Source organism: Theropithecus gelada, chromosome 9 (genome assembly GCF_003255815.1).
Source record: "Theropithecus gelada isolate Dixy chromosome 9, Tgel_1.0, whole genome shotgun sequence".
In the NCBI taxonomy this organism is placed as follows: Eukaryota; Metazoa; Chordata; class Mammalia; order Primates; family Cercopithecidae; genus Theropithecus; species Theropithecus gelada.
In genome coordinates, this window is record NC_037677.1 from 17,787,194 (window position 1) to 18,024,434 (window position 237,241).

A 237,241-nucleotide genomic window follows, 5' to 3' on the forward strand; every position below is an offset into this window, starting at 1 on the left:
TCGCGCTGTTGCCCAGGCTGGAGTGCAGTGGTACAATCTCAGCTCACTGCAAGCTCCGCCTCCCGGGTTCACGCCATTCTCCTGCCTCAGTCTCCTGAGTAGCTGGGATTACAGGCGCCCGCCACCACGCCCAGCTAATTTTTGTGTATTTAGTAGAGACAGGGTTTCACTGTGTTCACCAGGCTGGTCTTGAACTTCTGACCTCAGGTGATCCATCTGCCTCAGCCTCCCAAAGTGCTGGGATTACAGGCGTGAGCCACCATGCCCGGCTGAAAATATTTTCTTAAGCTGATATTTTTAATGTGTTTTAAGCAGAGATGGCAGATTCGAAGTACATGACCATTATAAGTATTGATAATTGAAAGAAATTCCTTTTGTTTTGCCATTTTCTTAAAAGACATTAAAATAAGCAATGTTGAATTTGGAGAAATTGTTTTGAATATTTGTGGGGGAGTAGTAATCTTATAACCTGTATTGGGAAACAACTAGAACCAGGTTGTTAACTACTTGGTTAACTGGATACTTCAAATTCTAGGATGAAGAAATTAACCAGCAGAGTCAACTGGTAGAGAAACTGAAGACGCAAATGTTGGATCAGGAAGAGGTGAGTTGAGTACCTTTTATATTGCTTCCAGAAAAGCTTTATAGTTTTGGTTTCTGAATCCCATTGACTTTGTCTTTAGTAGTTGTATAATTTTGGGTATGACTCTCTTTGTGGGAATAAGAATGTCACATGGATAAAATGAGTTTTTACTCGTTCATCGTATCTACCCACATAAAATCTGTTGTTCATTTCTGCCATCGTTTTTTTCATCCTGGTTCTTGACTTTTCTCTTCTTGTCACCTACTTTGGATTCTCATTTTACCTTCTCACCTAGCAGAGCAAGAGGATAATTGAAAAGCAGTCCTTTAAAATTTTTTTGTGGGAGTGGTGTGTAGGGTGAAGACAAAGACTGCTTCAGTAAGAAGGAGATACTCTCCGTCGGTGAACTTAATCCTGGTCAGATCATCTTTCAACTATAGCATTTTGTATTTCAACTATAAGTGCATTATTCCTCAAAGGGGCACTATTGACATTTTGCATTGGATAATTTATGTTTTTCTGTCCTTTGCATTATAGGACATTAAGCATTCCTGGTCCCTACTCCTAAATGCCATTAGTATTCTACCCTATTATTAACACTCCCACAGATTTCCAGGTATCCCTACAGGAGAACCACTAATGTGGATGATTGTGGTGTTCTCCTAATCAGTCTCTTGGTGTCCTTGCAGTTAAGATTTTGTGCTGATACCAGGTTTTGTTTTTGTTTTTGTTTTTGTTTTTGATACGAAGTCTCACTCTTGTCCCCCAGGCTGGAGTGCAGTGGCGTGATCTCGGCTCGCTGCAACCTCCGCCTCCCGGGTTCAAGTGATTCTCCTGCCTCAGCCTCCCGAGTAGCTGGGATTACAGGTGCCCGCCAGCACGCCTGGCTAATATTTTTGTATTTTTAGTAGAGACGGGGTTTCACCATGTTGGCCAGGCTGGTCTCAAACTCCTGACCTCGTGATCTGCCCGCCTGGGCCTCCCAACATGCTGGGATTATAGGCGGGAGCCACCCCGCCTGGCCCAAATCTAAATTTTTAAGCAACTCTTGTAGAATGCTGTTTTCCTTTATTACATTAATTTGCGTGTGACTGCAGTCGATCTCTCATAGCCAGCTTCTCCATGAATACCCTTTCCTGTATTACTAAGCACTTTATCTGTCCTGTCCCTCTCTTACGGTTCTTACCTTCTATCTTGTATTGCACTTATTCATGTACCTATCCTCTCTTCTACTGTGTTCCTTAAACATACAGTCTTTGATTTTCTTTCTGCCTTGCAGCATCCAGCACAGTGCTTGCACATAGTTGACATTTAGTAAACCTGTTTAATGAATGAATGTTGCCACACTGAATACCATCCATATTTCACTCCGTTTGTTCTTGGCAAATGGTGAAGCTTCATGGGTGTTTTTTAAAACCTGCATACTTTTGGGGAAAATAAATTATTTTCTGTCCTGTAGCTTTTGGCATCTACCAGAAGGGATCAAGATAATATGCAAGCTGAGCTGAATCGCCTTCAAGCGGAAAATGATGCCTCTAAAGAAGAAGTGAAAGAAGTTTTACAGGCCCTAGAAGAACTTGCTGTCAATTATGATCAGAAGTCTCAGGAAGTTGAAGACAAAACTAAGGAATATGAATTGCTTAGTGATGAACTGAATCAGAAATCGGTAGGATATAGCTTTATTTTCTTTTTTAATGCTTTAGTACAAGTATTCTTAACCTAAAAACTACTTAAGTAACTTATTTCTATGTAAGTCAAATATCGATAGCATCAATTTTCAAGGACTCGGGTTTCAACTTCTATTCTTTCTGTATATGAAGCCTTAGAGGTGGAGGAAGACAGTTATCTTAGTTCCTAAGGTCTGTTAATATCTAATTTAAATGTTATTTTAAAGGATGTTTGCTACTCCTAATGTTTAATTTTTTTAATTCAGTATATAGCATGTGGAACCTAATGTTATTACTAATGTTAAAGGAAAAATAATTTAAAGCTCCTAGTTGCCAAGTAAAGCTACTAGATGATTGTTCAAACAATAAATTAAATATGCAATACAAATTAAAATGCTATTTAATCAACTATGTGAATTATTTGGAATAGATGTGAGGATATGTAACTTAATACGATTTATGTTTTATTTACTGTTATATTTCCACTACCTGGAGCAGTGCCTTCTTAGCACAGTGTAGTTGTGGTTCCCCAATAGATGGAGATTTTTACTTGCTAAAAATTGATACAGGAGAGACATTGCCAACCTCCAACAGTGATGGCAGAAATAATATCTGTGATTGTTTCAACATCATGAAGGAGCTATTTTGTGATTCTGTTGTGGTTAATGCTAGCTTCTTGTTTAGAAATCAGCATCTAGAGTTGCACTCAGGACCCGTGTCCACCCTTTATTTCCCCACTCACATTAACTTGTCTAGAAGAAAGCAGTCAACAGTACAAAATAACACTTTTAAAAGGTTTCCTGCACCCCTATGAGTTCCTTTTCTCTTTTTAATCTACAGAGTTACATTTAGCTTGAAGTTAACATTGAGTACTGTAGAGATCCAAGACACCATTATAACTAACTCTTACTGAGTTGCATTATTAACAAAGCTAATTGTTGTATGAAAGAATAACAGGAGTTTCTTACAACTCTGAAAGGTGGTCCTTGGCCACTGATTTTGGTCTTAAGACAGCTATATATATGTTTCACTTGTGGAGCTGAAATCTATCAGCATTACCTTGATAATAGGAGTTAGAAATGCCTAGTGTTTAGCATCTATTTATGTGCTTAGACAGTGTTACTGTTTAGTTGTTAGAGAAAACGGTAATTTAAACAATTATGGTAGAAGCATGCTATATTATACGACTTGCAAGATAATTGGTATCATATTGTAGATTAACCTGGGTGGATACACACTCTACTGATACTCAGAAACTTAAGGAAATGATCAACTACCATAAGAATTAAGCAGTTGGAATGATGGCATCTTTCCTAAAAGATATTGATGAAAAGTCAATAAATGGCATTAAAAATACAGTACAGTACAGGCATTAAAAATAAGCCCCACGCTTTTCAGATTTTGGAATGTTTGCATTATACTTACCAGTTGAGCATTTCTAATTGGTAAGTCCAAATGCTTCAGTGAGCATTTTCTTTGAGCATCATGTAAGCACTCAAAAAGTCCCAGATTTTGGAGCACTTCGGATTGGGGATGCTTACCTTGTATCTAATCTGCGATATGAGTTATTTTAAAGTGGGCCAAACTGGGTTGGACTTTTCAAAATTTGGTGATTTTGTAGCTGGTAAGCAAGCTATGATTTGAGATTTATAATTATAGTCATTAAACAGATAATATTACTTTATCATGATCTCCTGGATAATTGCTTGTATCATAGTATTGTCACATGGATTCTTTCCAGTGAATAAGTATATAGAAAGTAGATGAAGAAAGCATACTAACCATCTAGAAAACAGTGTCATTGTAACGTTAATTTGCTGACTCACTTTCTAAAGATAAGACATAATATAGTAATAGATGATAATCAAATCTAGTTAAATTTGAGGCTTCCTATTTTTTTAGACAGAAAATATTATTCAATCTCAGGAATTTAGTGAAATAACAACACAAACTGCCTGCTCTTAATGGAAAACAATGTGGCTACTTTTACCATAGCCTATTAGGTCTAAAATATTTTTTAAGTTTGAGCTGGGAGCCCAAAACTTGGTAGATGGTTCAAGAAAATGAAAGCAGAAAAGGCATGGTTTTGTAAAACCATGTGTAAAACTTGAAACATCTGTGAGTATTTGATTTGAGTTTTCATGTAGATTTAACTATACTTTTTGTTTTGGGTTCTCTTAGGCAACTTTAGCGAGTATAGATGCTGAGCTCCAGAAACTTAAGGAAATGACCAACCACCAGAAAAAACGAGCAGCTGAGATGATGGCATCTTTACTAAAAGACCTTGCAGAAATAGGAATTGCTGTGGGAAATAATGATGTAAAGGTAAATATAATAACTAAATATTAAGGACAATTTTCTGTATACACTTGTACTTTTGTTTACTACTAATACGAAGTTCTTTTCGTATTCATGATCTCATCCTCACAATCAGTCATGTGTAGTAGGTGCTATTAACTGCATGTTAAATAGATCAGGAGGGAGCAAGAGAATAAGGGCGCCCAAATAGATAAATTCAGTAGGTGGCATTTATTGGACCTCATGTTTGATTCTTTACTATAACATTTTCCCCAACCTGGGCAATGTGGCAAAACCCTGTCTCTACAAAAAATACAAAAATGAGCCTGGCATGGTGGTGTGTCCCTATAGTCCCAGCTACTGGAGTGGGAGGATTGCTTGAGCCTGGGAGGTCAAGGCTGCAGTGAGCTGCAATCGCACGACTGCACTCCAGCGTGTGCAACAGAACAAGATGCTGTCTCCAGAAAAAAAAAAAAGATTTAGCACTTAGAAATTACGTTAGTAAATTTCCATAAGTGAAATGATTGGAACAACAATTAAGATAAGTTCAGGGACCAGACATAGTGGCTCAAGCCTGTAATCCCAGCACTTTGGGAGGCCAAGGCAGGAGGATAACTTGAGCCCAGGAGTTCGAGACCAGCCTGGGCAACATGGCGAGACCCTGTCCCTACAAAAAACTTAAAAATTAGCCGAGCATGTGGGCATGGTGATACGTACCTGTAGTCCAAGGTATTTAAGAGACTGAGGCAGAAGGTTAAGGATGCTGTGAACCATGTTTGTGCCATGGCACTCCAGCCTGAGCAAGAGTGAGACCCTATCTCAAAAAAAAAAAAAAAAAAAAAAAATTAGCTCAGGGAATACATTTATAATGAATGGGCTTGTGGTTGCTTTAAATATTTAAAGAAAAGTAAAAGATGAGCACCACTTTCTTAATTCTTTTTTATTTTAGTGTGAAAAATTGCAAACATATAATAGTAGAGAGAATAATGTAATGAGCTCCAGAGTTTTCAGTTTTCAAAATATTGCCATATTTTCTTTATATCTCTTTGTCCTAATCTTTTTAAGAATACTAATACTGGTTGTTAGCATCAGGCATGTGACTTGGTAAAAACTAAGACCAAAGAATCAAACTAAGACTCTTAACTGAAAAACCATGCATATAACATGAAAAATTTGTACGTTGCAGTAGCTGTTTAGACTTTACCTTTTTGATTAAAGCCTAATTACAATAACAAAGAGAACATACACTTGGGTTTATATTGAGAGCCTTCTAAAAAGCCCAGTCTGTTAACCAGAGTTGGAACTGAAATAAAAGTTTTGACAATATGGAGTACACATTTCCGTCTGTTGTATTGTTTGATGTTGCTGTTTGCTGTTAACTGATTCTTCAGTTTAAAAATGAAGAAAAAGTATTTTAAAAAATAGAAAAAGAATAAACTAAAATCAAAATAAAAGTTGCTGTTTGTTGATGGAGGCAAGGATTCTCATGACTCTTCATATGTTATTCAGTGTACTCACTTTCGGGCCACTTGACTTGCTTTCTTTTCACCATCAGTCTAAACATTTCTGCCCTGTCCTGTTTATGGTGAAGTAATGTGAGATGTAGAGTAATGATGTGAGATGGAGAGAAATCTCTACGATGGAAAAGTACATTTATTTTATATCGCAGAACACCAGAGAGATGATGTTCAAAATTTGCTTTGTAGGTTTGCAACTTTTCAGAAAAATCTTACATTTTATGTTCAAATAATTATGATTTAAGTCAAAAAGTGTCAAGAGAGAGTGGAAATGGCTTATGTTTAGTGGCAGATGGATGAAATCCAGGTTCCCTGACCACTAGAATTTTTTTTTTTTTTTTTTTTTTTTTTTTTTGAGACGGAATTTTGCTTTGTCGCCCAAGCTGGAGTGCAGTGGTACTTGGCTCACTGCATCCTCCACCTCCCAGGTTCAAGCAGTTTTCCTGCCTCAGCCTCTCGAGTCGCTAGGATTACAGGCGCGTGCCACCACGCCTCACTAATTCTTTGTATTTTTAGTAGAGACGGGGTTTCACCATGTTAGCCAGGATGGTCTTGATCTCCTGATCTCATGATCCACCCGCCTCGGCCTGCCAAAGTGCTGGGATTACAGACGTGAGCCACCATGCACGGCCATAGATTTTTTTTTTATTTCCCACTATACCATAGCATTTTGGAAATAGCTATTCTGATTTTTAAAAAAAAAAAAAAAAAAAAGGATCCTCAGTATTTTTGTCATTAACAAGTAATTCTTTTCCTCTCGTCATATATAAGTCTGTTAGAGTGCTACTTTTTTTTTTTTTTGAGATGGAGTCTCTACTCAGGCTGGAGTACAGTGGCGCGATTTCGGCTCACCACAACCTCCGCCTCCTGGGTTCAAGTGATTCTTCTGCCTCAGCCTCCTAAATAGCTGGGACTACAGGCGTGCACCACCACACCTGGCTAATTTTTGTATTTTTAGTAGAGATGGGATTTCACCATATTGGCCAGCCTGGTTTCGAACTCCTGACTGCAGGTGATCTGCCCGCCTCAGCCTCCCAAAGTGCTGAAACTACAGGCATGAGCCATTGTGTCTGGCCCTATTGCTGAGTTTTGTTTTGTTTTGTTTTTGTTTGTTTTGAGATGGAGTCTTGCTCTGTCGCCTAGATTGGAGTGCAGTGGCACCGCAACCTCCTCTTCCTGGGTTCAAGCGATTATCCTGCCTCAGCCTCCCGAGTAGCTGGGACTACAGGCTCCCACTCCCACGCCTGGCTAAGTTTTTGTATTTTTAGTAGCAACGGGGTTTCACCATATTGACCAGGCTGGTCTTGAACTCCTGACCTCAGGTGATCCGCCCGCCTCAGCCTCCCAAAGTACTGGGATTACAGGTGTGAGCCACCTTACCTGGCCTCCTATTGTTGAGTTTTAAGAGTTCTTCATATGTTTTGGATATAAGTCTTTTATCAGATAGTGCTTTGCATTATTTCGCAGTTTGTGGCTTTTTTTACTCTATTAATTGTCATCTTTTGCAGACTAAAAATGTTTAATTTTGATGAGGTACAACTTACCAAGTTTTTCATTAATAGATTGTGGTTTTGGTATTGTATTTAAAAACTTATCGCCAAACCCAATATCACCTAGATTTTCTCTTATGTTAAAGTTTTCTTTTAGTTTTGCATTTACGTTTAGGTCTGTGATCCATTTGTAGTTAATTTTTCTGAAAGGGTAAGGTCTGTACCCAGGATTCATTGTTTTACATCTGGATGTCCAGTTGAAGAGACTATCCTCTCCATCAAATTGCCTTTGCACCTTTGTCAGAGATCAGTTGACTGTATTTTGTGGTTTTATTCCTGGGCTCTTCATTCTGTTCTGTTAACCTATTTATCTGTTCTTTTGCCAGCACTCTACTGTTGTGATTATTATAGCTTTACAGTAAGTTGCATAGTGTCAAGTCCTGTGACTTTGTTCTTCCTTAGTATTGTGTTAGCTATTCAGGGTCTTTGACTGTACATGTAAACTTTATCAATCATACCATCTGCAAAGACAGTTTTATTTCTTTCTGAAAGTTAAGGAATATACAGTGACCACAGTTCCTTTTGGTTGAGCTTAAAGGTCATCCTTTCCCCACCACCTAAATATCCTCTTGTTAAATTTTAAGCTGAACATGTACATGATTAACAGTGAATTTCCTGAAGAGGTCCTGTGAAGAGGAAATTAAAAAATTGAAAGAGGCAGAATTTATTAGTTTGGTTATATTTTTGTATTTTCCTTAGGTTTACATTTATTTATTTTTCTTGTTGGCATGTATTAACATTATTTTCAGTTTAAAAAAAAAGTAAGGAAAGCAAAAAGTAAGCTGTGTTTATTTACCTTTCATTGAAAACAGTAATAAAAGAAAAAAATAAGATCCAGACTTTGTATGAATATTGAGTAATACTAAAATATATTTTATAAAAAGATTTTACAGCCTAATTGGGAAAACACACATTGAACATTTTTTTGGCTTTAATTTTTTATTTTACTTTTCCCTCACAGCAGCCCGAGGGAACTGGCATGATAGATGAAGAGTTCACTGTTGCAAGACTCTACATTAGCAAAATGAAGTCAGAAGTAAAAACCATGGTGAAACGTTGCAAGCAATTAGAAAGCACACAAACTGAGAGCAACAAAAAAATGGAAGAAAATGAAAAGGAGTTAGCAGCATGTCAGCTTCGTATCTCTCAAGTACGTTACAGAACAAAATTTATTTTTTGAAACAGCCACATAGAAATTGTATTTATTGTACAAGTTTTCAGAAAAATGTGTGTCTCTAGGTGAAATTTAGTTGTTTTTTTCCTAGTCTAGCTGCAGTAAATTTGAATGATTTAACTGAGGTATATTTGCCTAGTATAAATGTGGGTTATGTATAGAAATTTACCAGAAAGATGTGACTGGTAGTAACTTGTTAAAGACTCCAGAATTCCAGGGTGGGCAAAACTGCAGGGAACCAGTTTCCTGGCTTGGCAACTGAATGAATGGGGCCATTCACCACAATCGGAATTTCACAAACAGGGAAGATGATAACGTTAGATGGCGGTATCTTTAAAATTAGTATTTCATATTTGAGTCTTCAGTGTCTTAGTTTGCAAGTTATGATGACCATTTAATTAATTGATTAAATTCTTTAACATTTCAAAATTGGCTCCTGAACATTTTAGGTTTAAATATTCCCAAGTTTATCATATATAGATAATAAAATGTTTACTGTCAAATATTCTTTAAAGTGTATGCATGAGATATGTTTTCCACTTCATACCAGTATATTTTTTCCAAAAGCATGAAGCCAAAATTAAGTCATTGACTGAATACCTTCAAAATGTGGAACAAAAGAAAAGACAGCTGGAGGAATCTGTCGATTCCCTCAGTGAAGAACTAGTCCAGCTTCGAGCACAAGGTATAGCTCCCAACTGTTTATGAGTTACATCTATGTTCTTATTTTAGTATAATTGTAGTAAACTTAATATTCACACTGACAGAATAGTAGGGATATTACTGACTTGGAATGCTAAACAAATCATACATATTAATGTTGCTTTGAAACATATTTTTTTTTGCTGTTTTGAGACGGAGTCTTTGCTGTGTCACCCAGGCTGGAGTGCAGTGGCGCTATCTTGACTCACTGTAGCCTCCACCTCCTGGGTTCAAGCGATTCTCCTGCCACAGCCTCCCTAGTAGCTGGGACCACAGGCACATGCCACCATGCCCAGCTAATTTTTTGTATTTTTAGTAGAGACGGGGCTTCACCGTGTTAGCCAGCATGGTCTCGATCTCCTGACCTCGTGATCCACCCGCCTCGGCCTCCCAAAGTGCTGGGATTACAGGCATGAGCCACTGTGCCTGGCGAAATTTTTTTTTTTTTTTTTTTAAGATTTTGTTTGAATATGGAAATAGCCAATCTGGGGATTTCCCACAGTTATGAAGGGGAGGGGGGCGTGTGTGTGTGTCTGTGTCTGTGTCTTAACATAGGGGACTTAGGAGTTACCTCATTTCTTTACCATTCCCTTAACTGTTCTGGATTAGGCAAAAAAAAAAAGAATAAACAAAGGAATACATAATACCAACACAATGGATATGACTTGTATACTAGTCTACATGTCATTGAACTGGGAGAGCAGGTGACATTTGGGTAATTTGAAGTCGCATATTGCTAAGGAAAATGCTTATTGTAAAATCCATTTGCTCCTTGGTTTATATGAGGAACCTTAAAGGCTTATTTCACTCTTCTATTTTCTCTCTATTCAAACAGAGAAAGTCCATGAAATGGAAAAGGAGCACTTAAATAAGGTTCAGACTGCAAATGAAGTTAAGGCAAGTTTGATGTCACGTATCTAATGACTTTAATTCATCAGTATTAATTTTGATTAGTCTGACTTTAACATCCTTTTGCCCCTCAAAATTTTAGCAAGCTGTTGAACAGCAGATCCAAAGCCACAGAGAAACTCATCAAAAACAGATCAGTAGTTTGAGAGATGAAGTAGAAGCAAAAGAAAAACTTATTACTGATCTTCAAGAGTAAGTATTATACTTCTCTAGTTAGACAGGAGGAAAGAAGCAGTTACTGATGGACACAGTATATTCTTATTAGAAACCTGCAGTTTTCATCAAAATTACATTTTTATCTTGGAAAATAAAGAATTTTCTCATTTATGAGTAAAACTTCTAAATTCCAGGTGAAATTTTTGAAATTTTTTTTTTTTAGATCTTTTGTTCTAAATTATTCAGTAAAAAGGAAGAAAAAATATCCCCAACCTAAGTCCATTATTGCAAATAGATACCACAGTCTCCTCCAAATCCTTTATTTAATTTCCCTTTTTTTTTTTTTTTGAGACGGAGTCTCGCTGTGTCGCCCAGGCTGGAGTGCAGTGGCTGGATCTCAGCTTACTGCAAGCTCCGCCTCCCGGGTTTACGCCATTCTCCTGCCTCAGCCTCCCGAGTAGCTGGGACTACAGGTGCCCGCCACCTCGCCCGGCTAGTTTTTTGTATTTTTTAGTAGAGACGGGGTTTCACCATGTTAGCCAGGATGGTCTCGATCTCCTGACCTCGTGATCCGCCCGTCTCGGCCTCCCAAAATGCTGGGATTAGAGGCTTGAGCCACCGCGCCTGGCCTAATTTCCTTTTTTAAAAAAATTCTTGGCTGCGTGCAGTGGCTGATGGCCTGTGACCCCAGTGGTTTGGGAGGCCGGGACAGGAGGATCACTAGAGGCCAGGAGTTCATCAAGACCAGCCTGGGCAACATGTTAGTGAGACTCCGCCTCTACACAAAACAATGTTTTAAATTAGCTGAGCATGGTGGTACATGCCTGTAGTCCCAGTGACCCAGGAGGCTGTGGCACAAGAATTACTTGAGGAGTGTTGGAGTTTTGAGGCTGAAGCAAGCTATGATTGTACTCCAGCCTGGGTGACAGAGTGAGACCCTGACTCAAAATTCTTAACTGGGAAAAACTTTTCTGGAAATTCTATGGATTTTCAAAGGTTTTTTGTTTTGTTTTGTTTTGTTTAAGTTGTCATCTTAGTTTATCTAGAAGACAGTTTCCCTGCCTCCATAACCATGTGCACATACATAGAGTTTGTGGAAGTCAGAGTCTGCAACAATTTGAGTAGGGACCAGAAGAGAGTAACACAACAAAATGATGATTAGGTTTGGGGCATAGGTCTTACTATGAGTACCTGATGGAAGTAGGCATAAGGATTCAGGAAGATGAAAGACAGAGGAGAACAAAATCATGATTTCAAACCAAAATACAAAAAATTTTGTATGCCTGCAAGTAGCCAGGTCCCTTCCCTGTTTTCCTCCATGGGGGATAGGATAACAGAAAAGTCCTTGATGAGATTATAGAATTTAAAAGTTTGGAAATTTTAATGATGACATTGAGAAAACTATGATATTGATACTGTGTTAATTTTTTTTTTCTTCTGTCAGCCAAAACCAGAAAATGATGTTAGAGCAGGAACGTCTAAGAGTAGAACATGAGAAGTTGAAAGCCACAGATCAGGAAAAGAGCAGAAAACTACACGAACTTACGTGAGTAATTGTTTTTAATTAAAGTTTAAAAATAAAAGCTAAATTAGAGAATTATAGGCATTACCCTTGGATATAGCCAGTGGATACATATTTTACTTTGTATGGGCTAAAGGATTTTTTCTTAAATCTACTGAGTTGGTTTGATTTATATCTAAATACTTGTAATATATACTTGTATTTTAGTGAAAGCAAGGTCTTATATTTCATTGTGGTTAAGATTTAGATTTCTGTTTATCAATTTGCTTGCTGTTTCTTTATCTCCATATTACTTCAGGATCCAGCATAAAAATGAACCTAAAACAATATATTAAGTAATTTAGCAGATTTTAAGATCTATCACAAAAACTGACTTTTTGTTAAATTTTCTTTTGCATAAAAGAGCATTGTGGTTTTTAGCCTTGCCATTTTGAACAGAGGTTTTCATAGTTTATCTTTTCTTATTTTCTCAAAACTCAGTTTTCTAGAATCTTAGGTGGAAAATTCATGATTATAATTTTTCACATACCTTGAGTTTGTGAGACAATTTGCAAATGAACTGTGATATTATTAGGATAGTTGGAACATCAGGACCAGTTCAGAGTGGATTTTATGAAGATTCTGCTAACTTGCAGCTGTGATTTTGTTTAGAATACTTGATAGTTTATAATCTATAATCAATCAGTATCATTTTGGATAAATAGCAGTATAATATATGTGGCATATTTTAAGATATAAATTAGAACCATTCCTTGTTCTTTGAATTCTGCCACATTTTATTTCATCTCTTCCATTGCTATATATGGAATGTATAACAATAAACTTGTTTTAGAAGGCATGTGAAAATTTTTTGAAATCGCCCAGGTGCAGTGGCTCACACCCATAATCTCAGCACATTGGGAGGCCAAGGCAGGAGAATCAGTTGAGCCCAGTGTTTGAGAATCAGTCTGGGCAATATAGTGAGACCCTGTCTCTACAAAAAATTTTTAGACAGGCCTGGTTGTACATGTCTATGGTCCCAGCTACTTGGGAGACAGGTGAGGAGGATCACTTGAGCCCAGGAGGTTGAGGTTGCAGTGAGCAGTGTTTGGGACAGAAACCCTGTGTCCAAAAAAAAAAAAAAGACAGCATGGATAAATTGTTTAAAATAGGCATCTTGTATTTATTTAAGAATTTATCCTTTCAGATACAAAAGATTTTATTCAACTCTCATGCTAAGTACAGTTTTACAGAATAAAATTTGAAAATATATGTTTGTTCTTCTACTGTTAGGGTTATGCAAGATAGACGAGAACAAGCAAGACAAGACTTGAAGGGTTTGGAAGAGACAGTGGTAAGAAAAACATGAAAATAAATAGGATTTGGGAATATTTTGTGTGTTTTTTTCTACCATGATTATTCTAAATTTAAAGTCTGAACTCCAAAAATATCACTGTTCTTAATCCAAGGCAAAAGAACTTCAGACTTTACACAACCTACGCAAACTCTTTGTTCAGGACCTGGCTACCAGAGTTAAAAAGGTAAAGTAACTATGCTGAGGTGGGTGTTTGCATAAATGGTGCTTGCTTCTAGGTAATTCTTTGTATTGAAAGTGAAATAACTTTACAGTCATATCAATTTTTGTATAGTTAAGCTTAGATTTTTTTTATTTTTTAAATTTTCATAATCTTATTGACCTCTTTTCTCAGAGTGCCGAGATTGATTCTGATGACACCGGAGGCAGCGCTGCTCAGAAGCAAAAAATCTCCTTTCTTGAAAATAATCTTGAACAGCTCACTAAAGTGCACAAACAGGTACTAAAGAGTATATTTTCTGGTAGCTGCAAGATAGTAAAAATAAAAAATCGAGGATTGGCAAGTGAGTATTTCAATCTTTCAGAGTCCTCAGGAATGTTTATATGCTGAGCCATTTTATCAGAAATTATATAAAGAAACCACAAGTAACTTTTAGAGGAGTTAGTATTTTTAACAACCTTATTACCAAAAGAGGCAGTAAAAACATGTATTCTCATTTTCTCTTTAGGATTTTAAGACTGGATTTTCATAATTTATTCATGGTAATTTTGAAATCTCTACTACACAAGACTGCAGTTAAAATACTGCAAAGTCTTTTGGGGAGAGTGGTCTTTTTATATCTAATACCCCAGTGTGTCAAATATAATGAAGCAGTTTTCATTTCACCAGATTAGTTGTCTTACTGAAGAAACATAGCACTATCTTGTATTGTCTTTGCTTAGTAGAGGGAGAGAACAATTCTTCCCCTAAAAATTTAAAAGAAACTATACCTTTGTCAATAAATAGATGTGTGTATGATTTGTAGAGATGGATGTATTCCCTGTGTGTTTCTGCCTAAATTAGATAAATGGGAAACAATATAAAATGCAGTTTTACTTCTTTTCTAAAGAGCAATTATGAAATGCTCGTACTTTTTCAAATCATCCTGTTAAATCTGGAATCCTTGTTTTGTTTGTGTACGTTTAGTTGGTACGTGATAATGCAGATCTCCGCTGCGAACTTCCTAAGTTGGAAAAGCGACTTCGAGCTACAGCTGAGAGAGTGAAAGCTTTGGAATCAGCCCTGAAAGAAGCTAAAGAAAATGCATCTCGTGATCGCAAACGTTATCAGCAAGAAGTAGATCGCATAAAGGAAGCAGTCAGGTCAAAGAATATGGCCAGAAGAGGGCATTCTGCACAGATTGGTTAGTAGAACACATTAAAACCTTTAAACCTTGCTCAATTTGAATGCTTGCGTTTAGCTGAAAACATAATCCGAATTTTATGTGTTGTCATGGTGCATCTGTCTTTATTTTCTAACTTAGCAAAGAGTGGCACTGTTGGGAGAGAGGAATAACCACATTAGCAGAACAAGAAGATAAATGAGAACTAGAGAAGCAAGCAAGAATGGTCATGGAATGGAGAAGCTATATAGAGCAGTATTATTAAAGCCAAGAGAATTGCAAGAAAATAAGCCATCAGCAATGATTTAATGTTTAAGAATGATCATTAGTGGCCAAGCACGGTGGCTCACGCCTGTAATCCCAACACTTTGGGAGGCCAAGGCAGGTGGGTCACCTGAGGTCAGAAGTTCGAGACCAGCCTGACTAACATCATGAAACCCTGTCTCTACTAAATACAAAAAAATTAGCCAGGCATGGTGGTGAACACCTGTAACCCAGCAACTTGGGAGGCTGAGGCAGGAGAATCGCTGGAACCCAGGAAGTGGAGGTTGCCAAGATGGCACCATTGCACTCTGGCCTGGGTGACGAGCGAGACTCCGTCTCAAAAAAAAAAAAAAAAATGGTGCAGGAAGTGTTTTTTTGTTGTTTTTTATTTTTAGTTTGTTTTTTGAGACAGTTTCACTCTTGTTGCTCAGGCTGGAGTGCAATGGCGTGATCCTGGCTCACTGCAACCTCTGCCTCCCGGGTTTAAGTGATTCTCCTGCCTCAGCCTCCCTAGTAGCTGGAATTGCAGGTGCAAGCCACCATGCCCAGCTAATTTTGTATTTTTAGTAGAGACAGGGTTTTTCCTTGTTGGCCAGGCTGGTCTCGAACTCCTGACCTCACATGATCCACCTGCCTCGGCCTCCCAGAATGTTGGGATTACAGGCGTGAGCCACTGTGCCCAGCCTTTTTTTTTATTTTTTTTTTTTAATGACATGGTCTTGCGTGTCACCCATGCTGTTCTGCAGTAGTGCAATTACGGCTCACTGCAGCCCCAACCTCCCAGGCTCATGCGATCCTCCTACCTCAGCCTTCCAAGGAGCCGGGACTACAGGTGCATGCCACCACACCCAGCTAATTTTATTTTCTGTAGAGACAGGATTTTGCCTTATTGCCTAGTCTGATCTTCAACTCCTAGACCCAAGTGATCCACCCACCTCAGCCTCTCAACATGCTGGGATTATGCAGGCATGAGCCATTATGCCTGGCCAGAAAGATTTTTTTTAAAGGCTAAGAATTATATAGGTCCTAGAGAAAAGGATGCTACGGAAAAGAAAATGTGATGGAGAAACAAAAAGGCAAAGAAAAACAAAACATTTGGGAATTTGTTGTGAATAGAAGAAACCTTAACAGTCATTGCAGTCACATCTTAAGCTTTATTCTAAAGTCCGTCTTTATTTTTCATATTAGCTAAACCTATTCGTCCTGGGCAACATCCAGCAGCTTCTCCAACTCACCCAAGTGCAATTCGTGGAGGAGGTGCATTTGTTCAGAACAGCCAGCCAGTGGCAGTGCGAGGTGGAGGAGGCAAACAAGTGTAAACATTTATACCTACCCACAGGTTTGTTATTTATATCTGGCTTTTTCATATCTGTCTGTGGAAAATTGGTTGTCAAATAGGTTTTTTGATTTTTAAAAAAATTCTCACATTGGTGTTATGATTTTTTTTTAACTTAAGCAATTATAAAAGTAATTTAGCTTGATCTTTTTGTATAGTTTAGATCATACTGTATATTTAAATTTGTGGTCTTAATTGTTTTGAAATCTAGCATTGGACCATTTGTAATAGCTCTTGATATTCAGTCTAATGGATGTACCATGATTTATAAACATTCCTTTTTGCTGGACATGTAATTATATAATTTTTTCCATAATTGAAATTTTCAAAAACTAAAATTTTCATATATGAAATTTGAAACTTTTTTTTTTTTGAGATGGAGTCTTACTCTTGTCACCCAGCCTTGAGTGCAATGGCGTGATCTCAGCTCACTGCAACCTCTGGCTCCTGGGTTCAAGCGATCCACCTGCCTCAGCCTCTGGAATAGCTGGGATTACAGGCTCCCGCCACCATGCCCAGCTAATTTTTGTATTTTTAGTAGAGATGAGGTTTTACCATGTTGGCCAGGCTGGTCTCAAACTCCTGACTTCAGGTGATCCGCCTGCCTTGGCCTCTCAAAGCACTGGGATTACAGGCGTGAGCCACCGCGCCCGGCCTGAAACATGTTGTATTCCCTAACCTGTTAGAGATTATTTCCAGGAGGTTCCCAGAAATGCAGTTACAAGGAAATGTGAACATTTTTAAGGCTCTTGCTACATACTAACACATTGGTTTCTAAAAAGACTGCACCAAATTGCATGTGAGCACAGCTTACTAACAAATTTCTGAGTTTTATTTATAATTGTATAAGTAATATCTGTTCTTTATAGGGCATAAAACAATCACAAATTAGAAAAAACATCTAGAGATACTATACAATGTACTATATTTCTCTTTTTGGAACTTTCTGTATTAGTTTTTCAATTTAAAAGCTTAAACTGTTGATAACTATTCTAATACACTCCACCTATTTTACTACATATGCTGCTTCGTAGCCTGCATTCCCCCCACCCGCTCCAAGACAGAGTCTCGTTCTTGTTGCCCAGGCTGAAGTGCAATGGCGAGATCTTGGCTCACCGCAACCTCCGCCTTCCGGATTCAAGCGATTCTCCTGCCTCAGCCTCCCAAGTAGCTGGGATTACAGGCATGCGCCACCACGCCCGGCTAATTTTGTATTTCATAGCCTGCTTTTTAAACTTAGCAATATATTTGAAACACGTTCTTCTACAACATGACTGAATTAGTTAGTGGTTGTCTAATAATTCATCATATAGCAGGAACTCTGTAACTCTTCAGAAAGTCCCTGATGTGTATGTATGCTTTGGAAATAAAATATACTAGATAATTACGAAATGATTAGCTGTTTCTGACAAATACTAAAGCAACTTTATTTTAATGTTGCTTGTTTATACTTGGACATTTGGCATAATACTGGCTCTAAATTTGAGTAGAGAATTAAGAAATATTCTGAAGGATTCACATTTCTAACAATTTTAAACATTTTGTTCACACAATGTAGAATTTAAAACAGTAGTAGAGTGAAAAGAACATGGACTGTGGAGTTCCATCCAAGTTGGAATCCTGACTCCTTTTATGAACTTGAGCAGATAAACTTTTTAATAGTTTCTTTCTCATTCTGACTTGTTTTACAGTACTTCAGCATAAAAATAAATTATGGATTTATTGCCTGACTATTTAATGAATCTCTAAAACAACATTTTTCTACATAGCCACAATATTATCACACCCCATAAGATTATATTTTTAATATTATTTAATGCCATTCCATATTCAGATTTTTCCAATTTTTTTTACTATCCTGTACAACTGGTTTGTCTAAACCAGAGTACAATTCAGGACTGCTGTTTGCATTTGGTTTTATCCCTTAAATCTCTTCTGATCTTGAATGAGCACCCTGTTTAGTGATAGTGACTTAATGAAGAGTAGACCCAGTTGTCTTGAGGGTATAATACCTTCTGGATGTTGTGTCTGATTGTTTTTATGTGTAGTCACCTTGTTCTCTCTCCCCTCTATTTCTATGCAAAAGCATTGATTAGACTCAGCATAAACATTTTTGACAAGATTATGTCATAGATAATAAGTACTTAATATCAGTAGACATACAATAGCTGGTTTTCCTGATAATTAGAGATAGCTCCTGTGTTCTTCCCCTTTGGACTGATAACTCTGTTTTATTAGTAAGATGGAAGTCATTCTTAAGAATTACATGAGTTGGCGGGGTGCAGTGGCTCACACCTGTAATCCCAGCACTTTGGGAGGCTGAGGTGGGTGGGTCACCTGAGGTCAGGAGTTCAAGACCAGCCTGACCATCATGGAGGAACCCTGCCCCTGCTAAAAAGACAAAATTAGCTGGGCATGGTGGCGCATACCTGTAATTGCAGCTATTCGGGAGGCTGAGACAGGAGAATCACTTGAACCTGGGAGGTGGAGGTTCCAGTGATCTGAGATCGTGGCATTGCACTCCAGCCTAGGCAACAAGAGCGAAATTCTGTCTCAGGAAAAAAAAAAAAAAGAATTACATGAGTTAAGATGTTACCCATCACACAGTATTCAGTAGATGCAAGCCTTTTCCTACCTTTCTGGAAGTGGAAGCTGGGCAAGGAGATTTCAAAGCATAGATATAAAGTTTATCCTTTTTGGATATTGTCCTCACATTAAAATTCATATGTCAACTTTAAACCTACCTCATTGTAGAGAGGATAGACCATACTTTTGTTAACTGTATACTGTTATATGTTAACATTATAGGTATATGTTAACTGTATACCATACTTTTGTATAGCTGATCCCTGCATAGTGACACCAGGTTAGCACATAAGGGAGATAGCTAACTCAGCCAAACTAGGTTTTTAAGATTTGAAAGTTATGGTGTAAAAATACAATTATTTACAGGTTTGTTTTGATGCTGGTCCAAGGATAGTGGTTCTTAGTTTTCAAACTCTTGTAGCCTATCTTAAACCATGATTGGGGAGTATGTGATTCACTTAAGTGATAAATTATTTAAATGTTAAATAATTTGCAGATGTTTGTTTGTTTGTTTGTTTATTTTGAGACAGAGTCTCGCTCTGTCGCCCAGGCTGGAGTGCAGTGGCAGGATCTCAGCTCACTGCGACCTCTGCTTCCTGCTTTGAAGCAGTTCTCCCTGCCTCAGCCTCCCGAGTAGCTGGGATTACAGGCGCCCACTACCACGCCCGGCTAAGTTTTTTGTATTTTTACTAGAGATGGGGTTTTGCCACGTTGGCCAGGCTGGTCTTGAACTCCTGACCTCAGGTGATCTGCTCCCCCCTCGACTTCCCAAAGTGCTGGGACTGCAGGCATGAGCCACCGTGCCTGGCGAGAAATTTTTTTAATGTTAAAAACATTTCAAGTCACTGTGTTTATTTTTGGAAAGGATGACATTTATAATACTGATATTTTTAGTTCCCAGTTTTACATGGCTGGTCTTCTGCCTTGCATAGTACTTTGAATAGGTTGAGTTTTTCTAAATGCATAGGTAAGTAGGCAGTTTAATACAAAGATGTTTAATACTACTAGAATTATTTTGCTGTTACTTTTCCTACTGTATACACCTCTTGTTTATCCCTATTCCTCTACACCTCTCCCCCTCTTTTTTTTTTTTTTTTAAAGCTTCTGTATATATAACTAGTAGTTGCTGGTTAGTGTTGCTTGGTTTAAGGATGTCACTGACCACTGTCTGCTGGTTAAAAGATTAGCCATCTTTTTCTTTTTTAAACAAATATAATTCATAAATCAGCTTACCCATAGCTTTATTGGGGAGAATAAAAACAAAGGGAGGGCTGACCTCCCTTTAAACATTACTGCTTCTAAACAGTTCTACTTAGGCAGTAAATAAAAGGAAACCAACTCATTTAATATTGCCGTCTTTGTAATTTTGGGGAAAGTAGCCACAGCTGTTGGCTAAAATGTTTATAAACTATTGGCATATTTTATTTTCTTGTTTTATTCTTCATGATTATCTCAAACACAAATTTTGTAAAACTAAACATATTTACTCTCTATGCTTTCTCCCATTTTTAGGTATTAAAAAGTAATCGAAGTATGAAGAGGACATGGTATCAAGCAGTCATTCAATGACTATAACCTCTACTCCCTTGGGATTGTAGAATTATAACTTTTTAAAAAATGTATAAATTATACCTGGCCTGTACAGCTGTTTCCTACCTACTCTTCTTGTAAACTCTGCTGCTTCCCAACACAACTAGAGTGCAATTTTGGCATCTTAGGAGGGAAAAAGGACAGTTTACAACTGTGGCCCTATTTATTACACAGTTTGTCTATCATGTCTTAAATTTAGTCTTTTCTGTGCCAAGCTAACTGTACCTTATAGGACTGTACTTTTTGTATTTGTTTCTTGTCTATTTTTTAATCTCAGTTATTTTAAATTACCTAGTTGCTACTGCTTCTTTTCTTTTCCTATTAAAGTTTTAGTCTTCCTTTTTTTTTTTTTTTTTAAAGAGAAAATGGAACATTTAGGTTAAATGTCTTTAAATTTTACCACTTACAACACTACATGCCCATAAAATATATCCAGTCAGTACTGTATTTTAAAATCCCTTGAAATGATATTATTAGGGTTAAAATTACTTGTATTGTTTCTGAAGTTTGCTCCTGAAAACTACTGTTTGAGCACTGAAACCTTACAAATGCCTAACTAGGCATTTGAGATTGAGCAAGGCTACTTGTTATCTCATGAAATGCCTGTTGCCGAGTTATTTTGAATAGAAATATTTTAAAGTATCAAAAACAGATCTTAGTTTAAGAGAGTTTGGAAAAGGAATTATATTTCTCTTTTTCCTGATTCTGTATTCCACAAGTCTTGATGGAATGAAAATACCCTGCTTTATTCTGGTGAGCCTGCTAGCTAATATAAGTATTGGACAGGTAATAATTTGTCATCTTTAATATTAGTAAAATGAATTAAGATATTATAGGATTAAACATAATTTTATACTGTTAGTACTTTATTGGCTGACCTAAATTTATAGCCTGTGGAAATTGAGAAAAATGAAGAAACAGGACACATATGTGATGAATTAAAAATATATATAGGTCAATTTTGGTCTGAAATCCCTGAGGTGTTTTTAACCTGCTACACTAATTTGTACACTAATTTATTTCTTGTTTAGTCTAAAAATAGTAATTTGTTTGCAAGTCACTAATAATCATTAAATAAATTATTTTGTTGGCCATAGCCCATAATTTTGTAATTAGTACTAAGTGTATACGTATTTTTGCCACTTTTTCCTCAGATGATTAAAGTAAGTCAACAGCTTATTTTAGGAAACTATAAAATAATAGGGAAAGAGATTTCACTATTTGCTTCATCAATGGTAGAGGGCGGTGACTGCAACTGTGTTAGCAGAAATTCACAGAGAATGGGGATTTAAGGTTAGTCAGTAGAGAAACTTGGAAAGTTCTGTGTTAGGATCTGGCTGGCAGAATTAACTTTTTGCAAAAGTTTTATACACAGATATTTGTATTAAATTTGGAGCCATAGTCAGAAGACTCAGATCATAATTGGCTTATTTTTCTATTTCCTTAACTATTGTAATTTCCACTTTTATAATAATTTTGATTTAAAATATAAATTTATTTATTTATTTTTTTAATAGTCAAAAATCTTTGCTGTTGTAGTCTGCAACCTCTAAAATGATTGTGTTGCTTTTAGGATTGATCAGAAGAAACACTCCAAAAATCGAAATGAAATGTTGGTGCAGCCAGATATAAGTAATACAGTTAACAAGCAAAAAGAGTGCTGCCACCTCTTTATGATCGTTTTCTAAGTGAAGAAACATTTGGCTGCGTTCACATAGACCTGTATGTTTTGTTTTCAGTTGAAAACTTGCCTCCTTTGGCAATATTCATAAATGAAGCAGAATTTTTTTTTCTCTTTTTTCCGAATATGTTAGTTTCGTTCTTGTAAGATGTATCATGGGTATTGGTGCTGTGTAGTGAACAATGAATTTTAATTAGCATGTGGTTCAGAATATACAATGTTAGGTTTTTAAAAATATCTTGATGGTTCTTTTCTATTTATAATTTCAGACTTTCATAAAGTGTACCAAGAATTTCATAAATTTGTTTTCAGTGAACTGCTTTTTGTTATGGTAGGTCATTAAACACAGCACTTACTCTTAAAAATGAAAATTTCTGATTGTCTAGGATATTGACACATTTCAATTTGCAGTATCTTTTTGACTGGATATATTAACGTTCCTCTGAATGGCATTGACAGATGGTTCAGAAGAGAAACTCAATGAAATAAAGAGAATAATATTTATTCATGGCGATTAATTAAATTATTTGCCTAACTTAAGCAAACTAACTGCTGTGCTTAACTCTCAGTTTGTGCTTAACTCCATTTAACATGAGGTGACAGAAGAGTCTGAGTCTACCTGTGGATTATGTTGGTTTATTTTCAGTGCTTGAAGATACATTCACAAATACTTGGTTTGGGAAGACACCGTTTAATTTTAAGTTAACTTGCATGCTGTAAATGCGTTTTATGTTTAAATAAAGAGGAAGATTTTTTGAAATGTAATGACTTTCTTAAAACTTAAGTGTTACATTGATTTTACATGACTGAGTTCAGGCATGTCTTGACAGAATAGTGACTGATACATCATTATATTTATGTATATTTTGTTTCCTAATGTCTTGCAGTCTTTTAGACAGCAGGTATTAAATGTGTAGAGCTAGAAATGAATGACCAGTCTCACCTATAAAACTTTTTTTTTTGAGATGGAGTCTTGCTCTGTCCCCCAGGCTGGAGTGCAGTGGTGTAATCTCAGCTCACTGCAACCCTCACCGCCTGGATTCAAGTGTGGATTCAGGGACTCCTGGATTCAAGGACTCCTGCCTCAGTCTCCAAGTAGCTGGGATTACAGGCATGCACCACCATGCCCAGCTAATTTTTTTATTTGTAGTAGAGATGGGGTTTCACCATGTTGGCCAGGCTGGTCTCGAGCTCCTGACCTCATATGATCCTCCCGCCTCCGCCTCGAAAAGTGCTGGGAGTACAGGCTTGAGCCACTGCGCCCGGCCAGTCTCACCTGTATTTTACTTTGTATAGTCCCCATTGTTCATCTGAGTCTGGTGGTTTTATTAACCAGGATAATAACACCTGTTAATGTTTGTTTTTTAGATACTTCCTCGATCTTTCAGGTCTAGCTGGAGAATAACTTTAAAAAGATTGTTCCTAAATTCAAGTGGCAATTTTTATTTCTTGTTTTGGGGTACATTGGGCTTTATATGTTTTTACACTATTGTGGAAAATTTTAAGCAGATATGAAATCAGACAGTAATAAACTCCAAGTACCAGTTACTCAGTGTCAACAATTATCAACTATAGCTAATCTTGTTTCATCCATAATCTACTCATCTTCCCCCAACAACCCCCCCACATTATTTTGAAGCAATCCTAGAAAACATACACTTTTTTTTTTTTTTTTTTGATATGTAGTCTCGCTCTGTTGCCCAGGCTGGAGTGCAGTAGTGTGATCTCAGCTCACTGCAGGCTCTGCCTCCCTGGTTCAAGCCATTTTCCTGCCTCAGCCTCCCAAGTAGATGGGACTACAGGCGCCTGCACCATGCCCGGCTAATTTTTTTTATTATTTTATTTTATTTATTTATTTGTTTATTTATTTTAGTAGAGATGGGGTTTCACGGTGTTAGCCAGGATGATCTCGATCTCCTGACCTCGTGATCTGCCCGCCTCAGCCCCCCAAAGTGCTGGGATTACAGGCATGAGCCAGCGCGCCCGGCATTTGCTGCTTTAATAAGTATTTCAGTATGTATTTTTAAAAGATAAGGACTCCTTAAAACATACCCAACAAATACCATTATCACATCAAAAAATTTATAATTTCCTGATATTCAGATATTTAGTTTTTGTAAACAGTTTGAGTGAAGATCCAATGGAAGTTCATATATTAATGAAGAGTCCCACTCTTTTTTCATTGCAATGTATGAAGAAAATAACTTTTTTGCCTTGTAGTTTCCTAGATACTGCAGTTGCATCCCTTTCATATCATTTAACAAATTTCTGTGTCCTTTATATTTCCTATAAATTTGTTTTGGATCCACAGACATAATCAGATTCAGATAGTTGTTTTGCTGGATGGGGACAGTATTTATAGGTGGTGGTATTCTTCCATCAGGTGACACATAATGTGTACTTGTCTGTTCTTGAACTGTTAAGTCACTATTGATCAGTGCCTAGATCCATCAATTAAATAGGGAATACAGAATTACAGTATTTTTTTTTTCATTTGTTTGCTGCAGTAGAGAAACTTGGTCTCTTGGTTATCTAGTGGGAATGGGGGTGTGTGTGTATAGTTTGTATAGGAAAGATAAGGTAAATGCTTCTTTCCCTTTATTTTTAAGCTTCAAAATGAGCTGCATCACTACGATCTTCCAGTAGTGACTAGTTTTGTATTTTTTCCTTTTTATTTTATTTTTTAGCTGTGCTCTATGAGCCTTCATATTAATTTTTTTTCCTTTCCTGGAGAAATCTGAAAAGAGTTTTTTTCCCAAATTAAAAAAAAAATCACAGCACATCTAAGGAATGGGATGCAAAAGGGAATATAGGAGTGATAGAAACTAGTGAGAAAATTTATACACTCATACAGGCAAACTAGGATAGGGGGTGGATAATTAATACAGTATCATAACTGATGGCTGGAGAATTAGATTTTTAAAATTATTTTTGAATTGAGATGGGGTCTTTTTTTTCTTTTTTTTTTTGAGACGGGGTCTTGTCACCCAGGCTGGAGTACAGTGGTGCAGTGGTGCGATCTCAGTGCACTGCAACCTCTGTCTTCCCAGCCCAAGTGATTTTCTTACCTTAGCTTCCTGAGTAGTTGGGATCACAAGCATGCACCACTACTCCTGGCTGTTTTTTTGTTTTATTTTGTTTTTTGGTAGAGATGGGGTTTTGCCATGTTTCCCAAGCTAGTCTTGAACTCCTGAGCTCAGGTGATCCACTCACCTGATTATAGGTGTGAGCCACTGCACCTGGCCTCCAATGCTTTTTTTTTTTTTTTTCTTTTAAACATATAGACTGAGTTTCCCGCTTGTTGCCCTGGCTGGAGTACAGTGGCGCAATCTTGGCTCACCGCAACCTCTGCCTCCTGGGTTCAAGTACCTCTGCCTCCTGGGTTCAAGCAATTCTCCCCTCAGCCTCCCGAGTAGCTGGTATTATAGGCATGCACCACCATGCCCAGCTGATTTTGTATTATTTAGTAGAGACGGGGTTTCTCCATGTTGGTCAGGCTGGTCTTGAACTCCCGACCTCAGGTGATCCGCCTGCCTCGGCCTCATAAAGTGCTGGGATTACAGGTGTGAGCCACCGTGCCTGGCCCAATGCTTTTAAAATTTTTCTTGAGGGTCTGGCTCCGTTGCCCAGGCTGGAGGGCAGTAGTGTGATCTTGTCTCACAGCTACCTCTGTCCCCCAGGCTCAAGCTGTTCTGCCTCAGGTTCCCAAGTAGCTGGGACTACAGGCATGTGCCATCATGCCTGGCTAATTTTTGTAGAGACAGAGTTTCACCATGTTGCCCAGCCTGGTCTCAAACTCCTGAGCTCAAGTGATCCACCCACTTAAGTCTCTCAAAGTGCTGGCATTACAGGTGTGAGCCCCCATGCCTGGTTAGCTTTTTTAAAAGATGGGGTCTTTCCCTGTCACCCAGGATGGAGTGCAGTGGTGCAGTCATCCCCATACTGATGGATCATACAAAACTCTCAGTGGCTGCTTGAGGCCCTGTGGTCAAGAAAGGCAAACTCACATTTTTGTTAGAACAAATTGCAGACCCTCCTGGGACAGGAGACTCAATGTACTCAACTTACCACCAAGTTGATAGTTGGTTTCTTCAAGGACAAATTGAACTCAATATTGCTGGTAGGACGTTAGTCAGAAGCAGTAATTCGATCAGGCTTTGTAAGTGGGAGCCCTTGCTACTGGACGTGCATAGCTTTCATCTCCCACTGGCCACACCATTCCTGTACTCACTATACCAGCACTGCAGCGATGGATGACAGACTGGCTGATGTCAACCATTGGTTAAATTCCTCTTCCCTAGTAGATACTGTCTGGTAGGCATTAACGTGTCACACAAGATCCTCACATCCTTTGCTCATACCTACCCCTGTCTATGTCTATGGAAAGGGCAGGCACAGCAGCTTGAGACTTCTGTTTGGCCTTTGTCACTATACAGGATAACCTGTATCCAACAGGCCAAAGATGTAATGTAGGGATCATGCCAGTTACTAAGTGTGTCAATTCTAGTTACACATCAGAGACACGGAAATGACCAGCAGAGGGATCCACAGAGCACGTGCCGCTTTAATGTGAGCACTATATGTTACCTAAGTAGAACTTAGTTGGCACTCCATACCTCCATGTGTGCCCCCCATGATGATGTTTTAGGTTTCTAGGTACAATGTCAGCTTAGACCCTGTATCCAACAGCCTTCAAAATATTTGGGCGTTCCCTTTTATCTAGTGTCCAGTAACCTGAACAAATGGCCATCATTCTTTTGAGGGCAGGACTGGGGAATTGTACTGGGTTGCTGCAAGGTCCTTCTTCCTGGGGACCGAACCTCATTACTGCAGAGGTAATCAGGTTAAAATGCAGTCATCATTTTCCAATATAACTGAAAGGGAATGCATAGAGGGGAGATGATGGGCAGATATGGCATCTACAGGCTAAGGAAAGAGGTCTTGAACAGCTTCTTCCCTCACAGACCTCAGAAGGAATCCATCTTGCCAACACCTTAATTTTGGACTTGTAGCCTCCAGAACCATAAGACAATACATTTCTGTTTTTTAAGCCACCCAGTCTGTGATATTTAACAACAGCCCTAGCAAACTAACACAATAGCCTGCTCTGATAATTCAGCAGGACCCTCTAAGCATTTCTCCATAGCATGGTCAGCATAAGCTTTGTACAGTTGAGCTTTGTCAGTACGAGAGAAAGGGGCTACTTTTCTCAGGTCTGGCATGCTTCCCCTGGCTGCTTATTACCATCCTGTTGTTAGGCATGGCTCAGCCCCAGCTGTGACCCGAGTATGCAGTCACTTAGCCAGCTTGTAGCTCTGGCCTTGGCCCTGTGACTACCTCGCTAGCTGGCAGGTGGCTCCCTCTGAGCCTGTCCTTCAGCCTCAGCTCACACATAGCCTGGAGAGGCACTCGGTGCTTGCAGCTGCAGTTTTCTGTCCCCTTGTACTCTGGAGGAGTGTGCCAGCCTCAGCCCATGTGTACCCCAATGGTGTGTTTCCTTCTTGCCCAACCTGGCCATGATTCCCTGCTTGCCAGTGGCAGCCTGAATGCACCTCAAAGGAAAGTTTCCTGGTAACTGACTCAGCTGTCACCCAGGGCAGTCCAGCAAATGTCCCTGCCATACAGTGGGCTGCAGCCACACCTCCACAAGATCTGAATCCCAAACTTGGGGAGGGACATCCCTATCCAAGTTTGTTCCTTCCTTGGGTACTTTTCCTTAACCCTAGGGTATCCTGTAAAGTTTTCTGTATCCATTTGTAAGGCAATTCCCTTGGACCTTGGCTGATACAAAGGGTGATATGTAAGTTTATACTCAGAATGATTGATTGATTGATTGATTGATTTGATTTGATTTTGAGATGGGGTTCTGCTCTTGTTGCCCAGGCTGGAGTACAGCAGCATGATCTCAGCTCACTGCAACTTCCACCTCCCAGGTTCAAGTGATTTCCTGCCTCAGCCTCCCAAGTAGCTGGGACTGCAGGCAGCCACCACCATGCCCAGCTAATTTTTTTGTTTTTTTGTTTTTTTTTTTAATTTTTAGACGGAGTCTTGCTCTATTGCCATGCTGGAGTGCAGTGGCACAATCTTGACTCACTGCAGCCTCCGCCTCCCGGATTCAAGCAATTCTCCTGCCTCAGCCTCCTGAGTAGCTGGGACTACAGATGCGTGCCTCCACACCCGGCTAATTTTTTGTATTTTTAGTAGAGATGGGGTTTCACCATGTTGGCCAGGATGGTCTTGATCTCCTGACCTCGTGATCTGCCCGCCTCAGCCTCCCAAAGTGCTGGGATTACAGGCGTGAGCCACCGCGCCCAGCCCAGCTACTCTTTATATTTTTAGTAGCAACAGGATTTCGCCAAGTTGGCCAGGCTAGTCTCGAACTCCTGACCACAGGTATCCACCCGCCTCGGCCTCCCAAAGTCCTGGGATTACAGGTGTGAGCCACCGTGCCCAGCCTATATTCAGAATGTTTAATGCTTAGCCCTTTCCCCTACTTGGCTGTCTGAATGCTGGTAGCCAGGCTTACGCTTCCAGCCAGGAGATGAGAAGATTCTGTGCAAAATTTGGCAGCTGGTATCGGGGGTCTCTAGGGAAGCAGCAATTTCAGGAATGCCACAGTCAACAAATCCTACTCCTCTGAGCCAGTTGCTTCCAGTCAGCTTATTGTCCTCCTCTTCAATATGCGCAGACAGGCAAGGATCACCAGCCATTTGAGGGATGCCTCTAGGGTGAAAGGTAGAATCAAAACCCAGAACCCAAAATGGAGCAAAGTGGGACTGTGAAGGGAGAAGAAAACATTTTTAAGGAACTGCCACTAATATCCTCAGGTTTTCAAATTGTAAGGTTTTTCTCCATCTAAGAAAAAAAGAATATTCAGAAAACAAGTCCTGAAAATAGAAATTAAAAACTCAGTAAAAGGGTTAGAAGATGAAGTTGAGGAAATCTCCCACAAAGTAGTACAAAAAGAACAGCTAGAAAGTAGGAAAGAAAAGACCAGAACAAAAGGCCTCAGGTCTGAAAATAAGCATGCCATACAGAGAACAGAAGAAACAGCAGAGGAAATCATTATAGAAACTGAAAGCCGTGGCTTTCCAATGCCCAGCACAATATATCAAAACAGACCCACACTAGGGCAAGCCATTGTGAATTTCACTACAAAGAATACCTGAACTAGAAAAAGTTTTAAAAGTTTCATACAAATGACTGAGAATCTGAATGCCTCAAATAACATCAGATATTAGAAGAAAGTAGGGGGGAGGGGAGGGATGGCATTGGGAGTTATACCTGATGTAACTGACGAGTTGATGGGTGCTGACAAGTTGATGGGTGCAGCACACCAACATGGCACAAGTATGTAACAAACCTGCACGTTATGCACATGTACCCTAGAACTTAAAGTATAATTAAAAAATAAATAAATAAATAAATAATAATAAAATAAAATTTCTTGAAATAGCAAAAAAAAAAGAAAGTAGCTCGATATCTTTAAAATTCCAAGGGAACGTTATCTCCACCCTCAATTAGTGTAAGGGTAGGTGGAATAAAAAGGTTTCCAGGCACACTAGTTCCCAAAAATGTTACTTCTTATTTTTTAAGACAGGTTGCAGTGGTGCAGTGGTGTGATCTCAGCTCACTGCAACTTCCGCCTCCCAGGTGCAAGAGATTCTCATGCCTTAGCCTCCCAAGTAGCTAGGACTACAGGCATGCACCACTATGCCTGGCTAATTTTTTTTATTTTTGGTAGAGATGGGGGTTTCACCATGTTGGCCAAGCTGGTCTCAAACTCCTGTCCTCAAGTGATCCACCCGCCTCGGCCTCCCAAAGTGCTGGGATTACAGGCATGAGCCACCGTGCTGGCCAGCAAACATGTCACTTCTTACGTACCTTTTATCGGGAAGCTGTTCCTCAACCATAATAAGGGACTAAACTAAGGAAGATGCAGGGCATACAAAGAACGGGACCCCCAAGGTGACGGCATACACAGAAACCAGTCCAGACAGGAGCCAGTCAGAGATGCTTCCAAGACAAAATGGAGGGTAATTGATATATTTGAACATTTTGAGAGGAGATTTATAAAACTGGAGAGTTTAGGGTGGAATAAATGACTGGTACAAAGAACACTAAGAAAAAATTACTATTCATAAAAGAATCATATAAGCAAGAAAGGGAAAGTAATAGTCTAATTACATGACTCAGCTGTGATTGGCATGTCATCGTCATAAAAATGTAAACAAGGATTATTAACGAAATTCATGATACGCCCTTATTGGGAAGAGGAGGAGTTGAGGGGTGTGTATGTGTGTTGATGGTAGTGAAAGAGTTAGTCCTTATCTCCCATAGTGATGGGACAACTGATAATGGTTAAACATGAATAATTTGGAAGTACTGGAGATCTGGAGATGAGAATAGAGAAAGTGGTTGCTTCCGGCGAGTGCAAAGAATGTGAAGTGGGAAAGGAACTGCTGGTTTTTTAAGGATGTTTTCTAGAGCTTGTTTGACTTTTTGGGCCTCAGATTGTATTTTGCCATCAAGCTTCCATTTGAATATGGTAAGCAGCTATGGGAAGTACAGTCAGCCCACCATATCCATGAGTTCCACATCTGTGGATTCAACCAACCACAGATGAAAATATTCTAGGAGGGAAAGGCTGGGTGCAGTGGCTCACACCTGTAATCCCAGCACTTTGGGAGGCTAAGGCGGGAGAATTACTTGAGCCTGGGAGGTCAAGGCTGCAGTGAGCTATGATCGTGCCACTGCACTCCAGCCTGGGTGACAGAACAAGACCCTGTCTCAAAAAAAAAAAAAAAAAGTCTTGAAAGAGAAAAAAGAAAAAATATTCTGGGGGAGGGAAACAATAAAAATAATACAATTTTTAAAATAATATAATAAATAATTATTTACCTAGCATTACATTGCAGTAGTTGTTATAAGTAATCTAGAGATGATCTAAAGTACACAGGTGGATGTGTGTAGGTTATATGCAAATGTTATGCTGTTTTATATCAGGGACTTGAGCATGTGTGGATTTGGGTATCTGTAGGGGAGTCCTGGAACCAATCCCCCTCAGATAGAGAGACAACTGTACTTCTTTTTCTTTTTTTTTCTGAGACGGGATCTCACCCAGGCAGGAGTGCAGTGGTGCCATCACATCTCACTACGGCCTCAACCTCCCCAGGCTCAAGCGAACCTCCCACCTCAGCCTCCCAAGTAGCTGGAACTACAGGTGTGTGCCACCATTCCTGGCTAATTTTTGTATTTTTTGTAGAGACAGGGTCTCGCTATGTTGTCCATGTTGGTCTTGGACTGCTGGGCTCAAGCAATCCTCCTGCCTTGGCCTCCTGAAGTGCTGGCATGAAGTCACCACCCCTGGCCAACTGTACTACTTACTTCACCAAATAAATGCTTCCAATTTTTGAAGATTTGGAAGAGAAGCTTTTTTTAAAAAATGTAAAATACGGCCGGGCGCGGTGGCTCAAGCCTGTAATCCCAGCACTTTGGGAGGCCGAGACGGGCAGATCACGAGGTCAGGAGATCGAGACCATCCTGGCTAACACGGTGAAACCCCATCTCTACTAAAAAATACAAAAAAAAACTAGCCGGGCGAGGTGGCGGGTGCCTGTAGTCCCAGCTACTCGGGAGGCTGAGGCAGGAGAATGGCCTAAACCCGGGAGGCGGAGCTTGCAGTGAGCTGAGATCCGGCCACTGCACCCCAGCCTGGGTGACAGAGCGAGACTCTGTCTCAAAAAAAAAAAAAAAAAAGTAAACTACACTTAACATAAAATTTACCACTGTGACCACTTTTTTTTTTTTTCCAGACAGAGTCTGACTCTGTTGCCCAAGCTGGAGTGCAGCAGCGCAATCTCTGAGCTCACTGCAACCTCTGCCTCCTGGGTTCAAGCGATTCTCCCGCCTCAGCCTCCTGAGTAGCTGGGATTACGGGCGCAGGCCACCATACCTGGCTAATTTTTTATTTTAGTAGAGATGGAGTTTCACCATGTTGGCCAGGGTGGTTTCAAACTCCTGAGCTCAGGCAATCTGCCCACCTTGGCCTCCTAAAGTGCTGGGACTACAGGTGTGAGCCACTGCGCCCGGCCTTGCCCACTTTTAAGGGTATAGTTCAGTAGTGTTGAAAAAGAAGCAATTTTTAAAAAGGAAATGTACACAGAAATCAGTTCAGGACTGGAAGAGCTACTATCTTGTGCTGTATTTGTTTCATGATCTGCACTGAAATATTTGTTTAATGTTCATATTAACTTGCCAGAATAATATAAACATAAAAACTTTCAATTGTTTCCACTGGACGTAAAATTAGAACCTATTACAACTATTTAAAATAGTCAAGAAATTAACTCATTTTCCCCCCACTTCACAGTTAAGAGCCATTTGAAATGAAAAATAAAGGAATGTTACTAAATCTAAGCAATCCCAAATAAATGCCCATTGTTTCCTGAGAGATAGACAAGACATCACCAGTATGAGTGACAGAAGAACACCCACAATAACATCTTGGATATATTATTTGCTCTCTGAATAAAAAGTTAGGCGCATAGCTTTGCTATACAATAACTGGAATTGTGCATGGTCCCCCTCCACATTGCTCTGAAAATGAACTTCTGTTTTATGCAGATGTAGGCGAATTAGAATGAACAAAGGCCCACATTTTAAGGCTGAGAACATTCAGCTGAAAATGAAAAATGGATTTTTCTTCTATTAGACAGGAGAGCAAATGTAAATGTTTTGCAGCCGGCAGGCTAAGGCAGACCTGAGGTCCCAGAGTTGTCTCCTTTGAAAGTGGCTGGCTATTGGCAAGTACTAAGACTTCCTGAATGCTCCCATCAAGGGTCCTCACATGGCCCATCAGGAGGGATAAACAGGAAGAAGCCAAAACCACTTTCCTGTCTCCTCTGGCCCAGTATCTGCACAAAGGACCAACTGCTTCTCACACTCATTATAGTATCTGGTTCATTTCAAGGTCTGGACCACTTGCTAGAGGATTGGACCTACAGAGATCTATCTATGGGGCTCGGAAACTGCCCAAGACCCTTCAACAGAACGTTTACAGGAGAGAATTCTGGAGACCATTCTTCAGAGGGCTGGTGCCTAATTATTAAGGAACGTTGAGGTCCAGATCCCTGAGCCTGGGCACAGAGGCAACCTTCAAATTCCCTTCCGTCTCCCTTCCCTGACTCCTTCCCAACAGCCCACAAGGCTAAGTTCACTCTAATACCTGACGACAGGTCCATGGAGAATTCACAACCAGCAAACCTCTGCTGTGCTGTCTTCAGCTGTAGTCATTGTTCACAGTCCAGAATGATCGATCGCCCCTCTGCTCTGTCTGATTCAACCTTTCTGCTCCACAATTAGCCTTCCTCACTGCCTACCTCATCATAGACTCTCATTCACCCCTGAAACGCTGATGTTCTCACCATTCTTTCGGCAACACGTGCTTTCTGACGTACACCCACGTGATTTTAACTCTCATCTATATGCTGATAAATATAAATCTAAAATCTGCTTCTCCAACCCCAATTTCCCCCATAAATATCTAACTCATATATCCAACTGCATGCAGGCCATATCCAGGTGAAGCCTCCACAGGCATCTACAACTCAGCATATCCAAAAGTGAACCAACAAAGACACATGTGTGGGTAAATAAAATCCGCGATCTCTTACCTAAAACCTTGGGACAAATGTTTTATGAAATTGTAAATTTTCAGAATTTAGAAAAGGTAATACACAGTATACAACACCACCAGTTATTTATGTATATCAAACACAAGGTTTTCTTCAGTAAAAGTTTTTTCTTCCAGCTCTTTATATGAAGTGAAATATACAAAGACTACAAACGGCCTAATGTCAATTGAGGTCATGCTATCAAGTGAGTTTGTATCAAATTTAAAAAAAAAAAAAAAACAAAAAAAAAACTTTTCAGAACTTTTTAGATACTGGAATTGTGAAAAAGTGACTATTAAACTTTACTTGTCACACGTATGACATTAAAGGGCTAGTATCCTTAATACACACAGGGCTCTTAGAAATAAAAAATAAAAAGATGAAAACCCCACAGGAAAAGGGACCAAGGACATGAATAGACCATTTAAAGAAAATATGTTTTAAGTGTTCAACCTTATTGTAAAAAAAAAAAAAGGCACCTCGAAATAGTAAGGTATTTTCTGCTTATCAGATGAGCAGGGATAAAAACTAAGTTGGCTAAAGTGTAGAGAAATAGGCACTCGCCAGGCGCGGTGGCTCAAGCCTGTAATCCCAGCACTCTGGGAGGCTGAGACGGGCGGATCACAAGGTCAGGAGATCGAGACCATCCTGGCTAACACGGTGAAACCCCATCTCTACTAAAAATACAAAAAATTAGCCGGGTGCAGTGGCGGGCGCCTGTAGTCCCAGCTACACAGGAGGCTGAGGCAGGAGAATGGTGTGAACCCGGGAGGCGGAGCTTGCAGTGAGCCAAGATTGCGCCACTGCACTCCAGCCTGGACGACAGAGCGAGACCCCGTCTCAAAAAAAAAAAAAAAAGAGAAATAGGCACTCACACTATTAGTAAATGTTTGTAAAAAGCTTAAAACAGTTGTCTAGTAAGCACATAGTAAGCTTTATATAAGTGCTTAAGTAACTTGGTAGAAGTTTATAGTGGTACGAACTTTTGGGAGGACAACTTATCAGTATCAATATCTATTAAATTTTTTTTTGAGATGGAGTTTTGCTCTTGTTGCTCAGGCTGTAGTGCAATGGCATGATCTTGGCTCACTGCAACCTCCACCTCCTGGGTTCAAGTGATTCTCCTGCCTTGGCCTCCCAAATAGCTGGGATTACAGGCATGCACCACCACGACCGGCTGATTTTTGTATTTTTAGTAGAGACGGGGTTTCTCCATGTTTGAAGGTTGCCTCTGTGCCCAGGCTCAGGTGACCTGCCCACCTTGGCCTCCCAAAATGCTGGGATTACAGGCGTGAGCCACCACACCTGGCCAATATTTATTAAAATTTTTAATGTGTATATCCCATCATCCAACACTTCCAATTCTAAGAATTTATTCTACCAAAACTACACAGATGTGCAGAGCTCAATTGTGTGGAAAGATGTTCACTGAATCACTCTGATAATGAAATCTGAAAACAACACTGCCAGCGCTTCTGCTGTGTTTTTTCTCAGGCCAGTGGAAAGATGGCCGCATCACATTCAGATGCATCGGTAACCAGAGGATGGAGAGAGAGTGTCTCTCTTTCTGTGGCTCTGTCTTAGGAGTGGAAAAACTTCTTCCAGAAGCTTCCCATCAGATTCCCTCTCCTGTCTCAGTAGACAGAACTGGACCACAAGAAAGTTCCCAGACCAATACCTGACAAGGGGATGGGATTATTCTAGGCTAGTAGTCCTCAAACATTTTTATCTCAGGACCCATTTGGACTCAAAAATTAGGGCCAGGTGTGGTGGCTCATGCCTGTAATTCCAAAACTTTGGGAGGCCAAGACAGGAGGATTGCTTGATGCCAGGAGGTCAAGGCTGGGCTGTAGTAAGCTATGATTACCTACTACGCTCCAGCCTGGGTGATAGCAAGACCCAAAAAAAAAAAATTATTGAGGATTCCCTAAAATCTTTGCTTTTCTGAGTTATATCTATCACTAAAATTTTGAAATATAATTATTTATTAATTTAGAAATAAGAAATCTAGGCCAGGTGCAGTGGCTCACACCTGTAATTCTAGCACTTTGGGAGGCCAACACAGACAAATCATGAGGTCAGGAGTTTCAGACAAGCCTGCCCAATGTGGTGAAACCCCGTCTCTACTAAAAATACAAAAAATTAGCTGGGCGTGATGGTAGGCACCTGTAATCCCAGCTACTTGGGAGGTCGAGGCAAGAGAATTGCTTGAACCCTGGAGGCAGAGGTTGCAGTGAGATCGTGCCACTGCACTTAAGCCCAGGTGACAGTGTGAGACTCCATCTCAAAAAAAAAAAAGAAAAGAAAGAAAGAAAGAAATCTGTTACATATTCACATAAGTAACATTTTCATGAAAAATAGTAATATACTCCAAAATTAAAACATTTAAGAAGAGTAGCTTTGCTTTACCTTTTACAGATCACTTTAATATTGGGCTTAATGTAAGACAGCTGGATTCTCATATCTGCTTTGGCATTTAATCTGCTCCAATCTGTCAGAGGAAGTAGATATACATTTTAAAAACCCAGCCTCATTAGGATATGTAGTTGGAAAACAGAAACTCACAGACCCCTAAAATGAATCTCAGAGACCCCAGGAATGTTCAGCCAAGGTTTTTTTTTTTTTTTTTTTCCCCCTTGAGACAGAGTCTCACTGTCATTCAGGCTGGAGTGCAGTGGCACAATCACGGCTCACTGCAGCCTTGACCTCCTGGGCTCAAGCAGTCCTCCCGCCTCAGCCTCCCAAGTAGCTGGGACTACAGCCATGTGCCACCACGCCCAGCTAATTTTTGTATATTTTGTAGAGAGAGGGTCTCACTATGTTGCCCAGGCTGGTCTCAAGATCCTGGGTTCAACAGATCCTCCCCTCTCAGCCTTTCCAAGTGTTGGGATTACAGGCGTGAGCCACTGTGCTTGGCCCTCAGCCACATTTTAAGAACCACTGCTCTAGGCCAGTGAGACCTCCCCTGAAGAGGTTGGAATCATCCTTTCCTGGAGCACAAAGGCCACAAGGCCATTTGCGGAATGGGTGGATGCTTGAACTTCCCACTCTGCTAGGAGGGAAAGAGGAGTAAATGGATACTGTTAGGAAGAAGGGAAGATAATGACTGATAACCAGCTATGCCCCTTTCCAAACTTTTCTCTCGAACATTCTCAGAGTAAGCTTTTCTGTTTTTAAATTTTCACTGTGACAAAATACACCTAACATACAATTTACCTTCCTAACCCTTTTTTGTTTGTTTGTTTTCGTTTTTGTTTTGAGACAGAGTCTTGCTCTGTCACCTAGGCTGGAGTGCAGTGGTGTGATCTCGGCTCATTGCAACCTCTGCCTCACGGGTTCAAGTGATTCTCTTACCTCAGCCTTCCAAGTAGCTGGGACTACAGGCCCCTGCCACCACGCCCAGCTAATTTTTGTATTTTTAGTACAGACGGGGTTTCGCCATGTTGGCCAGGCTGGTCTCAAACTCCTGACCTCAGGTGATCCACCCACCTTGGCCTCCCAAAGTGCTGGGATTACAGGTGTGAGCCACTGTGCCAAGCCTTCCTAGCCATTTTTAATGCACAGTTCAGTGGCATTAAGTGCGTTTCATTGTTGTGCTACCATCACCACCGTCCATCCAAGAATGTTTCCATTTTGCAAAACTGAAACTCTATACCCACTAAACAATAACTCCACAGCCTCTTCCAGCCCTGGTCTCTATGAGTTTGGCACAAAGTTCTACTTTCTGTCTCTGTGAGTCTGACTATTCCAAGTACCTCATGTGAGTGGAATCATACAGTATTTGTCTTTTTGTGACTGCCGTATTTCACTTTGCACAGTGTCCTCCAATTTCATATATGTTGTAGCACACGTCAGAATTATTCTCTTCTTCTTAAGGCTCAGTAATATTCCATTGTGTGGAGAGACCACATTTTGTTTATGTATTCATCTGTCAACGGACATTGGGTTGTTTACACCTTCGGGCTATTGTGAATAATGCTGATATGAGTGCAAATATCTATTTGAGTCCTTGCTTTCCGTTCTTTTGGGGATACACACAGATGTGGAATTGCAGGGTCATATGGCGGTTCTCTTTCTGCTTTTTTGAGCAACTGCCAAACTGTTTTCCACAGAGACTGCACCATTTCCCATTCCCGCTGGCGGGGGATAAGGGTTCCAATTTCTCCACATCCTTGCTAACACTTATTTTTTTTGTTTTTTTGATAGCAGCCATCCTAATAGGTGTGAGGTGGTCAGAGTAAGCGTAAATCGATAATGTCATTTTCCTGCTAAAATTCTACCATGGCTTTTAGCTGCCTTGTAAAACTGAAGTTCATGATGATTAGGACTGGCAAGGCCCCTATTGTTCTGACTCTGCCCTCCGCTCCACCCTCATCCTTTATTCTCTCCTTTGCTCACTGTCCTCCAGCACAGAAACCTTTCGTTTTTCAAACACGCCAACGGGCTTCCATCTCACAGCCTTTGCACATCCTCTTCCCTCTGCCTGGAAACCTCCATCTACAGCTTCCCACTTTCCCTTACTTAATTCTCAGCTTCAATGCAGGGACTTCCCGAACACTCCCCCACCAATCACTATCACATCACCTTGCTTTCAATGTCTGACAAATATTTTTTGAGCACACATTCTATGACAGGCCCTATGCTAGGTGCTGGGGATACAGCAGTGAACAAAACAGGCTAAAATCCGTACTTCGATGCGGCTTACATTCTAATGATGGTCTTCAGCGCATAATCACGACTGCAATTATCTTGTTCATTTTCCTAATATTTGTTGCACTGGCTGGTCATTTCAGCAGTGTTTATAAAGCAAAAGAGTTGGAAATAGCCCAAAGGCAGAATATTAGAGGTTAGTTTTTAAAATTTATAGTTCATCCTTATACAAAGCCATAGTAATAACACAAAATGAAATATAAAATTATAGTTCATCCTTAATAAAACGCCAGAGTAATAATATAAAGCCTTATAATGTAAAGCCATACTTCTGTTTCATGCGCTGCCACAGAAAGGAAACCAAGATATACTTGTATCGGACATAAGGATATATATTCCTTCTCGGTCCACTTAGCACCACCACCTCCTAGACCCTCAGCCTCTTGTTCCTGCTTAATGTATAGTTCTACCATTTGACCCAGTTGCTCTGGGAGAGCAAGACCACCACCTCTTGCTACCACTGCAAAGCCAGGCCAACCAGATACCCAGAGTTTCTACCTACTCCTCCTACTTGTGGACTTGGATAAAACCACACAGCTGGACATGGGATCTGACATCCTAAACATCTACCCAAGAGTATAGGTAATGCAACTTAGGAGCTTGAATGATTAACACCCCATGGGAAATTTTTGCTTTTCAAAATTATTGAGATCTTAAAAAAGATCCCTTTTCTTTTAAGAGATGGGGGTCTCACTATGTTGCCCAGGCTGGACTAGAACTCATGGGCAGAGAAGGGAAGATGGAGCCGCCATCTTGAATTTGTCTGGTGCCCTAGTTCCTGCTGGCATTCACCTGTGCAAGCTCCCAGCTTGCTTGTCTCTGTCTGCAGCTCAACTTCACAGGCTGCTCTTTGTTACAAAACGATTCGGGGCTGCCTTTCATTAAAAAGAAAAGCCTTACTGAGGTCTCCCATACCCTTACTATCTGCCTAAGTGATTTCTTCTTAACTCCTATGTCACTTTCACCTTGGCCTCCTGAGTAACTAGGTGCATGCTACTAGGCCCAGCTTTAAAAAGCTTTTCTTGATGTGGTTTATATCTCTCCATGTTTATCATATTCAAAATTAAAGCTGAGAAAATTTAAAAGTATTAATTGATTTTTAAATAATAAAAAGTCATTATTTGCTAACACAAGTGACATATTTTATATAAAATAAAATATATTTTCCAAAACAAAATTAAGCAAAAAGAATAGTATTGTTTTATTTATTTATTTATTTATTTATTTATTTATTTATTTATCTTGAGACGGAGTCTCGCTCTGTTGCCCAGGCTGGAGTGCAGTGGCCGGATCTCAGCTCACTGCAAGCTCCGCCTCCCGGGTTTATGCCATTCTCCTGCCTCAGCCTCCCGAGTAGCTGGGACTACAGGCACCCGCCACCTCGCCTGGCTAGTTTTTTGTATTTTTTTTTTTAGTAGAGACGGGGTTTCACCGTGTTAGCCAGGATGGTCTCGATCTCCTGACTTCATGATCCGCCTGTCTCAGCCTCCCAAAGTACTGGGACTTACAGGCTTGAGCCACCGCGCCCGGCCCAAAGAATAGTATTGTTTTATACTTTGGCAAATCTCTTTAATATCTGGTTTAACAGAGATCTCAATTCTCATCTGCTTTGATATTGTCTGTTGCAGTATCTTGTTTTGGTTTACATATCCGAATAATTTAGCCTTATACCAACGTGTGGTTGGAAATGAGAGACATGGCTTTTTCAAATAACTGGATATTCTTCTTTGATATTACACCAAAACTTGACAGTAGTACTTTCTGAAAGGCTAGTTGCAATGTAGAATCTGAGACCAAATCAAGGAACTCTATGTAGTCCCTTAAATTCCCTTGTTCATTTGTGCTCTTGCTGAATCTTTTACCCATGAATAATACTGATCTTACAGATCCCCCTGAAAGGGTCTTAGAACCTCCAAAGGTCCATGGACCATACTTTGACAAATGATGATCGATTGGTTTACTTGTTCATGGTTGGCTTCTTCCAGCTCTACCCTCTAGAAGTAAGCTTTTAGAAGGAGCAGGAATCTTGTTTATTTGGTAACCCCTGTATTTACCACAAGATATAGCTCATTGAGGGTATGCAATAATCATGAGTTCAATGAATGAACCTCTGTGATTCTCCAAGGGGTGTCCTGTGAAGTCATCCTGTTATTTCATGGAGGTGGTTAATGGTTCTATATGATGTTGATACTACATCAACCAATTTCCCCAGGTTTTAAAAATCAATGTCATATAGATAAATTCACTTAACACTAACTGGCTACAAAATCATCAAATTTTGCCCTTCAGAAACAGATTGTGATTTTCAATGACCCATATTTATTTCAATAATCATTCAATACAATATTACAATCCAATGTCAATACATTTTATGAAATCTGCAATATAAAATGCTATATGTTGGAAACAAGTTTATCTAACCAAAGATTTATGAAGTAGTTCTCTTTCTTTAAGGGTACAGTATTGCTGGGTGCAATGACATGGCTGTAGTCCCAGCTACCTGGGAGGCTGAGGCCAGAGGATCACTTGAGCCCAGGAGTTACAGACTGTAGAGAGCTGTGCCAATCAGGTATCTGCACTAAGTTCAGTATCAATATAGTGACCTCCTGGCAGTAGGGGACCACCAGGTTGCCACAGGAGGGGTGAATTGGCTCAGGTCTATAATGGAGCAGATCAAAACCCTTGTGCTAATCAGTAGTGGGATTGTGCCTGTGAATAGCCACTATACTCCAGCTTGGACAACATAGCAAGAAAAAAAAAAAAAGCGCCTACAGTATTATGGAGAAAGAAGAGTCAATGAGATTAGACTAAAGGAATGTTGTGATTTTTAAAAAGATGAAAACAAAAAATGAGAAAAATTTACATAGCATCTTTCAAGAAGATCCATAATATTCATGTATACATGCATGTGTATTCTAACCACTTCCAGAACAATCCAAAATAATCTTTGTAATAAGATTTGACTTCATTATGTGATCTAGACCTTTGCTGCTCAAAGGGCTCTGAGGTGACTCAAAGGTGTCAAGACTGGGCCAAGTCTTGGGGCAGACTCACATTTGGAGAGTATCATCTCCACGAGAGTCAGAAGAAAATGTGCAAAGTAATTGAGAAGGTAAACTACAAGATTTCCGAAGCTGACGCTCCTGAATATAAAGATGAGGACTGAGGATGGGTGACTAACATCTTGCAAACCTTGTATCAAAAGCAGTCATCATTTTAATAACAGATGGCACAAAAAAAGCTTTTGAAAACAAATGATGTCATGCTACCCAAGTTAAGGGCAGATGAATATGTGCAGGTGTCTGCTATTGCTAAGGCATAACAACAAAGCTACACTTCATATTGCTCTCCTGGGGTCATGCTTTAACAGTAAATAGCTAAAAGTCCACTGTCTCATATTGCAATACATTGGGTAGCTTTGGTACCCACTAGTTAGTATGTGTGTGGTTCATTAGCCTATACTGAAGGTCTTTGTCCATTTCAGTTTAGCATTTCCCTCATTGTATTCTAAATTCTAAATAAGTTCAAATCACAAAGATCAAAGAATAACAATCATCATGGCTGGGTGAGGTGGCTCATGCCTGTAATACCAGCACTTTGGGAGGCTGAGGTGGGTGGATCACTTGAGGTCAGAAGTTTGAGACTAGCCCGGCTGACATAGTGAAACCCCATCTCCACTAAAAATACAAAAAAATTAGTCGAGCTTGGTGGTGTGTGCCGGTAATCCCAGCTACTCGGGAGTCTGAGGCAGGAGAATCATTTGAACCAGGGAAGTGGAGGTTGCAGTGAGCTGAGATCACGCCACTGCACTCCAGCCTGGACAACTCAGTGAGACTCTGTCTCCAAAAAGCAACGAAAAAACCCAGTCATCAGCTGCCACATCATGTTGAACAACTGGGTATCTAGGAACACCTAAAATGGTCAATTTAATTAAGTGAATTAATTTTATCAATTAGTTTTTAAGTTGTGTAATGCATTTTTCTAGTTTCCAACCAGATGTTTTGCAGCCCGGTCATTTAGCATTTCCTCTGAGCCATCTCAGGCTCATCTGGGTTTAGACTATTCCTGCGAAGAACGGCTCCATAGCTGCTACAGCTTGCTGTATTCATTTTCCAGTTTTTAAAAGTAGCTTGTTAGTAAACGTTTTTGGTTGTGAGCAACAGAAAGAGATTCTGGGTAACTTAAGCAGAAAAGGATTTATTGATAGGCTAAGAGGGGCTCATGAAAACAGTGGGAGGAGAATGACCAGGCTTGGGAAAGGGCAAGGACCAAGGAAGTCCCAGAGGATGAGACACTGTCAGCAGAGTCACATTACCAACCCCACCCACTCCCCACCCACAGTGCTGCCAGGACACTAACAATGCCCTCCAAAATATCCACCATTCTTGTAGCACTGCCTCTGGGATCAAAGCCTTGTAGCTTCCGTAAGTGAGAGGTGGATATGAGATGTGGGAGCCGAAAATCGCCTTTCTGGCAGAGGGGAAGGGATTATTCCACATAAGAAAACCAGGATGTTAGAAGGAAGTGGGCTGATGCCAGACATGCAAAACCCAATGTACGTCTGCTATAAATAATACATAGGCTTTGTATAAAGCACAAAATAATGCATGCTTATTGTGGAAAATACGTAGTATAGCCTTCCTATATTTTTTTCTAAAATTGGGATATTGTACACATTCTTTTTTTTTTTTTTTTTTGAGACAGGGTTTCATTCTGTCGCCTAGGTTGAAGTGCAGTGATGCTATCTCGGCTCACTGCAACCTCTGCCTCCCAGGGTCAAGCGATTCTCCTACCTCAGCCTCCTGAGTAGCTGGGATTATAGGCGCCTGCCACCACACACAGCTAATTTTTGTATTTCTAGTAGAGATGGGGTTTCACCATGTTGGCCAGGCTGGTCTCGATCTCCTGACCTCAGGTGATTCACCCACCTTGGCCTCCCAACGTGTTGGGATTACAGGCGTGAGCCACTGTGCCTGGCCATATTCCTTTTTGAAATTTAATTTAAAGTTCTGGGATACATGTGCAGGACATACAGGTTTGTTACATAGGTAAATGTGTGCCATGGTGGTTTGCTGCACCCATCACCTAGATATTAAGCCCCACATGCATCATTAGCTATTTATCCTGATGCTCTCCCTCCTCACTCCGCCAACAGGACCCAGTGTCTGTTGTTCCCCCTGTGCCCATGTGTTCTCATTGTTCAGCTTCTACTTATAAGTGAGAACGTGCGGTGTTTGGTTTTCTGTTGCTGTGTTAGTTTGCTGAGGATAATGGCTTCCAGCTTCATCCATGTCCCTGCAAAGGACATAATCTCGTTTCTTTTTATGGCTGTATAGTATTCCATGGTGTATATGTACCACATTTTCTTTATCCAGTCTGTCATTGATCAACCCAAAACACCTTTGAGTTGATCCTATGTCTTTGCTATTGTGAATAGTACTGCAATGAACATATGTGAACATGTAATCTTTATAACAGAATGATTTATATTCCTTTAGGTATATACCCAGTAATGGGATTGTCAGGTCAAATAGTATTTCTGGTTCTAGGTCTTTGAGGAATTGCCACACTGTCTTCCAAAATGCCACACTGAACTTCCAAAATGGGAACTTACATTCCCACCAACAATGTAAAAGCATTCCTATTTCTCCACAGCTTCACCAGCATCTGTTGTTTCTTGACTTTTTAATAATCACCATTCTGACTGATGTGAGATGCTATCTTATTGTGGTTTTGATTTCCATTTCTCTAATGATCAGTGATATTGAGCTTTTTTTCATGTTTGTTGGCCGCATAAATGTCTTCTTTTGAGAAGTGTCTGTTTATGTCCTTTGACCACTTTTTAATGGGGTCGTTTGGTTTGGTTTTTACTTGTACATTTATTTAAGTTCCTTATAGATTCTGAATATCAGACCTTTGTCAGTTAGATAGATTGCAAAATTTTTCTCCCATTCTTTAGGATGTTTGTTCCCTCAGATGGTAGTTTATTTTGCTGTGTAGAAGCCCTTTAGTTTAATTAGATCCCATTTGTCAATTTTTGCTTTTGTTTCAATTGCTTTTGATGTTTTGTCATGAAATCTTTGCCTGTGCCTATGTCCTGAATGGTATTAATAGCCTAGATTTTCTTTCAGGGTTTTATAGTCTTGGATTTTATATTTAAATCTTTAATCCATCTTGAGTTTATTTGTATATAAGGTGTAGGAAAGGGGTCCAGTGTCAATTTTCTGCATATTGCTAGCCAGTTTTCCCAGCACCATTTATTAAACAGGGAATCCTTTCCTCACTGCTTGTTTTTGTCAGGTTTGTTGAAGATCAGGTGGTTGTAGATTCTGTTCCATTGGCCTATGTGTCTTTTTTTGTACCAGTACAACGCTGTTTTGGTTACTGTAGCCTTGTAGTATAGTTTGAAGTCAGGTAGCATGATGCCTTCATCTTTGTTCTTTGTGCTTAGGATTGTCTTGCCTATACAGGCCCTTTTTTGGTTTCATATGAAATTCAAAGTTTTTTTTCCTAATTCTGTGAAGAATATTAATGGTAGTTTGATGGGAATAGCATTGAATCTATAGATTACTTTGGGCAGTATGGCCTTTTTCACCATATTGATTCTTCCTCTCCATGCGCATGGAATGTTTTTCCATTTGTTTGTTTCCTTGAGCAGTGGTTTGTAGTTCTGCTGGAAGAGGTCCTTCACTTTCCTTGTTTTATACATATTTTTTATAACCACCTTTTAAAATGTTATTTTGTTTTGAGCTGGAGTGTAGTGGTGTGATCATGGCTCACTGCACCCTCTACCTCCCCAGCTCAAGCAATCCTCCTGCATCAGAGTAGCTGGGACTACAGGCATGTGCCACCATGCTTGGCTAATTAAAAAAAAATTTTTTTTTGTAGAGATGGGGGTCTCCCTATGTTGCCCAGGCTGGTCTTAAACTCATGGATTCAAGCAATCCTCCCACCTTGGCCTCCCAAAGTGCTGGGAATACAGGCATGAGCCACTGTGCCCAGGCTATAACCAATTTTTTTTCACCTAACAATATATTGTGATCATTTTCCATATCATTAACTATTCATCTGCAACATCATTTTTAGTGGTGGTATGGACTGCAACATGATTTTTAGTGGTGGTATGGAACTTTTTCTCTGTATTCATTTTAAATCACTCAGGTACTTTCTATTTTACTTTTTTTCTTTTTTGAGACAGAGTCTCGCTCTGTCGCCCAGGCTGGAGTGCACTGGCACGATCTCGGCTCACTGCAAGCTCCGCCTCCCGGGTTCACGCCATTCTCCTGCCTCAGCCTCCCGAGTAGCTGGGACTGCAGGTGCCTGACACCACGCCCGGCTAATTTTTTTTGTATTTTTAGTAGAGACGGGGTTTCACCATGTTAGTCAGGATGGTCTCGATCGCCTGACCTTGTGATCCACCCGTCTTGGCCTCCCAAAGTGCTGGGATTACAGGCCTGAGCCACCGTGCCCGGCCTCTGTTTTACTTTTTATCACTGTAAATACTGCTGGGATGAACATATACTTTTTTTTCTTTTGCTTAAGTATATTGAAGTCTTACCATGCATCAGGCACTATGCTAAAGTGTTTTCTGCATTATCTCACTTACTTCTCACAGTAGCCCTGTAAGGTAAATGCTATTATCATGTCCGTGTTATGGATGAGGAGCGTGCTGCATGGAGGTTGGGAATAATTCGCCTGAGATCACACAGTGCTGATGCCCTAATTCATCTGAGGGTCACGCTGCAAGCATACAGCAGAACCAGCTTTAGTGTGAACTCAGACCTGTCTGACTGGGGAGCTCAGGCTCTGGGCATCTTCACTTCCTTCCCAAGTAGGTGCTATTGAGTAATCCATGAATATTTCCTTACAGTAAGTCAGAAGTGGAATTGAGGGAGTAAAAGCATCTAATACATGCTGTCAACCTGCCCTCCGGAAAGTTTGCACCGATGTACACTGCCCCCAGAAATAAAGTGCCTATTTTTTCCTGGGCATGGTGGCTCATGTCTACAATCCCAGCACTTTGGGAGGGTGAAGCTGGAGGATCGCTTGAGCCCAGGAAGTTTGAGATTAGCCTGGGCAATATGGCAAAAACCTGTTTCTACAAAAACTAAAAAATTAGCCGGGCATGGTGGTATGCACCTGTGGTCCCAGCTACTTGGGAGGAGGGGGTGGGGAGATTGCTTGAGCCTGGGAGGTCAAGTCTGTAGTGAGCCGCGATCATGCTACTGCACTCGGCCTGGATGACAAAGCAAGACCCTGTCTCAAACAAAAAAAAAAAAAAAAAAAAAAAAAAAAGTGCCTATACTCTTGGCCCATACCTGCTAGGGATTATCTTCACCAGAGAACCTTTGCCAATCTAACTGGTGAAAAAAGCTATCGTGGTTTTTAGTTTTCGCATATTTTGTATTATAGTATAATGCTGGCTATCTTTTATGATGGTTTACTGTGTGTTAGGAGAATGTAAACCCTGAGAGGTTTGCGATTGCTGTTTTGCTCACTGCAGTGTCCCCGGCACCTGGCAGAGTATCTGGTACACAGTAGCTACTCAATAAAATTTGATAAATAATTGAATAAGTGAATGTGCTGGTCACTGAGGTCAGCACTTTATACAGATAATGTTATTAGTCTCCACAGCACTCCGAGGCCTTAGCTAGTATTCATATCATGTGTGCAGTCCCCTCTGACCCAATGGGCACCCTAAGGGCCTCACCTTGACCCTCAGGTTCAGCTGCTCCAAAGGAGGATTGCCTGTCTCCCTTTATTTCCCTATAATCCCCCAAAATGAATTTATTTTCAATTTTTAATTTTTAAAAGTTTTGTAGAGATGGAGTCTCACTGTGTTGCCCAGGCTGGTCTCAAATTGCTGGGCTCAAGTGATCCTTTCCTCTCAGCCTCCCAAAGTGCTGAGATTACAGTGACGAGCTGCGGCACCTGGCCAAAATGTAGTCTTTGTACAACATATAATCTATATTTCAAGTCAGATCACCCCAATATGTATCTAAATTTGGTGAAAATATGCCCATCCATTTCCCCATGATGTAATGACAGAAACATAACTGTTTTATAAACCTTTTAATTATTCAAAAAAACCTTTAATTTAAAATTTAGCTTTGTGGGCCGGGTGCAGTGGCTCATGCCTGTAATCTCAGCACTTTGGGAGGCAGAGGTGGGTGGATCACGAGGTCAAGAGATTGAGATCATCCTGGCTAACACGGTGAAACTCATCTCTACTAAAAATACAAAAAATTAGCCGGGCGTGGTGGCACGCACCTGTAATCCCAGCTACTCGGGAGGCTGAGGCAGGAGAATCGCATGAATCTGGGAGGCAGAGGTTACGGTGAGCCAAGATCATGCCACTGCACTCCAGCCTGGGCAACAGAGCGAGACTCCGTCTCAAAAAATAAAAATAAAAAATTTAGCTTTGTGCCTCTGTGCTCAAGCTTTCAATGCTTTCACAGTGATTTTCTGCTCCTCACTAAGAAAAGCATACTGATCTTGTCACAGATACATTTAGTGTCCATGGAAGCACCACGGGCCCTGCTAACATGCTTTTCTTTGTTTTAGACAACATGCTAAGAATTTTAGGTCTCATGGCACGAACCACTCCTGGTCGGCGTAAACCTCTCCTGGTCGGCCTGAGCACATCCCACACCCAGATTTTGGTGCTGTCTCACTCCTCTTGGTATAAAGCTAAACAATTCCATTTACCAGAGGCTCAGGCCAGCCTGGTCTTTTTTGTTTTTGTTTTTGTTTTGTTTTGTTTGAGACAGGTTCATGGTCTGTGGCCCAGGCTGGAGTGCAGTGGCACGATCTCGGCTTACTGCATCTACCTTCCAGGCTCACGTGATCCTCTCACCTCCACCTCTCGAGTAGATGAGACTTCAGGTGATGCCACCACATCCGGCTAGTGTTTTGATTTTTTGTAGAGATGAGGTCTCACTATGCTGCTCAGCCTGGTCTTAAATTCTTGGGCTCAAGTGATCTTCCCGCCTCGGCCTCCCAGAGTGCTGGGATTACAGGTGCGAGCCACCTCACATGGCCTACCCTAGTCTTACTGGCAGCTATATCATAGGATAGCCTACATAGGATAGCCTACAGCTATATCATAGAATAGCCTACATATCAAACGCTGGACCATTTTGAATGCTTCTAGAAAAGGAAAAAGAATCAGAAAATTAATTATATGTATAGAGATTGGAAAGAGCTCTATGCATTAAAAACTTTAGCCATAATCCTTTTCTATGTATTTGGCAAATGTCTTCCATTATTTTCATTTGCTTTTTAATTCTATTTATGGTGTTTTGTTTTAACTTGCAGATGTTTTACCTTTTCTGGTAGTAAAATCTATCAGTTGCTCTTTTATGGTTTCTTTGCTATTGTACATAGAAGACTTTTCTACCTTAAATTGACTAATAACCACACACAGTAACCATTTCTCTGTGGAATTCCCTGGAGTTGGAATACAAACCGTGGCTTTCCAATGTAAAATCAAGGTGGCGGCGCACAGAAGGACTCCCTTTTCACGTAAGAGCACCAAATGAGCTTTGGCACTGCTCCAAGGCGATCTCAACCGCCCAGGCCTGGGGTGCCAAGGTGCTGGACTCTGGGTGAGGATATGGGAGTATCAGTTCCATTTCTTCTCCAGGTCCTACAGGCTGGTGCTATACTCTCTGCAAAGCATCCACCACAAATACTGCGGCAGACCTTGGGGTTAAAATGTTGGGTTTTACCTAATCCTATAGGTAATAAGGATGTGTGTTTGTGCTGTATTAACATGTGTATATTCATTCATACAATTTTCCTCATAAGGCTTCAAAGGACTGGACAATAACAAAAACCAAACAGCTTCAAAACAGTCTCCTACAGTAGTAGAAAATTAAATAAGGATGGAAAAGAACATTAAACTAAACCAAATGTCATTATAGGTCAAAAACCAGAATTTTCTATGTATATGAGTGAGAATTAGTGAAGATGAAGGAATTTACTACATGCAAATGACTTTACCGGTAATGAGCAGTACTGAATTCTAAGTATTTATTGAATTCCAATGAATTCCAAGTAAAGCGCCCTGCTTTCAGTCCCTTGTGAGAAAACATGGAGCCTACAACAGGGAGGATGGCATTTTAAAGGCCTTTATTTTGGTTCTACATTGAGCTCAGGAATGGTCTAGATACAGTGATATCTTACAGAAGTAACAGCGAATGGAATATTGTTCCCTGTGCTACATAGTTATTGAAAGCACCTTCAGAACTTATTGCCGCCTCGCTCTGTCATATTAGAAGAAGACATAAAGTTACAACGGCAGCATGAGGGCGTGTGATGACAAGGTGGAATGGTAATTAGTTGCTAATTAGAACTTTCTGAAACATTAGGGTAATCATCATAGGAAAATCCCACTCAATGTTGTATGTAAGTTAAAAATGCCCCAGGGTAGCTATTAATTTCTGAAAATAGCAGCAGGTATAAGCACTTCAGCTGAAGTTAATCAACATTTCTATTACCTATTCGGTTTCTAGAGGTTACAATTTTATATTTTTCATAGTGCAACATCAGTCTGGTATTTATACCCAGATTATGTGATTAATACATTTTAAAACATCTCATTTTATTGTAAAGCTGCTGTCAAGGAGAAAACAGGTTTTAAATAAAATTTGCTTTAGTAAACATTTTTTTTTTTTTTTTTTTTTTTTGAGATGGAGTCTTGCTCTGTCGCCGAGGCTGGAGTGCAGTGGCGCGATCTTGGCTCGCTGCAAGCTCTGCCTTCCGGGTTCACGCCATTCTCCTGCCTCAGCCTCCCGAGTAGCTGGGACCACAGGTGCCCGCCACCAAGCCCGGCTAATTTTTTGTACGTTTAGTAGAGATGGGGTTTCATCATGTTAGCCAGGATAGTCTCAATCTCCTGACTTCGTGATCTGCCTGCCTCAGCCTCCCAAAGTGCTGGAATTACAGGCGTGAGCTACCGCACCTGGCGACATTTTTTTTTTTTTTTTTCATATTGGATGTAGTCCACTTTGTTTTTCCCTTGGAGATATTTTCCTTTCCATCAAGAAAGGTACTTAGGTAATCCACACACATGAAGGCACAAACAGATCTCAGAGACAAGTCACGTGGTCCTTATATGAACCTTTACTTCACGGTGATACATTTCAGATCTTTAAACAATTAAGAGGCCAGGCGTGGTGGCTTACACCTGTAATCCCAGCACTTCGGAAGGCTGAGGCAGGAGGATGGCTTGAGGCCAGGAGTTTGAGACTAGCCTGGGCAAAAAGTAGTGAGACCCTGTCTCTACAAAAAATTTTAAAATTAGCTCAGTGTGGCGGCAGGCACCTATAGTCCCAGCTACTCAAGAGGCTGAGGCAGGAGGATTGCTCAAGCCCAGGAGCTCAAGCCTGCGGTGAGCTATGATTGGGCTACTGTCCTGCAGCCTGGGTGACAGACCAAGACCCTGTCTCTTATTTTAAAAAATGTATATGATCTCTTAGTTTTTGGGTCGGGACTCTGGGAACAGCTTTCCCAGCTGTCTCAGGCTCTTAAGTCTCTCATGAGTCTGCAATGAAGCTGTCAGCCAGGTCTGCGGTCTCATCTGAAGACTACACTGGGGGAGGGTCCACTCCCAAGCTCACATACCTGGTTATTTTCAGTGTCAGCAAATATACTTCCAAGCTCACTTACGTGGGCCTCTCCACAGGACTGACTCACATGGTGGCTGGCTCTCCCCAGAGTGAATGATTCCAGAGAAGGCCAGAAAGAGCCACTGCATCTAAAACAGAACCTGCAGTATTTTGTAACCTCATCTCAAAAGTGACAAACCATCACTTCTGCCATAGTCTTGTCTTTAGAAATCAGTCAAGTCAACCCACATAGAAAAAGGGGATTGCACAGCAATCCCATTACTGGTTGTATACCCAGAGAAATAGAAATCATTCTACCATAAAGACACATGCTTGTGATTGTGAATGTTCACTGCAGCACTATTCACAACAGCAAAGACATAGAATCAACCTCAAGGCCCAACAATGACAGATTGGATAAAGAAAATGTGCTACATATATAACATGGAATACTATGCAGCCATAAAAAAGGAGATCATGTCATTTTCAGGAACATGGATGGAACTGGAGACTATTATCCTTAGTAAACTAACTCAGGGACAGAAAACCAAATACTGCATGTTCTCACTTATAAGTGGGAGCTAAACGGTAAGAGTTATGAAGACAAAGAAGGAAACAACAGACACTGGGGTCTACTTGAAGGGGGAGGGTGGGAGGTGGGAAAGGAGCAGGAAAGATAACTATTGGGTACTGGGCTTAATACCTGGTGATGAAATAATATATACAACAAACCCCTGTGACATGTTTTTACCTATGTAACAAACCTGTGTGTCTACCCCCAAACCTAAAATAAAAGTTAAAATAAGGAGGGGATTATACGAAGGTATTAATACAAGGAGCCAGGGATTCTAAGGGGTCATCTTAGAGGCTGCCTACCACAACTGGTAATTGGTGTGTGATTTTATTTTTAAAATTTTATCTCCTGATTTATCAATCTATCTACCTATCTATCATCTGTCTATTGTCTATCTAGTCTGTCTATCTATCTATCTATCTATCTATCTATCTATCTATCTATCTATATATTAATTACAGGGTCTTGCTCCGTTGCCTAGGCTCTAAAGTGCAGTGGTGTGGTCACAACTCACTGCAGCCTCGACCTCCCAGGCTCAAGTGATCCTCCCACTTCAGCCTCCCACCAAAGTAGCTGGGACTACAGGTCTGTATTACTGTACCTGGCTGGGTTTTCTTGTTGTTGTTGTTTTGTTTTGTTTTGTTTGTAGAGACCCTGTCTCTACTCACTGTGTTGCCTATGATGGCCTCAACCTCCTGGTCTCAAGTGAGACTCTTGCCTCTGCTTCCCAAAGTGCTGCGATTACAGGTGTGAGCTACCACACCCAACCTTTTAAGTTAGTTTTAATTTTTGTCATTTGGAACAAAAGTGGTCCTGACTAATATATCCAGATGTCATGAATCTAGCCACAAATATTCTAGTTTCCCTTAATAAAGCCATCATAACAATGCCTTTTATAAAAGTATCTAAATATGTTGAGTATATTCATATTTTTCAGCCTTATTAGTTTAACACTTAGAAAACTTACACTCTATTGTGTGAACTACTACGGAAAATACTTTCTTGTTCCATTTAAGTTCCCCAAGAGCAAAGAGAAAGCCTTAAGTATTATAATGCTTCACAACATGTCACACAGTATCTAGTCACGTAGTAGATTCTCAACAAAGGAACTTTTTTTTTTTTTTTGTAGACAGGGTCTCACTCTGTAGCCCAGGCTGAAGTGCAGTGGTGCAATTTTGGTTCACTGCAGCCTTGACCTTCCAGGGCTCAGGCAATCTTCCCACCTTAGCCTCCCAAGTAGCTAAGACAACAGGCATATTCTACCGTGCCCGGCTAATTTTTGTGTTTTTTGCTGAGATGGAGATTTGCCATGTTATCCAGGCTGGTCTTGAACTTCTAGGCTTAAACGATCCTCTCCCCTCGGCCTCCCAAAGTGCTGGGACTACTGGTGAAAGCCACTCCGCCTGGCCTATGGATCTCCTAAGTATAATTTAGATGATTTTTCCCTAAATTCAGTATCTTCTTTTTGCCGATGTTTGCAATATTTTCTGCCTATTGACATAGCCTCACACTAACTTCAGGTTATTCTCATATAGTGGGGATTTTCATAATCAGAAGAACTTAATGTCACTGTACCTACCCACCTTCAACAATTCATAAAAATAGTAAACAAGGATATTCATAGGGGAATGCCAATGTTTACACTCCTTCCTCCAAGAACTGCCCTTTTCTCCTAAACCATTGTTTCTGGTCTCTAAGCAACTTCCTCGTGCATTGCACCAGTCTCCATCATACCATGATGACTCAATTTTTAAAACAGTCTTTTGTGTTGAGCTTTGTGAAAGGCTTTTTGCAAATCTAAATAGATGCCATTCATGAGCTTTTGTCCCTACGCATATGTGCCTCCTAAAAGAGCTTTAATAGATGGATGAGGCCAATTTCCTCTCATTGAAACCATACGTTCTCCTCCAGCTCCTTTCTTGACTCTGGCAGTCATATTGGCATGCAATTATCTTTTGGGGGAGTAGTGCTTGCAGCCCTTCCCTGTTGATCTCCTTTGATTGGGTCTTTAATTGGGTCTAAATTGGGTAGATATTGTAGAAGACTGCAGGGTTAAGATTGCCAAAATCTAACTATCCTAAAAGAGACTAATCACCATGGTTAAGTTAGCATGCTGAGGTCAGAAATAGGGAAATATGGACGGATGTGTGGTAAATATGGGCAGAGAAAAGGAAGTAAGGTTAGAAATACAGGAAGCTGGTGGTTGTCAGTCAAGGGTCAGGAACGTTTTAGGGTCATGTCCTTTAAGTATCTGACACTGTTCTACATTTCCCTTTTCTTTAAATTCTCTCCTCCTTCGATGCCCTCAACGCTGTGCTCTCATCCTAGCTTGGTAGACGTTCCTGTTCAAACTCCTTCCCTGGAAGCTCTTCTTCCTATCTCTTTAATGTTTTTTTTTTTTTTTCCAGGTTCCATCCTTGGCTTTATCTTGTCTCCCTCTATAGGTTCTCCATTGTCAATTTCATACATTCCTATGGATTTAGGTAAATATAGATTAACAGAATAAAAATGGGACTTTGAGCTTTAGATAAGTTCATTCATCTGCCTAGTGTAGATTTCCACACTGATATCCCAGACACTCCGATCTTAACATGTCCAAAAATCAAAGGCATCATCTTTATATAAGCTAGGGACTTTTTCATTTTATGTGACAAAAAACCCTATGTCATGGGCTCTAAGGAGAAGCCAAATAGCACAGGGATACAGCTAGGCTCAGAAACAACTGGAACCAAGACCTGGAAATTGCAATGATTTATTTCTTCTTCTTCTTCTTTTTTTTTTTTTTTTGAGACAGAGACGCTCTGTCATCCGGACTGGAGTACAGTGGCATGATCTTGGCTCACTGCAACCTCCACCTCCTGGGTTCAAGGGATTCCCATGCCTTAGCCTCCTGAGTAGCTGGGACTACGAGAGGGTGCCCCCACATCTGGCTAATTTTTGTATTTTTAGTAGAGAAGGGGTTTTGCCACGTTGGCCAGGCTGGTCTCAAACTCCTGACCTCAAGTGACCCGCCCACCTCGAACTCTCAAGGTGCTGGGATTACCAGTGTGCAGCACCATGCCTGGCCCATTTCTCCAAATTATACATCAACTTTCTTCTGTATGTCTGTTTCTTTCTCCCCTTGTTGCAATTGATACTTTCTGCTTCTCGGCCTATATGGTGGCAAACACAAAGATCTCCATGTTTCTGCTTTAGTCACCCAGAGCAAGACTAGTGTGATTCTCTCTGGGTCCTAAAACTCACTGGCCCAGCCACGTTCAAGGTGTCCAGCCATGGACAAGGTGTCCACCCACGGATCAATCAACTTTGGCCTCAGATACAGTATATGCAACTTGAAGTTGCTTCATAGCTCACTGATGCACTGTTCATTTTGCTTTCAACCTTTTTCAACTGTTTCATTTTAGATAGTTTTTATTGCTACATATTCAACTATACTACTCATTTCTTCTGCATTGTCTAAACTCTTGTCAATCCCAATCCCATCCAGTGTATTTTTCTCTTTTGTTTTTCTTTTTTTAGAGACAAGGTCTCACTCTGTGGCCCAGGCTAGAGTGCAGTGGTACTTTCATACCTTACTGCAGCCTCAAACTTCTAAGCTCAAGCAATCCTTCTGCTTCAGCCTTCTGAGTAGCTGGGACTACAGGCGGGTGACACCACACCTGGCTAGTTTCTTGCATTTTTTGTGAAAACAGCATCTCGCTATGTTGCCCAGGTTGGCCTTGAACTGGCCTCAAGTGATTCTCCAGCCTTGGCCTCCCAATTTGCTGGGATTACAGTTGTGATACTTGGTCCCAGTATATTTTTCACTGTAGATATTGCATTTTTCATATCTAGATGTTCAATTTGCTCAATCTTTTCTATAGACTTTAAACATATGGAATATAGTTATCATAACTGTTTTTAATGACTTTGCCTATTAATTCTTTGACTAATTTAACATGCATGTCATTTCTGAGTTGTTCCTATACATTGATTTTTCTCATTATTGATTGTATTTTCTCTTTGTTTGCATGCCTAGAAAGTTTTTATTGGATGCTAGACATTGTGAATTTCACATCCTTAAGTGTTAGTCTTCTATTCCTATAAACATTTTCTTCAGCTTTATTCTGGGAAGCAGTTAAATTGTTTGGAAACAGTTTAATCTTTTTGAAGCTTCTCCTAAGCTTTGCTAGGCAAGATGAAAGCAGCCTTTATTCTAGACTACAGAGGAAATGCTCTTTAGAGTACTCTACCTGATGCTCTGTGAATTACAAGGTTTTTCATTCGAGGATTATTCCCTCTGCTCTGATCTCATGGTTCTTTCTTGAGTCTTGAGTGGTTTCTGCACACTCATGCTTGGATTAGCACTCAGCTGAAAACTGGAGGGCCCCTATCTCTGAAGCTCTCTCTCTGTGCTGCAATCTCCCCTCTGGAACTCTGCCCTGTGAACTCAAGATGCCATGGCCTGCCTGGGCCCCCAGGCTCTGCCCAGGTTTCCCCTCCCTAAGTTGCTCTCTGGAAGCTCTCTCCATGCAATGAGCTTGGGTAATCGCAGGCCTCACCTCATTTGTTTTCCCTCTCTCAAGAATCATTGTTCTCTGCTGCCTGGTGTGCAGTGTCTGAAATCTGTTGTTTTATGTATTTTGTCTGTTTTTTTCTGTTCTTTCAGATGGGAGGCTGAATCCAGTCCCTGTCACTCCACCTTGGCCGGAAGTGGAAGTCCAGTTGTCTTTAGGAACTATTTGCAGTTGTTTAAACTCTGGGCTCTTGCATGTCTCTGCACTTTTATGTCAGTTTGACGTGTTTTTCCCTTCCACCCTGTCTGCCTGGCAAGACTGAGTTCAAGCATTATCTCCTCCCAAACCTGCCCAGCACCCATCCCACGTCAGCATCCCCTCTCCACGCTCCCTGGTATTATACCACAGCGTGGAGCTTGGTTCCCCTCACTGAACTCTAAGGTCTGTGTGCAAAGATCATAGCTTACTTATCATTTTTAAAATTGAAAAATGATGTATATTTTTATGGGATGCAGAGTGATGTTACATACATATAATGTGTGGCAACCAGATAAGGGTAATTAGCATATCCATCATCTCAAACATTTAGCATTTCTTTGGTGGTTTTTGTTTTGTTGGTTTTTTTCAGACAGTCTTGCTCTGTTGCCCAGGCTGGACTACAGTGATGTGATCATGACTCACTGCAGCCTCAATCTCCTGGGCTCAAGCAATCCTCCCACCTTAGCCCCCAGAGTAGCTGGGACTACGGGCATGTGCCACCATACTGGCTAATGTGTGTGTGTGTGTGTGTGTATGTGTAGAGACAGGGTGTCCCTCTATTGCTGGTCTCAAACTCCTGGGCTCAAGCCATCCTCTCTCGCTGGCCTCCCAAAGTGGGATTACAGGTGTGAGCCACCGTGCCTAGCCTATCTTTTTTTTTTTCAGACAGAGTTTTGCTCTTGTTGCCTAGGTTTCAGTGCAGCGGCACGATCTCGGCTCACTGCAACCTCCGCCTCCCAGGTTCAAGTGATTCTCTTGCCTCAGCCTCCTGAATAGCTGGGATTACAGGTGCCTGCCACCACGTCCAGCTAATTTTTTGTATTTTGAGTAGAGACGGGTTAGAGACGGGGTTTCACCATGTTGGCCCATGCTGGTCTCGAACTCCTGACCTCAGGTGATCCACCTGCCTCGGCCTCCCAAAGTGCTGGGATTACAGGTGTGAGCCATCGTGCCTGGTCCTTATCTTATCATTTTTTCATACTGGGAACATTTGATATCCTCCTTTTAGCTTTTGAAGTTTATTCATCTTTGATTTCTGAACCTAGCACAGCAACTGAAACAGTAGCTACCCATCATATCCTTGTTGAAATGAATTGTTTCTTATATTTCAGTGGACTATTCAAAGTGAAACATTGGGTTGGGCACTGCAGCTCACACCTGCAATCCCAATGCTTTGGGAGACCAAGGCAGGAGGATCACTTGAGCCCAGGAGTTTGAGGCTGCAGCGAGCTATGATTGTGCCACTGCACTCCAGCCTGGGCAACAGGGTGAGACCCAGTCTCAAACAAACAAAACAAAATCAAGTGAAACACTGTATATAATTATCCTGAGACAGAGAATAATCTTCACTGTTTATTTCAGAGTATTTTATAAACCGTTACCTGAAAAAATGGGCTGAAACTTAAACACTTCTATATTCTCAAGTTCTGATATTGCATTTCTTTGAATCAAATATGTCATTTAGCAAAATTTTCCGAGGCGATTCTCAACAAAGTGGTTGTGTTAGAAGTATGTATGTTTGTAGCCTTCCCTTTAGAAGGGTTCTGGATTGTTGGGATGTATTTCTATGTAGTTTGATTTGGTTACTTATGAGAAGCATGAAATCTTTTCAAATATTTACAACTCATGCTGTGCAGAATGCAACTGTGAAGTGCCGAGCAAACGACCTCATGTAGTGAAACCCTTCCTTGACTCAATAGCCAGGCATGGTGGCACACGTCTGTAATCCCAGCTACTCACGGGGCCGAGGCACAAGAATTGCTTGAACTCAGGAGGTGGAGGTTGCAGTGATTTGAGATTGTGCCACTGCACTCCAGCCTGAGTGACGGAGTGAGACTCTGTCTCAAAAAACAAACAAACAAACAAAAAATCCCCAAAAATAAAAAAATACAAAGTCACACTGTAATCTCTAGCACGGCATTATACCACATGTAGGTTTAATAACCTGTTCAGGGGAAACAGATGTCAAACTTTGAGGTTGGGCATGGTGGCTCACACCTGTAATCCCAGCAATTTGGGAGGCCAAGGCAGGAGGATTTCTTGAAGCCAGGTGTTCCAGACCAGCCTGGGCAACACAGTGAGACCCCGTCTCTAAAACAAAATACAAAAATCAGCCAGGCATGGAGCACATGCCTGTAGTCCATGACTCAGGAATCTAAGGCGGGAGGATTGCTTAAGCCCAGTAGTTTGAGGCTGCAGTGAGCCATGATCACACCACTGAACTCTAGCCTGGGTGACAAAGCAAGACCTCTGTGGAGTCCTAATTAGGGAAAAGGAATCAAGCTGGCAGGACCAGGGGAAAGCAAAAAGAAGAAGCAGATAAGCTATCAGTCTGCCTTTCTTCATGGTCCAGGACACGTAGCCCTCCTGTGCAAGTAACTCACAATCTCCCCGCACCCAACTATCAGACACCTGCAAGTTAGCTCACCGCAACCTTGGTGTTATCACTACTGCACAAAGCCTTCCTCGGCATACAGCATACACACTATTCTACACAATCCCCAGCAAGCCTTTGTCTCTTGGAAGTCATTGGCTCCTTTGTGCTGGCCTGCCTGTTGCTCTCTTGCTGTGTATTTTCATACTTTCTCTAATAAATTTGCCTTTCTTTACCTACAACTGTCTTGGTAAACAAATTCTTCTTAACACCCACACCACCAGCTCAATAGTTGCTACTCACTGGTGACAAGCCCACTTCAAAAAATAAAATAAAATCAACTTCTACATTAAATGCGCTGGGAGTGAGACCTGTGAGATTCCATCATGGGTCCTTTGTGGACTACACATGCTCTCTTATGCTAAAATGTCTCCCCTCTCGCCACATCACTGGCACACTTTGTGTCCTGCCTCAGCCTCCCCAAGTGCTGGGATTACAGGTGTGAGCCACCACACCCAGCCTAAAAGTTTGACATCTGTTTTCCCTGAGCAGGTTATTAAACCTACGTGTGATATGACGTGGTGCTATAGATTTCAGTGTGACTTCATGGTTTTTTTTTTTTGTACTTAAACCTACTTGAGGCCTCAATGCTTTCTTTGTTTTAACCTGTATAAAAAACTGACATAAATAGGTAAATAGGGCACGTTAATTGTAGAAAAAACACTGTGCATGTGTGTGTGTGCACGCATGAGTAAATGAATATCACTTCCAATTAAACCACTCAGAGTGTCATTGTAGTCTTTCAGTGTGTATCTTTCCTGCCACACACACACACACCCACACATACCCCCCTAGGTAGCAGGTACAAAATAGTATAGAATATGAATTCATGAATTGATTCATGAATATAATATGATTCATGAATTCATATTCTATACCATATTGTACCTGCTACTTTTTGTAATCTGCTTTTCCCTCCTCATATCTTTCTGAGTCAACTAATATCTTTTCTAATTTCCCAAAGTAGTAACATGTAAAATGAAATCTTTCACAAACATTACTTTTTATTACATTCCCTCGCTTTTCATTCTAGAGTATCAGCTTTTTATAGAGAACTATTGAAGACATAATGCCTAAGAAAAATGAATTCCTGTCAAGTGCTGGAATTTGAGGCATAGTGAGATGCATATTTTGAGTGCTTCTAAGTGCTATATTCATATCATTCAAGCATAAGTTTAGCTCTGCCATATTGTGAATAGCAATAACAATATCACTGAATAGGAAAAGTAGGACTAGAAGAGACCATTTAAAAATTCCAAATGTAATGTTTCAATATATCCTAAAAGACAGCTGTTCTTAACCACAGCAATGAGACCTGGGAAGCTTTACTCCCAAAATGAGAAAAACCCCATGATTTAATACCTTGAACATATTCCAACAACCTACTGAAGATCAATTTCATTAATTTCATCTAATTTCATTTTATATTTTGATCTTGTGTTAAGACAGTTGACAACCAATTTCTTTCCCCTTTTTAACTGAAAATATCATACTTTGAAATAGTCCAATCTAGGCTGGCAAAAACATATATATATATAAAACATACTATCTATCTATCTATCTAAATATATTTGAGACAGTGTCTCACTTTGTTGCCTAGGCTGGAGTACAGTGGCATAATCTCGGCTCACTGCAACCTCTGCCTCCTGGGTTCAAACAATCCTCCCATCTCAGCCTCCTGAGTAGCTGGGACTACAGGTGCACGCCACCATGCCTGGCTAATTTTTGTATTTTTTGGTAGATGGGGTTTCACCATGCTGATCAGGCTGGTCTCAAACTCCTGACCTCTAGTGATCCACCCTTCTTGGCCTCTCAACGTGCTGGGATTACACGCATGAGACACCATGCCTGGCTGAGGCTGCCAAATATTAATGTTCAGATCTCTTTAGAACGATATAGTAAGTTCCATGGTGGCAGAAATGATGTCTACCTCTAGCGTCTAGCACAGTACCTTGCAAAAACAATAGGTGCGCGATACATATTTATAGACTTTTACCAAGTGACAATATGTTTGGAAGCAATTAATAACTATAATTGAATAAAGAATTAATATTTGTATTCAAAAACAAAGTATCATCTAAACATTAATTTCATTTTTACCTTTATGTTTTAGAAATGACATTGCTATACAAACATGCACATGCACCCACCCCCAACACACACACCAGGGTTTCTCAGCCTCACTACTAGTAACATTCTCTGTTGTGTGGGACAATTCCAATAGCACCTCTCTTCTCCAAATTGTGATGATGAAAAACATTTCCAGGCCAGGTACAGTGGCTCACGTGGGTAATCCCAGCATTTTGGGAGGCCAAGGCAGGAGGATCACTGGAGCCCAGGAGTTCGAGATCATCCTGGGTGACATGGTGAAACCCTGTCTCTACCAAAAAATACAAAAATTAGCTGGGCGTGATGGTGTGCGCCTGTAATCCCAGCTACTCGGGAGGCTGAGGTGGGGGGGAATCACTTGAGCCCAGGAGATTGAGGCTGCAGTAAGCCATGATTGTGTCACTACACTCTAGCCTGGGTGATAGAGTGAGACCCTGTCTCAAAATAAAAGTTTGCAGACATTGCCAAATATCCTCTGGGTGGGAGTGGGGGAAAGAGGATTGCTCCTAGTTGAGAAATACACACACATACACACACATACACACACACACACACACGATGTCAAAACTCTTAAGAAACAATTATAAGAATTCTTTAAAAAGACATGTCATTCAAATCAATTCAAAGGAGAGACTGGTTTAAGAAGAAGGAATACTGGCAGGGCGTGGAGGCTCACGCCTCTAATCCTAGCACTTTGAGAGGCTGAGATGGGCGGATCACTTGAGCACAGGAGTTTGAGACCAGTCTGGGCAACATGGTCTCTACAAAAAATACAAAAATTATCCAGGTGTGGCGGTGCATGCTGGTAGTCTCAGCTACTTGGGAGGCTGAGGCAAGAGGATTGCTTGAGCCCATGAACATGAGGCTGCAATGAGCTATGATTGGACCACTGCACTCTAGCCTGGGTGACAAAGCAAGACTGTCAAAAAAAAAATAAAAAATAAAAAAAAGGAAAATGCAGAAAATGCAATTTGCAGAAAAATGGTTGGTTATCTTGGTATTAACTGAGTTCTGGAAAAAAAGAAGCACTAATACCATGTAAAAAACACCCCCTTTGAAATGGTCTTCCATTCATTTTATTCAGCCTGTTATTTATCTACTCCAATTTTAAGAAAAACACCATCTGAAATCAAATTGGCACCAATATCCTAGTGATTAAAATAGATTATATTTAAATTCCTTCAAATTAAGATTCCTTAAAAATTAGTGGCATTCTTATTTTCTTAACTATGCAGCATTAATTCTCAATAACCAGTATAGGGACTATTCTGGCTCTCCTGATGACAAGCTTTATGATATTGGGCAAGTGGTTTATCCACTTAGGGCCTCCATTTCTTCATCTGCAAAATGGAGATAATGTGAGTATCTACTCCCAGATGTGCTGTCAGATTAGAAATAATTACCACAAGTAAAGTGCTTAGAACAGCAACTGACACTCAGAAAACACCCAATGAATGCTAACGCTGGTTATTTATTTATTTAGAGACAGGGGTCTCACTGTGTTGTTCAGGCTGGACTTGAACCCCTGGGCTCAAGTGATCCTCAGCCTCCCGAGTGGTAGGACTACAGGGCTGCACCACCACGCCCGGCTGACGGTTGTTATTCACATTTGCCAATTTGCAACCAGTTTTTCACATCAGATAATCCATTCTTCTTCTTCCTTGCCATACATCATTTTTGGCTAATTAATTCCACTGAATTGTACTAAGCAAAGTAAGCAAATTTCAAGAAGAGCTTATATAAAATATAATTGAGACACAGCTGTCTCACTATTTTATTAATGCTAATATTCTTCTCTATAACTATGAATAGAAACATAAAGAATTCTTTTAAAAATGTTTTTAATTTTTAATTTTAATTTTTAGAGACAAGGTCTCACTCTGTCACTCAGGCTGGAGAACATTGGTGCAATTCTAGCTCACTGTAGCCTCAAACTCCTGGGCCCAAGTGACCCTCCTACCTCAGCCTCCTGCGTAGCTAGGACTACAAGCACATGCCATCATGCACAATTAATTAAAAAAAATTTTTTTTGTAGAGATGGGGTCTCACTATGTTGCCCAAGGGGATCTTGAACTCCTAGTCTCAAGTGATCCTCCTGTCTTGGCCTCCCAAAGTGTTGGGATTATAGGTGTGTACCATCATGCCCAGCCCAAGAATTCTTGAGAAAAGAACAACAGTGACTTTAATAAATTCTGAATATTTTTCCTCAAGTTAAAAGTTGATTTTAAATTCATTTTTCAGGTACGATTTTTTTTCTATGTAAATCAAGTCAACAGGAATAATGAGTACTTACATAGACAGCATTTACTCTCTGCCAGGCACTGCTCAAAGCAAATTATTTAATCCTCAAATAACCCTGTAAGACAGGTAATTTTATTATTTCTGTTTTAAAGATGAGGAGCTGTGGCCAGAGAGGTTGCATAACTTGCTCAAGGACATTCAGCTAGTAAGTGGTAAAATTTAGATAAGAGCCATAGTCTGGCTCCAGAGTTTGTGTGCATAAGATTATATGATTGTGAAACAATAGCTAGATCAAAAACACAGACATTGGGCTAAAACCTTTAATAAATTCTCAATATTATTCCTCAAGTTAAAAATCCATTTTAAATTTATTTTTCAGGTACTTTTTTTTTTTCCTATGTAAATCAAGTCAACAACGGAATAACGAGTACTTACACAGATGCCATTTACTCTCTGCTTGGAGAGTAAATGCTGGAGTTTTCTTTTTTTTGAGATGGAGTCTCACTCTGTTGCCCAGGCTGGGGTGCAGTGGCACAATCTTGGCTCACTGCAACCTCCGCCTACCAGGTTCAAGCAATTTCCTTCCTCAGTCTCTTGAGTATCCAGGATTATAGGCACCCGTCACCATACCTGGCTAATTTTTGTATTTTTAGTAGAGACAGGGTTTTACCCTGCTGCCCAGACTGGTCTCAAACTCCTGAGCTGAAGCGATCTGCTCACCTTGGCTTCCCAGAGTGCTGGGATTACAGACGTGAGCCACCACATGTGGCCCAGCTCCAGAATTTCTGCTTGCTTCTTTTAAATTATCTCAATCTCTTTGTTAAATTAATCTGATAGAATTCTGAATCCCTTCTCTGGGTTACCTTGAATTTCTTTGAGTTTCCTCAAAACAGCTATTTTGAATTCTTTGTCTGGAAGGTCATATATCTCTGTTTCTCCAGGATTGGCCCCTGGTGTCTTATTTCATTCACTTGGTGAGGTCCTATTTTCCTGGATTGTCTTAACACTTTTAGACGTTTGTTTGTGTCTGGGCATTGCAGAATTAGGTATTTATTGCAGTCTTCACTGTCTGAGCTTGCTTGTACCCGTGCTTCTTGGGAAGGCTTTCCAGATAACTGAAAGAACTTGGGTGCTGTGATCTAAGCCGTATCTGCTTTAGGGACAATCTAAATTCAGCAACACTATGATTCTTACAGATTGGTAGAGTTACTACCTGATGCTCTTGGATAAGACTGGGGAGATTTCTCTGGACTACCAGGCAGAGACTCTTGTTCTCTCCCTTTACTTTCTCCCAAACAAGTAGAGTGTCTTTCTATTCTGAGCCATCTGAAGCTTGGGATGGAGTAATATAAGCACCTCTGTGGCCATCTGGTATGACTGTGCTGGGTCAGAGCTGAAGACAGCACAGCACGGAGTCTTTCCTAAGGCCTGCTGTAACCACTCCCTGGCTATGGCCTATGTTCACTCACAGCCTGGGGCTCTACAATCAGCATGCGGGAAAGCCAACCAGGCCTGTGTCCTTCCCTTCAGAGTGGCGAGTTCCCCCCGTCCCCAGGCAGGTCCAGATGCCATCCAGGAGCTAAGGACTACAGTCAAAAACCTCAGAAGTCTACCTGGTGTTCTACTGTATTGCAACTGAACTGACACTTAAACCACAAGATGCTGTCCTTCCCACTCCTCCCTCCCCTTTGCAATGGGAGGAGCCTCACCCCATGGCCAATGCCACCACAGGCCCACAAGGAGTACTGCCAGACTACTGCTGATGTTCCCTTATGGTCCAACGGCTCTTCAATCAGCGCATGGTGAATGCTGCCTGGCCTCGGACTCAACCTTCAGACCAGTGAGCTCCTGTCTGGCCCCAGGCAGGTCCGGAAATGCTGTCCAAGAGGCAAGTTCTGGAATCAGGGACTCCAGGAGACTGCTTGTTGCTCTATCCCCCTGCAGCCAACCTGGTACCTAAGGTGCAAGACAAAGTCCTCTTTACTTTCCCCTCTGCTTCTCTAAAGCAGAAGGAGTCTCACCTCATAGCCATCACAGCTAGGAATGTGCTGAGCTTCACCTGAAGCCAGCAAGTCTCAGAGTCCCACCAAAGGCCCCTGACATACTGTTATAGTACATAGCTAGTGAGGCATGAGCAGAGCAGGAGAGGGCACTCCCCTGATAGGAATGTCAGATGACTATCAGGTGTTGGGAGGCAGTTGTCACACTGTCTCTCTAAAACGGTAATCGGTCACAGCCAGCACCAGGGAAAGGCAGTCTCCCAATAGATAGAAACACTTGAAACTGGTGATCAGCAGCTTCCCAATAAGATCTCAGGAGTTCGGTGAGTGTGCTCAACCATGCACATTAAGAGGCAAAATATCAGAGATGAACTGGTATATGACTTTCCAGGGACATTCCACTAGTAAGGGAAGAATGTCTCAGGTGAGCATGTGTACAACTCCACTACACACTGCACATGCTCACTTCCCAAGTGCTTGGAGGCCACTGCACAAAAGGAAGAATAAGGGGAGAAGGGACGTAAGACCCCAGAAGTACGCCAGTGTATAAAACCCCAAGTCAAAAGATCGAACTGTGCACTTGTCTTTCGAGTTGCCTGCCTGGCCCTCTTTCAAGTGTATTCCTTCCTTTTGTTCCGGCTCTAAAGCCTTTTCAAAAACTTTCACTCCTGCTCTAAAACTTGCCCCAGTGTCTCCTTCTGCCTTCTGCCCCTCAGTCAAATTCTTTCTTTTGGCCGGGTGTGGTGGCTCACACCTGTAATCCCAGCACTTTGGGAGGCCAAGGCAGGTGGATCACTTGAGGTCAGGAGTTTGAGATCAGCCTGGCCAACATGGTGAAACCCCGTTTCTATTAAAAATACAAAAATTAGCCAGGCATGGTGATGGGTGCCTCCCAGCTACTTGGGAGGCTGAGGCAGGAGAATTGCTTGAACCCGGGAAGCAGACGTTGCAGGGAGCCAAGATCGTGCCACTGTACTACAGCCTGGGTGACAGAGTAAAACTCTATCTCCAAAAAAAAAAAAAAAAATTCTAATTCTTTCTTCTGAGGAGACAAGAACTGAGGCTGCTGCAGACCCATAAGGATTTGCCCCCAGTAACACAATGTGGTGCCATGACTGGGATACATTCTGCTACCAACATATTTTGGTGCCAATTGATTCTGATAGCTTCCACTGCTCACATACTTTGGTGCTGCATGACTCAGATACTTTCCCTTGTGGTCAGACATCTCTATGCCCTGCCTTCTCTGCCTGGAGGCATCCAACCCCTGTACACAATTTTCTTCTTCCTTTCTCTCTCCTGCTTACTAACCAAACCCCAGAATAATTCCTCTCGGCCATATGTGACTGTTCCCCCGGGGTTGATCGCTCAGCTCACCCTGATTGTGGCTCGCAGGGGTGGGAAGGACCTTGAGGTTCATGCTGAGGCACTAATGGCTTTCCTGGACGGGGGCTCACAAGAGTGGTAGGGCTAAAGCCTAAAACTGTGCAATGTCGGGTTTCCTCTTCTTTTTCAGCTAAAATTGACCAAGAACCCACACTGCCTGTTCTTCTGTTTTTTTCTGTGTGTGTGTGTGTGTTTTGAAATGGCCTTGTGCACCTGCTGGACCATCTGCCTTGGGGGCAAGTCTGCCTCTTTGCTTTTACTTCACATGCCACATGACTTCTTAAACACACATTCCCTATTATTTGTGTGTCCTGGCTTTTACTGTGTTTGCATGGCAGCAAAGACACGAGCTCCCCTGCAGATATCCCCTGAGATTTATACTTGTTTAAACCCTACCAGCTTCCATGACTCTAACCCTGCCCCTGTCTGCTGGCACATGGTCAGGACAGACACTAACTGGAACTCCAGCTCTGCCAGCTCCTTGACTTACCACACGCTTTTTGTTCCTGTTATGCCCCAGGGCCAAGTTTTCCAGTGGGTTTTGAAGTAGTTTGTCTACCTGCATAGGGCCTCACTCTGACGCTTGAAGGATCCCACCTACTGGCTTTTTTGAGTTAGCACTCTTTTGGGAGGAGTGGATATTCTTCTTTTGCCATTTGCAAGTTCTTACCCCAAGTCCCAAGTCCTCCGGAGGTTACTACTTTACATCAAGAGGGCAAATAAAGGGGGCCAGGCTCACACCTGTAATCCCAGCACTTTGGGAGGCTGAGGCAGGCGGATCACGAGGTCAAGAGTTCGAGACCAGCCTGGCCAACATGGTGAAACCCTATCTCTACTAAAAATACAAAAATTAGCCACGTCTAGTGGTGCACACCTGTAATTCCAGCTACTTGGGAGGCTGAAGAAGAAGAATTGCTTGAACCCCGGAGGCGGAGGTTGCAGTGAGCCAAGATTGCACCACTGTATTCCAGTCTGGGCGACAGAGCAAGACTGTCTCAAAACAAAACAAAACAACAAAACAAGAGGGCAAATAAATATTAGGTCTGCTATTTTTGCAAGCATATGAAGGCTTTCCATGAGTATTCCTCTCACTTCCTCCCACTTCCTCCTGTAACTTCCATTTCTCTAATTACTTCTATACCCTTCTCAACATGCTTCAAGGTCATATTTAAAAAGGAGTCAGGAGGGAAGAACATGGGAAATGGGAATCTGAGAAAAGAGATAATCACTTTTTTTGCTAGAATGCTCCAAATGCGAGTCACTATAAGGTCATGGAGACAAGGACACAGGCCAGTGAAAGGCTGCAGGGGCAAGAGCCCCATAGGACAGAGATGAAGATTGGTCCCAGGCTAACAGATTACTATTAGAATAGAGATTAAAGCAAGGTTAGGGTTACATGGCAAGATCGGTTATTCCAGAACCCCAAGGATGAACAGGGGGCCTACGGTTCACTCTAGTATCTCCTCTCTTCTCAAGTAGGTAACTGTGACAAGATGGAACCAAGGCTACTTGGTAGGACCGGTTCATTCTGGAACCCTAAGGACCATGGGGGATGCCTCATTCAGGACAATAGGAAAGTAGAGGAAAAGCCTTCTTTTTCCTTTTTCCCTTTTTTTCTCTCTTCACAAATGGGTAATTGCGTCTCCATGCCACAAGACACACCCCTTAGATGCATCCCCCAAACTGGGAAAAGTTTGATTCCCACCAACCTTGACACAAAAAAATAGTTTTCCTTTGCAATACTGTTGGGCCTAAAAAGGAACTGGGAGGAAATTACAAAAGCCAGCCTTGGAACCAGTGACCCTGTGCATGAGGGTCTAAAATTGAACTGGAAGGAAATTACAAATGTTAGCCTTGGAACTAGTGACCTTGTGCAGAAAGGCCTCAGATTAGCCATCTCAGTCTTTTATAACTGAGAGTAGAACAAGGAGAATAGGTCTAAGGCAAAGGAGAAATGCAGGGATCAGAGGCAGGCTCAACGACTGGTTGCTTTATAAGCTCTTCCAGCTCCCTCCAGGTTGCTACCATCATGGTGGGAAGCCAGGCCACTGGAAGGCAAACTGCCCAATGGGACAAATGGGAAAAAGCTGCACATGGCATGCCCCCTCTGCCACATGCTCAGCCAGTGTAATGGGATGGCCCTGAGAGCCAAAGGGCCTTGGGACAGGATCCCAAACCTTGATGGCCTTGAGCTAAAGGGACTCTTTCCTCTAGCTGGCTTCCAAATCAGACATAGTCATCAACAGAACAAAGCCAAGGGCAACTCTGGAGATGGCAAGTAAAATTAAAAATTTCCCTTTTGGGTTCAAGAGCTGCCTACTCTGTGCTAATCTCCTTCTCTGAGCAACTTTCCTCCAAATCCTGTTGGGTAATAGGGACAAATGATTCCTCCTCCCTCCAAAAGAAAAGATTCACACCCTTCATATTACTTAAAGAACCAATTACCGGCCGGGTGCGGTGGCTCAAGCCTGTAATCTTAGCACTTTGGGAGGCCAAGGCAGGCGGATCACGAGGTCAGGAGATCGAGACCATCCTGGCTAACACGGTGAAACCCCATCTCTACTAAAAAATACAAACAACTAGCCGGGCGAGGTGGCGGGCGCCTGTAGTCCCAGCTACTCGGGAGGCTGAGGCAGGAGAATGGTGTAAACCCGGGAGGCGGAGCTTGCAGTGAGCTGAGATCCGGCCACTGCACTCCAGCCTGGGCGACAGAGCGAGACTCCGTGTCAAAACAAAAAAAAAGAACCAATTACCATTTTCCCACCAGTCCCTGGAAATGTCTAACGTTTCCTACCCCACACCTCACTGGGGCAAAAATATACTTTCCAAGATGGTGCTTGCTTAATATTTACCTGACCTCTGAATTCATCTTTCTTTCTAATAGCTCTATTTCTTCTGGTAAAGCTAACTGAAGCTTTAACCAATAACTTCTACCTGGACAGTCCTACCTCAGGGGTTTAGAAACAGCCCACACTTCTTTGGACACACCCTAGGAAGAAATCTAACTGAGCAATCTCTTGAGAAAGAGTGAGTGCTACAGTATGTAGATAATCTCTTTATTTGCTCCCCCTTCACAGGACTCATAGCAACATGCAGTACAAGTAATAATTTTCTAAAAGATGGAAAATTACTTGTCTAATACAAAAGTTGTAAAGGTAAGTTATAAATTATTCTGGTAAGGAACGTTAAAAAGAAAAGAGATTTTGTCTGAGAAAGGATCTCATGTGGTAAATTCTTGTCCTAAAGTAAAATAACTGGTTGTTTGCCGGGCACAGTGGCTTAAGCCTGTAATCCCAGCACTTTGGGAGGCCGAGACGGGCGGATCACGAGGTCAGGAGATCGAGACCATCCTGCCTAACATGGTGAAACCCCGTCTCTACTAAAAAATACAAAAAACTAGCCAGGCGTGGTGGCGGGCGCCTATAGTCCCAGCTGCTCGGGAGGCTGAGGCAGGAGAATGGTCTAAACCCAGGAGGTGGAGCTTGCAGTGAGCTGAGATCCAGCCACTGCACTCCAGCCTAGGTGACAGAGCGAGACTCTGTCTCAAAAAAAAAAAAATAAATAAAATAAATAAATAAATAAAATAAAAATAACTGGTTGTTCAATGTTGGTGAGGTATGGTGGCTCACACCTGTAATCTCAGCACTTTGAGAGGCTGAGGCTGATGGATTACCTGAGGCCAAGAGTTCGAGACCAGCCTGGCCAACATGGTGAAACCCTGTCTCTACTAAAAATACAAAAAATTGTTTTAAGTTAGATAGGATAAAGCTAATGGTTTGAGCAAGTTGTGGAAGGTTTGTGAAAGATTAATCTTGTAAAAGAAGTTCTGTGTGTGAATACATTAGTTAAAATTAAAGGGGCATTATTCAATTTATTCCTAAATTGAATATTGGAATAAAGACACAACACAGTTTTCTTAGAGTATTATTCTGCTCTTTAACAGAACATTCTAAAGGGTTATAAAAAGTTTATAAAAATTTTTACCTTAGTTTGGCACAGTAGCTCATGCTTGTAATCCCAGCACTTTGGGAGGCCAAAGCAGGTGGATCACCTGAGGTTGGGAGTTTGAGACCAGCCTGTCCAACATGGCGAAATCCCATCTCTATCCAAAATCCAAAAATTAGCTGGGTGTGGTGGCACGTGCCTGTAATCCCAACTACTCAGGAGGCTGAGGCGGGAGAATCGCTTGAACCCAGGAGGCGGAAGTTGCAGTAAGCCAAGATCACACCACTGCACTGCAGCCTGGGCCACAGAGTGAGACTCTGTCTCAAAAACAAAACAAACAAACAACAACAACAAAAATTTTACCTTATGGTTAAACTGATTAAGGTTGAACAGACTGGGAGGCCGAGGTGGGTGGATCACAAGACCAAGAGATCGAGACCAGCCTGGCTAACATAGTGGAATCCCATCTATTAAAAATACAAAAAATTAGTTGGGCATGGTGGCATGTGCCTGTAATCCCAGCTACTCAGGAGGCTGACGCAGGAGAATCACTTGAACCCAGGAGGTGGAGGTTGAGCACAACTTGCTCGTACTTTTAGCTTTATATCTATTCCTACTTGAACCCAGGAGGCAGAGGTTGCAGTGAGCTGAGATCATGCCAGCCTGGGCGAAAGACCGAGACTCAGTCTCAAAAAAAGATCAAAAACAGAAAAAAAAGGCCCAGCACAGTGGCTCACGCCTGTAATCCCAGCACTTTGGGAGGCCGAGGCCAGCGGATCATGAGGTCAGGAGTTCGAGACCAGCCTGACCAATATGGTGACACCCCGTCTCTACTAAAAATACAAAAATTAGCCAGGCATGGTGGCATGTGCCTGTAGTCCAAGCTACTTGGGAGGATGATGCAGAAGAATCACTTGAACCCGGGAGGCAGAGGTTGCAGTGAGTCAAGATAGCCCTACTGCACTCCAGCCTGGGTGACAGAGCAAGACTCCATCTCAAAAAGAAAAAATAAATTGAATAGATTTGTCTATAAGGTTTAGTTAAGAGTTGGGTTTGCCATGAATAGTGCACTAATGCTAAGGTAACATCTGGCTTTCTTTGGACTGTATTTATGTAAATGTGTTATCGGTATGTGTTTTAAAATTATGCAAAACTCCTATAATTCTAATATAACGTATTATACATTAGGCTGGGCATGGTGGCTCACGCCTGTAATCTCAGCACTCTGGGAGGCCGAGGCAGGTGGATCACCTGAGGTCAGGAGCTCGAGACCAGCCTGACCAATATGATGAAACTCCATCTCTACTAAAAATATAAAAATCAGCCGGGTATGGTGGCATTTGCCTGTAATCCCAGCTACTCGGGAGGCTGAGACAGGAGAATCACTGTAACCCGGGAGGCAAAGGTTGCAGTGAGCTGAGATTGCACCATTGCACTCCAGCCTGGGCAACAAGGGCAGAACTCTGTCTCAAAAAAAAAAAAAATAAATAAAATTACTTAGTATACATTATCCATAATAACTCTATAATTGTTATGTTAAATTATTGTGTGCCACAGAGGTAATAAATTTCCTTGTCAATTTTGTCTTTGTCTGTGGCTACCCTAAAACTTTTTGTCATGCACAATTGTTGTCTTGTTTTAAACCTCTTTAAAAGGTGATTTTATAAACAGATCTAGGACTCTAACAGGTGCTCTTAAATGCAGGTTTCTGATAACTTTGGAGATTGTGACATTAGAATAAAGGAAAAAACTCTCAGGACTCTCCTGGAGAGCTAACATGTTCATTAATATCAAGCATAATGAGTTAACTGCATGGACTAAACTAATAGAAGACTGAAATAATCCTCATGACTTTTCGCTTAACACATTGCTAATCCTTTGTCAAAGTCAAGAAAACTTTTCTTTGAGCTATGTACAGTTTTTAACAACCGAGTAAAGTATATACCTGTGTATTAGCTTGCTTTCATTCTGTTATAAAGAACTACCTGAGACTGGGTAATTTATGAAAAAAAAGAAATTTAATTGACTCATAGTTTCACAGGCTCAATAGGAAGCATGACTGGGAGGCCTCAGGAAACTTAAAATCATGGTGGAAGGTGAAGGGGAAGCAAAGACCTCCTTCACGTGGTGGCAGGAGAGAGAGTAAGCGAAGAGGGAAATGCCACATACTTTCGAACAACCAGATCTCATGAGAACTCACTAACATGAAAAGAGCAACGTGAAGTCCACCCTCATGATTCGGTCACCTCCTACCAGACCCCTCCCCCAACACTGGCAATTACAATTCCAGATGAGAAATCTGAGTGGGGACATAGAGCCATAACATATCATTTTACCCCTGGCCCCTCTTAAATCACATGTCCTTCTCACATTTCAAAACCAATCATGTGGCCAACATGGTGAAACCCTGTCTCTATTAAAAATACAAAAATTAGCTGGGCATGGTGGTGGCTACCTGTAATCCTAGCTACTTGGGAGGACGAGACAGGAGAATTGCTTGAACCCAGGAGGCAGGGGTTGCAGTGAGCCAAGATTGCACCACTGCACTTCAGTTGGGTGACAGACCGTGACTCTGTCTAAACAATAAAACCAAAAGCAATCATGCCTTCCCAATAGTCCCCCAAAGTCTTAACTCATTCCAGCATGAACTCAAAAGTCCAAGTCCAAAGTATCATCTGAGACAAGGCAAGTCTCTTCCACCTATGAGCCTGTAAAATAAAAAATAAAAAACAAGTTAGTTACTTTCAAGATACAAAGGAGGTACAGTCATTGGGTAAATGCCCCTCTTCCAAAAGGGAGAAATTGGCCAAAATAAAAGGGCTACAGGCCCTTTGCAAGTCCAAAATCCAGCAGGACAGTCATTAAATCTTAAAGCTCCAATATAATCTCCTTTGACTCCATGTCTCACATCCAGGGCATGCTGATGGAAGGGGTAGGCTCCCAAGGTCTTGGGCAGGTCCACCCCTGAGGCTCTGCAGGGTACAGTCCCACTGGCTGCTTTTAAAGGTTGGCATTGAGTGCCTGCAGCTTTTCCAGGTACATGATGCAAGCTGACAGTGGATCTACCATTCTGGGGTCTGGGGGAGGGTGGCCCTCTTCTCACAGCTCCACAAGGCAGTGGCCCAGTGGGGACTCTGTTTGGGGGCTCCAACCCATTTCTTCTCCAACTGCCCTAGCAGAGGTTCTGCATGAGGGCTCTGCTCCTGCAGTAGAGTTCTGTGTGCACATCCAGGCATTTCCACATATCCTCTGAAATCTAGGAGGATGTTCCCAAATCTCAACTCTTGCCTTCTGTGCACCTGCAGGTCCAACACCACGTAAAAGCTGCCAAGTCTTGGGGCCTGCACTCTCTGAAGCAATGGCCTGAGCTGTACCTTAGCCCCTTTTAGCCACAGCTGGAGCTGGAGCAGCTGGGATGCAGGGTGCCATGTTCTGAGACTGCACAGAGAAGCAGGGCCCTGGGTCTGGCCAACAAAACCATTTTCCCCTCCTAGGCCTCCAGGCCTGTAATGGGAGGGGCTACCACGAACGTTTCTGACATGCCCTTGAGATATTTTCCCCATTGTCTTGGCTATTAATATTTGGCTCCTCTTTACTTATGCAGATTTTTGCAGCCAGCTTGAATTTCTCCCCAGAAAATGTTTTTTTTTTTTTTTTTCTTTTCTTTTCTACCACATGGTCAGGCTGCAAATTTTCCAAACTTTTATCCTCTGCTTCCCTTTTAAACATAAGTTCAAATTTCAAACCATCTCTTTGTGAATGCATATGACTCTATGCTGTTAGGAGCAGCCAGGCTAATCTTGAATCCTTGGCTGTTTAGAAATTTCTTCCGCCAGATACCCTAAATCATCTCTCTCAAGTTCAAAGTTCCACAGATTCCTAGTGCAGGATCACAATGCCACCAGTCTCTTTGCTAAAGCACAACAGTGACTTTTGCTCCAGTTCCCAATAAGTTCCTCATCGCTATCTGAGACCGCCTCAACCTAGATTTCACTGTCCACATCACCATCAGCATTTTGATCACAACCAATCAACAAGTCTCTAGGGAGGTCCAAACTTTCCCTCATCTTCCTGTCTTCTTCTGAGCCCTCTGAACCCCTCCAACTTCTGTCTGTTACCTAGTTCCAAAGTGACTTCCATATTTTCAGGTATCTTTATAGCAATACAGTACTCCTGTTACCAATTTTCTGTATCCGTTTTCACACTGCTATAAAAAACTACCTGAGACTGGGTAATTTATGCAAAAAGGAGGTTTAATTGACTCACAGTTCCACAAGCTTAACAGGAAGCAAAACTGCGAGCCTCCGGAAACTATGGCAGCAGGCAAAGGGGAAGGAAGGACCTTCTTCACATGGTGGCAGGAGAGACAGAGCATGAAGGGAGAAGTGCCACATACTTATAAACAACCACATCTCATGAGAATTCACTATCACAAGAAAAACAAGAGGAAGTCTACCTCCATGATTCAATCACCTCCTACCAGGCTCCTCCCCCACCACATAGAGATTACAATTCAAATGAGATTTGCGTGGGAACACAGAGCCAAACCATATCAACCTATAAACAATATTTGGAACATAGTTGTTTCTCTGCATCTGATTTCTTCAGAATTTGGAAACTATTTGTGAGTATTCTTAATTTATGGGAATATAGTTATTTGCATAAGTGCAATAAGAATCTGTTCTCTTTTGCAACAGGACACAATTGGAGAAACTGGTTATTTTACCAAAGCTTTGACTGGAAAGGCATGCTTTCCATAAAAGCCCCTTGGGAAAACGGTCCTCATACCTTGTCTACACAGTCCCTGTTCAAGGTTCCTGACCTGTGGTAAGTAAAGAATGTCACTTTCTAACAGGCCCAGGAAACCAATTTATCTTGGGACCTCAAGAGAACAAAAATATACCCAGCTCATACAGGTATTTGATGGCACCAACAAATGGCTTGGCTTAAGGCTTTAAAAAGAGTGTTATCTGAGATTCCTTATGGAATAAAGTTCCATCAAAGCTAATTTTAAAAGGAGCCTATATGGCAAATAACTACTCTTGCTGTACCTTATACAAACACTTAGGTTAAGTATAATAAGACTAAAGCATATTTTGCAAACAAGTCAGTCCTATCATGATTTGTTTTTAATAAAATTGAGGACTAGAGAGAGAAAAATTGTTTTGAGAACTATGGTATAGCTATTATTAGATTCTAGTTTCATCAGTTGTTTTTGTATTTTTGTCTGCAATTTAGACTAACCCTGCTTATTCCTGTGAACCAAGCAGTCATCTGGCTGCAGCTCAGAATTAGCGAGGAGGATGAGTAATATAAAAATCTGGATCAATATTCTAATTTTGGGCACATATTAGAATTGGGTGGCAACCACATGCATCCAAGTCTTAGAGTAGGCATGGCTATATCCACCAGCTACTTGAGCATTTTGACAGCTTCAAGAATTTTTGGACCTATCCTCACTCCTTTATTTCATGTTAACATTCTTTTAAATCTAACAACTTGATTTGTCTCCTTGCCTTCAGGCCATCAAGCTACAGATGATCTTCAGTGAGAGATACCCTCCTCTCAATATTCAAGAGTCACCCTTCTGCGGGGGACCCCTAGACTGCCCATCAGTGAGACATGACAGAGGTGAAATTCTGCCTTTGTCTCCCTTGGGACCTGGCTGGATACCACTTTCACCAACCCACAGAGCCACCCTGCCATGACAACTAGCAAGAGGCTAAGACCCACAGAACCACCACCACCCTCTGTCAGCAGAAAGTAGTTACAGAAGACTGCCCTTCATCCATTTCCCCCAAAGAATTGGGGTCTTGGACTCTTGAGGGGGGAAATATTACAGCAGGTAGCTAGTCAGGCATGAGCAGAGCAGGAAAGGGCTCCCCCAACAACAGGAATTTCAGGCGACTATCAGGTGATGGTCAGGCAGTTGTTATACTGTCTCTCTAATTAATAATTGGTTGTAGCTGGTGCCAGAAAAAGGCAGTCTCCAAACAGACAGAAACACCTGAAATGGGTGATCAGCAGCTTCCCTATAAGTCTCAGGAGTTGGGTGAGTGGGCTCAAGCATGCACATTAAGAGGCAAAATGGCGGAGTTTAACTGGTACACAAACTTCCAGGGACATCCCACTGGCAAGGGAAGAATGCCTCAAGTGAGCATGTGTGCAACTCCAATAAACACACTGCACATGTGAACAGCCCACCCTAAGGGAAGACTCAGGGCAGGAGGAACGCAAGATCCCAGAAGTCTGCCAACATATAAAACCCCAAGTCAAAAAAGGTCAAACTGCACACTTACCTTTCAAGTCGTCGGCTTGGCGCTCTTCCAAGTATACTTTCCTTCCTTTTGTTCCTGCTCTAAAGCTTCTTAATAAACTTTCACTCCTGCTCTAAAACTTCCCTCAGTGTCTCCTGCCTTCAGCACCTCAGCTGAATTATTTCTTCTGAGGAGAACTGAGGTTGCTGCAGACCCATGTGGATTCGCCACTGGTAACAATACTACCTGGGTATCACTGCTGTTTATTCTTTCTACTTTTATATGTCTCAAAAGGTTTTTATTTCACCTTCCTTTATGAAAGACATTCTCACTAGATATAGATTTCTAGGTTGGCTGTATGTTACTTTCATTGCTTTAAAGATATTGATTTACTCTTTTCTGATTTGCATTATTTGCAGTAAAAAGTCTATGTACTTAATGTGTCTTTTTTTCCTGCCTGCTTTTAAGATTTTTCTTTTTACCACTAGTTTTAAGCAATTTGGTTAATGTCTTGGTAAATTTAATCATGTTTTACGTTCTTCCAGCTCACTTAAGTATTTGGCTCTTGCGGGTATATAATTTTCATCAAATATAAAAATTTTGGGTCATTATTTATTTATTTTTTTGAGATGGAGTCTCGCTCTGTCACCCAGGCTGGAGTGCAGTGGTGTGATCTCCACTCACTGCAAGCTCCACCTCCCAGGTTCACGCCATTCTCCTGCCTCAGCCTCCCCAGTAGCTGGGACTACAGGCGCCTGCCACCGTGCCTGGCTAATTTTTGTATTTTTTTTTAGTAGAGACGGGGTTTCACCGTGTTAGCCAGGATGGTCTCGATCTCCTGACCTTGTGATCCGCCCGTCTTGGCCTCCCAAAGTGCAGGGATTACAGGCGTGAGCCACTGCACCCAGCCTGGTCATTATCTTTAAACAGTCCTTCTGCTTCTACCTCCCACCTCATATTTCTCTCCTTCTGGGACTCTATTTACAAGTATATTATACCACTTTATATTTCCATATAGCCATTAAACTCTGTTCATTTTAATTTCCAATCTTTCTTCTGTGTTTCATTTTGGATCGTTTTTATTGCTGTGTGTTCAAATTCACTAATTTTTTTTCCTTGTGGTTTCTAGTTTTCTGTTAATATCATCCAGTGTATATTTTTGTGTTTGTCATATTTAGAAGTTCAACATAGGTTATTATCTTCTGTGTATCTCTTTGTCATGGTTCTTTAACTGTTTTAATGTCTTTGTTTATTAACTTTATCATATGTGTCATTTCAAGATTTATTTCTATTGACAGACTTTTCTTCTATGTATTTTACTGTTTGCATTTTCCCCTCCATGAGCTACAACCTAGACACTCTCTAGACAGTAAGCTGGGACAAAGATAGGGCTCACCTCATTTGTTTTCCTTCTCCTAGGAAATACTGTCCTGAGCTTCCTGTTGTCCAATGTCTGGAAACCAGTGTTTCATGTATTTTTATCCAGTTTCCTGGTTAAGGTAGGAAGGTATTTCCAATTCTTATTGTTCCATCGTGGCTGGAAGTAGAAACTACTTAAGTTTTTTGATCCTACTGAATGACCTTCCATATAGTCTGATGTCTAGTAATAAGGTAATGCACTATAATTAAAGTAATGCACTCAGTGGATTAGCCATTGTGTGTCAGTGGCATCTCGTTTTATGTGATGAAAAAGGATTTCATATCTCTTGAAGGTTTTTAAAGGACCATTCTCTTCAATTGTGTTTTTCTCCCAAGTTTTTATTTTAAAAATTATGAAGCTTATCTAAAATTTGAGAAAACTGAACAATGAACATATATAAGCCTTTCATCTAGATTAATCAATTGTTAATATTTTGCCACGGATGCTTTATTTCTCTTCTTATATTTTTCAACCAATTAAAAGTAAGTTCTGGCCGGGTGCAGTGGCTCATACCTATAATCCCAGCACTTTGGGAGGCCAAGGTGGGCGGATCACCTGAGGTTGGGAGTTGGAGACCAGCCTGAACCAACATGGCAAAACCTCGTCTCTAGTAACAATACAAAAAAATAGCTGGGCATGGTGGCACATGCCTGTAATCCCAGCTACTCGGGAGGCTGAGGCAGGAGAATCGCTTGAACTCGGGAGGCAGAGGTTGTGGTGAGCCAAGATCGTGCCATTGCACTCCAGCCTGGGCAATAAGAGCAAAACTCTGTCTCAAAAAAAGAAAAAAAAAAAGTAAGTTCCACACCTAAATATTCATCCTGCATCTCCCAAGAAGAGGGAATTCTCTTATATAACCACAACAGCATTGTTCTACCTAACAAATGTAATTGACATAATAATAGTAATATATGGCCCATATTCAGATTTCTCCAATTATCCTTAAAGCTTTTCTTTTTCTAGATTCACAATCCAATCAAGAATATGATTGGTAATTATGTCTCATTAATCTCTTTTTAACCACAACAATCTCTGCGATGGTCTAAATGTTTATCATCCCTCAAAATTCATAAGCAGAAATCCTAAACCCCAAGGTGAACCCTCATATATCAAATTAGAGACCTTGTAAAATGTGCCCACGGGAGCTCGTTGGCCCTTTCCACCATATGAGGACACAACTGAAGGTGCCATCCATGAATCAGAAAGTGGGTTCTTAACATACACTGAATCTGCTGGCATCTTCTTTAAAACATTGGTAATTTCATTTTCATTTTTAGAGATGGGGTGAAGTAACATGCTCATAGGTCATTGCAGCCTCAAACTCCTGGGCTTAAGCAATCTTTCTACCTCAGCCTCCTGAGTAGCTGTGACTACAAGCATGGGCCACCATTCCCTGCTATCTGCTGGGAACTTGATCTTGGACTTCTCAGACTCCAGAACTGTGATAAATAAATTTCTCTTGTTGGTAAGCCACCTAGTTTATGGTATTTTGTTATAAAAGCCTGAACAGACTATGAAAATCCCCCTGACTTTTTTTTTTTTTTTTCTTCTTTTTTGAGACAGAGTCTTACTTGCTCTGTCACCCATGCTGGAGTGCAGCGGTACCATCTTAGCTCACTGCAACCTCTGCCTCCTGGGTTCAAGCCATTCTCCTGCCTTAGCCTCCCAAGGAGCTGGGATTACAGGCATGCGCCACCACACACGGCTAATTTTTGTATTTTCAGTAGAGACAGGGTTTCACCATGTTGGCCAGGCTGGTCTTGAACTCTTGACCTTAAGTGATCTGCCCCCTCGGCTGGGATTACAGGCATGAGCCACCGTGCCTGACCACCCTCCCCCTGCCTTTTTTGTCTTTTATAATATTGATAGTTTTGAGGATCTCAGGCCAACTATCTGATTTTATTTAGATTTTTATTTTTCTTTAAAAATTAAACAAAATTTTGTTTTGTAGAGACAGGATTTTGCTATGTTGCTCAGGTTGGTCTTGAACTCCTGGGCTCAAACAATCTCCTCGCATTGGCCTCTAAAAGTGTTGGCATTACAGGCATGAGCCATTGTACCTGGCCTAATTTAGATGTTAAAGGATTGTGACAGTGTTAGTAAATGTTATGACAATTTCAGAAAGAGAAACTCCTAAATCATTTTGGACTATTATTCATCCTGTCACTTTGAAGACTATGCTAAATTTTGAATATGAATAAGTCTCATTTTAAGAATACCCTAAAATTGCTTAATGACTCAAGTGTGCTATCATATAATAGAACTTAAAAGTAGAAAACATCTAATACTGCATTTTCTTCCTAGTGAAGGGAGAAACAGTTGAGACATTTTAGCTCTATTTTGTTTTGTCATTTTTGTTTTATGATTGCAGGATTACTTAAAAAGGTGGATAGCTGAGCATGGTGGCTCACGCTATAATCCCAGCATTTTGGGAGGACAAGTAGGGAGGATCACTTGAACCCAGGAGTTTGAGACCAGTCTGTGCAAGGTAGTGAGACTCCGTCTCTACAAACATTTTTTTTTTTTTTTTTTTTTGAGACGGAGTCTTGCTCTGTCGCCCAGGCTGGAGTGAAGTGGCGTGATCTCGGCTCACTGCAAGCTCCACCTCCCGGGTTCACGCCATTCTCCTGCCTCAGCCTCCTGAGTAGCTGGGACTACAGGCGCCCGTCACCGCACCCGGCTAATTTTTTGTATTTTTAGTAGAGACGGGGTTTCACCGTGTTAGCCAGGATGGTCTCGATCTCCTGACCTTGTGATCCGCTCGCCTCGGCCTCCCAAAGTGCAGGGATTACAGGCGTGAGCCACCGCACCTGGCCTCTACAAACATTTTTAAAAAATTAGCCAGTTGTGGTGGCATGAGCCTGTACTCTCAGCTACTTAGGAGGCTGAGGTGGGATGATCACTCAAGCCTGGAAGGTTGAGGCTGCAGTGAGCTGTGATCTTGCCACCGCACTCCAGCCTGGGTGACAGAGTGAAAAGAAAAAAGAAATAAAAAGGGGGCCTAAATTTTTACAGCAGGATTTTTGTGTGGTGTATATAGAAAGTCAATTTTTTAATGTGTTCAGCAGCTGAAATGGTTGTATGCTTCCCCATGTGAAATGGAACAGAAAAACACTTGTTGTTTTAGAACACCAGAATATGCATGAGACAGAAATGCATTTTTCCTGATGAAAACAACTTCATTTCACTTCCGGAATTTCAAAACTACCATCTGGTAGTCAACCCTGTTTTTCCACCAGATGGCAATAACCCATAATGGGTGAGCAGGATGAATGGAATGTACACAAAACAGTGCAGGGTGTGAGCATTAAAAGGGCTGTGAATGTGAAATGTGGTAATTTAGGAAAAATGATGAGTCCCAGGAGAAGAGGATAAATAATGGATTGCTAAATCTGGCACCCTTGGAGCTAACAACATCCATCATAAAAGCGGTCACATCATTTAAGAGCAAACTTTAAAAGCAAAAAGTGTTCCAGTATTTGTTTGTTTTTTTTTTCTGGTTTGTTTTCAGAATCACATATTACAGAACAGCTGATAGAGTGGAAAAATTGTTGATATTTAAGTAGAATCTGTACTAAAAACATATTGTATGTTCCTAACAGCAGTGATAAAGTCAGAGAGATTATTTTAGGAAAAAGGAGGGTACCGGAAGAACTGCTGATGAAATCTGCAGGCCACTTCTCTTCCCCTCCACCATGACTTCAAGAATCCTGCTGACACTTCACACTTCTCTTCCCAAGTCTGTTTAACTGGGTATACCTATTTGGTTTGGATTTTAGGTGGCATAACACAACCCAACCCAATGCTATTCAAACTCATGTAAATAACTGACAGTGGGTTACAGTCCCAAATTATGATACGATTTTCTTTTTTGACAGGTTTTATGTAAAAAGACTTTTGCCCGCTATTAAATATCTATCATTTTCTCTTGCTCTGGGTTCTTTTTCTGAGAACCAGACATACCTCTGATAAAGGCCATGCTGTTCTTTTTGGAGACTAAATTATACCATATTTATCATTATTTTTACCACTTTCCTTTCTTTCTTTTTGAAAAATAACAACATGGGCCTGGCTCATGCCTACAGTCCCAGCACTTTGGGAGGCTGAAGTGGATGGATCACCTGAGCTCTGAAGTTCGAGACCAGCCTGGGTAACGTGGTGAAACCCCGGCTCTACAAAAATTACAAAATTATCCAGGCATGGTGGCACATGCCTGTAGTCCCAGCTACTTGGAGGCCGAGGCAAGAGGATTGCTTGAGCCCAGGGGGCAGGGTTTGCAGTGAGCCAAGATCTTGCCATTTCACTCCAGCCTGAGCAACAGGGCAAGACCCTGGATCTTGTGTCAAAAAAAAAAAAAAAAAAAAAAAGGAAAGGAAAAAATAAAAATAACATGGAGAAATCTCGTGCCTACTAAAAATACATAATTAGCTGCGCGTGGTGGTGCATACCTGTAATTCCAGCTACTCAGGAGGCTGAGGCAGGAGAATCGCTTGAACCTGGAAGGTAGAGGTTGCGGTGAGCTGAGATTGCGCCATTGCACTCCAGCCTGGACAACAAGAGTGAAACTCTGTCTCAAAAAAAAAAAAAAAAAAGAAAAAGAAAAGAAAAGAAAAGTTCCAGCCTGTCAGATAAAGACCAGAATTTTAAATAGACTGGAAAGAATCTAAAACAAAGGTGGTTTTTAGGGCACATGCTTACACAATTTCACAGGAGACAGGACCATTTCCTTTTGTTTTGGTAAGTACATCAATGATCTATCTACTATAGGCGAAGATGTACATAAAACAAACAAACAAAAAAGAGATGAGATCTAGGCAATTCAGGTTTCCTTAGAAAATGTATTTTTTAAGGGTGCTCTAATGAAAAATGTTAAGCTCTTCTCTCTTTCTAACATTTTTATGTTCACTGTAAATTTCCTAAGGAATCAATATAAAACTCCTGAAAATATGGAAAAGTAAAAAGAAGACATCAGTCTAAAGAGAACTAATATTAACATTTTTGGCTGGGTGCAGTGGCTCATGCCTGTAATCCCAGCACTTTGGGAGGTCTAGGTGGGTGGGTCACTTGAGGTCGGGAGATTGAGACCAGCCTGACCAATGTGGAGAAACCCTGTTTCTACTAAAAATACAAAAAAAGTAGCGGGCCATGGTGGCACATGCCTGTAATTCCAGCTACTAGGGAGGCTGAGGCAGGAGAATCACTTGAACTCGGGAGGTGAAGGTTGCAGTGAGCTGAGATTGCACCACTGCACTCTAGCCTCAGCAACAAGAGCGAAACTCTGTCTTAAAAAAAAAAAAATTAACATTTTTAGTGTATTTTCTTTCATAGTTACTTTTTCTAAAAATAATTGTTTTCTTCATCTTTAAAAAAATCTGTTTATTTTCACAGGTGTTTCATAGTGTTCATGACCTCATTTCTCACATTACATGATAACATAAGTCTTTTTCTAGGTGATTAGAAACACTTCCTAAAACAATTTTAATTGCTTCACGTTTCAGTATAGTGAGCCATACTTTAACATATCACACACTTATTTAGTTTTTCTTTTTGCTATTACAAATAGTAGCACTGTGATGTATACTTTAGTGTATACAAAATATTTTCCATATTTAGGCTTGTATAGGATGGATCCCTAAGAGTGAAATTACTAGTTCAAAAAGCATAAACATTTTTAATACTTTGACTTTTATTTGTATCATTGCCAATTTTTTGTTTTTTTAAAACAGAGCTGAGTCCATTTACCCTGCTCCTAGCAATGTGCAAGAAAGCAGCTTTCACACTGATGCCATTACTGTATTGTCATAAAAAACAACCAACCAAACACTTTGGGTCTCTCATTAGTGTTTTAATTTGCATATCTTTGATTACTAGTGAGATGGAACCTTTTCCCACTTTTTGTTAAACAACTGAATTTCCTCTTTTGTGAATTGTCTACTATGTCCTTTGTCTGTTCATCTCTTGGGGTCTTTGTTATCCCTATTTACATAGAGAACTGACAAGCACTGCCCAGAGAAAGGCCTTCTGTATGCAACACCATGGAATTTATCCTCTTTTAAGTTATTCCAGACTAAGCATTCAAACAGCAATGTGAAGGGAAAGCCAGAAAGAGCAAAAAGATCAGCGATATATTTTTCTGTGCTATTCAAATGAAAAAAGGTTCATCTTACCGTAGAAAAATGGCTCTGTTCCTTTACTAACCCAGTACTCATTTTAATACTGTGTTTTGGAAGTTTTGATCACTTTTCAAAGAATTCATTGTATATTATATAACACCGGGAGTACATCTCACCATGACTCACTGCAAAGCTATGATGGTTACACAAAGTGTTGCCATGCCAGGCTCATCTTTTAAAATGATTTAATCAGATGTGATTTTAATTTAATTTAACTTGATGGAGTGTCATACTTTATTCTGTAGCCACTTCCTGAAAGGTTGGCACTTCCATGTACAGCTTTTCTTCTGAATACAATTAGAGCAAGTACAAGGAGGGGATATAAATACAGACTCTTGGTTGGGTGCAGTGGCTTATACCTGTAATCCCAGCACTTTGGGAGGCTGAGGCGGGAGGATCCCTTGAGGTCAGGAGTTCGACGTCAGCCTGGGTAACATAGTGAGACCCTGTATCTATTGAAAAAAGTAACAAATAAATAAATACAGGCTCCTGGCTTTGAAGTGAAGGTAGTTCAGCTGAATTGTTCTCACACTCTGTACTGCAATGTCCTGTCCCAGGCTTCATGACATGCCTGCCATTGGCAATGGCAGGGCTTCAAGCCAGTAAATAAGGCCAGGAGTGGTGGCTCATGCCTGTAATCCCAGCACTTGGGGAGCCTGAGGTGAGAGGACACTTAAGACCAAGAGTGTGAGACCAGCCTCACCAATGCAGTGACAGTGGAAAAAAAAAAAAAAAAGACCTTTAAATTAGTCTAAGGCTGCCTTTGTTCCACTTGGGCAATTATGGAACCTTCCTAAACTTCCTTATCTGAAAAGTGGGGATAGTAACAGTTCTTCTTGCTATCCAAGATACATTTTAAACATTATAAGAGAAAAATATTTTGAGGATGAAAACATGAGTGTTAAGTATTACTATATTACAATGAATGTTATTTTAAAACATAAGAACCAAAAATGACTTCATCAAATATCTTAAGGTAATAAACAGAATCAAGGCCTATTACGACTGAATAGGATCTGAGAATCAGCCAAGCCAATCCTCTCATTTGACAGAGGACAAACTGAGGTCATACGAGGTAATATCCAAGATAAGACTTATCCAAGATGGCGCTGCTAATGACAGAGCTATGATGCTAACTGGGGAGTTCCATTAAGAAATCCCCTCAATAAATCTTTCTACTGCTTCTTTCCCCATCCAGTGGGTAGAATGTTATTACTAAGCACAATCAAGTAAGGAAGTCCATATTATCTCCTTATCATCTTTAATAGAAACTGTTTTTGGCTAATGCCTGTAATCCCAGCACTTTGGGAGGCCAAGGCGGGTGGATCACTTGAGGTCAGGAGTTTGAGATCAGCCTGGCCAACATGGTGAAAACTTTGTCTCTACCAAAACAATACAAAAAATTAGCCAGGCATGGTGGCAGATGCCTGTAATCCCAGCTACTCGGGAGGCTGAGGCAGAAGAATCACTTGAACCTGGGAGGCAGAGTTTGCAGTGAGCCGAGATCATGCCACTACACTCCAGCCTGGGCAACAAGAGCCAAACTCCATCTCAAAAAAACAAAACAACAACAACAAAAAAACTGTTTTCAGAACTCCTTTTTTATTTTATACCTATAGTGAAAATAACTACTATTTTATTTAAAAATAAATAAAGTTTTCTGACAACAGAATGTGAATTTGTGTAAACTAAAAACATCATATGTCTAAAAGTTTAAAAAACAAATATCAAAGAGCAGATTTTAATCAAACTGAAGCCTCTTTTGAGTCATACTAGCAATGCAGTCTCATTCTGTATCAGCCAGTGGGGTACTGCAAACATAGAGGAGAACGAAGGTCAGCGAGATGAAGTGGAACCAGTTTGACCGAGAATATGCAGTCTTGTTTCAACAGACGGATTAATATGAGAAGAAATAAATTTGTTAGCCACTAAGAAGGAGGGCTCCAGAAGCTTTGTGATTTCAGAGAAGCATATCACAAAGGGGAATCTACCCCTCTTTTCAGTTAACCATTGAAGTGAAGGCATGGGAAACTCTACAGAAATAATATGGATTTGCAACAAGGAAATTCAATATCAACACTTTGAAGAATCTTATTCATAAAAGACTGGGAAAGCAGGCAGCAACTTGCTTTATTTGTGTGAAGCCATGGGAAACTATTTTTATTTTTATTTATGTAGAGATGGGTCTCACTATGTTGCCCAGGCTTATCTTGAACTCCTGGCCTCAAGAGAACCCTCATTGCCTTGGCTTCCCAAAATGCTAGGATTACAGGCGTGAGCTATTGTGCCTGGCTGGAAACTGTATTAGTAGACACTTTCAATTGGTTAAGAGCTGAAAGACATAATTAAAAGTAGTGCTAGAGAAGCCACATGCTCGGATGGAGAGCCACCACAATTTGTCTGTCAAACTCGAGGAAGACAGTTTTTGATTTTCCCTTTCCCCCAATTTCTTTAACTATTACACAACTTCTGCTGTCTTTCATATATTTCCCCCAAGATGAAATAGGATTTCATATATATTTAAATTATCTCTTATTCTACACACACACAGACACACACACACACACACAAACGCACATAAAATAGAAAGTTAATCAAACAGAAAAAAATGGTCAGAAAGTTCTACACGGCAAGGACTTTTCTGGTGCTTTTTTTTTTTTTTTTTTTTTGAGACAGGATCTTGCTCTTTAGCCTAGGCTGGAGTGCAGTGGCACAACATTGGCTTACTGCAACCTCTGTCTCCTGGGCTCAAGCAATTCTTGTCCCTCAGTCTCCCCAGTAGCTGGGATTACAGGCAGGTGCCAACACACCTGGCAATTTTTTTTTTTTAGTTGAGATGGGGTTTCACCATGTTGGCTAGGCTGGTCTCGAACTCCTGCCCTTAAATGATCCACCTGCCTTGGCCTCCCAAAGTGCTGGGATTACAGGCATTAGCCACTGTGCCCAGCTATTCTAGTGCTCTTTCTTTTCTTTTTTTTTTTTTTTTTTGAGACAGAGTTTCGCTCTTGTTGCCCAGACTGGAGTGCAATGCCACAATCTCAGTTCACCTCAACATTCGCCTCCCAGGTTCAAGTGATTCTCCTGCCTCAGCCTCTCAAGTAGCTGGGATTACAGGTACGTGATACCATGCCCGGCTAATTCTGTATTTTTAGTAGAGGTGGGGTTTTTCCATATTGGTCAGGCTGGTCTCCCAACCTCAGGTGATCTGCCCACCTCGGCCTCCCAAAGTGTAGGGATTACAGGTGTGAGCCTGGCTCTAGTGCTTTTTCTAAGTAGCCATGTTATTTGCCTGTTTCTCTTTCTTTTGTTAAAATAAATCTTTTGGACTTAGCACTTCGTGGATAGTGAATAGATGTTTCAGAGTCAGAGGACAGTTCACTTTGATTTCACAGATTTTATAGAATATGCAAAGCACAGAGGCTTTACCATACCTATAGATTTAAACTTGGTAGTCCTGACAATTCTAGAATCTGTGATGTTATACCAGGAAATGAAAGCTAAAACTATCTCATTTTAGCCATTAATTTTAATCTTTTCTCTCACTAACCTTCAAACAAAACCAGTAAGGTGGTGAAAAAAACTGTTCAAAGCTTTAAACCTTCCCACTGACCTTACACCCCAAAGATCAAAGTGAAGACTATGCTGTGATTTGCTTAACAGACAAAAAGATGAGATATCAAGGCTCTGCATTAGTCACGAAGTGAAAATTTGTCTCAAAATCAATCAAAATAGACTTGGCAGGAATATTGAATGAAGCCAACATTTTGCTCTTGTGAAAGTGTCACAGATCACATAGTGGCTGCATTTTATATCTCATAGAATGGTGCCTCCAGCAATGTGAGTGAGAGCACTGGTATTTTCCTGACTCATAAGGACAGGAGTGTGCCGCCCACTGAATCACCCTCCTCATTTCCGGGGGTGCCTGGGTGTTCCAAGACACTCATGGAGATTAAATTATGGTTGCCATGACAGCTCCCTAAATGCTGTCATGATAATATCAACAGCTATAGTATGAGTGTTCCCTGAATGTTGACTTATTTTCCCTTCCAAAACCTCAATAATTTTCATAATCAAAGTTCTTCAATAACTATGCTAATCTAAGGAATCAGGAAAAATCCTTTTTGTTTTCTTAATTAGATAGGTTGCCATATTAAGATACAGCTCATCTCTTTCCATAAGATATATTCTTTTGAGTGAATGGTAATTGATATATGATGTTGTTTACTGTATTTTTAGAAGGTAGAATGAATAATATCAAAGTTGGAATAAACATGGAAAGTTCTCACAATTTTTTATAGTTATGGAAGCTTGTATTTGAGGACAAAAATCTGAATTTTTTAAGCATTAGCTGGCATCCTGTGATAGAGGGGGCTGGTTTTATGTGTGCCAGTGATTATGCAAATTACCATATGTGAGAACCTGCCTAGGTAAGAGGATGTTCTGTCCCCCTCTCTCTTCCATTCCAATGATTTGAGACATCAGTGAGTAGAGGCAAGGGAAGAAGTTCCTCGCAAACCTGTATTTTTATTTTTAAAAATCTCACTGTTGGGAGGTTGCAATATCTTTTAGGAGCATTACCTTAAAATGTCCAGTACTGAAGGTCACTAGGAGACGTCATAACGAACACCACAAAACGTTCAATTACCTTGATGCTTATTGAATCTTCACTGAATGTTTTGAAACTGTGCAACTCTTGAGCCTTCCTTGGTGCTTTCTGATACAGTGTTCTCCTCTTTTCATTTCACTGTCTCTTAGGATGTTGGCTATTACTTTTTTTACTGAGATGTTCCTGGACTCCTTCTAATTTTAGTTGCACAAACATCAAAGACCTATTATGTTCCCAAACTGTTCCCGGTTAGGAAAGCAGTTAATCAAGTGTATTAGTCAGGGTCTTGTCAGAGAGAAGTCCACTCAAATGAATTTAATGGAAACAGACTTAAAGATAGGCTATTCACAAAGGCGAGTGTAGGTTAAGGGAACCTTTAAGAGAAGGTGAGTTGGGGAGCATTATAGAGCCTGGAGGGAGCAGGAACCATCTTTATCATTTATTGATATGATATGCCATACGCCAAGTTTTGCTCCTGAAACTATTTTCCATGAAATCCCCTTGTGATCTCTTTCTAAAACGAGAACAAGGGCCTATTGCAAAAAGGAAAGTGTGCCTTGATAGGAATGTGCTGATATATATTATCTCCTTTTATCCTCCCACCCACCTCAATATACCAAGCCTATGGATTTTAATGCTATAATTTGTTTGGATGTTTTTATCTACTGTACCAGATTATATAAATTTACATAAAGTTTTCTCCACCAATGTACTTGCTGTTCGATACTTGCTAGAACCTCCAGTGCAACTGAGTAGGAGTGGCAAAAGCAGGAATTTTTCCCTTGTTCTCAATATTAGGGAAGCACTTTTATTTTTGAATCAAGAAATATTATTTATATCTTAGCTGTGTTTCATATAGGAATACAGTATGTCCGAATGTGACAAATAGTAAATGTTTTTCATGCAGTCTAAATGATCTCAAATAATAAATTATTTATTGCTGATTTTTATTAATTTTAGGGTCATTCCCTTAGTGCCTATATCTAAGTGAAACTAAAATGAGTGGATATTTAATTTACAGGATAACAGCAGAACAAATTATCAATTAAAATATATCTAAATTATTGATTGGCTGATTACACATTTTAAATTTGAAGACCAATTACTACATTTTCTTCTATTATGCAGCCAGGGGTACATAATTTTGGAAAAAATCTCTAGGTGGCAATCTATTAGCCCTTTACTATGCTGAAGTCAAAAGAAAATATAGAGATGAATCTCTAAGCATTTTATTTGGGAATCACAGAATTGCAATTCAGAGCATACACACAGATCGCAGAGGTTTTCCAGAGGACCAATGGACAATCCCAAAGCCAATTTTAGGTTAAAAAAAAACCTTTAAATTAGAATTTGGTTTCGGGAAAGTGGCAAAGATGTTAAAAGGCTTAAAATATTTAATCAAAGTAGAATTACATGCCATTGAGAAATAATAGCCATTTATTTAATCAGAGTGATAAATAAAAGACTTCAAAAGCAAATACAAGAAGTAACATAGGCCAGGCATGGTGGGTCATGCCTGTAATCCCGCACTTTGGGAGGCTGAGGAAGGCAGATGGCTTGAGCTCAGGAATTTGAGACCAGCCTTTGCAACATGGCAAAACCTCATCTCTACAAAAAATACAAAACTCAGCTGAGTGTGGTGGCATGTACCTATAGTTCCCAGCTACTTGGGAGGCTGAGGTGGAGGATTGCTTGAGCCTGGGAAGTCGAGGCTGCTGTGAACCAAGATCATGCTACTGCACTTTAGCCTGGGCAACAGACAAGATCCTGCCTCAAAAATAAATAAAACTGGCCAGGTGTGGTAGCTCATACCTGAAATCCCAGCACTTTGGGAGGCTGAGGTGGGTGAATCACCGAGGTCAGGAGTTTGAGACCAGCCTGGCCAACATGGTGAAACCCTGTCTCTACTAAAAATACAAAAATTAGCTGGGCATGGTGGCACGTGCCTGTAATCTTGGCTACTTGGGAGGCTGAGGCAGGAGAATTGCTTGAACCCAGGAAGCAGAGGCTGCAGTGAGCCAAGATCATGCCACTGCACTCCAGCCTGGGCGACAGAGCGAGACTCTATCTCAAAAAAATAAAATAATAATAATAATAATAATAAACTAACCAACCAAACAAATCCAAAATCAAAACTCCGTTGAGACAGAGAGAAAAGAAAAAAAACAAACTTGGCTCTGTATTGAGATAACTTTTTCCAAGTAGTCAAAAACCTAATAAAAACAGGAAAAGCACAAGAAACTACCTTAAAATATAACTTATCTGTTTTTTTAGGCTGATTATTCAAAAGGTAAAGAGAAACCTCTGGTGGCTGGGTGTGGTGGCTCAGGCCTGAAATCCTAGCACTTTGAGAGGCCAAGGCAGGCAGGTCACTTGAGTTAAGGAGTTTGAGACCAGCCTGGTCAGCATAGTGAAACCCCATCTCTATTAGCTGGGTGTGGTGGCTCGTGCCTGTAATCCCAGCTACTTGGGAGCCTGAAGCACGAGAATTGCTTGAACCCAGGAGGCTGAGGTTGTAGTGAGCCAAAAAGGCACCAGTGCACTCCAGCCTGGGCAACAGAATGCAACACTGTCTCCGAAACAAAACAAAACAAAATGAAACACTCTGTCTCAAAAAAAAAAAAAAAGAAAGAAAAGAAAAAGAAAAAAAAAAGAAAAACCTCTTTTAGCATGACTGTTTCTTTTTATAGGATGCCTGTTTGAATTACCTGGAAGTCAAACTTCATGAAAAGGTACTAACATTTGGCTAAACACTGGAAGAGTATGTGACTAAGGTTATGAATATACATCACATTATAGAAGAGTAATGTAAACAAGAAACCTGTACCTTGAGCAGGAGGATGTACGGCTTGTAAATTTGCCTGGTTACACAGAACAACTTTGATGCACCAAGAAAAGCCAAGAGTACAGAATCAAGTTATACCAGAGGAAGCATTGTTCTCTCAGGCCTTGAAGACAAACACGTATCAGGACACAACAGCACAGTCAGAATTGAGGAAAAAAAAAAAAAAAAGCTACAGAAATTGGCAAAAAGGTCGAGAAAGAAAGCCACTGAGATATTACACAGAGCTAGTCATTATCTTATTTTTCTGTTAAAGAAAAATCTTTAAAAGTTAAATTGTTGTGCTTGGTATACAGGGAACAATGGATACTGCATTGCACTCTCATCTGTACATTTATTTTTAGGTGAAACTCATACTTTTATGATCTTAAAGCAGCTAGCAAGGACAAATATAATCCTGTCTGGCCAGCAAATCAAGCCACTCCATACCCCAAATGTGTGCTAACAATTTTGAAGACATTTTCATTTTTATTTTATCAACAAACTTAAAATTAGCTTATTATCCAAGATTTACTTAAGTCCTGTGAACTAAAAAAATTTTTTTAGTTACTGTATTTTTGATAAAATATTTGATAAAATATTAGATTTGAGCACTTAATTTTTCCTTTTAAGTCAAATAATTAGGGTTCTTTTATATATTTTATTAGAAAATAATCTTAAGTCAAGTAATTAGAGCTCTTTTATATATTTTGGTAGAAAATGATCATATGCATATAGAAATAAAAAACCCATAAAAACATACAAACAAAAACAAAGACCATATAATTTTTTGTTTGGGTTTGTTTTGTTTTTGAGACTGGGTCTTGCTCTGTTGCCCAGGCTGCAGTGCAGTGGTACAAATATAGCTCACTCTAGCCTTGACATTCTGGGCTCAAATGATCCTCTTGCCTTACTCTCCCATGTAGCTGGGACTACAGGCGTGCACCATACCCAGCTTTTTTTTTTTTGGAGAGACGAGGTCTCACTGTGTTGCCTAGACTGGCATATAGTTTTTATTAAAAGTTTATTCTTGAGTAAAGCACAGTAACATAAACTTACTGGTTTATAAGAAGACAATTAGATTCAAACCATATTTCTGACAAGATAAGGGTAAACTTTAAGTGTTTTATTTTATTTTTTTTTTTGAGACAGAATCTCACGCTGTCACCCAGGCTGGAGTGCAGCAGCACCATCTCAGTTCACTGCAACCTCTGCCTCCTGGGCTCAAGCTATCCTCCCACCTCAGGCCCCTAGGTAGCTGGGACTACAGGTAAGTGCCACCAAACTTGGCTAATTTTGTTTTTTTGTTTTTTTGTTTTTTTTGTAGAGACAGGGCCATGTTGCCCCAGGCTACTCTTGAACTTCTGACCTCAAATGATCCACCTGCCTCGGCTTCCAAAAGTGCTAGGATTACAGGCATGAGCCACTGTGCCTGGCCTTTGTTTCTTTAATCTTAAAAAGGCTGGGAAACAAATTTTGGGTAAAGCAGTTTGAGTCATTACCAATATACTGGATTGGACAAAAAATGACTAACTGTGAAAAATGTGACAATTATGTGAGGAGCCCCAAAAGATAAGAGTTATTATTGTTATATTTATTTATTTTTGAGACACGGTCTTGCAACAGAAAAAAATCTGTTGCCAGGGCTGGAGAGCAACAGTGTGATCACTACTCACAGCAGCCTCAACCTTCTGGGCTCAAGTGATCCTCCTACCTCAGCAACTCAGCCTCCCGAGTAGCCAGGACTATAGGCCTGTGCTACCATGCCCAGCTATTTGTTTGTTTTTCGCTTTTTGTTTTTTTTTTTGAGACGGCGTCTAGCTCTGTTGCCCAGGTTGGAGTGCAGTGGCGTGATCTTAGCTCACTGCAACCTCCGTCTCCCGGGTTCAAGCGATTCTCCTGCCTCAGCCTCCCAAGTAGCTGGGATTTTGTTTTGTTTTGTTTTTTTAAGTAGTAGAGATAAAGTCTCACTAAGTTGCCCAGGCTGGTTTCAAACTTCTGAGCTCCAATGATCCTCCCGCCTCAGACTCCCTAAGTGCTGGGATTACAGGTGTGAGTCACCACACCCTGCAAGAGCTATTCTAACAAGGTTTATACAGTATTTTCTTGATTTCTGTTACTCATGCTTGAGACTGAGTGCTGCCTTTCCTTCTAGTATAGGGAAGGTGTCTTTTACATAGAAATGTCATCTTTTGCCTTCAAGAAACAGCATTAAGGCCAGAATAACTACAGAAATACTACTAAAACTAAAGTTTTGGCTTGATGTGGTGGTTCATGCCTGTAATCCCAGCACTTTGAGGTTGAGGCAGGTATCACCTGAGGCCAGAAGTTCAAGGCCAGCCTGGCCAACACAGAGTAACCCTGTGTCTACTAATAATACAAAAATTAGCCAGGTGTGGTGGTGCATTCCTGTAATCCCAACTACTTGGGAGGCTGAGATCCAAGAATTGCTTGAATCTGGGAGGTGGAGGTTGCAGTAAGCCGAGATTGCACCACTGCATTTCAGCTTACACAATGGAGAAAGACTCCATCTCAAAAAAACCCTATAGTTTTAATAGTAACTATTAAGAATTTTTTTTTTTTTTGAGACAAGTCCCACACTGTTGCCTTGGCTGGTGTGCAGTGGCGTGATCTTGGCTTGCTGCAACCTCTGCCTCCTGGGTTCAAGCGATTCTCCTGCCTTAGCCTCCTGAGTAGCTAGTATTACGGGCGCCTACCACCACGCCTGGCTAATTTTTTGTATTTTTAGTAGAGATGGGGTTTCACTGTGCTGGCCAGGCTGTTCTCAAACTCCTGACCTCGTGATCCGCTAGCCTCGGCCTCCCAAAGTGCTGGGATTACAGGCGTGAGCCACCGCACCCAGCCAAGAATAGATTCTTATTAATCAGTATGCCAGAATAGTTGAGGAGTTTTGGAAAAAGAGAGTTTAGCATAGAGAAGGATAAAGGGGAGGAGGTGTAGGAAGGGGATGGAAAGGTTTTGGGGAAGAATCAGTTGCAGGTAGCTTTGTGACAGTACTTTGCAGTGAGGCAAGTTTTGAGTCTTGAAAGTGAGTCTTTGAGCCTCAAGATACCAATTGAGATATCTGTCCTATTTGGACTGTATGATTTCATAGACGTGGCCCTTTAGTTTAGTTTTAAGAAAAATGGACTGTTTTAATGATCCCCATAATGTCTGAACATATCAGCTGGAGTCTCAGAAGGGGAAACTATTTTGGCATGCCTTTGAACTTTGAGAGCCCATTTGTAAATACATTTAGCTGACTTGGTTTAATGCCAAATACACAAAAACTTATATATATATGTATTAGAGATGGGTCTCACTATGCTGCCCAGGCTGGTCTTGAACTCCTAGGCTCAAATGATCTGCCTGCCTCAGTCTCCTAAAGTGCTGGGATTACAGGCATGAGCCATGGCACCTGGCCACAAAAACCAATTTAAAATCTAAGTGTGCAAATGAATCAGAAAATAAAGTATGTACTCCCCAAGAGGGTTAATAAGCCTTCTTTAACAAAAGAGAGAAAAAAAATCCCTTTTAAACAGGAGTCCTCATAACCAGGAAGAAAAACATACTCATCTTAACCAAGTCTATAGCAAGGAGGCAGAAAGTTTCCCTAAACAGAAGATTTCATAACCAGTAGCGGGAAAGGATGCCTCCCAACCGATTCCCAAATAAAAGTGAACTAAACCAAAAGAAAAAATATGAGTTCGAGCCAACAGAGACTCACCATGGGGAAAAGAGGTGGCCTGTAGAAGTTTGGGGGCTCAAGAGGCCTGAATGTGGGTACTTCACACCACATTCCAGGGGTAATTCTCTAAGGTGAGTCTGCTTTGGATTCCACTTCTGACAGCAATTATGTAGAAATCAAAATATAGAGATGAATCTCTAAATTAAACATTTTATTTGGGAATCACAGAATTGGAATTTGGGGTGTATATATATATATAAATATATGTACATACGGGTGGTCTTTGGTATGTTCAAAGAACAAAAAGAAGGTTGGTAGTTTATTAGAAGGAGCAATGTTATGTATTGTTTTAAAAGAAAGTTTACTGCCACTGGAGAAGCTTTGGAGAGCTGACAAACTCTGATTGCTGGAGACAGCAGTAGGTAAAACTAGTCTATGAATCACAGTAGGTCATTTCAGCAGCTACTAGGTAAAACTAATCTTATGGTTACAGCAGGCTGTTTTAGCAGCAGGGCTTGCAGAAAATTTAATTTTTGGAGCTGGTACTATGTGCCCTGAATGGTATTTTCCCCCACTCCTGGACTCTGAGTTAGTTGGGTATAACAAGAATGTTCTAATTTGTATAATCAACTATTACAAATACTAATTCTTTTTTTTTTTTTGAAACAGGGTCTCGCTCTGTCACCCAGGCTGGAGTGCAACGGCGCCATCTTGGCTCACTGCAACCTCCGCCTCTCGAGTTCAAGCAATCCTCTTGCCTCAGCCTCCCCAGTAGCTGGGACTACAGGCGTGCACCACTATGTCCAGCTAATTTTTTGTATTTTTAGTAGAGACGGGGTTTCATCATGTTGGCCAGGGTGGTCTTGAACTCCTGACCTCAGGTGACCCACCTGCCTAAGCCTCCCAAAGTGCTGGGATTATAGGTGTGAGTCATCGTGTCAGACCACAAGTACTAATTCTTTAAGCCTGTATTTGTCTTTAATAATAGTTAAAACTGATCATATGAATTTATATAGTGAAAGCAATGAGATTTCACAAGAAAATATTAATAAATCTCCTAAAACCCCTGAAGATGTGTTATGCAAATCTGACTGCTACTGTACTCATGATAATTCTCTTAAGCCCACAAATAAATATAATCAAATACTGAAACATTATCAGACAAAATCTTTTACAGGGCATCTGTGTAACCCATGGAAACAAGAAGCAGTTGATATTACAAAGTGGGTGAGTGAACAGATACACAGAGAAACATATGCCTTTAGTGTTTTTCCCAAAATATATTTTGTTGACCTTAACTAGCAGACAAATGATCCATGAAATTCTAATTTTATTGTTTAAAATGGAGGATCCAATTTGTTAAAACTTGTTCAAGGAAGGCTTTACTAAACTTGAAGAAAAATAGAGTACTTCCGAAAATTTATATACATTTGATAAAATGTACTAAGCCTCAAAATAAATGTAGTACCTGGATTTGAAATTATTATGGTAAGAAACAGACATTATTCAATCTGAACAAAAACTCTTTTTTCAAAAGTTTGCCTCTGAGTACTAGTTTACTTGATTTTATTTATTTATTTATTTTTTTGAGACAGGGTCTCACTCTGTTACTCAGGCTGGAGTACAGTGTCACGATCTTGGCTAACTGCAACCTCCACCTCCTGGGTTCAAGTGATCCTCCCACTTCAGCCTCTGGTGTAGCTGAGAACACAGGCGCACACCACCACACCCAGCTATTTTTTTTTGTATTTTCAGTAGAAACGGGGTCTTGCCATGTTGCCCAGGTTGGTTTTGAATTCTTGAGCTCAAACAATCTGCCTGCCTCAGTCTCCCAAAGTGTTGGGATTACAGGCATGAGCCACTGCACCCAGCCTCCTTGATATGTTTATTTTAATCAGGTAAACTTTTATAGAACAGATGAAGCCTGAATGTTTTGATAACAGCAGCAGCAACAAAAAAATGCCAGAAAAATTTTAAACATTTTCACTATTTGAATAGATAAAACATTCTGAAATTTTGAATATCAAAAAGTTTAAATATGAATATAGTGAAGTCTATTTCTTATGCTTTCCATCTACTGTGTTCTCATACCTTAACAGTTACTTTGTCCTGTTTAATGCATATACAATTTAATACAATATTCTGTGCCATATTTCTGTGTTTTTCACTTAACAAAAAAATCTTGGCGAGCTTAATGTTAAAACAAAGAGCTTTCTGATTTTTTTTTTTGATTAACAGCTGCACAATGTCCAAACATATGGCTCTATCATAATTTAACTAGTATCCTGTTGATGGATACTTAGCTTGTTCCCAATCTTTTGCTATTCTCAATAATAAGAAACACCTTGTTATTTCTTATGTGTGGAAACATCTGTGGCATAAATCCCTAGAAATGAAATTCAAGGCTCCGAGTATATATGCATTTGTAATTTTAATAGATACTGCCAAATTCCTGTTTCTTTATAGCCCAGCCAAAGAGGTAATGCCAGATATAATTTTATGCTTTTTCATTTAAAAATACACAGTGAAAAGTAGGTTACTTATTAAAGAATTAGGAAGAAAGTAGGACAAGTTTATGCAAAGTACAGACTACATTTTCGCCCAAAAATACATTCAACAGGAATCTATTGTGCATCTACTTTATGCCAAGTGCTTTTAGGCACTTGGGATATACACACAAACAAATCAGACTCAAATCTCTGCCTGCGTGTGGAACTTATATTTCCATTCTACATTTTGGAACTCTCTGCTACTTCATAAGAAGCCAGTTAAATGTCAAAATCCTGAAAATGATCTGTTGAAATCCTGAGCACAGGCGCCAGACATATGCTACAAGTGTTATTTAAAAACTAACTAGAGGCAATGTTGCATATGATCATAGCTCTCCATCAGGTTCTTTTAAAACAACACACTAGCGAGAAAGCTCTTTTTATCCGAGTCCATCTGCTGTTGGTGGTGATCAGCATACTGTGGGCATTGTGGTATCATCCCAGATTAGGTTGTGAAATAGGAAGTGGAGTTACAGGCAGACCCGCAAGTGCCTGCAAACTGTTGAGTTCTATCTCTTGCTAAAACCAAGGGTGCCCAATTCAGGTTTGGAGAGTAGGGAAGGGAAGGTTATCAGCACATTCCTATCAGGGTCGTTTCCTTTTTGCACTGCTCTTGTTTTGGTTTTATAAGGAGAACACAAGCAGAGTCTATGGAAAGTAGTTTCAGAAGCATACAGGAAATACTCTTTATACTGAACAAATGCATGAAAACAGAACGGGTTAGAAACTGAGGGAGACAAAAAAGGCAGTGGGTGCCAAGGGCTGTGAAAAGCAAATGCAACGATGGAGACAGCACAGTTTCAGGCTTATTTTTCAAAAATTCTCATTGTAAGCCTCTTTCCTTTCTAAATGGAGAATATCTTAACACTTTAGCTCGCATTAGACTTAATTTAACAGGAAGGTTGTAAACCACAGCTGTTAAAGTCTTGCCACTGCCCTACTGGATTCTTCGCATCCTGTAAGGAACAATTCGGAGTTCAGCTGGTTGATAAGGAAGCCAGGCATTGTGGCATCTTCAAGTACAGAGTGAAGTACAGAAAAGCCAACTCCGGAGAGTAGCTCTTGAGCGCTTGAATGATATATATGCTTGGCTTTCCCCCCCTCCCCTTTCTGGTCTCTATTACTAAATATTTCATCCTGGCACCACAACAGGCACAATCAACAACTGGTTAAGGAATGAATAGTTACTAAAGTTCCAACGCCTTTCAGTTATTTTTCTCATACTCATTGAATTCTAGAGCTAGAAGCCAGCTCTCATTTGAGAGGTTCAGAAGGGTGAAGTGCCAATAAATGGCAGAAGCCAGGTCTCTTTCCTGATTCCCATTCCAGCTGAGCTCCTCCTGCTACTGGATCACCATCAAAGACCTTCCAAAGCTGTGACTTCCGGGTTCGGTGCTGCCACAGTGCAAACGGGGATGACTTTGGACAATGACCCTGTGGCCCCCGCAGCGCTCGCACCCTCAGGGCCGTGGAAGGCTGAATGCTGACCGACTGGTTCTGCCCTGGAGCGGCCCTCCGCGTCCCAGGGGTCTCCTCAGTCCAGAGTGTGCACCTGTGCCCTGGCGACTCCGGCAATGGACTCAGTGCCCCGAGTCCCTTTCCGTCCCCCGGAGGCGGCGTGCGGCACTTTTTCGGGTGTCCCAGTGGAATATCCGGGCCCGTGAACGACTGACCCACGCCCGGCCGCAGCTCCAGGGGCCGAGGAAGGGAGCGGTAGGGCACACGGCAAGGCTGTCTTTGCCCGGGCTCCATTCCTGCCACCCTGGCGCTCTGTCCGCCCTTCCCTGGTTTTCCCTACGAGCGTTTTCTTAACGCTTCCCACTCTTTGTTTACAAAGTGCGAGCCCCCTTGGCCGCCGACTCCCGCGTCGGCCCGAGTCCCCACACCGTACCCTGGCTGCGCCCCCGTCCGGATCCCTGCCAGCCGCCACACCCCGCGCCACCCCCGACAGTCCCGGACACCCGCGCCCGCCCCGCGCTCCCGCGCCGTCACGTGAGCCTCCCGCCCCGCCCCCGCACGTCACGTGAGCCCCGCCCTGCGCCCCGCCCCCGCCCCCGCGCCGGCGCGCTCCGACGTGCCCTGGAACTTACCCTCCCTCAGAGGCCAGCCGGCGGGGACGGGTCGGCAGCGGCCGTCGCCGTGTAAGCGCTCTCCCGGCTCGCGTCGCCGACCCGCAGCCGCGGGACGGACTAAGGAGGGAGCTGCCCGCCGCGAGGCCGCCGGGCTCCGGGTGAGGTGCAGGGCGTGTGTCTTGGCGGACGGAGGGCAGGTTGGCGAGGCGCTGCACAAAGGCGCGCCGGGGTCGGGCTGTGCCCGCCAAGGGCGGTGTAATCTGGGGGAGGCGTGTGCGGGAGGCGCGGCGGCGGCGGCGCCGAGGTGCGCGCGAGGGGAGGTCGGGCACGCAGCGAGGGGCTCCGGACGCGGGGGTGGGCGCCGGGGGGGGGGAGGGGGCCGGCGCAGCCTATTGGCTGACGTGGGCAAGAGGGTTTAAATGGCCCGAAGTTGTGGCTCCTCTGCCCCCTGGGTTTCCTGACTTCCTGTGTGAGGGCAGCGCCCGCCCGCCCCGCCCCCAGGGAGGAGAGTGTGAGGGTGCGCGCGCGTGTGTGCACAAGGCGGGTGTGTGCGTGTCTATGTGCAAAAGGCGGGTGTGTGCGTGCGCGTGTGTCTGCAAAAGGCGGGTGTGTGTGCGTGTGTGTGGAAAAGGCCGGGCCGGCCCCTCCCGCGCCATGGGCCCACTCCCTAACCGCAGTGGGGCTCGCAGGCCTCCACCCACCGGGGGGGGCCACCTGGGGCGTCCCTCCAGGACTGTTGACCTTAAACTGGACACTTTCTTCTTTGCGGTTTTTCCCGATGCCCTGCCCCTGCTGGATGGACGTGCATTTGCTCCCCTCCAGCTTCCCTGGGCGGAATCTCCTCAAAGTCCTTGAATTGAAAAATCCTCTTTACCAGCGTGCAGCCCGCCTCCCATCTCAGGGGAGCTGGTTGTCTTCTCAGAACGGCTGTCCTTTACGCGTTGCTACCTTAAGTGACTGCAGACCCTTTGAGAAGAAATGGCCACACCGTCCTTGTTAGAGAAAAAGGCACGCCCTTCAGCTTTGGAGGCGTGTGATGTTTTCCTTTTGACTGCAGCTGCAGTTTTGTAAATGTATTTTCAAAGGCTAAAGCGCAACGTTGAAAGTACACCTTTGTCGAAAGTTCTAATGTCGTCCCATGTGGAGTGTTTGTTGTGGGTAGAGGCTTTTAACACTCTAATAACACGATTGGTTGTGGCTGACTTTTGGGTTAATCATGACATAGAGAAGTAGATTTTATCGAGTATTTAGGCGTGCGTTCCTAAAGGGAGGTCGTGGAGGAAGGAAGGCTCACTCGGGTTCTGGTTCAAGTTCTGCCACCCGACTTCTAGAGGTTAGACCTTGGGAGACGCCGTGTGTTTCAGTGGAAGTGTTAAAAAGTACTAGCCCCTAGCCACTCTTTCGTGCTTAAAAGTCGGGAACGATGGCCTAGATATGTATTTATTTGTTCATATCGCTTTTTCTTTACCTAATCTATAGGAGGGTGTTTTACAGAATAGGTTATCTTCTTCCACCTCCTCTGGTCTGAATAGGCAGTCTGGCTCCTGGCGCAGTATTTTTTTTTTTTCTTTGTTTATAAATTGCTTTGGAAACGTTTCAGAGCTGGGTTTTGAGAGCCCAAAGCAGGCAGTGAAAGCGTGACCCCGACCCATGCCACCTGAGGAGCCAGACTGTCTGGGCATATATGTGCGACCCCTGGTTGCATGTGGCTCCTCTGTTCTAAAGGAGTTTCTCTGTTGGGGAAAAAGAACCCCCAAAAGTGTAGTATAACAAATTATGTGTGTGTCTGTATATTTATACCCCAGTATTTGTTGATAGATTTTTGTTCGTACTTCATTAAGCTGGAGAAGATTGATGACTCGTTGATTCTTAAGATAATACCGTCTGTATAGATTAGTTGTTCATATATAATTATCAATACGTTACATCTCTTTCGGTTTTGTATTTAATACCAGTTGTTTCGAGGTGCAAGTGAAAGTAGATAAGTGCTGTAGAAAAACAGCATGTTACTTGTAGTTAATCATTTGGCTTTTCTTTAATTAGAAAGTATCTGCTTAGTGGTTGTTTAGTAGGCTGATAGAAAGTGAATTTTACAAATTTTTAAGTACTCTATGTAAGTGACTTTACTGAAAATAATAAGGGTAATTAAAATTTTTAAATGGAGTAAAAACTAAATAGTGGTCTGTAAAACTGTTAAACAGTAGTACTAATATTTTACTTACCTGAGAAAATGGGCATTACAGTTTTATAATAAATCATGGGAGAGAAAAGTGAAATTAAACTTTTGTCCTGTATTTAACAATTTTGGCTAGAATTGCAAATATGCACTATTTTGTAGTATGAATCAGATGTGAAAGGTGTCGTAGTACGACATAGCATCCCTGTGCTTCAAATCGGGCTTTTCAGATATCTCTTTTGAGGAACCTATTGGGCCACTGTCCTTGTGGTTTTTTTTGTTGTTGTTGTTCAGTTAACTGGCCCCGGCTCATTGGTATATGGCTTTGCTGTGATTCAGCCATTTCCCTGTTACTTTCACTGACTTCATGGACTTAATGAATATTCTGCAGTTTCGTTTTGCAATTGATGAGCTTTTTATTTGAACTGAACTGCCAAATGGTGTAGTCTCTAAGCCTCTTTCGCGTGTTGATAATCTAGAGCTTCTCCAACTCCAATGTGCGTAGGAATCACCTGCACTTGTAATAGCCACGTGGTCATGTGGATGCTGTTCTGCCAGACCACAGACCACTGCTGTCCAATAGGAATGTAATGCCTCTATAAATTACTTGCGCTTAAAGTTTCTAGTATTCACATTATAAAAAGTAAGCACGTGGAAAAAAAGTGAAATAAATGAATATATTTTACTCAGGATATTCACGATGTCATTTTAACATGTAATCAATATGAAAATTATTAATGAGATGTTTTATGCTCTTTACATTGGACCAGGTGTTTTGAAATATCACGTGTGTTTTATTTACACTTAGAGCATTTCTCAATTTGCATTAGACACATTTGACTAGTGGCTACTGTAATGAACAACACTTTTGGAGTCTAAAGTGTAGACCAGTGTTATTCTTAGTGTATTTTCAGATTGGCCCCATCAGCAATCCTTGGGAATGTAAATTTTAGGGCCCCACCTCATTCCAGTTGTTGTTAGAATATCTAGGGCTAGGGCCTGTAATCTGTGGTTTGACTCTCTGGGATATGGCTACAAAATGTGTATGTGGCATTCTGGATGGGACCCTGGAACAGAAAAAGGACGTTAGGAGAATACTAAGGAAATCTGAACAGAGTGTGGAAATGGTTATGTGTCAGTGCTGGTTCATTGAATATGACAAATGTACCAGTACTGACATAAGTTGTTAATAGGGGTAACTGGGTCCAGAGTACGTGAGAACTCTTTGGACTATCTTTGCAGTAATTATGTAAATCTAAAACTCTTTTAAAATAAGAAGTTTATTTTTTAAAAAAGAAGTTCTTCAGATTATTCCATTGCTCACTAAAAATTTGAGAATCCAGTGATCTAGATCATTAATCACTTACACTGCTGCAGCTTGGTTGGGCAGGATGGTGGCCAGTATTGGGTCGGGTAGGATAATAATAATAGTTTTTTTGTGATAAGACCTAAAACTTCTAAAGCACTTGCCATGCGCCATGCACTGTATCAAGTGCCTTACACACATTTACTTAATTCTCCCAATAGGCAGTATGTACTGTTAATAAGCTGCACCTTGCAGATGGAAAAAACTGAAGCCCAGAGAGGTTAAATGACTTGTCCGGAGTCACACAGCAAGAGCCAGAGACAGGATGTTTTATAAATTATCAGTGCATTTGTGACTATTTTTCTACTCTCACAACTTTTGCTTCCTTGAGTAAGCACTGATTAATATAGTTACTCTGTGACGTCTGAAAGTTACAAAGTTCTTTTTCTTTCTTCTCACAAAGATCTGTTGAGGTTTGTATTGTTTGCTTTGTTTTACAGATAAGTTAAAGTGCCTACGGTCCTGAGAGCTGATAAATGACAAAACCTAGATTTAAAATTTAGACCTCTGACTCCAAGTTCTGTGCTCTTTTCCTGCACCACAGCAGAATTCATAATATGTTATGAGGTTAGAGTGACATCTTTTAAAGTTGGCTGAAAATTTTCTATATTTTGCTACATAATATGTATTTTTTAATTTCAGTTTTTAAAGGTATAATATACATGCATAAAATACAATAACATTCAACAATAAAAAAGGGTTAACTATGGCGACAACTTGAATGAATCTCAAAAGCATTAATCTAAGTGAAACGTCAGACACAGAAGGCTACATGCTATATGATTTGTATTTTTCTATTATCACAGCTTTTGCTTCCTTGAGTAACCAGTGATTGATGTGATACCATCTATCATTCTTTATACCTAAGTGATTTTTTTCACGTTTTCTCTTTCCGTTCTTACAAGGTTTTTTTGAGGTTTGTACTGTTTCCTATTTTAGAGATGGATTGTGCCACAATTTGTATTCACAAGTTCGTAGGCCTTTGAGTTTTCAATTTCTGGCCATTATGAATGTTCATGTAAGGCCTTTGTGTGGAGTTATGTTTTCATTTCTCTTGGGTAAGTACCTAGAAGAGGGATTGTTGGATCATATGGTAAGCGTATGTTTAACTTTATTAGAAATTACCAAATTATTTTCCAAAGTGGTTGTACCATTTTGCATTTCCACCAGCAATGAAGAGAATTCCAGTTGCTGGTATCTTTACCATACAAAACACTCTGTGTTTTTGAAAGCCGTCTAGTAGGTGGGTAGTGATATCTGGTTGTTTTAATTTGCATCATTAGGGTTTTAACAGTTTTTTTTAAAAAATAGGGTTTTGAGGTAAAATTGCTGTATAACAAGCTGCACATACATATTTTAAGTGTACAATTTGAAGAGTTTTGATGTATGTATATACCTGTGAAACCACTACCATTTTCAAGATAATGAACATGTCTTTCACCCATCAGAAATTTCCTTGAGCTCCTATGTAATTCGTTCCCCATGTCCCTTGGCAACTATTGCTCTGCTTTCCGTCACTCTCAATTAGTTTGATTCTAGGAAATCAATTTTCTAGAATTTTATGCAGATGGACTCATGTAGTATGGATTCTGGTCTGGATTTTTTTTTCACTCAATAAAATTATTTTGAGATTCATCCAGTTTGCTGTGTGTATCAGTAGTTCATTCCTTTTTATTGCTGAGTGATACTCCATTGTGTGGATATACCACAATTAGTTTATTCAATTGTTGATTGACATGCGAGTTTCTCTTTGTTACAAATGAAGCTCCTGTCTTTGTGTGGACATATGCTTTAATTTTTGTTGGTAAATACCTAAGAGTAAAATCCCTGAATCATGTGGTAGATGCATATTTAACATTTTAAGCATCTGCCAAACTTATTTCAAATGCTGGTTCGGTTTTACATCCTCACCAGCTTTGTGTGTGAGTTCCAGTGGCTCTGCATTCTCAAAAACACTGGTATGACCCGACTTAGCCATTCTATGAGATGTGTGGTGACATTTCTTTCTTTTTGGTTTTAATTTGCATTTTCTTGATGACTAAAGATGTTGGGCCTATTTTCATGAGCCTGTTTACCATCTGTAGCTCTTTGGATAAGTTTATTTGAATCTTTTGCCTGTTTTTTTTTTGTTTTTGTTTTTTTTCCTGTTAGATGGGGTCTTGCTCTGTCACCCCCCCAGGCTGGAGTACAGTGGCATGTTCACAGTTCACTGCAGTCTCGGACTCCCAGGGTCAAACAGGTTTTCCACTTTAGCCTCCCAAGTAGCTGTGACTACAGGTGTGCAGCACCATGCCCAACTAATTTTGTAAACTTTTTTTGTGGAGATGGTTTCATGCTGTGTTGTCCAGGTTGGTTTTGAACTCATGACCTCAAGTGATCCTCTTGTCTCGACCTCCTAAAACACTGGAATTACAGGTGTGAGCTACCTTACCTAACCTATGATTTTTTCTTTTTTATAATGTCTTTGGTTTTGGTTGAATGGAGTTGGGATGTTTTCTCTCTGCTTCAGTTTTTTTTTTTTTTTTTGAGAGATTTATGTAGAATTGTAGTAACTTCTTTACGTTTTTGGTAAAATTCACCAGCGAAGCTGCCTGGGCCAGTTTTCTTTGTGGAAAGCTTTTAAAGATAAATTCTGTTTATTTAATAGATACAGGGAGTATTCAGGTTATCTGTTCATTCTTTAGCAAGCTTTGGTTATTTGTATCTTTCAAGAAATTTGTTAGAAGGTTAGCATGCACCTGTAGTCCCAGCTATTCAGGAGGCTGAGTCTAGGAGGATTGCTTGAGCCCAGGAATTAGAGGCTGCAGTGAGCTATGATTATGCTGCTGCACTCCAGCTTGGGCAACAGAGCAAGACCCTGTCTTTTAAAAAAAAAAAAAAAAAAAAAAGGACATTTGTCTACTTCATCTGGATTGTTGAATTTATTGGCATAAAGTTGTTCATAGTATTTTCTATTTTCCTTTTGATGTCTTCAGGATCTGTAGTTATGTCTCTGGTTACCTTTTTGATAATTTGTTTCTTTTCTCTTTTGTTCCCATTAGTTTGTCTAGAGGATTGTCAGTTTTACTGAACTGTGCATTTTTGTTTGTTTGTTTGTTTGTTTTTTTGAGACAGAGTCTTGCTCTGTTTCCCAGGCTGGAGTGCAGTGGCATGATCTCAGCTCACTGCAGCCTTTGCCTCCTGGACCCAAGTGATCCTCCCACCTCAGCCTCCTGAGTAGCTGGGACCACAGGCACATGCCAACCACACCTGGCTAATTTTTTGTATTTTTGGTAGATGTGGGGTTTCACCACGTTGCCCGGGGTGGCCTTGAACTTCTAAGCTCAGGTGATCCACCTGTCTTGGCCTCCCTCAGTGCTGGGATTATAGGTGTGAGCCATTGCGCCTGGGCGGTTTTACTGCTCTTAAAGAACCAGCCTCTGGTTTCATTGATTTTTCTCTCTACATTTTTCTGTTTCCTTTTAATTGCTTTCTGCTCTAATCTTTTTCATATCTTTTCTTCTACAAACTTTTTTTTCTTTTTCTTTTTTTTTGAGATAGAGCCTTGCTCTGTCACCCAGGCTGGAATGCAGTGGCACAATCTCGGCCCACTGCAACCTCTGCCCCCTGGGTTCAAGTCATTCTCCTGCCTCAGCCTCCCCAGTAGCTGGGATTACAGGTGTGCACCACCATGCTCAGCTAATTTTTGTATTTTTAGTAGAGACAGGGTTTCACCATATTGGTTAGGCTGGTCTTGAACTCCTGACCTCATGATCCGCCCACCTCTGCCTCCCAAAGTGCTGGGATTACAGGTGTGATCCACTGCGCCCGACCTCTGCAAACTTTGGATTTAATTTACTCTTCTTTACCTTCTTAGAGTGGAAGCTTATGTCATTGATGTGAGACTTTTTGTTTTTTTCTGGCATTTAGTGCTGTAAATTTTCTCTGAGCACTGCTTTAGCTGTATCCCACAAATTTTGAAATCACATGTTTTCATTTTCATTCGGTACACATTTCCCGTTTGGTTTCTTTTTTCTTTTTTGAGACATTGTTTCACTCTCACCAAAGCTGGAGTGCAGCAGCACAAATTGCAGCCTCGACTTCCTGGGCTCCTATAGTCCTCTTACCTCAGCCTCCCTTAGTAGCTGGGACTACAGGTGCATATCACCATGCCTTGCTAGTTTTTTTGTTTGTTTGTTTTAGTTTTTGTAGAGATGGGGTCTCACCAGGAGTTCAAAACTCGCCAGACTGGTCTTGAACTCCTGGCCTCAAGTGATCCTCCCACCTCCGACTCCCAAAGAGCTGGTATTACATGCGTTAGCCACTTGTTCAACCTGTCGTCGTCTTAGACTACTGACTCATTTAGAAGTGTGTTGCTTAGATTCCAAAAACAATTTTGGGGTTTTTAAGATACTTTTTAAGAGTTTCTAATTTAATTTTATTGTGATTAGAGAATATACTTTACGTGATTTCAGTTCTTTTCAGTTTATTAAGGCTTGTTCCATGGCCGAGGATGTGGTATACAGGAACTTGGGTTTGTAAGAAACTACTAAACTGGCTGTGCTATTTAGCACTCTCACTAACACTATATAAATCCTTTAGTTTCTAGAATCTTTGCTAGCACTGTGAATTGTCTTTTTAAAAAAAAAAAACAACTTTACTGTAGTTGATGTGTAGTGATACCTAATTTTGGCTTTAGTTTACATTATTGGTTTTTATTCTTGTTAAAATTAATTTGAATAAAACTTACAAATCATGGAGTGTAAGTGCAACTTTTCAGTTTTCTTTTCTTTTTTTTTTTATTTTTTGAGACGGAGTCTCGCTCTGTCGCCCAGGCTGAAGTGCAATGGTGCAGTCTTGGCTCTTGGCAACCTCTGCCTCCTGGGTTCAAGCGATTCTCCTGCCTCAGCCTCCCGAGTAGCTGGGATTACAGGCACTTACCACCATGCCTGGCTAATTTTTGTATTTTTAGTAGAGATGAGGTTTCACCATGTTGGTCAGGCTGGTCTGGAATTGCTGACCTTGTGATCCACCTGCCTCGGCCTCCCAAAGTGCTGGGATTACAGGCGTGAGCCACTGCGCCCAGCTACTTTTCAGCTTTCTAAGAGTTTGAATGTTATTTGCTTTTTATATTTACTTTTTTTTTTTGGAGACAGAGTCTCGCTCTGTCACCCAGGCTGGAGTGCAGTTGCGCGATCTCGGCTCACTGCAACCTCTGCCTCCCAGGTTCGGGAGATTCTCCTGCCTTGAGTAGCTGGGATTACAGGCGCATGCCACCACGGCCAGCTAATTTTTGTATTTTTAGTAGAGATGAGGTTTCACCATGTTGATCAGGCCGGTCTGGAGCTCCTGACCTCGTAATCCGCCCACCTTGGCCTCCCAAAGTGCTGGAATGATTGGCTTGAGCCACCGCACCTGGCCAATATTTACTTTTTTTTTTTCCCCCCAAGATGGAGTCTCGCTGTGTTGCCCAGGCTGGAGGTGCAGTGGTGTGATCTCAGCTCACTACAAGCTCCGCCTCCCGGGTTCACACCATTCTCCTGCCTCAGCCTCCTGAGTAGCTGGGACTACAGGCACCCACCACCACGCCCAGCTAATTTTTTTTGTATTTTTAATAGAGACGGTTTCACCATGCGTGCCAGGATGGTCTCCATCTCCTGACCTCGTGATCCGCCCGCCTCAGCCTCCCCAAGTGCTGGGATTACAGGCGTGAGCCACTGTGCCTGGCCCTATATTTACTTTTAAAGAGGATTTGTAAGAGCTTCATGAGGATTTTAGTTACTTGTGGCTTTTGAGTAGATGGGTATAAGGTGATTTAAATTGTATACTACAATGTCTTTAGTGAAATATATATAACATGAAATTTACTGTTTGAACCATTTTTGAGTGTACAGTTGTGTGGCATCAAATAAGTTAACTTTATTGTCTAACCATCACCACCCTTCATCTCCAGAACTTTTTCATCTTTCTAAACTGAAACTCCATACCCATTAAACAGTAACTTCCTGTTGCTGTCTTTCTCCATCCCTTGGTAACCACCATTCTGCTTTCTGTCTTTATAAATTTGACTACTCTAGGTACCTCATATACATGAAATTATGTAATATTTGCCCTTGTGTGACTGGCGATTTCCCTAAGCATAGTCTTGAGTTCATCCACGTTGTACTGTCAGAATTTCCTTCCTTTTTAAGGCTGAATAATATTTTACTATGTATCACATTTTGTTTATTCATCCATGGATGGATATTTAGTTTGCTTCCACCTTTTGGCTATTGTGATTAATGCTGCTGTGAACATGGATATATAAATATCTGTTTGACTTCCTGCTTTCAATTCTTATGGGTGTATACCCAGAAGTGGAATTGCTGGATAATGTGATAATTGTATTTTCAGTTTTCTTGAGGAACTACCATACCATTTTCCCCAGTGGCTGTACTACTTTACATTTCCACCAGCAAAGCACAAGAGTTTTAGTTTCTCCACATCCTCACAAACATTCGTTATTTATTTAGTTATATTTATTTATTTATTGGAGACAAGGTCTTGTTCTGTTGCTCAGGTTGGAGTGCAGTGGCACAGTCACAGCCCACTGCAGCCTCAACTTCCAGGCTTGAGCGATTCTTTCACTTCAGCCTACTGCGTAGCTGGGACTACAGGCATGTGCCACCATCCCTGGCTATTTTTAAAATTTTTTCATAGACACAGGCCCTCGCTATGTTACTCAGGCTGGTCTTGAACTCCAGGTCTCAAGTGATCCTCCTGCCTTGGCCTCCGAAAGTATTGGGATTACAGGTATGAGCCACTGTACCTGGTCTGTTTTTTAATTTTAAAAAAAATGATAGCCATCCTGTTGGGTGCGAAGTGGTATCTCGTGTGTGTGTGTGTGTGTGTGTCTGTGTGTGTGTGTGTGTGTTTGTTATTTCCTTAATGATTAGTAATATTCAGCGTCTTTGCAGGTTCTTACTGGCCACTTATATACAGATGCTCCTTAACTTATGATGGTGTTATGTTCTGATAAACTGATCATAAGTCAGAAATGTTGTGAGTCAAAAATGCATTTAAATTAGCCTGAGCAACATAGCAAGACCCTCATCTCTAAAAAGATTAAAAATTAGCTAGGCGTGATGGTATGTACCTGTAGTCCTAGCTACCGAGGAGGCTGAGACAGGAAGATTTCTTGAACCCAGGAGTTCGAGGCTGCAGTGAGCTTTGATGGTACCACTGCGCTCCAACCTAAGTGACAGAATGAGACCTCCATCTCTCAAAAGAAAACAAAGGTATTTGATATTCCAATAAACCCACCATAAAGTCAAGAAATTGTAACTGGAACCATTGTTAGTTGGGGACCGTCTGTATTTTCTTTTGAAAAATGTCTGTTCAGGTTCTTTGCCCACCATGACTCTGGATATCCCAATGTTTATTTGAAGTAAACTGGCGTAATTTAAACATTATAGAGTGTTTTCTCCTTTTTTGGGTGAATTACTGTTGTCTGACACTAGAACTTTGCAGTGGCCAGACTTAAATAATTGCTGCAGTTACAGATGTTTTTGCCTTTATTTTGTGGATTATATCTGTTTAAAACATGGGGGATTGGTAAACACATGAAAGTGATTGAATGTAAGTGATATTCAGAAGATCAAGAGAGTAATGTGTGTAGTTTCAGAATACCTGAATGGATTGGGGAGAAGATACCTGAGTAGCCAGTAGTGTTGTGAAGTGAATGTTTTTCTTCTAGAATAAGTTGTTAGGAAATCGAAAGTTCCATTGAACTTTTATAAAGACTAGGGTAATGATTTCTTTTCTTTTTTATTTTTTTTGAGACTGAGTCTTGCACTGTTGACCAGACTGGAGTGCTGGAGTGCAGTGGTGCGATCTCGGCTCACTGCAACCTCTGCCTCCTGTTCAAGCTATTCTCCTGCCTCATTCTCCCAAGTAGCTGGGCACATGCTACCATGCCTGGCTAATTTTAATATTTTTAATAGAGACGAGGTTTCACTGTGTCAGCCAGGCTGGTCTCGAACTCCTGACCTCAGGTGATCCACCAGCCTCAGCCTCCCAGAGTGCTGGGATTATAGGGGTGAGCCACCGCCCCCTGCCTGATTTCTTATTATTATGTAACTTGTGTAACCCCATGGACTAAGACTACGGGTGTGCGTGCCTTCCCCAAGAAAACTGAGATGGTGTTACTACACGATCAGGTAGACGAGATGTCCCAGAGGCAAGATAAAAATTATGTGAACTATAAAAACATTAATTTTTGGCTGAGAGCAGTGGCTTACACCTGTGATCCCAGCACTTTGGGAGACCAAGGTGGGTGGATCACAAGGTCAGGAGCTCGAGACCAGCCTGGCCAACATAGTGAAACCCTGTCTCTACTAAAAATACAAAGAATAGCCTGGCACCGTGGCGGGCACCTGTAATCTCAGGTACTCAGGAGGCTGAGGCAGGAGAATCACTTGAACCCAGGAGGCAGAGGTTGCAGTGATCCGAGATTGTGCCACTGCACTCTAGCCCCGGTGACAGAGCAAAGACTCCATCTCAAAAAAAAAAAAAAAAAAAAAAAAGGTTAATTTATTTCTTCTTCTTTTAAAAAATGGATTATTATAGAAAATTCTTATTAAGAAATTAAAATATAGGACTTTGTGGTGTTGAGGGGTACAGAAGGAAGAAGCCATTGATTGGAGTGCAGTTAGAAGGGAGTGAAGAGAAAGCTTAAAAATGTAGACACAGAGTGATTGTCATAGAAGGATAGTTTCTTGGTTTTTTTTTTTTTTTTTTTTTTTTGTTTTTTGAGATGGAGTTTCGTTCTTGTTGCCCAGGCTAGAGTGCAGTGGCACGATCTTGGCTTGCTGCAACCTCCGTCTTCCAGGTTCAAGTGATCCTGCAGCCTCAGCCTCCCAAGTAGCTAGGATTACAGGCATGTACCACCACACCTGGCTAATATTTGTATTTTTAGTTGAGACAGAGTTTTACCATGTTGTCCAGGCTGATCTCGAACTCCTGACCTCAGGTAATCCACCCGCCTCACCCTCCCAAAGTGCTGTGATTACAGGTGTGAGCCACCATGCCCAGCTAGAAGGATAGTTTTAAAGGCTTATAATGTGGAACTATTTTGGACATGGGGAGCTTTTGATGAAATAATGGAATCTGAAGGGAAAAGGCTGTTAACCTGTTGGCTCAAGAAAATTTTTTTTTATTCCTTAGATTTTTTTTTAAACTCATTATGGGTTTTTTATTGTATAGGCTGTCTTCTTGGTATCTTTCATTGTTACATTAACACTCTCTTAGTGTGTGCAAGTAGATATGAAGGGATGAAAACACAGTTTAATCTTTGGTGTCTTTTGATCAGAAAGGGCTTGGTCGGGGCTGTTTAATATAAAGTGTTGAGTTTGTGAATTTTTTTTGAGACAGGGTCTTGTTATGTCATCCTGGCTGGAGTGCACGAACAGCTCATTTCTGCCTCTATCGAACTCCTGGGCTTGAGTGATCCTCCCACTTCAGTCTCCTAAGTAGCTGGGACTACAAGCCTGCACCACCATGCCCAGCTAATTTTTTATTAAATTTTTTTGTAAAGATAGGGTCTCACTAGTTTGCCCATGCTGGTGAATTAAAAAAAAAAATACAGCAGGTCCTCACTTTCTGCTTTGCTGTATATCTGAGTCAGCATTTACATCTCCGTGTATAGGAGATCCTTTGAAAATAAGTTTGAGGCTGGGCGCAGTGGCTCATGCCTGTAATTCCAGCACTGTGGGAAGCTGAGGTGGGAGCATTGGTTGAGGCCAGGAGTGCCAGACCAGCCTGGGCAAAATACTGACATCTTGTCTCTCCAGAAAAATTAGAAATTTAGCTGGGCATGGTGACATGCACCTGTGGTCCTAGCTACTCTGGAGGCTGAGCTGGAAGATTGGCTGAGGCACAGAGGTCGAGGCTATGGTGAATTATGATGGCACCACTGCACTTTGACCTTTTTGACAGAGCAGGATCCTGCCTCTCCAAAAAAAAAAAAAAAAAAAAAAGCTGGAATATTTGAAGATATAATAACCATTCAATAATGGAGAATCCTAGTACTTCTTGAATAATTGTAATTTATGTTTGATGAGAAAAACAGGCATTGTGATTTGCTGTAAACACAGTGTTTAAAGGTAAAGAATAAAAGAAATACATTTCTAAGTTGTTTAAATTATTTAAACATGGGGCAGCATAATGTAAGATGTTATTATGAATATGAGCTAGATATGCATGGCATTAATTTTAAATTGAGTTTTAGGTTCAGAACACAATTGCCTAGTAATAAGCATTTAAATCAAGTATTTAAAATCTAGTTTGTGGGAAAGTCATCATGGCACTACTGGATGCCTTGTACCTGCCCATCTTGCATAGTTCTTGCCCCTTTCCTAGAATCCGCCATTTCTCCGAAGACCTCTGGTCCTTTTATTGGGAGAATGATGCAAGAAGCCACAGCTGAGTGCTAGGTGTGTTTGTTACTGCTAGCTTGTCATTTTTATTGACAGCCAGGAAATATGTGTGTATAATATCAAGCAGTGTAGATACACATCTGTAATATTTCTGTAATATTTCTATATATGATCACTTATATATCTGTGGTAAACTAAAAATGAGTTCCTACTGATGTCTCCAAGTCTAATCCGTTGGATCATTCTAGCCTCCTCTTGCTTATCTGTAAATGTTCACTCCAACATTGAGAAACCTGATACCTGCTATCCACCATTGAGTTACTTGTTTTATTCCAGTATACATGTATAGCAGTATCAAGATATTTAACTTGCACTCCTGGGGAAAGAACTTTATCAACTTTTGTGCAGTTCCTTTTGCCTATTTTTCCTTTTGCAAATAAAAAAAATCATTTATCTTTAAATTTTTGGTAGAGACACACCTTACTGTGTTGCCCAGCCTGGTGTCAAACTTCCGGTCTTAAGTGATCCTCCTGCCTTGGCCTCCCAAAGTGCTGGGATTATGGGTGTAACCACCCCCAGCCCCTTCTGCCCATATTCTTAGAGACTCCACTGATTTCCAAAGTAACTTATGTCAGCATTTTCCCCCCACTCTGTTCAGTGAGGTTGTTTCATGTGTTTGTAATACTATTAGATTCTTGTCACATCTGCTTTCCATCCTGGAATCTTGCCCCAGCCCAATGATATTTTTAAATTTGCATACTTTGAAGTTCACGCTTTTCATTGCAAAGACCAATGGGTTTTGACAAACGCATAATGTCATATATCCACCATTATTGTATTACTGTATACAAAATAGGTTTGACTTAAAAGCATCGTCTGTGCTTCACCTATGGAATTCTGTGTCCCCTTCTACTCCAGGCACTCACTGTCTACGGTTTTGACTTCCAGAATGCTGTAAATTGAAATCATTCTGTGGCTTTTTCATACTGGCTTTCTTTCATTAGCAACATATGTTTAAGATACATATTTTCATGGTTTGATAACTCGTTTCTTTTTTGTTTTGTTTTGTTTTCTTTTTCTTTTTTTTTTTAAATACAGGGTCTTGCTCTGTTGTCCAGGCTAGAGTGTAGTGATATGATTATGACTCACTGCAGCCTCAACTTCCGGAGATCAAGTGATCCTCCCACCTCAGCCTCCCAAGTAGCTGGGACTATAGGTGTGTGCCATTGTACCTGGCTAATATTTTTTCTACTTTTTTTGTGGAGATGGGGGTCTTTCTTTCTTGTCCAGGCAGGTCTTGAACTCCTGGACTCAAGTGAGCCGCCTGCCTTAGGCCCCCAAGTGCTGGAATTATAGGCATAAGCCACTGCACCCAGCCCTCATTTCCTTTTATCACTGAATAATAGTCCATTACATGGATGTCTCACGGCTCGTTTATCCTTTCTCCTGTTGAAGGACATCTTGGTTGTTCCTGTTTGGAGCAATTATGAATAAAGCTACTATACACATTTACATGCGGGACTTTTTGTGGACATAAGATTTCTACTCATTTGGGTAAATACCTAGGAATGAGATAGCTAGATCCTATGGTAAGGGCATGTTTAACTGTGTAAGAAACTGCTAAACTGTCTTCCAAAATGGCTGTATCATTTTGCATTACCACCAGCAAAGAATGAGAATTCCTGTTTTACATCCTCGCCAGTATTTGGTATTGTTAGTTTTTGGATGTTAGCCATTCTAATAGGAGTGTGGTGGTATCTCATTGTAGTTTTAATTTGCAGTTCCATAACGATATGATGTTGAGCAGTTTTTTAAGTGCTTATTTGCCATCTGTGCGTGCGTATGTGGGTGTATGTGTGTGTGTATATATATAATTTTTTTTTTAGTGAGGTATCTGTTCAGATCTTTAGCTCATTTTAAAAGTGTAGTTGGTCTTACTGAGTTTTTAGAATTATTTGTATATTTTGCATGCAAGTCTGTAATCAGACTTGTATTTTGCAAATATTTTCTCTTAGTGTTTTTGTTCTTTTAACAGTGTCTTTCACAGAGGACAAATTGTTAACTTTAATAGAATACTAGCTTAATTTTTTCTTTGAAGGATCATAAATTTGGAGTATGGAAAAACTCATTGCCAAACTAAAGGTCATATTCCTTTTTGAATTGGAATATTTTCTTTCTTTTTTTTGTATTAAAATTATTTTTTAATATTGAGTAGATTTTGGGTAATGATAGTGGAGTTTTTTTCTTTTTTAAAAATTTTAAAATTTTAAGTAGAGGAAGTGTCTTCCTATGTTTCCCAGGCTGGGCTTAAACTCCTGTCCTCAAGCAGTCCTCTTGCTTTGGCCTCCCAAAGTGCTGGGATTATAGGTGTGAGTCACCATGCCTGGCCTGAAGTGGAATATTTTCTACACTCTTATAACAATCATTTTATAATTCTTATAACATTCTCTACATTTTTATAACAATCAAGAAAAAGTCATTAAGTCCACCCTATTTCTAAGACTTCATGGCACACATCTTTTAAACATACCCAATGCAAATGTCATTTTAGTTAAAACTTGCTTGCTTCCTTAGATGCTTCTGCTGTTGTTTCCTAATTTTTGTTTCAGATTTAAATTTTGGTTTTGAATTTGCTTTACCAGTTTACACTTGATTGTATTTCTGCCTGCTTTCCAGTTACCCAATTATTTCCCTTTTTTTTTTTTTTTTGAAACAGAGTCTCTCTCTATCGCTCTGTTGCCTAGGCTGTAGTGCAGTGGCTCAATGTGGGCTCATTGTAACCTCCGCCTCCCAGGTTCAAGGGATTCTCATGCCTCATCCTCCCCAGTAGCTGGGATTACAGGTGTGTGCCACCAAGCCCAGCTATTTTTTTTTTTTTTTTTGTACTTTTAGTAGAGACAGGGTTTCACCATGTTGGCCAGGCTGGTCTTGGACTCCTGGCCTCAGGTGATCCACCGGCCTCGACCTCCCATAGGTGTGAGCCACCACACCCAGCCTGATTATTTCTTCTATCCTTTTTGCTGTTTCTGTTTTTGCTATTTATTTATGGCCAGAATGGTTTATAATGTAAATCATTATACTTTCCTTGTCTTCTTTGATAGCCTACCTAAATTCAGATGAGAAATGTCTTATATTCTGCATCTGTTTTTTGTTATTTTAAACATTTTTTGTAGAGACATGGTCTCACTATGTTGCCCAGGCTGGTCTCAAACTCCTGGCCTCAAAAGATTCTCCCACATTAGCCTCCCAAAGATGTGAGCCTGTGTGCCCAGTCCTTCTTTTTTTTTTTTTTTTTTTTAAAGAAAACAGGGATCATTCATTAAGAAAAAAACCTGAAGTGCCTAATAATGGCCTGTGATTTTTGTTAAGTGTACAACTAACAGAAGTATTTGATGGAATGATTTCTTCTGCTGGAACTTAATGCTGGAATTGTTCTTTACTTTTTTGTTGTGCTCAAGATTAATTGATTTCTGTAGTAGGGTCCTGGTTAGGGATTATTAATTTTAAACAAGTACTTTAAAAATTACTCAGAGGATTTGATGCCAAGTTCAGTGTTTAAACTGGTAAAGTTTCTTAGTATTTTATGTGTTTGAAGCTATGTTAACATTTTATAGTTCACAGTATTAGCATTGCTAAATAGGTTATACATATCTGGACTGAACTTAAATTGTAAGCTCATTAATTAAGATACATTATGTTTCGGCTGGGCGTGGTGGCTCACACCTGTAATCCCAGCACTTTGAGAGGCCGAGGTGGGCGGATAACAAGGTCAGGAGTTCCAGACCAGCCTGACCAACATGGTGAACCCCTGTCTCTACTAAAACTACAGAAGTTAGCCAGGCATGGTGGTGGGTGCCTGTAGTCCCAGCTGCTCGAGAGGCTGAGGCAGGAGAATCGCTTGAACCTGGGAGGCGGAGATTGCAGTGAGCTGAGATGGCGCCGCTGCACTCCAGCCTGAGCGACAGAGCGAGACTCCATCTCTAAAAAAAAAAAAAAGATACATTATGTTTCTTTAATGTTTTGTTTATCTGTTTACTTTTTTTATTATACCTCTTAAACAGATTGGTTGGTTGAAACAGATGTCCTGGGGGAGGAAGACAACATTTGCTGAACTGTATGATTTTTGATAGGCTTCTTGGTAGTTTAAATGGGAAGAATATTTTAAAAATTGGCAGATAGAAGGGAGAAGGCTTTTAGATTATAAAATAGCATGATAGGAAATTTGAAACTGACTTGGGGACAGAGAAGTAAAATATATAAGCAGGCGTGTGTGTGTGTGTGCATGGGGTGGTTGTTGAAACATGAGGAAAAAGTGGCTGGAAAGGGAGGAGGAAGACTGGTAAGAGGCGTGAAAAGCTTGTATGGGCGTTTTTGAGATGGCTAAGAACAGCATCAGGGTGTAGCAGGCAGCAGATATGCAGACCTTGTGTATATTGGGAGTTGGGTACTTAGTTGTAAGTGTGTGGGATGAATATGGATGGAGGCGTGTGGTGGCGAGTATAGTATAGAATACATTTCAGTTCCAGGAGTGTTGTCCCTGGACAGCGTTGTATTTGATTGAGCAAACTTTTAACCAAAATACAAAATAGTAACAGGATAAACAGCGTTCAACTTTCTCTAAAGAACAGAGTCTACAGGTCTGGGGAACAGAGGAAGAAACAACCCCAAATTAAAACTGTAAAACTTTCTTTTAATACAGCTTATGTTTTTAAGTAAAAATAGCATAAATTATTCACCCATTTGCAGGTACTTTTACCTAGGTCTGAATTTTTAGTGTTACCCCATAATCACTTTAATTTTTTTTTTTCAGAGAATTTACCTGATTTTTGTCCTTTCCGTGAAGTTTAAGTTTCATCTTTTTAAACGTAAATTATTTCATGATTCCATTTCCACGTTCTCAGCACATTTAAAAAAAATTGATAACACTATATTTTTTATTGTGTACAATATAATGTTTTGAAGTATATATACATAGTGGAATGGCTAAATTTAGCTAATTAACAAATGCATTACCTCACATAGTTATCATTTTTGTGGTGAGAGCACACATCCACTCTCTTTACAGTTTTCAAGAATACAGTATATTGTCATTTACTGTAGTCACCTTGCTGTACAATAGGTCTCTTGAAATTTATTCCTCCTATTTGACTATAATTATGTGTCCTTTGACTAACATCTCAGCATTTCTCCCCTAGGCCCTTAGCCTCTGGTTACCACCATTTTATTCTCAATTTCTTCTTCTTTTTTTTTTTTTTTTTTGAGATGGAGTTTTGCTATTGTTGCCCAGCCTGGAGTGCAATGGCGCGATCTTGACTCACCACAACCTCTGCCTCTTGGATTCAAGCAGTTCTCCTGCCTCAGCCTCCCAAGTAGCTGAGATTACAGGCATGCGCCACCACGCCTGGCTAATTTTGTATTTTAAGTAGGGACGGAGTTTCTCCATGTTGGTCAGGCTGGTCTCGAACTCTCGACCTTAGGTGATCCACCCACCCCCGTTTCCCAAAGTGCTGGGATTACAGGCATGAGCCACTGCGCCCAGCCTCAGCTTCTATGAGATCAATTTTTTTAGATTCCACATATGAGTGAGACCATGTCGTGTTTGTCTTTCTGTGCCTTGCTTATTTCATTTAACATAATGTCCACTGGGTTCATTCCTATTGTTGCAAATGGCAGGATTGTCTTCTTTTTTATGGCTGAGTAGTATCCCATTGTGTGTATGTGTGTATGTACATACATATTTATCCTTTGATGGACCGTTAGATTAATTCTATATCTTGCCTATTTCAAGTACTGCTGCAGTAAACATGGGAGTGCAGATATCTCTTCACATACTGATTTCATTTCCTTAGGATATATGCCCAGTAGTGGAATTGGTGGATCATATAGTAGTTCCATTTTTAATGTTTTGGGGAGCCTCCATATTGTTTTCCTTTATGGCTGTACTAATTTTCATTAACACCAACAGTATGTAAAGATTCCCCTTTCTCCACATTCTCACCAGCTTATCTTTTGCCTTTTTTGATAACAGCCATTCTAACTGGGGTGAAGTGCTTTCTCATTGTGGTTTTGAATTGCATTTTCCTGATTAGTGATGTTGAGCATTTTTTTCTTACACTTTTTGACTATGTGTCTTCTTTTGAAGAACATCTGTTCAGGGCTTTTGCCCATTGTTTAATTGAATTATTATTATTATTATTTTTGTGCTATTGAGTTGATTCCTTATCCTTTTTGAATGTTAGCCCCTTGTCAGATGTATAGTGACATGCAGAGGAATGAAACTAGAACCTTGTTTCTCACCATATAGAACAATCATCTCAAAGTGGGATTAGAGAATTAAATATAAAACCTAAAACTGTGAACCTACTATAGAAAGAAAACATAGGGGAAATGCTTCATGACATCAGTCTGGGCAAAGACTTTTGAGTATGACCTCTAAAGCACAGGCAACGAAAGCAAAAATAGCAAATGGCATTATTGTTATTTTCTTAATAAAAAATTGTATTAGAAGCATTCAGAATTTTAACAAAACAGCTGCAGCTTTTTGTTTTTGCAGTTACAGAGTGGTATTTAGTTTAGTTAACAGAACAATTATTTCATGTAAACTGCATAGAGACAACAACTGAAGATGAAACTACCATCCCCATATGTAACTGATTTGTGCTGTGCACCAAGTACCTTTAAATTTCCCTTCCATTTTATAACCCTCATACTATACCAAGAAGGTTAGTGGCTATTGAAAATACCGCCAGGACAGGACTATCTAAAGACATGTTTGGTAGTGTATTAACTGTACAAAAAAAGACACTGTACACTTCGAAAACAAAAATATACAGCCTTACATTTCGATTTTTTCTTCCAAAAAAAAAAAAAATCCTGCTAGAACCAACTGATTTGTCATCATCATGTTTATCTTTATTTTCCTGCTCTTCCTCATTCTCTTCATTTTCCTCATCTTCATTCTTTTTCTTGCTTTTTTTTTTATTCCAGCCTTGATGACTCCTGTTTCTTTTCGCATCAGGCTTTCCTTTAGCTTGGTATGCAGCAATATCCTTCTTGTATTTCTCCTTCAGCTTCACAACCATCTTTCCGTAAGGTTGCTTGTCCTCTGCAGCAATGTCATCTGCATCTCTCCCAGTTTCTTTGCAATATATCCAGTGGATAGGCCAGGATGTTTACCTTTGATTTTTGGCCCATACTCAGAAAGGAACAAGAAAAAGACCAAACAAAGTAGGCCCCTTAGCTGCATTGGGATCCTTGAACTTCTATTTTGTTTTCCCTTTAGGAGGGATGTAGGTTTTCATTTCTCTTTCATAATGGGCCAGGTTTGTCTTTCCCTGTCTTCACATTTTCCCTTCTCTTGAGCAAACATGGTTTTCCACCTCTTTGAGCACTTCTTAGAAGACCCTTAGAAGCTGACTGAAGCATCTGGGTGCTGCTGCTTGTGCTCCTCCTGGCAAGTTTGCACAAATAATGTGTATGATGACATTTTGTCTCTTGACTTCTTTGGATTTTTGCCCATATTCAGTTATTTTTCCTCAGCAAGGCATAGAGCTGCTCAGTGCCTCTCTGGCTCACACTTGCCCTGGTGTTGTTTCTGTGGAGCTCAGTGTATGCTGACACATGGGATTACATCAAACGGAGATGCTTCTGTGTGGCAAGGGAAACAGCCAACAGAATGAAGAGACGACCTATATAATGGGAGAAAATATTTGTAAACTATACGTCTAACAAGGGGTTAATATTTTCATTCTTTCTGAATCAATAATTTATAATAAGTTTTTTTCTTTCATTTTTATGTGGCTTTTCCTAGACCTTGGATTGTAACATGTAGTTCCTGCTATGTGGCTTTCGGCATGTTTATAATTTTAATAGTTTCTCTTGGAGCTTCGCAACCTGTTTCCCCACCCTTCACCCCAGTATTGACTAGAAATCTATCTCAGCTCTTACTCTTTATCCCATTGTGTCCACTCTTGCTCATTTTACTTGCCTTGGTATCTAACCACCTTTTCTGTAGAGATACCTTTTGACCACTTCTCCATCTCTTTTGCCCTCCTACTTCTCATTACCTTTAACTAAAACTCTGGATTGGATGTCTCATGTTGAACACAGTGAAACTGACTTCCTTATCTTTCTCCCTAACTCCTCCTTCATACTTACCTTTGTAGTCACTGGGGAAGGGATAGTCATAAAGCCTGGCAGTGAAAGAGATTGAATGTGGACTGACCTTTAACCCATTGTTCCCCAGCCCCACAGTTCCTCTCCCACTAGTGTGAAACCATACAGCTCACTTGTTATTCTTCATCCTTCTTTTCTCCATTCTTACGGATAAATGTCTAACTATAGTATGTACGAGCTGCTGTAACCTTTTGAAAAGTAGCTGCCTATTCCCTCACTCATCTCTGCATCTTCAAAGATATTTCTTAAGTTATTTTATTACTTTCCTGGAAAAAAATCACCTAAGGATAAGCAGTTCAGTGTAAAATTTTGAAAAGTTGTGAACATTTTGTATAGGTAAAGGATCAAAGCACATAGTGACTAGTGTTCTGGTAATGCATGACAGTAACAACTGAGCATCTGAAAGGTCAGAATTCCTGTTTACTGTGATGGGAGATACCATGGGGTGAGCATATTTGGCAGAGCTCAGGTAGGGTAGAGATGGGAATTCATTTTGGATGTGATAAGTTTGAGGTGTTTATTGGACCACCAAGTAGATTTGGTTATTATGTATCAATAGTCTTTTTTAATCTGGAAGAATCCCCCTCCATTGATAGTACTTTTTTGAAGAGTTCAGGTCTGTTGTCTAATAGAATGTCTGACATTCTGGATTTGTTTGATTGTTTTCTAGTAATTGCTTAAGGTGAAACATGCTTTTGACAAGAATATAACGTAGGTGGCATTGTATATGTTTTATTGCATCACATAGGAGGCATATCTTGTCAGCTCGCATTAGTGCTGTTTGATCATTTGGTTAAGCTTGTGCCACCACATCTCTCCATTGTTAAGGTATTTTACCCTATTTAATATTAGTAAGTAGGCTGGGTGTGGTCGCGCCTGTAATCCCAGTACTTTGAGAGGCAGAGGTGGGTGGATCACATGAGCCCAGGAGTTTAAGACCAACCTGGGCAACATGGTGGAACCTCATCTTTAAAAAAATACAAAAATTAGTAGGGTGTGGTGGTGTGCAACTGCAGTTCCGCTACTCAGGAGGCTGAGGTGGGAAAATTACTTGAGCCCAGGAGGTGGAGGTTGCAGTGACCCACGATTGTACGGCTGCACTCCAGTCTCTGTGACAGGGTGAGACTGTGTCTCAAAAATAAATAGGCGGGTGCGGTAGCTCATGCCTATAATCCCAGCACTTTGGGAGGCTGAGGCAGGCCGATCACCTGAGGTCAGGAGTTTGAGACCAGCCTGGCCAACATGGTGAAACCCCATCTGTCATAAAAATGCAAAAATTAGCTAGGCATGGTGGCTTATACCTGTAATCCCAGCTACTTGGGAGGTTGAGGCAGAAGAATTGCTCGAACCCGGGAGGCGGAGCCTGCAGTGAGCCAAGATCGTGCCACTGCACTCCAGCCTGTGTAACAGAGACTCTTGTCTCAAAAAATAAATTAATTAAGATAAAAAAATAAAATAATTAGAAAGTAATCAGGGGACAAATGTGTTAGGACACCTAATAACTTTTACCATATGTTTTTATTCTCTTTACTCATTCAGTACATACACTTGAAAAACAGTTCTTTCGTCTTAACAGTTTTATAGTAGAAGAGTTGTTTCTTATATGATCAGAAGTTTAGAAAGATGCTTGTCAGAATGAAAAATAAGGGAAAAAATGAAATTGAGACAGTATGGAAGTACAGTGGGAGAGGGCAGTGGTAAAGCCAACCTCAGTGGCTGTTGGTGGTTGTGTTTGCATGTGTTTGGAGGGTGGTGCTGACCACAATCTTGATGTATAAAACTTTCCTGGTTCCTTATGGCTGTTATAAAAAAGGTTTTGCTTTTAAAAATGTAAGCAGCATTATATTCTTAGTCTTACTTCAGCGATCTTGGTTTGAGTTAATGAACTTTTTTTTTTTTTTTTTTTTTTACAGATTTAAATTGATACTGGTGTACATCTCCTTGTTCAAAGGTAATTTTTTAGTTTTTAAAACTGTATTGTATTAAATTTATTAGTCAAGTAGTTTGTCTAGAAAGTAAATTTCAGTTACTACAATTGTATCAGTGACTGACTGACCACCTGGCCTTATAGGCTTTTCGTCATAGAGAAGATTGTTATCCTCAGGAGAATGATGGTTACTACACCTGTAGTGTACAATAATATGCTCAGTACTTGTTCGCTATAGAAAATTAGTAGATTGTTATGGAGCCTTGGGTTTACACATTTTTGGTAAATCTCAGTTTGCCTTAGGATCCTTGAGCATTGGGTTGAATGTATTAGTTTCCTAGGGCTGCTGTAACAAATACTACAAACTGGGGTGCTTAAACAGCAGACATGTATTTTTATTCTCTCACTGGTCTGGAGGCTAGAAGTCCAAAATCAGTTTTGGCAGGGCCATGCTCCCTCGGAAGGCTCGGGGGGAGAATCCTGCTTTCGTCACCCCTGCCTGGCTGCTGCTGGTTGCCAGCAGTCCTTGGTGTTCCTTGGCTTTTAGCTGCTTCACTCCACTCCAGTTTCTGCCTTTCTCTTCAGATGGTCTTCTCCCTCTGTAGCTTTCCTCTCTGTAAATCTCCTTCTCCTTTTTTTCTTTTTTATTTTGAGACAAAGTCTCACTCTGTCACCCAGGTTGGAGTGCAGTGGCGGGATCTTGGCCCACCACAACCTCAAACTCCTGGGCCCAGGAGATCCTTCCACCTCGGCTTCCCAAGTAGCTGGGACTATAGGTGCATGACATCACACCCAGCTGATTTTTGTAATTCATGTAGAGGCAGGGTTTCGCCATGTTGGCCAGGCTGGTCTCAAACTCCTGGGCTCAAGCCGTCCACCTGCCTCAGCCTCCCAAAGTGTTGGGATTACAGGTGTAAACCACTGTGCCCTTAATCTCCCTCTCCTTATAAAGGCACCAGTCATTGGATTTTGGGGCCCACCCTAATCGAGTATGACCTTGTCTTAACTTGGTTACATCTGCAAAGACCCTCTTTACAAATAAAGTCACAGATCCTGGGGTTAGGACTTGAACTATCTTTTGGGGGAACACAATTCATCCCCAACAGGTGGGAACTGGCTCATGCTGTAGTGATATGAGGATGCAGTGATCATTTAAACCCATAATGCTGTGTTCTAGGAGGTACTAAAATATTTTGGAATTGGTATAGAAATGAAAGTAAATGCATATTAGTTGTTATTAGTGAACTTTTCTAAGAAGGTGAAGGAGGTTTGAGGGAGTCATGAAAGGAAGGAAAGTTTTTCTCAACTCTTGTGTCTACCTAATTAGTGTATATTTACTGTTCCAGTTATTGGCTTTTGTTTTGGTCATAAGTGACTGAAAAATGTAGATTACAGTTAGAATGAAAGTGTTTTTAATGTGGCAGTGCATATGATATTAGTCACATGTTTGCTTTTTGGGGTTTGAGATTTGAAGTAATGTTCTTTAAATGGCCTATACTGTATGATGCTTGTGAGTAAATACCAAATCCAGATTGCATTAACTTTTTTCTTCATTCTCTTCCTCCATTTAAATAAAACAGCTATATTCATCCAACAACTCATAAAGCCATAATGTGGTATAACATCCTTTTTGAGAGGTGAACATTATTGAATGAAAATGGCTGACAGAAGTGGGAAGATTATTCCAGGACAAGTGTATATTGAGGTGGAATATGATTATGAATATGAAGCAAAGGATAGAAAGATTGTGATAAAACAAGGGGAGCGGTACATCTTGGTGAAAAAGACCAATGATGACTGGTGGCAAGTCAAGCCGGATGAAAACTCCAAAGCGTTTTATGTGCCAGCCCAGTATGTGAAAGAGGTCACGCGCAAAGCTCTAATGCCACCTGTTAAGCAGGTAGCTGGTCTACCAAATAACTCCACGAAAATAATGCAGAGTTTGCATCTTCAGAGATCAACAGAAAATGTGAACAAATTGCCTGAGCTTTCAAGTTTCGGAAAGCCGTCGTTGTCTGTTCAAGGAACAGGTCTTACTCGTGATGCCAATCAAAATTTTGGACCCAGTTATAATCCAGGTCATACTGTCAACCTAAGCCTGGACCTGACCCATAATAACGGAAAGTTTAACAATGACTCACATTCTCCTAAAGTTTCCAGCCAGAATAGGACACGCTTATTTGGTCATTTTCCCGGTCCAGAGTTCTTGGATGTAGAGAAAACTAGCTTCTCCCAGGAACAATCTTGTGATTCCGCAGGAGAAGGCTCTGAAAGAGTACATCAAGATTCTGAATCTGGTGATGAACTTAGCAGCAGCTCCACTGAACAGATAAGGGTAAGATTAAAAATAGAATGAGGAAACACTTTGTACCACCCTAGTGAAAATATTATAGTTTTTCTTTTAATTGAAATATTTATAAGAGTTAAGACTTGTTTTGCTTTGTATTTTCAGAGTACATGGGTTCTATCCTGATTTAAAGATCTAGAAAATATGTGAAATAACTTGTGGAGTTCATAAAGGGTCACTTTTTGGTTTTCATAATTATTCTTATACCATAACAGGACTAGATCTACTTTAAGTGTGGAAACTTCTTTTTCCCTTTTCTCTATTGATTATGTATAAGGCAGAGGGAATTTACTTAATTTACTCAGTGATGATATTTCTTCTAATAGAAAAAATTTTTACTGTTTTCTACCTGTACCCATTTTGACTTGTTTCCAAGAGGTCTTTAGGTAATAATTGGTTATCTGAGGAAAGATGTCATTGGAATATTAACTGCTAACTTTTGTCTTAAGTGTCTAAGTATCTACAGTTGATTTCACTGAATATTAGCCTGGAAAAATTTTTCTGTGTTCCTGGTTCGTTTTTTTTTTTTTTTTTTAAAGACAAGGTCTTGCTCTGTCCCCCAGGCTGTAATGCAGTGGAACAGTCATGGGTCACTGCAGCCTCGACCTCCTGGGCTCAAGCGATCTTCTCACCTCAGCTTCCCCAGTAGCTGGCACTACAGGTGTGTGCTGCCACACCCAGCTAATTAAAAAAAAATTTTTTTTTTAGAGACAGGGTCACACTATGTTGCCCAACCTGGTCACTTCCTGGCTCAAGTGATCCTTCTGTCTTGGACTCCCAGAGAGCTGGGATTACAGGTGTGTGCCACTGTACCTGGCTTTTTGTTTTTCTTTTTAAACCTTTCTTTTGAGATTAGATCTATGTCATTTTGTTTCTCGAGTGAAGACATTTTAAAAGTACCTACATGAAATTGAAACTTGAATATATTTTGGAAAGTGTAACTTTAGGTAAATTTAAAAATTAATGAGTTTTTGGCCTGAAGCTCTGTTGTAAGATTATCCATCAAGTCTGTGAATAATTGTGAGGTGTGCCCTTAGGTGTGGTCTGATTGTTATGGAAGTATATTATTTCTGTAGGTTGTAATTTTTCTTGTGACATTTTGGAGTGGAAATAGGAAAAAGGGAAGACTCTAGAAAAACTTCTAGTGTTGGAGATCAAGGAAGCTACGTGAAGTAGCTCTGTCAGTTTATCATCGTGTGTCTTAGTAAGTTTTTGTTCAGTCTTTATGTGATACTCTGACATAGAATATATAGTCTTTCCTGGAATTTTTCTATATATAGCCCCTCAGGGAACTAATGGGCCTTAGGAAAGACGCAGGATTCCATCCAGCCATCACCACAATTTCACACTTCAAATTACATTTTATATTTATGTACACATGCAATCCTATGTTTTTTTCATTACAGTCATCTTAAGTTCACTGCCCTGGAGTTCCATGGCTCCTAACCTCTCTTGGGGCCTTAACACTGTTTGGAAATCCTATTAGATTTCTCCAGTCAGCCCTCTTCCTAACTCTCCATGGCAGCTGTTTCAGACCTTCTCCATTTTCCTTAGTTCTCTGATTCACTTACTTTCCCCTGCTTTCATGAGAAGATAACCTTGCCTTCCACTTTACAGCAAATAAGAAAGCCATGGGTTGGAAACTACTTCAGCTTTGGGGAGCACGTGGTTCATAGTACTGGCTTTAGATTGGAATCTGGTTCTATATCACTTGCCAGCTGTGTGATAATTGGGGAAAATTACTGAACCTCTCTGTGTTTTAGTTTCTTCATTTAAAAATGGGAGTCACAGTGTTCTTGAGGCACATAATACATGCATTATGTATCTATTGATGTTTAATAAACTACCCCCAATTCAAGTGGCTTAAAATAGTAAACATTACCACTTGGTTCCTGTGAGTCACTAAATCAGAAGCAGCTTAATTGGGTGATTTTGAAGGCTAGGGGTGTCTCCTGAGGTTGGGGCTGGAGGGGCTGCTTCTGAAGATGGCTCACTCATGTGGGACTGGTTGGGCCTCTTCATAACTGCTTGTGTGTTGTTTCTAGTTTTCTTCAGATGGAGCAGAGAGAACGTGGTAGACACTGCACTGTCCTTTAGTCCTCATCTTAGAAATTGCTCACTGTCATATCCTATTGATTGTGCAGTTCAGCCCTGTTCTGTGTGGGAGGAGACTGTACAGGGGTGTGCATATCAGGATTTGAGAATCATTGAGGAGCCTCCTTGGAGACTGACTATAAGTATGCCATAAAATATAGCTGCTATTATTATTGTTGTTACTTGTGTTATTATTTCCACCATCAGATCTATAAATACACTTGTATCAGTAGTCCTCTTTTCCCCCAGTACAAGTGTTTCCTGTGCAGTCAAAGAACATTCTCTTCATATTCACTCTTCCCACATTTCACACACCTTATGCCAAAGATTATAGTATTGTGCTCATATGGTTTTAAACTTGTTGTTTGTCAACTGTTTTCAGCATTTGCATTTGCTCATGTTTTTCTCATCTTTTTTTTTTTTTGAGACGGAGTCTCACTCTGTCGCCCAGGCGGGAGTGCAGTGGCCGGATCTCAGCTCACTGCAAGCTCCGCCTCCCGGGTTTACGCCATTCTCCTGCCTCAGCCTTCCGAGGAGCTGGGACTACAGCTCTTCTTCAACTCCACCTTCCCCTCAGAGCATCTTTTATCTTCCTTTACCTTTATTGGCGACCCCCGGAAAGACTGATACGTATTTGCTTTTCTGCACTTCCTCATTTCCCACTCACTTGGTAACCTTTCCAGTGTGGTTTCTGGCTCCACCACACCACCCAAACTGTTTCTGCTAAAGATACTCATGGTTTCATTGTTGATACATTTACAAGGTGGTTAAAAGAATTTTAGTGTGTGCCTGTAGTTCCAGCTATTCAGGAGGCTGAGGTGGGAGGATCACTTGAGGCCAGGAGTTTGGGACCAGCCTGAGTGATATAGTGAGACCTCATCTCTGAAAAACAAAAACCAAAAAACCCCACAAAATTTTATACATAATTAATACAATTATCACAGCCAACAAGATTAATAATCAGATGCCAAATTTAAATAATTTTTTATTCAGGCACAGCAAGGGTGTAAATATTACTAATGTAAGTGTATGACTTGATGAATTTTTACTTATGTATACACTCTGTAACCAGTCTCGAGCCCCTTCCCTGTCAGTATCCACACCCTCAGCTCCTATGTCTTTCTTAGGAGGTTTTCATTTTTCTGACTTATATCACCACTGATCAGTCTTCTTTAATTAAACTTTTCATTTTGAGATAATTGTAGATTCATAAGCAGTTGTAAGAAATAATTTGGAGGCCGGGCATGGTGGCACATGCTTGTAATCCCAGCACTTTTGAGAGGCCGAGGTGGGAGGATCACCTGGGCCCAGGAGTTTGAAACTAAATTGGGAAACATGGCGAAACCATCTCCACAAAAAATACAAAAATTAATTGGGTGTGGTGGCATGTGCCTGTAGTCCTGGCTACTTGGGAGGCTTAGGTGGGAGGATCATTGGAGCCCAGGAGGCAGAGGTTGCAGTGACCTGAGATTGCACTGTTGCACTCCAGCTTGGGCAACAGAGTGAGACCCTGTCTCAAAATAGTAATAATTTGGACAGGTCTGTTGTACCCTCTATCCGGTTACTTTTAATGGTAACATCTGGCAAAACTATACTGTAATGTCACGATCAGGGGTTTCATGTTGGTACAGTTAATATGCTGAGCATTTCCATCACCACAGGAATCCCATATGTTGCCCTTTTATAACCATAACCAATTCCCTCCCACCTTAACTCTCCTTAACCCTGATCACCACTCATCTGTTTTCCATTGCTATAATTTTGTCATTTGAAGAATTTTATATAAATGGAATCCATACCTTTGGAGATTGGCTTTCATTCAGCATAACTCTGTAGATTGGTCCAGGCTGCTGTGTGTTATCAGTAGTTTGTTCTTTTTGTTGCTGAGTAGTGTTCTATGCTATGGATGTAGCATAGTTTATTTAACCATTTATCCATAAAAGAATGTCTAGGTTGTTTCCAGTTTTTGGCTGTTGCAAATAAAACTGCTATAAACATTTCTGTACAGGTTTTTATGTGTATATAACTTTTCATTTCTTTGGGGTAAATGCCCACAAGTATAATTGCTGTTCATAAAGTAGTTGCATGGTTAGTTTTTAGGAAATAATCCAAGTGTTTTTACAGAGTGACTGTATCATTTTAAATTCCCACCAGCAATGTATGAGTATCCGGTTCCTCTGTGTGCTCACCAGCATTTGGTGTTGTCACTATTTTTTTATTTTAGCCATTCTGATAGGTGAGTAATGATGTCTCATTTTGATTTTGATGTACATTTCTCTAATGGCTACTGACGTTGAATGTGTTCTCATGTATTTATTTGCCATTGGTAAATCCTCTTCATTGAAATGTTTCTGCATGTCCTTTGCCCATTTTCTTTTTTTTTTTTTTTTTTTTGTTGAGACGGAGTCTCGCTCTGTCGCCCAGGCTGGAGTGCAGCTCACTGCAAGCTCCGCCTCCCGGGTTCACGCCATTCTCCGGCCTCAGGCTCCCGAGTAGCTGGGACTACAGGCGCCTGCCACCTCGCCCGCCTAGTTTTTTGTATTTCTTAATAGAGACGGAGTTTCACCGTGTTAGCCAGGATGGTCTCGATCTCCTGACCTCGTGATCCGCCCGTCTCAGCCTCCCAAAGTGCTGGGATTACAGGCTTGAGCCACCGCGCCCGGCCATATTGCCCATTTTCTAATTGGATTTTTTTTTTTACTGTTGAATTTTGATAGCTTTTTTTTTTTTGTACATAGTTTAGATACTGGCCATTTGCCAAATATATGGTTTGCAGATATTTTCTCCCAGCATGTAGCTTGCCTTTTCATCTTTTTAACAGTGTCTTTGCAGAGCACAAGTTTTTAACTTTGATGAAGTCTTGGTTATTGGTTTTTCCTTGTGTGGAATCATGGTTTTGTGTTAAGTCTAAGAACTAGTTTTAACTTTGTTGAAGTCCAGTTCATCAGTTTTTCCTTTTATAGATCATGCTTTTATATCAAGTATAAGAACTCTAGCTATATTAGGCTTCTCCAGAGAAATAGAACTGATAAGGGTATATGTGTGTGTGTATATAGTCATGTACCACATAATGACATTTCAGTCAATGATGGACTGCATCTGTGATGACAGTACCAGAAGATAATAATACTGTATTCTTACTGTTCATTTCTATGTTTAGATACACAAATACCATTTTGTTCCAGTTGCCTACATTATTCGGTACAATAATATGTTATACAAGTTTGTAGCCTAGGAGCAATAGGCTGTACCATCTAACTTAGGTGAATAGTAGGCTGTACCATCTCATTTTGTGTAAGAACACTCTGTGATGTTTGCCCAAAGATGAAATTGACTGTTATATTTCTCAGAAAATATCCCCATCGTTAAGTGATGCATGAAGTCCAGAATTTGCAGGGTGGATGGGCAGGTTAGAGACTCAGGGAAGAGCTGATGCACTTCAAATCGATAGGCTGTCTGGTGGCAGAATTTCTTCTTGCGTGAGGTAGGTCAGTCTGTTGTTCTATTCAGGCCTTCATTTGATTGGATGAGACCCACCTACATTCTGGGGAGCAATCTGCTTTACTCTCAGTCCACATTTAAAAGTGTTAATTTCATCCAAAAAAAAAAAATCACTGTCACAGAAACTTTCAGAATAATGGAAATATCTGGGTACTGTGGCCCAGCCCATTTGACACATACGGTTAACCATCACAGAAGCCTTAGATCCTGAATGCTTTCTTATTTTTTTTTTTAAGTTTATAGTTTCGCATTTTATGTTTGAATTTGTGATCCATTTTGAGTTTAATTTTTTTTTTTTTTTTTTTTTTGAGATGGGGTCTTACTCTGTCACCTAGGCTGGAGTGCAGTGGCACAATCGTAGCTCATTACAACCTTGAACCCCTGAGCTCAAGTGATCTTCTCAGCTTCATGAGTAGTTGGGACTACAGGCATGTGCCACCATGCCCAGCTAGTTTATAATTTTTTTGTAGAGAGAGAGTTTCACTGTGTTGTCCAGGCTAGTCTTGAACCCCTGGCCTCAAGTGATACTCTTGCCTCAGCCTCCCAATGTGTTGGGATTATAGGCTTGAGTCACTGTGCCTGTGCCTGGCCATGAGTTTAATTTTTATATAAGGTGTGAGCCTTAAGATTTTTTTTGGCCTATGGATTTCTAATTATTATAGTACCACTTGTTGAAAAGGCTGCCTTTCCTCCAATAAATTGTCTTCTACCTTCGTTAAAAATAATTTGGGCTCCTTTGTGTGGGTCTGTTTCTGGGTCTTCTATTTTGTTTCATTCATATATGTCTCTTTAATACCATGCAGTTTTATTTACCATAGTTATATAATAAGTCACGAAATCAGATAAACTGATTCCTCTCACTTATTCTTCTTTTTCAAAATTGTTTTAGCTATTGTGGTAGGCTGAATAATACTTACCAAAGATAATAGGTCTTAATCCCTGGAACCTGTGATGTTACCATAATTGGGAAAGGGATTTTTGCAGTCGTGATTAAGTTAAGGATCTTGACAAGATTATCCTAAACCCTCCATGTAATCACAAATGTCTTTATAAGAGAGAGGTAGAGGGCACTGCACACAGAGAAGGCTATGTGAAGAAGAAACAGAGATTTGAGGATGCTGGCCTTCAAGATAGGAATGATGTGGCCGCGAGCCAAGGAATGCCAGCAGCCACCAGAAGCTGGAAGAAGCAAAGAAGGAATTCTTCTCTAGAGCCTCTGGTATACACATACTGGAGCATCAGAATTGTTAACTTGTACTTCTGTGGAATATGACTTTATCAACTAGAATAAAGTGTTTATAGTACTAGAATATAGTAACTTTAGTTTTACAGATTCTACACATTTTCAAAGCTTTTGAGATTAGCACCTTTTCCCTCATCCTGGTTTATGGAGGTAGTTTCAAACTTTTGTTTTTTTTTTTTTTTTGAGACCAGGTTTTTGCTTTGTCACCCAAGTACAGTGATGTGATCTCGCCTCACTGCAACCTTCCACCTCCCGGGCTCACGTGATCCTCCTGCCTCAGCCTCCCGAGTAGCTGGGACTAGGCACCCACCACCATTCCCAGCTTATTTTTTTGTATTTTTAGTAGCGATGGGGTTTCATCATGTTGACCAGGCAGGTCTCAAATTCCTGATCTCAAGTGATCCGCCCGCCTCTGTCTCCCAAAGTGCTGGGATTACAGGCATGAACCACTGAGTCCAACTAGTTTCTTTCTTTTTTTTTTGAGACTGATTCTTGCTGTCACCCAGGCTGGAGTGCAGTGGTGCAATCTTGACTCACTGTGGTCTCTGCCTCCCAGGTTCAAGTGATTCTCCTGCCTTAGGTTCCCCAGTAGCTGGGATTACAGGCGCGCACCACCATGCCCAGCTAATTTTTTGTATTTTTAGTAGAGATGGAGTTTTGCCATGTTGGCCAGGCTGGTGTCGAACTCCTAACCTCAAGTGATCAGCCCGCCTCAGCCTCAAAGTGCTGGGATTACAGGCTTGAGCTGCTGAGCCTGGCCCAGTTTCATACATTTTTAATAAAGTTAGGTTGTTTTGTCATAGTCTGCATTCTGTCCTGGAATTCCCGACCCACCTCAAATGCCTACATTAAAAACAAAATTTGCATACGTTGAGGCTCATTCATTGTGTGGTAAACTTAAATGGGTTTTGACAGATGCACAATATTGGGTATCCACAATTACAGCACCATACAGGATTTTATAGAGCAAAAGTTTTCAATTTTAATAAAGTACAAAACTAAACAGTTATTTCTCTCATGGATCATATTTTTACTGTTGTATGTAAAAACTCATTGCCAAACCAAAAGTCACCTAGATTTTTCTGTTTCACTTCTAGAATTTTTATAGTTTTTCACCTTAAATATAGGCCTGTGATCCGTTTTTAGTTAATTTTTTGTGAAAGGTGTAAGGTCTTTAGGTTCATTTTCTTTGCATATGTCCATCTAATTGTTTCACCACCGTTTGTTGAAAAAGACTTTTCTTTCTCCATGGAATTGACTTCATTTCTTTGTCAAAGATCAAGTGACTGTATTTTGTGGGTATGTCTGTGAACTTTTTATTCTGTTCCATTGATCTCTTTGTCATTCTTTTGTTAATACCATGCTGTCTGGATTAATGTAGCTTTATAGTAAGTGTTGAAAGTAACTAATGTGTGTCTTCCTACTTGGTTGTACTTCAGTATTGTGTTGACTGTTCTTTTACTTTTCCATGTAAGGTTTAAATTTCACTTCGTCCATATCTACAAAATAGTTTGTTGGGATTTTGATTGGAATTGAGTTGAATCTACAGATCAAATTGGAAACAATTGACATCTTAACACTATAGTCTTGTAATTCATGGACAAGGACTGTGTCTTCATTTATTTAGACTGTTTTTGATAACATTCTTTAGAGTTTTGTAGTTTTCTGTACCCTTTAGCTATCACCCCACTGTCGTCTGTGGTTCCCGGCACCAAGCAACCATTAATCTACTGTCTATCTCTATAGATTTTCTGATTCTGGACCTTTTATTTTAGTGGAATCATATTTACATGATCTTTTGTGACTGCTTTCTTGCACTTAACTAAATGTTTTCAGTGTTCAGCCATGTTGTAGCATGTATCAGTACTGCATTCCTTTTCGTGTTGGAATAATATTGTATTGTTTATCCATATGCCACTTTTGGAACGTTTTGATTGTTGCCACCTTTTTTGGCTAGTATGAATATTTCTGCTATAAACGTCTGTGGATGTGTTTTTGTTTGTTTTTTGTTACACAATTTTATTGTTGTGGGAACATCATAGAGTGTACTTACACAAACCTAGATGGTCTATCCTCCTACACACCCAGGGTAGATGGTGTAGCCCATTGCTCCTAGGCTAACAAACCTGTACAGCATGTGACTGTCCTGAATACTGTAGGCAATTATAACACAGTGCTAAGTATTTGTGTATCTAAACATAGAAAAGGTACAGCAAAAATACAGTATTATAATCTTATGGGACCACATTTGTGTATGTGGTCCACTATTGACTAAAATGTTATTCAGCGTATGACTGCATATAAAAATGCAATTGAGCCAGGCTCGGTGGCTCACGCCTGTAATCCCAGCGCTTTGGGAGGCCAAGGTGGGTAGATCACGAGGTCAAGAGATCAAGACCATCCTGGCGATGTCTGTGGACATGTTTTTATTTCCGTAGAGTAGATACCTAGGAGTGGAATTGCTGGGTCATGGGGTAAATGTATGTCTAACTGTTTGAGGAACTGCCAGAGTGTTTTCCAAGGTAGCTGTACCATTTTACACTCCCACCAGCAGTGCATTAGGGTTCCAGTTTTTCCACATCCTTGTCAATACTTTTTATTATCTGGCTTTTTGCTTATGGTTATTCTAGTGAGTAGGAAGTGTCTGATTGTGGTTTTAATTTGCATTTGCCTCATGATTAATAATGTTGAGCATCTTTTCATATGTTCATTTGCTATTTATATATTTTCCTTGGAGACATGTTTATTCAAATTCTTGGCACATGTTTAAGTTGTTTTGCCTTATTGCTGAGTTGTAAGAATTCTTTATATAATTTAGGTAGCAGTCACATACCAAATGTGTGATTTGCAAATATTTTCTCACATCTCCCATTCTGTAGTTGTTTTTTCATTTTCTTGATAATAGCCTTTTTTTCAAGAGGCAAGTTCTCATTGGATTGCCCAGGCTGGAGTGCAGTGGCTGCTCACAGGTACAGTCATAGCTCATTGCCGCCTCAAACTCCTGGGCTCAAGTGATCCTCTCACCTCAGCCTCCTTAGTAGCTAGGGCTACAGGGCGTGCACCACTGCACCGGGCTTGATAATGTATTTTTAATCACAAAAGATTTTACTTTTGATGAACTCCAAATTTTGTTGTTGTTGCTCGTGCTTTTGGTGTCATATCTAAGAATCTATTGCCACATCTGAGGCCTTAGAAGTATTTACTCTTATGTTTTCTCCTGTTTTATAGTTTTAGCTTATACATTTAAGTTTCTGATTCATTTTGAGTTACTTTTCGTATATGATGTCAAGGGTCCAACTTCATTTTTTTTCTGTGTGGCTGTCTAGTTGTCCCAGCGCATTTTGTGGAAAAGACTCTACCTCATTGAATGGTTTGGCCCCCTTGTTGAAAATCATTTGGCCATAGACACCTGGTTTATTTCTGTACTCTCAGTTCTGTTCCATTGATCTGTTTATCCTTATGCATGTACAAGATTGTCTTGATTACTCTTGCTATGTAGTAAGTTTTAAAATTAGTGTTAGTCCTCCTACTTTATTGTTCTTTTTCAAGAGTGTTAGGTCTCTTCTGTGTCCTTTGCAATTCCACATGAATTGTGGAATCAGTCGGTCAGTTTCTGTAAAGAAACCAGCTGAGATCCTGATAGAGATTGCCTTAAGTCTATAAATCATTTGGGGAGTAATGCCATTTTAACAGTATTAACATTTCTTGCAGGGCAGATCTAGTCGTACTGACTTCCCTCATTTTTAAATTTTTTGAGACAGGATCTCGTTCTGTCACCCAAGATGAAGTGCAGTATCATGATCATAGATCACTGGAGCCTCAACCTCCTGGTTGAGGGCTCAAGCAATCCTCCTACCACAGCCCCCCAGGTAACTGGTACTACAGGTGTATGCCACCGCACCTGGCTATTTTTTTTTCTTATTTAATTTTTTTGGTAGAGGCAGGATCTCACTTTGTGGCCCAGATAGGTCTTGAACTGCTGGCTGAAGTAATCCTCCTGCCTCCACCTCCCAAAGTGCTGGGATTATAGGTGTGAGCCACCATGCCCGGCCCCTCATTATTTTTATTTTATTTTATTTTATTTTATTTTATTTTATTTTTTTTGAGACAGAGTCTTGCTCTGTCACCCAGTTTGGAATGCAGTGGCACGATCTCAGCTCACTGCAACCTCTGCCTCCTGGGTTCAAGCGATTCTCCTGCCTCAGCCTCCTGAGTAGCTGGTATTATTGGCACGTGCCACCCACCTGGCTTGGCTAATTTTTTGTATTTTTGGTAGAGGCAGGGTTTCACAGTGTTGGCCAGGCTGATCTAGAACTCCTGACCTCAAGTGATCCACCCACCTCAGCTTCCCAAAGTGCTGGATTATGCGTGAGCCACCACGCCTGGCCTGACCCCTCATTTTTATTTGTTGAAGAAGATGTTTATTTTGCATAATTTTTTTGGATGTGGAATGCTAGTCATGATTATTTTTTTTCTACACTTTAAATGTTTCACCCCACTCTCATGTGTGGTTTCTGAGGAGAAGTTTGCTGTAATTCTTACATCTTTGTTCCTCTGTAGTTGAGGTTTTTTTTCCTTCTGGCTTCTTTCAAGGTTTTCTCTTCATCTTTGGTTTTCTGCAGTTCAAGTATGATATGCCTTTGTGTAGGTTTTTTAGTATTTATCCTGCTTTCAGTTTGGGAAGTTTCTCTTGGCGTATCTGCAAGCTCACTGATTCTTTCCCCAGCCATGTCCGGTCTACTAATCATACCATCGAAGGCATTTTCTTTTCTGTTACAGTGTTTTAATTTCTGGTTTTTTTTTTTTTTTTTTTTTGATTCTTAGATTTGACAACTCTGCTTACATTATTCATTTGTTCTTATATGTTGTTAAATTTTTTCTTTATAGCCCTTAACATATTAATAGTAGATTTGAGACAAGGTTTTGCTCTGTTGCCCAGGATGGAGTGCAGTGGTGCCATCATGACTCACTGCACCCTTGACCTTCTGGGTTCAAGCGATTTTCCCACCTCAGCCTCCCAGGTAGCTGGGAAAGCAGGCTTGTGCCTTCAAGCTTGGCTAGTTTTTGTATTTTTTTGTAGAGATGGGATTTCACCTTGTTGCCCAGGCTGGTCTCAAGCTCCTGGGTGCAAGCGATCTGCCCGCCTTGGCCTCCCAAAGTGCTGGGATTATAGGTGTGAGCCACTGTACCCAGCCTAATAGTAGATATTTTCAGTTTCTTGTCTAATAATTCCATCTGCGCCACAACTGAGTTTGATTCTGATGCTTGCTTTGTTTCTTCATACTGTTTTTTTCTTGCCTTTCGGCATGCCTTGCAATTTTTGGTTGAAAGCCAGACATCATATATCAGGTGATAGGAACTGAAGTGGTGTTTTGGGTTAATCTGGGTAGAAACTGGATTGCCTTTAATGTTCGCTGTAGTTGTAGGTACCAGAGGCTTTAAATTCATCAGACATCAGTGTTTTAGTCTCTAAGAGATTTTCCTTAGTATCTACTTCATGTAGGCACCCCCGCAACTCCCACCTCCTGCCCCTCAGTTCACTGTTAATGTACTGTGGAGGCCTGTTGAAGTGGTGGTAAAGTGTGGGGAAGAGGATAGTGTTCTGTTAGGATTAAATCTCAGCCTTTTAGTGTTTATGTGTCACTGAGCTGAGAACTTGACAAGTGTCTGTTAGTTTACCCTTTCCCTTAGGCAAGACCAGGGATGTGGAGTCTGGGAGGTGCCCTTTCCTCAGGTCAGATAAGGCTCTGGTAAACCCTTTTAAGTTTTTGTAAGTCTGGGAAGTAAGTCTTTGTTATGATGAATGACTTGGGCTTATTTCATACTAGTTATTTTTTCCCTCCCCTTGTCAGAGCTATGGGAGTATCTTGGCTCTTTACTATAGGAAGCTGGTGTTGTTTTTGGAAGTAAACCCCACAAGAGTATAAGGTCTTTCTTTCAAGACTGCCACTCCTAGAAGTTAGTCATTCTCATCCTAGTCCACACTTAGCCTCCAGCAATTCACTGAAATGACCGTTTAAATGTTCCTTCCAGTTTATAGCTCCAGGGTTTCTGTTCCAGGGAAATAGATCTGTATCACTCTGAATTTGCCTTGCTCTCCAAATTTTGGGGTAGTGGTTTGCCACGTGACTTTGGTTCTGTAATGAGTCCAAGAAATAATTATTTTCAGTTTGTTCAGCTTTTGTCTGATGTTAGAATGAGAGTGATGACTTCCAAGCTTGTTACATGTCTGAGCTAAAATAGGAAGTTCTACAGTTGATTTTCATGTTCATCTTGTATCTTGCCACCTTGCCTAACTCATTGATTTTATGAGTTGTTTTTATATGGTTTATTAAGAACCATACACTTTGCTGAAGTCCTTTTTTTCCCCTCATAATCGCATTGATTTTCCTTTAATATGTATGTCTTACCAATCTTGAGTATCAAGTTTTCCAGGTCCCTATCATTAGAAAGTATGATCTGAAACTGGGGAGTAGAAATGATAAGATTTTTCTCTATGAGGCTGACATGATGCCAGAAGGAAAAGTGATAACTGACAACCTGATATTTAGGAAGAAGGCCAGAAATCCATAAATCTTAGAATCATATTATTTTAGAAATGCAATAATGAGTTTTTATCATGATGACCATAAATCTAGAAATGTTTACATTTGTTATATATTAGCTTTTTATGTTGGCATATACATTCGTAGAGAGTTTATTCTTTGCGATGATAAACACATTTCTGGCATTTGAAGCCTAATCTTATATTAATTTGGAAAATTTTATATATGGAACAACTCATCGACCAACATTTCAAGGTGCTGTTATCATAGTATAATGGGTTCACAAAACTAGTTCCCGAATTTGTTGTAGATTTCAGCTTTAGTTCTAATTGAAAACCATTTAAATATTTCCTTTTAGTCTTTTTTTCTAAATTGTGTGGGCTGCTAATAGAGGTGTTTATTGTATTTAAAAAATACAAATGTTAAATATATATACATATATTTACAAAGTAGGAATCATACTGTATGTGCAGTTTCACTGTAGGGAATATGTTAAAAAGTATTATACAAATGGAATTTCAGTTAAGAAGAATGCTTGAGGAATGGGATTTCTTTTTAGGTTAATTGGATTTTCTGGTTAATTCAGGATTAGGTATAAAGTCCTTTTTGTTTTAATGTTGGTTAGAGATTTTCCTAAATCTATTTCTACATAGATGGTACTGAATCTAAAAACAAGTGTAAACTGGCTTTGAATAGCCAGTTAATAGTGTCCCCTTTCATCCAAATCCTAGCTCGCTGCTGATAAATTTTTTTGATAAGTCCTCTCTTGCCACACTCCTGGAACCATGGAGTCATTATTTAGCTTTCTTAAAATTTTCTGAAATGCTGCTTTGTCACCAGTCCAGTCTTACCATAGACTTCCTACTTAATTATTGCTTAGAGCATGTCTAAAATTAGGAATCTTAGGTGATTTAGGGCCTCAGTCTTCTTTTAGTACCTATGATTTCTGCTATATAATGGCTTAAATAAGTTTTGGTGAATTAGAAAACCTAATCCTCAGTATTTATAACATAATAGTTTTTGGTAAAATATGCTTGAAGTTCCAGTCATCTTAGAAAGCAGCCTATTTGTAGGCTGGAATTATTTGTCTCTTTGAGCACTACTATAATTGTTGCTTATTTTACTTTTTTTAAATTTAGGACGATGTGGGGACTGAACTTGGGTTGAAACTGATTTAACTTTTCAGATTTTGGATCTGCCTCTGCTTTGCTGATCCTTGGGTGAGCTACTTAATTCTCTGAGCCTCAGTTTTCTTCCCTCTAGAAATGGAACTCAGAATTGTCATTAGGTTTAAATGAAATTCTGTTGTGAAATGACTTGTGTACTCAGACACAAAAAGAGGTACTTGGTACAATATTAGTTCTATTCACTGCACAGTAATGTGGATACAGGCAGTGTTGGAGAATAGAATGACTAAGCACAAGTATGTATGAGAATGTCATGGCTCTTTAAGATCCCATGTTTTTTTCTGTTTGTTTTAGTTTATATATATTAAAATATACAAAAATCTGGCCAGGCATGGTGGCTTATGCCTGTAGTCCCACCACTTTGGGAGGCTGAGGTGGGCGGATCACTTCAGGCCAGGAGTTCAAGATCAGCCTGGTCAATGTGGCGAAGGGCATGCCTGTAGCTCCAGCTACTTGTGAGGCTGAAGTGGGAGAATCACTTGAACCCAGGAGGCAGAGGTTGCAGTGAGTTGAGATCGTGCCACTGCACTCCCGCCTAGGCGATAGAGCGAGATCCTGTCTCCAAAGAAAAAAAAAAAAGATTAAGAAAATCAAAGAAATCAAAATCCTTCTTAGATTCGTTAATCACAGAAGATAAAATTTTTAAGTGGTTACTGGATTTTTACACTTTCAAAGTTATTAAAAAATTTCTAGAAAGTAGAAAGTAGGATAATCATTTATTTGAGTGCAAAGGTGAGTTTTGTATTATTATTTATTGCAATTATTGGTAAAATTTGTTTGTTTTTTTTTTTTTTTTGAGATGGAGTCTCGCTGTGTCGCCCAGGCTGGAGTGCAGTGGTGCGATCTCGGCTCAGTGCAAGCTCTGCCTCCCGGGTTCATGCCATTCTCCTGCCTCAGCCTCCTGAGTAGCTGGGACTACAGGCGCCCACCACCACACTCGGCTAATTTTTCGTATTTTTAGTAGAGATGGAGTTTCACCGTGTTAGCCAGGATGGTCTTGATCTCCTGACCTAGTGATCCGCCTGCCTTGGCCTCCCAAAGTGCTGGGATTACAGGCATGAGCCAACGCACCCGGCCGTAAAATTTGTTTTGTGTTGTACCTTTTTGCACAGAAACTGAAGTAAGGTCACTTAGATGATTATGTGACTGGCAGAGCATTACTTGAAACAGTTGACAGATGATATTCAGTGGCTTTGCCTTAGAAGGCTAGCTAGCTAATACTTCCAGGTTCTGGGTTTTCTAAATCCCTTTGCCTAGAATGTATAACCTAGTATTAATAGTACTTGATTCTTAGGCCGGGTGTGGTGGCTCACATCTGTAATCCCTGCACTTTGGGAGGCCAAGGTGGGCAGATACTCAAGATCAGGAGTTCGAGACCATCCTGACCAAAATGGCGAGTACCTCTCTACTGAGGTACAAAAAAATTAGCCAGGCGTGGTGGTGGACACCTGTAATCCCAGCTACTAGGAAGGCTGAGGCAGGAGAATCATTTGAACCCGGGAGGCAGAGGTTGCAGTGAGCCAAGATTGCACCATTGCACTCCAGCCTGGGCAACAGAGCAATACTCTGTCTCAAAAAAAAAAAAAAAAAAAGTCCTTTTACGTTCACCTCCCATCCATCTTTTCTCCAAATCAGCTGCAGAATTTCTGTTTTGACCCTTTTCTTTTCTAAAATAATCTCTCTCTTTTTCTTAACCTTTTTTCCCTAAACTGTGATTCTACCTCATGATTCCTAGATGCAGTTTTTCTTATATTTTATATTTATTTACCTTTTTTTTTTTCCTGCTTTCATCCTTGTGTATTAGAACTGTTAATTGTAAGTGCTAGAAACTCAGCTGTGACTAGCTTAGACAAAGGGGAATGTTCAGGCCCATGAGACCAAAGTCCAGGAGGGGATTATTCATTTGGGCATTAGGAATGATTGGAAGTAGGGTCTTGTTCACTGTCAGGATTCTTTTTACCTGTTCGATCTCTCATCTCTGATTTTCTCTCCATGATTCTGTTATTCTTCCAAAGAGATTTTCCTACGTGGCTGTAGACAAGTTCTGGCACCTGCCAGGATCACATTCTTAGTTTTTAAAATTAGAGTATCTATTTTTTCTTTCTTTAGTTCTAATTGAGAAAATCTCGGAGAAAGAGTCTGGCTTGGCTTGCCTTGGGACATGTTTAGACTTATGGCCAGGAGCATGATTGGACCCCACCCAAACTGCCTAGGTGGAATTTGAGGAGAAACAGTTCCCCCAGAGAAGTAGCTGTTTGTCCCCAAATAAGGGAGACGTGTTGTTCCCAGAGTAAAGGAGAGGTGCCAGGCAGACAAAATAGCAGTTGTCTGTCATATCCTCTTTTTCTGATAGCGGGTCTCTAGGTCTTCCCACATTATATGTATTCTGTACCAGGCCAGTCATTGACACCAGCTGCTGTGAAGACCAGGGAGGGAGCTGACAAGGAGTAGAGCACCCAAACTTATTATAGTTCGCCATTGGAAGTTTTGAAGATCCAGACTTTGAGTAGAGAGGAATTCTATGTAGTATAAAATAGAAAGGGCAAAATGATATTCCCTTTGAATGAGAGTTTGTGCATGTCTTTCTCTCTCCAGATTGTAAAGTCCTTAATGCCAAAGATTGTGTCCTATTGATCTTTGCCAAACAACCCTTTGACAACAGATAATGTAGTAAATAACTGTTGTGTAGTGAAGGGAATACCGATTTTGATATGTCCACAGTTTGGCAAGGGGTGAACTCGTGATGGTTCTTTTTATGTGTCAACTTGTTTGAGCCACAATGCCCAGATATTTGGTCAAACATTATTCTGGATGTTTTTGTGAAGGTGCTTTTTGTATGAGATTAACTTGTAATTTAGTGGACTTTGAGTAAAACAGATTACCCTCTGTAATGTGAGTGGGCCTCATCCAATTTGGTGAATACCTTGGTAGAACAAAGACCTTCCCTGAGCAAAAAGAAATTCAGCCAGCAGACCTCCTTTGGACTCAAACTGCAACTCTTCCCTGGATCTTCATCCTGCCCCTCTACCCTGCAGATTTTAGATTTGCCAAGCCTCCACAAGTACATGAGGTAATTCCTTAAAATAAATACATCTTAAAATATGTCTTTCTGCCTCTGTCTCCCTGTATGTATACACACACATCCTGTGGATCCTGCTGGATCTGTTTCACTGGAAAACTCTTGATTAATACACAGGGTATAGCTACTGACTGCTCTACATTTTTATTATCACAATTAGATACTCCAAGAGAAAGGCTTGAAGATCGTATGTAAAATTCTTTGCAAAAAGTTCTCAGCCTAGCTTAGTTCTTGTGCTCGTGTCTGGGCCAGTTATTCTGGTAGCTAGGTTAAGCACTCTGATTTATCAGAACTGCATTTTGTGTCAGTCCTTTTGTGAGGTGTGCAGGGTAGTATGATTGACAATTTCATCAGAATCACATCATTTGAGGGGGAGAGCAGATAACCAAAGAAGGTAATGGTGGTGATGCTAGTACCCCATAAAAGGGGAGTCGAAACCAATAAATGTTCATATAGCACAGTTATTTACTGTACATTGGAATATATCTTTTAGAATATGATATCAGTATACTTTTTATATTTCAGAATTCTTGTGTACTGTATAAAGTCAGTTGCATATAAATTTCCATCACATCTGTACATGGATTCTGATACTGGAATATTCATGTGCTTAAATCTATGATTAAAAAAAAAATCTTAGATGTTATGTTTAAAGGCCAAAGTCACAGTGTCATTTGGCTTGGAGTATCAGAAATTTCTCTTTCTCTGTGTACATATGTATATATACACACAAACACATAGATAATTGTAGTATAATTGTAGCAGAGTAGCAGTGGAAAATATGGTTGAGAAACTGGCATAATCCTGATAGAGTCATTAAAAAAATGTGTACATTAAAAATGTTCTGTGTTTTCACCCTGTTTTCTTTCTAGAGAAGAATTTGCTAATCTAGGTGACATATCAACAAAAACAACAGATGTGGAAAATTTTTTGCATTTTTGTTGAGAAAAATCTCATCTCTATGCATAGAATATCGTTAGCAGTTGCTTCAGTAAATGCCAAGCAGATGGTTTAAACTCAGAATGACTACTCAAATGATTTTATCACAACAATTACTTTGAAGTCTGTTAAAACAGTCAAGATCAGAATTTTAGAAAACCATGAATGTAGGTTGGTGTACATTAAAGAGGTATAGGAATAGGCTTCTAAATCAGAAAAATTGGTGTCACACGATCTACAAAAGATTCTTGACTTTTGAGGCCCTCTTTTTGTAAGCTATGGTTGAATAACTGCTTGTCTGTTTTTTTTTTTTAATTAAATTTTTTTTTTCTTTTTCTTTTTTCTTTTTTTTTTTTTTAGATGGTGTCTTGCTCTGTTACCCAGGTTGGAGTGCAGTAGCAGGCTCTTGGCTCACTGCAACCTCTGACTCCCAGGTTCAAGCGATTCTCATGCCTCAGCCTCCTGAGTAGCTGGGCTTATAGGTGTGCACTACCATGCCCAGCTGATTTTTGTATTTTTAGTAGAGACGGGGTTTTGCCATGTTGACCAGGCTGGTCTTGAACTCCTGGCCTCAAGATCCACCCACCTCAGCCTCCCAAAGTGCTGGAATTACAGGTGTGAGCCACCACACCTGGCCATTTGTCTGTTTTTATATAGCATAACAGACTGGAATTTGGTAACTTAAAAGTTGTTGGAAAGTAGGCAAAGCAGCAAGGAACTCTTGGTTTTTAATGAGGTGATAGAAAAATAAAAAGCCAGAGGCTATTCTGACTGATAGAGGGAGGGAGGAGGGTATCTTCAGTGTGTCAAGCACTGGATAGGTAACGTGTGATTGCTTCATAGCTGCTTTCTAAGGTAAAGAGATAATTTATTTTTACATTGAAGAAATAGTTTCCTATTCCCAGGTTAAGAAGTCAAGGAAGTAGTTATACCTTTTAAAAACTACTAAAAATGATTACATTAAAATTTTGTTGCTCTTGTTTGATTGGTAAATTTTACTTGAAAGAATGACTGACAAACTGATTATTCATATTAGGATATTAGACATTTTCTCAAAAATGAACTAAGTAAGCCTATCACTTTAAAGAAAATTAATCGATTTTTGCTTGAGGGAATGGGCACTCTGCTCTCCATGATGTGCTTATTTTACATTGCATGCTTGTATCAAAACATCTCATGTAGTCAATAAATATACAAACCTACTATGTACCCCCTAAAATTCAAAAAAATTAAAAAAGAAAATAATTGATTTTTATTGCATATGTTAAAATTCAAGCTTTTTAAAAATTTATCAAGAAATAATGTGGTGGATTGCTTGAGCTCAGGTGAAGATTAGAATTTTGAAAACTTAGATTTGCTGTCATGTGCTTATAGCTTCTCAATCTCAAGACTCCTGATGAATGCAGTGGTGATATTAAAGTTTTTGTTTTGTTGTTTTTAATGTTGTATAGTGAAATGTTTCAACATTTGGAAGATAAGCATAACTCAGTGAATGAATGTTCCTCAAGTAACCAGCGTACGATGGGTAAGAGAGCTATTCACAGTGCAAGATAGACAAGTGGGTTATAATGTGAGAAAGTACAAAGAGTTAATTGTTAATGATTTTTAGATTCCACATTGCAATTTATCTTTAAGAAACTACCACTTGTCAAGTTTTGATGGAGTGTCTGAGAAGAATGCTCACAATTGTATGAAAAGGCTGTTAAAGTAGTATTTCTTCCTTGTCCGACATATCTATAAGGCCATTGTTATATACTTCAACCAAAAAAACATATTGCAAAATATTGAATGTAGAAACAGATGTGACAATCCAGGCAATAAAGAGATTTGTAAAAATATAAAACAGCGCCATTTTTTTTAGTTTTTTTTTTTTTTTTTTGAGCGGAGATTAATCACTTTTTCATAAAAACATATGTTAATATGTAACAGGCTTATTTTTAAATGAACTAATAAATAATTTTAAAAACTTAGTTTTGATTTCTATTACTACATATCAATAGATATGAACTCACATAGATGAATTCTTTGTGAAAATTTGTCAGTTTTAATTTGGAAAGAAGTGGTCTTTTAACCATATATAGAATTAAATTATTTTTGTTTTAGGTGTAAACATATATGCCATGTTATAAACTAATATTCACGTATTGGAACTTTTTTTGGCTTAGAAAAAGTTTAGGCCAGGCATAATGGCTCATGTCTGTGGCCCCAGTACTTTGGGAAGCTGACATAGGTGGATCACTTGAGCTCAGGAGTTCAACACCAGCCTGGGCAACATGGCAAATCCCTGTCTGTACAAACAATACAAAAAAAATTAACTGGGCATTGAGACGTGTGCCTGTAGTTCCAAATCTCTGGGAGGCTGAGCTGGGAGGATCACTTGAGCCCAGGGGGCAGAGGTTGCAGTAAGCTGAGATCGCGCCTGGGTGACAGAGCAATACGTTGTCTCAAAAAAAAAAAAAAATGTGTATATATATATATTTTACATAAGGTCACATTCCTGAAAGGAAAGCACAGTATGAAAATAGTTTCAAGATGTGAAAACCTTGAATGTGCAAAAATGGGAATGAAAAGAAGTGAGACTTATGTCTCCAGTAAGAATGGAAAGAGGAAGGAAAGATTTTGTGTAGTTTCTGGTCAGACTGTTTTAAATATTTTTGTGCTGAAGTTGGAAAATGGAAAGCTTAAAAATATCTCTACTATGTTGGTTCTTCTTCAAGCATGTTATACAGTGTGAGAGATACCCTAGTGAGAACTGTTTTCAATACTTTAAGATGAATTGACACCATTTCTCACCTTTTATCTATTTAGCTAGTTGAACTAAAATTTGAAGCAAATTTAGGCAAGGAGATAATTAATGTAAGTCTTAAAAGAGTAGATATTTCTTTTTTCTTTTTGAGATGGAGTTTTGCTCTTGTTGCCCAGGCTGGAGTGCAATGGCACGATCTCAACTCACTGCAACCTCTGCCTCCTAGGTTCAAGTGATTCTCCTGCCTCAGCCTCCTGAGTAGCTGGGATTACAGGCATGTGCCACCACGCCTGGCTAATTTTGTATTTTTAGTAGATACAGGGTTTTTGCATGTTGATCAGGCTAGTCTCAAACGCCTGACTTCAGATGATCTGCTGGCTTCGGCCTCCCAAAGTGCTGGGATTACAGGCGCGAGCCACTGTGCCTGGCCCAAGAGTAGATATTTCTTAATGCAGAGAAACCTTAATCAGTTTTCTTGGGGGACAGAATTTTTTGTCCTATTGAATTTTCCTTAGTAAGACAGGGGTATCCAGTGTCTGTTTTTCGTTTGCCACTTACTAGAAGCTTTCACTGTGCTAGATAAAATGCAAAGTCTTGCCTAGTTTCTGCTTTTCTTTCTTTTTAAGAGACAGAGTCTCGCTGTCTTGCCCAGGCTGGAGTGCAGCAGTGCGATCTCAGCTCACTGCAGCTTCCACCTCCCACGTTCACACAGTTCTCCTGCCTCAGCCTCCCAAGTAGCTGGGATTACAGGCATGTGCCACCACGCCCAGATAATTTTTGTATTTTTAGTAGAGACAGGGTTTCACCGTGTTGGCTAGGTTGGTCTCAAGCTCCTGACCTCATGATTTGCCTGCCTCAGCCCCAAAGTGCTGGGATTACAGGTGTGAGTCACCGCACCTAGCCTAGTTTCTACTGTTAAAGAGCTCATAGTTTTGTGCATTTCGTTCCACTCTCCAGCATTAGCAAAGAAACATAAAAGTTTATTGGCTCTTTCTTTGAAAAATTTGACTTTTTCAGTCTTTTAGTTCTCTTTATAGTATTATATTTGTTAGTGTGGAATGTCTCCAGGTCATACACATTACTTTTGGAAAAAAAAGCAATTACACCATCAGATATCAGTTGTCAAACTCCCCTAAAATGGAATTACTGGAAAATCCCAGGTAGCAGTTTGGTTAGGTAGGCTCTGGCTACTAAAGTATTTTAAACATAGATATTTATTCTTAGTTTATTTTCATCTGATTTAAAAACATCTAAACTTTTTGTTTTCCCTGTTTTTTTAAATTTGAAGCACTTGTTTCTCCTATTCTGTGAACACTTATAGTATTCTTAATATGCCAGTTACAAAAATACTTTACACTGTGGTAACAAAAGCATTTTTTAAACACAGCTCTAAGAGACGATTACTAATACTTTTAGTACTTAATAGGGATAATATGGATAGTGAGTAGGACTTTGGAATCAAGTAGACCTTTCTGGTTTTGAATCTTAGTTAACAACTTCCTCATGAAGAGGAATAAACTCTAGGGTATTGAGATGATTCGCAAGATAAGTCAGTCAAGTGCTCAGAGTAAATGCTGAATTAATCAAGTGTTTATTGTTTCTGTTGTTGCTAAAGGAAATTTCATTGCAATAAAATGTTCAAAACTTTGTGGACTTCTATTTGAGACCCCTCAAAAGAGATTTTCAGACTTTTAAGGCAGCAAGCAAAAAGTCTTAAAATAAATGTATACTTTGCATATTGCTTTAGAATTGATATTTTATGTTTTTTTGTGTGTGTTCTGTGTTGGCCTCTTATGTGTCTGTGGGCCCAGGACATTTATTCCTGTTTTTCAGTCTATGGGTATAATGTTGCTGCTTTAGGAAAGTTTTAATTTTTTTTTTTTTAACATGATACCGTCCATTACATGCGTATTATATTTGATGGTTAGTCCTTTGTCAATTTTATTATTCTGATGGAAAACTGATGTGGTACAGCGGGTTTTTTGTTTTTGTTTTTTAAAAGGAACTCATACAGCATGGGCACATCCTTGTAGTCTCAGACACTCAGGAGGCTGAGGTAAGAGAATCACCTGAGCCTGATAGAGATGGAGGAGGGGAAAGGGGGGGTCCCTGCAACTTGGTTCACTGCAGCCTTGACCTCTTGAGCTCAAGTAATCCTTCCACCTCAACCTCCTGAGTAGTTGGGACCACAGGTGTGTGCCACCACACCTGGCTAATTTTTTTTTTTTTTTTGTAGAGTCAAAGCTTTGCCACGTTGCCCGGGCTGGCCTTAAACTCCCAGAGCTCAAGCAATTGGCCTATCTCAGCCTCCCAAAGTGCTGGGACTACAGGCATGAGCCACCACTCCCGGCCAAAACTTGTTTTAATATTTAAGAAGTATAATTTACTTAACAAGTGAACACATGAATATAAATTTTATAGAAACCCAATTGTCGACCTGATTGAAGTATTAAAGGTGGAACTTATTAACAATTTCTGGGGATAGTTTGATACAGATAACTTATGTACATTTAGTTATATTACATGAAGCGATATTGTTAGGTTCTGTTTTCTAGGTAAACATTTTTCTGAGACCATAACAAGACAGGGTATTCAAAAGTAGAATCTGTAGTGTGTTCTTTTTGTTTCAGAAATGTTTGAACCCATTAAATTAAACAAAAGTGGGGTTTTTGTTGTTGTTGTTGTTGTTGATTGGTTGGTTGTTTTTCTGTAGAGATGGGGTTTCACTGTGTTGCCTAGCCTGGTCTCAAACTCCTGGGCTCAAGCAGTCCTCCTGCCCTGGCCTCCGAAAATGTTGGAATTACAGGCATGAGCCATTGCACCTGGGCAAAACAAAAGATTTTTGAATACCCAACTTGAACTAGGGACTTTAAGAGAACCATTACATTTTTCATTCATATTTTGTTAAACATTTTAATCATTTTTTTATTTGCAAAGGCAGAGAAACCACTGATGGAAAAGAACAAAACAACGAAAGCAAAAACCATGACATATAATTTACTTGAATAGTGAATTATTCATATACTCATTTTTTTTTTTTTTGAGACGGAGTCTGGCTCTGTGGCCCAGGCTGGAGTGCAGTGGCCGGATCTCAGCTCACTGCAAGCTCCGCCTCCCGGGTTTAGCCATTCTCCTGCCTCAGCCTCCCAAGTAGCTGGGACTACAGGCGCCCGCCACCTCGCCCGGCTAGTTTTTTGTATTTTTTAGTAGAGATGGGGTTTCACCATGTTAGCCAGGATAGTCTCGATCTCCTGACCTCGTGATCCGCCCATCTCGGCCTCCCAAAGTGCTGGGATTACAGGCTTGAGCCACCGCGCCCGGCCTCATATACTCATTTAATATTTATTGAGCACCAGCTCTGTACCTTGTATTGTGCACAGTTCGAGGAATATAATGATGAGCAAAGAGCGTGTCTTTTAACAGAACCATGTCTATGAATAAATACCTGATACCTAGGTAGAGTAGTATATTATTTCTGTTGCTTCCCTATTATTTCCCATAAGGAAAAAAGTTAATTTAACTAGATGTTCCCTGACCTCTGGGCATTGTTAAAGGTACTTGCAGAGAATGGCCAGAAACCTTGTAGAAGCATGTAGGCACCATCACTATAACCATTAAGAACTTGGAATACATAGGATATCCCAATGGGATTCTAGAAGTGTAGCGCTGATGGTATTAGTTATGGGATTTATCTGATTTAAAAATTGCCAGCTTAGTGTCAGCCTGATAGTCTATGTAGTATTGTCTTTTTAGAAAATACTAGAGCCAAGTGTGAGCCATATTAGGTGATTTGTCGGAATGCAGGTAATTAGTAGGATGAGGCAATGAATAGGATAAGATTTGAGGTCAGAGGAGAAATATGTGGGGAAGATTAAGTTAAATAAGTTAAACAATTTTGAAAGGTAGAAATTCTGTATTTAATTTTGTCTATTTGACTTGAGCCGACTACTAATACAATTATGTTTTTAAAATAAAATTTTTCATTTTTAAAGAAGACCACTCAAGTTCTTTGTGATAATTGTATCCATAGTTAAACAAGAGAAATATTCTTAACTTTTTGTTATCATTGTTATTGTTTTGAGAGAGGGTCTCACTCTGTTGCCCAGGCTGGAGACCTCTGCCTTCCAGGCACAAGCGATCCTCCAACCTCAGCTTCCCAAGTAGCTGGGAACACAGGTGTGTGCCACCACGCCTGGCTAATTTTTGTATTTTTTTGTTAAGATGGGGTTTCATCATGTTGCCCAGGCTGGTCTTGAACTCCTGAGCTCAAGCAATCTGCCCACCTAGGCCTCGCAGACTGCTGGGATTACAGGTATGAGCCACTGCACTTGGCCTTATTCTTGTCTTTTTAAATAGATATTAAAACTTACAGGTAAATTAACGCTGTTGAAATACACTGTTAATGGTAAAGTGACACTTTGACCTTTGTTCTATTTTTGCATAGCTGAAATAGTTGAAGAAGGTTTCATTTTCTGTTCTTTCTGATGTTATAGGAGGGGATTCTTAATGTTAAAAGGATGAAAATTTGTAATGATTTGAAGGAATTACTTTGGAAGAATGAAGAACAATACATATTCATCTAAGTTTTGTGTACGTGGTTTTAACAAAATCTAGCTTAAAAATTGGGAGAGTATTTTCACAGGGCTTGGCAAACATTTTCTGTAAAGAGCCAAGTAACAAACATTTTAGGTTTTGTGAGCCATGTGGTCTCTGTTGCAAGTGTTCAACTCTGCCATTGTAGCATGAGAGCATAAGTGCATAGCCAATATGGAAACAAAGGAGCATGCCTTTGTTTCAACAGAACTTTATTTACAAAAGAAGGCAGCAGGCTGGATTTGGACCATAGTTTGCTTATCCCTATACTATAAAGGAATATAGGGAACTGCTGCACTTTTTAAATTTTTTACGCTTTTTGCCTCATTTTAATAAATGTAAAATACAATAAGACATTCAAATACAAAATTGCACAAGCACTGCTATACAGATAATACCTGAGGTTTCTGAAACGGAAGTGTCTATTATGTGATTGCTCAAAAAGCTGATCAGTTAGTGTAAGGAAGTTCTGATATTATTTATTGAAGTAGGTTTAGGAGTTTTAGTGTGAAATTATGAAAGTCCAAGATGTTTGAAAGTTGAAAATCTGTGTAAAGGGTCACGGTCTGAACCTATTATGATTGTATTATAATTACAATCTCATTCACGATATCAACGAAAGTGAAAATCGGGTGGTGAATTTCTGCTTTCTTTTTCAGCGTATTCTCTGTTTTCCAATTTATTTTTAAAAGAAGGATACTTTTGCCTTTTGTATCTGTGTTTCATAATTTAAAGAAGGTTATGTATAACATTTTGTGCAGCTTGATCATCACTTTTCTAGTCAGGAAAATATTTTATTTTTTATTTTTGTGAGACAGGGTCTCCTCTGTCACCCAGCCTGGAGCTTACTGCAGCCTCCACTTCCCGGGCTCAGGTGATCCGCCCATCTCAGCCTCCCGAGTAGTTGGGAATACAGGCGCATGTCACCACACCGAGTTAATTTTTTGAAGAGACAGCGCACCTAGTTAATTTTTTGTAGAGACAGCGTTTCTCCTTGTTGCCCAGTCTGGTCTCAAACTGCTGGGCTCGAGCCATGTGCCCACCTTGACTTCCCGAAGTACTGGGATTATAGGCATGCGCCATCTCACCCAACTGGTTTTAAAATTTCATTATCTGCTAAATATCTTCCTTAAGTGTGTCAGATTTTCTTTCATTATTTTATGCTTATTTTGAAAAGCCTCTTTAAGCACCCATGTCATGTGGATGGTATTGCTAAAACACTCTGGTAATTGTAATGCACACATTGGGATCAAAACTTGTTTTGTAGAAAACTATTTCACTTTTTAAAGTAATTTTTTCTTCATTGGCAGCTTTGTTAATGTAATTTAAATGTGTTTTGTGGAGAAAAATAATTTGTTTATCAGGTACAATAACTTACTAGCCAGCTGTTCTTTATACACAATCAAGTGAAAAGGAGTGTGATCTTTTTGACTTTCCAGCTTCAGATTTAATGACTTAAAATGGGAATTAATAAGTGTCAGTCTTCCTCTATTAACTATAGGTAATTAGAAAAATGGTATGGATACTTTATAATAGTATAGTTATTCTGATATATTTTTATTGATACATAGTTAGTTTTTATGTTAGTGTATTTGGTAAAACGGAATATGAAGACTGAAAGCTGGGATAACCAGACTTGTTTCTTCCTCTGATAGCACTTTGTTCTGTTAAAAAGGAACCAGGCGTCTTTATGCTACTTTCGGTATATCTCATTCTAACGCGCAACAGTGTCCCAAAAGGAAATGCTGGGCAAGAAGTTAGTAAATCTTAACTGACTTTAGATCTGCCACAGATTTTTCTCATTTGCCTGTTTGATTTCTCCTCGGGATGTTGAGATGCCTGATCAAAAAGAACAAGCATTTTGGGACCAAAAGGAGCCGACAGATGTCTCAAGTGATCTTGGAACAGGATAGTGAGTCTTTAGATGAGGATCAGGAGTTAATTTGACTTATGGAGAAACTGGAGAAACATGTCTTTTGTATTTTAGAACCTTTTCTAAAAATTCTGAACTGAGAGCTAGTTTGGGAGTAGGGTTTGTAACTGCTTTTAAAGGATACTCAAGACCTTGGAAAACAAACTGCAGTTTTAACTAGCACTAACTCTTTGTAGCACTGGAATATACCTACTAGGTGAATTTTTGTTTCCTGCACTTTGAAATATGAGGAGAATGTTTTATATTTCTCTCCCTGGGGATGGGGATATATGAATGAAGGAAGATCAACTAAATTGCTTTTAAATTTAGCTGCTGACTGATTTTTTTTCCTCCACTTTTGGATTAATGGTCTTCAGTGCATATATAAGATGTTGTGGAGTAGAAAACATGTAAAATATTAGTGGTTTTTTTGTGTGTGGTGGTTTTTTGTTGTTGTTTTGAGATGGAGTCTCCCTCTGTCGCCAGGCTGGACTTCAGTGGCGCCATTTTGGCTCACTGGAACCTCCACCTCCCGGGTTCAATTCTCCAGCCTCAGCCCACCGAATAGTTGGGATTACAGGTGTGCGCCACCACGCCCAGCTAATTTTTGTATATTTTAGTAGAGATGGTGTTTGCCATGTCGGCCAGGCTGGTCTCGAACTCCTGACCTCAGGCAATTCACCTGCCTTGGCCTTGCAGATTGCTGGGATTACAGGTGTGAGCCACCGTGCCCAGCCTGGTGTTATTTTTTTAATGATGACCTTTAGAGCAATATGTAAGTTTTATTTGAGGAGTTTCAGAAGAGAAGGGCTCTGGGTACCTACCCAAAGAACTGTAAGCCAGGGACTCAAAAAGGTGTTTGTACACTATGTTCATAGCAGAATTATTCACTATAGCCAAAAGGTGGAAGCAACTGTGTCTATTGATGGATGAATACATCAATAATAATTACACAGACACACACAGTGGAATATTCAGCCTTGAGAAGAAAGGAAATTCTGACACATGCTAAGTGAAATAAGTCACAAAAGGGCAAATATTATGTAATTCCACTTATATGAGGTGCTTAAATTCATAGAGACAGAAAGTAGAATGGTGGTTGCCAGGGACTGGGGAGAGGGAGGATGGGGAGTTAATGTTTAGTGAGTATGGAGTTTGGAGTTTCAGTTTTGCAAAATGAAAAAAGTTCTGGAGATGGATGGTGGTGATGGTTGCACCATGGTGCGAAAGTACTTAATGTGACTGACCTGTACACATGAAAATGGTTAAAATGGTACATTTTATGTTATGTATATTTTATCACAATTATTTAATGAAAAGAGAAGTGCTGGGAATGAACAGTGTCTAGACAGGCCTCAGTTTTGTGGAACTTTAGGATGAATTGCCCTTTTAAAGAGGTGGTGAGTTTTTGATCACTGTCATTATAGAACAATCCTATTCTACTTTACTGTACATCCTTCCCTACCCTACCCAACCCTACTTTGTCTTATTCATTAGCAATTTGGAGAACTTGCTTATGGGAACTGTATTCTCATTGTGACTTTTTATGAGGATTATAATTCTAGACTTAGCGACTACATTTCTGCTGAGACTGAAGCCAAAATATCTGTGACCCTGAATGAACCCTTCCTCCTTACCTACTCTGTATTTTCCGAGCAAACTTTAAGTTTTGAGTATTGACCTCCATGGGTATCGTAAGTGTTCTGTGCTTTTAGAGCTTAGCTAGAGAATTTCTTAAAGATCATTCCAGAATTGTTACATGACTTTAAAATTAATGGCCCTTTTTCTCCGATAAGCATTGTTTTCCTTTTTAATCTCATTTCAAAATAGATGAACTCCTTCTAGAATAAATTAGAAAGTATAGATAAGCAAACAGACAAACGCAGCAGTAATTCCATGACTCAGAAATAAGTGACAGAAGCTTCCATATGGTTGGTCTTCTATGATTTTTCTGGCAGATACATGAGTATGTGTGTGAATTTTTTTTTTTTTTTTTTTTTTTTTTTTTTGAGACAGTCTTGCATTGTCACCCAGTCTGCAGTGCAGTGGCGCCATCTTGGCTTACTGCAACCTCCGCCTCCTGGGTTCCAGAGATTCTCTTGCCTCGGCCTCCCGAGTAGCTGAGGTTACAGGTGCCCGCCACCAAATCCAGCTAATTTCTCTATTTTTAGTAGAGATGAGGTTTCACCATGTTGGCCATACTGGTCTCGAACTTGCGACCTCAGGTGATCCGTGTGCCTTGGCCACCCAAAGTGCTGGGATTATAGGCGTGAGCCACCGTACCTGGACTGAATGTATTTTTTTTATACTTATGGAGTCCACTATGTATGTCTAACTACCTATTTTAAATACCTCTTGTCTAACAAATTCAGGGCTTAGGTATTTCTTGCCTTGGTATAAAATGACCGTTAAACTGATAGAAAAGCATCTACTTTTAATTTTCTTTCTGATAAAGTTTTCAAGACAGCTTTAAGGAAATAATGCTTTAAAACTTGTAATTACACACTCAGTTTGGACTTAATAAAATAGATTACCCAAGCAGCTGTGTTATGACTTTCTCATGCATACTTGTTAATGAATTGGTACAGATGTAAGTCAGAAACCCATTTATGTAGTTGTGTTCATTTGAAGTGGACACAACCTTTTCCACTACCTTTTCCTTAGGTAGTGTTTTTCAAAATTTTTTGTCTTCTGAAATTAAACAAAAAAAGAATATTCAGTTATCAGAAGATGAGAGACAGAAAAGATAGTATGTTGGCCATTTAAATGTATACCTTAAAACTATGGATCAATTTTTTATCTTTTTGAAATTCATAATTTGTTTTGCTGCCACCAGAAGCCTCACCTTCTAAGTTTAGATTTATTCATATAGTGTATGCTTTCAACAAGTGATCACAGATGTAGTTTTTTCATTTGCAGTTGTACCATTAACTTTTTAATCTCTGGAAATTTCAGTGACAGAGTATTCTTTAGTCATTCTCTGAATGCTGATGGTAGAGTTACCATTCAAGTCACCAGGGAGGGAGATTTATAATAATGAATAGCAGTGTACCAGGTCATTGCATGTTACCTCATCAGCATACAATAGTAACTAAGTCTTACTATCTCAGCATAATGTCCCATTGAATTTTCTTTGCTTTACCGACCAACAAGGACAAACATATCTGGATGAATACTTTTAACACAAATTAATAATGAGGTTTCATCAATAAGTAGTTTCTAGCAGCTATCATATTTACTTTTCTGTTTCTTGAAATATTCTTTGGATTGGGAAAGCAGTTACTGAGAACAGGAGAATCATCAGAGTCTGTGTTAGGGCTTGAGAAAGGGGTCTTTCGTTTATTCATTTGTTTCTAGATTTTGAGAATGTGTAATGATAAGACATGATCTTGTTCTTAACTCCTAAGGGGCTTACAGCTTAGTGGGAGATACAGAAAAATGACAAATTAATGCTGCAGATTGTTGCTGGCCGATAGTAACCACTGGCCATGGGTGGTTATTGAGCACTTGAATGTGGCTAGTGAGACTGAATAACTCAAGTGTTAATTTTAATTATTATAAGTTAAATATGAAAACTGATGCTGGATTCATTTATTGGGAAACTTTGGAGAATGTTTGGAATAATTTGGATAGATAAATCTACTTTTTCAACTGTACATTTTAGGAAATTGAAATATAGATAAAGTGTTTCTGATGAAAATTTTAGACCTGAATTGAGATGTACTGTAAAATACACACTGGATTTTGAACAGTCCAAAAATATAAAATATCTCAGTAATTTGTGTGCTGATTATATGGTGAAATGATAATATTTTGGATACATTGTGTTAAATATTCATTTTATCTCTTTTTTTTTAACCCTTTTAATGTAGCTAATAGAAAAAATTACATACCTGGCTCATGTATATTTCTATTAGACAGTGATGCTCTAGATGCACAGGAAGCCTGTGAATTCTGCCTTTGGGAAACAGGGGAACATTTCAAAGAGTTTGAGTCAGTTCTTTATGGTTTTGAGTGTGGTTTGGTGATTGGGAACGGGTTATCTCAGAGGAACAAAGTAAAGATTTGAAGGTCTGGGAGGAAAATGGTATGCATTAATAATAGAATTATGAGTAGTATGGGAATTTTGGAACAAAGAATATAGGGAGAATGGTGATAAATGAGGCAGAAAAGATTGGAACTGGAGTACTTAAGAGCCACAGTTCTCTTTCAAGGTCTTTGGACTTATTTTACAGTTAATGCAATTTTCATTGAGTTTTTAAGCAGATGAGTAACAATATCAGATATGTGCTTTTAGAGAATAACTAGTGGTACCATGGAGGATCAACTGGATGAGGCAAAGAAGTGGGGGCAGTAGACCCTATGTTGATTTTAGTTGTTCAGCGAAAGATGGACTAAGGCAGTTTATCTTGGGATAGGAGAAGAAGAAATCCAAGATATATTAGAATAGAGAATTAGTAATACTTTGTTGGGGTAAAGAGAGGAGATACAGATGACTTTGAGAGACAGCTGGTTGAGGAGTTTATGATAGTATTATTTGAATTAGTGACTCCTGTAGGGTAGTATGTTATGGAAGAAGGTTGAGGCAGAGGATGTAATGAGTTTGAGGTACATGTGGAATACCCATGCTGGTAGGTCTTTCAGAATACGTGTCGGTAGCTCAGGGAGAGGAGGATGTTTGAGGGAGAGATTTTGGTTTTATTGAAGCAATAGAATTTAGGTAATAGATTTCCCAGGAGACTATAAAAACGTAAGTAGGGAGTTAATTTTAGTGTGTGGATTTCATGATAGCTTATTTAGATATATAAAAATAGTTTTCACTCAGGAACTTATTGAGTGCCAATTTGTGCAAGTGCCATACTAGACCCTAAAGATGAAGAGACAAACAAGACAAATGTTTCTGCCTTAAAGAGAATGAAATTCTAGAAGGAAAGAAAGATAAATAAATCTGGGATTAGAGTTTGGTGTCGTAAGTACTGATGAGCTGTAGAGAAGAAAGGCTGAGGAAAGGATGAGCGTTAGGGTGTGAGAGAAAAGGAGACTGCAGAGATGTGGGCTCGATCTTGAAGGGGAAATTGATCATTTGTTCCCTTTTTGGCAAATCTTTTTGCCTGTAATAAACTTCCTAATTGTGCACTCCCATGACTCTCTGTGTGCTGGTTCCTATTAGTTCCTTCATTCCTTTTCACGTGGTGTCTGTCACCTCTTCTCTGTCAACCCTCTAGGTACAGATAGATAGCCTTTACCAGTGGTTGTAGTTTATAGCATGGCATGATTGCTGCAATAAACTGCTTCCAGCTGTTACTGAGAGTTGGTAGCTGAGAGATGACTTCATCAGTATGTTTGTATATGGCTTTTTAGAAACAAGCATGTGTCAGACACAACTTTTCTACCTGGTACCTGCTTTATTATTGTCTTCATCAGGGGAGGCGGGAGAAATGGTGACAGATCTGTGACAGTGTGAAGAAAACGTTCGGACTGTTGGCTAAGGTGATAAAAGGAGAGGGGGAGGACAGAAGCAAGCTGTAAGGTGACAGCTAAGTCTTAGTGTATGAATACAAGGTAAGGTATCCAACCCTGTAGTAATAGAGCACCCTTGAGCTGCAATAACTAGAAAATCACCTGAAAAAAATCAGTAAGGAAAATCATGTGTTTACCATGAAAACTGATGTCTAGTAAAGATATCATGATACTGAATTCACTTAGTTACCAGTTGTGTTTCCTTATTCAAAGGCTGTTTTTCATATCTGTGTGTTACATCCGAGGAACAATAAAGTGTTGCTTGTGCTTGAAATGCCCTTCACCACTCTCTTGACTTGCTCCTATTTTCCTTTAAAGATCGTGTTAAACATCTGTTGTGAACCTTTTTCTGCATGCTGTGTCTCACCTCCTATCCCTGTTTAGCGCTCGTTTTTTTTGTGCTTCTGGAGCATCCTGTACACTCCTCTCTGCAGCAGTTAGTTGTGCCATTGGAGTAGTTTCATCCTCTTTACTAGGCTGTTGGCTCCTCAAGGACAGAGACTGTCCTATTTTCATCTACTGCCCCGCTCATAATTAGTACTTAAATGTTAAGTGTACTCTATAGAGCTTGAAATCTCAGTGCAGTCACGCTTTAGACAGGAGCATTAGAATTTGTAAGTTTTTATTTTCAAAATTATTAAACAAAGGGTGGTATATGTTTTTTCCCCTAAAATTTGGCTTTAAATGACTTTGTTTTAGAAAGTTATGTTTTTCAGGTAATACGATCATGTAATTTTTAGTTGTGAAACTAAACAAAATTTGTGAACTAAAACAAAATTTAGTCCTGTTTTAGCTGAGCATTGTCCCATTGACACATTTTTAACTTTTTGTACTCTATTATGTTAACTGGCCCAATGTTATAATTTATATAACTACATAATTTATTATTATATACAAATTATGGCTATGTGCAGTGGCTCAGCCTGTAATCCCAGCACTTTGGGAGGCTGAGGTGGGTGGATCATCTGAGATCGGGAGTTTGAGACCAGCCTGGCCAACATGGAGAAACCCTGTCTCTACTAAAAATAACAAAATTAGCTGAGTGTGATGGCACATGCCTGTAATCCCAGCTACTCAGGAGGCTGAGGCAGGAGACTCACTTGAACCCAGGAGGCGAAGGTTGCAGTGAGCTGAGATCGCACCATTACACTCTAGCCTGGGCAACGAGAGGGAGACCCCATCGCAAAAAAAAAAAAAAGAAATTATGGTAAAGGAGACTTTGTTTAAGCAGCTAAAGTACAAAAATACATAAATGTCTTTTTCTCTGTATGATTTAAAATGGGATTTAAAAAATAAGTTCCACTTTAGAGCCTGATATGATCAGGGTACCAAACATTTATGTAAATGTTTTTTTCCGTAAGTCTAAGTCAAAGGTATGATTCTAGACTGTAGGGAATTATAATGTTCAGTAATATAAATATAATTCTGTACTTGTAGTAAGGTAGATACCTAAGTATTAATACTGAGTAGCATGTGCTGATTAAGAAGCAAGAGGTGTAGCTCCTTAGTATGAATTCTGCCATTCTCAGAAGTTTATTATAGAAGCAATTCTGAACTAATGTCAGAAGTAAAAAGGACAAATCTCAGTATTTTTTGGTATTAGAAAAAATAATGATGCAGGTGGAATCTAAGTTTAAAGTTACCTTCTTGTATATATAGTTCCCTAATTTTTCTTTTCAGTGGATAATGGGAGGATTATTTTAGTCTATCTATAGATAAAGTAGAACAGGCCAAGCCTTTTTTAAAATATGAAATTAGGTCGTGTGCAGAGGTACTGGTCCCAATTCAGTTGTTAATTAATGACAGATATAACCCATAAAATTAAGTTTGTTTTTTTTGGGGGGGGGGGGAGGGGGTGGTTTTTTTTTTTTGAGACGGAGTCTCGCTCTGTCACCCAGGCTGGAGTGCAGTGGTGTAGTCTTGGCTCACTGCAACCTCCACCTCCCAGCTTCACGCAATTCTCTGGCCTCAGCCTCCCAAGTAACTGGTATTACAGGTGCCCACCCCCACGCCTGGCTAATATTTGTATTTTTAGTAGAGACAAGGTTTCATCATGTTGGCCAGGCTAGTCTTGAATTCCTGACCTCAGGTGATCCACTTGCCTCGGCCTCCCGAAGTGTTGGCATTACAGGCATGAGCCACAGCGCCTGGTCCTTTTTTTTTTTTTTTTTTAAAGTATGAAAATTCCATTTATTTTTGTTGATGACAATTCATGAACAAGGTTCTTATAAATGTTAGAAAGCTAATTTGTATTTGACTCATATATTGGAAATACTTTTACTGCTTATTCGTTTTAACTTTTCTTTGACTTATCTGCAGGCTAACAGCAAATGGTGGTATGGACTTAAGAATTGTCTTTAAGTATTTATGTTTTTGTAATACAAATGTATTGGGCTGAAGAGGCTAGTTTGCCCTAAGCCCACTCAGGAAGATTGAGTTTTATTATTGTCTTTTGAATAATAATGTACATAAATATCACATAGAGTACTTAAAAATATGTATTTTTTGAGACAGGGTCTTACTCTGTCACCCAGGCTGGAGTGCAGTGGCTCGCTGCAGCCTTGACCTCCTGGGCTCAAGCCATCCTCTAACCTCAGCCTTCCAAGTAGCAGGGACCACAGGTATGTGCTGCCCTGCCTGGCTAATTATTTATTATTTTTTGTAGAGACAGGGTCTCTGTATTTCCCAGGCTGGTGTTGAACTACTGGGCTCAAGTGATCTTCCCGCCTCAGCCTCCCAAGGTGCTGGAATTAGAAGTGTAAGTCATCACACCTGGCCCCAAAATATAAATTCTTGACTAACCCCTGACCACTATCACCACTTTCCACCCCCCAGTAAGTCTGGAATATGGCCCAAGAATTTTAATAAGCAGCCTCAGATGATTCTTATGACCCATTGACTACCTGTGAAGAAACACTAGTTTCTATAGGGTCAATACTATTGTCACTTTTGTAAGTCTGGTGGACTATCCTGCCCCACATCATTGTCCCCAAACTCTAAAGGTGATCATTCTCATTATAATAAAATCGGGAAATAAAGCATATAGAAAAAAACATATATAATACTAATATCCAGAGAAAACTGATAATGTTTTAGTTTGTTTTTCTTTATGCTTTAAAATTTAATTGGAATTTCATTGTATTATTTTATCTTCTGCTTTTCTTAGTTGCCCTTATACTTTTTTTTTTCCTGGACCTGCTGATGGCAGATCATGCATTTTTTTTTTTTTTTTTTTTTTTTTTTTAGATGGAGTCTTGCTCTGTCACCCAGGCTGAAGTGCAGTGGCGCCATCTTGGCTTACTGCAACCTCTGCCTCCAGGGCTCAAGCAATTCTCCTGTCTCAGCCTCCCAAGTAGCTGGGATTACTTGCGCACCACCATGCCCAGCTAATTTTTGTATTTTTAGTAGAGACGGAGTTTCGCCATGTTGGCCAGGCTGGTCTTGAACTCCTGACCTCAGATGATCTGCCCTCCTTGGCCTCCCAGAGTGCTGGGATTACCATGTGAGCCACTGTGCCTTGCCAGATTTTTTTTTTTTTTTAATCAGAAATCATTCATAGCATTTTCACTGCTAGTATAGTATTGCCTCATCTGTTGAGTCATGATTTACTTAACCATTTTTCTGTTGTTAGATGTTTAGGTTGTTTCTGATTTATTTCATATAAATAACACTGGAATGAACATCTTTCTTAGGAAAGCAAGCATTTTTTTTTCTGTCTTTAGGAATTTTCTTCCCTTTGCTCAAGGTTCTAAAAATATTTTTAAAAGCTCTTAAAACGTACTGCCAAACATTTCCAAAAAGGTTCTGCTGATTAAAGTTTCCAGCAGTAAACTAGAGTTGTTACATCCCACCTTCGCCAGCATTGAGTGTATTTGTTAAAAAACATATTTTTGGTTTACTAGAAAAGACAGTGCATTATTACTTAACCATCCCTCATTGTAGTTAAATATATATATTGTGCATATGTAAAAATTAGTTTAGTATTTTACGCTAAGTATTTTTTATACCAGAACCTATATTTTCAAGCTTGAGGAAAATTGATAATCAATCAGTGTTAATTCCCTTGAATTTTTCAATGGTTCAGGCAGTTAGTAATACACGTGCACTTTCTTTTTGCCAGAGATCAGAGTATTTCACAAATATGGAGTCCTCATCTATTCTTTTTTCATACACTTTGAAAAGTGAAGATTTAAGCTGATTTTAAGTATGGAACTAATTCATTAAGAAAACAAGATTCTTCAGGAGGTGGAGGTTGCAGTGAGCTGAGATCGCACCATTGCACTCCAACCTGGGTGACAGGGCGAGACTCCATCTCAAAAAAAAAAAAAAAGAAAACAAGGTTCCTATTTCTACTAGAAACTAACATTTTACCTTTCATTGTCAATAAACCTAACTATCTGTGCTTCTACTTAGAATTACTGTTAAGTCTCTAGATTTCAAAAAAAATTCTACCTGTTTCTTGGTTTATCAGTTTTGAAGAATGCCATCCAACTTTAGATTCCCTGATTTTTAAAAATTAGGGGCTGGGCATGGTGGCTCATGCCTATAATCCCAGCACTTTGGGAGGCTGAGACGGGTGGATCACCTGAGGTCGGAAGTTTGAGACCAGCCTGACCAACATGGAGAAATCCCGTCTCTACTAAAAAAAATATAAAATTAGCCGGGTGTGGTGGCTTATGCCTGTAATCTCAGCTACTCAGGAGACTGAGGCAGGAGAATCCCTTGAACCAGGGAGACAGAGGTTGTGGTGATCCGAGATCATGCCATTGCACTCCAGCCTGGGCAACAAGAGCGAAACTCTGTCTCAAAAAAATAAATAAATAAATAAAATAAAATAAATAGGGAGCATTTCTTTCAACTTTTTCTCTTCTCAATGTATTATGTTTATAATTATTTCCATTTCTTGTATTATTCCCAGTGTTTGTCCTGTTCACTCACCAAGATTGCTAGACTCTGAGTTTCCCTTTGCTGGGCTGATTCCTGCAAACCATTTCCGGGCACAAAGCCTGGGAATGGTAGGATTCACCTTGTTTGTTTCTCTCAAGGGTTACAGTCTGGCTGCTTGTTGTACAATGCCTCACAATACTTGTTTTCTGAATTTTATTTGCTTTTCTAGTTTATGGCAGGAAGATAGTTTCAGATCCTCATAGCTGGTAGCTGAAGTCTTTAAAAACTTCTGAATTGAGTGATTGTTTCAGAGTCTCTGTATTCAAGTCTTTGAATTTGATAATGTCGAGTTTCCCTTCTTTTGAAATTTTCCTTCTTGACTTTCAAATGCTACTCTTTCCTGGTAAACCTTCTACTTCTAACTTCCTTTCTGTCTTCTTAGTCTGGTTCTTTAGTTATGTTAATTGAAATAATGATTATTATAATAACAATAGAAATCACTATGTGAGATCATGTGCTGACTTTAAACTTATGTTCTCATTTTAATTCATAAAGCAACTGCTTAGTATTTTCCAGGGTTCTCTTTTCATCCTGCACTTGCTCTGTATGCTTTCCTGTGTTATTGACCCTACCTGTATATTGATGACTTTTCTATTTTTAGCCCTGATTTTTGTAAATTGGGAACTGAGTTCCCAGTTTACATAACCAACACTCTATTAGCATTTCCACTTGGGTTTTCAAAAGACTTACCAACCTAATGCAATCTAAATGTAACTCCTCTTTGCCCTTCTCTTTCCATTCTTTTCTTCATCTTGACATTAATCTGTAGTAAAACTACACACACGATAAAACAAACTGTACTTCACAGAAGCAAACATACAATCTGTATGTTAATTTAACCTTCTGATTGTTTCTTGAATCTGTCCCTACTTCTGCATTCCTACTGTCTTGTCCTATTGCAGCTCTCTTCATCTTCTGGCTGTGCTACTGTACCAACCTCCTAGTTGCGTTCCTCTAAAATCTGTAATATTTTTAAAATTTAAATCAGAATGCACTTCCTGGCTTAATCTTCGGTAGTTCCCTAAATGCTTCTGGATGTTTGCTTTGCAACATGACCTTCAAACTCTCTGTGCTGTCACTTGCTTTTCCTTAGGCCTTTCACTTGCTGCTCCTTTTACATACTCTGTATGTCAGCATCATTCCCTGAAAGTACCATGCTGTTTTTCCTAGCTTTTGTTCTTGCTCCCTGCTGTTTCCCCAACTTTTACCTGGCCAACTCCTGTTTGTTTATTTCTAAGGCTTAGTCACTTGTTTCCAGGTCTCTTCCTTTTTACTCCCACAGTGTCCCATGTGTAGCTCTAGCATTGTGTCTATTATTATCATGTTTCACTTTCCTTTACCATGTTATGAGGTTCTAGAAGGCAAGGAAATTTTAAATTCATAATTTGTAGCCTACTCACCTTTGAGTACATGACGCTCAATTCATTTGTCAGAAGTTTCTAGCTTAAAAAGGACACAGCTGTCCATCATTTTTTCAAAACTAGAAGCGTGGATGTTTTCTTAGTTTCCTTTCTTTATCACATCTAGCTGGTTCCAAGTCCTTAATTTTGCTTTTTTGGAGGAGATATGTGTTTGCATACTTTTGTTCATGTTTGTTAATAGTTTGTTCATTCATTCAACAAATTAAGTGCTCCTGTGTACTGAATATTGCATGCCAAATATTGCATTGTATTTATGAAATCTATAGGTTAATTTTTGGAGAATTAGCATGTTTATGAAGTTTGTTTTATTTTCCATTTAGGAACAAGGGTTTATCTATTGAAGTTTAATTTTAGGTACCTGAGGAAATTTTTACAAATATTCTTACTTGATTTTGTACATTTCTTTTAAGGCTTACTTATAAGTGTTAGTTTTTTTCCTATTATGAAAGAGATTTCTTTTCTGTTGTATTTTCTATTTGTCATTGCTCATGTATGGGAAACTGACTAGATGATAAAAAATCTGGTCAATTTGTGAAACTCTTAGTAGTTTTTGTGAATTTTAGTTTTTAACTATTGGTTATTTCAACAACAAATGACAGTTTCTTTTTTCTTCTGTGTATTTTATGAGTTTAATTCATTTTTTGTATCTTAGTATAAATCCAGTACAGTGTTGAATAGAGCAGTTATACTTGGCACTTAGTTGTAAGTGAGATATGTTTACGGTATTCTTCTATTTAATTCTTCCCTGCTCGTTTCAAAATTATGTTAACCTTATAGACCATAATATACTTCAATTTTAATCTTGACTTTAATGAAATAACTTACCTGTCTTGTTGATTGTGATGTTTACTTTAAATAATAATCATTTTTAAAAGTCAAATTAAGGAAGGGTCTCCTGTTCCTATCTTGCCAAGAGTTACATCCTGAATCTGTGTTGAATGTTATCACACGCTTTCTTGGTGTCTGTAGAGATGACCGTGTTTATCTATAAATATAAAGAATTACAATATGAGATTTCCTAAAGACAGACTTTCTTAACATCTGTGTTTGTTTCATTTAATGTAGTGCTAGATTTCTAATGGTTTATTTAGGATATTTTCTTCCATGTTTATAAGTGAGATTTGTTACAGTTTTCTTTTATTTAATTCAATTCTTCTCTGCTCTTGTTTCAGAATTATGCCAGCCTTATAGATTGTGCCAAAGGCCATTTCAGTTTTTTCTAGCTGGAAAAACTTTAAAAATTTGAACTGTTTAAACAGCAGGAATTAATTGTTTCTTGAAGATTTAGTAGAGTTTGTTCATAAACATCATTTAGAAAGTTGCTGTTTCTTGGCATCTTTATTTCCCCAAGTTCTAGTCAAGTATCAGGAGCAAAGTAAGAACTTCTTTAATATTGGTTGAATAAATATTCTCTAGATATTCTAGGTTCTGAGACATGATTTACCATATAGAATTTTTATATTAAATAATTTGTTTTCATCAGAGAAATCACATTCACTAGGATATGGAATTAATCTGAAGGAGAAATGATACCTGTCTCCATGGATAGATTTTCTTCATAGATGTGGTTTAGTGATAAATTTGAAGCTAACATTTTAAGGAAAATAGTTGAATTTGCATCATTGAATACAGTACATGTATAACTACCATGTGTAAGACCAAAAGTGACCATTTTACAAACATGTATTTGTGTTTGGGTTATTTCTACTGTTTTCACAGTTACAGCTTATTCAGTGATTTAAATTCACAAACATTATAGACAAAGTGATTTAAACTCACAAACATTATAGACAAATACTTTTAGAAGTTAAAGTACTTTAATTTCAGTAAAACTGATTCAGTGTTTCCATTCACATTCTTTTCAAATTCAGTATTTTAAAGCATTCATGAAACTCTAGTTATATTACAGAAGTAATTGAACATCTGAATATAATTCTAGGATTTATAGGGAAAAGCATTGGTTCTTCAACTAGAGCCAGTTTTGCCCCCAAGGGACATTCATCAGTGTCTGGAGGCTTTTCAGTTGTCACATCGGAGGCGTGTGTGTGTGTGTGTGTGTGTGTGTGTGTGTGTGTGTGTGGTGTGCGCATGTGCCACTGTCATCTTGTGGGTAGAGGTTAGGGAAGCTGATAAACATCCCACGGTGCAGAGGATAGCCCTCATAACAAATAATTTTGTGTCTCAAAATGTCAGTGGTACTAGGGTTAAGAAATTCTGTTATAAAAGGAAAATATATACAGAAATAGAAATACGTAATATAAGCAGGTGTTCTCAGACATGTGCTTTTTTTCTTCGGCAACTGAAGTTCTGTGAAACCTAATACAATTTACAGTGTCTTTATACAAAGGGTATGAAGTATCCTGCTCTTGACTGACATCTAGTGAGATATTTAAAAATAAAAAATAAAGCTATAGCTTAACATTAAACATATAAATCAGAGCTACTATGAATTCTTAGTTTTCTACTGTTAGGAAATTCACAAATAAAGAAGCTAGGAAGAGATTAAATGATTTAAATGATTTGTTTATAGCCTCTGAGAAATTATACCTGAGAAGGAATAGAATGTAGTATATTCTTAGCTTAAGTATTATTCCTCTTTTATGTTTCACTTATGTTTCTGATTTAATGTTAGAGCTTAGAATATGAAATCTTTCTTTTGATAATTTTCATAGTAAAAGCAGTGCTACTCATATGTAAAACTTTTTATTTAAAATATTGCTTACAATCATAGAATTTGAGAGCCAAAGAAGACCTTGGTGGTTTAGTCCAGTTCCCTTATTTCTTGAGATAAAAAATGTCAGTTTTAGAGAAGTAAAGTGATCTTACCCAGTATCATACAACTTATTGGTGCCAGATCTTGAATTAGAACCCACAGCTCTTGGCTCTTCATCACTTTGTTTCAGGTAAAGGAAAGTATTAAGCATACTTTGGATTCGGTTTGAAGCTTTTATTTATTTTTCAAGGAAACTATGAATATTAAGACTTAAATTATTATTTCCTTAGAATATAGTCACCTGTATATATGTTTTAAAATGAATTAGTATTATGTTTATAAATCTCCTGTTTTATTTAATTTAGACTTAAATGTTATACCAGTTTAAACATGAAATTTAAAAATGTTTATTTTATAGGCAACCACACCTCCAAATCAAGGAAGGCCAGATTCTCCCGTCTATGCTAATCTTCAAGAACTGAAAATATCCCAGTCTGCTCTTCCCCCACTTCCTGGGAGCCCGGCAATTCAGATTAATGGAGAATGGGAAACTCATAAAGACAGCTCAGGGCGTTGCTATTACTATAACAGGGGAACACAGGAAAGAACTTGGAAACCACCTCGTTGGACTCGGGATGCAAGCATTAGCAAAGGAGATTTCCAAAGTCCAGGGGATCAAGAGGTATGAGTAATTAAGGAATCAACCGCAAGTTACCAGATTTTCTCTTTTCATTTTTCAGAAACCAAAGAAGTAAATAGTTTTGTTTCTTACTGTCAGCATGTTAAAACACTTGAATCTCTAAGATCATTAAAAATTCTTTCCAAGCTTTGCTAATATTAATGCTAGCTACTTTCTAATCTCTGACTAATAGACAGCTGCTAACCTGATAGTGTGCATACTAGTTCCAGACCTGGGTTTAAGTTGTCTAGTGCCAATGCACTCCCTTATGTCTTAGAAGATACTATTTCAGTTGTTACTGCACAAGCTGATGATATTTTAAATTAAATTTAATTCAGTTTTTTAAGAGATAGAGTCTTGCTATGTTGCCCAGGCTGGAAAGCAGTGGTGCAATGGTATCTCACTGTAGCCCCAAACTCTTGGGCTTAACCGATCCTCCACCTCAGCCTCCCTAGTAGCACATGCCATTGGCCAATTTTTAAAAACTTTTTTTGTAGAGATGGGGTCTTGCCGCCTGACTTCAAGCAGTCCCCATGTCTCAGCCTCCCAAAGTGCTAGGATTACTGCACCTGGCTGTCCAGTGACATTTTTTAGAAAAAAATAGAACATATGTGATGTGACCCAGCAAAATAAATAGAAGTGATATTTTTCTCTATTGGCTTAGTATGGCTGCCAGACTACTTCCCATTTTTTCTCTTTGTCAATCAGTGATACAAGACCATTGTTTTACTTATATATGAGGGAAATAATTATAATTCCTTTGCTACAATTGAATCGTTCTGTTAAGTCTAACAATTTACTTTAAAATCATTATTTTCTCTAACAAGTCTCTGTATTCTTTTTCTCCTTCTGGTTTCACCTTCCTCCATACCACTTGCAGGATGGTGCAGTAAATTGGCCAGCTGTATTTTTAGAAACACTTATCTCAGTAGTCTGGCAAGAGGCCTTGGGATTATTTAAATGTACAGGAGTAACTTGGTAGGATTGATAGAATAGAGTGAAATCTTGCCATTTGGTAGATTGGAGCCCCTCCATCTGCGTAGGACATCCTGCTCTTATAGAAAGCAGCTAGCTTATACAAATAAAAAGGAGCTGGAAAAATCAGGGAACACATCTTGTATTTAGGAGACTCCAAAAGCTTTTTGTAGTTAATAACTCCTTTCTTGTCCCATTTTTCAGTTGTTTTATTTATAGCTTTAGTTTGGTAATAACTTGTATTATTAGTGTTTAAGTGAGAGCAAAAATAGAAAAATTGTTCATGTTTAACTATAATAAGAAAGGAAAATTTGGCTGGGTGTGGTGGCTCACGCCTGTAATCCTAGCACTTTGGGAGGCAGATCACTTGAGGTCAGGAGTTCGAAACCAGCCTGGACAACATGGTGAAACCCTGTCTCTACTAAAAATACAAAAAAATGTAGCTGGGCATTGTGGCAGGCACCTGTAATCCCAGCTACTAGGAAGGCTGAGGCAGGAGAATCGCTTGAACCCGGGAGGCGGAGACTGCAGTGAGCCAAGATAGAGCCGCTGCACTCCAGTCTGGGCAACAGAGTGAGACTCCGTCTCAAAAAAAAAAAAGGAAAATTTTATTTAAATTGTACATTAGAAAGATTTGAAAATAAGGTATCCAGTGGATCAATAATAAAGTAAAATTTTACAATTTTGGAGAATTAGGGAAAAGACTAAATTATAGACTAAAAGAATTTAAAGTATACATAGGAACTTTTAAATGTATTTCTTGGCTATTCTAGTAAATAGATGGGAGTGACTTCCATACAGGGTCTCAATTTATATTACTGGTCTCTGTACAAATTATATGAAGATTAATATTTCCAAAGTGACTGGAGCACATCTTCCAGTGACTTCTTGAGAAGGGTTGTGTATGGGAGGTAAAATGGAAACTGTGTGTGTATGAAAATATCTGTCTTCTGCTCTCATATTTAATTGATAGTATTCCTGGGTATAGAATTCTAGAATGAAAATTATTTTCTCTCACAACTGTGAGGCATTTTTAAATTTAATGGGGATCTGGGTCAGCCCCTTGTTGGAGAGTCTCCAGTGTTAGAATCATTAAGTCTTTCCTTTTGGACTAATCAGAATCTCCACAGACATCTTTAGGTCTCCTGCCTATACACGGTAAGGGCTGTCTGTGTCTTGGTGTTGGCATTCATTTTGCACATGGTCCCTCAGTCTCCCTTCTTTCTCTTGGTACCCATGTCCCTATTGTATCTATTGTCCCTCAACTCAGAATCTTAGTATTTTTCCTTTCTCAGAGGGAATAACTCTCCGTGCTTCTGCTGGAGTAGGGACGGGCTGCACACGTAGCAGCCAGGTATGTAGAAGGAGATTCTGGCATTTTTAATTCTTATTTTAGTACCACTGCTTTCACTCCCCAGTTTCAGAGATACCTCATACCGTCAGTTGCCAAGCCATTTGCAGATTCTGTTCTGTAAGCTTGTCAGGTTTCATTCCCCCCCGCTTTGTCTGCACCATACTGGTTTAGATTCTACTTTCTTCTGTGTAGATAATTCAGCTTTTTTGTTCGTCTGCTTCCCTGTTCTCCCTGTTGTTGTGGGTTTACGTCATTTTAAGCATATTTCGCTGTTGTGATTTTAGTGGGGTTTGGGAGGGAGCAACTGTTGGCTCTTCTGTCTTAACACAGAAGCTTATTATTTTAGTGGTTACCCTAGAACAGTCATTCATAATAGGGCTGATTTTGCCTTCCAGGGACATTTGGTAAAGTCCAAAGACTTTTTTTGGTTGTCACAATGGGGAACGTGCTACTGACATCTAGTGGGTAGAGGCCGGAGGTGCTGCTGAGACAGGATCTTGTTATGTTGCCCAGGATAGATTCAACGCTCAAACTCCTGGCTCAAGCAGCCCTTTCACCTCAGCTTCCCCAGTAGCTGGGACTACAAGTATGGGCCACCATGTCCAGCTTTAGCATGCATAGTTAGTCTATGCATAAAGTTAATCACTATCTTCTTGTTCCTTAAAGTCATATAGGATCTATGTGTGCTGTTGTGCTGTTGCTGTCATATGTTATATTTCTATTTTTAGCCCCCTTGTTGTTGTTGTACATGACTCTTAAAATTAATCCTAATTTTTACCACTTTGTCTTCTCACATTTTCTTCATCTGTCATAAATATGAACCTTTTTTGGCAGGAGACAGGGTTTTGCTCTCTTGCCCAGGGTGGAGTACAGTGCTGTGGTCATAGCTCACTGCAGCCTCAAACTCCTGCGCTCAGCCATCCTCCTGCCTCAGACTCCCAGGTAGCTGGGACTACAGGCATGAGCCACCATGCCTGGCTAATTTTTAAATTTTTTGTAGTTATGGGGTGTCACTGTGTTGACCAGGCTGGTCTTGAACTCCTGGGCTCAAGTGATCCTCGCACCTTGGCCTCCCAAAGTACTGGGATTACAGGCATGAGCCACTGTGCCCAGCCATGATTACATGCTTTTAAATTCCTTCATGAGGGTCTGTTAGTAATAGAATCTTAATTTTTGTCTGAAAATTTATTTTACTTTTACTTTTGAAGAACATGAATATATAGTTGTAAGTTGACTATTTACTTGTTTGTTTTTTCCTTGTTCATTGAAGATTTTATTCTCATATTCTCTGGCTTCCATTGTTGATGCTGAAAATTCAGATGTCAATCTGATTGTCTTTTCTTTAAGCATAGTTTGTCTCTTTTTGTTGGCAGCTTTAAAGATCATGTGTCTATATTTTTACTGTGATGTAGCTGGGTAAAGGTATTTTTATTTTCCGCGAGGGTTTTGTTGGGATTTCTGAATTTGAGGAGTCCTGTCTTTGATCAATTTTGGAAAGTTCCTAGCTATAACTGTATATAGGCTCGCCCCCATATTCTCTTTCTTCTTACTCTGGAACCTTGATTAAATGAATGTTTAATCTCACGCTGTTCATCCATGTCTCTCTGTTTATTTTCAGTATTTCAAGATCCAGCTTCTGTTTGGTATTTTTCTCTTTGTCTATACCTTCATTTGATGTTAAGTCAATCCTTGAATTTTAAAAAGTATTTGTTTAGGGGAGTTTCCCAATATCACTGCTTTGAAAAGTTTTAAACCTTCAAAAATTTAAAAGAACAGTACAGTGAACATTATATGCCGTGTACCATTCATCTAGATTTACCAATGGTTAAAATTTTGCCACGTTTGTTTTATTTCTCTCTCCCCCTTCATCTGCCCAAACACACATACACATGTGTGTATGAGTGATTTGAAGCAGATAATATATTTTATTCCATAAGTATAAGGACATGTTCTGGCAAAACCACAAATCATTTATCATACCGAAGACATATAATATTAGTATGTTATTTCCTACATGATTAATATTCATTGTTTCTCAGTTGTCAAGTAATATTCTTTACAGTTTTTTTCCCTACTGTGAAGGATCCAGTGAAGATTATATATTGCATTTATTTGTTGTATCGCTCTAGTCTTGTTTTCTGTTTTATTTTTGTTAATTTCTGTACATAAAGTTTTAGAGAGTCTGATTATACTGTTTTTCTGCTGACTCTTACTCAGGGTGTTTTGAGAATATATCTGTTTTAATGTGAGGTTATAGTTGTTGGAAATTCATAAGTAGGAAGTCTTTTATGCTGGGGTTGAAGGTGGGTTCCTTCAAAGGTGAGTCTCTTCTGATGGATGCCTAGGGGGAAACTATGAGTATTTAAAAGTACATCTTCAGCTTTAGTTTTTACAAGCCACCCAGGTAGTATTAATAGTGATTTGGATTTCATGAAGACTTTTGTGGCTAGAGAGTCCCCTTATTTTCCCCAATTACTGGGGAAAATTTCTATGATTTTCCTAGTGTGAAATAAAGGGGCAAGATTTGTTTATGGTTCACCCATAATTTGTGGGTATATTTCTTTGGCGTTCCCAGCTCTGTATTGTGGGACAGCCTTTTAGACTTCCTGTTTTTGGTAATCCTGAGTTCAGTTCTCTAACACTCCTGCATGGTCTTGAAAACTAACATTTTAGTTTGGGGTCTGTCAGATGCCTTCAAGAAGAAAGCTGGTCTTTTTTTCCTCTGCTTGACTCTGTTGATTCTTGTTTCCACTTAGCTTTTGACCTCTGAGTATTTCTTAATTAGCCTTTTGTTCATAGATTATTTAAAAAAACATTTTATGTAACATTTTTAACTGTTTCTGTTCAGGTATCAATTGGGATACCTACCTGCCATTCTTCTATAAATGGAACATCCTCCTCATATTTGTACTAGGATACATTTGTTGTACTAGGATACATTTGTATCCCAAAGTTACTGAATCGGTTACACCTTTGAATTAAGTTATTAGGTATAGAATAGTTAATATCTATAGAATGCTTGCCAAAAATTATCTTAACTTTTACTTAACGCCATTAAACAACTATTTTTCAGTAGAGGATATCCAGATCTTAAAGCCTGGTTCTGTAGTATAATATAAAGCATATGAAGATGTTGGAGGTTACTTTTCATGGTAGAAGAGAACATCATATTTACTGTGCAAAAGTTGGAAAATTATGATGAGAATTTTGTTAGCTAGAAAGTCATATCTTTGAAAAATTGATTCTGTGATTTTGTTTCTTAAATTAATTTTACTAATTTGATTGCCATTTTTGTTTCTAAAAGTTTTACTGCACTCTTCTTGTCTGTGAGCTTGCATTTTAAGTTGCTTCAATTAAATAAAAATAAACTCCTGATTTTTGAATTAGGTTTTCAATGTTTAAAAAATGTTTCTGTTGTAAAACATATATAATTCACTTTATGCAGTGCTTCTGTAAAGCTATGTTTTTGTGAACATATTAATATTAGAATCTTAATGTCTTTAACTACAGTGTGGAGAATCTACCCATCTTAGTGTTTCAGACCAAATTATGATGATAGAAAATATAGTATGAATGAGTAAGTTTTACTTGCTGAAACTATTTTACCTAGAGGTGATAGGAAGGGTCATTTGCATGAGTGCTAACCTAATAAATGATTCTTAAATGAATGACTTTTCAGTGCCGAAAGCAAATTGCCATTTAGTCATATTATGGTCCCTCTTGTCAGTAGGCATCAAAAGTTTCTAAATTTTCCCAGTCTTCTAATTTGCTTCTCTCATGTGTCTACAGTTTGTCATGTATACCCATATTATTTTATTTTCTTCTCTCCCTTCCCCTTTTCCCTCCCCTCCTTTCCTCCCCCTCCCCTCCTCCCCATTCCCCTACTCCCCCTTCCCTTCCCTTCTCTTCCCCTTCCCCTCCTCCCCCTCCCCTTCCCATCCCTTTCCCCCTCCCCCTCCCCATCCTCCTCCTCTTCCTCCTCCTCCTCCTCCTCCTCCTCCTTCTTTTGAATAAAAAATGGAGATGAGGTCTCACTATGTTGCCCAGGCCAGTTTTGAGCTCCTGTACTCAAATGATCCTCTGGCCTTGGCCTCCCATAGTGCTAGGATTACAGACGTGAACTACCGCTCCTGGCCCCTATACTGTTTTCATACAGAATTTTTTATTTGTCTCTCTGTATTGTGTTTGAATTTGCTCAATGTTATTTTTTCTTGTTTTGAAGTTTAGTTTCCAGTAGTCTTTAATAGGCATTTGATTGAATGAGTTAGGAAAATTTACCACTAAATTATAACACAAATTATAGAAAAATAGTCCGAGATATCTTTATTTAGCAATGTTGTTTACCTTGCATGTGGCTATGTGCTTGTGGTACATGAGGGGGAGCTCAGTCTAATGCAGTTCCCTCATCTCCTCCCTTGTTTACACATATATATGTGTACACACACCTACTCCTTTCATTTTTAAACTTGATTTCAGCCAAAAACAACATTAAATAACATTCGAGCGCTCCTTAGTCTGAAAACACTGTTTTTAGTTTTATTGTGATGAATTTTTCTAGGGTTGCACTAATGTGATAAAATAACCACTGTTAATTTTACCTCACCTCTTACAATGTAACATTTAAAGACTTATCAATTTACTTTCAAAATCAAATATTCAAATATATTTAAATTATCTTAGTACTTATACTCAAGTAAAATTGATTTATTAGATTTTCAGCCGATTCATATTTATATTCAAAGAAGAAAAATCCTTATGTTTCTGACTATTTGTAGCTTCTTTCATCCGAAGAAAACTACTACAGCACTTCTTACAGCCAGTCAGATAGTCAGTGTGGTTCTCCTCCAAGGGGTTGGTCAGAAGAGTTGGATGAACGTGGGCATACCTTATATACCAGTGACTATACTAATGAAAAGGTACATTCTTTTTTTCTCATCTAGTGTTTTTTGGCAGAATTCTCTCATAAAATAGTTGTGTACTGAAGGTTTAGTAGTATTTTTAAAAACATGAAAATAGTCTTCATTGTAACTTTATAATCATGCCAATTGACAATATGAAAACTCAGTCTAACTACTGATTAATGGTTTTAAACTGCTAAGGATGATAGTGATTTTTATGCTCTTGATACCCATGAAAGACCTTTTAAGAGTACACCTGTTGAATGTCATTTGTTTAGATTTCTTCAATAGGCATATTTCTTTATATTTTTCTGGGGGAATAGTTTTTTGGAAATGGTTTTCTCTCTGTGCCATTATCGTACATCGCCTTACTGCCTATTCTCCTTTTCCTATTACAATCAAATTTATGTAAAACAAAAACCATCAATCTAGTATTTTATGATTAGTTTGGAAATGAATGTTGACATTTTGTGTGTGTATTGCATCTGGTATCATTTGAGAAAGCAACTGGTTGGTAGTACATGTTCAGAGAAGATGTGCTTGGGAATAAATGGGGCTTGGCTTTTATCCCTCTTTCCTGCCTCAATTATTTGACATTGGAATATATGGAAGCAGTTTTTTCATTTATTTCATACTCAAGTTCATATGTTTGTATTAGCAATACTTTTTTCCCCTCATATTCCCTGTGTTTTATTGCATGATGTTTTGTTGTTGCTGTTGTTTAAATTTTATTGTGTTTGGCCATAGGAAGTAATTCCTAAAGGTTTGCATGAAATGGGGCTTTAAATGGTTTAGTTGTACATTTAATTGAAAAGTGTTTCCCTTTTGTCAGTTTCTCAAACCTGTTTTCAGATGGGAGTGTACCTGTGTACCAGTGCATTTGTACATCTGTGTATCTTTATGTTGTATGTTGCTTGTTGTTAAGTGGTGCTTGAACAACTAGCCAGACATTGGAGGATAGAGAGGGCAAATAAAGTCATGTTTAATAATGAGTATGTTTATTCTTACCAAACTTAAAATGCAAGTCTATTAGTATAATTAGTTAGAAATTTTTGTCGCATGCCAGGCACGGTGGCTCACGCCTGTAATCCCAGCACTTTGGGAGACCAAGGCAGGTGAATCACCTCAGGTCAGGATTTCGAGACCAGCCTGACCAACATGGAGAAACTCTGACTCTACTAAAAATGCAAAACTAGCTGGGTGTAGTGGCACTTGCCTGTAATCCCAGCTACTCGGGAGGCTGATGCAGAAGAATTGCTTGAACTGCTTGAACCCGGGAGGCAGAGGTTGTGGTGAGCCAAGATTACACCATTGCACTCCAGCCTGGGCAACAAGAGCAAAGCTCTGTCTCAAAAAAAAAAAAAAAAAAAAAAAATTTTTTGTTGCAGTGTTACTGAGCAAGTAGAATAAAATTCATAAAAATTAAATCTAGTATCTCTGATAGTAGTAGCTTAACTTGCTTTTATTTAAATTTAATAACACCTGTTCTGTTTTTATAGTGGCTCAAGCATATTGATGATCAGGGTAGACAGTATTACTACAGTGCAGACGGATCTCGGTCGGAATGGGAATTGCCAAAGGTAATAAACCTTGACACCGAATTTCTATTTAAAAATAGTAGATGAAGTAATACCTGGAGATGGTTTCAGCAGATTTATTGTAAAGTCTTTATTATACTTTTACAAAGTAGAAAGAATAATTTTTTCGGAATTCACTGAGAATACTGTGAGTGGTGTAAGTTTTCTAAGATGTACAGGTATCTTCACTGTGTGATACTGATTATTCCTATTCAGAATATCTTTTAGGTAAACTTGAAATTGGCCTTTCCTTATTCTTGGAAATAGGAATTCTCTTGAATACCAATAATGTCATCTTATCTAGTTGTGTTGAGTATATTGATTTTTCTACATAAAGTTGTTCTTATATTTAATCATTTTTTAAAAGAAAGAAAAGTAACTCAGTATTCAGGTTTATCCTCTTATGTAAATGTGTGTATGACTGAGCCACACATTAGCTGAGATACAGGCAACGTGTGATAAGATGTCCTTATGATTTAGCTGGACATCTCATTTCTGGACAAGTGTACCAGGGCTGAGTTTATCTAAGGTGGTAGGTTTCAGAGTGGTCATATGCGCATCACTATTGGTGATTGAGATAATTTTAAGTGATATATGAACAAACATTTGAATTTTAATTGGCGCATTATTTTAATGTTCTAGAAAACAGCTGTTAATTAGTAGACAAATATGTGGTGTCAATTGTTACATATACTTTAGTTTTTAAAATTTGTCTTTTCCCCAAAGTAAATCAATTTAAAGAAGAATATTAATAGTATAAATGAAACATGGATATAGAAAAAATCACTAGATGTTACTAAATTGACAAGTTGGGAAACGCTAATCTAGTAAACTAGTGTTAATAGTGCTTTCTTCTATATGTGAATGCTATCTGGCCTTTAATTATTTTATGAAATTCTAAGGCTTGATATGGATAGGATGAAAATGAAATACATATCCTGTAATTGATTTTTAAGAATACCTTTATGAGTCTGAGTTGACCAAGTAGCAGAAGAGAGCTCCGTTGTAGTTGACGGCTTTTACAATTTTGTAATCTCATGGAACAATGTGTAGGTGGCTATAATGGAAAAGTTCATGGGTGTGGGGGATGAGGAGATAGATAAAGGAAATACTGGTGCCTTTGATTAACTTGTTGATGAAGCATAGCCTCAGAATTTTCTTGTAGTTTAAAAAACTTGTCACATCTTCAGATAAGCATTTTTTGATCCTTTATCACACGTTTTACATAGGTACTTACTTTCTCTTTGCTCAGCTCAGCAGGAAAAACTATTCCATATTTTAAATCACTTTATTGTTTAAATTAATTACACTTTCTAAATTAGGAGTCATTAAAATTTACGTTTGTACAATAGGATTGTTTTCAAAAATACTATTTTCAGCTTAACATATTAGTATTAGTGAAGATAATTTTCATATTTTAATTATAAGAGCTTCTGTATAAAAAGTTATGAAGATATTAATATTGCCACATTGTGGTTTTACTTGATCAATCATAAAATACCATGAATGAAAAAGATCCAAATAAAAAGTCTATGGAAAAGTACCACAAATCATGTATTTCAGGGTTGAATGTTTTATTTCATTACTCTTTAAAATTATGAAACGTAATTCAATAAAACACTTGTGGATTTTTTTCATTTTCATTATTATTAATTTGTATTTTTAGAATGTGATTCTGAAGATAAAACCTTATTTACCCTTGAAACTTTGAAGTTGTGCCAGGCAGTCAGAACTCCGTAATGTTTTTAAGAACCGTAGCTTAGCAGTTGTGATACTCTAGCAACAGTTTTTTAAAGTTAAATTTTATAAAAAGTTAAATAACCCACCATTTTATTTTCCAAATATTTCATTGTCTTCCAATAAAAAACTTTTAAGTGAGAAAATGATACCTCAAGCTTAGTGAGACTGTTACAAACTTTTAGGGGAAAGGAGATAAACATAATAAGATAAGCAATTTATTTTATTAATGTGCTGGGAAGAAGTAATAGAATACCTCAGATATTACTTTTCAAAATTGGTACCATTTATAAAAAAACATATATAGTGATTAATTTGGAAAGAAGAATTTTATGGATCATGACGACGAAAATATGTAATAACTTATATGTTGGGATAAAAATATTGTTTTGAGGGACGTAATTATTCAGTATTGAAAATTGTATATAACAGGGATTGGTTCTGTTAGGCTGTTCTAATAAGTGTTATGCTTATAAAATACGAGCTCTGATTTCCACTTGAAGGAACCAGAAGAAAAATCTGCTCAGGGTTTAGTTCACTGAAAACGATTTAGATTATAGAAGACCAATCTTTTATTAATATAATAATTAAATAAACAGATTAATTTTTTTGTTCCACTTGACAGATTTGAATTGTAGCTCTTACCAGTACCTCAAATACCAGTTCAGTTTTTGGAGGACTCGTCTGCTGTGTCTTTCTTCACAGTGGTTTCTGATTCCCTAGAGTAATGACATCAGTCACAAGGCTGCTTTTGAGTGATTTGTCCCAGGTCAGGGTCCTTTGAAGGGAGAGATTCCCAGGATAGCCTAATATCAGGAACAATTTGGAGCCTTAACTGGTAGCTAAATATTCCTGTTGGGTTTCTTTATAACTCAATTATATGATTTCCTTGGTCAGAAGAACTATAGGCTGTGTTAGGAAACCTGTTTACTTTCAGAGATGCCTTTAATGAAAAAAAGAAGAGAGGCAAGAGTCTGAATAATATCAAGACCTCAAAGGGTATTTTACAGCAATGGAAATGTGTGCTGATTGTGACCAGCGTTGAATCCTCAGTTTTGTGATACTGTTTCATTTTCTGCTACCATTTGCTGCTTAGCATAAAGCGTCAGAAGGTCTTCACAGTTTCTTTAACTGTCGATTAAATTGGATGTGAAGAAGTTTGAATTAAATACAGTGGAAATGAGGAAATAAGGAAAAATGTTGTAGAGTCACTATTTCATAGATTGTTACTGCATGATAAAGACAACTCCAGGTTACATTCTGCATTCTAAGCAACTTAGCACTTACTAGTAAGTCTAAGATAAATCTGTTAAGCTTGTAACCATGCAGATACTAAAATTTAATTTACTATTTTCTGAGCACGTTTTGGTGTTCAGTATTATGTAATATATTTTGATGAATGCAGATACATAGGATACGGTCTTTACCCTAAAAATTTTTGTTGTAAGTTTGGAAAGAAGAAACATGTTCATATGACAGCTGAGTAAAAAAGAATATGTATATATAAATACACACACTCTGGGTTAGGTGTAGGGGAAGGGAACCACAAAACTGTTAGACAGGAAGGAGGATTGAGAGAAAGAAATAAAGGAGAGTAAATGAAGAGAGAGAAAACAAAACATTCCCCACTCAAAATGAAGTCTGGCGTTCAATATTTGAAATAAAATGCATGAAGAAATCCAATGCTATTATTATAGACATAAGAAAAATCAAGAATCAGAACATGGTATTCACTCCAGATGAAAGTAATGTTCTTTTTTTTTTTTTTTTTTTTTTTTTTAAGACAGAGTCTCGCTCTGTTGCCCAGGCTTGAGTGCAGTGGCGCGATCTTGGCTCACTGCAACCTCTGCCACCCAGGTTGAAGTGATTCTCCTGCATAGCTGGGATTGCAGGCACACGCCACTACACCTGGCTAATTTTTGTATTTTTAATAGAGATGGAGTTTCACCATGTTGGTCAGGCTGGTCTCGAACCCTGACCTTGTGATCCGCCCACCTTGGCCTCCCAGACTGCTGGGATTACAGGCGTGAGCCACCGTGCCCAGCTGAAAGTAATGTTCTTAATAATTTAATAAAGGCTTAAAATTTTGCTGTGGATAATCAGAATTAAATGAAGGCTTTCATTTAAAAAGAACAAGAAATTAGGAAAAATAAAAACATACATGAATAGGTAAATGTGATAAAGAATAAATTAGAAATCTTCAAGATGAAAAAAACATAGTTATTCACATAAAAAATGCAGTCAGTAGTATAAACTTTAGACAGGGGTGGAAATCTAACAAATATGAAAGCATAGTTAAGAAAAATGGAGGATGAGTTGAAAGTTTTCTATATTCATATATTAGGAATTCCAAAAGAAGAGAATGGAAGAATGGTGTAGAAACAATATTTGAAAATATAATTTCTAGGAATTTTCTAAAATTGAAGGAAGACACGAATCTTTAACTAGAAAATATGCTTTGAATACTGTCAAGGATAAATACAAATAAATCAACATGTCAACAAATTTTGCTGGATCTGCAGAACTTCACAATAAGGAGACAATCTTAAAAGCCATCACAGTGCAGTAGATGGCATCATTGGATCCATTATGACTCTAGTATTAGTTCTTTGTGGTGGCCTCCCAAATTGTCCTGTCATTAACTGAGTTCAGCTGTGTGGCTTGCTTTCACTGGGATGTGACAAATATAACACAAGGAGAGTATCGAAATGGGCTTATAGTCAGGGCTTGCTCTTGCACCTCTACCATTGCCACGAGAAGAATGTGCCCAGGCTAGCCTCCCAGTCCCAGGAGGGGGATGAGGGACAGACTTGTCCAGATAAGCCCCTCTAGATCAGACAGTTTTTAGCCAACCCAAAAGTCTGTGGTAACACATGATCAACATTTTAAGCCAAGTAAAGCACACCGTCTCTGTTTATTATACCTACTGTGTTCCAGGTGAACACCACAAAAGCATATCCTTCTGCATGATGTACTGTGCATAATGTGTTATGAAGCCCAGTCGGTCATCCCTAACTGGCACTATTGAAACAGCACTCTCCCGCTCCCTGCCTGGGTACTGTGGAGCCTGGGGTGGAACCCTGTTGACTAGACCCACAGTGCATGCAAGGAACCCTGTGATTCATCCTCCCTATGCACTAAATGGACAACAGCAACAAGGCAACACCCCATCCTATCCCAGGCAGTGTGTGGGAAGAGGATTGTGGAGAGGAAGGAGCCAGAGAAAGGGATTTCTAAACTGTGTGTAAGGTCCTAGACACTACTCCCAGTGGCCTACACATGAAAGCAACCAGAATTAGCATAGCAAAATCTTTGAGAACTGAAACATGCTGTGGAGTACTGCCCAGGTTTCAGACTGGCCTCTAGGTAGTGCACAAACAGGGCAGATCAGAACAGCAATGAAAAGATTTTTAAAATGAAATTGACCTTTGAACTATGGGCCATAAAAGCAGGCCGAGATGTGCATTCTGGACGTAAATGGGGGTTCACCACCTGTTAAAATATGTTTAAATGGAAGCCAAAGTCTTACAGTACTCAAAACACCCAAATATAACCTAGAATTACTTGTCATACCAAGAACCAGGAAAATCTGAACTTGAATGAGAAAAGACAGTAGGTTGGTGACACACCAGGATGACAGGAATGAATGAATTATCGCATAGGATTTTAAGTCAGCTGTCATAAAAGTGCTACAGGAAGCAATTATAAACACACTTGAGGTAAGAGGTTGGAAGTCTCAGCAAAGAAATAGAAGATATACAGAAAAAACAAAGGTAAATCCTAGAGCCAAAAATCAAATACTGGATGGCTCATAACGGAATGGAAGTAAAAGAAGAGAGTTCATGATCTTGGAGATAGGTTAGTGGAAATTATTTAGTCTGAACAACGGAGAGACAATAGATTTCTAAAACAAAATGAACAGTGCCTCAGAGACCTGTGGGAAAATACAAAAGAGCTAACCTTCCTTTTCATTGAAGTTCCAGAAGGAGAAAGGAAAGAATGTGAGGCAGCAAAATACTTGGAAGAAGTAGTGTTTGAAAATGCCCCCAATTCAGCAGAAGACAAACCAACAGATTCAAGAAACTGAATAAACACTAGATAATGTAACCCCAAAGAAAATCCATATCCAGGCTCATTGTAATCAAAATTTCTGAAAACTAAAGACCCTCACCCTCGCCCCACAAAGTCTTGAAAGCCCTTCAGTGAAACAACACATTACCTTTAGGGTAATAATTTGAATGAAGTGACTTGTCCGAAGCCATGGAAGCCAGAAAGAAGTGGCATAACATTTTTCAAATACTAGGAGAAAAGAACTGTGAACCCTTCTACACCCAGCAAAAATATATCCTTCAGGAATGAAAGTAATATAAGGACATTTTCAGAATTAAACTAAACTAAGATTTATCCCCAGCAGTCTTGCTTTCAAAGAGTTGCTGTAGAAAGTCTTTCAAACAGAAGGGAAGTGATTAGAAAACTTGCAATATCAGGAATGAATAAAGAACAACAGAAAGGGTGAATATCTGAGGGGACTTTTGTCCTGGGTGTTTAAAATTGTCTTTGATATTTGAAACAAAAATTATAATATTTCTGAAGTAGTCCTGATATGCAGTAGTGATATTTGAGACAACTGTTTCATAAAGAATGAGTAAAGGGATGTAATTTTTAGTAGGGTTTCTGTATGCCACTTGAAGTAGTAAAATGTTGATACTAGTAGACTGTAAATTAGGTATATTGTAATCCCTAGAGCAAGCACTAAAAAAGTATAACGAGAGGCTCAAGGAACTGTAGGTATATTAAAATATAATAGTAAAAATTCCTCAAGTAGCCCACAGGAAGGTAGGAAAGGAGAAACAGACAGAAAATTAACGATAAAATACCAGACTTACATCCTAACATTATAAATAATCACATTAAATGTAAATGCTCTAAACACACCTGTTAAAAGATTTGCAAAATGGATATAAAACCACTATGATCCAAGAATATGCTTCTGTAAGGAAATCACTGTTCTTTATTTTTTTGAGACAGACTGTCACTCTGTCGCCCAAGCTGGGGTGCAGTGGCAAAATCTCGGCTCGCTGCAGCTTCCGCCTCCCAGGTACAAGCTATTCTTGTGCCTCAGCCTCTTAAGTAGCTAGGCCTACAGGCTTGCACCACCACACCTGGCTAATTTTTGTATTTTTAGTAGAGACAGGCTTTTACCATATTGGCCAGGCTGGTCTCAAATTCCTGACCTCAGGTGATCCACCCATCTCAGTCTCCCAAAGTGCTGGGATTACAGGCGTGAGCCACCGAGCCCAGATGAAAATCACTTTCTTATAATGACACATTATGCTAAAGATTATCTATTAAATAATCTGCAGTAAATCTCATACTTCATGGCGAGATTACAGAAGCTTTCCCATTAGAGTTAGGGACTAGACTAGAACATTTCTATCACAGTTTCTAGTCAACAATTAAGAAACGGAAAGAAATAATGGAATTAAGAAGGAAGAGATGCAATAGATTATTATTATTATTATTAGAAAATCCTAAGAGAACCTACAAACTTAAAACTGATGAGAGTTCCCCAAAGTTGCTGGATATAAAATTAACATGAAAACTACCCATTTGTCTAGTAAAAAGTGAGTTTGAAAATGTGATAGCAATGAAGATACTATTTACATTAGCAGCAGTAGCAACAAGAGTTGTAACTAAGAACATGTTTATTAAAGGTCTGTAAGATTTTAATAAAGAAAATTTCAGAGCAGAATAAAGGAAGACCCAAATAAATGGTGTAGCATACCATCATGATCTTGGATTGGGAGGCTGAATTTTATAACAATGTCCAAATTAATCTACAAGTCCAATGCATTTCCGTTTAATATCCCTTCCCTCACTTTTTTTGGGAATGGAACCTAAAATTTGTATTTGTAAACAAATATCTGTAAAGAGTCAACATATTCCTGAATACGGAGTAGTTGGTGGTTAGGGAACAGGAGAGATAGAGTTCCTGCTATGGTAATTAAGTTGGGATAGTAAGGGCACATGTATAAAGCTCAGACGTGGCATTACAAATCAATGGGGTTAGGGAGACTTTGGCTCTACAACAACAAGAAAAAAGCCAAGTGTGCTGGCATGTGCTTGTAGTCCCAGCTACTCAAATGTCTGGGACAGGAACATCTCTTGAGCCCAGGAGTTCAAGGTTACAGTGTGCTCTGATCATGCCGCTGCACTCCAGCCTGGGTGACAGAGAGGAACCCTTTCTCAACAAACAAACAAACATTGGTTTGTGTCATCTGAGATGCTGCAACAACAACTAAAAAGAAAACAAATCAGTGGGGTAAGCATGGACTAAGTAAGAATGTTACTAAGATTATTGGTTTTCACATGATAAAAATGAAAATAAATGTAGATCTTGACCTTCATGCTAAATGATTAATTTCAGTTAGATTAAAGATATAAATATAGCAAGTAAAACTTTAAACACTGTGGAAGGATATATCAAAGAATATCTTTATCTACAGAGTAGGCAAGATTTCTTGAACAAGACTCAGAAGGCTACTATAAAAGGAAAGATTGACAGATGTGACTACATTAAAATTAAACAAAACACCTTCTCTGTGTAGAAGATGTCATAAACATAGGGGAGAAGCTGGGCTACAGACTAGGAAAAGATATCTTCAACTCACATAGCTTAGAAAGGTTTAGAATCCAGAATATGTAAAGAACTTACTAGTTCATTTTGAATTTAATTTTTGGTTTAGGTTTTTAAAATAATGCTTAGTAGAAGTAGTAGAAGTAGAAAAATTAATTTGATTTTATTTTATAAGTTATGATAGTTAATATTTATTGATAATGTACTACTCTTTTAATATGTTGTTCTTTAATACTTTGATCCTTAGAGCAACTCTGTGAATGAGATGATATTTCTGTTTTATCTACTTTACAGTTGACAAAACTTAGACTGACGGAGATTAAATATTTTGCCAAAGATAATACCTTGGTCTGTGTAACAGCAGAGTCTGTGATCTTCTCAATTGTGCCACAGTTCTGGTTAAAGATGAGGAAACTGAGGCTAGAAAATGTATGGAGATGTCATATGTTGAACTTTGCCTAACAGTCTTTGTCATTTGGAGCCAGGATGTTTAGATTCCACTTTCATTTCTATTGTTTCTGAAGTGTTTTTTGCTTTGTTTTGTTTTAGTATAATGCTTCATCCCAGCAGCAAAGAGAAATAATTAAAAGTAGGAGCCTGGATAGGCGGCTGCAAGAACCAATAGTATTAACAAAGTGGAGACACAGCACCATTGTATTGGACACTAATGACAAGGTAGGACTGTTGAGATTTTTGGCAAGTTCTTTGCATTGTATTGTACAGTGAATTGTAACTATTTGTACTAATATTTCATGTATTTAGTAAATATTCTTTGCTAGAACATTTGATTTCTTTTGAACTAATTTAAGCTTTTGATCTGCATGTATGTTGAAACGTTACTACATTATTTTTTCTTTTATCAAATTGACTACATTTTTATGTATTTAGCATCAGTTTGTCATGACGTAAGTTTTGGTTTTGAGGATTTTGGTTTTTGCACAATGGACTGACTTATCTGTGGCTTACTTATCTGTGTACCTTGATACATTTGATCCTAGTAGGTGACAGATTTTTCTTGCTTATCTTATTTTAAAGTCACATTTCTGTTATCCTTTGTCTTCAGTCTCTAGGAGGTTTCATAGGGAAGACATTTAATTAATTTTCCTCATCCCAGGTAATATTGGAATTATATTCCCTTTGTTTCTCTAAATGCTTTCTGTAGAAAGCACATCTTTTATCAATCTGAGAAGTAATGTTCTCTGTTTCAAAAAAGGGTGAATTTTAATGCAAACATTAAAATGGATGTTTTAAATACTTCTTTACAAGTTACTTATTTACAGTGTGGCTTCATTTTGGGGATAAGTTGGGAACTTTATGAATTTGCAGAATATTAGGCATACTAATGTTGAAATGTAAAGGTTTTTTAAATCATCAGGCTTCTTGTAGCATGATTTACAGTTTTTCTGTAATTTTTAGGTGTGTTTGTGAAAACAGAATGAACTATCCCTATAGCATATTTCATTATGTTTGGATACTTTAAGTCCTAAATTCCTTTATCAATAATCTCAATTGATCAGTCAAAACTAGTATAATATTTTGGTACTACAAGTTACTATAAAATTGGTCTTTGTTGAATTTAAAGGTGGAGTGTTAGAAACAGTATTCTTCGTGTGTGTAAGATGGACTAATAGAAAACAATGAAAGTGGCACACCTGTTTCTAGCTTCTATTTTGTAAGGATCTTGTGTTGAATGTAGACACTACATTAAAGGAATGACATTCTGAGTCTGTGCTATTGAAGATATGCTTGAAAATATATTAGTGTTGAGATTAATCTAGGTAAGTAAAACACCTAGGGATTTCTAATAGGAAAAATTCACTCAACCAAGAACCAGATTACAATTCAGGATAAATAGGAATCTCCCAAATGCCATATATACTGTTCTAAGGCAAATCATTGTTGAACCAACTCTACCGCCTCTTCATACTGGAACAAATAGGATGATTATTTTGATAATTTATTTAAAATTTCTTACTCCTTTTTCTTTTGTTTTCAACATCATAAAATATCAATCTTACTCCTTTTTAATCTCTCAATTCATTTTTTAAAATTATTTTTCAATCTATTGCTTCAAATAACTCACATGCAGTTCTTAGTACATTTCCTCTTTCATCTCCTTGTCCTAGAGTTGCGAGAATATGATTTTTTTGCGATTAGAGATTTACTTAGTTTTGGTAGAATTGTCTTTTTTACCCCCCACCTTACCCTTTGCAAACAAATGCATCAGTCTCTTAACATAGGGCAGTTTTTGAGATTTTGAAAAAGGGACTGACTACCAGAACAAACTAGCTATTATGTGATAAGGGATGAAGTGTGTATAACCTGAATTGTAATCAGAGCAACCTAATACAGATGCTCTGCAACTTAGGTTGAGGTTATATCCCAGTAAATCCACATAAGTTGAAAATACTATGAATTGAAAATACCACAAGGTGAAAATGCATGTAATACACCTAACCCACTGTACATTGTGGCTTAGCCTAGCCTACCTTAAATGTGCTCTGAACATTTACATTAACCTACAGTTGGGCAAAATCATTCAGTAACACGGTACACTGTAGAATATCAATTATTTACCTTTGTAATCTGTTTACCCTGGTAATCAGGTGGCTGACTGGAAGCTGGGGCTACATGCCTCTGTGCAGCATCATGAGAGAGTGTCATATTGAATATTGTTAGCCCAGGAAAAGATCAAAGTTTCAAGTATGTTTTCTAGTGAATGCCTATCACTTTCCCATCACCTTAAAAGTTGAACAATCATAAGTCAAGAACCATCTGTTACTGTATAGCAGATGTTGTTGTGATGACGTCCTAATTCAGTTTACAGATAACCCTGGAGGGGTAGGTGTGTGTATGTGTATGTGTGAATGCATCTGTTTCTGGCTTTTTTTTTCTGTTTTTACTATAACTCTTCATAGATGTATATGATGTATATTTATATGCATATATCTAAATATAGATAAATGTATACATGTAAAATTATTTCTTGTTTATAATAGTTATAATTGTTGCACATACATTATTACTGTATTTGTGGTTTTTATTTCTGTGGGACTGAATGTGCTATGAAAAATATAATTATCATTTTATTCAGTTACTTATTTTCTGCTTTATGGATCATCACATCTTCCCTCTTTCTCATACTGTTTTACTATCGGACAGTCTTAGAATCAAAAATTGATCTGACGTTGTCAGAAAAAAGTAAGCGAGATTTGGACCTTAAGTTAAATTTCTTTGAAGTTTTTTATTTGATGTGATTTTAATATTTTCTCTATTAATAGTGCCTTGTTTGTTTGATTTATAAGCTTCTCCCTTCAAGGGCTTCCATGTAAACTTTTACTGCTATTAGTTTCTATATTTACAAACTGTGTAGGATGTAAACCTGAAGACATTTTTCCAAATGAATAAATGTTGAGTTAATGGTTTTTGCAAGTGTTACTTAAAACAAATTCCCAGGTTCGTTGACAGCACCTTCTCCAGCTTCATAAACGTAGAAAACTAGAATGATACATACATGGAGATGAATGTTCAAAGGAACTTTTTGGTTTGATAGAAAAAATTTAATAATAGGTAATGGTGTATGATTTAAAACATTCTCTTTTTCTGAAATTATTCAGAACATCTAAGGAAATGGAGAAAATTTAAGTGGAGGTGGGCTGTTGCTACCAAGAAAAGTTTTTCAGTCTTACCCTCCATGAATAGTCCTATCAACATCTGTAATAGAAATCACATTCTGTGTTTTAATATTGACAAAGCAGACTGCTTAAAAAAAAAAACACATTATTGGTTTGCTCTTATGATACTGTTGTAGGCTTAGACATTAAAACTTCTTGTTTTCTGGGGAGTTATTAATATTTAAATCTTAGGTTTCTTTCTTGAATTTAAAATATCTTATTTCTAATTTTTGAAAAGTTTTCTATAAATTACCTTAAATACTAATAGCAGTTTAATTTCTTATATAGCTTTTGACTAAAATTAAATTCCCATTCTGGCATTTGCCAAGTTATTTCTGTGACCTTGCCTAATCCTGGGTATTTATACTTACCATACCAAGAGCAAGTTAGTATCATGATTATAATGTATTTATCTGGAAGTGTTTAAGTTTTACTTATTTTAAATATGGTTAATTCAGACTGATATAACATCATGATTTTAAGGCAGCACATATCATTTCTTTTGAGTAATTCCATATGCATTATTTAAATTAAACTGTAATTGCTATAAAAAGCGCCATATTTTATAAACTTTTAATAGCGTTTGTAGTTTTAAAATCATTACCTTATTAGCTTGGAGCTGAATATAGAACGAAAATAACGAGGAAAAAATTTGTTATTCTCTCTTACTAAGCTCTCCCGCTGTGAGTAGAGGCAGAAAGATAATTATATAAAATAGAGTAACTTTTTTCATTACTTATTTCTTGTAGGAATCTCCAACTGCCTCAAAACCCTGCTTTCCTGAAAATGAGTCTTCTCCCTCCTCACCAAAGCACCAAGATACAGTTAGTATGATAGAAGCATATCTTACAATGTAGTTCAGTTATTTCAATCAATTTTAGCAAGTTAATTGACTCTTAATGTAATGTTTAAATGGGCTTCTATTAAATGGCATTGGTTTTTCTAAAAAATCACAATCAAAATAAGTTTAACAGTCAGATTTTACTGATTTAAAAGTCTCCCTTTTGTTTAAAATATGGTATCTTACATGATTAAATTATATACCATATTTGTAAGTGATGAACTTATATTTGTTTTTAAAAATAAATATAAAAATTCCCAGACAATACTATCAAATTATACTTTACTCTTTTTTTCCTCAGGCCAGCAGTCCAAAGGTAAGAACCTATCCTCTCCTTCTTAATGGGCATAGACACCTTCATTTTCTGTGCTGTAGAATATATTGCCAAGTCTGTGCCAGATGAATATTGGAAATAATATAGCTCAACTGTAAGTTCTCCTAAACTGGAAAACCTCTGTGTGACTTCTCTTAAGATACCTGTCTTAACTCTGATGAAATTTTACTTGATTTCTATATTTATATTCACTCCCAGTCTTTTCTATCTGTTGCTGATCATGCTATTCCCCGTCAATGGCTTCTGGGTTTTTTGTTGTTGTCGTTGTTGTTTTTTAAATAGAGACAGGGTCACACTCTGTTGTCCAGGCTGGAGTGTAGTAGAGCCATCATAGCTCACTGCAGCCTCAACCACCTGCCCCTCCCCCACCAGGCTCAGGTGATTCTCCCATCTCAGCCTCCCTAGTAGCTGGGACCACAGGCATGCACCAGCACCCTCTGCTAATTTTTTTGTTTGTTTGTTTTTTGAGACAGAGCCTTGCTCTGTTGCCCAGGCTGGAATGCAGTGGCACGATCTCAGCTCGCTGCAGCCTCCACCTCCCGGGTTCAAGTGATTCCTCTATCTCAGCCTGCCAAGTAGCTGGGATTACAGGCATGCACCACAACATCTGGCTAATTTTTTGTAGTTTTAGTAGAGACAGGGTTTTACTATGTTGGCCAGGCTGGTCTCGAACTCCTGCCCTTAAGTGATCCACCCACCTCAGCCTCCCAAAGTGCTGGGATTGTAGGCATGATCCACTGTGCCTGGCCCTCTTGGGTAGTTTTTTTTAAAATTTTTATGGAGATAAGGGGTCTTGCTATGTTGCCCAGGCTGGTCTCGATCTCCTGGCCTCAAGTGATATGCCTGCTTGGCCTCCCAAAGTGCTGGGATTACAGATGTGAGCTACCGCGCCCAGCCTGTTTTCTTGTAGAATGAAGCCCTAAAATTCTTAATGAGCATGACAAGGCTGTGCATGCTCTGGCTCCTGAGTGCCTCCACCACCTCATCTCATATTTCCTTTTCCCTTCTTGCTTGTTGTCTTGTCACTCCGCCCTTCTCTCAGTTCCTCAAAGGAGCCTGCCTTTCAGCTCAGGGTCCTTGCGTGTGTCGTTTCCTCTGCATCCTGAAACATTCTCCCCCACATCTTTGCCTGGTTAGCTTCTATTCATTCATCAGGGCTTAGTTTGAACTTTACTTCCTCAGAGAATTTTATTCTAATTCTCTAGGTTAGGTAAAGTTTTCCTATAATACTCCTCATAGTATTTGATTATATATTATTCGATTACATAAAATAACTTGTCATTATTTATTTCTTATAGGAACCTTCAATTCTCTATTAATGTCTGTCTTCCCCCACCAGACAGAGTAAAGCTTTATTAGAGCAGAAACAGTTACCCCAGTACCTCCCACAGTGCCATATAATAGCTGCTCAGTAAATACTTGTTGAATAAATAAATGTTAAAGCTTTTTAAAAGACAAACTTTTATTATGGCTTCTCTAGTTTATGAAATTATGACACACTGTTATTGATTGGGACACTTCAGATTTCTTAGAGGTAAAGATTTTCACAGACACTGTTTCATTTTTCTAACTCTTTCTCCATTCCCTAGTGTAATCTGGTCTTTTTGGTGCTAATCAGGGGTTGTACACATTTCCTTCTGATATTGGCTTAGGCAGTACCCCTGCCTAGAGTGGGCCTTGCTTTTTCTATACATAGTTAAATCCTGTACCTCCATCAAGATGGACCCTTCCAGAAGGCTTTGTCAGACTAACCGTTAATGTTCTCTTATTTCTGAACTCTCAAGTCACTAATTGCATTTAATAAGTGCAAGTTATTATATGTACTTCTAGTCTCCCTACCAGGTGTTAAACTCCTAAAAGAAGTTTAAATAGAGGACAGATACTTATCTTTTGCATTATTTGCACAATACTGGGTACATAAACATTACATAAACATTATGTAACGATAAAAGTTAACATGATTTTGGTGGTTTTGGCAAGAATTGCCATATGAATCTAAGGCGCTGTTACTACAGTACTCTAATCTGTCCGTCTAGAAAAGGAGAAAACCCTTTAAAACTATTTTAAATGTAGGTAATATACAGTTCCCACAAAGATCTTTTACGTATTATTTTCATTTTGTTAAAAGAGAATTCCTAAGTAATCCTAGAAACAAAATTTTTTAAATGTTCCACATGCGGTTACAAGGACTGTTTGCACATTATTTCACCACCCATTGATCCATTTTCTGAAGTTTGACAGCAGCTAGACCATGCCGGACTCACAGTACCCTCTGATGGCCATCACAGGGAACTGCCTCACCAATGTTTCTTCTGTTTCAATCTTTTTTTACCTTTAGGTGAAAAAAACAAACCACTGTGTTAATTCTACCAGAGGTGGTTCTGTTTTTCCATCACCAGACAGCATTCCTTTTTTCCTGAATGCTCTGTCCATGCTGTTGTGCCCTCCCATCGAGGTTTCTGCCCTCTGGGATGTCTCTTCACTCCCTCTGCCCTCTGGTTCCTCCTCTGCGCTTGCATGGCTTCTAGCAGTCTTGCCTTTCTTTCTCACTCTTACCCAGTTACTTCAGGGAGATATTTCCCTCTTTCTTTGCGAGTTAAAATCTGATTAGTATAAAGGCTTAGTGATAAGAAAGAAGGAAGCTACAGATTTAGAAGGGGAAATTATATATAATCATTTTTAGTTCCCTAATGTCTCTTTAAAAATCCTTGCAAATTGCTCATCTATCTCTTTTAATCAAACCAGATTTAAAATTTCATCCCTTAACATAAATTTTAAACATGTTAACTTTTTCTTCTTTTCTAATTTTTAAATGGTTATTGTTACTTTTTGTAGTCCCTTTAAATCTACTTGAAATAGGCAGAATATACATTTTAAAAAAACCAATAATATATTTTTCTACAATTTGACTACAATATGGATTAAATAGGTTTTTTGGGCTGCTCTAAGAAGCTATTCTTTATTTGTCCCAGTGTACCTATGAGAATATGCATTTTAAATTTCCCAATTACTGAATACTGAGTAAAGTTTTAGAATATGCATTTTGGAAACGAGCTTTGATGTTGTATGTCCACTTATGGTATTAATATGCATTAATCAATTAAGAGAAAAAGACATTTTAAAATTTAATGATTATTGAAGTATTAATGGACAAGTTTGCTTATTTTTTTCATTGAATATTACTATTCTAAGCCTTTTTAAAAAACATGAATGTTTATTTTTATAACCATTGGCTCTTTAAAAAATTTATTTTTATTGAGATAAAATTTATGTAACATTAACCAGTAACCATTTTAAAGGGTAGAATTCAGTGGCATTTAATATATTTACAATGTGTGTAGCTATCACCTCTGTTAGTTATAGGACATTTCATCACCCCAAAATAAAACCCATACCCATTAAAAGTCACTCCCCATTTCACCCTCTCCAGGCCCCTGTCCTTGATAACCACTAGCCTGCATTTTGTTTCTATGTATGGATTTACCCATTCTGGATGTTTCATTACACTGGTGTTTTTTCAATGATCTAGGTATAATTGTGCAAGTTTACTTGTTCTATATTTTAAAAATCTCATTATTACACAGTTAACTAAAGATGAGGATTTTGAACAGGTATATTGATTTTGGTGTATCACACTTGTTAGCCTAAATTGAGAAGTACCTACTTTACTAAAAGAATGCAACATCGATTAGAAATTCTGGAGCCTGCAAAGTAATTATGAACCTGTATAATTTTTCCGAGATTACCTAGTAGAATTTGAAGTTTATTGTTTTCTTGCCTATTGGGATAGAATAATATTGTTACTCAATTTAACCATAATTTGCTAGTCCTTATTAAAGCATTCCTGCTTATTTTTAACATAAAGTTTCTTTTAGAGTATCAAATATTTAGACCAACAAATATTCATGTATAAGTTTGTATATATTTTATGGGACTTAAGGTATTTTTTATGAAGCTTTTTTGGTAAGCAACACAAAAACATTGGGTGATTTTGACACATATTATGTAGAGAAAGTATACTAAATAGTATGAAATAAAAATCTGTCTAAATTTTTTTTTTTTTTTTTTTTTGAGATGGAGTCTTGCTCTGTCGCCCAGGCTGGAGTGCAGTGGCGCGATCTTGGCTGACTGCAACCTCTACCTCCCACGTTAAAGCGGTTCTGTGTCTCAGCCTCCCAAGTAGCTGGGATTACAGGTGCCCTCCACCATGCCCAGCTACTTTTTGTATTTTTAGTAGAGACGGGGTTTCACCATCTTAGGCTGGTCTTGAACTCCTGACCTCGTGATCGCCTGCGTTGGCCTCCCAAAGTGCTGAGATTACAGGCATGAGCCACCATGCCCTGCCTTAAATGTTTTTCCTAACTCTTACCTGTGTATCCAAACCTATATTACCCATCTGCCTATTTATTTTTATGTCAAATTCAAAAACTTATTTAAAAGTTAAAGCTTTCTCTGTTACTGACCCTGTTATATTTCTTTCTTGTTATAGTACTGTTAATTTGTTGGTAAATTACTTCATCATATATGTATTGAATACCAACTACATGCTAGATACAGTACTAGACAGTGGTTATTGATGAACATAACAGATGTGGTTCCAACTTATGGCCTAAAGGAGTGGATAATGAGTAATAAAAGTAAAAAAAAATACATAATTGTACTTTGCATCAAGTGTGTCTTAGTCCATTGGAGCTGCTATAGCAAAAATATAAACTGAGTGGCTTATAAACAACAGAAATTTATTTCTCACAGTTCTGGTGGCTGAGGGGTGGTCCAAGATCAAGGCACTGTTAAATTCTCTGTCTGGTGAGGGCACCTTCCTGGTTCATAGATGCTTCCTTTTTACTGTGTACTCACATGGCAGAAATAACAAGGGTTCCCTTTTATAAGGGCACTAATTGCATTAGTGTGGGCTTCGCCTTCATGACCTGATCATCTCCCAGAGGCCCCACCTCCACGTATCATTACATTTGATATTAGATTTCAATATACAAATTTTGGGGGACACAAACATTTAGTCTGTAGGAAGTACAGTGAGGCAAACAAACGGGCAGTCGTAAATAATGGGAAGTTTACTTAAAAGTGGTCAGGAAAAGCCCTGAAGTAACGTTGAAGCGGAGATATCACCAGCTACCCAGTTGCTCAAGCTTGGCAGTTTCCCCAAGATCTATGCTCTCGCCCTCACAAAAGTCCCTGTCAGTTTTGTCTCCTGAATCTGTCAAATTGGGCCCCTCTTCTCTCTCACTGCCACCACATTCAGGTCTTTATCATCTCTTATAGTAATGATTAAAATAGTTTTCTAGTTGGTCCCTGGTCATGGTACCCTTTCTTAGTGCATTCTTTCTGCTACCTCATTTCTTGCTACTTCACCTCACCCAAAACTTTTCAAGGAATTTAAAGCCCTTCAGATATGAAATGCTGTCTTTAGCCCCTGTGCCTTTCACTGTTGGTTGTTTTTACCTCCTGCTGTTTCTGTCTAGCGGACTCCTGTTCCTTAGTTCAAGTGTCAAGTTCCCCAGGAGGCTGTCTGATTTCTTTCTCTCCCAGATTGAGTTAGGCATAACTTTCTCATAGCACGTCTCACATTGTATGGGAATTGTTCTTTGTATTTGTATGTTTTGAGTGTAGCAAATTTTGTTCTTTACATTCAAGTTAGTGATTAATACTTAGAGCATTAGTACTTGGGTCTTGATCCCTGTGACCATTTGATGAAAGTTCTGGACCTTTTCTTTGAGTGATGCATATATACATGCGTGGTTTTGTGCCAGTTTCGGTCCATCCATTGATTTGGGTGAGAATCCCTGATCCTAGACTCTTCCTTCTCATCCTTAGGCTTAGGCTGTCTGTCACTACTGCTATTCCATTCATTTTTCTTCCTGATTTGATGCCTGTGTTTCCTTCCTGCCTCTGCTTTTTTTTTTTTTTTTAAATAACACAAATTCAGCTGTGGCATTTTTAAAATGGGCTTAATTCCCACCTCTCTGCTTTTCCAATTCCTGTGTTCCCTAGCTCAAGTAATCAGTGCCCATCCACTCAGATTAATGTTGTTACTTAGTTCCCATATGATTGAAAGATTTGTTTTCTCCCTGCTTTTAAGGGGTGCAGGCAGCAAATTAAAAATGTTCTTATTTAACATCTTTTGTAGCTCCCTTGCTGTGATCTGTTGAAAGTCAGCCCTCAACATGAGGGTTTATGAGAAAAAGAAAAAAAAACTACACCTACTTACAATTGTGTTATTAATGTTTTTGTTGAGGAGCAACATAGTTATTATGAAGGATATCAGACTTGCATATCTAAGGAGATTTAAGCTGTATTTTATGAAAAAATTACAATAAAACTTCATATGGGCCATTTCCCAAGTCCCCAGTATACCAAAAATGTAAATTGACATAACAGTTTGTCAGCTTTGGCCGGGCGCGGTGGCTCAAGCCTGTAATCCCAGCACTTTGGGAGGCCGAGACGGGCGGATCATGAGGTCAGAAGATCGAGACCATCCTGGCTAATACGGTGAAACCCCGTCTCTACTAAAAAAATGCAAAAAACTAGCCGGGCGAGGTGGCGGGCGCCTGTAGTCCCAGCTACTCGGGAGGCCGAGGCAGGAGAATGGCGTAAGCCCGGGAGGCGGAGCTTGCAGTGAGCTGAGATCCGGCCATTGCACTCCAGCCTGGGTGACAGAGCGAGACTCCGTCTCAAAAAAAAAAAAAAAAAAAACAGTTTGTCAGCTTTGTCTACAGATGTCAGTTTTTATCAGACCAGACAAAACTTTCAGACATTGGTAGAAAAATAATAATATGTTTATCTCTCATGCAGAAAAATGTATATTTTCTGATTAAAGTACATTGAGAAAATATAGCGGAGTAATCAGTTAAATAGAATTGGGAATATTTCTTCCTTGTGAGAGAGTGCGTGTGCATGAGTGCTTTAGTTGAATTAAAATTGACTATTTTCTTATGTACAGACAACGCATGGACTCAGCTCATTTTAATTTCATTTGCTTCTAGGAAACTAAAGCAGTGAGAAAGTGCGTCTTGATTTCCATCTGAAAGAATTTTAAGCTAACATTAACTTTAGTACAATGGCTTTTGCCTTTATAGGGTTTGATGATAAAGCTTGTGTCACTGTTTTTGACATCAGCTGGCTAGTAAATCTAGTTTATCTAGAGCGGAAGTCACAATCTGATAATATGCTTAATAAAGCACATGCTGAATTTTTTATGCTACATTAAGGCAAGTTCTCTACATCATACCAGTTAACTTTTGAGTAATTTATTAAATACAGACACTGTATTTGGTCTACCTATTTTTACATTTTGACAAAGTGAGTTAGTATATTGAATAATTTTCAGATTATGTAGTTGTAAAATAGCAGCAAAGTAAATCATTCCTTTTTTGTAGAATTTATCAAAGTAAATCTTTCCTTTTTTGTAGCATTGTATTACTTTGAATAGAAAGACATAAATTATTTTTCAGTGCTGCTTTGTTCATATAGAAATCTAATTTCATAGCAAAGTATCTAATAGCTGCTGTGACTTAAGGAGAAAAGGAAGTGTTTAATTATAAAATTAAGAAAAAACTACAAAAGTATTAGGAAAGTAATATTCTTAATATATTCTAGAACTATGCATGTTACACATTGACTAATCTTTTCTTTTAAGCTAATTTTTAGAGAACGAGACCGTATTGGTTCAGTCATATGTAAGAACTTGGACCTCATTGTCTATGTAAGTGATGTATAAACAGTATTACTCTATTCCATAGGATCAAGAGAAATATGGATTATTAAATGTAACAAAAATTGCTGAAAATGGGAAAAAGGTTCGGTAAGTACACAAGTCATTAATGTTCTTACATGATTCATCTGATTGAAATAAATTAAAAATTCTCAATATAATTATTTTAGTATAAACAATGGGTTCTGAAGAATCACCATTTGTTTTCTATGTAATCACATATGTAAGATTGTCATGAGATTTATGAAAAATTTTCTTTGTCTTGACATATTTCCTAAGTAATATTAAGAGGTAATGAGGCAGAGGGTTCTGAGGATGCATTTGCTTTAGTTTTTTTTTTCAGTAAGCAGTAAATGCATATGGTAAAAAACAAAGGTAGACTAAGTATTGAGTGAAAAGTCAGTCCCCCAGCCATCTTTTCTTCCCCTCTTCAGAGGCAACCAGTGTTAAGTCTCCTGAATTCTAGTGCTTTCCTGCAGAGATAGGATATATATGTATATGTTTGTATGTATAGAGATTAATTTTCTAAACATCTTTTCACAATTTATCTTGGAGGTGGTTTCACTTCTTGCTTGTAGAGCTGCCACATTGTTTTTAAATTGTTGCATAGTTGTATATTGTTTGGCTGTACTATATAGTTTATTTACCTATTATTTATTTGCAAGTTTTTAACTACACCTGTCTGTTGGTAGACATGTCAGTTGTGTATCATTTTTGCTAGTACATGTAATATTACATTTAGCATCTTGCATGACTCATTTTGCAAGTATGCAAATCTGCCCATAAAATAAATTTTATGAAAAGTGGAATTGCTGGGCCACTTGCAAAGTCATTTCGACAGTGTTCCAAATTGCACTGATACTGAATCTGTTTCTGCCTCCAGTAGCCGTGCATTCCTGCACACCTATCGCCAGTTTAGTATGTTGTTAAATTCTTTGATTTTTGCCAGGAGAGAGAAGAGGGAAAGTGATGTTTTTATTTGCATTCCTTTTTAGTGTGTTACGGTATCATAAACTGTTGGTATTTCCTTTTTGTTGAACTGTCTCTTTATACCCTTTGTCTGTTTTTCTATTGGATCGTTGGATTTTTTGGTTAATGTGATTTAAGGAAATCCTAGTGATTTAAGGAAATAAACTCTATGTAATGTAAGTTGCATTTAAAGAGTTTTAAATTAACATGTAATTGAGTTTTTTAGGTTTGCTTTTGTGGAACTATTTTTTGTCAGACTTTGGTAGTTAGATTTTTTTTTAAGTGCTCTGAAATAGCTTTATAAATACTACAATTATGTATCCCTTAAACTGTTCTTTGGTAGAATTCAGTTGTGAATTGAGTCTTTATTTTTCTTTCTCCATTTTGGGAATATGTGGTGCAGATAGCTCTTTGACTACTTTCTTTGCTTTTGTTGTTTTCCTATGATTTAGACTTTCGCTACTTTTGGAATATTTTTTTCAGTTTATATTTGCCTAAGGAAATCATCTATTCTATCATCTTCAAATTTATTTACATAGAGTTAAGCAAAATCTTCTTTAATTTCCTATGTATTAGTGGTTCTTAAACTTTTTGGTTTGAAGTTTCCTTTAAATGCTTAAAAATTACTGAATATTCTAAAGAGCCTTGGTCTGTATCTATAACCTTATAGGTTATATCTACAGATACTGTGAGAAATTAAAACAAATTTTAAGGATAATTCTTTAAAAAATAACCTATTACAAATTGACACAAAAATTTTTTGAAGAAAAACTATGTTTTCTAAGACAAAATTTCCATGAGAAGAGAGGCATTGTTTTACATTTTTTGTAAATCTTTAGTATTTGGCTTAATGGAAAACAGCTGAATTTTCATCTCTGCTTGCAGTCAGTCTGTTGTGACATATTATTTTGTTTGAAGTATGTGAAAAAAATCCTCCCTTTCACAGCTAAAGGTGGAAAATGGAGGAATGTTTTAAGATATGTTCAGATAATTGTGCATTTTCGTGCTGCTCCGAAACTCTACAAATGGTAGTTTGTTGAGGGTTGGTTGTAGTGAAGACTCTGAAAAACTACAGTGAGCGGTTCATACTCAGTTACTTTAAAAACTGTTGGTCTTTGTTGCATCTGAGTGAATCTTTGCCCATGCTTAATTTTATAATATCTTGTAGGTCATTTGTAAAATACTAGTTCATTAACTTTGCTCGTTTCTCAAATGTTTACACATTTTATTTTATAATATAAAAGAATCACACATCAGTGCTGTCAGAAAAGTATTGGGAAATTGTCAAATCCACTGTAGCAGATGCCAGGTATTCCAAAATTCTACTTTCTGTTTGAAAGCTTCAGTTTTTTTTTTATGGTGGTAAAAAAATACATAAGTTTGCTATCTTAACCATTTTTAAGTGTACATCTCAGTGGTGGTAAGTATATTCATATTGTTGTGTAACAGATCTCTACAACTTTTTCATCTCATAACACTGAAACTCTATACCTACTAACACTAATTCCCTCTTTCTCCATCCCCTAGCCCTTGATAACCTTTCTGCTGTTTCTGTGATTTTGACTACCTTAGATATTTTGTATGAGTGGAATGATATGGTATATGTTTGATTGTTGTGACTAGTTTATTTTGCTTGGCGTAATGTCCTTGAGGTTCATTCATGTTGAAAGCTTTGTTGTTGTTGTTGTTGTTGTTGTTGTTGTTGTTGTTGTTGTTTTTGAGGCAGAGTCTTGCTCTGTCGCCCAGGCTGGAGTGCAGTGGTGCAACCTTGGCTCACTGCAACCTCTGCCTCCCAGGTTCAAACAATTCTCCTGCCTCAGCCTCCCAAGTAGCTGGGATTACAGGCGTGTGCCACTACGCCCGGCTAATTTTTGTATTTTTAGTAGAGACGGGGTTTCACCATGTTGACCAGGCTGGTCTTGAACTCCTGACCTCAGGTGATCCACACGTCTCAGCCTCCCAAAATGCTAGGATTACAGGTATGAGCTACCACGCCCAGCCTCATGTTGAAAGTTTTAATTTTTTATTGCCTATAAATAATAATATTTGTTTTGTTTGAAAACTTCATTTATTTTTAAGGTTATGTTTGCCTGCCACATATCCAAGTCTGAATAACTATAGTATGTACATCAGTTGTTTTTTCAGGAGAAAAAATTGGGTTCCAGGAAAAAAAAAATGTGACTAATTCACCTTGCAACTAAGTCACACAAGTGCTTAGTCCTTGAGATAATGGTCATTATTTCACTATTTAAATATTCAATATTTGTTCTCAGATATATATTTACTAGTTCTACAGTTTTTCTCATTTTGAAAATTGAACTAAAAAAGCTTACTTAAAGTGGAAATAGGCTAATTTAAGTATTTGTCACAGTAGGGAGTCAGTAGATGATATCTAAAGAAATAGAAGACTGAGAGTATAAAATGAATTTACAAAAAATTAAAATACTTCCAAAATATCTTGCGATCCAGAAAATGAAATAATGAAGACAGAAAAAGCACCATCTATAATACCAATATCAGTAAATGTATAAACTCATCTATTGAAAGAAAAAGTTGCTCAGACTGAAGCATAAAAAAGCAAAACTTAACCAAATTTTATATATAAAAGAAACACCAAAAGATGATTGAGGAAAGTTGAAAAAAAAAAAAGCAATAAAGTATGTTGAAGGTATAGAAAGTAAAGCAAGACTAGGGATCTCAGTAGCAAAGTTCATCCCAGCGGGAGAGCATAAAGCATTATGAAGGTAGTATTTAAAATGGTAAAGCATATGGAGAAGTCCACAGTGAAGATGTAATTATAGGAATCACCATTTACCAAATAAAGTAGCATTAACAAACATAGGCAAAAAAACACAGGAAATAAATGGAAACATAGAAACTTAGTAGTAATTAACTTTATTCCACTTCTCTTAATCCATAAAGTTCAAGTAGACATAAAAAGTAATTTTTTAAAAAATAGGTCTTATTGATAGATACTAAATTCTAGATTCTGAAAACAGAAAATAAACCTCCTTTAGAGGTTTTTATAAAGTTGGCCATATGTTTGGCTGTAAGGAAAGCTTTAATAAATCCATGCGGTAGACAGATTTGACATTCATTTTAGCTTCCTAGCAACTGTGTCCTCATCATATAGGGTAATTTTAATTTATTTTCCTACTTGTAAACACTGATTCATACCTTCCGTTTGAAAAGTACCGTGCTAGGCCTGAGGTAGATAAAAAAATAAAAACTGTTTTCTTTTTTCAAATAATTTACAATTCCTATGACAGAAACATTTACATAAAGATCGCTAATATGATAAGGGAGAAGTTGAGGGGAATCTGGCTGGGGTATAGTATTCAAAAGCTTTAAAGTTCTAAATGGGTCAACTGATAATAGCATATGCTATGTGAGGCGTACCTCTGTATCTGGAGATAGCATAGTAGGTAAGTGGACAGTTTCTTTAAAAGCCCGGTGTTACACCAAAGTCTTAACATTGGTTACCTCTGGAGTATGGATTGAAGGAGAAGAAATGGGATTACCTTTCCTTTACACATTTTGTATTCAGAGTTTTTGCGCACCATATATGTGTTGCTTTTGTAATATAGGAAACTTTTTTTTTAATGTCATGTGGTCTATCAGTATACAATTATCAGTATGCTTGTAATGTACCTAGTACCTACTATCTGGGTACTCCAACCCAATTAGGGGAAGGCAGATCACCAAGAAATGTAAAACAGTCTGTGTAAAGAATTAGGTGAGTGAGGGGAAGTGTGTTTGTCTGATTTGTACTTCTGAGTAAGAATTCTTGACAAATACAATATTCCATTTGTGTGACTTTAAAATAAATTAGTGTCTTTGATCACAAAGTGCTGTATTAATTTCACGTGAACATAATTACCTGCATCATTCATTCATAGTTATTTGTGATAACTTCTCTGATTAACTTCATTTGTTTTGGGGCCTTCATTATCAGGTTTGAACCATAAAATGACTATAAATTTCATTAGTATCTATCCCCAACAAAAACAACTAAAATGTCAACAAGGGCTGTAAATCGTAGATAACATTGATAAGAGCTAAGTAGGTGTTAATTTTTTGAATTTGGCTGAAAGAACTCGAGATTGGAGCTTTAATCGGTCATCCTTATAATTACAGAAAGAACTGGTTGTCTTCTTGGGCGGTGTTGCAGGGTTCTTCTTTACTTTTTACCAAAACTCAAGGAAGTAGCACAAGTTGGGTAAGTATTTCTTCTCTTTGGAGATTTTATACATTTAAATTATGTGAATAGTATTGTACCTGAATTTCAAAAGGTAATTTCCAGAGTCCTTTTAGTTACAGCTAGTGTGCAAATAAAAATAAATAAAATGTTCTTAAAGGTTCATTTTAACTTATGAGAGAAAAAAAGGAGTGAGTAGGACAGTCTAATTAGTGGTATTATTAAAATCAATAGATTCTGTTTTATCCATTCAACTGAAAAGTGGGCTCATTACTTGGGCATTATAGAGCAAATACATTTCTTGATTCATTTTCAGGATATTAAAGCTTTGCTGTGTTTGTGACTCTGCTCCTTCAGATATTTAGTCAGAAAATAAGCAGTAATGTGGCAAGCTGTATCTTGAATTGTGATCTGACCATTGGTTACGAATCAGTGTTTCAGGTGTCAGTGTCTGGTTTGTCAGCCAGCTTTCAAAAGAAAAAGAAATGTCACCATTACTTTTGGGATTTTGAAGCTTTTTACATATTTGAGTGCTTACTATCATTACTCTACTCTTCAGTTATTTGTAATACAAACATTAAAAATTATAATTTGTGACACATAATAGCTACATTTTTTGAATGCTCATTATGTATCCCACATATGTTCTCGGTGCAGAGGATTGTGTCTATATTGTCTCCTTAACGCTGGGATAGCTATTGCTCTGATCTCGCCCTTCCCCCATCATAGATGAGAAAATGAGATATAAAACAGTTAAGTATAATAATTTGCTCAAGGTCTTACAGCTACCAAGTGGCAGATCTGGGTTTAGAACTTTGGCTTTTTGGCTCTAGAATCCATGTTCTGGCTATTTATGAAAGTTTTTGGTAATTGAATTTGAAGTGCAATGCTCAAGTAAAATTTAAAATAAAGGTATTCTGAATGTATTTTGTCTACCTCATATTCTACCGTAACCAATATTTTATTACAATTAATGAGTTTCTTTAAAATTAATACAAAACCTATGGGTCTTATGTTTGATGAAAGAAAAGTCCGTTTATAAAATTTAAGCAAATTTTAGTTGTCCACATTTATCACGCAGCCATGCAACATGGTTCTGAACCCCAAATGCCACAGAACATGTTAGTCCTCAGCTTCTCTGATGAGGAAACCTAAAAATCCACATGAATTGAGCATGGATGTGAACATTCTAGATAGTTCCTTCTGTTTTGCTTTTCTAATCCTTTAATTTGCTCCCTCTTCGGCCATTCCAGTGGAAATGACCTGTGAAAGGGTTGAAATTCTGGTTTGATATATCTTAAAGTAAATGGATAATTATGTCTTTCTCCTTTTCCCCAAGGTGAAACGTGGGGCTCTTTCGCATTAATGCATTTCTAGAGCACTGTGTAATTGTTTCTTTCTTCCTACTTATGGCTCAACTTTTATTTGAAATTGAGTGAAGAAAACGGATGAAAGAAAAGGAATGGAGAAGCAATAATAGATTAATAAGGCATTTTTGAAAGTATCTGAAGACAGCTGGATAGTGATCACTTATTTGATAATTACTGATACTTAAAGATTGAAGGTTGTGGCAGGTACAGATGAAACCAGTAGACAGAGCATCCTGTAGGTGGGCAGGTTTGTACGTGATTTAAATGAAATGAAAACTTTGAATTTAAAGATGTTAAATGAATACCTTCTAGTACATAATCGTTAGCACAGGATGGTAACTTTTTTTTTTTTTTAATTGAAAGTTTTCACTCTAGAAGATCTTACATGATTCAGAACTCATGATTAAAACTAGTACTGACAAAGGAGGTGAGGTGTTTGTGTTTATCAGCCAAGGTTGTATTACTATGTTACCATGTAGCAATAACCAAAACATAGTTTAAAATTTACCGAACTAATTTTGAAATTTTAGAATTCTCAATGAATTTTTAATTATAGGGAGTCGCTATTTTAATTTTTATCTTTCAAATGACATCTTATTACTATTGATATAGTATTAATAATATAATCATTTCAGATAGGTATAATTTAAAAAAACATAACCACACCATTTTATAGTCTCAGTAAAGACTAAACAAGATTTAAAATGTGGTAAAATGCTTCGTTGTACAGTCAATTCTTAATTTGTATTTTATGACAAATTTTAAAACCTCAGACTGTTTTGCTTTACCCATCGCTACATATTTAAGGGAACGAGAACTAATTTGAATGGCCTAAGTAAAAGGAAGTAAGATTATTTAAAAATCATATAAGTGTGTATAATGTATTATGACCCCACAATATTCATAAATAACAAAATTTAGAGAAACAGGATGCTCTTGAACTCTGGAATTGGGATTATTGAAAGAAATGTTAAAGAATTCTAGCCTTGTTGATCTGCTCGGTCACCAACTAGATCTGTTGTAGGTAAAATGTATTCTCTTTATACAGCAGAATCACATCTTATCCGAGGATAAGATTCTAAGGCTAAAATATAAGCCAAAAAACCAACAGTCACTTCAAGTGAAAACTGCTCTTGAATATTCCTTAGGAAGATGCTATACAGAAGCTGATCTCTAGCGGAGCCTGTATTTCCTTTGGTGTTAGGAGGAATAACTTTTCCTTCAGTCGAGTTTGAATGGCTTATGTTAAGGGGCCACATTACAGGAGAAATCTGTATAGTTCTTTAAAAATTAGATTCACACTTAGTACAAAAACTTGAGATCTACTTGAGGAAACAGCAGGTTCAAATCTTGTACTCACTAGAGGGCATGTACTCATTGATGGAACACTGAGCAGAGTCACCCATGCTATTCAAAGTTCTTTTTTTAAAAAATTATTCTTGGTTTGTATTGATTTTTTTTTTCAGACAGTAGATGGTTAAAATTGAGTAAATGAAATGCACAGAGGCTGCATGCAATTTCGCTTTATAAGAAATATTTTACATTGGTGCTGCCTCATCCAAAAATCTAGTGAGCCTTTTCTTCTCCTCTAGGGCAGATACCTTCCAGTGGTTTTCTGGAATGGAAAACAGTTACCTACTGGATTGCTGTATCAGTAACATAAACTTACATTTGCTTTTTTCTCACCTCATTTCACCTCGGAAATATATGTGTGTATGTTTGTTTGTTTGTTCAACAGACCTAAAAGCCTGCTGTGTTCTGGGCATTGTTAAGCTTTGGGTTTAGAAAGAAATAACATGGTCCCTGTCTTCAAAGCTTACGTTGTAGTGGGGAAGACTGACAAGTGAACAGGTTCAGTGTAACATGACATATGTTGTGCTTCTTTTCAGTTATCATTCACAATATTCCTTGAGCATTTAAAAAATCAACCCATAAATATTGGTAGTTATTCAAACATTCATTTGTACATGCTTTCAGATTTCTAAAAATAGTCACTCTTTTGGGCCAGATAATTATTTGTTGTAGGGGGGCTGTCCTGTGCACGGTAGGGTGTTTAGTAGATGACTAGCACCCTGCCTCTAGTTGTGACAACTAAAAATATCTCCAAACGTCACCAGATGTCCCCCAGAGGACAAAATTCCCTGTCTCCTAGAGGAAGTATCAGTGTCCTAGAGGAAGGGAAAGGCAGGTGAGATGGTAGGGCTACTCCCAAGGGATGACTTGGAAAGGGACACCAGAAGATACTACTCAGCAGGGCATGAGGAGGAAGCTAGGGGGTTTTGGACAGGGTCTAATTTAGATCGTGAAGGGCCTAACGTGACTCCTGTCAATGGCTAACACAAGTCTGTTTAAGATAAATTCTATAAAGCATTCATCTTAAAAATAAAACATAAATTTATATAATAATCATCAGGATAAATTCTAGGACCTTTGCAAAGATATTTGAAAGTTGAGCTTTGCTTGTGTTGTATGTCTTCATATAGAGTTGTATCTTTTTCTTGTCTGGTTCCATTATGCTTTTCTCTTGTGTGTCATTTTGCTGTTTTGCATTGTTATGACATCATCATTTTCTTCCCTTTTCCATCAAGTCCTTCTGCCAACAAGGCTCAGTCTCTGAGCTCTTGCTTTCGCTGCTTTCTTCTTGGAAAAACTCTGTCCGTCGTCGGCCTGCTGTTGCATATGTAAAGTCTGATCCTGTTTCAGCTGTCACTGTATGTGTTCCTGTTGCATGCCCTTTGCCACAATAATTATGTTTTCTTTGCCATGAATACGTTGGTGGGGAGGTTGATTACAGTAGAGAAAAGTGGGACTAGATTTTGGAAAATAATAACTAACAAAATGTTGCCAACTATAGTGATTGCATTTTTTTTTTTTTTTTTTTGGCAATATTCCATGTCATGTCATTGTATTTATATTCAATTGCTATATCTTATTTGGTTTCTTGTTTGTATCTTAGCTTAGAGCTAACCATCTACAGCGTGTATAATGACAACAAATTAAATAATTGATTTTTGTCATTTTGTTAAATATATGTTCAAATTTGATAACATTTGCAGTACATCATTTCTGTTCAGGAAGTTATCTGTGCCCAACATACAGCTTTATGTTTAATTTGTCTTTTGATTGACAATGCTACTTCAGGCAAAGACTTTGTAGGATACAGTTACAATTTCTATTGTGATTTTTATTATGATTCCACAAATAAATTCCATGTAATATCTCAAAATTTTCATTGACTCCACTAATAAATTTTATTATTAATCCTAAATTTTGTTTAAGTTCACACTGCTAGCTAAAAAGATGTAAAAGGGAGCAGGTTGAGGCAAACTCTATTTTAAATGTGAAGCTCCTGAATAGAGTTACTGAGATTACAAATAGTGAATAAGTTATCATAAAGTTGGGTAAGATAATTTCTAATGACAAGTTAATTTGATTTGAAATATTTTAGCAAATGAAATTCTCTGTAGGAAATATTTATAACAGATTTTTATGATCTTTAGATTACAATTCAGTAGACTTTAGAGGTTTTAAAGCCTTTAAACTTTTCAATACCATGGGAATGTTACTTTTTATTCTTAGTTAACAGACTAAACAGAAATTTAAAGATGTCAAGGTACAGAGTAAATGTATATTTAACATAAATTTTATACTACTTTTGCTAATCTTTTCCTTATGTAGTTAAGAAAATGTAATAGCTAGCTAAGTACTTCTGAACTCACCCATAACAACTGTCTTCCTGTTCTTTTTGTAGTTCCTCATTAAATTGCTGAAGCTTTATAGCATCTGTCTTTAGTTACAGTTTCTGACAAAGATAAAAGAATATGGGACTTAATGTTTTCTGTTTCCACAACTTGTTGTTAACAGCATAACTACTGAATAAGGAAATACTTCTGAAAGCACAAAATCAGGTTTAGAGAATGTTTATTAGTTGGAAAATGCACTTGTTATCTACCTGATACTGTTTATTACATATATAAGAGTATTGCCTTTGTGTACATAGCATAGTCGTGTATAGTCTAGGATAAATTCCAAGATGCAGAACTGCCAAGCCAAAGTATACATGCATTTGTAAATTTGCAAATATAGCATTACCAATTTTTCTTTTCTAGGAGTAGTTCCAATTTATATCCCACTTGCATATGAGGCCTTTTTAGTCTATAGCCTCACCAACATAGTTTTGAAAAAAAAAATTTTCCCATTCTGATGGGTAAAAAAATATTTCAGTTTGGCTTTTCATATGTATATATATTTATTTTATATTATGATGGAAGTTGAGTCATTTTATTTTGTTTTCTATGAATTGTGTATTCATATATTCTAGATATTTTTCAATTTCTAAAGTAGAAATTGTTACTTTATTATAGAGAAAAAAGAATTTGAGAAAATCTGTTTGATTTATTGTTAACAATATAAAATTGTCCTTAATTCTTTTTGAATACGCATATATGTGAGTATCACATGAAGGTTTTTTTCTTTTTCAAAAATGAAGTTCGGCAGTAATCAGTCCAAACCAGAGTTCACGGTGGACCTGAAGGGGGCAACAATTGAGATGGCTTCCAAGGATAAATCCAGCAAAAAGAATGTATTTGAGGTAATACATTTTTTTCTAAGTATAACACGTTCTAAACTGTAGTAATTGGATGTTCTGTTTTTTGAGCTGTTTTGAGAAATAGTCGTTCATTGTGACTAGTTAAGGCAAAGTTGGTGATTAAGTTAGATGGTATTGTAATTTAAGAAAACTGGTGTAAAAACTGGCTTTATTTGCATAAGTTGTTTGAACTCAGACCGTATATTACAAGCCTTTGTTTCACAAATCCTGTCTTTTCCCAGCAATAATAAAAAGGATGTGGTTCTCTTTACTTACCAAATCTAATATTAAAAAGTAAATTAAGGGGAATGTTGATAATGGGGGAATGTATGTGGGGGTGGGCAGGGTGTGTATGGGATATCTCTATGTCTTCTCAATTTTTCTAGAACCAAAAACTGATCTAAAAAGTAAAGTTTTTTTTTTTTTTTTAAACCTTTCCATTTTATCTTTCAAACCCTCCCCAGCAATATATGATCTGTATTAGTTACTTATTGCTGCATAAGAGACCACCTCAAAACTTAGTAGTTTAAGAAAAGAACATTTTGTTTGCTCAGCCTGACCTGGGCTGAGCTGGGTGATTTTTCTTCTTATCTCACTGAGGACTATTCATGAGGCTTCAGTCATCTAGTGGCTTGATTGGAACTGGATGGTATAAGGTGACCTCATGGCTAGTAGTGGTGCCCGCCGTTGGCTTGTCGACAAGATCTCTCATTCTCAAGGGAGCTACCCTAGGCAAGTGACAGCTTCAGGATTCCAAGAGGGTGAGGGTGGAACCTGCAAGGCTTCTCAAGACCTAGATTTGGAAGTCACACATTACTTTCAGAGTATTCATTGGTTAAGACTGTTCAGGAGGCTATCCAAGTATTCAGAGTTGTGGGAAGAGAGGCAGCCTATTGACAGAAGAGCAACAATGTCTGTCCCATTCCAGAAGGGTGTGGTTACAGAGATCCAACCAGAGACGACAACTGATTTTGTGGACAGCCTTCAAGATCCCAGCCTCTTTTTGTAGCCTCATGTCTCAGGCCTTTCCTGTTTTGTTGTGTAAACAGATTGGTTTAATTGCTATTTTCCAAGTGGAGCCCAGGTTTTCCGGTCTGATTTTTACTCTTTATTGTTCTGCCTCGAGCACCAACCCATGCCAATCTCTCCATGCCAAATGCTCCCTTTCTTCCAAGACTCATGACAACCATCACCGTAATAATAAGGCTACTTCTTTATTTATAACAGTAAATATTTATTTTTAAATAAATATTTAAAAATAATATTTATTTTAGTGTACCTGTGTTATCATTTGTCAATTATTTCTCTCACTAGATAATTACAATTTTTTTTTCTTTTTCCCTGAAGTAGAGAGACTATGTTTTTCCTTTAAATAAGAACCTGTAACAGAGCAGAGTATCTTATGTGCAGTAAACATTCAATATTGGTAAACTAGCTTGACCAACTCTAGAAGATTGCATGAAAGAAGTCACTATTTCCTGAATTAGCCTTGTAGTTTCAAAAGGTAATCAAGAATAAAAATGGTTTCATGGTCAAGTAAATTTGGGAAGCAGTGTATATTTTATTCCTATATTCCCTAGAACATCAAAAGCCTGTGACATCTTGAAGGAGAGAATCTAGTTAGATTTTCTTCAATCCAGTATTTTCCAGGTTAATATTATATAACTTTTTCAAAAATTTATTTTTTGAGGGCACCTTTTAAAAACGTTATTTGTGAAACTGTTTGAGGAATACATCTTTCAGAATGTTGTTTGGGAAACATTGCCATATCTTCCTCTAGGAAAAAAAAAAATCAGTTTTTAATCAGAAAATGGGAGGAGTGCTTTCCACAAATGTGTCAAAATTCTTCCTCACTTAAGTGTAAGAAACCTTGCAAAACAGAGATTGTACATAAATTAGTTATTGCCTTCGTATAGAATAATACATAGTATTCTTTTTTCAGCTCATGATCTGACACTTAATTTAGTAATACTTCCGCCCAAAAGGGGTGTGACATTTATGCCTGCTCTTTGTACTAAGCCATTATATTTACCTACTAAGTAGGAAATATTGAAAGTCTTTATGTATTCTTTCTTCTGTATTTTTTAGCCAGAGAGAAAAAAATTTCTCAGGTTGTGTAAAAATATCAGAGATTTTATTTCTTTATTCTAATTTAGAATGCACCACTTTGATACTTGAACGGATTTTTAAGTGATAAACGTACAAGTTTCAGCAGGTTTTATGGCATTTATGTGATGGTGTTTGGGATCCTAAATTATTAGATTTTATGAGAATTTATTGTGAGAAACAACTTTGTTTTTTTATTCAATTGATATTATTTCAAACCAAAAAGGTATTCCATAGCTGTGTAGTACTTTAACCTTACATCATTGTTACATAATATATGGCAGCTACTCTTGGTGGTTTTATTAACTTTGAATTAAAGGTATTCATGTATTTTGCTGAAAGCACAAACCAACCATACTCTTTTTCTCCCTGCTTTTCTCTAAAGCTGAAAACTCGACAAGGGACAGAACTGCTAATTCAGTCCGACAATGACACTGTTATTAATGATTGGTTTAAAGTTCTTAGTAGTACAATCAATAATCAGGTATGTCTTTGACTTAGGTAAAATTTTTACTTCAGAGCTTTTTTTTTTTTTTTTTAAATTGCTTATTGTATATCCGGATTGCAATCTATATGTGAAAAGACACTTTATATATGTTTTGACAGAGGTGGAAAAAACAATGGTCAATTTAGCAGCCCCCCAGGCCTGGTGAATGATTTAACATTCTCACTTATGTGATGTTTGCTACCAATGGATTTGAAATAATGTTCCCATCAGGCATTGGCTGAAAAAAAAAATAGTTCAAAAAGAAGGGGTAAATAGTGCTTAGTACATAGTATTTATTCAATAACTGAGTGAGTTGGAAATAATACTATTTGGTGGAAGAAGTCTGAGGCGAGCTTGTGAAATGAAAGAAGCTGTAGGCTTTTCATTAGCACTTTTTCTTTTCTAGTGACCGTTCTCTAGTTTTTCTGCCCCTCCCCTCCAAGCTATTCATACCCTTGTGTTCCTGGTATATTTCTTCTTCTTTGTATACAACAACCAGAAAGAATCCCAGGTTTACATTCTGCAGGTATATTAGTAAGAACATTAGTAAGCAGCTGGGGGCTGTACTTTTTTTATTTGAAACAGGGTCTCATTATCACCCAGGCTGGAGCAGTGGCACAATCATAGCTCACTGCAGCCTTGAACTCCTTGGCTCCAGCCATCCTCCCATTTAGCCTCCCAAGTAGCTGAGACTACAAGTGTGCGCCACCGTGCCTGGCTTGCACTTTTTTATACTCTGTATTCTCCTTTTCGCCTTCCGCCATATGGGGACATGACTCTTCATTGAGGATCATATTATATTAATGACAGAGAAATGAAAGATACTACTTATGGGAAGCAAAAGAGAACTTTACCTCTTCTAGCAAATTAGTTATGAAGCTATATATAAATTCTTCCTTTGGAGTTTATAATATTGCCTGATATTTCTGAATCTTGTCCTTTCTTTTCTGTTTATTCCTGAAACCATGAGGGCAGGCCTTTATATCTTAATACCAAAATAAGAGTAACCTCCTGAACAGTTTTTTTCCCTATTTAATCTCACCTGTCACTGATTCATCCTTAATGCCGTTGCCATATGAAACTTCCTAATGTCAATTTTCTAATCCCCTACGGCTCAGAAACTTTCTGTGATTCATTAAAATTCAACAGTGTAGGCCCAATCTATCTTTTCAAAATGTACCTTCGATTTTACCCAATATGGACTTTCAGCTCTAGTCACAGTAGTCTGTTCACTGTCTCTTGAAAGCAAGTATGCGTGCATTCATTTAACAAATATGTGAATGCCGTCTGCACTGGGGACATAGCAGCACACAGTCAGATACTGCACTTTCCTAGGCTGAGGTTATAGCCACAGACAGATGGTTATTCAAGACAGATAACAGTTAATAAAATGAAATGTGATGAGTGTTAACGATGGTAGGAGGTGTACAGCATTCTGTAAAAATACTGATTGGGGCAAACCTAGTGTATTAGTTAGGGAAGGCCTTGCAGAGAAAGTAGATTTTTGTAATTGAGACCTACAGACTCAGGGAATAAGCCAAGTGAAGAGAGATGATTTTATACATACGTACACACACACACACACACACACACACACACACACACACGTACACACGTTTCTTTTGTTGTTGTTGTTGTTTTAAGACAGAGTCTTGCTCTGTCACCCAGGCTGGAGTGCAATGGCATGATCTCAGCTCACAACACCCTCCGTCTCCCGGGTTCAAGTGATTCTCCTGTCTCAGTCTCCCAAGTAGCTGGGATAACAGGCACCCACCACCACACCTGCCTGAGTTTTTGTATTTTTAGTAGAGATGAGGTTTCACCATGTTGTCCAGGCTGCTCTTGAATTCCTGACCTCAAGTGATCTGCCCGCCTTTGCCTCCCAAAGTGCTGGGATTACAGGTGTGGAGCCACTGCACCTGGCCTGTATTTTTGATTAAGAAATTTTAAAATACATACTGTTTCCAAAGTGTCAGAAGATACCAAGGACTAAATGTAGCAAGAGGTGCAAGAACTTTGCAGGGAAAATTACAAATCTTTATTGAGAGACACTGAAGAAAACCTAAGTAAATGAGAAGTATATCCTGTTCATGCATTTAAAGATTCAATAATATAAAGATATAACATTCTTCCAAATGATTTATAGACTTGAGATTTTTGAATCTCATTTAAAATCCCAGTAGTTTTTCTGGTAGAACTTGAAAAGCTTATTCTAAAATTTATATAGAAATGCAAAAAGCTAAGAATACCTAAGATACTATTGAAGAAGAAAGAAAAAGGACTTGCACTATCATACGTCGTCTTTGAAAAGCCATATTCCTTAATAAAGTGTGGTATCCATGCAGGGATAGGCATACGTACCTCTGAAACCATAAAGAACCTAGAAACAGACCCACGTACCTGTGGACACGTTTTGCCAGATAGAGCACTGTAGAGGAAGCAAATGGTGCTGGTGCAGCTGGGAATCCAAGAAAAAACTGGAACCCTTCCTTACACCATCCACAAAAATGAATTCCTGGTGGAGTAAAGATCTCCATGTGACGGCAGAGCGAAGGTTTTTAGTTTTGAGGACTCAGTCATTCTTTAGTCTGTACAAGTGACCTTAGTTAAGTTATAGATGAGCTCTAGAATTTCTTTTTTTCTGTTTTTTTTTTGAGACAGAGCCTTACTCTCTCGTCCAGGCTAGACTGCAATGGCGCAATCTTGGCTCACTGCAGTCTCTGCCTCCCAGATTCACACAATTCTCCTGCCTCAGCCTCCCGAGTAGCTGGGATTCCAGGCGTGTGCTACCACGCCTGGCTACTTTTTGTATTTTTAGTAGAGGCGGGGTTTCATGATGTTGGCCAGGCTGGTCTCAAACTCCTAACCTCAGGTCATTTGCCTGCCTCGGCCTCCCAAAGTGCTGGGATTACAGGTGTGAGCCACCACGCCTGGCCGCTCTATGATTTCTTTCAGTTGACAACCATGAGTCTGGAGGATGAGTCTTGTCCTGTTGTTACAGGGTAATACTCTTGTCAGGTCCGTGTGTAGAAGTCTTGTACTGTTGTCAGAGAATGTAGCTCTATTGTGTTTTTCACCATAAATTGTAGCCTTACCTTTTAACTGTTAGTGTCACTAAAAGTTGATTAAAATTAGGCAAGGTAGCGTCATCATCAGTGTAAACTAACATTATCCTGTGAATTTTCAGCAATAATTTCTTTTTTAAAAAAATCAAAATTGATGCCATGTAGGGAGAGAAAAAGTATTTATCAAATATCTAAGTCATACATACTGTATGTTAATTGGTTTCCTAAAATTGTTTGAAGAGTCATTTACAATAGTCATTGTAAGAATTGTGCCATTCCAACTATAGTAATACTAGAAGTGTAATATATGTTTGGGAAATATCTAACCAATAGGCAGTAGACACTGATGAAGGAATTGAAGAGGAGATACTCCCAGATTCACCAGGAATAGAAAAGCATGATAAAGAAAAGGAACAAAAAGATCCCAAAAAGCTTCGTTGTAAGTTGTCCTTTTCCTATTTTGCTAAGGATTTGAGCTTGTTCTCTTAGCATTTTGAAAGTTTTAAATACATATATAAAAGCTGAATGGAATGTCCAATGTTACAAAAAGGTTATGCAGTTAACCAAGTGCAGTCTCATTGTATCAGCCGTCTTTCTTCTTAACTCATTATTGTCGTTTTTCAGCCTAATAGTATGCATCCTGTGGCATCTCATTAATTTTAAGGTGTTGTGCTGCTTTCAGAGAAGAAGTATAGTACATTTCTGTTGAGGCCTCTAGCAAGCTGAACTTTACTGATTTAAACATATATACTTACTGTTTAAGATTCTACATAGAATCTTACACTTTAAGAAGTCAAAAGTCATGGAATATGTACCGTAATTTCCTACTGGACACCAGGCATCCATCTCTGGACTAGGGTGTGTCTGTGCATGTAAACAGATGCATGCGTTCCTATCTCCAGATCTTACTACAGAAAGGTGCATAGTGAAAGACAGCAGCTTTAAGAAAAGCATTTTCTAATGTTGGCCCCTTGTGAATTACATTGCTTAAATAGGCCATTAGCTGTGTGACTTGGTACTTTGTTCAGTCCATTTTAACAAATCCACGTTTAAGAACTTTTTGGCCTTCATATTAACTGAATGATTAGAAAATCAGTTCTACTTTTCTGTATTTCTAATGAACTTGAGGCCTATTACTGACATTGTCAACAGGTAGCAATTTAACATAAAAATGTGATTATTTTTTATTCTATATTATAGATTCTTCATGCCCTCAACTTTCCCCAAATAGACTTACTTTCAAGAAATATACCTTTTGAATTTTTGTTACTATAACAGAAAAATAAATCAAGACTCAAGGCAATGGAGGACATTTTTCGTGTAGTCCCATTTGTAGCTCAAAGTACAAATAATTATGATGAAAGTTAGCTTAAAGTACAAGTATAATAGTTATGATAATTATATGTCTATATTTATATCTCTATATATATCTGTGTGTATCTCCAGTTTTCTTGTTCAGTGAAGATAGGGATTCTTTTGTTTGTTATGTATTTTATGTATTTTTACTTTTTGGTGGTCATTTTACCTTCTAAAACTAATGGATAATCAATAAAGATAAGTAGTTAATAATTTATGAAATAATGAATATGTTAGAGTAAATTAGGGATGTCTTGGCAGATATACCATAGAAGGTATGGTTTTCATCTGTTTTTAGTGATAAAAATGAAATGTTTGGTTTAGTTTATAACTTTGAAATGGGTTCTGTGTTAATGTAATTCTTCACATCTTGTCCTTAAACCACATTGAAGTTAAAATAAGTGAATTGTACTATGATCTTGACATAAGAGGTTAATATGTTTTGCATGCTGGCTGGAAAAACTTGTATCAACAAAACTTTTACAAATGCTTATTACCTGTCCTTTTGTCTTAAGCCTTTAAAGTATCTAGCATAGATTCTTCAGAACAGAAAAAAACCAAGAAAAACTTAAAGAAGTTTCTTACACGACGCCCCACTTTGCAAGCTGTTCGCGAAAAAGGTTATATTAAAGGTTGGTAGAAGTATTGTTGATAATAATGAATGTTGGCCTACATAAATAAGATGTTTCAAATTACCATTTTCAAACAGTAAGAATATTCTTTATTCAAGTATTTAAGTACAGTTAGTAAAAGACATTAAGTAATTAAAATAGATTTTTTTAAAAGTTTATTTTAACTAAAGCAGTGGACAGACAAATAACAAACTAAACTTTTAGGAAAGCCTATTTCAGAGGAACTACATGGATGTGATGGGTGGCAGATTTTTAGAAATTGTGACAATGAGAAGTTTAGTTTTGAGATGCAAAGATCACAAGAAATAAGAAATTTTGAATATCACTAATAGTAGAAAGAAAGAAAAATGAACGAATAATTTTTACCTTTAGCTGTCATTTAAGGTAATTGAAAAATTAGCATAAGGTGCTTTTTTCTAACTAATTTATTTACTTGTTATTTATAAGCACTATAATGGACTAACAATCTTTTTTTATAGGAAAATATTCTTTAAAAATCACATTACTTGTGTATGCTTTCAGTTCTTACAAGCATGTTTAATTCCAAAGATGAAATTTTCTAATACATGACTTAAAACAATGGCATTTATTCATAAATAAAATAAAGATAATATAGTCTATAATGTATATATATGTCAGATTGTTATGAAGCTTCTAACAAAGGCCGTCTATTTGTGAAGCATCTGCATTAAAACACATAAGCAAATTTTATTAAGAAGGTATTTAAGGCCAGGTGCAGTGGCTCACATCTGTAAACCCCCCATTTTGGGAGGCAGGAGGACTGCTTGAGTACAGGAACTTGAGACCAGATTGGGTAACATAGAGAGACCCTCTCTCTACAAAAAATTAGTTGGGTATGGTGTCACACACCCTTATTCCTAGCTACTTGGGAGGCTGAGTGGGAGCATCACTTAAGCACAGGAATTAGAGGCTGCAGTGCAGCCTGGGTGATAAAGTCTCTGTCTTAAAAAAAAAAAAAAAAGTATTTAAGACTTCTAGGACGAGACTAGCTAATTAAGTAATTAAAATTAGCAACTTTAAGAGTTATGGATAACAGGTACTCTCCAATAAAGCATATAAATTTGTATGATGAGTTTAGAGTCTTTAAAAACTTAAAAAAAAAAAAAAAAGCCTGGCAAATAAATGGATAGAAACTGTTGCTCATTTGTTCACCAGGCCTTTTCCCTGAGAAATATAAACTGTTGTCACTTTATGTCCTTATCACTTCACACTGTTTGTTTTCCTGAACGTTTACCACTAATATGGAATTTCAAAACTGTTGGGTTGAAAGATTAATAGAAGAGTCTTTGAAATATATTTTGTGAAATCAAATGTTGATGATACGTGATGGGTGGGCATATGCTTATTTTAATAATTTTAAAAATAGTCGAGTATTTACTAAGTGCTAGGCACAAGCCTAGGTGCTATGAATACCTGTTGGTGTTCAGGAACTACATGGTCCTTGCCCTCATGAAACTTATACTCAAGTGGGAGGTAGACAAGATAATTGTGAAATAGTAACAAATACTATGAATCTAACACAGTAATAAAATAGGATGTGTCTGGAATTGGGTTCTCTTAGGCAAGGATGGTCAGAGGGGTTATTAAAAGTAGGTGACATTTTAGTTGAGACTAGGAGTGATAAGAAGGAGCCAAATTGGGTGGAAAATTGCTTTCTGAAAAAGCAGTAGAAAGTACAAAGGTTCTCAGGCAAGAGTGAGTGAGGGTGTTTATGAGTTTGGAAATGAATTGTTTGAAGTGAAAGTGGAGAAGTAGGCAAGATGCATATTGCATAAGGTATAGGGCCATGTTAAACAATATTTGGTTACACTGGATGTTTCTGTTGCACTCTGAATGGTTAGCCATTTCATGAACTGAATTTTAGCAAGGTGATTGACTTTTTAAAAATAAATCTTTTTCAGATCAGGTATTTGGATCCAATCTTGCTAATCTGTGTCAAAGAGAGAATGGCACAGTACCAAAGTTTGTGAAGTTATGTATTGAACATGTTGAAGAATATGGTAAGAGAAGGATTTTGATTTTTTTTTTTTTTTACATTAAGCAAACCAGCTTCTTGTTTTGCCATCAAAATTCCCAGAATTTTTATGATTTTGATTGATGCAACCAAAAGTTCCCTGTAGTCCTAAGAGGTTAAGAAAATAATTTTGTTTGCAAAAACACATGTTTACACCTGTTTCAAATAGGACCTCTCCAGGCATCTATTGAATGCTTGGTACTCGCAGTTAATTAAATATATGCTTTTCTTTGAAGCCATTTCATTTAAGCATTTGCTTAAAATGAAGAAGGTAGTGATTGTGAAATTTGAGTTTATTTTTAAGAAATAATCTGACAGTGTGTAAGGTCTGAGGAGATTATGTTTACTTATTAAGTTTCTTCTGTTCTAAAAATCAGATGACATTTTAAACTGTTAGGTCAACCACAAATGTCTCATGAGATAAAAATTTTTATGTCATTTTCTGTAAAATATGACAAACTAATTTCTATTGTGGTTAATTTAAACATAGCTATAATATTTATACTAGTTTTATATAAATAGTAGTATATTGATTGTAATCACATTAACTTATCTCTATATCATGAAAAAATTTTGTACAATTAAAACATGTAATTCAATTTGTAATTTCTGCCAGTCTCTTGTCCCATTGACTCTTCTTGTCAGCATGGCAATAGGGATGCCACACTATTGTCTTAATTTGAAGCTAAATGAATAGTGTACATTCGAATTTGTACATTATTATCATTTAATGAATACCTGAAATTTCGGGGCTTAACTGTATGAATTTCAGATGATTCTGTTTCATGTATAAAAGAAAATAATAAATTATAGCAAATTTTGTATTGTTTTTATAGAACCATTAGTTTAGTGGTTATATTAAGTTTACTTATTAGAAACATTTAATATGACAGATGCTTTCAATAAAGTTTTTACAATGTGTGCGTTTACATTATCAAATGGTGTGCAAAATATGCATGGGCCGATTTTACCTGCTGGCTTCCTTTAATTTTGAATTATCCCCAGATGTTTTCAGAAATGTATTTGAAATTGTTAGTGTTTTAAGATTAATGAAACCACTTCCTTGAGCTGATTCACAGTCTATATGATGAGCAGAGTAGAATTACTGCTGTTTATTAAACAGAATTCAGAATTTATTAAACAGAATTCAGAGCGAATCTCCATCTCTCTCCCCTGCCAAGCATCTACCAGAAGCCATTTAGAGAAGAAGAATATTTGCCCATTTGATTTTAGGCTAATGCTAATGAGTGAGAATTCTGACACATGCAAACATGTTCAGAAGAGGCAAACACGTACTTTAAACACACACAAATTATTATTGTCTCTTAGGTTTGGATGTTGATGGGATATACAGAGTAAGTGGCAACCTCGCAGTGATCCAGAAGCTAAGGTTTGCAGTCAATCACGGTAAGATTATATTTCCTGTTGTTATTCAAATGCATCACTCATAACTTTTTGAACTGGCTTAAAGTAATTTTTTAAAATGTCCAATTCCTGCTGTTTTTCAGATGAGAAGTTGGACTTGAATGATAGTAAATGGGAAGATATTCATGTCATTACTGGAGCACTCAAAATGTTTTTTCGAGAATTACCAGAACCTCTTTTTACATTTAATCATTTTAATGATTTTGTTAATGCAATTAGTAAGTACGCAGTTCTACTCAGTTTTTTCTAGATATTGAAAATTCTTTGCACAGTTTAAGCCACCCTATTTTTTCATCTTACTTCAAGCAAGTATTTTCGATTGTTTTACTCCAAACATTTTAAATGTGACCGCCAGGTGTCACTGTGTATTACCAAATATCAGCTTCCAAACTGTGACATTGCTTTCAGTTTCATAAGAATTTGCTGTAAAATATCTGGTTATTATCTTTTTTCAGAGCAAGAACCAAGACAGCGAGTCGCTGCTGTTAAGGACCTAATCAGACAGTTGCCTAAGCCAAACCAGGATACAATGCAGATTCTTTTCAGACATCTCAAAAGGTAGGAGGACTGCCCAGTCATGGGATGTGGTATAGCACAAGGGGAAGCAGGAAGGCCTGTGGGGCCAGGGTCATTCAAACCTAGGTTTGGATCCCAGCTATGCTACTTGCTGTCTTTGTAACTTGAAAAAGTAACTCACTGAGCTCCTTGTAGTATCAGTCTGTCATGGGTAAATGATTTGCTATAATAAAGTAGATATTATATGTGAAGTATTTATGTAATGCTTAGCACATAGGTGTTCAGAAATTGTTGCTAAAGTTGATATGAAGATGAGATTGGATATTAATTGAGGTGTATTAAGTTACCTTATAATAAAGCCATCATGGTTCTAAGTTACTACATAACCACTTTAATAACCGAGTTCTTTCATCTTATAGAAAGGACACTAGAATACTAAAACAAAAAATCCCAGCTAGAGAGGTTTTTTTTTAAAGAAATAACATAAAATGAGTAAAATAGAAAGTTTAATCTCCACACCCTAATGAGATTTTTTCCCATCAATTTAATGGAACAGTCATTGTTACCTGAATTGTAACTCGTACTTAAATGTTCTATTTTAAAAACTAAGCTAAAATATCACACATTTAAAGTTTGTTAGAGTATGCTTAATTGTACCTTTCAGCTGTGTTTATCAAAAATAAAGCTTCATATGGCATTTAGGCATAATTCTGCTTGGTTTATGCGTCACGTTAGGAAAATGAGCATTAATTCTCTTTTTAAAATGCAGACTGTTAGGTTTATAATACCATTTGAAGAATTTTCTCTCTCTTTTATTTTCTCTTTTAACAACTTCTTTCTTTCCCTTCAGAGTTGTAGAAAATGGAGAGAAAAATCGAATGACCTATCAGAGTATAGCAATTGTTTTTGGTCCCACTCTGTTAAAACCAGAAAAAGAAACTGGTAATATAGCAGTTCATACTGTGTACCAAAATCAGATTGTAGAATTAATTCTTCTGGAACTGAGTTCCATCTTCGGACGCTGATTCTTACTGAAGACAACCTGTGGAATAGAAGCTGGATTCCATCAGATTTCAAATGTTTATACACAATGTATTTTATTTTTTGGACCAAGCAGTGACTCTAATTTTGCACTTTTTTTTTGAGGGATCAGAAGGGAAGGAGAGAGTCAAGATGTGTGTTAGGCCCTCATATTTGCTGCTTTGTTGCAAGTTGATATAACTGCGTGTAATTATGAATTCATTTTATCCTGAATGTTTGCGTTTCATACTCTGAATTTCAGTAAAAATCAAAACTTAAAATTCTAACCAGTCATATACACTGGATAATTTGGTAAGAAAACTGTATTTCTTCCCTGAAATTGGATAATGTAGACTTTCTTCTCAAGATTCATGACTTGATAGAACAAAATACTTACTATCAGTTATGTTGAAAAGGCTCTTGGGCATTTTAAACAAAATGAAGTATATCCATTTTGAAACCTGTGTATTTCTTTTTCGGGGTTTCTGCATGCAGTGGCAGTCTTAAGTGCCAAAATTCATCATAACCCCAAAATAACCTCTTGATGAAGGCTTGCTGTCTTTTACTGTGTTACACAGCATCCTTACTGGATATCTTAGTTGCTTGTTTGGGCAGCACACTAATATTACTTAAAACACTGTGATATACTGGAGTTTTAGTTAGCTTAAGTCAGTTCAGGGCATTTTAGGGCTGTCTTGCTATACTGAATTGTAGCTAACAATCCTAATTATATCTAGTACCATACTGAGTTCTTGGTATGACCCTGTGGAAACACACATTATTTTATGTAAATATAGGCTAAAGACTTAATGTCCTTTAGCTTGTGTATATAATTGTGTTGTATAGTCTCAGAGTACATTCTAACCCTACATTTCTAATCATGTTATTGGTAATCTTTTCTGTGAATATTAGGTTTCCTCCAGAAATAGGCCGTTATTTGGGAAAGTTAACTGTGTGCACTTTTAGATATTAATTACATTTACAGGCAAATCACTGTCATGAGAATGGTACTGGAAAAATACTGAATAGACTTGCTAAATGGCACATGCACTACAAGAGGAACCTTTTAGGTTATTTAATATGTACAGAAAACATTAGAAAAAATTTATTACAGAATTCTAATTCCAGTATGAATAGTGGAAACCCATCTGTAAATTAGATGATGTCGGATGGAAAATGACATTGCTAAATTGGAGAATTTCTTTTTACCTACTAATGTAGATTGCTTTGTATAATAAAACACAGGGTTTGGAAGGTTTTGTTACAGGGAGCATGGTCTGTTGAAGATTTTTAAAATGTATTTTTCTAGATTAACTTCTGTACATGAAATGTCTAATAAAACTATAAGAGGTTTAGAGATTTTTCCATTGGAAATGTGCATTTTGTTTTTTAATTTTTTTGTTTTTGCATTTACTGGCATACTCTTATACCTCATTTTAAAAAAGTCAACTGAATCCAATATTTCCTGTGGCAAATAACACTTTCCTCATTCATACTTTTTCTCCTCTCTTCCATGCCAACATTTCTCCACCCCCAACATACACTTTTTATTTCTCCATCAATATTTAAAAGTGAGTGATTTGTGACCAGGATTTTTTTTTTCTTAGGGTTGCATTTATAATTTACAGATTGCCTTCCTTGGGAACAAGTATTTTTTTTCTATGATCTGTCTGAAAACCTCTCACCTGAATTTTGTGGTAGAAATTCTGTATTTGTTGTTGTGAGCGTGTTAAATTGATAACAAACCAAACTACTTGATAGCTAAAGCAGATTGTTCTGGGTGGGGAGAAAAAGCCCTAAATCAGGATGTTTATATTTGCCTAAAGATGTCCTTAGTAACACAATATGCTTTAGATCTTGCTTATATAATGATTGTATACCAGGAAAACAATTAGACTCAAATCAGTGATGTTCTTGCTCTTGGTGTCCATGAACATATATCAAAGATTAAAATTGTCCTGTGTTTCTTGTTTCAAGGTACATGTGTGTGTGTGTATGTGTGTGTGTGCGTGTATGTGTGAAGTCTTAATTGTTTTATTCTACAGCTAATCAGTTTATTATAATATTGTATGTACAGTGAGATTAATGTCTTGTGTTTTCATCCTTTGTGAATTAAAAATTCTCACTTGTTTTTGTAATAACAAAGCTAGTAATATTTTCCTGTCTTGACAGCTTGGTTTTATAGTAGAAAATATATTAAAAGCTGAAATAAATTATCAATTTTATTTGTAAGTCTTCCTTTAGAATGTCATTGAAAAAGGTAGTTGGAGATTTAGAAAAGAAAATATATTTAAATACACTGTCACATTCCAGTTAGAAGAAAAACACTTATTTAAATTGTATAGAAATAAGAAATTTTACCCTTTACTCTGGAGAAAGTAAGTTAATTATTAAATATCTCCAAAGAATGATGTTTGTATTTTAGATAGAGACAAATCTATAAATTGTTTTTTCCTTATGTGAAAAGCACAAATGAAATAATTTGGTGAAACTTTGGACTTAGTGGTAGATGGGTTGTATGTGTGTTTATAACATAAACACACAAACGTGTATGTGTGCTACGTGTGTGTGTGCGTGCACACCATTGCTTACATACAAGTGAAAACTCACCAATAATGGCAGATACATGGAGACCTTTTTACTATTTGTTTCATTCCACGCCTCTTTGCAAGCTCACAATATTGAACATTAAGATAGCAGTGGGCCGGGCGCAGTGGCTCACGCCTGTAATCCCAGCACTTTGGGAGGCTGAGGCAGGCGAATCATTTGAGGTCAGGGGTTCGAGACCAGCCTGGACAACATGGTGAAACCCTGTCTCTACTAAAAATTCAAAAAAATTAGCTGGGCATGGTGGCAGGTGCCTGTAATCCCAGCTACGGGGAGACTGAGGCAGGAGAATCACTTGAATCCAGGAGGCAGAGGTTGCAGTGAGCCGAGATCGCACCACTGCACTCCAGCCTGGGCAACTGTGAGACTCTGTCTCAAAAAAAAAAAAAAAAAAAGATAGCAGTGAAGGGAAAATAGTTATTCCATAATTGTGCCAAGAGATTTTTTCCAGCTCATGGGAGAGGCTTCTAATTAAAAAACATGTAGTTTCCCATGACTCGAATTCCTCAAAGATCTTTAGGCATTTTTAAAGAAATACACAGAGGAGTCCAAAACACGTCTTTTTAGTAAAGAAGAAAATAAAAATAGTCAACTGGGCGCCACACTCTCACTAGTCTAAGAAAAGTCATGTTCAAATATTGCATCTCTATAGAGAATTGAAAATGGATAGAAAATAAGATTTTATTCCCCCTGAACTCCAGCCATCAGCTCTAATGATCTTCTTTTATAGAAAGCACTTCTCTGGTGTAAGACTCCAGAAAGTGTTTAATAGGGCCTTTAGCCTGCAGGTTACAGTCTTGGAGGCGGAGCATAGGTTTTGTTATTTTTTTAAACAGTATTCCAGTGCAGCTAACATAGTAGTATTAATTGCAACTTTAGTTTGAAACAAACAAAAACAAAAATCAAATGGGTGCAAAACAAAATGAACTGTCTCACAACGATGGTGTATTAGAATCTGTTGGAAATTCACAGGCTGTGTCCTCAGGCCTGGCAGAGTCAGACTTAGTATTCTAGAGAACGGGGAGATACAGAATGCCTAATGAGACATCTGTAACTACCAAAGACAAGGGAGTTCTCCTGAAGAATCTCAATTAGTCTGCTCAGCTGAAGTTTTGTGGTCCAGTGGTGGCTGCAAGTATATTCAGCTGGATTAAGCTTTTACAAATTAGCCTTATGTGAATATAGCACTTAAATGAACTCTTTCATTTCCTTCATTGCTTCCCTTCTCCCACAGGGGGAGGGGGGGAAACGAAAGAAAGAAAGCACTTTTATAGTGCTCTCATAAACAGAGCACTTGTAGAACAAGGTAACTGTTTAACAAATTACTACAATACGTATTTAGAATACATGTTTTTTCTCATCGACCCTCTTCTCCCTTTATTTCTTCTCTTTCGAGGTTTTCAGAAAAGCGGTCTTTGGTAATGATTTTTAATTATTAATGCTGGTAGCCAGATCTTTCAAGCAGTTCTGATAGTTGTGGCTCATACTGCAAGTAGCTTAGAAACTTGTAATGCTGTCATAAATGTTATAATGATAAAATCCATAGTGACATGAGAATGACAAATGATGCTGTAGAGGTCTTTATGAACAGAGCATGTGCAGAGGTAGAAATCAAAACCACTGTCAAGTCATGGTAGAGTAACCAGTGAAAATTCAGCACAGACTTCAAGGCCACTTTTCCTTGGCATTTTGAGAAATTGTTTATACAGTCATGTGACTCTTAATGACGAGGATATGTTCTGAGAAATGTATTGGTATATGCAAACATCATAGATGATACTTACACAAACCTAGATGTATACCAGATGCTACACTTAGGCTGTGGTATAGACTATTCCCCCTGGGCTGCAAACCTGTACAGCAGGTGACTACTGAATACTGTAGGCAATTGGAACACAGTGGTATTTGTGTATCTAAACACAACAGAAAAGTTACAGTAAAAATACAGTACTGTAATCTTATGGGATGACCATTGTATAATGCAGTCTGTCATTGACTAGAACATCATTATGCAGTACATGACTGTATTTACGCAGGAAAAATGGGAATCTTAGATGCCAAAGTAATACTCTCAATGATTGATAAAGCAGGAAAGGACCTGTAGGGACCCTCATCTTCACAGTTTATTGTTTTATAGATGAAATAACTGAGGCCCAGATTGATGTGAATGCGTAAAGTCATATGCTTAGTGACAGAATAAGCCTAAGGCTGAAAAGAAGTAATATTTTGATTAGCTATGTTATTTCTATTTAAAGTTTGGGATCAATTTAACTAAAGCATATTCTGGCATTTTCAATAATATTTGAGGAACAAACAACTTGCTTTCTGTTTCACACTAAGCTAGTTATTATTTATGTGGTATATTGAAACATTTGCCTTCTATTATGCACCTCTGTTACGAATATAGAAGCTTCAGGGGGTAGGTACTGCTTTTACTGGTCTCTTCTGGCTCTGGTTGCATAGGAGGTAAACTAGCATCCTTCTCTGTCCCCTGGCAAATAATCAGAATTCAGCGATTCTATTTCTACCCACTGACATTCCTGGATAGGCCATTATGTATATTAATCTCTTTTTAATACGGATTTCTGCTTTCACTTATGTTCTAGAATGGTGCTATCCAGTTACTGTAGCCACCAGCCATATGTGGCATTTTTAAAAATTGTGGCAAAATATGCATAACAAAATTTACCATAGAAATCATTTTAAGTATACAGTTCAGTTGTATGAAGTACATTTATATTGTTATGCAACCATCATCACTATCCATCTCTAGAACTTTTTTCACCTTGAAGAACTGAAACTATCCACTAAACAGTCAATCTCCATTCCCCCAGCCCCTGAGAAAACCACCATTCTACTCTGTCTGTGATTTTAACTACCTCATATAAGTGGAATCATGCAGTATTTGCCTTTTAATGACTGTCTTATTGCACTTAGCATAATGTCCTCAAGGTTCATTTATGTAGTAGCATACTGCAGGATTTCCTTTTGAAGGCTTGATAGTATTCCACTGTGTGTATACACCACATTTTGCTTATCCATTCATTTGTCAATGGACAGTGTTGCTTCCATGTTTGAGATACTGTAATTCTGCTATGAACATGGATGTATAGATATCCTAGAGACTCACTGGATTTGGCGGTAATTTTTTGGATATGACACTAAAGGCAACAGAAGAAAAAGACAAACTGGACTTTAATAAATTTTTTAAAATGTGTGCATTAAAAGATTATCCTATTGATAACATCATCCTTTTGATAATAAACGGGCAACCAATAGAATAGGAGAAAATATTTGCGAATTGTATATATGATAAAGGATTGGTATCCTTGATACAGAGAGAACTCTTAAAACTCAACAACAGTGAGAAACCTGATTCAAAAATGGGCAAAGGACTTGAATAGACATTTCTCCAAAGAAGATATATAAATGGCCAATAAGGACATGAAAAGATGCCCAGCATCACTAATTATTAGAGAAATGTATATCAAAACTGAGATCACCTTACATCCAGCAGGCTGGCTGCTATCAAGAAACCAGAAAACAAGTGTTGGCAAGGATGTTGAGAAATTGGAATCCTTTTCCACTGTTGATGGGTGGGAATGTAAAATGGTACCACCACTATGGAAAACAGTATGGCAATTCCTCAAAAAATTAAAAATAGAGTTACCACACGATGCAGCCATTCCACTTCTGGGTACACATCCGAAAGAGTTTGAATTTACTTACAATTATATAGTACTTTAAAATTTAGTTACTCTGTCACAATAGCTACATTTCAAATGGTCAGTAGGGACTTGGAGTTAATGGGCACCATCCTGAACAGTGCAAATACAGAACAATTTCATCCTCAACAGAAATTTCTACTGGATGGTGCTATTCTAGGTTGGGATGTGGGGAATAAGCAATTGCAAACTGCACATTCTGCAAAATTACTTTAAAAATACATGCTCTACAGCATGTCATATACATCTCCCTCATGCTTGTCTCTTAAGTGCATGACACTAGGAAAGTTTAAAATTAAGGAGAGAAATACATTTTTATTATAGGTGTGCTAAACTTGAATATTTGTCCTATTATATGCTTTCATATTGGGGCTGGAAGGGAGGTAAATGTGATTTAACTTCCAATACAACACCATCAAAATGCTTGCAATTTGGGCAAAAGCGGTCTGAGACCATGTTAACAGAAGCCTCAGTTGACATTGTTCTCTTTGGAAAATCTAGGAATGCTGTGCTGTGAGATAATTAATGTTTCCGAAGTTTGTGTCACAATAGTCTTACATTTAAATTTTAGAAATTTTTACATTAGTGGGAAAGATTTTCTAAAATTTTATTTTAGAAATTATCTAAACAATGAAAGAAATGATTCTAATTTGAACTTTCCCTTGGGATCCAAGCTACTTCATACTATATTTACTTCTGATTTTTAATAATACCCTGTATGAGGTTGTGAAAAACTTGAAAAACATACATAACACAACTTTTTAAATGGGAGCTGATATCTAACCATGGATACAAGGAAACTATTGGTAGTCTCAAAGCGACTCAGTAGGTCTGCACGTGATTTCGCCAGATGCATTCTAAAGTATGGAAGATGACTTGATATGTAGATCTCATAGAATAGATGATAATCAGCGTTTTTTGTTTTCATTTAAATAACTATCAGATTTGTTTCAAGGGTCCCAGGCCAAATTCTTCCAGAGCAGGTACTCATGCGTTGTTGGCATATACGATGCTCTAGTTGAAGAAGCTGCTACTGATATGTTTTCAATCCTGTTATAAAAGGCCTTCTATTAATAAGCACCTTAAAATTTCTAGGTGGGGAGTATAATAAGTTGTTAGTTACCCATACTGATCCAACCCATTGACAGAATGACTTAGTTCAGACTTAGGCAAATCGTAGGGTGTAGAAGCTTTGCCCTCTAGTAAACCTGACTCACCAAACACTCCTCCTGTCTTCTCATTAAGCACGTTGAAACAGAAAATGCTTCTCTATGAATCCTTTCTTCTTCTTTCCTTTCTCTCAGCCACCATCTCAGCAACTGTGTCGTAGACAATCAGTCGAGTGGCTACTCACAGAAGCTGTGCTAGGACTTATTGAGGCACCTGTGTCCAGAGTGTTCAGTTTCCTTGGAGAAGATGGACTTAAAGAGGAATCAAAGGCTTCTAGGGAAGACAGCACCACTGTATTGAGAAGGAAACTCAACCTTTTCTGTCATAAGGGAAACCCCAATATCCTTGGATGACATAGTTCTGACTCCAGGGGTACCCTGAATTCAACCTGTTTGTTAGGGAATCAGCTCTGATGCGACATTTCTGACATCTAGCTACATGTAATGACTGCTCTCTCTGGTCATGTCCTTGTCTCCTGACCTGTTAATATTAGCCAAATTGATTGCCTGAACATTGCCAGTAACAGTGACTGGACCTCCCTGTCTGTCTTATCACTCTTGCCAATGCTTGTAGCGTATTCAGTTGGCATTAAGTTCCATGAAACTAGTATCACACTATGTGAGATTGCTGTTTTAAATAATGAGTACTACGGAAATACCTCCACTGAATAAGAGATTGGGAAGAGAGCCCTTCTTTAAGAATCTACTGCAGAATGAGTTTCAGACTACCAAAATGTCTTAGAGATAGCAACATGAGTGTTGATGTTTAACATTATTTAATTGCTTACAGAAATAAGAAGTGAGGGCCAGCAAGGAGAAAATAGAGTCCTTAATGACTATATACCCTGACAAATGAAGATTTAGTACCATTTACAATGGAATAATGAAAATATAGGCAAAAATTTAATGTTTTCAGAAATCATTATTGGTGGTATTCTGCCTGGTGTGTATGTAGCCTATGATTATACCAAATGAGTACATATGGGATATTCTAATTCTATCATCTCTTGAGTCCTTGGCAATCAGGATTCTAAGAATGGAACAAGGGAGTTACAGCTGTGGTAAGTTACAGTAAAAACTTTGTAGTCTTTAATTTGAATTGGGAGTGTCAACATGATGTCATGAGATATTTAAGTGTCTTTGTGTTCGTGTATGTAACTGATCACTGAAAAGGTGTAACAAGAATGACCAACTGAGGGAGCATCCTTATTACCTGGATTTTGACCTTGAAATAGAATTTCTGTTTAAAAGAAACCAAGGCATTTTGGAGATACGGCTGATTCCAGGTGTGGAACAGGAAACGTGCAAGATGATTCTGAAAGAACTTGTCATAACAAGGAAGTGGTCAAATGTTAGCAGGATCTTGTCAAAAGAATTCTGGAGGCAACTTGAAGATCCCACTGGCCAAAAATGGAATAGTTGGAGCTTCAATAATAATAGTTGGCAATGAATTGAAACTCACTGATATGTTTAAACCCATGAATTAATAATATCAAAAGAGAGTCACTTTAGGAGGATGAGAGGGAATGAATTCATATCTTCTTAAAAACTGATGATAGAAATAATCAAACATCTCTTTGGCCTATCCTGTATGCACTTGACCACTAAGTATCCAGATGGCAGATGGGGGAAAGTACCTCTATATAAAAGTTTCCCACTGATGATTGAAATGATTATCATCCACTTTATACTCCCCATTGATTTAATAAATCTATGTATTAAGCATCAATGGCTGTTAGCATCATAAAAAGAGAAATAACTAGATATTATATGCTTCCTGATGGAAGAAAACAAGACCTCTTATGGTCTTGTCAAAAGAATTGAACCTTAAATCTGAATCAGGCTCTGAATCTAGCTTCCAGAAAATATAAAGGATGGAGAGCTACACCCTACCTGTGAAATCAAGAAGACTCAGACTGAGAAAAAACTTGTCAGAGGGTCTGACTTTCTCAACAAATAACACTGTAAGAAAAAGAAAGGGCTGGAGAGGAGCTCCATAAACTTGCCTATTATTTTATTTCAGTTGAGACTTGGGCATCGTTTAAAACAAATGAAATAGTCAAAACAATTCTTTATTATTTTATCACATTTTACTATTATCTCTGCTTTTAAGGTTATTTCACAGATATTAAGGTACCTGTGTGGTGGAAATACTATACAATGGGGTACCTTACACCTTTTCCCAGTTCTACATTAGTGACGTCAAAGTAGTTTGAAATTGGCAGTTTGATGATGGCAGTATTTAGACCAGATCAGGGATGATTTGTTGTTTGGTCAATTTGTCCAGACTTAAAAAAGTGATGGGGAAAATATTAATGCAGATTAAAATTTAAAATGTGTCTGTAGTTGTCACATGGTGAACAACACAAGAAATTGAGGAAATATTCTTCCAGTGTTCAAAAACTATGATTCAGCAAAGAAGCCAGATATATCATGGACAAATGAGGGAAGTTCTGACGTATGTTGATTGTTTTCTCATCTTATTTGTTAATGTAAATAAAAATATCAACCAATATTCATGCCAGATTACACTTGTGAATCAATTGCAATCACAGGATGGCTAGAGATACAAGAATTTGGGAAAAATAAAAAGATTATTTGTGAATAAATTGGTTATGTGGAATTAGCAATAAGGAGTATTATCTACTTTATTTATATTAGTAAAATTTATTATATGCTTATATTTGTGTGTGGATTTTGTGCAAGCTGTTAAACATTTACCAGCTCACCCCTGGAAACATGGTATGTAATAAATGTTAGTTGTTTTTATTATTAGTATGGCAATAACACGATGCTGGTCCCTGTGAAGGGATGATGTTCCTAAAGAACAAATGTTTGGCAGGAAAGTAAACTGATCAAGATGACTTAAATTTTAAGATGAGGTTATATTATATATGCCAAGAAAGACCATCACTGAACTGAAAGAACTTATGTAACAGAAGCACTATGCAATGCACAGAAGTCATCTTTACAATAAAGGCTGTTGGGGCCCCATATTTTGCTTCCAGGTATCTAAGAAAGGCAGAGCATTGAAAAAATAGAATGAACATCATTTCTTGTCAGAAACTAAATATCCCACAGACACAGCAGAAGTTACAAAACGAACATGCAGAATTTATAACCATAAAATGGCCATCGATCCATTAGGTCCAAATGAAGTAGATTGAATAGGAAAGACAAGTTGTGTGATACCTAAATAAGACATTCATCTATAAAGAAATACATCAATCTACGGATTGGGAAAATGATGAGCATTTAAGTGTTGCTAAAAAGGAAATATGTGACACTTCAGGATAATTATATGATACCACTCACCTATTTGGAAAGATTTGGGTGATGTTTCCTTAGTATGGATTATATTATAACAATAACATACACAGAAATGACCTGTAGGGTTAAGGGCTTTCAACCATCCTGACATCTGCTAAAAGTTGAGTCCTGGAATTGAGTCCCACCTTGTTTATGTTTTCAGAGGTGGAGAAACTGTGTGCATTATTTTAATAAATAAAGAACTAGTTGGTGGTCTGGGAATGACAGGATGCCTGGGAGACAGTGATTCCCATATCTTGCAATTCATAATGGCAAGGAAATGAAATACTGGATTTAGTCAACCATGCATGGAGTCTGATTTCAGCAAACTCAGTGAAAGTTCTTATGGCTCAAGAGGTTAAAATGAATTCTTTGGAAAAAGTGAGATTTCAAGTACAGACGACCCTCCTTAGATTACACATCGGCAGTTTCAACCAACCAAGGATGGAAAGTATTTTTTAAATAACAAAAATAACCATACAACATAAAAATGACACAAATAAGAATATGCTATAATAACTATTTACATAACATTTACTTGTATTAAGTATTATAAGTGATCTAGAGATGATTTAACATATACACATGTACAGAGGATGTGACTAGGTTATATGCAGATACATTATTTTATATAAGGGACTTAGACATCTGCAGATTGGGTCCTGGAACCAATCTCTAACAAATATTGAGGGACAGCTGTATACAAATAATGAAAGGCCAAGTGGGAAGAGACAGAAACTAAAATAACTGGTATGTTTGCATAGGAAGACCTCTGGTGAACACAGATTCCAAAGGATGAACTAAAGTTGACTGTGTGGAGCACATAAACTGATCATAAAAGAGTACAAATTTATAAAAATATTAGGAAGGTTAAAATTCCTAGTGAATTTTCAGAAAATGCTAGTCAGCAAAGAGTGCCGTTAAATTATATTCAGATCCAGAAGTACGAGAAATGCTGCATCTCCAATGAGCAGAATTTTATTTTATTTTGTTTTTTTAAGACAGAGTCTCACTCTGTTGCCCAGGCTGGAGTGCAGTGGCACGATATCTGCTCACTGCAACCTCTGCCTCCCGGGTTCAAGTGATTCCCCTGCCTGAACCTCCCAGGTAGCTGGGATTATAGGAGCCAGTCATCACACCCAGCTAATTTTTCTATTTTTACTAGAGACGAGGTTTCACCATTTTGCCCAGTCTGGTGTCGAACTCCTGGCCTCAAATTATCTGCCCACCTCGGCCTCCCAAAGTGCTGGGATTACAGGCATGAGCCACTGTCCCTAGCCAGGATTATCTTAAAACAGGGAAGGATAAAATAAATAATGTAAAGATGGCATTAAAAAGCTAAGAACAACTATGGAAAGAAATGAAAAGTTTTCAATGAGTCTATCTCCAAGGCTAGGCCAACTACATTTCAGTATGTTTCTGCTTCTTGAAGAACTTGCAGATGGAATCCCAGAGCATGTGTCAATGATGTTTGGTAAATAATAGAGGAAATATTCAGAAGCATCAAGGTGAATACTTTTTTCCCAGTATAGAAAAAAGGTTTGGTCAATGGAAAGTATGCTACATATACAATCTTAGATTCAGCAAAGCCTGTGGCAAAATTGCTCATAATATCCTATGGATAAGGAGATAAACACTTCAGCTTCTGGTACTTTTAAAGAAATATACAGCTGTCAAATAACTATTGAGAGTGTTGATAAGTGTCTTGGTGGTATACTACAAGAATAATTGAGTGGTCCAAGACTTTGTCTTAATACCATGGTATTAAAACTTTATTAATGACTTAAAGCATAAAAATCTGCAGATGACAGAACTGGGAGGATTAAGCAATATGGCTCACAATCAATATGCAAAATTATATTAATAGACTTATGCTCTTGCAGTGGCAGATTAACTGATTGATATCAGGTGAATCCTCCAACTCAGAACTAGAAAAACTGATAACATTTTATTTATTTATTTATTTATTTATTTATTTATTTATTTAAAGACAGAGTCTCGCTCTGTCACCCAGGCTGGAGTGCAATGGCACGATCTCAGCTCACTGCAGCCTCCACCTCCTGGGTTAAAGTGATTCTTCTGCCTCAGCCTCCCGAGTAGCTGGGATTGCAGGCACACACCACCACGCGCAGCTAATGTTTGTATTTTTAGTAGAGATGGATTTTCCCCATGTTGCCCAGGCTGGTCTCGAACTCCTTGCCTCAAGTGATCCACCCAGCTTGGCCTCCCAAAGTGTTGGGGTTACAGGCATGAGCCACCACTCCCAGCCCAGCTTACACTGCTTCTGTTCAGCTTCTTTGACTCAGGATAACATTTTGTGATTCATCCAGGTATTTGTGTATCACAGTCTTTTCCTTTTTACTGCTAGTAGCATGACATTGTGTGCCTACACTACAATTTATGTATACATTCATCTGTTGGTATTTATGTTGTCAGGGGAGAAAACTTACTGGGAATGAGTAAGTTTTGTCATATTTTGATAGGGATATGGGATATGCGTTTGTTGGAGCTCATCAAATTATACACTTCAGATCTGCGTGTTTATCTGCATGAAAATTAGGCCACAATTAACACAAGGGAAAATATATTGAAAATTTTTAAAAGTTACCTTCTCTGGAAGACTGTGACATCAACCAGAACACCTAAACTAACTGACAATGTTTCATATGCAGTGTTTGGCATTCAATAATAAGAGCAGCCATATAATAAAGCAATAATTGACCAAAATCAACAGGAAAAGCAGACAATAGAAACCCAGTTACACATGAGATCCAAATATTGGGCTTAATCCAAAGCTATGATTAATATGTTCAAGAAATTACATGAAAATATTGAGAATTTCAGCAGGAAACTAGAAATTACAGTAAGATTTAAATGGAAATTCTGAGACTGAAAAATAGAGTAACTGAAAATAAGAATTTAATAGATGAGTTTGCAGATAGATTAGACAAAACTAAAGAGGCAAACCAGAAGATATGTCAAAGAAATAGCCAGACTGAAACTCAAAGAGAAAAAAGGATTAAGAAAAGAAAGAAAGAAGGAAGGAAGGAAGGAAGGAGAGAAAGAAAGAGAAAGAAAAAAAAGAAAGAAAGAAAGAAAGAAAGAAAGAAAGAAAGAAAGAAAGAAAGAAAGAAAGAAAGAAAGAAAGAAAGAAAGAAAGAAAGAAAG

General features: G+C 38.6%; 2 protein-coding genes across 6 annotated transcripts in view; both read left to right on the forward strand.

Moving 5' to 3' along the window:
• Positions 1-22,976, forward strand: part of KIF5B (kinesin family member 5B) — a 47,669-nt gene extending 24,693 nt beyond the window's left edge. The window contains exons 13-26 of the mRNA XM_025396034.1: positions 536-604; positions 2,043-2,249; positions 4,432-4,575; positions 8,577-8,765; positions 9,357-9,474; positions 10,327-10,388; positions 10,483-10,592; positions 12,001-12,102; positions 13,351-13,411; positions 13,527-13,598; positions 13,767-13,871; positions 14,559-14,775; positions 16,207-16,357; positions 20,453-22,976. Coding sequence (XP_025251819.1) covers positions 536-604; positions 2,043-2,249; positions 4,432-4,575; positions 8,577-8,765; positions 9,357-9,474; positions 10,327-10,388; positions 10,483-10,592; positions 12,001-12,102; positions 13,351-13,411; positions 13,527-13,598; positions 13,767-13,871; positions 14,559-14,775; positions 16,207-16,337 — 1,587 coding nt within the window. The 3' untranslated portion in view covers positions 16,338-16,357; positions 20,453-22,976. The remainder of the gene's footprint in view (positions 1-535; positions 605-2,042; positions 2,250-4,431; positions 4,576-8,576; positions 8,766-9,356; positions 9,475-10,326; positions 10,389-10,482; positions 10,593-12,000; positions 12,103-13,350; positions 13,412-13,526; positions 13,599-13,766; positions 13,872-14,558; positions 14,776-16,206; positions 16,358-20,452) is intronic.
• A 77,234-nt stretch (positions 22,977-100,210) lies between these two features.
• Positions 100,211-224,641, forward strand: ARHGAP12 (Rho GTPase activating protein 12). Of its 5 annotated transcripts, XM_025397079.1 has the most exons (20): positions 100,211-100,394; positions 124,261-124,298; positions 125,855-126,609; positions 169,480-169,743; positions 176,845-176,985; positions 178,467-178,547; positions 187,468-187,593; positions 191,342-191,416; positions 191,735-191,749; positions 199,525-199,586; positions 204,603-204,684; positions 210,523-210,624; positions 213,113-213,211; positions 216,613-216,718; positions 218,151-218,267; positions 220,190-220,288; positions 221,632-221,709; positions 221,811-221,945; positions 222,183-222,285; positions 223,094-224,641. In XM_025397079.1, the coding sequence occupies exons 3-20, from the start codon at positions 125,926-125,928 to the stop codon at positions 223,266-223,268; spliced, it is 2,544 nt and encodes an 847-aa protein (XP_025252864.1). In that variant the 5' UTR covers positions 100,211-100,394; positions 124,261-124,298; positions 125,855-125,925; the 3' UTR covers positions 223,269-224,641. The 5 variants fall into 5 exon arrangements, with proteins under 5 accessions (XP_025252864.1, XP_025252865.1, XP_025252867.1 ...); XM_025397080.1 differs by lacking the exon at positions 191,735-191,749; XM_025397082.1 differs by lacking the exon at positions 176,845-176,985.
• Positions 224,642-237,241: the final 12,600 nt, after the last annotated feature.

Excerpts from the sequence above, each read along its gene's own strand:
- ARHGAP12 (XM_025397079.1), top strand. The coding sequence starts at position 125,926 with ATGAAAATGGCTGACAGAAGTGGGAAGATTATTCCAGGACAAGTGTAT. Across the intron at positions 210,625-213,112 it reads GCAAAAAGAATGTATTTGAG|CTGAAAACTCGACAAGGGAC; the intron begins GTAATACATTTT and ends TTTTCTCTAAAG. Across the intron at positions 218,268-220,189 it reads CGAAAAAGGTTATATTAAAG|ATCAGGTATTTGGATCCAAT; the intron begins GTTGGTAGAAGT and ends AATCTTTTTCAG.